This window comes from Pelophylax lessonae, assembly GCF_965119305.1.
Source record: "Pelophylax lessonae genome assembly, chromosome: 1".
NCBI lineage: Eukaryota > Metazoa > Chordata > Amphibia > Anura > Ranidae > Pelophylax > Pelophylax lessonae.
In genome coordinates, this window is record NC_138768.1 from 309,799,379 (window position 1) to 310,087,736 (window position 288,358).

At 44.8% G+C, this 288,358-nt stretch overlaps 3 protein-coding genes across 5 annotated transcripts in view; 1 reads left to right on the forward strand and 2 right to left on the reverse strand.

Annotated features, from left to right (window-relative positions):
• Nucleotides 1-28,680: 28,680 nt before the first annotated feature.
• Nucleotides 28,681-149,413, reverse strand: TBC1D10A (TBC1 domain family member 10A). The gene is given in 10 exon segments (XM_082252291.1): nt 28,681-29,717; nt 29,720-30,103; nt 37,205-37,359; nt 57,331-57,520; nt 65,205-65,270; nt 65,343-65,457; nt 69,386-69,492; nt 72,141-72,248; nt 77,155-77,254; nt 149,184-149,413. Coding segments are annotated over 10 exon segments (1,548 nt in total). The 5' UTR covers nt 149,366-149,413; the 3' UTR covers nt 28,681-29,576.
• A 54,561-nt stretch (nt 149,414-203,974) lies between these two features.
• On the reverse strand, nt 203,975-259,034 carry SF3A1 (splicing factor 3a subunit 1). 2 transcript variants are annotated; one of them, XM_082252255.1, is made up of 16 exons: nt 258,878-259,034; nt 241,330-241,445; nt 236,824-237,022; nt 236,359-236,616; nt 231,719-231,793; nt 230,943-231,093; nt 223,763-223,959; nt 223,536-223,653; nt 223,268-223,453; nt 222,070-222,191; nt 221,613-221,906; nt 214,386-214,596; nt 213,317-213,471; nt 213,130-213,231; nt 212,912-212,983; nt 203,975-204,345 (listed from the first exon to the last, which is right to left on the reverse strand). In XM_082252255.1, exons 1-16 carry the CDS (start codon nt 258,929-258,931, stop codon nt 204,244-204,246), a joined length of 2,412 nt encoding a protein of 803 aa, XP_082108381.1. In that variant the 5' UTR covers nt 258,932-259,034; the 3' UTR covers nt 203,975-204,243. The 2 variants fall into 2 exon arrangements, with proteins under 2 accessions (XP_082108381.1, XP_082108380.1); XM_082252254.1 differs by having other exon boundaries at nt 241,330-241,448; nt 258,878-259,033.
• A 152-nt stretch (nt 259,035-259,186) lies between these two features.
• CCDC157 (coiled-coil domain containing 157) overlaps nt 259,187-288,358 on the forward strand; it is a 42,373-nt gene continuing 13,201 nt past the window's right edge. The window contains exons 1-8 of one of the 2 annotated variants that reach the window (XM_082252274.1): nt 259,187-259,453; nt 270,464-270,722; nt 274,483-274,663; nt 281,414-282,050; nt 282,154-282,231; nt 284,829-285,016; nt 286,937-287,113; nt 288,091-288,253. In XM_082252274.1, coding sequence (XP_082108400.1) covers nt 270,475-270,722; nt 274,483-274,663; nt 281,414-282,050; nt 282,154-282,231; nt 284,829-285,016; nt 286,937-287,113; nt 288,091-288,253 — 1,672 coding nt within the window. In that variant the 5' untranslated portion in view covers nt 259,187-259,453; nt 270,464-270,474. The remainder of the gene's footprint in view (nt 259,454-270,463; nt 270,723-274,482; nt 274,664-281,413; nt 282,051-282,153; nt 282,232-284,828; nt 285,017-286,936; nt 287,114-288,090; nt 288,254-288,358) is intronic. The other variant, XM_082252275.1, reaches the window with a different exon arrangement.

The window sequence follows — 288,358 nt, forward strand, 5'->3', positions numbered from 1 at the left end:
ACACGGGCATACTAGTCAGTACCAGTGTTCAAAAGTGTATTTGCTTTGGAAGAAAAAATCACCTCTAACATTGGGTGTTCTACTTGTGTAGCTGTTTCTGCATTATGTAAAGCTATAAGAATCGTTTTCAACATTTTAGAATGAGGTGCCTTGAACTGTCCATAATTTTAAAGGGTGCCTTGAGATTGTCTATAATTTTAACCACTTGCCGACCGCTTACCGCATATATACTGCAGCAGTGGGGTTCTCCCAGACAAACCGACGTAGGTATTGGTGGCAGCTGGGGCGAGCGTGTGCCGCTGATGGCACGCTCCCCCTCCTGATCATCAGCAGGGAAGCCGATGCAGTGGGCAATGGGCAGGCGGCTCGGATTGCCGCTTGACCCCCACGATCGTTCCCTGTTTGAGAGAGAAGGACGGTCGGCTGTTGTAAACACAGCCGGCCATCCTTCTCCCTGGGACGATCATAGAGCCCATGTGATCCTGCTATATAGGATCACATGTCTCTATGGTCATTTCAGAAGCCACGCCCCCCCCACAGTTAGAATCACTTCCTTAGGCTCACATTTAACCCCTTGATCACCCACAGGGTTAACCCCTTCCCTGCCAGTGTCATTATTACAATAACAGTGCATATTTTTAGCACTGATTACTGTAGTAATGCCGCTGGTCCCCCCAAAAGTGTCAAAAATGTCAGTAAGGGGTCTGATTTGTCCCCCGCAATGACGCAGTCCCGCACAAAATCGCAGATTGCCGCCATTACTAGAATTAAAAAAAAAACAATAAAAATGACATAAATCTTTCCCGTAGTTAGTAGACGCGATAACTTTTGCGCAAACCGATCAAAATACGATTATTGTGATTTTTTTTTACCAAAAATATGTAGCAGAAAACAAATTGGCCTAAAATGTTAAAAAATTATGATTTTTTTATCTTTTTTTTGGGAATGTTATATAGCAGAAAGTGAAAAATATTGTTTTTTTTTATTCAAAATTGTCGCTCTTTTTTTGTTTATAGCAAAAAAATAAAAATCGCAGAGGTGATCAAATACCACCAAAAGAAAGCTCTATTTGTGGGAATAAAAGGACGTAAATTTTGTTTGGGTACAGCTTTGCACGACGCACAATTGTCCATTAAAGTAATGCAGTGCCGAATTGCAAAATAGGGCCTGGTCAGGAAGGGGGCAAATCCTTCCGGTCTTAAAGTGGTTAAAGAGTGCCTTGATTGAAAAAAGGATGAGAAACACTGAACTAGAGCCGCAATCTGCTTTTATAACCAAATACACTTACTTGGAATAAATCTAAATGACTGGGGTGAATTTATTATAATAATTGCCTATAATAAATGCCTAGAACAAAAAACATTCACACATTTCATTTCATTGAGCTGGGTTCACACTGGTGCGATGCAAGAAACCCTGCGAATCCTGTGCGGGTTCCCGCATCGCACCTGAATCGCTGGCGGTTCACACTGACATCTGCAAACCTTTAAGGGGTGTCAATGTAAAGTTAACCACTTCAGCCCCCCAAGGTTTTACCCCCTTAACCACTTGCCGACCTCCAGCCACAGATTTACTTTAACACATATCCAAAAAAATGTAAAAAATCGAATTTCTTCATCAATTTTGACCAATATGTATTCTACTTCATATTGTTGGTTAAAAAATTCCCAATAAGCGTATATTAAAAATAGAAAAAAAAATGGGCCCCTCCGTGTTATGTCATGATGTAACAGTATGCATCACATATGGCTTACCTATCATAATGTGCCCCCCAGCGCTGGGCTGTTACCGATCTCACAGGTCCTGAGCACTTCCATCTTAGCCCATTCTTCCTTCTGGGTTCTCTTCAGCCACTTGAATGGCCAGGCTGCGATGATGTCACATAACCACAGCACACAGTGGGTACCATAAGGCTCTGTTCACACTAGTGTGTTTTCACATGTAACTTGATTTACAAAGAATCACATGACAATGGTAAATATATTGTTTTTAATGGTGCCCCTTCACATCAATGCAAATCAGCATAGTGCGATTTTGGAAACGGTTCCTGTACTTTTTTGGTGCGACTTGGCTCCATAGAATATGCAGAGCTTATCAAAGTTGCATCCAAGTCATAGTCATGCCTCCAAACTTTTTTAAATATGAACCAAGGGATGCCTATTAGCAAAAGTATGTAGGCAAAGGACACACTCCCTGCCATGGCCCCCTTAAAGGAGAATTCTAAAAAAAAATGATTCGTTAACTGCTTCCCACCCGGCCAATGTACACTGCTCAAAAAAATGAAAGGAACACTTTTTAATCCGAGTATAGAATCAAGTAAACAAACTTCTGGGATATTGATCTGGTCAGTTAAGTAGCAGAGGAGGTTGTTAATCAGTTTCAGCTGTTTTGGTGGTAGTGAAATTAACAACAGGTGCACTAGATGGGCAACAACGAGACAACTTCCAAAACAGGAGTGGTTTTACAGGTGGAGGCCACTGACATTTTTTTTCCCTACTCCTCTTTTCTGACTGTTTTTCACTAGTTTTGCATTTGGCTAGGGTCAGTGTCACTAATGGTAGCATGAGGCGATACCTGGACCCTATAGGGGTTGCACAGGCAGTCCAACTTCTCCAGGATGGCACATCAATACATGCCATTACCAGAAGGTTTGCTGTGTCTCCAAGCACAGTGTCAAGAGCACGGAGGAGATTCCAGGAGACAGGCAGTTACACTATGAGAGCTGGACAGGGTCCTTAAACCATCAACAGGACTGGTAACTGCTTCTTTGTGCAAGGATGAACAGGATGAGCACTGCCAGAGCCCTACAAAATTATCTCCAGCAGGCAACTGGTGTGAATGTCTCTGACCAAACAATCAGAAACAGATGTCATGAGGATGGCCTGATGGCCACATGTCCTCTAGTGGGCCCTGTGCTCACTGCCCTGCACTGTGGGGCTCGATTGGTATTTGAATTGGCAGATCCCCCACTGCTGCCCTGTGCTTTTCTCAGATGAGAGCAGGTTCACCTTGAGCACATGTGACAGACGTGAAAGGGTCCAGAGAAGCTGTGGAGAATGTTATGCTGCCTGTAACATCAATCAGCCTGACCGGTTTTGTGGTGGGTCAGTGGTGGTCTGAGGAGGCATATTAATGGTGGGATGCACAGATCTCTACAAGCACCCTAAATGACATTAGGCATCAGGATGAAATCCTTGGACCCATTGTCAGACCCTACGCTGGTGCAGTGGGTCCTGGGCTCCTTCTGGTGCAGGACAATGACCGGCTTCATGTGGTATGAGTATGCAGCCAGTTCCTGGAGGATGAAGGAATTAATACCATTGAATGACCCCCCATGCTTGCCTGACCTAAATCCAATAGAATACCTCTGGGACATTAGGTTTCGGTCCATCCGATGCTGCCAGGTTGCACTGCAATCTGTTCAGGAGCTCAGTGATGCTGTGGTCCAGATCTGGGAGGAAATACCCCGGGACACCATCCATCGTCTCTTTAGAAGCATGTTCTGATGTTGTGAGGCATGCATACAAGCATGTGGGGGCTACAAACTACTGAGTACCATTTTGAGTTGCTCAGAATGGTAAGCCACCCAGTAGTGCAATCCTGTGATGACTGTGATCTCTAAACACAACACATCATAGATCGGGGCATGGGTGCTGTGATTGGCCCTCCCAATCACGTGATGTCTGTGTCCAATCACAGCCTTCACACCGTGTAAACAGAGACACATGTCTCTGTGTCAGCTCTCCCCACTGAGCTCAGTGTGGGTGGGAGCGGAGTGGGGGATGCTGCAGCTCTGTGACAGCTTTGTGTAACTTATGCTTTTATTGTTCAGTTACACAGCGATCACACATATTGCAGCCATCCCCACACAGTACACCAAGCACCACTGTCCCTGATATCCAAGTGTCTCATGAATATCTGTACCAGTGCACAAAAACATCTGCAAAAGTGTTCCTTAGAGACATCAACATCTGTCAGTGTCCGCCGGTGGATGATCAACATCTGTCATAGTGTACAAGTGCACAAAAACATCTGTCAGTGTACCACCAATAAATAAACAAAAAGTGTGAGGAGAAAAGAAGAAAGCTGGTAATCAGCTCCTGTTACAGGGACATCGGTCCCAACATTGCCCGCCAGTGCTGCTAATCAGTGCCCACCAGTGCTCATCGGTACTGCTAATCAGCTAATCAGTGCCCACTAGTGCTGCCAATCAGTGCCGCCAATCATTGCCCATCAGTGCCATCCATCAGTGCCCATTAGTGCTGCCAATCAGTGCCTCATCATCAGTGTCACCTATCAGTGCTGCCTATCAGTGCTACCTATCAGTGCCCATCAGTGCTGCCTATCAGTGCCACCTCTCCATGCCCTTCAGTGCTGCCTATCAGAGCCCACCGGTGCCACCTGTCCGTGCCCATCAGTGCCATCTATCAGTGCAGCCTCATCAGTGCCTCCTCATCAGTGCCCATCAGTAACGCCTCATCAGTGCCCATCAGTGCCGACTCAGCAGTGTCCATCGGTGCAGCCTATCAGTGCCACCTCATCAGCGCATGTCAGCGAAGTAGAAAAAATAGAATGTTTGTAAGAACTCAGTCCTCTGACAGACGCAACCACTTCATAGTTTCCTCACAAATGAGTAATGCGTCACCTATACGAGTAGACCAGGCAGTGAAACTATTAGAAACACTTTTCACAAGACACACCCTTAGGGGCTGTCCCTTCAGACATTACCCCAGACACATCGTGCTTACTAATCAGTTTCGTAGCAAGCAGTAAAAGGAAAAACCCCCAAAATAGAGGAATGGGGGCTGCGTCTGTCAGAGGACTCAGAGAAAATAATTTTACGGTAATTTCTTACAAAAATTCTCTTTTCTCTTATGTCCTCTGACAGACGCACCCACTTCATAGTTTCCTCACAAATGGGATGTCCCAAAGCAGTGTAGGCATGAGGGGTGGGAAGAACGCAACCAACAATACGGAAACGATCCATCAAGGCCAGAGAAAAACGTAGCCAACAGGGCAACAGGAGCTCAACCAACAGGAGCTAACCCCAAAATGAAAATTCACCCCATGAAGAGAAAACCAAACAGCAGCCAGCAAAACCTTGCGGCCAAAGGAAGCATCTGTGGATGCCATCAAATCAATCTTATAGAATTTTGTAAAAGTGTGTACGGACGACCAGGCCGCCGCTTTACACACCTGAGCCACAGAAGCCTGATGGCGAAAAGCCCAAGAGGCACTCAGTGCTCTAGTAGAATGTGCCCTCACAGGGAAAGGAGGTACCTGACCCTTCAGTGAATAGGCCTGAACAACAGTCTGTCTGATCCATTTGGAAATGGTCGCAGCGGACGCAGCCGAACCCTTACGAGGTCCCTCAGGAAGGACAAACAGGGAATCCGCGGCCGACAGGTAAACCCTGATCACCTGAACCACATCCAGTGAATGCAGAGCAAATGCAAGTGAAGGCAAAACAATATCTTCATTGAGGTGGAAAGCAGACACCGCCTTAGGCAGAAAAGATTGGTTGGGACGTAGAACAACTTTATCCCTATGAACAACCAGATTAAGCGAACGGCAAGACAGAGCCGCCAACTCAGACACCCTGGGAGCAGAGGTGATAGCCACCAGAAAGACAACTTTCTGGGACAGCAAAGGCAGAGAGATCTCTCTAATATTTTCAAAGGGAGGCTGTACCATACTGAGATCCCACGGAGGCAAAGGGGATCTCCTTGGAGGAGCCAGGTGACACACCTCTTGAAGAAAAGTGTGAATCAGGGAGTTAGTCGCCAGGTGACACTGAAAGTAAACAGCCAAGGCTGACACCTGAGCTTTAATCGTGCCCAAAGCCAAACGTTGCTCCACACTTTTCTGCAAGAAAGCTAAGACCCTCGCCACTGAAAAGGAACGAGGATGCAACCCTTGCGACTCACACCAGGCAATGTACGCCTTCCAGGTACGATGGTAAAGCTTCCTGGAGGTAGCCTTCTGAGCTCTTAGCAAGGTAGGAATCACAGCATCAGAGAGACCTCTGTCTCCCAACACCTGGCCTTCAACAGCCACACCATTAAAGCCAGAGACCATAAAGTAGGATGGAAAATCGGCCATTGAGATAGAAGATCTTCCCTCAGAGGCAGCCGCCAGGGAGGCTCGAAGACCATCTTTACCAAGTCTGCGTACCAAGACCGGCGAGGCCAGTCTGGGGCCACCAGAATCACCTGCACCTTTTCCAATGCCAATCTACGGAGGAACGTGGACAACAGTTGAATTGGGGGAAAGGCATAAATCAGTCGATACCGGTGCCAAGGCACCACCAACGCGTCTGTGGCATCTGCCAGAGTATCTTGAGCCCTGGCCACGAACATTTCCACTTTTCTGTTGAGAAGAAACGCGAACAGATCCACGTCCGACGTCCCCCACCGGGCACACAGGAGACGAAACACCTCCGGATGCAGGGACCATTCCTCTTGATCCAGGGACTGACGACTCAGATAGTCCGCCTGCCATTTCTAGATTCCAGGAATGTGAACAGCGAAGAGAGTTGGAAAGTGCGCCTCGGCCCAAGTCAGAATCTCGGCCACTTCCTTGGCCGCCCGGGCACTCCTGGTGCCCCCTTGGTGATTGATGTAAGCCACCACCGTGGCATTGTCAGTTTGAACCCGAACCGGGTGACCGTGCAACCGAGACACCCAATGGAGCAGGCAGAGATGGATCGCCCTGAGCTCCAGGACATTTATCGGCAAGGAAGATTCCTACCTTGGGCACAAAGAGTGACATATTATTAGTACTCCACCCCAGCCCGTCAGACTGGCATCCGTGGTGATCACCGTCCACAACAGCGGCAGAAAAGACTTGCCCTGGCTCAGAGCGGGTGACAGGAGCCACCACGAAAGCTCCGACCTCGTGAGACGGCTCAAACAAACCATTCTGTCCAAGGACTGAGGGTCCTTGTTCCACTTGGCAAGAATCTCTGCTTAAAACACTAAATGTGGCGCTAAACCCTGAAAAATATTACATAAATGGGGAAGCAGTCCATAATGATGTATCTCCACTTTTGAAGAGGCAAATCCAGAGTAGAACCACCACCAGAAAAGCACTCAAAACACCACCACTCCTTACCAGATGTTGTTGATCCCCACAACAGAGATCAAATGCACATATGTGAAGGGTCAGAGACTTCCCACTCAAATGTCCAGTTCACAGGCTCAGAGATAGTGTGTGTTGATAAAAGAAAAGAAAGAACATCACATAGCGCAGACTGCTTCAAGAAAGTTTATTCCCACTAAAATAGGCCACTTACAGAGTCCAGAAGTCCAGTCTCCCCGCTGGTTCTTGGGCATTCCTATTGTCAGGCGCTCGGTCAATGGCCGCTCTGTCTCCTCCTAGCTGCGGCACGCGTCGCCTAGCACGCCACCCAGCCACGCGTGCCGCAGCTAGGAGGAGACAGAGCGGCCATTGACCGAGTGCCTGACAATAGGAATGCCCAAAAAACTGCGGGGAGACTCTTGTTATGAATGCGAGAAAAACTTCTGGACTCTGTAAGTGGCCTATTTTAGTGGGAATAAACTTTCTTGAAGCAGTCTGCGCTATGTGATGTTCTTTCTTTTCTTTTCAACACACACTATCTCTGAGCCTGTGAACTGGACATTTGAGTGCTTCCCCATTTATGTAATATTTTTCAGGGTTTAGCGCCACATTTAGTGTTTTATGTGTTTTAAATCTGCAATTTTCCAGGTTTTGTGTGACTGCTTTACCCTTGTGATTTGTGATTAATCATATTGCTCTTACACATGTTTATATGCTTCCTGTAGCGCGGCAACATTGTGTTTTTAAGAATCTCTGCTTGCAGAGTCCTTGTGTGAAACTGGGCAAACCAGATCACCTCGAAGGCCGACACCATCAGCCCCAGGGACCTAATGCAGGTCCGCAGGGAGGAGAGATCACTGTCCCTGAGGGCTCTGATCTCGCCCTGCAAGGTCTGAAGTTTCCCCTCCGGGAGGAAAACTTTCGCCTGAGCGGAGTCCAAGACCATGTCCAGATAATTCAGATGCACTGACGGGGTCAGTGCCGACTTCTGGACGTTGATGGTCCACCCGAACTCCTGAAGCGTCTGAACTGTGACTGTCAGATCGCCCGACAGGGTGGCACACGAGCTTGCCCATAGCAGGAGATCGTCCAGATAACTGAGGACCGCAATCCCCCTCTTGCGCAGCAGAGCCAGCACTGGGGCCAAAACCTTGGTGAAGACCCTGGGAGCCGAAGCTAGATCAAAGGGTAACGCCACAAATTGAAAATGTTCCTCTGCTACTGCAAAGCGGAGAAACTGCTGGTGACCCTCGTTGATAAGGATGTGCAGGTATGCATCCTTTAAATTGATGGAGGCCAGAAAATCCCCTTGATTTAAAGACGCCACCACCGACCGGACGGATTCCATCAGAAACTTCTGCACCCGTACAAAGTGGTTCAGAGATTTGAGTTCCAGGATAGGACGCACTTTGCCCTCCTTCCTGGGCACCGTGAACAGGTATGAGTAGAAGCCTCGAAACCTGTCCCGCTGAGGAACCGGGACAATAACTCCCTGTGCGAGAAGATCTTGCACAGCCCCCTTGAGATTGCCCCAAAAGACATTTGCGATGCTTAGCACCTTACTCCTGCGCTCAGAAACAAGACTCCCAGATGGTTATGGGGTTTTTGGTGCCTCAGACCAAAGAAAGTGGGACTTTATGGGCAAAAAAGATGGGATGGGATTGTACACGTATATAAATGAATAAAACAATTTATTTGAAAAGAAGATTGTTTAAAAGGTATACATATGCTGTGTGTTGGGCTAAAGGCCCATTATTGTGAAGAGGTGAAAAAGATCGAAGTTTGTGACATGAAGTGATATGGTGACTTTTAGAACATATTTCTCTGTTTTTCCATTCTTTTGAAAAGGCTTGGAATTTGGGCAGAGAAAACATCCGAAAAACATCCAACGCGTTTCGGCTTTAATTTCAATGGAATGCCTTTATCAAGAAATATCACCATATACATGATTCATTTGCCTGATCCATGCAGGAAGGTAGGTGCTAAGTAAAATATATAGTGGGCCTGGGCCTTGTTTGCCTAACAGCAGGGCTGTGATTAGTTTGTCAGGGCTTCCAGATGTGCCTGCTGAGGGGAGAAGTATCCCCACTGGCTCCTGTGAGAGGTTTCTCATAGGGCAGTGTGGGAAGCCCAATCAGGGGACACATCCCAGCTTGTAACTACCCCAGAAGGCAGATTAGGCTGCAAAGGATTCTGGGAGTGGGTATATGTTTGGGGGAAGTGCGTGACAGGTTGTCTTTGGCCGGAGCAGGGTCCCAGGAAGGAGAGTGTGGATGTCTCTCCTCCTGTCTGAGGAAGGTGGATGTCTCGGGGTGTCGCCTGAGTATCCAGAGAGTGCTGAGTTGAGCTGAGGGATCCGGTGTGCCGAGAGCCTGCGGAGAGAGAGGGGTCCAGTCCCAGGAAAGCCTACACAGGTCGTGAGTACTGAGGATTTCCCCTGGGGGTTCGTCTGAAGTGTTAGAGGGGACCACTCCGGAAGAGGTTCTGGGATCCAGTGTCAGCTAGCTGTAAAGGGGGTGCCTAGGTTGAGGACCCTGAAGTTGTAAAGGGGGTACCGGCAGTCTGGGTTCTGAATTGTACAGTGAGTGTCAGTGAAGCGACAGTTACACAAAGTTCTACAAGGTACTACCTCAAGCTGTACCAAGCCGGGGACAGTATTTAGTGACTTCCACAGCACAGCAGTGTCAGGAGTTCTACAGCTCTCAGTCTTGGATCTACAGGACTATAAGTCGGGGATTCAACACTTCTTCAGTTACACAGAGATTTCTCAGAGTCAGTGAGCGTTGGCTGGCGCCGGCTGGCATTTTTCAGTAACAAAGTCCCACGTGTAATTAGTTTGAGCCTTAAGGAGTATCCCACTCATTTCCTTCTCCCATCCCCTTTAAATCAAATAAAAACCACAAACAAAGATCCCGGAGTTGTCGCTGCTTCAGTTATCACACCCAGGGCCACAGCTCACATGGGCTGGAGAGAGTACTGGTTCTAATGGCAAACCCACATCAGGCCACAGGCCTGGAAACCTTGCTACATATCTCTAAGTAATTTTCTAGTAAAAAAAATGATTTTTATTTGTAAACAAAAAGTGTAGAAAGAAGGCCTGGTCTAGGCTGGGTTCACCCTTGTGCGATGACAGACATCGCATGTGATTCACACTGCATTGCTGTGCAGATCACATGCGATGTCTGCGCGATGTGATTTCAGCCATACAAACTTTATGGCTGAAATTGCATTGCATTCTTGGGAGAGTGCAGTGCATGTGATCAGCATAGGGCCAATTAGCACTGTCCAGACAGAGGGTCAGGGGTCCTGCCGCCCCACAGGACAGTCAGGGGAGAATGAAAACTCCTCCTACAGGCTTTAACTAGACACTGATAGAAGTCACAAGACTGCTGTAACGGCTGATGAAAAAAGATATTTAGCAGTTTATATTTACTAAAATAATTGCATTTCCATGTTCTGTGTACTGTGGGAGATCAGATATAGTGAATGCAGGATCCTGGGTTTAGTAACACTTTAACAGCTACGAGGCGCAGAATTAAAAGCCATCTCTCGGAAAACTAAAAAGTCCTTGTGCCCGCTCTGCAAGGGTTAACCGCTCGTTTTTGTCTATAGCACAGTAAAAGTGTTTTACATACCCGATCCTCCGCTCTAGCAGAGTGTACTGTGGGAGATCAGATATATTGAATGCAGGGTCCTGGGTTTAGTAAAACTTTTAAGGCTGGGTTCACACTTGTGCAGATCACTTGCAATGTCTGTTCGATGCAAATTCAGCCATACTACATTGCGTTCGCACCCAAATGGTGCAGGACCCTTTTTTCGGTTTGCACTGGAATTGGATTTCATGGGTGTTTACACCTATGCGATCCGATTCCTGCACCATTTTTCAGTTCGCACTGCGATCTGCAAACCGGTCTGGGGGTGTCATTAACTTTACATTGACACCCCCAGTGGTTCGTAGATCTACAGTGTGAACCAGTGTGCGATTCAGGTGCGATGTACCGGCACTGAATCCAGGGTTTCCTGCATTGCATCAGTGTAAACCGGGACTAAAAGTGGATAATGGCTGAAGATAATCCTTGGATGTTGGAACTCTCTATATGGCTAGACTGTGAAAATGCCTTACACGTGGTATCACCATACTCAGGACGAGTAGCAGAATGTGTTTTGGGGTGTAGTTGCAAGTTGCAATGCCGTGTGTAAGAAATAATTTGTTAATATGACATTTTTGTAAAGAAAAAAGCAAAAAATATATTTAATTTCTTTTTGCTATATTTTCTCATTTTCCAAAGAATTGTGGGAAAAATTACATCTTTGAAAAACTTGCCATGCCTCTTACTAAATACCTTGGAAGGGTCTACTTTCCAAATAGGGGTCATTTTGAATCTTCCTCACCTTCTGAGATCTTCTGTGTCTGTGCCCATAGCTATGGCAAGATATTGCAAGGTGGATTTTAAAGCAGGGTGCCCCTTGTGAGGTCCCGAGGAAAGAAAAAACAGGGAATCCATCTCTGACTATGTCCAAGCAATATAATAGAGAGCATTTCTTTGAAGCTTATGAACAGGGCACAAGGATAGCAGGGCTATGTCCTCATTAAGATTGAACGCTGAAACCACCTTTGGAAGAAAGGCTGGCATTGGGCTTTTTTTTGGGGGGGAAACAACTTGGACAAGGTATAGGATTTATGGGATGCCCAACTTGACTGGAAGAACAACAGATAAGAACACACTTCCTTCTCTATGTACACAAAAATGAATATCCTGGACTGTACTCCCTCTGGAATAATCGCAGTCCCTATGGATCAGTGGCAACATTCTTTACAAACCAGGGGCTTTCAGTCCCCTTTAGTGAAATAGCACAAAGTTCCAAACTGTATGCAGGAGTGTCAAGTCTCCTCAGTAGAACCTCACACATCTGACACTTGCAGATACTATCATCCCACCTGGCTGCTCTGAAGAGTGACCCAGGACAAGGGATTGGAATTTAGCTCAACGCTCTCCCTGTGACAGTATGCTACATCTGGCAGTTTTTCCCCTTGTGCACTCCTGGGTGTGCTGAGGTACTCACACTGTTCTTGATTCCCACTGAACTGGGCAAGACTTCTGTTCAGGCCTCCTACTGTCCAGATCCTCCCATGCCAGCCAGGACGTCTTCTGCACAAGACCCAAAGGTAACAGAGGCTTTCCATCTTTCCTTTCCTCATTTCCAGCCTGGTGGCAGAGCCCCCAGCCCCGGGGTCCCCTCCCAGGCCTCACGACAGCAAACTCAGTACTCCATCTTCCACCCGACTCCTACCCAGGCTGCACAATATTTAAGGGCTGATCCAGCCACCCTATCAGTGTGTCTGCCTGGGGGTTTGGCCAGATTCCCTCAGGTATGCAGATCAGGACCTCCCCCCCCCCCCCCACTAACTTTCAGAAGTTGTACACTCCCATGATGTGAACTTCATAAATCACTAGACAGATGAGTTTCTGTCCACAAGAGCACTGGTCCTCAACTCCGGTCCTCAAGTATTACCTTGGGGAGATGCAGACTAGAGTACTGCAATCACTGAGCAGCAAATGATATCACCTGGGATGTATTTCAGTTATCTTGCAAACCTGGCCTGTTAGTGGGCCCTGTAGGCCAGGGTTGAGGACCACTGCACAAGAGAATCTGGTTTGCTTCTTTCAAGGCAGTATGGCTCTTCGATGGTTGATATATGCCACTATGATGGTATTGTCTGAATTGGGTGTCCCTTTAGAAGGGGGTCCAGTGCTGGAGGGACAATCTGAATGCTCTGAGCTTCAATATGTTGAAGTGGAGTTTGGTTTCCTCTCTTGACCATGTTCCCTGGACTGTCAAGGATTGGAAGACTCCTCCCCGGCCTGACAGACTCGTGTTTGGTGTAAGAACTTTCCAATTGTAAGTAGGGAAGGATTTTCCCACTGGTAGAACTGAAGCGGTGATCCACCAGGACAATAAAGTTCTCACTTGGCTAGATAGAAAGATAGAAGCATGGGAACATCCAGAAAAGTGTCTGCTTTTTTAATGCTGACAGAATATTTTGTTGACAAATTCTTGAGTGGAATTGGAAAAAAAGTAATGCTTTGAAGGAGACAACCATTAGACCCAGAACTCTCTCACTGTGTGATTTCTCTTGGATCTTGGTTGTCATGAGCCCTTAGGGAAAGAACTTTCTCTTTTGGTAGAAAGTCTTTTGTATTGGGTGTATCCATGATCAGATCCAAGCATTTTAGGCACAGGGAAGACTAAAGAGCATATTTGTTAAAAAATGATCACTCAGCCAAAAGCCTAAAGCAGATGAGTTGTCTTTAGGATATTTGCTGAGAATTGCAAGGGGGATATATAGTTCAGTAGAAGGTCAACTGGATAGCCTGTCACATGGATGCCCTAAGTTCAGTGAAAGGCAAGCAAAGGTGTTAAGACCTTTGTGAACAACATGGCAGCAAAAGATATTCCAAAGGGCAGTGCGCCATACTTGAGGTAGTTGACTACAGATGCTACGCACACTGGGTAGCATGTCCTCAAAAGCTTGCCAATGTCCAATCACCTGAAAGTATGAGCCTATAACCCATTGCGTATGAATACGTTGCCTGTGTCATGTACTAATAAGATAATGAATTATTATTTAAGTCAGTTTAGTCAGTTATTATTTAAGTCAGTCTAGCTTTCCTAGTGGATATAGTAGAGCTGCACGATTCTGGCAAAAATGAGAATCACGATTTTTTGGCTTAGAATGAAGATCACGATTCTCTCACGATTCTCAAAATCCGCCGCTGGGACCACACTTATGTTAAAGCAGACCGTCCGCCGTTTAAAAAAAAAATACCGGGGTTATTGCAGCTATCTACTGCCATAACCCCGGTATTTAATGTCAAAATTCCGACGTAAATACACGGTGGGCGGTCCGTAAATGGTGCACTGCAGGCATAACGCAATGGCACCCAGACCACATTTATTTTCTGTGTGCCCTGGCCTGTACCCACCATAACATTGTGATAAGGTAGGTTGTGGCGCTTTGTGTAAAGAGAAAAAAAAATAGATATGCTGAATTTTATGCAACAAAGTCACCGCACACTTCACTGCATGTCATTGTACATTAACTTGATTGAACCATCATCTTGTAATGTGACATTTCAAAAAATAAAAATGAAAAAGTGGGAGAAACTTTTGTGAGTGTATATCAAATTATTATTTTCATTATATATATATATATATTTATATATATGTAATATCATAAATAATATAATATAATGAAAATAATAATTTCATTTATTATATTATATTAATAATTCACAAGTCAAACTGCTGAAAAGGTAGTGTTATTTGCAGAAAATGTAATCCCTAAAAAAAATTAAATGTGTATTATAATGTGTGATGGAGATTATATATATATATATATATATATATCTATCTCCACACATTATAATACACATTTAATTTTTTTTTTTTTTTTTTTTAGGGATTGCACCCCCTCCTCTCCTCCCCTCCCCTCCTTTCCTCCCCTCTTCTGTCGATAACCTCACGATGGAAAGCTCATCATGCTATGTGAGGGCTGGAGTGCAGCGTCCATGGGGCTTCTGAAGGTACCGCCCATCAGTGGATGCCACTTGCGTTCCAGGCCCCGCCCCCAGAATCGCCGATAGTTAGAATGGAGATCGTATAGGGGGGTGAATCGAGATCGCGATCCTAAAACGATTAATCGTGCAGCTCTAGGATATAGCACTACCAACTTTCCAGCTGTCCAAGTCTGGTTTCGTTGCTCCTCTATAGAGTGGAGGCACCCTAAGACAGGAACTCTTAAAGGGTCAGGAGGCGGTTGGTGCAAAGGGGTAACTTGTAAGCTGGCTGCTGGTTCATACAGCGATTTACTTCATGTTTGCTTTATCTTCAGAAGTGTCCCAGTATCCCCAAACCTATAAACTCTAATATACAAATATCAATCACAACTACTGTAGTTGACATTTCATCCTGACCTTGCTGTGGACAGGCATGCCAATTAACAACAGAAGTTGTGTACATTATTTACATGTAGGCCTCTTGCACACAGGACGTTTTGCAAAATCTCCTAAAAGCCTTTCCTCCTGGCAGCAGCATTTTGGCAGAAATAACGCCTGATGTGTGTAAAGTGTGTACCGTGTTTAGGTACGTTTACAGGTGTTAAGCGCTTGGGCGGTAATTCATTTTATTGGGCAGAATATTAATAATTTATTCTGGTCATTAAAGGGAAGGAATAAATATAAATATACCTAGAGTTAATGCACTTTTAGACGCGTTTACAAGCTTTTTTTCTGCCACAACTCTGCTGCTCCTAGACGCACTGGCAGTGGGCTTTTTGACTGCCCCTAAAGGCCTATGTGTGCATAGACCTATAGGCTAACATGCACAGGAGTTTAGAGGCACCAAAAAAAAAAAACGCCAAACTCTCCTAAGAGAATGAAAAACGCAAGAGTGAAAACACTCTATGCGATAAACACCGCTAACTCTCCAAAAATAACCAACACATATCTCCAAGAGAAACACAAATTGATAATATACTAATAGTGACAGAAAATATGTTCAGACTAAAAAAGAAAATAAAGATTTAAATGTATTAACATAAAGTGCCAGTGCAAAAAAAGAAAGAAAGAAATAGGATGACCCCCTATAATCCCAGTGCACTCAGAATTAGGCTAAAGTCCAGTGAGAAACAGTCCAAATGTTGATATAAAGTTAATCCTTCATGAGTTCCCACCAGGAATGGCGCAAACTCCCTGCCACTGAGGTCAGATGCGCCGTGGGCATATATCCCAGTACTACAGATAGTGGCACCCTCCGTGAAAAATGTTGGACGAAATTCCCACTCACCAGATGGTGTTGATCCTTCTTACCATATGGTAAGGGGATCAAATAAAACTTTAAGATGGTCTCCGTGACCAGGATGCAGGCTCCAGGCGGTCCTTCAAATCACCTTCCTCCAGAGGGTGAAGAGTTCCAAATGCGATACCGGAAATAGGAAACAAAAACAAAAAATGGGCTCCTCATAGCGTAAAAAAGTAAACTTTATTGTGAACCCCTTGGTAGGGCCGATAGTAAAATAGGTAAAACAGATTAAGAAAGCTCCTGTGCTGTTTCCCACACTATACAGTGGGAGAGATGCAAGCCGATCCACCTAGTGTCGTCGCTCGTTCCAACAACCGCTAGGGGCAAGGCAACGTGCGACCGAGCTTGACGCGTTTCGTCATCAACATGACGTCTTTGGAAGCTGGAGTCACGTTGCAGACTCATTACTTATATATTCATTACCACGCCCAGAGCCCACTCCTCTCCTTTTACAAGCCAAGAAAAAATTGGGCAGACTTTATGGCACTCTATAGCTAATTCCAACAATCCACACATCAGGCCTCAAAGCCTCCGTGATCCTACCCGACTACTAAAAATCCTAAACTAAAAAAACTTGATTAAGATGAACATATAATATATATGCTCCTATTAAAAAGGTTTTAATTGGATGCTTCCCATATTTACTTTCACAGTAGCTTATTACTCAGGTGGTTTATCATACCCGTTGTCAACCTCCTGACCACTAAGTGGCCCTTGTAGTAACATTTAAGGCAGGGTGACAGAACAAATTTATCATTAATGTATATATGTCTAATATATTCTGTAAAAGATGCCTAAACGGGAATGTTCTTTGTAAAAAAGAAGAAATAAATAATATTATGAAAATAATATAAAAAATATATATAGAACTAATGGGCAATTATACATATGTATATATTTGTAGCCGGGACCGGACTACCATATTTGAGTATGCAGACATATCTTTGTTTATGGGATCATTATTTTGCAGAGACTGGAAGAGTGGCATTGTGGGAACTGTAGTCTTTGACAGGGTGGTGATGATATGCCTGGATTGCTAAAGAAACAACCTTCCCAGAAAGCAAAGGGGAGTGAAGCATCTTGGGAGGAGCTTTAAAACTATCTGCCTAACAGGTTTTTAACTCTCTTGCTCCTGGGACCCATCGCGTGCACATCAGGCTGCTGAGTGGCGTATGAAGCAGCAGATTGCGGCCTACTGCACGTGCCTGACCCGCTCGCAGACTCAGCCTCAGCGGAGTAAATGCCTATCGCTACACTGTGGTCGTCTTTGCAGTATCGCTGAAAGAGTGGAGGTTGGCCAGTTACCCTGAAGTAGCAGAGCGCAGCCAGCTTCTGGAGCGGAGTGCATGGAAGACAGCATCGCCTGTTCCCCAGGGCTCTCACAGACAGACATCAGGATTTGGTGAGAGGGTGCCTGTCCTCGGTCCAGACTGCAAGTATCATACTTTTTCATTACACTGAACACAGACATTGAAGCAGATATCAGATCATTTAAATAGATTACAATCTATCATCCTGACTCCCTTGTTATATGAAGCCACATTGGAAAAATCTTTACATGAGCTCCAACTGCCGGTGAAGAAAAGAGCAAGGCCTTGCTAAGGGAGGGACATTATTGTGCAGTTGCTCTTAAAGGGGACATGTTCTGGTTTTCTGAATTGCGATATCTCTCATTAGGATATACAGTGCATTGCGAAAGTATTCGGCCCCCCTTAAGTTAATACTTTGTAGCGCCACCTTTTGCTGCGATTACAGCTGTAAGTCACTTGGGGTATGTCTCTATCAGTTTTGCACATCGAGAGACTGAAATTTTTGTCCATTCCTCCTTGCAAAACAGCTCGAGCTCAGTGAGGTTGGATGGAGAGCGTTTGTGAACAGCAGTTTTCAGTTCTTTCCACAGATTCTCGATTGGATTCAGGTCTGGACTTTGACTTGGCCATTCTAACACCTGGATATGTTTATTTGTGAACCATTCCATTGTAGATTTTGCTTTATGTTTTGGATGATTGTCTTGTTGGAAGACAAATCTCCGTCCCAGTCTCAGGTCTTTTGCAGACTCCATCAGGTTTTCTTCCAGAATGGTCCTGTATTTGGCTCCATCCATCTTCCCATCAATTTTAACCATCTTCCCTGTCCCTGCTGAAGAAAAGCAGGCCCAAACCATAATGCTGCCACCACCATGTTTGACAGTGGGGATGGTGTGTTCAGGGTGATGAGCTGTGCTGCTTTTACGCCAAACATAACGTTTTGCATTGTTGCCAAAAAGTTCGATTTTGGTTTCATCTGACCAGAGCACCTTCTTCCACATGTTTGGTGTGTCTCCCAGGTGGCTTGTGGCAAACTTTAAACAACACTTTTTATGGATATCTTTAAGAAATGGCTTTCTTCTTGCCACTCTTCCATAAAGGCCAAATTTGTGCAGTATACGACTGATTGTTGTCCTATGGACAGAGTCTCCCACCTCAGCTGTAGATCTCTGCAGTTCATCCAGAGTGATCATGGGCCTCTTGGCTGCATCTCTGATCAGTCTTCTCCTTGTATGAGCTGAAAGTTTAGAGGGACGGCCAGGTCTTCGTAGATTTGCAGTGGTCTGATACTCCTTTCATTTCAATATTATCGCTTGCACAGGGCTCCTTGGGAGGTTTAAAGCTTGGGAAATCTTTTTGTATCCAAATCCGGCTTTAAGCTTCTCCACAACAGTATCTCGGACCTGCCTGGTGTGTTCCTTGTTCTTCATGATGCTCTCTGCGCTTTAAAAGGACCTCTGAGACTATCACAGTGCAGGTGCATTTATACGGAGACTTGATTACACACAGGTGGATTCTATTTATCATCATTAGTCATTTAGGTCAACATTGGATCATTCAGAGATCCTCACTGAACTTCTGGAGAGAGTTTGCTGCACTGAAAGTAAAGGGGCTGAATAATTTTGCACACCCAATTTTTCAGTTTTTTATTTGTTAAAAAAGTTTGAAATATCCAATAAATTTCGTTCCACTTCATGATTGTGTCCCATCTGTTGTTGATTCTTCAAAAAAAATTTACAGTTTTATATCTTTATGTTTGAAGCCTGAAATGTGGCAAAAGGTCGAAAAGTTCAAGGGGGTCGAATACTTTCGCAATGCACTGTACATGGTATAAATCAGCCTAGAGTTCCTCTTTAAGTTGAGTACTGCCTGATAATATAGGAAAGAAGATGTACTTGCATATTTTAGAAGTGCTGTTATTTGATGTTATAACATTGTTTTGTTGTCTTTTAATGTCAATCTTGATGAACTCTGATTTTGAGTTTATTTGGAATTTAGCTGACTGACATAATTTTGCACGTTTCCTCTTTGAGTAAAAGTTAAAAGTCATTTATACTGTGTCAGTGTATTACTTAAAGGTGTATACACTATGTCTGAACCTAGAGTGTCAGGAGGGCTGAACGGTTCACAGGGTCAGAGCAGTGCGGAAGAACATGCACTAAACAGCATCCTTCACGGGGGAAGTGCTACATAATATATATATTTTTTATTTTATTCGCATTTGGAACTCTTCACCCTCTGGAGTAAGGTGATTTGAAGGACCGCCTGGAGCCTGCATCCTGATCATGGAGACCATCTTAAAGTTTTATTTGATCCCCTTTTTATATGGTAAGAAGGATCAACATCATCTGGTGAGTGGGAATTTCTTCCAATATTTTTTACGGAGGGTGCCACTATCTGTAGTACTGGGATATATTCCCACAATGTATCTGACCACAGTAGCAGGGAGTTTGAGCCGCTCCTGGTGGGAACTCATGAAGTATTAACATTTATATGAACATTTGGACTGTTTCTCACTGGACTTTACCCTAATTCTGAGTGCACTGGAATAATAGGGGTCACCCTATTTCTTTCTTTTTTTTTTTTTTTGCACTGGCACTTTATGGTAATACATTTAATTCTTTATGTTTTTAGTCGGAACATATTTTCTGTCACTATTGGTATATTATCAATTTGTGTTTCTCTTGGAGATATGTGTTGATTATTTTTGGACCGTTTTTTCACTCTTGCATTTTTTATTCACAGTGTAACTGTTGGGTTTTGTAACAGCAGCAGCTCAATTATTCACATTGCACCTATTTTTAACCTTTATATGTTTATTGGCACAATTGGGTTTATAGTAATCCCCCTAGGAGAAGCTGAATAAGTTCCCATTCACACTAGCGCGACTTGTCAGGCGACTTGGTCGCCTGACAAGTCGCGGTGGGTCGCCTGCCATTGATTAGCACAGGACCCGTTCTAATAGGAGCGACACAAGTCGCTCCGACTTAGAAAAAGGGTCCTGTACTACTTTGGGGCGACCTGGAGGCGACTTGCATTGACTTCAATGATATGAAGTCTGTGCATGTCGCGCCGAGGTCGCGGTGCTTCACAGGTCGCCCCGGCAAGTCGTTTCGCCCCTGTGTGAATGGGCTCTAAACGTCCAGTGTTGTGGCTACTCCGAGTGCTCTGAAACATAATGTACCTTTTGTAAGTGCATATTTTGAGTGTATACGGGGCAAAGAGAAAAAAACACACACAGTATATCTGTGCAATATATGCCCATTTCTAATTCCTTTAAAGACCTTGTTGGTCTGCCAGAAATGCATTTAGCTCTTAAGGCTGGCCATACATTATACAATGTCCAATGCTCTTGTACAAGTTTCTTTTAGATTTACCAAAACCATATAATATGAGGTCAAACCTAAACACTTTCCATTTGTATTCAATCAGACAGGCCTTGCACTACATAGTTGAAGGTAAATCTAAAGTAAATTGAAGAAGAAAATTGTATTTTTGCTGGCCAGTTTAAAGCCTAGTACACACAAGCCGAATGTTGAGTGAAATCGGTCGGTTTATTAAAAACTGGTCGATATTTGGCCCGTGTATGGCAGCCTGTCCTGCTTCTGCCAGACGAGCATGCCGGAAACCCAGCAGCCGACTGGCTCCTGATCAGCGCTCTCAGCCATTGGCTGACCAGAATGTTCTGGTGGGGGGTGTCCACCTGTCAGAGCCCAATAGCTCAATGGGGGAGGTTGCTGTACTAACATCTGATTGTTAGTACAGTGGCTCCTACTGGAGCTGTGAGTTTTTTTTCGTTCAACCCACTGGGTTAAACGGAAACAAAAACTACTGGTGTGTACAAGGCTTTAGGCCCCTTTCACACATACATCTGTTGATGGATGAAAAACGGACATCACTGCATCTCTATGTAAAAACGGATGATCATCCGTTAACATCCGTTTTCATCCGCTTCCGTCAATGTTCGTTTTTTGGAATGGATAAAAACCCTATTTTTTATCCGTCAAAAAAATGGACCGGACGAAAAACGGATGTAAACGGACAAACAGTCAGTTTTTCGGATGAAAAATCGATGAAAAACGGATGAAAAACTGATACATTTTGAGGTGACTGAACTGATGAACTGAGCGGACCGTATGTGTGAAAGGGGCCTAAATCTTGTTGTCTGAAGTCCAAGATAAAAAAAATGGGGGGCTAATATCCTTACGATAATAGAGGAAATGTGTACAGGACAACTGTGAATTTCTGAAGTGATCAACAGATAACAAACCAAAAAGAAGAAAATAGTTCATTGTTAGGGTTTACATACACATTTATCATTGTTTGATGTGAGTATTGCTTTTTTACATGCCTCCCATTTCAACTCAGTGTTATAGTTTTAAATATAGTGATTTTATGTTAGCCACTAGAGGGAGTGCTAAGCAGACTCTTACAGTCTCTGAACCCAGGTCAAGCCAAAACTTGTTTTTATCAATGTTGCAGATTGGATAGGGCTTCTTTTGTAACTTTACGATTCATACTAAAATACATCCTGTTTTGCCTGTTATTCTATTAGGTAACAATAGAGAAACAGTTCATTTTGCAGAGTGGGCAGGGTTTGCTTGTTGGAAGTTAACAGAAGGAGGAAATGATTGTAAACCCTATCCACTTGAAGCAATACACAGATTAAGAGAAAGTATATATCACACACATATATATATATATATATATATATATATATATATACACACTGGCCACTTTATTAGGTACACCTGTTCAATTGCTTGGTTACACAAATTGCTAATCAGCCAATCACATGGCTGCAACTCAATACATTTAGGCATCTAGACGTGGTGAAGACGGCTTGGGGAAGTTCAAACCGAGCATCAGAATGGGGAAGCAAGGGGATTTAAGTGACTTTGAACGTGGCATGGTTGTTGATGCCAGACGGTTTGGTCTGAGTATTTAAACAACTGCTGATCTACTGGGATTTTCATGCACAACTATCTCTAGGGTTTATAGAGTATGGTCCAAAAAAGAGAAAATATTCAGTGAGCGGCAGTTGTTTGCAGGAAAATGACTATTTGATGTCAGAGGAGAATGGGCAGACTGGTTCCAGAAGATAGAAAGGAAACAGTAACTCAAATAACCACTCATTACAACCAAGGCATGCAGAATACCATCTCAGAATGCACAACACATCAAACCTTGAAGCAGATGGACTACAGCAGCAGAAGACAACACCAGATGACACTCCTGTCAGCTAAGAACAGGAAAATGAGGCTACAATTCACACAGGCTCACCAAAATGGGACAATAGAGGATTGGAAAAAACGTTGTCTGGTCTGATGAGTCTCGAATTCAGCTGCAACATTCAGATGGTAGGGTCAGCATTTGGCGTAAACAATAGGAAAGCATGGGTCCATCCTGCCTTGTATCAACGGTTCAGGCTGGTGGTGGTGGTGTAATGGTGTGGGGGATATTTTTTGGCATACTTTGGGCCCCTTAGTACCAATTGAGCATCGTTTAAACGCCATGGCCTACCTGAGTATTGTTGCTGACTATGTCCATCCCTTTATGACTACAGTGTACCCATCTTCTCCTTCCAGCAGGATAATGCACAATGTCACAAAGCTTAGATCATCCCACCACTGCTTTCTTGAACATGACGATGAGGTCACTGTACTCTAATTACCTCCACACTCACCAGATCTCATTCCAATAGAGCACCTTTGGGATATGGTGGAATGGGAGATCATGGATGTGCAGCCGACAAATCTGCAGCAACTGTGTTATGCTATCATGTCAATATGGACCAAATTCTATTAACACCTTGTTGAATCTATGCCATGAAGAATTAAGGCAGTTCTGAAGGCAAATGGGGGTCCAACCCGATACTAGTAAGGTGTACCTAATAAAGTGGCCAGTGAGTGTGTTATATATATAACCCCTTCTAGACCAGAAGATTTTCCCCCTTAATGACCAATGCAATTCAGCACTGCCTTACTTTAACTGACAATTGCAAATCAAATTTTTTCATCATTTTATGCCAATTTTTGTATTCTACTACATATTTTGTGTAAAACAAAAACCCAATAAGAGTATATTGACTGGTTTGCGCAAATGTTATCGCATCTACAAACTAGGGGAAAGATTTATGTAAGTTTTACTAGTAATGGCGGCGATCAGCGATTTTTTGAAGGGCTGTGACATTGGCGGACAGATCGGACACCTAACTGACATTTTTGACACTTTTGGGGGGACCAGTGACAATACTACAGTAATCAGTGCTAAAATTATGCACTGTTACAGTACTAATGACACTGGCAGGGAAGGGGTTAACCCCAGGGGCAATCAAAGGGTTAAATGTGTCCCTAGGGGGTGCTTTCTAACTGTGTGGGGGATGGACTTATGGAATGAACACAGGGACCTGTGTTCCTAAATAGGAAGAACACAGGAGCCTTGTGTTGATTGCTGACCTGACAGAACAGCGGGCTGCCGTGTTTACAACAGCAGACTGCCATTCTGTCTCCACGGGGAGCAATCGCGGGTGCCCCGTAGATCAGTTTCCCCTCTGGCCAATGGGCGTGCACCTGTGCGAGTGCTCCCGTGAAGCAACGTACGGGTACATAGTTTTGCGGGACCCTGCCGCAGTATATGTACATTGGCTGGTTGGCAAGTGGGTAAGGAGTGATAGATAGCTCCAAATTGTTGATCACTCATTGATAAAAGTTAAAGCTCACACAGCACTGCAGCACGCTGTGATTCATCAGCCAGGATGTGTACTGTATATGTAAAAGCAGTCATGATAGACACACAGAAAGCCACAGCTCAGATTACAGTTATGAATGAACACGCAGCACGGATTGCTTATACATACTAGTGACAGATCACCTCAGTTGGAGGGGAGGGTGACACTTTGCTGGTTTTACCTCTCCCAACAGGAACACCAAGATTTGGCCTTCAAAAAGGCGATTTAGAATGACACCAAGTGCTATATGTATAGTTCTTATTCAAAGTGGAATGAACAAGCTTTGCTCTATTCCAAACCTACCCTTAACTACCCTCCCCCAAATCCCCAGAATGAGGTGCTGCACTCCTGCAGCCTCCTTGGGTATGCATGTCACATATATCCCAGAAGGCATTGACTCCTATTCATAAAATAAGCAAAGGCGGCTTGCCTGACAATGCAACATTGGAAGACGGCTCCATAAACCCGGCCAGCTTCCTCCTGATGACCTAATAGAGGAAAATGGTGATGCGGAAACTGAGCAGTGGCAGCGAAGACAGGGATTGCAGCAGGACAATGCTGGATCTGTTGAGTGGATAACTATATTAATTGAGGACAATCCAGCATCAAGTAAATAGTAGTTAAAAAATAAATAAATGGGGGGGGGGGTTTAAGCAGTGAGATATTGCTACTCATTTTACATTGAGAGTTGCAGTCTGCACTATCTGGCCTATGTTTCGTTGCAGCCCAAACCTATTTGCATGGTGGAGAAGAGGAGGAGGAAACAGACTCATGAGGTAAGGAGTGAGCCCCAGCATTTACACCTTCAGATCTGTAAATCACTGGCAGGAATATTATGTTTTGGGGGTATAATCCCCAGCGGCAAATCTGGAGCATTTTGTTCATGAGAATTGTCTTCCACAACCACACATCATCAATCGTAAGGACGCAGGTTTTATTATGTTCAATGTGTTTCCCTGCGCTTTTGCTGTGGTTCCTCTGCTCCTGGTTTCAGTCACTGCTATCAGTGATGGTATACCCCTGTGGGGTACTCATGAAGTAGAGTACAGAAATGGGTTAATATGTCCATGTTAGGTTACAGTGTCCCAGTTATTGACTCTCCTGTAGCAAAGTCATTGTGGCCAAAAGGTGAGAGGAAGTGCCCAAGTATTTTTTTTATTTATTTTTTGTTTTGTGTGTCTTAAAGAGGTTGTAAACCCCCTTTTTTTTTTCTTTTTCACCCTGCAAGAGAAACACATAATGAGCTAGTATGCATCGCATACTAGCTCATTATGAAATACTTACCTTCGAACAAGCCCCCACCGTGCAGCCCGCTTAACTGGATAGGGCTCCGAGTGGAAAGGGTGGTAAAAGTGCAACCCAAGGTGGATGTCTAGGTATTACATCATACAAAAGACTAAGCTCTGAAAGGTGGAATTTTTACCACCAAATTTAAAAGTTTAAACCAGGGGTCAGCAAGCAGTAGATCGAGGACAGATGGCTGGTAGATTGTGATGTGGGCTTGCTGACCCGCCCTTCCTGAGCATCACCGTGCAATGCAGAGGGACTTGCAAAGCACAGCTAACCCAGGAAAGCTGCAGATGCACTGCACCAGCGGTACAGGTAAACCACAGCACACCAGTGTGAAAGCAGCCTTATAGGGGGCTCAGAACAGTAAGTGTTCATTTACAAGGGGGTAGGGATTGAGGGTAACTCCACCTCCAGGTTTTACCCCCCCCCCCCCAACTTTACGTGTTTATGAGCACTAAGGGTGCTCATTCACAAGTGTTGCAGACACTGCTGCTCCTCTGAAAAGTGATCTGAGTGTGTTTGACAGGTAGTGAGGAGGCAATGTTTTAGTTACACAAAGCCGCAGGGCTTCATTGTACACCATTAAAGTATTCTAACCAACAGTATCCTAACAACCAATGACGGCATGAGAGAATAAGGAAGAAACTGGGGCACCTGCACAGCATTCTTGTTTGCCCTCCCCTGCCCCTACCTGTCAGCACTGGGCTCACATTATCCAGTTGAGCCAGTTCACACAGCTCAGAGGTGGCCGCAATCCGCACTGGAAAAGGGTCCTGTGCATCTTCTGGTCCATTTCTGGTCCATTTCAGTTGCAAATTCAGCCAAAAATTCTGACCTGATTCGCAGAACAGGGACGCACCAGAGCCCCTGCTGTGAGCCACGGCCACAGCTACTGTGAACCTTTGGAAGTGCTGGTTGTCCCACGTGTGTGGATGCTGCTGCGTTATGTAAAACTATTAGTTTAGTGTTTTACATTTTAGAATGGAGTGCCTTGAGACTGTGTAGAATTTTAAAGGTTGCCTTGACTGAGAAAAGGTTATGAACACTGCTCTATAGCCCCCCGTTTGCTAACTACACTAGTTGCACCCAGTGCCAAGGTGAGCAGCCAAGTAGGAGCCAGTGCCTGATGCAAAATCATAGGTCATGCCCACAGTGTGGAGACTGGTTCCCAAGGTATTACTGAGGTTACAATGATCCAGATGCACTGCTTCTATTATAGTAGAAGGCAGAGAAGAGTTGTTCAAAGAATACAAAACAAGGAGACTGGTTAAGCATAGAAAAAGAAAAACCGTCACTATCAAGGAGAAGAGGTCACCAACAAAAATTGCTCTCTCAGAGTGGGGAAGGGTTAAAAGGTGCCCCCAGGGTTTTTGTTCAAAAGCTTTGCCAGTGTCCAATCAGCTGAAGGTAGCAGCCTATAACCCAGGGTCTATGAATATCTAGTCTGTGTCCTGTACTGTACAGATAAGATAAAGTACTTGGCACACAGATTTCCGAACAAATTGTAGGCAGCTTGGGTAAGGCTGGTTATACATTATACAATTTTTATAATAGGAGGTCAAACCTAAACACTCAATTTGTATGCAGTCAGGCAGGCCCTTGCATTACATAGTTGAAGGTAAATCTAATGGAAATTGAACAAGAAAATTGTATGTCTAGCCAGCTTAAGAGCAGCCTCAGCTCTACTCGGCCCTGCTTGGCCCCGTTTGCTTTTCCACTGCTGGTACCGCATGGTACGGTATTGGAACGGTTTGGTACGGTATGTTTGCTTTTCCACTAAAGTAGTACTAAAGTTAAGTGGGTGGGATTCTCTGACCAATCAGTGGCTAGTAGTGACTGCATGCAAAGGATTGTGGGATATGGTACCGGGTATGGTACCTCTTGGAACCATAATCGAGGTGGCACTGTTTTTGAGAGCCGTACCGTTCGGTTCCATGCAGTGGAAAAGCACCGCACCGTTCCTACACCGTACCATGCGGTACCAGCAGTGGAAAAGCGCCATAAGAGACCCTGGGAGGTACAGCAAACCGTAGTGTCAATTTACTAAAAGATATAGAAGCTGTTCACCTAGCGAAGTGTTTAAGTGAAATCAGTGAACCAGTACTCACTTTCAATACCCAAACATGCAAAAAAAAAAAAAAATCTGTTTTCTAATACCCTCACATGTCACTGGGTATCCAAAGTAAACAAAGATTTTTTTTTTTTTTCAAATTGCTTAAAAAAGTGAACATTCACTTTGCTAGGTGAACAGCCGTAATTACTTTAATAAATCAACCTGTGTGTGTTCTACTTTAATAATGATTTACTACCTCCACATACGCACTTGCCTTTTACAAGGAATTATATGGTACAAGGTGTCCTTTTGGTATGCTTCTTCATAAATACTAACATTTTAGAAATGTTTTGGGGGTGAAGACACGGAAAAGGCTTAAAGTGTTATTAAGCCCACAACAGTAAAATCAGTCTGTAGGTGCATTAAAGCATGCTTGTTGTACTCGCTGTGGAACCTAAAGGATTAATCCTCTGCCTGGTGTAAAAAGGCTGTTTGATCCTGTCTTCTCTGATCCTCCTTGTAGAGAGGAGTAACACCGCTCAGGTGAGTCTGTGTCTACAATCCAAGGAGGTCGCTGGACCTTGGTTCACCACCGTAAACAGCTTATATGAAGAAATTGATCGCACACCACCAGGAAATGCAGTGAAGAAGTTCTTTATTGTACATACAAATGGACAAGCTACAGCAGGATGGCTATGGTAGACGCGTTTCACATGAATTCCACGTGAACAAGCACGTGGAATTTGTGTGAAATTCATCTTACCATATCCATCCTCCCGTACCTTGTACCTTTGAATGTACAAAAAAGAACTTCTTCACTGAATTTCCTGGTGGTGTGCGATCAATTTCTTCATATATTCTCTGATCCTCCCCTTCTTCCACACTCCCCAATCCAGCACCGGTTAGAACAGAGGCTAGTGGACAAGCTGTACATGCTCAGTTTGATGTGTATTGCTAGAGAGTGTTTTTTTTTCCTGGGAGAGTGCATGTGATCAGCACAGGGCCAATCAGCACTGTCCAGACAGAGGGTCAGGGGTCCTGCATCCTCATAGGACAATTCGGGAGAATGAAAACTCCTCCAAGCTGTAACCAGAACTGATCGAAGTCACAAGACTGCTATAACTGCTGATGAAAAAAGATATTTAGCAGTTTGGATTTACTAAAACTATTACATTACTGTGTACTGTGGGAGACTAGATATAGTGAATGCAGGGTCCTGGGTTTAATAACACTTTAAATACTGATGTCAGATGAAACAAGCGATCTATTTGGAGATATTCTGTATACAAACAGGTTCAGCATATACATGACTTACCTTGCAATTAGCTCAATAGATATTGAGAAAGGAATGACACATGTTGTACTTTTATTGTAATCTAAATATTGGCAAGTGTCTTTATTTTTTTTTCTTTTTGCAACAGCTAATACCATAGATAAATAAATATTCCTGCTTGGCTGTGTTTAGTGTAACTGTATAACAACACACTGTGGAATACAAGCCCTTCCCTGCAGTGTCAGGAGGAGGGAGGAATAGTGTAGTTTGGTCAGGTAACAGCATACAGTTCATCCCCCAGAGTCTCCCACAGAGACCCAACATACAAACTTGGATTTCCTCTTCATGTACGGCATCTAATAAACATATGAGGGAATTCAACAGACACTTCATTGTGCTGAGATATGGAGCACAATTCAGACTCCTTTAATCCATTTACTGGTACAAAGAGTAGCTGTGGGATGGAGGAAGAGATTGTCTGTTCTATTTCTCGGCTTGGTCCCGTGTATATATAGGAAAACAATAAACTCGTTGTGCATAGTAGAAAATTCTGCTCTCAGCAGCAAAACATCTGGAATGAAAACAGAGCACAGGGTGCATGGCCTGCGCCATTACACTGACATTAGTCACAATACAGAAAGAATCTCTTGCAGCCTGGATGGTACATCTAAGTAACGGTTTGATCTCCATTGCTATTCACACCAGGAGAGAAGTGAAGAACCTTGGTAAAATACATAATCAAGGTCTTGTAATCTCTGAGCAAGATGACATGTGGAAGTACACATATATTTCATGAATCCAAGACAAATCCTGTAGTTGAATTTCTTAAACTAAGACCAGTTCCTGTATTTTCACTATTTATTTAAGCCTGATTTCTCTTTGTTGTTGAAGAACGACTAATACAGAGATTGAAAGACTCCACAAGCACACTGATGGCTATGATCGGCGTTGTCATTTGATCATTTGGTGGAATTGTGGGAGTTATAAATAGGTGTCTTCACTTTCTTTGGAGCACAAGCTCTCGCTGGACTGATGCACATTTAAAGAGTCATTTTGGGTTACTTTGGCCAAGAGAGGCTGTACCGGTTCCTGCCGGTGATCTCGGTTCCCCTCGGTTCCATTTTCCCTTCCATTCCATTCTTCTCTTTTACAGCCCCATTGGACTGGTCAGCTTTTCCTTTACTCTTTTTCTTTTCAACCTTCTTTTTCTCTTTTTCCATCATCTTCTCCCTCTCCTTCATTTCCTTACTTCGCTGCTTTTCCTGTTCCTTCTCTTCCTGCTTTTGCTCCTTGGCTCTCTTCCCACTGTTTACATTGGATGGGAGAATGATGGAAGGGGAATGCACCAAAGGCTTATGGCCTTGATGGTCAATATCACTGATCGCTTTGGCCCCATGCAAACGGGAAGGGGATTTGCACTGCAGCTCACCAAATTCTTCCCTCCATTTTTTTAGCTGGATCAGATGCTCACGTTCCACATCCCGCTCTGTGATGGGCAATTCCAAAATCTTATGAGGAAAAAGAAACAGGTTACCCTCAGAAATGTTAAAGTTTTGCACATACACATTGAAAAGATAAAAGTCCAGTCAAGGCAATTTTCACCTGCCTTTCATGTTACCTCTATATAACATAGCTGACAACGGTAGTTTTCTTATAATAAAGCAGAATAGTTAAAGTGATTGTAAAGGTTCCATTTTTCTTAAAACAAACAAACCTGTCATACGTGCCTGCTCTGTGCAATGGTTTTGCACAGAGCAGCCACGATTCTCCTCCTATTGGCTCCCCCCGCTGGTGCGCCTGGCTCCTCCCCCCTGTTGTGTCCCCATAGTGTCTATGAGACACACAGAGTACAGCTCAGCCCCACCCCTCCTTACTGGCTGTGAATGACAGCTGCAGGAGACAATGGCTCCTACTGCTGTATCTCTGCCAATGAGGAGGCAGACACCTTCGAGGGCTTCTGCTCATGTGTACATCGCTGGATCGGGCTCAGGTGCATATTGGGGGGTCTGCAGGGGGAGCTGCACACTGAAGGTTTTTTACCTTCATGCAGACAATGCATAAAAGGTAAAATGCCTTGAGGCTTTAGAAGCACTTTAACCATGTAAACTTGCATTATGCAGTACAATCTTTCTACGCGATATAAACAGACATTGTCATTAAGAAGACTAAGCATACCATTAAAAAATAAAAACAATTAGAGAAACATATATAGAAATATAAATTTGTATGTAAACCCCTAACAATGAACGGTTTCTCAGTTTTGGATAAAGTAGGGAGTTTTTCATTTTTGTCAGTCTGTGTCGCCCTTCACTTCCTGTTCCAGAAACCCAACAGGAAGTGAGAGTCTATACAAAGTGAGGTTGGCCTAAGGTTTGACACCAATAAGAGCAGGTGATCTCCCCAATAGGGACACAGATCAAAATAAAACTTAACAGGAGCTCTAACACATCCCTACTCTATCTAAAAAGAAAAGAGAAATGATTTGGCTAGGAATATACTTTAATTTCCAATATTTTTTATTAAAGTTTTGCAAAAAGTAAACAAAGTGTACAACAGTGCAATTTACGCCCATAAGGCTTAAACATATATCTCAAGGATAGCATAACATCCCATAGTATAAATCAAGGCACAACTGATACAGATATAGCCGGTGTAAAATAAAAGAAAAAATGCAACAGAAACATAGTAATGGTAAGAATGGCAGCCTGAATCGGCCGCCAGGTTGGCCAGGGGCCCGAGCCCCCCCCCTCCGGCGCCCCACAAGGGAACACGCTGCGCCCAAGGAGGGAGGAGGCCCCAGACCCCCGGCCCTGGCCCCCCTCCCTAAACTGAGGGGGGGCACCGGCTTTCCGGTAGTGCACTGTAATGAGTAAGAACGAAGAAGTAGGGAGAGAGAAGAGAAGGAGAAAGAAAGAAAGAAAAAAAAAAGGGGGAACAAAACAAAATAGAAAAAGGTAGAAGTGAGCAAAGAGAAGGGAAGCAAAGGGTGAAAGAAGGGGAAGAGAGAAGGGGGTAAGTGGTCCACTAGGGCCCAAGCAATAGCAATGAAAAGGAGGGAAGGAGAGTTAGTAGCGGTGGGTCAAGAGGGTAGGGGGGCGTCCGCGCCCAGGCCCGTCCACCCCCAGCAGGTCACCCCGCTCACCCCAGCTCCCGTGTGGGCCAATAGCACTTCCCCTTAGTGGGGGCCTGCCAAATATCTGAGCCAAGGGTCCCACGTCTTATCAAACTGGCGCATTTTATCGTTAAGCAGCGCCACCATCCGTTCATTTATCATGATCCACGTCAGCTTGGCTTTAAGCAGCTCCAGCGGTATAACCGGCGAGCGCCAGGAGCGGGCTATCGCAATTTTAGCCGCTGTAAATATAAAAGCTATAAGGCGCTTAGCGGGTTTAGACTCCCCCTCGATCCGCCCACCCAATAAGGCTTGTTGGGGGGATTTAACTAAATTGACTTGCGTCAATGAGTAGATCAAATTGTATGTGCGGATCCAGAAGCGTCTTACTTTCGGGCAAGTCCACCAAGTGTGGAATACCGTGCCCGCTTGTCTGCATCCCCGAAAACAGTCGGGGGACGCAGTACGAACTGCCGCCGCCAATCTGACCGGGACCATGTACCAGCGAAGGAACACCTTGTAGTTAGCCTCTATCAAAGAGGTGTTGAGGATGGATTTGGAGTTAGATTGTGCTAGGGTATTCCATTCAGCTCGGTCTAAGTCATCATTTAGATCTTCCTCCCAGCGGAGCATGTACGGTAGTTTAGTATCGTCATCATGCAACATGTTATAGATTGAGGATATGTAACTCTTTTGCTTATCCACCATGCGACATAAAAATTCCATTTGCGTGGAGGTAGTGATGTCGCTCTTGTTTTTTAGGGAGGTTACATAATGAGAAATTTGGGTGTAGCGGTAACATTCACCGCTCGGGAGGGAGTATTTTTCCTCCAGCTGGTCCCTGGTGAGCAATCCACGGTGATCACAGAGATCTGCCAGTCGAAGGAGGCCTTTGTTTGTCCACCACTCGAAAGCCGAGGGGCACAGGCCAGGGGGAAACGAGGGATTGCCCAACAGAGGAGCCAGAGGCGCGTGGGGGGATTTAAAACTGTGTCTTTTCGAAAGTCTATCCCATATGCCCAGGGAGAAGGACAGAGTGGGGCAGAGCACCCCCGGTCTATCCTTGGCCCTCAACCATAGTGCGTGATGTATCGGAAATGACAGGTGGGCCGATTCCAATCGCATCCAAATGGGGTGAGGAGTCTGGGAATGGAAGCGAATTAGGTGAGCAAGTTGAGCCGCGTGATAGTATTTCACCAAATCAGGGACCCCCAGTCCACCCCTAAGCTTCGGGGTGAAGAGAGTACGTCTATTTACCCTGGGCCTCTTGTCCCCCCATATAAAGCGGAGAAGTGTCCCCTGAAAGTCCCTGAGGTCCGACATGTGCAGCATCACAGGTAGAGTGCGAAACAAATATAGCAGTCTAGGCAAGATGTTCATTTTGACTGTATTCAACCTACCGAACCACGATGGAGGGCTGACCGACCAGCGAGTGAGGTCCTCCCGAAGTTGTTTGTATATAGATGGGTAATTGTGCTTGTATAAAGTGGCAATGGATGATGTAAGATGTATAGGAATATACTTTAAAGATACCATTGACAGCATATGGTTATAACTGTTCAATACATGCAAAAATATCTGCTAAACCTGCCAGAAATCATAACTTCCTGTGCCGTTTATCTAATATCACTGTTCTTAGCTTTCTCTGAACTCCAGAACACCTCCTACTTTTGTTACGGAGAAGTGGGAAGGGTGTGTATTCTGTGGTCCTAACACACTTCATGCTTTAAAGCAGTGATGGGGAACCTTGGCACCCCAGATGTTTTGGAACTACATTTCCCATGATGCTCAGCTACACTGCAGAATGTATGAGCATCATGGGAAATGTAGTTCCAAATCATCTGGGGTGCCAAGGTTCCCCATCACTGCCTTAAAGTAACAACCCTGCTCCTCCCATAGATACAGTACACTGAGCAAGTGTTGTCATCATAGGACAGAAAGTGTGTTTTTGGCAGAATCAGCAGGTACAAATTAAAAATAAAAAAAAGAAAAAACAAATGCACCCACCACACCCAAGGACTGGCCAACTGCAATATATTACACTTACACATAACTTTCAGATAAAAAGTCCACTTACCCCATTTGCGCCATTCTGACCTAACCGATACCACACCCACCCTCTAGAAATGCAGACCTACCAAGGTTGGCTCTGTTAGGTCAATTAGTAACTGAGGGTTGAACAAATGTTAATGTCTGAACACAATCTTGCAACTTTGACATGCATTCATAAAATTGTACATATGATCGCAACTACTTTGTGGGTGGATTATACCTTGGGGGTACCTTGGGAGGACAAATTGGAATTTCCTTTGGTGGTAAATGGTAAGGAATATGGCCTGATTTATTATCAAAGTAAAACTGGCCCAAAAGTGTTAATCTTTTTTTTTCTTAATTTAGCTGTAATTTACCACCAAAGAACAACTCAAAATATATTCTCCTGCTCCTGTGTATTTTGCTTTTTCATGCTGCCTAAAACACACCGACTCGGATACAAATAAAAAAAAAAAAAATCTTACTTAAAATATACTGACCCTGACCTTTGACCCTTACCTTGACCCGAACACTAAAGTGGGGTACACATTAAGAAAATTGGGCAAACAATCGACCAATTTTCCTTGATGTACAAAAACTCTCGTACGACAAAGGCTTTTTTTTCTTTTTTTTTCCATTTGCGATTTATGGTTTCTAATCATGTGCAGTCTTTTTCCGATACACTAGTTTTGTTCCCATGTGATAAAAATTTTGAAGCTTGCCCCTTCGGAGAATTTTCATACAAAAAGTTGGAATCGGCTGTCGAAAGTCGTGTACACACTATAGGAAAATCGTACGAAAAAGTTCCTCAGATGAAAATGTTCATCCAATTTTCTATTGTTGTGTTAAAGCCTTAACCCTGGTACTGACCTAGGCTAGATCACACCTCGATCTAGCAATTTTTTTTTTTTTTTAAACACACTTTTGTTTACATCTTCTTCTAAGGCTCGGTTCACACTGGGGCGGCACGACTCCTTACTACTTCGGGGGCGACTTGTGCATTCCCATGCACCACGACTTCGGAGCGACTTGAATGGACTTCACATAATGGAAGTCAATGCAAGTCGCTCCGAGGTCGCCCCAAAGTAGTACAGGACCCTTTTTCTAAGTCAGAGCGAATTGTGTCGCTCCTATTAGAACGGGTCCTGTAGCAGTCAATGGACTGCGAGGGAGCGCGACTTGTCAGGCTGACAAGTCGTCTGACAAGTCGCGCTAATGTGAATCGAGTGTCATGCAAGGAGAGAAAGATACAAATGTGTCTAACTCTCTTCATTCAGAAGAGGAAGTAAACACCTAGGTGGACTGCACAGTGACTTACCGCTGTGCTAGACAACCAGAGGCTATCACAGCAAACAGATGACCCAGAACCAGGAGTCCTGGCTGCCGATCATCAAGGGCAGACACCCACACATGGCAGCTTTATCAACTTTCAATGTGGAAGTGATAAAAGCAGCTATTAAGCTGCTGATCCCTTCCACAATGTGCCTCCCCCCCCTCCCATGTTTACTGGGCTTCGCTATCCCACCTGCGGGCCTGGCGTGGTCATAATGGGGGACCTGGGAAGGACAGCAGGAGCTCTGCTAAATCTCCTTGCTGAGCAACAACCAGGAAGGGACATGTATGTCATCACTTCCTGGACTTTACAGGAGCGGTTCTCGAGGAAGCAGTTGATGGAACACCATCTGTGTTTCATCAGCTGTAACCGAGTACAAAGGAGACATCCAGGGTCTAACAGACCCTGAATGTCTAATACACCGGTCACCTATATGCTATCACATACGTAGCTATTGGTCCCCTATGTTATAGCAATAAAAGTGATGTAAATAAAAAATGAAAGAATAAAAATAGGCAAAATGCACCTTCGCCTGAGTAGACAAAAATGCTTGCACTGGCACTGCCGATCGTTGGTACGAGACCTGGGGCTCTCAGTGAGATGGTTGGCGCATGCTGTGCAGCCCCACAGATAAAAGCTCACTTCCATGAGGCCGCATATCTGCGTACAGTCGGTGGGAAGGGTTTAAAGGGGCAGCAAGAATAAAAAAGTGTACTTACTCTAAGAACTCTGATATAAAATAGGGAAAACTCACTTCTTCGACCACCTCAATTTAAGCTATAATGAAGCCTGAATTCTGTACCCTACTGGCCTATAGATATGTGTGGTGAGGCATTACAATGTCTTTGTTGTATCCTCCTATATTTTATTAATAAATTAAAGTGTAACCGCGCTTAATAACTGTAAAGATAGCTGCAGCTTTAAAGTGAGATAACACCAAACAAACAAAGGAAGAAAGCTGCGCTGATATGAAAAAAACACCTGAAATGTTTGATTGATTTTATATATCTATCAAAGAAATAATATCAATAATATCAAGTGAATTGTTGTGAGTCACAAAATAACATAAAAATAAACTCAAACTGTGCCCACACAGTGATGTGAACATATAAATGAAAAGTCCCAATGATATCAGTCCCAAATTGATAGGAGTTGGTAGAATGAATGAAAAGTGAGGAAGCCAATGCCTGCTGTCACCACGATGCCCCAACTAGTATAACATGCATACAGCATGCCGTACCCAAAGCTGACGTCACCGCGCTACCCGGAAGGACGGGCTTTACCAGAGCCAGCCGCCTTTTTTTAACTGATTTTAGCGTTTATTCATACCTGAACACGTGAGTGTAACTTTTCATTTGCCTATTAAATTATATTTGCGGTATAACACTATGGAGCCTATTGTTTCTTTGTATGGGGTTACCGGAGACCACATTTGAGAGTAGTGTTTGGATCAGTGCAGTCCTATCCTGGTCATTTCCGTTTGGGCTTACTGAAGATAGTGACTTCTTAGGAGAAGTGGTGCTGTGAGGAGACTGTTACATATAAGCTCTTTCATACCTGATTCTGGTAAGCGCATATGCATGTTATAGTGGTTGGAGCACCGTGGTAATGGCAGGCAATTTGGGACTGATATCATTGGGACTTTTCATTTATATGTTTACATCACTGTGTGGGCACAGTTTGAGTTTTTTTTCTTTATGTTATTTTGTGACTCACAACAACAATTCACTTGATATTATTTCTTTGAGATAGATAGATATAGAGATATATATATATATATATATATATATATATATATATATATATATATATATATATATATATATATATATATATATCTCTATCTAACTTTTCAGGTGTTTTTTTTTTTCATATCAGCGCAGCTTTCTTCCTTTATGTTCCTATATTTTATTGCCTGAACATTTTCTGTTACTTCGGGCTGTGACCTGGTCTCTTTTTTTTATGTATTTTGACCTTTTTTGCAATGACAAACAATAAAATATACTTAAAGAAATTAAAATAGGAAAATCTGTAACCATCTTTGGGCCAGCAGATGCATCACTAGTAACCAGGGAAATCCTGCCAAAAGAATCTCATGACCTATTCTACTGTTCCTTTACATAACATGCTCACCTCTGGGATAAGAAAACTTTCCAGCATGTATTTCGGATCAATTGCTCTTAACTTCTCCATTGTTTCATACTGACCCTGACACGATTTGAGCTTTTCAGTGGAGCCAAGTGTATACTTTAGAAGGATAAGTGCAACTCGAAAGATGATTTTTACACCTGTAGATACAAATACGTATAAAACAAAATAAATAACAATTGAAAAAAAAAAAAATATCGGAGTTTTAACTTTCACTAATAATCTGTAAAGATCAAACAATGTACCATAACATAGCAATCAAAACTGTCCCTGAAATAATGGGATTTTTTACTTACCGTAAAATCCATTTCTCTGATCATTGACAGACAGCTCCATATCTTCTTGACCATTGGTTATACTGCACCCTACAAGAGTAGGGCACTAGGCAGGAAAAAGCTGGACTACGCCTATGGGGCAGTCCCAGTGGGTATACTCCCACTCTCAGCCATAGGCACGCAGTTTTGTTACAAGCAGTGTCAAAAGAAAGCCAACTCCACAGAGGGGTGGGTGCTGTGTTCGTCAATGACCACAAGAGAAATAGATTTTACGGTAAGTCAAAAATCCTATTTTCTCTTTCGTTCATTGATGGGCATAGCTCCTTGTCTTCTTGACCATTGGGATATCCCAAAACAGTGTCAAACATGAGGGTTGGGAAACAAAAAAATTCCCAAGGCTAAACCATAGCCAACCAGGTAACATGGAGCTCAACCATAAACAACTGGAGCTCATCTGGAAAAAGACAGTACACCCTTTAAAGAGGACCAAGACCTCCAAACAGCAGCCTGCAAAACCTTGAGGCCAAAAGTAGTATCAGCAGATGCCAACACATTCACCTTATAAAACTTTGTGAAAGTGCACAGACGACCAGGTGGCTGCCTTGCAAACCTGCAGCACTGAAGCATGATGATGGAAGGCCCAGGAGGCACAAAGCGCCCAAGTAGAATGCACCTTACCAAGGAAAGGAGGAACCAGGCCATTAATTGAATAGGCCTGAATCACGGTTAGATTCATCTGGAAATGGTTGCAGCCAACCCTTTGAAGTCCATCCGTGAGTACAAATAGGGAGTCTGACTTCCAAAAAGACTCCATAGCTTCCAGGTATATCCTGACTGCCCGAACCACATCCAGGGAATGCAAGGCAATTTCCTTAGGATGTTTAGGTCTGGGACATAGGGAAGGCAACACAATGTCTTCATTCAAATGGAAATTAGAGACCTTTGGAAGCGACGGACAGGGACGAAGATCCACCTCATCGCTTTGAACCACCAGGTAAGGCGAATGAAAGACAACGCCGCCAGCTCCGACACCCTGCGCGCAGAAGCAATAGCCACCAAAAAAAGGCCACCTTCTGGGACAACGTAAGCAGGGGAAACTCCCGAAGACTTTCGAAGTGAGGTTTCTGAAGAACTAACAGCACCAAATTGAGGTACCACAGTGGCAATGGAGACCGTACGGGAGGAGGAAAGTGTCCAATGGAATGTGTGGCCAATGGGCATTGAATGAAAACTGCTAAAGAAGAAACCTGGCTCTTGATAGTACGTACTCAAGGCCAGGTGCTGCTCAACTCCCCCCCCCCCCCCCCCGTTTGAGGAAAGCCAATATCCAAGCCACCGAAAAAGGAGCGAGGGTGAACCCCAAGAGACTCACACCACGCAATGTACGTCTTCCAAGTACGATGGTAGATCTTCCTAGAGGTAGATTTACTAGCCATTAACAGCGTAGGAATCACAGATTCAGATAAACCTCTATCCCCTATATATTAGACTGCTGAATGAGCCAGAGAGCCACCGGAACCATTCCAAGAGCTGGGATTTGGTCTATCCATGTTTGTTGCTGATCCTTATGGATTCCATTGAGGTCTTTACATCCGGCTGGGACATCCACCCATTATTCCAACAGCTTGTATGACCCATATGCTATATGGTATTTTGGACCTATATATCTGGTGAGCGCAATCTATTAACCTTTATCGGTGTTGGGATTTGCTGCACATTGTGATCACGTTTTCATATGTTGGATCCTTTTCATCACACTACTCACTTGGGACTTTCATTTCCTGATGGACTTTTTATTGATTTCCATTTGGTTTATATGATTGGACATTTTACATTTCATTTATATGTGTTATTTGTTTAATCACATTTCATTGGTATTAGCGCTGCACATTTTCTTGTTTTTCTCTATCCTTCAGCACCTGGCTTTCAACACCCAAGCTAAAAAAGTCTCAAAGGAGCATAGGCGACCAGCAGTACCAGATCGGCGTACCAAGGCCGACGAGGCCAGCCTGGAGCCACTAGAATGACCAGAATCCCTTCTGCCTCAATCCTGCACAGGAGTCTTGGCAGACGTTTCAAAAGGGAAGGGGGAGGCATAAATCAGATAATACTGGCTCCAAGGAGCCACAAAGGGCTCTGTGGCGTCGGCTAGAAGATCCCGAGACCGTGCCACAAAGCTCTGTACCTTCCTGTTGAGACAAGAGGCTAACAGGTCCACCTCTGGAGTACCCCACCGGAGACACAATTGATGAAACACCTCCGGATGAAGGGAGCATTCCCCCTGGTCCAACGCCTGTCGACTAAAATAATCCTCTTGCCAATTCTTCACCGCTGGAAAGTGTACAGCAGAGAGGGCTGGAACTAATCCTTCTGCCCACCTTAGAATACCGGCTACCTCCCGAGCCACCAGGGCACTTCTTGTGCCCCCTTGGTGATGGATATAGGCCACGGTCATGGCATTGTCCGATTGAATGCAACGGGACACCCCTGAAGACGAATTGTCCAATGATCCAGACAAAGTCTGATCACTCTTGAGTTCCAGTACATTGATCAGCAGTCTAGACTCTGGAAGAGTCCAGACCCCCTGAGCACAATCTGTGCCAAGGACACCTCCCCACCCGGACAAGCTGGCGTCCATGGTGACAACTGTCCAGTACAGGGGGTGAAAAGATATTTCCCTGTCGAAGTGCCGGAGATCGAAGCCACCACATCAGGGACCCTCTCGTACCTCTTGGCTCAACAGGATCGGATTGTCTAGAGGCTGAGGATTCTTATCCCAATTCACCAGGATCTCTCTTTGCAGAGATCTTGTGTGGAACTGTGCAAATGGAACTGCCTTGAAGGTAGACACCATCAGGCCCAGCACCCACATGCAATCCAGGAGGGATGACCGTCTGCTGGACAACAGAAGCTGTATTGCCTCCGGCAATTTCTGGAGTTTGTCTAGAGGAAGGAGCTCTCTGGCTAAGGCCAAGTCCAGAGTCAGATCCAGATAGTCCAGTCTTGTGGACGGAACCAGAGCAATCATCTGAAGGTTCAGAATCCAACCTAACTCCCTCAGAGTTTGCAGAATAATCTCCAAGTTGTCCACCAGAGCAGTCGGAGACTCTGCTCCCAGAAGATAGTCTAGGTACCCCGGTACCGCGATCCCCCGCTGACGCAACAATGCTAGTACCGGGGCCAACAATTTCGTGAAGACCCGAGGAGCGGAGGCGAGACCAAAAGGTAACATGACAAACTGATAATGCTCCTCGCCTACGGCAGAGCAGGGGAAGTGCTGGTGAGCGGCACATATTGGAATATAAAGGTAGGCGTCCTTGATGTTGATAGAAGCGAGAAAATCCCCCTGATGTAGGGACGCCACTACCGTGCGAATAGACTATTCGGAACGTCTGTACCTGCACAAAGCAGTTTAGCGCCTTGAGGTCCAGAATTGGAAGTACTTTGCCTTCCTTCTTGGAAACTCTAAACAGGTTTGAGTAAAACCCCTGAAAACTTTCAGAAGTTGGAACGGGGACAATAACCCCTTGAAGTAACAAGTCTTGCACCGTCCCAAAGAGACCCGTAAGCGACCTGGGGACAAGCGCAGGTTGGAAGGAAAGAAACTTTCCAGGGGATAAGATCAAAACTCAATCTTGTAGCCTGACCGAATGACTTTGTTGACCCACTTGTCCTTTACCAGGGAGGTCCACGGATCCAGAAAAGAGCGAAGACGTCCCCCCACCCCAGATACGGGTGAGGGCGCCCCTTCATGCAGAGGAAGCCTTGTCTGCAGGTCTGGAAGAGCCCTCTCATGACTTGCCAGACTAAGTCCTCCTGGAAGCCCCGGTTGAGGCTCTGAAGGGCTTAGATCCCTTATCTTGAGACCCTGAGGGACAAAAGGGCCTCTTATAAGCCGAGAACAAATGGCCCCTGTGTACAATGGGGCTCCTTGCCCTTGGAAGCCTGCAGAAGAAGAGTAGAGTCTAAGAAGAGTCTTTCCCCCTGTGAGGCCCTTAATGATGCAATTCAAGGAAGCTCCAGACAGGCGATCCCCCACAAATGGGAGATCAGATAAGGCTTTCTTAGAAGTCTGATCCGCAGACCAGCATTTCAGCCATATAATACGCCGAAGGACCACTGCTGGGACAAACAGTCTGGAAATCAAAGGAGCTGCATCGAAAGAGGCATCACAGACAAGCTGCAGCCCCTGGACCAACTGATCCACCAGCTCCACAAAGGCAGTGGGAAGCTGTTCCCCCTCCAAGTCCCGACGTAAAAGTTTAGCCCACTCGGTCAGAGTTTTACACCAGGGCAATAGTAAATACCGGCCTAAGGGCCGAACAAGCCATTGTGAATATATGGCAGGTCAGTGCCTCTGACCTCCTATCAGCTGGATCTTTAAAGGCCGGGGACTCCTCAACCAGAATGAAAATGGCTTTATTTAATCTGGAAACCGGCAAGTCCATTACAGGTGGGACCATCCACTTCTTAAGCAGGGAATCCTTAAGGATATTGCATCGCAAAACACTTTAAGGACCGCAAAAGTGCGTTTTGGACAACCCCACTGTTTACCGACAATATTATCAAAGTAAGGAGGAAGGGGGGGAAAACCCTCGCCACCTTGGAGGGCCTCTGGGTGCCAACAGGGATCGGCGCATCCAATGCAGCATCAGCGGCATCCTCCATTTTCAAAGTTTCACACACTGACACAATCGGCACATCCACCAGCGCCTTTTCATGTGCGGCTAGAGGAGCAGAGGAATCATCCTCCCTATCTGAGCATGCAGGGTGCATGGACGCAGACCCAGAAGGGTAACTCGCATCCCCGGTGGCAGAATCAGATTGAGGATCTGATGAGACCGATGAAGCAAGTGAAGACGGGGACGCTTTCTGCTAGCCAGTTTTTCCAGGACCAAATCCACCTTGGACACTGAGTCCAGGACCGCCATCAGTGCAGCCAGGGATCGTTGGGACCCAGATGGCCTGGCAGCCTCTGAAATGGGGAAATGTGCTCCAGGGACTCCATTAGAGAAGAGGGGGGGACCCACACAAAACAAAAAGGGGAATAACACTACTAGGGACACCCCCACCACGCTGGCGGCACCACAGGGTTCAGCACAAAGGATTACCACTGCTATAGCAGAGAAAGGGAGAGAAAACCCCACAAAAAGACTCACCACCATCGATCAGGCACTTCCAGCACCAGGCAAACTGCACACCATGGAAGATGAACCTTCGCCCCAGGCTGAGGTCCAGAGCGCTCTGGAGCATGTTTTCATCAAGGATGTCTCTGTAACATTGCTGCATTCATCTTTCCCTTGATCCGGACTAGTCTCCCAGTTCCTGCCGCTAAAAAACATCCCCACAGCAAATGCTTCCACCACCATGCTTTACTGTAGAGATGGTATTGACCAGGTGATGAGCGGTGCCCGGTTTCCTCAAGACATGACGCTTGCCATTTAGGCCAAAGATTTGTTTCCTATAGTCCGAGAGTCCTCCAGGTGCCTTTTGGCAAACTCTGTGTGTCTTTTACCAAGGAGTGGATTCTGGATGGTCACTCTACCATACAGGCCTGATTGGTGGAGTGCTGCAGAGATGATTGTTCTTCTGGAAGGTTCTCCTCTCTCCACACAATTGCTGGAGCTCTGTCAGAGTGACTATAAGGTTTTTGGTCACCTCCCTGACTAAGGCCCTTCTCCCCTGATCACTCAGTTTGGCTGGGCGGCCTGCTCTAGGAAGAGTCCTGATGGTTCCAAACTTCTTCCATTTACAGATGGAGACCACTGTGATCATTGGAACCTTCAATACTGCAGAAATGTCTGTGCCTGTCCCCAGACCTGTGCCTCAATACAATCATGTCTCGGTGGTCTACAGACAATTCTTTGAACTTCATGGCTTGGTTTATGCTCTGACATACACTGTTAGCTGTGGGACCTACTATAGACAGGTGTGTGCCTTTCTAAATAATGTCAAAATCAATCAACTAAATTTACCACAGGTGGACTCCAATCAAGCTGTAGAAACATTTCAAGGATGATCAGTGGAAACATGATGCACCTGAACTCCATTTTGAGTGTCATTGCAAAGGCTTTAAATAGTTATGTACATGTGATTTTTTTTCCCGCTTTTATTTTTAATAAAAATTTGCAAAGATTTCAAAAACCTCCTTCACGTTGTCATTTTGGGGTATTGTTTGTAGAATTTTGAGGAAAATAATGAATTTAATCCATTTTGGAATAAGGCTGTAAAATAACAAAATGTGGAAAAAGTGAAGCGCTGTGAATACTTTCAGGATGCAGTGTGTGTGAACCTGCTCTCATCTGCGAAAATCTCAGGGCGCCAGTGACGGACCTGTCAATATTGGTGTTCAATGGCAAATTCCATTCAAGCTCTACTGTGCCGGGCAGTAAGCACAGGACCCATTAGAGGATGTCGAGACCTCAGGCCATCTTCACGAAGTCTGTTTCTGATTATGTGGTCAGAGACATTCACACCAGTGGCCTGTTGGAGGTCATTTTGTAGGGCTCTGGCAGTGCTCATCCTGTTCCTTCTTGCACAAAGGAGCAGATACCGGTCCTGTTGATGGGTTAAGGACCATCTACAGCCCAGTTCAGCTCTCGTAGAGTAACTGCCTGTCTCCTGGAATCTCCTCCATGGTCTTGAGACTGTCCGGGAGGCACAGCAAACCTTACGGCAATGTCCCATCCTGGAGGAGTTGGAGTGCCTGTGCAACCTCTGTAGGGTCCAGGTATCGCCTCATGCTACCAGTAGTGACATTGACCCTAGCCAAATGCAAAACTAGTGAAAAACAGTCAGAAAAGATGAGCAGGTAAAAAAAAAAGTCAGTCAGTGATCTCCACCTGTAAAACCATTTCTGGTTTTGGAGGTCATCTCAATGTTGCCCATGCAGTGCACCTGTTAATAACACCAAAGCAGCTGAAACTGATTAACAACCCCCTCTGCTACTTAACTGACCAGATTAATATCCCAGGAGTTGAATTGACTTGATACTGTACTCTGATTAAAAAAAGTGTTCCTTTAATTTTATTTGATCTCTCGCTCTCTTTCTTAATTCTTCTAGGTACACTTGCACACAGTTTTTGTAGGAACTTGACATGTAGGTTGTTCCAAACATCTCAGAGAATTAACCACAGATTCTGTGGATGTAGGCGGCCTCAAATACTTCTGTCTCTTCGGTCATGTGAGAAATATGGTATAATAGGGATCAATAAAAGAGAATGTGCCCTTTAAGCTGTAGAGTCACTGCTTACATTTTTGACCTAAGTAAACAGAAGTGAGCATACATACCACACATACCGTACATGAGAGCATACCTCACCGACCCACAGTTATGACTTCAGTATGAGGAAGCTTTCACTCAAGAGGAAAACTGGCTTTCCTGCTGAGTGTGAGGCTGACTTGTAAACATAAAAAAGCATACTACTCATAGCATTAAAGGAAAACAATGGCGTTGGGTGAATCAATCTCTCTCTATAATACATTATATATATATATATATATATATATATACACATACACACACTTATATACACACATACACACACACACACTTATATACACACACACACACACACACACACACACACACACAGACTTCAGTCAAAAGTATTGGGACACCTGCCTTTACACGCACATGACATTTAATGGCATCCCAGTCTTAGTCCATAGGGTTCAATATTGAGTTGGCCCACCCTTTGCAGCTAGAACAGCTTCAACTCCTTTGGGAAAGCTGTCCACAAGGTTTAGGAGTGTGTCTATGGGAATGTTTGACCGTTCTTTCAGAAGCCTATTTGTGAGGTCAGGCACTAAAGGTGGACAAGAAGGCCTGGCTGGCAGTCTCCACTCAAATGCATCCCAAAGGTGTGATATCTGTGCAGGCCAGTCATGTTCCTCGTTCATTCATGTCTTTATGGACCTTATTTGTGCACTGGTGTGCAGTCACGTTGGAACAGAAAGGGGCCATCCCCAAACTGTTCCCACAAATGTAGGAGCATGAAATTGTCCAAAATGTGTTGGTATGCGGACACCTTGAGTGTTCCCTTCACTGGAACTTCGGGGCCATCCCCCACATTATAATCCCCCCTCCACCAAATTAATTTAGAACAGTTGTATCATGTTTTTTCTGCATATTCTGTCTCTATCATTTAAAATACACCTATGATAATTCAAGAGAGTCTCTGTCTCTCTCATATATATATATATATATATATATATATATATATATATATATATATATATATATATATATATATACATATATACATATATACATATACACACACACACACACATATACATATACACATACACACACACACACACACACACACACACACACACACACACACACGCACACACACACACAAGATTAAAAAGTTCTGGGTCACTTCGAAATGTCCCGTTTTTTTTTTTTTTAAGAAAAGCACTGCGTTTTTCAATGAAGATAACATTTAATTAATCAGAAATACAGTCTAGACATTGTTAATGTGGTAAATGACTATTCTAGCTGGAAACAGCTGATTTTTAATGGATTATCTACATAGGTGTACAGAGGCCCATTTCCAGCAACTATCACTCCTGTGTTCTAATGGCACATTGTGTTAGCTAATCATGTTAAAAGGCTAATTGATGATTACAAAACCCTTGTGCAATTATGTTAGCACAGCTGAAAACTGTTGTGCTGATTAGAGAAGCTATAAAAAACTGGCCTTCCTTTGAGCTAGCTAGTTGAGTATGTGGAGCATCAGCATTTGTGGGTGCGATTATACTCTCAAAATGGCCAGAAAAAGAGAACTTTCTTCTGAAACTCGACAGTCTATTCTTGTTCTGATAAATGAAGGCTATTCAATGCGAGAAATTGCCAGGACACTGAAGATTTCCTACAATGGTGTGTACTACTCTCTTCAGAGAACAGCACAAACGGGCTATAACCAGAATAGAAAGAGAAGTGGGAGGCCCCGGTGCACAACTAAGCAAGAGGACAAGTACATTAGAGTCTCTAGTTTCAGAAATAGACGCCTCACAGGTCCTCAACTGGCAGCTTCATTAAATGTTACCCGCAAAACGCCAGTCCCAACGTCCACAGTGAAGAGGCGACTCCGGGATGCTGGCCTTCTAGGCAGAGTGGCAAAGAAAAGGCCATATCGGAGACTGGCCAACAAAAGGAAAAGATTAAGATGGGCAAAAGAACAGACATTGGACCAAGGAAGATTGGAAAAAAGTGTTGTGGAGAGACAAATCTAAGTTTGAGGTGTTTGGATCACACAGAACAACATTTGTGACATGTAGAAGAAGTGAACAGATGCTGGAGGAGTGCCTGACACCATGTGTCAAGCATGGTGGAGGTAATGCGACGGTCTGGGGCTGCTTTGGTGCTGGTAAAGTGGGAGATTTGTAGAAGGTAAAAGGGATTTTGAAAAAGGAATGCTATCACTTAGGGCTGGGCGATATGGCTGAAAACTGTATCACGATATCAGTGTTTCATATCGGTCGATATAGATAATTATTGATATTTTTTATTACCCATTTAAAATAAAGGACCCTAGGGCGAGAATGCAGGGCGGTGGGCATGGTACAGGAGAATGCAGGGCGACTGGCATGGTGCAGGAGAATGCAGGGTACTGGCATGGTGCAGGAGAATGCAGGGTACTGGCATGGTGCAGGAGAATGCAGGGCACTGGCATGGTGCAGGAGAATGCAGGGCACTGGCATGGTGCAGGAGAATGCAGGGCACTGGCATGGTGCAGGAGAATGCAGGGTACTGGCATGGTGCAGGAGAACGCAGGGTACTGGCATGGTACAAGAGGATCCGGGGTTGTGGGCATACTACAGGAGATGCAGTGCTGTGGGCATGGTACAGGTAGACCATGCCCGCAGCACTGCATCCCTTGTAGTGTGCCCGCAGCCCTGCATAATGGCAGGTAGTGAAGCTGTTTCACTTACCTGTTCCAGAGGCACCTTCATTTTAAAAATGGCGCCGCCCGGCGGCGCCACGTCATTGCGCACGCGCTGCCGCCGCTCGTGTAACTTCGGCTATTCCCGGCCTCTCCCAAACGGCGGCGGCACGTGCGTGGTGACATGTATGCGACGGGCGGCGCCATTTTTAAAGCTTAAACCCGTCGGAGCGGACTATCGGTCAAAGTCTGGTATTGCTATCGATCCCCTGACTATCGCGATACATATCGGTACCTGTTTTTTTTATCGCCCAGCCCTAGATAGCCATTTTGCAACACCATGCTATACCCTGTGGACAGCGCTTGATTGGAGCCAATTTCCTCCTACAACACGAGAATGACCCAAAGCACACCTCTAAACTATGCAAGAACTATTTAGGGAAGAAGCAGTCAGATGGTATTCTGTCTGTAATGGAGTGGCCAGCGCAGTCACCAGATCTCAACCCTACTGAGTTGTTGTGGGAACAGCTTGACCGTATGGTACATAAGAAGTGCCAATCCAACTTGTGGGAGGTGCTTCAGGAAGCGTGGGGTGACATTTCTTGGAGAACTCTGATGAAAGCAAAGTTTGAAGGACAAAATTATTATTTCAATTAAAAATCATTATTTCTAACCTAGTCAATGTCTTGACTATATTTTCTATTCATTTTGAAACTCATTTGATGAATAAAATATCTATCACACACACAATGTTTCAACAGAGCTTCAGTCAATCGGTTTTCTGTTTGAGCTCCACCGAAACGCTGACAATAAAATGTCTGTTTTGAAGCTGCATGCATAATGGTACTAGAGACCCAAGATCGGCAATGAGGTTGCAGTAGTGATAGGGATTGTGTCATCACCATTTAACATATTAATTAGAAATGATCAAAGGGGAAGTGCTTGAAACAGAATAAATAGGACATATCACCAGAACACCAAAACTTTCCACACACCAACCTTATTATTAGGTTACCAGTAGAAACAATGATTGGGCAACAAACAATTTGGGCATTGGTAAACAAAAAAAAAAAACAACAGCAACCAGCCTTGTATAATCCTTCCCACTTCCAGCAGTACTAGCAGTAAGATGGTAAACACAGGGGCAGAACCGGTGTCCCTTCAATGAATTCCATGTTATGGCAAGTACAAAAATCTAATTTTTCTTTTATCGTACATTGAGGTAGGCAGGATTAAAGCCCCGTACACACGCACAGATCGTCGTCATACAAACGTCGGCGGACGAAAGATCTGCCGATTGTACGCGTGTTAGTATGGTGCCTCCGACAGCTGTCTGCACACAATCCGCGGACAAGTGTCTTTCTTGCAAACATGAAAATTTTTGTCTGCGGACACCAGAACGGACGATTGTTCGCCTGTCAGTACGGAAATCAGCCGACAGACCGCAGATTTGCAAGACTGGGCATGCTCAGAAAATAAAAAACACAGGGAAAGTTAACCATTACATGACATCACTTCTGCAGTCAGCTGAAGTCTGCGGACAAAATTCTTGTGCTGTCCTTGTGCTGTCTTTGCACTTTTCAACAGACACCGACATCCCGGGGAGAAAAGACGAACATTTGTATGACGACGATCTGTGTGTGTGTACGGGGCTTTAGAGACAACTGGGACATCCAAAAGCAGTCCAAATGAGAAGTGGACAATAACACTAACAGGCCCACACAACAAAAAAGTAGGACTGGGAGTGGCATGAAGGACCTTACACTCAAAGCTGGCATCAGATGAGGCCTGAATATCCGCCTTAAAAAAACTTAACAGAAGACCCAGTGACAGCCTTGTGGGGAGCATCGGGAAGAACAAAAAAGAGTCAGTCTTTCGGAAGGAATCAATGGTTGCGGGTAAACTCACACAGCACAAAATACATCTAGGCCGTGAAGAGAAATGTAATTTTTCTATGTACTTGAGCTAAACAGAGAGATGGAAGAACAATGTCCAGGTTGAGATGAAAGGTCGAAGCTGCCTTAGGAAGAAGACTCTGGGCCTTAACCACACCTTATCCCGGTGTACGATCTTTACGGGACAAAGCCACTAGCTCAGACACCTGCATTGCAGAGATGATGGCAACAAGGAAAACAACCTTTTGAGTACATGTGGAAAAGAGAATATACTGGATAGTTTAAAAGGTTTTTGAAGTGCTGAGAAAATCAAATTCAAATCCCACTGAGTTACAGGAGGTTCAACAGGGAAAGCTATACGAGAGCCCTCCTGTAGTCATAACCAAAGAATGGGTGGCTAGCAGTCTTTTATTAAGATTGTAAGGTACAAGATTTGTTCCTCGGCTTCAATTTATTAAATCAAGAATTAATACTTGACACAGATCAGGACCAGTTTTTCTCAAGAAGGGTTCAGTGGAGTTCCTCCACAGGCTGCTAGGGGTTCCTTGAGCAGTGGTGCTTTCAAACTTCTGGCACAAATGCCAATTGGCAGAGCCAGAGGCATGGAATTAGCATAGCTTCTTTTTGTTTCTCACATAAGCTACAAATGACTACCAATGTAAAAACCATTGTATGAGGGCATCACACTGATCATGAGCGTAATAGGGCATTCTTTCTTCTGACCACCCGTTTAAGGGGGCCAGATTAGTTAGCATAAAGTATGTTGTACGAGTTCTAGGACATAAAACAGAGTATTCACTAAGCAAGTCAACATCGATGCCTGTACACTAATGTGATTCATGCATTTAGGTCACTTACGGTGCCTTGCAAAAGTATACACCCCCTTGACTTTACCTATTTTGTTACATTACAGCCTTAAGTTCAATCGTTTGTTAAACTGAATTGTATGTGATGGATCAGAACAAAATAGTCTAAGTTGGTGAAGTGAAAAGAGAAAAATATATACATAAAACTATTTTTTAGAAATAGAAAACAGAAAATTGGCATGTGCGTATGTATTCACCCCCTTTGTCATGAAGCCCATAAAAAGCTCTGGTGCAACCCAATTACCTTCAGAAGTCACATAATTAGTGAAATGATGTCCACCTGTGTGCAATCTAAGTGTCACATGATCGGTCATTCCATATACACACCTTTTTTGAAAGGCCCCAGAGGCTGCAATACCTAGGCAAGAGGCACCACTAACCAAACACTGCCATGAAGATCAAGGAACTCTCTAAACAAGTAAGGGACAATGTTGTTGAGAAGTACAAGTCAGGGTTAGGTTATAAAAAAAATATCCAAATCTTTGATGATCCCCAGGAGCACCATCAAATCCATCATAACCAAATGGAAGAAAATGGCACAACAGCAAACCTGCCAAGAGACGGCCGCCCACCAAAACTCATGGACCGGGCAAGGAGGGCATCAGAGAGGCAGCACAGAGACCTAAGGTAACCCTGGAGGAGCTACAAAGTTCCACAGCAGAGACTGGAGTATCTGTACATTAGACGACAATAAGCCGTAAGCTCTATAGACTTAGGCTTTATGGCAGAGTGGCCAGAAGAAAGCCATTACTTTCAGCAAAAAACAAAATGGCACGTTTTAAGTTTGCGAAAAGGCATGTGGGAGTTTTCCAAAATGTATGGAGGAAGGTGCTCTGGTCTGATGAGACTGAATTTGAACTTTTCGGCCACCAAAGAAAATGCTATGTCTGGCGCAAACCCAACACATCACATCACCCAAAAAACATCCCCACAGCATGATGCTGCCACGTTTCACTGTGGGGATGTTTTTCAGCAGCCGGGACTTAGAAAATGGTTGAGGGAAAGATGGATGGTGCTAAATACAGGAATATTCTTGAGCAAAACCTGTACCATTCTGTGCGTGATTTGAGGCTAGGATGGAGGTTCACCTTCCAGCAGGACAATGGCCCCAAACACACTGCTAAAGCGACTGTTGAGTGGTTTAAGGGGAAACATGTAGATGTGTTGGAAAGGCCTAGTCAAAACTCGGACCTCAATCCAATAGAAAATCTGTGGTCAGACTTAAAGATTGCTGTTCACAAGCACAAACTATCCAACCTGAAGGAGCTGGAGCAGTTTTGCAAAAATCCCAGTGGTAAGAAGTGGCAAGCTCATAGAGACTTATCCAAAGTGACTTACAGCTGTGATTACCGCAAAAGGTGGCTCTACAAAGTATTGATTTTAGGGGGGTGAATAGTTATGCACATTGACTTTTACTGTAATTTTGTCCTATTTGTTGTTTGCTTAACAATAAAAAAAAAAAAATCTTCAAAGTTGTGGGCATGTTCTGTAAATTAAAAGATACAAATCCTCAAACAATCCATGTTAATTGCAGGTTGTGAGACAACTAAACACAGAAAATGTTTTGCAAGGCACTGTAAGTCATTGTTACACTGCTTGTATTGATGCACCCGATTCCTTGAATAAGAATAAATTAAAAAACATGCAATGAGCTGTAGATATAGTTAATTTATGTTGGGGTAATGACATAGGTTTAGGGGTTCCTTCATGGTAAAATGGTTAAAAAAGGCTGATCTAGACAGTCTGGGAGAGTCCATGGAGCATCTGCCAAGAGTCTTACCAGATCAGACTACATTTGCTTGGAGCAATTCAGGAGCTATGAGTATCTCTGGATCCTATGAAGCAGATGAGGAAGGAGTTTCAAGGGAAGCAAAACCATAGATCAGGCTATACTGATCCCACCAGAAGATCTCATCTGCAGACAAATCTACGCAGTTTGTGGTTAAACCTGGAGGCCCAGAGATTCACATTCAGCAACTCCACCTGTGACAAAGATCCTGCAACACTTCTGGGTGTGGGGCTCATTACCCACAAATTCCCCCGAGAACTGAGGGGCTCCTGGATTGTGGAGTTCAAGTCTTAGAGGGGAGAGTTAAAAAAAAAAAAAAACTGACGAGCTGTCTAGGATAAGACCAGATACTCCAAGCAAGGAGTTCCAGAGCTGAACCTTTTCAGGGTCTGAACTGTCCACATCACATTATCAGCCAGAATCTAAGTGGACTCAACGGTCATACATATATCCCACAATAGGAATACCCTGAAGTGTGGCAAGGCTGTCACAGGGGCCACTATCTTCGTAAACACTCAGGGTGCAGTGGACAGGCCAAATGGAAAAGCTGCAGGTTCTTCTGCTAGGGCAGAAGAGTACTCCTACCCCCAGTTACATCGTAATGAGGGTGTCCAAGGCAGATCTGAAGGGATGTCCCACAGAGGGTAAAGGTTGAAATTTTTCATTGGGCTTTCTCAGTCAAGAAAAAAAAAAAAACACACACACACACACACACACACACACACGGCCATGTTGGGGGTGGGAGGAGTAAAACTAATCTGGTCACTTTTTTTTTTTTTTTTGGCCAGTGTCCAAATCCTCCTGTAGGTGGCAATACAACTCAAATGGTCTCTGAATCCTGAATTTGTATGGCTGACATTTACCCTTTTATACAGTCAAATGCAGGACATCATTTGAGTATCAGACAGTTGAGAGGCACTGACAAAGTGATTGTAAAGTCTTTTTTTTATATATAAACATACATACATATATATATATATATATAAACATGTTATACTTGCCTCCTCTGTGCAGTTGGTTTTGCACAGGGCAGCCTGGGTCCTCATCTTCTCAGGTCCCTCTTCATTGCTCCTGACCCCTCCCTCCTGTTGTGTCCCCACAGAAAGCAGCTTGCTATGGGGGCACCCGAGCCGAGCTGCAGCTCCATGGGTCCAGTCAGACATGGAGCTGCTGTTCGCCCCCGCCCCCTCTCTCTCCTGATTGGCTGACTTGGACAGGCATGGGAGCCAATTGCGTTGCGGCTGTGTCTCAGCCAATCAGGAGGGAGAGTCCTGGACAGCTGAGGAACTTTTGGACATCGCTGGACAGAGATGGGGCTCAGGTAAGTATTAGGGGGTGCTGGGGAGGCTGCTATACACAGAAGGCTTTTTATCTTAATGCATAGAATGCAAAAGGATAAAAAAACCTGACTTTACAACTCCTTTAATAAACCTGGTATACACAGATCTTGACAATAGCCTTAACATGCCAGCACCAAAAGCATTTCTGTTTTTCTCTCCCAAATACAATTGCTGTTGTGTACTTTCATGCAGTTAAACTATGGTTGCATTCTTAGACTATTCAGGTTTGGAAATTTGCCATAACATGCCTGAAGACCATTGGATTGTGTCTTACCTTCCCCTTTTTATTCCTCCATCTAAAATTGTTTACTGAGAAAGTGAATCACCCAGAAAGCACAGGAAGTTGGGGAATCTTAAATATAAATACTAAGGATTTAAAGAGGATTGTGTAATATTTGAATCACCAGAACAGCCAACATAATTAGGGTGGTGGCCCTCCAGCTGTTGCAAAACTACAAGTCCCATGAGGCATTGCAAGGCAGACAGTTACGGTACAAGCATGACTCCGTCAGGCACAGGCATGATGGGATTTGTAGTTCAGCAACAGCTGGAGGGCCGCCAGCTTGACACCCCTAAGTTCCAGGAGCAGGGCCCTCATAGTCCTATAATAAACTATTATAAATGTACTGTCCCCCTTTACATTGTAAGGCGCTGCGTAAACTGTTGGCGCTATATAAATAATGTATAATAATATCTATTTTTAATAACGTAGATTAAAAAGAAAAAACGTGGGCTCTAGGTATCCTTGCAATCTTCTAATACTATGATAATCCTCTATGTATGAAATTACAAACTTATATAAAGTCCACTTTGGTGCTCAGCGATTCAGTTCAGTTGTGCTCCGGTCATGCATAAAGGTGATAAGTGCTGTTAATCTTCGTGTTGCTCTACACCCCTCCACACACTATCACTCACCAGATGTAAAGACCCAATTTTTGGTGGGTCAGCTTGCGCTCAAGTATAATCCCCGTTAGCTGAGAAGTTGTATTCCCACTCCTCTCCTCCTTGACTTGAGATCAGTAAATTGCTCCAAGAAAGAAATCAAACACTCTTCATAGTGTAACCCCATTTTAAATGACCAATAACTTGCAAATAGCATAAATAGGAATAAAAAAAAAAAAAAATCACACTCATTCATGCCTTAGCCGACACCCAGCGATCTTAGCAATGGTTAATATGGCCGCCCTTTCCCACATGGGTACCAGCGTGTGCTCCAATCAGCAGAACTTGCGTCATAAAAAGTAGCTTACAAGACCACGCATCCTCGATATGCTATGGAGAGCGTTTGATTTATTTTCTTGGAGCAATTTACACATCGAGTCAAGGAGAGGAGTGATATAACAGCCCAGCTAACAGGGATTATACCTGAGCGAAAGCTGACCCACTAAAAATTGGGTCTTTACATCTGGTGAGTAATAGTGTGTGGAGGGGTGTAGAGCAAGATGAAGATTCACAGCGCTTATCACCTTTATGCATGACCTGAGCACAATTGAACTGAATCACTGAGCACCAAAGTGGACATTATACACTACTCAAAAACAATTAAAGAACACTTTTTAATCAGAGTAAAGCATCACGTCAATTAAACTCCTGAAATATTGATCTGGTCAGTTAAGTAGCTGCTTTGACGTAATTAAACGAACAGGTGCACTAGATGGGCAACAATGAGACAGACAATCTCCAAAAGAGGAATGGTTTTACAAGTGGAGGCCACTGGAATTTTTCCCCCTACTCATCTTTTCTAAATGTTTTTCACTGGTTTTGCATTTGGCTAGGGTCAGTGTCACTAATGGTAGCATGAGGCGATACCTGGACCCTATAGGGGTTGCACAGGCAGTCCAACTTCTCCAGGATGGCACATCAATACGTGCTATTGCCAGAAGGTTTCCCAGCACAGTCTCAAGAGCATGGAGGAGATTCCAGGATATAGGCAGTTACTCTAGGAGAGCTGGACAGGGTCGTTGAAGGACCTTAACCCATTAGCAGGACCAGTATCTGCTCCTTTGTGCAAGGAGGAACAGGATGAGCACTGTCACAGAGCCCTACAAAATGACCTCCAGCAGGCCACTGGTGTGAATGTCTCTGAGCAAACAATCAGAAACAGAGGGTGACTTGAGGGCCCAATGTTCTCTAGTGGACCCTGTGCTCACTGCCCAGCACTGTGGAGCTCGATGGCATTTGCCATTAGCAGGTCCGCCACTGGCGCCCTGTGCTTTTCACAGATGAGAGCAGGTTCACCCTGAGTACATGCGACAGACATGAAAGGGTCTGGAGAAGCCGTGGAGAACGTTGATGCTGCATGTAACATTGTTCAGCATGACAAGTTTGGGGGTGGGTCCAAGATGGTCTGAGGAGGCATATCTATGTAGGGATGTACAAACCTCTACAGGCTAGACAATGGCACCCTGACTGCCATTAGGTATCGGGATGAATCCCTTGGACCCATTGTCAGACCCTACGCTGGTGCAGTGGCGCCTGGGTTCCACCTGGTGCACAACAATGCCCGGCCTCATGTGGTGAGAGTATGCAGCCAGTTCCTGGAGGATGAAGGAATTGATACCACTGAATGGCCCAACGCTCGCCTAACCTAAATCGAATAGAATACCTCTGGGACATTATGTTGCGGTCCATCCGATGCCGGGTTGCACCTCATTCTGTTCAGGAGCTTAGTGATGCCATTGGTCCAAATCTGGGATGAGATTCCCCAGGACACCATCTGTCGTCTCATTAGGAGCATGCCCCGACATGGTCAGGCATGCATACAAGCACGTAGGGGGGCCATACAAACTACTGAGTACCATTTTGAGTTGCTGCAAAGAAATTTCAGCAAAATGGACTAGCCTGCTGCATCATTTTTTTTTTTACTTTGATTTTTGGGGTGTCTTTGAATTCAGCCATCTGTAGGTTGATCGTTTTCATTTCCATCAAACTACGTGGCATCCTTTCGTTCCTAACACATTACCCAGTAGATATCAGTATAAATATCCAGAGCATGATATTTTTCCCCATTCAGATCTAATGTGTTTTCAAAGTGTTCCTTTTTTCTTTTTTTTTGAGCAGTGTATGTTGCCATATAAAACTTTATAGTGGTGGTTGTTAGGTTGTTGGATTCAGTAAATATTTAGGTCACTGGTTTAAAAAAAGGACGTTATACCTTTGTCTGCATGGACACTATTAGAAGCACATATTGGGACTTTTATATAGGTTTGTAATTTCATAAAGAGAGGATTATCACAGTATTCGAAGATCCCAATGATACCTAGTGCCCACTTTTTTTTTTATCCAAGTTGCATTTTTGCACATAAAGGGGTGGTTAGCAGCAGGAGTATTTGTTGTTGGTTCATTCGAAGCACAGGTAACAAAATAAAAACATCTTCTACATTTTTTATAAATGTACCTCAAGCCATTTTTATTTTAAATGCATGTATCCTTTAAATGCCAAAAACAGGAGGGGTGAGACACACAGACAACATGTGCTAAATGACACTAGCCAGAACAGACACACTGTGCTCCTCACTTGTCCTGGAAACGCATGTAGAGACAAGCAGCGCTAGTCACACACCCTATAATGAGTAACAGCTCCTTGCAGCATGAATCCTGCCCATCTAACAAGGCCACCGCACGCCTTACACTCTGAGCTGGCAGCACACCGAGAATGCCCTAGGTGAAGACACCACAGTGCATCACACAGTGAGGCTGCCCTTATGACTCATATAAGCTACAAAATACAGCTTTCCTCTTATTTCACACAGGCTGCTTTACTGTACTTCACAAGTGCACTTCATCAATTCACAGGACAAGTCATGGCTAGGTAATCTCTCCCAGAAGGGAATATCTGCCCCCTCTCCACCAAACTTACACTTAAATGTGCTAACAATGTATTTAAGGGGGCAGGCTCTCAAACACTTTTTTCATTTTCAGGCATGAACAAAAAGTACTGACTACATTTTTACCTTCCTGCTGCCATTGATGGCTGATATGGTACACCAGTTAACATATAAAGAAGTGAAGCTTTCAATATAGCTGCAGACATTTGCACTAAATAATTACCTTCACAGAAAAACATGTCCCACACTCGCAAAACAGAACTCCAGGGAAGCGTCCGTGAAAATGCACACATGAACCATTCTGTCATATACAAGATGGGGTCAATCTTCTGCTTGCTCAGGTGTTTGTAAGCCATTGCAGACACTTTACGAAGCAGTGCAAACAGAATCCTTCCATCCAACTGAATCGCTTCCTGGTGAAAAAAAAATTAAATGGTCAAAGTTCACACTTTAAACATAATTCAGTGGGCATCACATAATTTGAAGGTGAAATTCACCTTAATATTATTAATACATGCACATCTTTTGCAGGCAAGAAAAATGTGCATTTATTTTTTTTAATAGGGGAGGGGCCTGCAGACTGTCAGTGTAGCTGTCTGCCCCTACCTCGTATGGGCAGGCAGTCACTGAATGACAAAAAGCGCCCTGGTAGTTCTTTGAGAACTACAAGCCGGTGTAGCGTTAAAAAAAACATACCTCGTGAAAATTCCCTACCCTCGTCACTTCCGATGCACATACGTCATGGAACAGCTGAGCAGGTTACCATTGCGCAAGCTCAGAGCTCCGGAGGGTAGGGAATTTTCACGGGGTAGTGATGTGTAACGTTACACCATATTAGCTGTTGCCGCGGGTACAGTAAATCATCTCCGCTCCTACCCCTGTGACTTCCCTGATCTCGGCTACTAAATGTAAAAGCGGCGGCGGGTCTATGAAAATATAAATCACGGAGCCGAGATCTCCGTGATTTATATTTTCATACACCCACGCTTTTACATTTAGTAGCCGAGATCAGGGAAGTCACAGGGGTAGGAGCGGAGATGATTTACTGTACCCGCGGCAACAGCTGATGTGGTGTAATGTTAGAAAACCCTACCCCGTGAGAATTCCCTACCCTCCGGAGCTATGAGCATGCACAGTGGGAAGCGGCTCAGCTGTTCCATGACGTATGTGAAGAGGAAGTGACGAGGGTAGGGAATTTTTACGGGTAGGGTTTTTTCACGGAACACCAGCAGCCGCAAAGGCTGCCGGTACTTGTAGTTTTCACATTTACAGAACTCTGAGAATTCATGACGCAGCCAGGTGGGACAGCGGGTGTGAGGAGAGGTTCTCCAGTCCACTTCGACAACATGGGCTTGCAGGGGCTTCTCATTTAGTGACATGTAACCTATTATCAAAAGGTGAACTTTGCTTTTAAAATAGAAGTAACATAAAAACATTTCTTTCATTTTGCAAAAGTCATGGAGGGTTATAGCTTATAATCCCTTTTTTTTTTGTCCATCTGTGTCCTGTTGGGGAGATTTCCCTTCATTTAGCTAAAACAGGAAGTGAGAGTAAATGACCAGAACTAGTGTCTCCATTGGGTATTCATGTTCTGGCGACAACCAACAATTTGGAGTCTTTGTTCACTTTCACCCCCAGCGATGATGGTCACCAGGACAAATGAAGAGGGTGAATGTCCCTAACAGGGGCACTGACAGCAATAAAAACCTGTGTTCTAATCCCTCTCCACTATCAAAAACAACAGAAAAGCTTTTGCCTCAAGTTATACTTTAAAATATTTCATATTTCATATGTACGTTAATTGTACTTAGCATGGCTTACTTTCATAGAAGATAGCTTTACTTAAACAATTTAGGGTCTTTCTTCGTGTTGGGTTTGGTCGGATCAAGTTGGAGAGGAGTGGGGGGTAATCCACTGCCCCCATGCATCTCTGCTACAGCGGATCAGTGTTGTCAATAAGCAATACATCCCAGTATTGTAGTGATCCAGTGTTGTAGAGAATGTTCTAATGGAGCCCTCTGTAGAAGTCCAGGAGCTGACTGTGGCAGTTTCATCATCCCGCCAGGAGCCATCACAGCTGTCCTCATTCGCTGATGTGGCTGACAGCAGTTTTTGCAATGTGGTTTTCAAACAGCAGGGCTAAAGTTGTTAACTATTGCAAGCCTTTTATGTCTCATCTAGCTGCACTTTTTGTTTTCTTTTTTAGGTTGATCGCTTTATTTTCTGTTCTCTTCATAATAGGACCTCAGAAATTAATGCCAGCACAGGGGTAAAGATAATTTATTTACTTCAGTCCCAAGTTTATTTGAAATCATATATATTTGTCAGACTTGATTCGGGTAGTAGATTTGGATACAATTTTTTCAGAGATTTTTTTTTTTTTTTCTTCAATAGGAAGAAAGAGGAAAACTTTTTCTTAGCAATCACTGTCCTTATTCTGAAAACAGCTTTTACATATTTAGTGCAAGGTCTAGATTACCTAAAATTATAACAGATAAAGCATCCTCACGAAAATGGCAAGGCACACCTCTTAACTTAAATGTGTCACCACAGAGAAAAACCAAACAAAACACTATGGATCAATATCTTCCAAATAGTGAGGTGTTCCAGGGCCATCCTGTGAAGGTGCAAATCACGTTGCTGAGGATTGCTGGAGGCATTTAATGGTTAATCCCTTCGAATTTGGAGGATATACCTTTAGTGAACGCTTTGAATTAGTGGTGGTGATTGTTCAGGAAAAGAGGTGAAGTCCATATTTTTGATCACGGTGTCAGTCTATCATCATTCTGCAGTAGACGGACTCTATTCACATAATCTTTAATGGACACTGGATAGTTTTGTGCTCATGAAATGTGATGTGCTGAATTGATATGCACAGAAGCACTTTATGATTTATGGCCTTTGATTATTGCACATAGAAGCACTTTATGTATCATACATGAATTTCTTGATTAAGCACTGTATATTGATGAAGTATTTATAGCACTACAGCACTTTGTATGAATATTTAAAGAAACAGCACAACTCTTTTTTATATGCCCATATCTTGTATTCAGGTAGAGGTTGCTGCAGTCTCCGATAGCTGTGACATTAAGTGCGGATTCATTTTTTTTTTTAACCAACACAGAGTTTGTGAATGACATTTTGCATATTTGAACAAGCATCTGACATTCACATGCTAACCGTAAATATCATGCAGTGTGAAACTTGTTTTTAACGTGTTAATTTTGGATTTTACACACAAAACCAAAAAAAAAAAAACAACGATAGACGCAACAAAGAATGCGCTAAATGCAGCTGAACGCTAAAACCATAAGTGAATAAAACACCACATTCCTTGTATAAAAAAAAAAAAAGGGAAGCATGTTATTCACAAATTTCCTTGTGTCTGATGGTCCTTGAACAGTCACAGACTACGAGTCTGCACTACACACTGTGTACTATTCAGAGAGGTTAAGCAATATTTACTTTATAATACTTGCCCAACCTCTAATTACCAACAAAATTAAAGCAACCGCAAACTCTGAAAGATGATCAAACAGAACCTTAACTGCCAAGAATATCTCTCCACACTAGTACAGCTAGCTTAGGATCATCCAATTATTAAATCACATGCCAAAACGAAAAATTAGATAGATAAAGGGGGTGAGCTATGGCAAGGCAAGTTTCTAAAATAGCATGCCTTTCTGATTCGGACATTTTAAAATAGTAATGTGGCCAGGATTTGGACATTCAAATAATTACATATGCTTAACAAGTAGTAAATACATTTTAACAACACACCCTCACTGACCTCTACAGATACAGCTACTATGGATCAATTCATCTTCAAATAGAATCCGTGACGTCCTTCAGAGAAAAGTCAGTCATAGGCCTCATTCGCATGTCCTATATGGGGCAGGGTAGCGGAGTCCTGCGGGACAGATGACCAGCCCAGGGTGCAATCTGCCTGCAGAGTTTGAGGGTCATTCTTTGGGTGCCCTAGTCACATGAAATCTTCATATTAAAGCTCCAATAGGGGAAGGGAGTCCTTTCAGGCTGCAGATGACTGCACACATGATGTTATCACCATAAGGTGACCAGTGGATATGAGCACAGACTGTAGGCTCCCAGAAGAGGCGCCGTTCTCTTAGACACCTGATGTTAAAACTTTTACCAATTGGTAGAAAAAGTGGTGGGAGGAAGGGATCAGTGGCAGGTTTAGCTTTGCCCAGGGATGCGCTTTACGCCAGTGTGACTCCTTTATCTGTGCTAAGTTATTGAAAGTGAAAATACTTTAATATACTCAATGAAAAAAAACGGATTCCAAAGCCAGTTTTACATTTCCAGGTTATTTTACCTTTTCATACGTACACATTACCCTACACGTGAAATGCCATTACACAATGAACAAGTCATTTTTACTACACAAAAAAACAAAATTCTTCACAGAAAACCAAGCCAGGAGATAACAATACAATGATCGCTTCCCAAGAGATTGGACACATTCCTCCAACCACATGTTTCCTTAGGAACATTATGCTGGTACACAATTTAATACATTCCACTCCTAACCTTGGAGTGGAGTAACCAAAAGAATAAAAATGTACAATATTTACATGCATTCACTAGTTCCACAAGGAAAATTAGAGATTTATGATGCACATAGCTCAGCTACCACTGCAGACAAACTATTGTAAATGGGGCTGTACTTGCAAATATAAAATCATGATCATAAAAACTGCTTTAAGAAGAGCTCAGCCATAAATTATATAAAAAGTAACCAAGCAAAATAATATCAAGACGAGGTGCAATGAAGTAGGCAGGCCATGATCTAAAAGAAGCAAAGACGGAACCCTTAGGTCCCCTTTCACATATGTACGACTCCAAAGTTGCGCCGACTTTGGATGGGTGCAACTTGGATACGACTTTGGCTTTCACAAGTTTTAATGGACAACTGTTGCACACAAGTTGCATTGTATAACAATCAGGTATGACTTTCATGCAACTTCTGAGGGTTAACAATGAAGTTTATGGCCCTCAAGTCGCATGAAAGTCGGACCAAAGTAGTGCATGAACTACTTTGAAGTTGCTGCAACTTTAGGTTGCGCATATATGAATGGGTATCATAGGAACACATTGGGAACGACAGGTCGTGCAACTCTGATGTTTAAAGTTGCATGACAAGTTGCACAAGTGTAAAAAGGGCCTCAAAGTGGTTCCAAAGCCTTAAGGCTTTTTACCTTAAAGTGTTCGTTACCCCCCACCCCCCCCCCAAAAAAAAAAATATATAAAGATCCTGATCCTTTAAAGCATGTTATATAGTAGTGCTTGTAGTGCTTGTACTGTGTAATTTGGCACCCCGTATCACCTAAAAACCTGGCTTATCCTGACAGTTTCTACCCTCCACTCTGTAAACTGACCATGGTTTATTATCATGGCTGCTGAGCCCCGACACCGTGGTCAGTTTACGTGCCTCCATCATCCACAGCTTTGTCCTCCTCTCTGCTCCTCTCCCCCCTCGCTCCCTGCCTGTCTGCTCCTGTGTCAGAGCCCGCCCCCTCCCCTCCTGCTGTTTTAAAACGTTTCTTGTCCTATATAATCCTCTGTGTAGCCTGATTACAAGTGCTCTTGTCTCCATTTTATAAAAAAATAAATACCTTTACCATATTTCAAATACCTTTAATTTACCATATTTCAGAGTGGCTCCTGGCGATCACGTGAACGGCTGGCTCTCTCTCTCTCTCCTCCTCTCGCCCCGCCTGACATCAGCAAGGGAATCTCATCAGCCCCACCCCCTGCATCTGTCAGACGGGGAGACGAGTGAGCCAGCTGGTCACGTGATCGCTGGGAGCCGCTCTGAAATAGGTAAAGGCAACATTTCTTTTATAAAACACAGACAGGAGCACTTGTAATCGGGGTACAGAGAGGATTATATAAAGTTTTAGTAAAGGAGAATCTGGTCTGCTCAGTGCAACACCATTGCACAGAGCAGGTAAGTAGAATAAGTTTGTTGTTTTAGTTCAAAAAAGAAAAAAAAAACCCAAAGGTTTGTAATCACTTTAAAGTATAGGGCAAAACTTTTTTTTTGTTTTTTGATAGAGTAGGAGAAATTTCAAACCACTGTTCATTTTTTTGGCATCTGTATCTCAAAGGGAGCGTCTCCTTCACTTGCTGTCCTGTAGATTCAACAGGAAGTGAGAGCATATTGTTCCAATGTGAGGGATATCCTCTCAGACAGTTGTGATAAGAATGAATGTCCCCTCTGTTTCGGTTCTAATGACAACTCAAAGTTTTTGCCTTTTCTTCATTTTCATTCCTGGTGAGACAATAGTGATCAGGCAAATTCAGGGGAGCAAAGCTGGCTATACACTGATCAAAATTTAGCTGCTCCACCAGTGACTGGCTTTATTTCAATCAGTGTGCGAATATAATGCCCCAAAAGGGAGAATTCACCTATCCACCACGTTTGTATGTTTATATGGAAAAAAAACATGTATGGCCAGGTTAAACTTCCCTGACAGGGATACAAGCATGAAGAAATCCTAACACTGAAATTCACATTGTCTGCTTTATAAATATACCCCTAGTTTTTACAGATAAAGTTACTTCTCTGGTCACCTTTTCAAATGTGCATTTATTAGTCACCTCCTAGACAGACAGAAGTGTGTGAACACACTGTAAAGAACATATGCATTCCTTCAAGTGGTATAAAACTCAAATACAGTGCCTTGCAAAAGTATTCACTTTTTACCTATTTTGTTACTTTACAGCCTTAAGTTCAATGTTTCGTTAATCTGAATTTTATGTGATGGATCAGAACACAATAGTCTAAATTGGTGAAGTTAAATGAGAAAAATATTATACATAAAACTATTTTTTTAGAAATAGAAAACAGAAAATTGGCATGTGCATATGTATTCACCCCCTTTGTCATGAAGCCCATAAAAAGCTCTGGTTCAACCAATTACCTTCAGAAGTCACATAATTCGTGAAATGATGTCCACCTGTGTGCAATCTAAGTGTCACATGACCTGTCATTACATATACACACCTTTTTTAAAAGGCCCCAGAGGCTGCAACACCTAAGCAAGAGGCACCACTAACCAAACACTGCCATGAAGACCAAGGAACTCTCCAAACAAGTAAGGGACAATGTTGTTGAGAAGTACAAGTCAGGGTTAGGTTATAAAAAAATATCCAAATCTTTGATGATCCCCAGGAGCACCATCAAATCTATCATAACCAAATGGAAAGAACATGGAACAGCAAACCTGGCGAGAGACGGCCGCCCACCAAAACTCACGGACCGGGCAAGGAGGCCATTAATCAGAGAGGCAGCACAGAGACCCAAGGTAACCCTGGAGGAGCTGCAGAAGAGTTCAACAGCAGAGACTGGAGTAACTGTACATAAGACGACAATAAGCTGTACACTCCATAGAGTTGGGCTTTATGGCAGAGTGGCCAGAAGAAAGCAATTACTTTCAGCAAAAAACAAAATGGCACGTTTTGGGGACCCGCACTCGCAAGTCTGCCAAATTGGGAGCGGTAGCTGTGTCAGTGTCATGATGTTAGTGGGACTGCCTGCATGGGGATGCACAGAACACCTGTGCATCCCCATGTAGACAAACACGGCCCTTGCATGGGTGCACATTAAGTACACCCATGTAAAATGTGGCCTAAGCACTTCCTATTTTAGCACAAGTATCTTCTAGATCTTAGAGGTTTCATAACAGAGATGGACTAGTTTGCTGGTGGCTGCACTGTGCAAACATATTTTGCCAAGCCAATGTAAGAAACAGAATATAGGAGATAAATCAATTAAAAATTGGAAGTGTTAAAAATTCAAACACTCTATATTATTTCCCCCTAAATTTTGAAACCATTCATCTCATTCCTATTACCATACTATTTTTTTTTTTTTTAGGATATATCTGAGAGTCCTCTATGCCAGACCTTTCTTCAAAACCAGTGTAGTTTTCCCAGTCTTACGCAAAATCTTGATAGCGACTTTCAATGACCCTTGTTCTGCATCTAGCATGATGCCAATTTTTATCTGCAGCTCTCCAATGAAAACAGTGGCTGTGCCAGAACATTAACTGTGGAGTTTGTCCTTACCAGTTTCTCACTGTAATATCCCGGCAGGTACTTCTCGCAGATCTGCACCAGACACCAAAATGCTTGCTGTGGAAGAGACAAGAGCTGTGAGATTTGTGGTCACCTCATACTTGGCACACAGTGGACTTGACTTCTTACCTCCGCTGGCATGTGCATTAACAGGACAGCTGCAATGGGTGCCTGAGCCTGGCAGTACCCTTCATCAGGCCTGTACAGAGTGTAAGCTTTTAGTACCCTGAAGAGATCTTGCTGGCTACAGAAACAAGAACATGTCTCTTATATAAAGTGTGGGTTATGTCACTGAAACACAGGCAAACAGACTGGGCAAGGATTGTTATTATGACCATCAGTTAGGCTTGAACTGCTGTATATAATTAACACAAATGTGCTGCAACACTATATTTATAAAGGTGGAGATGACATTTCATAGTGGCACTTTCCTGTACCTGTACTTTCACTCTGCATTCTTATACGTCATCTGAGAACCCGTCGGAGCTCTGGCTTACATATAGTAAAAAGGCCACTATGAGTGAGAGCTGTTGGCTGCCCCCTTCAAAGGTTTACTACTGGTCAGTAAATCTGCCTATCACAATGAAGAGCCAATAGTAAAGCACAGGAAGGGGTAGCCCACATGCCGAAACCTGGTTGTTTTTCACATCCCCGAATAGAAGTGCAAATACAGTGCACAGGTACATTTTAGAGTGATTTAAAACAATCACCTTTTAAAACAACCAAAAAAAAAAATGAAAAAGCAAAACCTGTGTCTGTATAAACACACACAAATTATATATATATATATATATATATATATATATATATATATATATATATATATATTATATATATATATATGTGTGTGATCACATTCCCTGATCTCTGTTCTCTCTGCTCTCAGCTGCATAAGAGCTGGGGGGGATGGGGGGAGAAGTTGCAGCACACTGATTTACCAGTGAATGGCTGTGCAGTGAGGGGGGGGGGGGCATGTCAGGACAAGTCTGATCATTGGAGGAGAGCAGGCTGAGTGTGATTGTGTCCCCCCCCCCCCCCACACCCCCCGCTGGCAGAACATAATTACTGCTAGAGTCTGTATTCATGGGGGAATCAAGTGACTTCCTTTGGTGCCAACCATGGTGGAAGGAAAGAAAATCACAATCTTTGGTTGCTTAAGGCACTCCTTTGAAAGGATTACCTCCTTCGCATACAGTCGTGGCCAAAAGTTTTTGTGGGAATTTGTGGGTTTTTTTTTTTTATTCACCCGCTTCTTGAGGATTGACCACAAGTTCTCAATGGGATTTAAGGTTTGGGGAGTTTCCTGGCCATGGACCCAAAATTTCCATGTTTTGTTCCTCAAGCCACTTAGTTATCAATTTTGCCTTCTGTGTTCCATTATGCTGGAAAAGACATTGTTCCTCACCAAACTGTTCTTGGATGGTTGGGAGAAGTTGCTCTTGGAGGATATTTTTGTACCATTCTTTATTCATGGCTGTGTTCTCGGGCAAGATTGCGAGTGAGCCAACTTCCTTGGCTGAGAAGCAACCGTACACATGAATGGTTTCAGGATGCTTTACTGGTGGCATGACACAGGACTGATGGTAGCGCTCACCTTTTCTTCTCCAGACGTTTTTTACGGATGCCCCAAACAATCGGAAAGGGGATTCATTAGAGAAAATGACTTTACCCCAGTCCTCAGCAGTCCAATCCCTGTATCTTTTGCAGAATATCAGTCTGTCCCTGATGTCCTTCCTGAAGAGAATTGGCTTCTTTGCTGCCCTTCTAGACACCAGGCAACCCTCAAAAGGTCTTCACCTCACTGTGTGCAGACGCACTTACACCTGCCTGCTGCCATTCCTGAGTAAGCTCTGCACTGTTGGTACCCCCATCCTACAGCTGAATCAACTATAGCAGATGGTCCTGGCATTTGCTGGACTTTCTTGGGCACCTTGAAGCCTTCTTCACAAAATGCAGTGGAAATGTTTTTTTTTATGGGATTAAGTTCATTTTCATGGCAAAGAGGAACTTTGCAATTAATTGCAATTCATTTGATCACTCTTCATAACATTCTGGAGTATATGCAAATTGCCATCCATTAAATTGGAGGCCGCAGACTTTGTGAAAATTAATATTTGTGTCATTCTCAAAACTTTTGGCCACAGCTGTACAATTGAGAACGAATAGCCCTGCATTGTATGTGATGATGCTGAGGGAGAGTGCCCACAAACCCAAAGCAAAAAAAGAGAAGAGCTCCAGAGTGAGCAATACAGCCTCTTCCTGGAATTAACAAGCATTTGCCCTTGAAATGCTGGGAGCACTGAAAGGGTTATTTCCATCCCAGAGTTGGGCTTTAAATTGTAAAAAGTTAATAGCGCTGCCTTGTCTTCTAAATGAAGCCAACACATCTTCCTTCCTAGTAATATTTTTATCCTAATCATGGTAAAAGGATTGTTCCCTTTTATGGTGAAAGTAAAACCTGTCATGAGAGAGGCATGAAGACTGCCACTGCTGACCTTCTGAAAATGCCAGTTATGTGACGTTTATGCCAATACGCTAGATTAAATAATTTGAGTCACTGACCCAGAACAATTACACAGCCTGTGAGGCCAATGTTTCTGTTCAGTGTACTTGCTCTTGTCAGTGACAATTTACAATTGCCATAAGGTTTTAGACTGGATTATATACTGGTTATAGATGAAGTCATTTCTATTTTCCGCATTATTTTTTCCATCAGAAACAACAAAAGTAACAAAAAATAACACATTTACTTCCAACAAAGAAAGAAACAGAGAATGCTCGCTGTCTAGTTTTACAAAGCAACAGCCCTATAATTACTTTGTACTGACAGGCACGAGGTTAAAGCAATCTATACTGTTGGCAAAGAGATTTCTAATAATACAGCACTTAACGCTTAATAAATATGGCATTAGGCCATCGTATGATTTAAAAAAATATCTGCTGTTCTCAGGCCTGTAGAAATCAATAACCTTAACAGAATGTGGTTATGCAGCCAGGAAAAGTCTGAATAATGCAGTATGGGCCAATGCCAGGATAAAGATATAGGAAGCTGAGCTAGTTAACACAGGCTCTCCGAGAATATTGGGAAAGAACAATCGACAAGCATTTTTTCTTAACCACTTTACCTCCGCCCACAGTAATATTACTGCGGCAGAGTGGCTCGTTATCGTCTGACGACGTAGTACTACGTCGTCAGACACTCCCCCTTCTGGGCGGCACTTGCGCGCCGCCGGAGGCTCGCTCCTGCTGTTTTCGGTCACAGCGGGAGTCGGGCCAGGGGAGGAGCAGCGGCGATCGCCGCCGCTCTTCCCCGATCGTCGGGGATCTAGTGTGGAGATCCGCCCGCCTGTGTAAACACAAGTGGGCGGATCTCCTAAGTGACAGGCAGGGTCAGATTGCAGGGTTCAGCATAGCTGAACCCTGGATCTGTCCTTGTGTCACACAGTCACCTCTCCCACACACGTCAGTAAGCACCAGGCATACATTAACCCCTCCCTCTCCAATAAAATTAACCCCTTCCCTGCCAGTGTCATTTTTACAGTAACAGTGCATATTTATAGCACTGATTACTGCAGTAATGTCACTGGTACCCCCAAAAGTGTCAAAAATGTCAGTCAAGGGTCCGATCTGTCCGCCGCAATGTCGCAGTACCGCAAAAAATCGCAGATCGCCGCCATTACGCGTTAAAAAAAAAAAAACCCCAAAAATGACAGAAATCTTTCCCTTTGTTAGTAAACGCAATAACTTTTGCGCAAACCAATCAAAATACGCTTATTGTGATTTTTTTTTACCAAACATGGGTAGCAGAAAACAAATTGGCCAAAAATTAAAAAAAAATTGTTTTTTACATCTTTTTTGGGGGGAATTTCATATAAAAAAAATGTTAAAAATATTGTTATTTTTTCAAAATAAACGCTCTTTTTTTGTTTATAGCGCAAAAAGTAAAAAATTGCACAGGTGATCAAATACCACCAAAAGAAAGCTCTGTTTGTGGGAAAAAAAGGACGTAAATTTCGTTTGGGTACGGCGTCGCACGACCGCGCAATTGTCAGTTAAATTCGCACAGCGCCAAAGCGCAAAAAGTGGCCTGGACGTAAGACAGCAAAATCCTCCGGTGGTAAAGTGGTTAAGCAAATGTTCTTTTAGAGGCAGGGGAAAAAAAAAAAACTTACCCATGACCCCCTCGTGCCACAAACATTTCATGGAAAGGAAACTGCCTGTGAAGATCTCGTTCTATTATATCCAGCCATTTCGGATCACCTGCCATTGAGTCCAGCTCCTATGGGAGCAAAAGCAATATCATGACATTGGAGTCGAATAATAAGGCAAGACGGTAATATGTTCACATAGCATTACTTCTATTAACGCCAAATTCCAAACTTAAAGTTCCATTTTCTGTCCTGCTCCCTCAAGATATTAATTTAAAAAAATACTACCTCTTATGAAAAAAATTTCATCCAATTTGTGCTCACATGAACTCCGACCTCCTCTCGGCCTTCTATCTAGCTTTGCCCTCTGGGTGGGGTAAGGCTCGTTTCACACTGCCGCGACCGGAAAGTCGCACGACTTCCTGGCAATTTGCTAGCAACTTGATACGAATTTGAAGCTACTTTCAGAGAATGCCTGGGTAATCTTCCTGTAATGTCGGATCCAAATCACATCAATATAGATGAGGATCTGACTTTCTTTAAAGTCTATGGACACAAGTCATGTAAGCAGTTGCCTTTAAGTAATACAGGAACCTGTTCTAAAGTCAGAATGACTTCAGTAGTGCCACGACAGCTCTTATTGACTAACCTAGGATTTCAAGCAACTTGGGGTCTCATATGTCCGATCCCAAGTCACGGCAGTGTGAACTGAGCCTAAAGCAGCTCACATGTGTATGTTCCAGCAGCGCTGACAGATCGGCTCATGGCTACACGTTCTGTAGTCCAGGAGTAGAGATCTACTGTGACCGCTGGTAATCTGGAGAGAGAGAGAGGGAGCCAAGTGACCTACAACACAACACATCATTAGCACTTTAAGTGGGTTTTAGACTTTTGCACCAATATTTCAACATTGTTATTTGTTTACTATGAGTATGGATTTATTTTAGGTATTTGAGTTCCCTTATATTTATATTGTGACAGGCACATACACAACACTATTCATTTATTTATTGATTTATGTATTGATTCATTATTGATTATCAACTCAGAAGCGCAGTACCCCCCACTTTTTTATATTTCTGACACTGTATGGTTACCAGTCCTGGTACTAGCAGCATCTGGGATTTTCCGTACCCCCTTTATCGCTCCTTTTAGACAGCGCAGGACTCACCTTACCATTCCTATACAATTAAAGAGTGGTTTCATCTCTGCAATAAGTGCACAAAAACAGTTGACCTTGAAAGAAATCCAGTTCTGTCCTGGACACTCTGCAACATTATCTCAAACAATATTAAAAAGGAGAAGCACAGCAAAATCTTGTTTGACTGTACTCCTTTGGATCACAGGAGTGCAGTCCATTCTGCACTCCTGTGATCCGCTGAAGCCCGCTGTCTGCTGACGTCACAGAGCCAGTTCAGGCTCGGGCAAGATCACGACAATGCAGTAGGGATCCACCCACATGCCTGGGACCAGCACCCAGCTCAGCCTCTTAGCTGAGAGCTTGAGCCGGCTTGTTCCCACCCCCTCCATACCCCAGCGCTCCAGTTAGTGCAGGGGGGCAGCGCAGAGAGCTGCTGACTGACAGCCACCAGCTTTTTTCTCAGGGAGCTGTGAGAACTGAGCGATCGGCGGTGTTAGATCGCTCAGTTCTCAGTGTTCGAGCCGGTGGGGGACTGATGCTACATCCAGCTAGGCAAGTAGGATTCTGGACAAAACCAAAAACATAAATTTCTCTTTTAAAGAGAGGAGAAGTTCCGCTTTAAGACCTCCTCCCCCACTCTGGTTTATAATTTGGCACTTTTGTGGAGGGTGATCGTATTGGAAGTTCTCCTTCATTTCTCCCTCCCCACAGGCTTCTGGGACACGACAGTTTCCAAAAGACAGCAGGACTATTCACAATGCGCAGCACAGCTTGCACATGCACAGTGGGCCCTTGGCTGTGCCCACAGTTAAGATGCTGACGCTGGGGACATAAGATGAGAGTTGAAAATGGCTGGGATGAGCACACTGCTGGACAGGCGAGTGACTGTTTATAAAAAAAGTCAGCAGCTACAGTTTTTGTAGTTGATGACTTTTTTATATGTTTGCACAAAAGACTGGAGTTCTTCTTTAAGTACCCTGCCCTATGTTAGGACAAGGTGGAGAGGAGGGAGGTGTTCCACAGTCCTCAGCACGCATCCTGTACTAGGAATTGAGATATGATGGGATAGGAAAGGAGCAGCAACACACAAAGAAGATATTCTCTCACACCCCTAAAAATTTTCCTGGTCAACAAAGGGACTGACTAGGACCACGGCATGTGAACATCCCAATCCGATGCCTTTGCAACTTAAGGGAGGGTGGGTGGGTTGCGCAAAAAAAAAAAAAAAAAAAAAAAAAAAAAAAAAAAAAAAGAAGAAGAAGTAGCTCAACCAAGTGCTCCACAACCACAAGTTTAAATTAACCCTTAAAAATACATTCGGAGGTCAGCTGAACACGACCCAGTCGAGCAAACTTCCACTAACCACCTGTAATGCATGCATCTGCGGTGTGTTGGTGCCCCATTTATGGAGTCACAACAGGCAGTGCCTCAAAGCCTCCTCACCGCCTGTGAAACGCCTCTGAAAAAAGTGTTCCAAAACGCAGATAGCTTTCCAGGAGGCGCAGCAGTTTAGATGCAAGTTTGAACTTCGCATCAACGGTTTCAGTCAATGCATAATACTGCATTAAATATAGCTTTTGCCTGGAGATCAGCTTTAAAAATAAACTAGCATTTTTTTTTACATCAGTATGTACTTACAGCAAATTTATGGGGGTTCTGGTCCATCTTTACTCTGCTTCCAGAAAGGTACTGCCATGCTCTGCCACGCAAGGATGGTGGTATTCCCTTTTGACACCTCAGCTTTATCTACAAAACAAAAACTCAGTTACTCTTAAATCAAAATGGGCCTATGCAATAATCAGAGACTAAATATCCATTGTACTAAGGGTAAGATGCTCACTGCAATCCAAAGAAACTTGCCTGTAGGGATCTGAATGTGCTTATGCATTTAAGCATCAAAAGGAAATTATTTTTAGCTTGAATCGGATATTAGCAACCCCCTTCCCACCTCCACTAACTATTTGTATGCAAGAAAAAAGGTTGATGGTCCTTCTGTTTACTTCCTGTCCTTTGGGTGTCCACAGTACTGCCTGTTTAATATGCACACCTCCTATTGATAAAGGCAACACTTCCAGTGGCAAGGCACTTTCCCACAGGCTCCAAAAGTAGGAGAACGGGGACGATGAGGGGACCTGTGTCCATGAAAATAATGAGCCCGGTCCCCAGGGCAGGATATTACATTGGTTCATAGAGGAAACGGATTTTGATACATTATACTGCAGGATAGCTTTGGAAGAGGTGTTTGAAATCAAGACTGAGGTATAAGGTAATTGATGCACATTGCACTGTTTAAATTTCAATTCTGCCTGGAGTTGAGCATTCAATGATCAACTGTTAATCTAAAGTAGGGATCCTAAGTCATACACACTGCACAGCTAAAGCACAGAGCTCATTGAAACCTGAGTGGAGGGAATGGATGCATCCGCCTCTACACAGAACTAAGGGGCAATATACACAGCTAAGGGAGTCAGTCAGCTGAAATGTGCTGGGGGGGGGGGGGGGGTGGCTTCAACCAGAATGCTGTGGAGTTGGCCTACCACCAGTGATGGTGAACCTTGGCACCCCAGATGTTTTGGAACTACATTTCCCATAATGCTAAACTACACTGCAGAGTGCATGAGCATCATGGGAAATGTAATTCTAAAACTTCTGGGGTGCCAAGGTTCATCATCATTGCCCTAGACTAATAATATCAGATGACTGATGCAGATAGTAGGGGGAAGAGCTAGAGAGAAATCGCAATCAGTGCTCTGGATAGACACAAGTACACACTATAGAAGGATGAGCTTTGTTCATTTTTCATGTAGAACCAATTTATTTATTTTTTTTTGGGTTGAGCTTCGAGTCTTACTTTAAATTTGCAAGGTGACATTATGAAGCAACAATCCTACATAAAAAAAGTCCAGATTGTTTTTTTAGATTACCTTACAGGGAAAAATAAACAACTGAAAACACTCCTTTTAGATTGTCGTCACATTTTCTAACAGCAATTGTAACATTTGTGGTCTGCCTAGCAGTAGATATGACTTTACCAGACTTTTTCCCACAAATGAAAAGCTCTACTACGACTTTCAGCTATGGCCTTGAGCTACAATAAGTCGATTTGGTAATAAAAAACACTCTTTTCTTTACATTGCATGTGCAAACATGGTTTGCAAATGGGCTTCACTTTGTCAACTGTTTTACAAAGTAGTTTGGTCAGCTGTGTAAAACCATACCGCATTTCATCTAAAGTGTGTGGTCAGAGGCATAATAAACAACTGAGCAAAGTTTGTCTAGACAATGCACTGCCCTGCAGTCTTTGAGTATATCGTAGCGGAGTGTCTTTCTATCTTCTGCAGACGTCAATCAGCGAAAATCACGTGGGGCAGGATTGAACTTGTATACAACATCCAGTTCCCAAGAATTACTGTAATAGCAGGAGATCAAACCACAGACTGCCTTTAGGTTTATACCATATAGCTCTTGCTCCAGGCTCTGCAGTGCCGTGGCATGTAAAAAATGCTTTTAGCAGCAGTATTCTACATTTTCCTGTATGTCAAAACAGAGGCTGATCTTCCACATACTAATATCACAAATTTAAATGATGGATGCTAAACTGACATGTTACAGGTATTAAATGATAAATACTGCAGAATATGTATTGGAAGGAGCAACTAAAGTAGGAACCAATTACTAGTACCAACATCCCAGTTCATTAAAGACAGAAAAAGGGGAGAAACAGGGAGTTGGAAACCCAACAACCATATCTCCAAACTAAATTGGAACGGGACTTTTTAGGTACTTGGAACACATAGGTATACACAAGGAGTATAAAAATATATACATTTTATTAACCATTTGATTGAATTAAAAATGCAAAAGAGATAAAGATCTATAAAATCAGAAAAAAGACAAATGGATATAGCCCGACATGGCTAAAAATCACGCAGAAAATGATATATACACACATTCAAAAAGACATGATAGCAGAAGACCTTCCAAAGATGGAGTTTTAACAGTCCTCTACTCACAGGTAATAACCTGCTTCTTCAGGAGGATGATGGTTTTGATCACTCAGTGGGAGCACAGCCGGCATCCATTGCAACGGGATAGCCCCACCAGGTCCAACTTCCCCCCGGGGGAAAGGGGGGACTCAAAATGAGTGGCCTTCTACTGGCCATAAAGATTTGCAAGGCAGGGCGGGGGTTAAACCGACATATTCTAACTGTTGTGGGAACAATGTAAGTATCCTGATAATAGGAGGAGTGGAGAATGGCTACTATTCCATTTCCTGAGGCAGAAGTGGGGAATAGCCAAGTACCAAGTATAGTGTGTAGGCCTCTGATCCAATTACAGTGATTCCACACGAGCGTAGGCCAGGGAGGAAATGACTGGATGATGAATGATGGTCATTTCCTTCCTGGCCAGGGTGGGATACGCTCGTGTGGAATCACTAAATTGGATCGGAGGCCTACACACTATACTTGGTACTTGGCTATTCCACACTTCTGCCTCATGAAATAGAATAGTAGCCATTCTCCACTCCTCCTATTATCAGGATACTTACATTGTTCCCACAACCATTAAAATATGTCAGTTTAACCCCCCGCCCTGCCTTGCAAATCTTTTTGGCCAGTAGAAGGCCACTAACTTGAGTCCCCCGTGTCCGCCGGGGGGGGGGATTGTTAGACCTGGTGGGCTATAACGGCGCGATGGACGCCGGTTGTTCTCCCACTGAAGAAGCAAGTTATCGCCTGCGAAACATGTAGAGGACGGTTAACACTACATCTTAGGAAGGTCTTCTGCTATCATGTCTTTTTGAATGTATATAACATTTACTGCACGATTTTTAGCCATGTTGGGCTATATTTATACCATGTCTTTTTTCTGTTAGCATTTTATAGATATATATCTCTTTTGTATTTTTAATTCAATCAAATGGTTAATAAAATGTATATATTTTTATACTCCTTGTGTATATTAAAAAATAGCCTTAAGGCTGGGCCGCACGGCATGACGCCCGCTACGCAGGTGGAACGCAAACTGGATCTCTCCGCTCACCACTCTGCATGTAGCATTACCTCTCTCCGAGATTGTCATGGTTACCTTTTATTTGTTGCATCTAACCCATGGATGGGTAATAAACTAAACTATTTTAAGCAATATTACGCTATCTAGAGCACTTTCTTTTCATACCCTGGACCTCCATTGATACGGGGAAAGAGAAGATATCCAATACCATCCCCACTGAGGGACCACGGGGGATCCACCTTGACCTGGGAGCCAATAAGCGCAAGTGGTCTTAGTGCCGTAAGGTACATAAGACCCACGGAATCTGGTAAGTTACAAACTTTACCTATACCACGGTGAAAAGGAAAGAGCCACTAAAAGTCACAAGTCATATGCGATAGGAATCCACACTGAGCACCCGCACTTAAGTGCACTGGAACAATTGTGCACAAGGAAAATTCCACTTGAACTTTGTCACTATAGTTACCCAATATATGGACTGGATATAAACCCTATTGGGATACTTGTACTAGATTTATTTATTCTTGATCATATTTGTATATTTATTGCAATAGATATATCCTTATCAAATGATACAAACATTATTTGGAATTGAATATTAAGAGTCGGTTCACACTGGGGCGACACGACTTTGTACTACTTCGGAGGCGACTTGTGCATTCCCATGCACCACGACTTCGGAGCGACTTGCATGGACTTCACATAATGGAAGTCTATGCAAGTCGCTCCGAGGTCGCCCCCGAAGTAGTACAGGACCCTTTTTCTAAGTCGGAGCGACTTGTGTCGCTCCTATTAGAACGGTTCCTGTAGCAGTCAATGGACCGCGACTTGTCAGGCTGACAAGTCGCGCTAGTGTGGACCGGGTCTTACACTTCACGTAGTACACAACCTATATATTTAATATTTATTGTTATTTATTACACAAAGCACTAGAGTTATTTATCATAATAAGACACACATTAAAATCGGCACCATTTTGTATAATATAACATTTAGCAAGCGCTATAGGTATCCCTCTAAAGGCTATTTTATGATATTCCTTAAACCTTTGTGCTATAGCTGCTGCTCCTTTGCTCTAACACCCACCTATACTATTATTCACCACGTGGCGCAGGGGATATACCATTGGTATATAATTTTTCAAACTCCTTGTGTATACCTATGTCTTCAAAGCCCCTTAAGTCCTGTTCCAATTTTGTTTGGAGATATGGTTGTTGGGTTTCCAACTCCCCGTTTCTCCCCTTTTCCTGTATTTAAATACTGCAGAATGTTATGTTATTGTTTAGTATGGTATATTCAACCTTTCCCTTTCCCATGTAGTCTAGTTTAATTTCGTATTGCTTAAAAATGGTTTGACAATTTGGTATTTAGAACACAAGGTTAAATCAAGATCCTGTTTTTAATTGACCTCTATGCAGGTCTCAGCCTCTCGTGAACTTACCAGTCTTTTCAGCTAAACCATGGCGCATTATAATGATCCACATAGGAAATGGGATGTTGCCTAAACAATATTTAAGGACCTAAAAATAAAGTATATCCCAAAACAAGGTGCTCCGAGCACACCCTAGCATGCTGCACCTAGATGACTGGGTGAGGGTGTGTGATTATCAGATAGTACAGCATAAAAATAGGACTCTACCTTTTTGTGCCTTTTTGCCATCCATTTATCCCAGTTTGATAGCATATCCAGCCATTTTGCTTCCCTCTGTCGTAACACGTCAACTGGCAAATCCTCTTCCCTGTGAAAGAACACATTTGCTTTACAACATATATGGACAAATTCATTCAAAAGTACAATGTAGGTTACAGCCCAGAGAAGCGGATCAAAATTCAAGCGGGTGGGGGAAAAAAAAAAAAAAAAAGTTAAATATTGCAGCTTACTAATCCTCAAAATCAAAAAAAAAAAAAAAAAAAAAAAAAAAGATAAAACCTCAGTTGGATGTTTAAACTTTCACTGCCTATGCAGCAGTCCAGGGATTTAAAGATGTGGTCCTATTCCCCTCTTTTCTAAGGCTCCATTCACATTTGGCGTTTTGGGATCTTGGTCAGAATCGCTGTGATTCGCACTGCAAATCTCCATTTACAAATGGCACTTAAAACGCGGTGTGGTTTTGGTACGATAAATCTTGCAAACCGTAACGCGCGAAGCTTGTGGCCCAAAAGAATCTCCAGCTCCTTTTTGGATGGCAAGCTTTGCATGCTGCGGTTAGCAGCGATAGTTGCAGAAAACCAGCCCCGGGCTTTAGGTGCCATTGACAATGAATGGCACCTAAACTTGCCTTTTGCCATTGCAGTGCAATTCTGCCCAAGATCCCAAAATGGCAAATGTGAATGGAGCATTTAGTGACAATGGGGTTGATTTAGTAAAACTGGAGAGTGTAAAATCTGGTACAGCTGTGCATGGTAACCAATCAGCTTCCTAGTTTCTATGTCAAAGCTTAACAGAACAAGCTAAAGTTTGAAGCGGATTGGCTACCATGCAGAGCTGCACCAGATTTTGCATTCTCCAGTTTTAGCAATTCAACCGCAGTGGGACAGATCAGAATTCTGACTAGTTAATGCTGGCAAGCAACCGCTTTGACCAACTGGAATCACTTTGATCTGTCCAGGCATTCCTAAAGAATGCTGCATCGGCTCGTGGGCAGTAAAAGCTAATCATTCATCCTTTTTTTTGTGCAAAGATAAACTTGCACTTTAGGGTTCATGTACACGGGACGTTGTAAATGGCGGTTTAGGAGCAGTTGGGCGTTTTTTTTTTAGAAGCCCCTGAACCCACCTGCATGTTATCTTATCTGTCCATGTACACAGGGTCGTTTACAGTCATTTGCAGGCAGTTGAGTTCAGGGACGTTTTTTGGAAAGCAATTATTTGCGTTCGAACGCATGTTTCCCGGCGTTTCAAACGCAAAAACGCGTCCGAATGCGACCAAACGCGATGACCCGCGTTTAGCCCTCGCATTTTTACATTTTAAAGGGGAATGCTTTTTTTGACCTCTAGGAACGGTTCTAAACGCCCGCTAAACGTGGGTACAAACGCGACCTAACGGACGTTTTAAACGTCCTAAAAATTCCAGCATTCAAAAGGGACTTTTAACAACGTCCCGTGTACATGAAGCCCAAATGTTGTGGCTGCACTTCGATTAAACCTAAATGTTATGACTGCATTATTTTCTTTATGCCCCCCCCCAAACTATTTTCAGCTGGAGATCCTGTCAGCAACACACTTAGGCCTCACGTACACTGATGCTGTTAAATGGAGGTATGGGAGAAGTTGGGCGTTTTTTCAGCAGCCCCTGAATGCTCCTCTATGTGATCTTATCTGTCCATGGAGTCTTTTATTGTCGTTTAGAGGCAGTTGAGTTTAGTGGGGGGTTTTTTTAAAGCAAAAAAGTGCATTCAGGAAGGAAGTTTATTGGCATTTGAAACGCCACATGCTTATAACCGCGTGCAAGCGCATCTAAACGCAGTAACTCACGTTTATAAGCATTTCATTTATAGGTGTTTTCAATGGGGATACATTTCTGACCATTTTACAATGTAAAAACGCTTCTAAACGCAGCTTGTAAACTAATGTTTTTAACCGTCTGTTACTAGCTGTCAAGTTCCAGTGTCCAGGAAAGGTTTTCAAACGTCCCGTGTACATGATGAAACCTTAACCACTTTACCTCCGCCCACAGTAATATTACTGCGGCAGAGTGGCTCGTTATCGTCTGACGACGTAGTACTACGTCGTCAGACACTCCCCTTTCTCGGCGGCGCGCGCGCGCCGCCGGAGGCTCTCTCCCGCTGTTTTCGGTCACAGCGGGAGTAGGGCCAGGGGAGGAGCAGCGGCGATCGCCGCCGCTCTTCCCCGATTGTCGGGGATCTAGTGTGGAGATCCGCCCGCTTGTGTAAACACAAGCGGGCGGATCTCCTAAGTGACAGGCAGGGTCAGATTGCAGGGTTCAGCATAGCTGAACCCTGGATCTGTCCTTGTGTCACTCAGTCACCTCCCCCCACACACGTCAGTAAGCACCAGGCATACATTAACCCCTCCCTCTCCAATAAAATTAACCCCTTCCCTGCCAGTGTCATTTTTACACTAACAGTGCATATTTATAGCACTGGTACCCCCAAAAGTGTCAAAAATGTCAGTCAAGGGTCCGATCTGTCCGCCGCATTGTCGCAGTCCCGCAAAAAAAAAAAAAAAAAACGCAGATCGCCGCCATTACGCGTTAAAAAAAAACACCAAAAATGACAGAAATCTTTCCCTTTGTTAGTAAACGCAATAACTTTTGCGCAAACCAATCAAAATACGCTTATTGTGATTTTTTTTTTACCAAACATAGGTAGCAGAAAACAAATTGGCCAAAATTTTTTTAAAAAATTGGTTTTTACATCTTTTTTGGGGGGAATTTCATATAAAAAAAAATGTTAAAAATATTATTTTTTCAAAATAAACGCTATTTTTTGTTTATAGCGCAAAAAGTAAAAATCGCACAGGTGATCAAATACCACCAAAAGAAAGCTCTATTTGTGGGAAAAAAAAGGACGTAAATTTCGTTTGGGTACGGCGTCGCACGACCACGCAATTGTCAGTTAAATTCGCACAGCGCCGAATCGCAAAAAGTGGCCTGGACGTAAGACAGCAAAATCCTCCGGTGGTAAAGTGGTTAATGTCTTAGGGTGTCTCCACTCTGAATAGAGAAGCAAAAGAGACAATTGGACAGCAGCATTGTTAATCTGGGGAGAGGGTAGTGTTGGGTGGACTAGCAAATTTACATGGACTTGACTAACAAATTAAAGCCAAACTCTAGCAAACACTTTTTCCTTTTGGGTTAAATATTTTACATAAATGAATAAAACGCTGACCATTGTAAGCACCCCTGTCAGTGTTAAATGGTTTGTCTTAACCCTCTGACTACTACTTTTGCTGTACAGCTTGGTCTGTTACCCACTTGTCGACCAGCCACCGTTGATATATTGCGGCAGGTTCCCAGTAATTGCCGTACCTGTACGGCGGTTTCGCGGGAGCGATCCTGGGGGCACGCACCCCCTCACCAGCGGGGAAGCCAATCCACAGGGCCGATGGTCTTGATTGCCGCCAGGGCACCCGCGATCGCTCCCCGCGAAGAGAGAGCGGCGGTCTGCTGTTGTAAACACAGCAGACCGTTGAACTCTCTGCTATCAACACAGAGCTCCTGTGTTCCTTCCTATTTAGGAACACCGGTCTCTGTGTTGAGATCACAAGCCCACCCCCCTCACAGTTATAAAACACCACCTAGGCTCACATTTAACCCTTTGATCGCCCCTGGTCAAAACCCTTTGATCGCCCCTGATCACCCCTTCTCTGCCAGTGTCATTATTACAGTAACAGTGCATATTCTTAGCACTGATCACTGTAGTAATGTCACTTGGTCCCCCCCAAAAGTGTCAAAAATGTCAGTTAGGGGGTCTGATCTGTCTGCCGCAATGTCGCAGTCCGGCTTAAAAAAAAAATTGCTGATTGCAGCCATTACTAGTAAAACAAAATAAATAAATAAGACAAATCTTTCGCCTAGTTTGTAGATGTCATAATTATTGTGCAAACCAATCAAAATACGCTTATTGGGGTTTTTTTTTTACCAAAAATTTGTGGCAGAATACAAATTGGCCTAAGATGATGAAAAAATCTGGATTTTTAAAATTTTTTTTTTGAATGTTCTAAAGCAGAAAGTGAAAAATCTATGTTTTATGTATCAGCCCACTGACAAATTGTGAATGTTAACTGGTCTAAAAAAAAACTGCTGCACTCCCGTTATTTTACAGATACATTCTACACATAGATTTGTACCGTGACTGTTTAATTGCAGCTGTAATACATGTCACACAACTATTTTGTCTATAGTAAAAGTAGAAGAAACGGGGTGGTGATATGAAAGCATCTGGTATTAATGCATAATGAAAGGACGTGGCAGTCGAAGTAGTAATAACATCCTACACATATATGCAGTTCTGTATACAGATAACTGCCTGTAGCTCATGGCGTACGACTGAGAACAGAGTCCAATAAATGATTCATTACTTTATTACAAGACTTGTGCTTCCGCCACATAGGAAACTAAATTTAAAGAGAAACTCCAGGTTTAATGAGCAAAAAATGTCCTCCAAGTCAGCCACACATATATACAAGGGAACTTTAGTAAACCTAATTGCAGAAATGGAAAGCTTTGCCTGTACTATAATCACATAGTCAGTGCCAGTGTTGTAATAAGTACTATGGCCATGCCATCCTTTTATTCACGCAAGCAATTAGCCAAAAATTAAACTCCCAGTGTTATAAACCGAAGGAGACTGCCAAGGTTACTGCATTTCATGGAACAGGAGGATGCCCGTTAGCCTGCTTATGTGCCCATTCCGAAAGCATTAGGAAGCCAGCCAGTGGCAGATGAGGATGCCCGGAAATACTGTCTATACACAGAGTACTGTTACAATGGTTTGAAATTTCTCTCTTTTTTGCCGTGTATAGAAAATCATAGCAAACTGAAATGCAAAGGTCATTTGTAGCAACTGGCTAGCCGTTACTTTTGCTACAATTTATTATTATATTTTTTTTTTTTTTAACAGAACTGGAATTTTCCTGGTGCAATAAGGCCTCAAGTACACAAAAAGTTCCTAAATGTGAGTTTAGGAGCAGAAGAGTTTTTTTTGCCAAAGCCCCTGGACAAAACTTAAGGCCTGTGGGGTCAATTAGGACTCCATTCACACTTGTACAACTCCAAAGTTGCGCCGACTTTAAGGTGCAACCTGGATATGACTTTGGCTTTTACCACTGGACAAGTAATGGTGATAATGGACAACTGTTGCATTGTATAAATTCAGGTATGACTTTCATGCATTTTTTGAGGGTTAACATTGAAGTCTTTGGCCCTCAAGTTGCATGAAAATCGTACCAAAGTAGTGCACAAACTACTTTGAAGTTGCTGCAATTTTAAGACGTACATATATGAATGGTTCTCATTGGAAAACATGGGCAATGACTGGTTATGCAACTAGGATGTCCAAATAGGCTTAAGCCCCGTACACACGTACCGATGGTCGGCTTACAAATGTTCCTCTTTTCTCCCCGGGATGTCGGTGTCTGCTGAAAAGTGCAAAGACAGCACAAGGACAGCACAAGAATTTTGTCCGCCGACTGCAGAAGTGATGTCATGTAATGGTTAACTTTCCCTGTGTTTTCTATTTTCTGAGCATGCCCAGTCTTGCAAATCTGCGGTCTGTCGGCCGAATTGTGTACTGACAGGCGAACAATCGTCCGTTCTGGTGTCGGCATACAAATATTTTCATGTTTGCAAGAAAGACTTTTGTCCGCGGATTGTGCGCAGACATCTGTCGGAGGCACCATACTAACACGCGTACAATCGGCAGATCCTTCGTCCACCGACGTTTGTATGCCGACGATCGGTACGTGTGTACGGGCCTTTACTAAAACTGGAGTGTGCAAAAACTGCTGCAGCTGTGCATGGTAGCCAATCAGCGTGTTTAATTAAGCTTTGATAAAAAAAAAAAAAAAAAACCTGGAAGCCGATTGATTTCTATGCAGAGCTACACCAAATTTTGCACTCTCCAGTTTTAGTAAATAAACCCCAGTGTGTCCATGTACACATAGGCTTTTACCAGATTTTAGGGACAGTCAAAGCTCCTCTCCTGAACGCAAAAGAATCACATTCAGGAGGGGAGCTTTTAGGGAAAACAAACATCAAGTGCTCCTAAATGTGCATAGGCACGTTTAGCACTATAGAGTTTATTCATTTCAATAGCAATAATAAATAAAAATCCTGGCCAATGAAATAAACTCCTAAACAAATGCTGCCAATTTCACCTAAACTGGTTGGAAAAAAAAAAAAAAAAACAAATGCTGCTTAGGTGAGTTTTTAGCGCTGATTTTTCCGGTCAGGATAAACAGTGTTTACAAGAAACCAGTGTGCATGAAGCTTTTTAGGCTCCATTCACACCTGGGCGTTTTTGAGTGTTTTTCAGCTCCAAAAACGCTAAAAAAAAAAAAAAACGTTCCAAAACGCCCAACAAGTAAAACCCCATTCATTTAAATGGCCCCTGTTCACATCTGAGCGTTTTGCAAAACGCCTGTAGCTGAAAAAAAGTACATGAGCTTCTTTTTAGGCTGATTATTAGCGTTTTTGATAGAGGTCAATGCCTGCCACCAAAAACGCCTGGAAAAAACGCCTGAAAATCGCGGTAAAATGCTACGCTCAAGTGTGAATGCAGCCTTAGACAGACCCTGCCTGGTAGACTTGCAATTACTGAGACATACAATAAACAGCTATCCCTATGTGGAATCATTTCTAAACTAGAAGCAAGGTGCGCTAAAACTTGTGGGGTATTTACAATAAGGCCAAATCACATTCACTTATCTATATAATATCACATTCCAAGTATATAAATAAAACTGAAAAATACTACTGAACTACTATTAAACTCAGAAAATGTAAAAAAAAGAAAAAAGCTGAAGGTTGATGCCATCATGTACTATTATGCAAATTATGACACCTCACAAACAGAGCCCTCCAGTGCTGACCTACCACTGCTCCAGGCCCTTTAATATATACCAGGTCTTCCTTCTCTGGCCCCTTGAATGGCTGGGCCACAATGACCTCACTCCTGCTCATATGCACGGAGTCACCATCATGGCACAGTGCAGTTTTAGACAGTTTCCAAGGCACCTACATTTAAGACTTATTATAAGCTTACCAGTAGGGAAATGTGAAAAAAAAAAAAAAAAAATGGGATTTTTGACTCACCGTAAAATCCATTTCTCTGATGTTCATTGACGGACACAGCTTCTGATCTCCATAACTGTTAGGTTATACTGCCCCCTACAGCAGGAACAGCTAAAAAATTCCCAAGGCTAAAAACAGTAGCCAACCAGGCAACAGGAGCTCAGCCAAAACAAAAAACAAATACACCCTCAAAGAGGATCGGGTCCTCTCAACAGCAGCCTGCAAGTCATTGTGGCCAAAAGAAGCATCCGCAGATGCCAACACATTCACCTTTCCGAGGCCCCTCCGTGAGCACAAACAGCGAGTCTGACTTCCTGAAAGACTCTGTAGCTGCCAGGTACACCCTAATTGCCCGAACACATCCAAGGCATGCAAGGCAATTTCCTTCGAATGTTTAGTCCTGGGACACAGGGAAGGCAACACAAGGTCTTCATTCAAATAAAAATCAGTGACAACCTTTGGAAGGAACGACGAACAGGGGCGAAGAACCACCTTATGTCTGAATCACCAGGTAAGGTGAACAACAGGATAACGCCGCCAGTTCAGACACCCTGTGCGCATAGGTGATAGCCACAAAAAAGACCACCTTCTGGGAAAGCCTAGGCAGGCGAATCTCCCGTAGATTCTCAAAGGGAGGCCCGAAAAGCACCAAATTGAGGTCCCAAGGCAGCAACGGAGACAGCACTGGAGGAATCAAAGGTAGGACACCCTGAAGAAAAGTACGCACCAGGAAACGAGTGGCCAAAAGGTCGTTGGAAGAAGAAGACCGCCAAAGCTGACACCTGGCCTTCGATGGTACCTCAAGGCCAAGTTCTGTTCAACCCCCCCATTGAAGAAAGGTATCAATATCCGAGCCACCGAGTGAGTGAGGATGAACCTTAAGGAGACTCACACCACACAATGTACGTCTTCCACGTGCAATGGTAGATCTTTCCTAGAAGTAGATTTCCTAGCTTTTAACAGTGTAGGAATCACTGACTCCAATAAACCTCTTTCCTTCAGCACCTGGCGTTCAACAGCCAAGCCGTCAAAGCCAGCAACTGTAAAGAAGGATGGAAGATTGGTCCTTGGGACAGCAGTTCCTCCCCGAGAGGAAGTTTCCAAGGCACGTCAGCGACCAGCCGCACCAGATCAGCTTATCAAGCCTGGGGAGGTCAGTCCGGAGCCACTAAGATAACCGGAATCCCTTCTGCTCGCATAGAAGTCTTGGCAGAAGCTTGAGAGGAGAGAAGGTGTAAATCAGACGATACTGACCCCATGGGGCCACCAGTGCGTCTATGGTGTCCGCCAGAGGATCCCTTGACCAAACCACAAACCTCTGTATAAAAGAATGTGAAGATTGGTGATGGCGCTACCTATAAAATAAAAAAAACATGTATAGTGCCCTTAATGACGTGAAAGAAAGGGGGTATACTGGTAGAGTGACCCACAAATAGTGCAATATCATAAATAAAAAATATAGTAAATGAAAAGGTGGGATCAAAGATTTATTCAAATCAACCAATAAATACAAGAAATATAGTGAACTAATATCGTGACAGAATACCCACAACCACAAGTATGTGAATAGTTTTCAAATAAACTTATAAATGTGCCACATACATGTGTGTAAACATTGGTGAAAAAAAGAAAAAAAGAAAAAAATGGATGTGTGAAATTCCACAAGTGGCCACTAAGTGGCGTTTGAAAGTTCGTACAACCTGTATGCTGTTATATGGGGAAATCCTCTTCGTAATGGGCGAGCAGTCAAAGGGTCAGCGGCGGATGCCCTGAATGCTCACACGAAAAAAAGAAGCATACCCCATGATGAATAATAGAATCGTACAGTCATACAATAGCGGCGTAGTAAACTCACTCGTTCAGTAGATCAGGATCAGAAGAATCGTGTACGCCGGGAAGCTTCCGCGTTCCACGGCCGACAACCGGAAGTGACGTTTGACGTCGGAGACTGCCGACTGAGGTAACCCGCCTGCCAGTTTTCCCCCCAAGAATATGTACAGCAGAGAGGGCTGGAACAAACTGTTCTGCCCACCTTAGAATGCCAGCTACCTCCAGAGCCACCAGGACATTTCTTGTGCCCCCTTGGTGATTGACATAAGCCACGGCCATTGCTTTGTCTGATTGAATGCACATTGGACATCCCTGAAGACGATCTGTCCAATGGTACACAGTCTGATCACTTGGAGTTCCAAGACATTGATCGGTAGTCTGGACACTTCCAGTGTCCAGATCCCCTGAGCAGAATGTTTGCCGAGGACACCTCCCCAGCCGGACAGGCTGGCATCCATGGTGACCACTGTCCAATACAAGGGGAGGAAGGATTTGCCCAGACGAGCAGCCAGAGAACGAAGCCACCATATCAGGGACTCCAGCCTGATCGGATTGTCCAGAGACCGCAGAGTTTTGTCCCAATTGGCCAGAATCTCCCTTTGCAGGGACCTCGTATGGAACTGTGCATACGGAACCACCATCAGGTCCAGCACCTGCATGCAAGTCCGGGGGGATGGCCATCTGCTGGACAGCAGGAGACTAATTGCAGCCTGCAATTTATGGAGTTTGTCCAGAGGAAGGAGCACTCTGGCTAGGGCAGAGTTCAGAGTCAGGCCCAGATAGTCCAGATATGTGGACAAAACCAGAGCAGACTTCTGAAAATTCAGAATCCAGTCGATCGTATGGTGATCTCCAGGTTTTCCACCAGAGCGGAAGAAGACTCCGCTTGCAGAAGGAGATCATCCAAGTAGCCCAGTACCACGATCCCCTGTTGGCGTAACAAAGCTAGCACCGAGGCTAACACTTTGTGAAGACCAGAGGAGCAGAGGCGAGATCAAAGGGTAATGCCACAAACTGATAATGCTCCTCTCTCACGGCAAAGCGGAGGAAGTGCTGGTGACTGGCACATATTGGGAGTGTGAAGGTAGGCATGTCAATAGATGTCAATAGAGGCAAGGAAATCCCCCTGACGCAGGGATGCCACCACTGAGCGAATGGACTCCATTCTGAACTTCTGCATCTGCACAAAGCAGTTTAAATCATTGAGGTCCAGGATTGGACGCACTTTGCCTTCCTTCCTGGGAACTGTAAACCGGTTTGAGTAAAAACTCTGAAAACGTTCTGAAGTAGGAACCAGGACAATCACCCCTTGAATTAACAGGTCTTGTACCCTCCCAAACAGACCCTGTAAGCGTTCCGGGGACAGGCGCAAGATAAAAGGAAAGAACCTTGCCGGGGGACAAGAGCAAAATTCAATCTTGTAGCCGGACCGAATTACTCCATGGAGCTACTTGTCTTGTACCAGGGAAGTTCAGGGGTCCAGAAACCAGCAAAGATGTCCCCCCAATCCCCGATACAGGTGAGGGCGCACCTTCATGCTGAAGGAGCATTGTGCGCGGGTCTGGAGAAGCCCGCTCTCGGCTTGCCAGACCAGGTTCCTTTGGATCCTCCAGAGGAGGCCCTGAAAGGCTTGGAGGCCTTGTCAGTCGACCCTGAGGGACGAAAAAACTTCTTATGAGCCGAGAGGGAAGGCCCACGCCTACGACGAAGTTCCTTGCCCTTAGTAGCTTGCGGAAGAAAGGTACTTTTTCCCCCCTGTGAGACCCTTAATGAGGTCACCCAGAAAAGCTCCAAAAAGGCGATCTCCGTGAAAGGGAAGATCAGTCAAGGCCTTTTTTTTTTAGAAGTCTGGTCCGCAGACCAGCATTTGAGCCAAAAGACACACTGAAGGACCACTGCAAAAATAGAGAGCCGCATCCAAAGAGGCATCACAGATAAATTGCAGCCCCTGGACCAGCTGGTCCCCCAGTTTAGCAAAGACAGGGGGGGAGCTGTTCTCCCATCAGGTCACGGCATAAAAGCTTGGCCCACTCAGACAGAGTTTGCAACACAATGGTGAATACCGGCCTCATTGCCGAACCAGCCAGAGTGTACATATTGCGGACCACAGTCTCCACCTTCCTGTTAGCCAGACCCTTAAAGACCGGAGACTCTTCAACCAGAATCATGGTTGCCTTGTTCAATCTGGAAACGGGAGGGTCCACCACCGGTGGAACAGTCCACTTTTTAATAAGGGACTCCTCATAGGGTTAACGCCTAGTAAAGCGCTTAGGGACCCCACGGGGACAATTCTGTCAAAATAGGTGAGGAAAGGAAACACCTTTGCCACTCTGGATGGCTTGTGAGTGTCAAAGGGAACCTGCGCCTCCATTGCAGCTGCATCCTCCATTTTGAAGGTCTCACGCACAGATACAATCAGTGCTTACATTGGTGCCTTTTCATGCTCAGTTGCAGACGTGGAGGAATCATCCTCACTATCAGAGGATTCCGGGTGCATGGTTGCAAACCCAGCAGGGTGACCGCCGTCCGCGGTGGGCGAATCAGATTCCGGATCTGAGGAGATCGATGAGGCAGTGGGTAGGCGAGGCCGCTTTTTTGCCAGCCCATCGCCCGAAAGCCACCTCCACCCCAGACACAAAGGACTCCAGGCCTGCCCAACGGTTATGGAGATTAGAAGCTGTGTTCATCATGGAACGAAAGAGAAAGCAGGATTTAATACTGCTTTAAAAAAAGATGCGCTACACCTGTATCCCAGATGAGCATGTCCATAATATACTCCATGTATGAGGTCTGTATACTAGATAATTCTAAAATCACTGTAAGGCCTTCACGTGGGGGATGACATGCGTGCCACGTGCAGGGCCATCTTTTACTGGCTTGGGGCTGCACAGGTGTTACATGAATCCTCATGCTGGCATCCCATTGTGGTCTATTGGGACACAGCTGCTGTGTCCCAAATGGGGGTGGTTTACTAAACTGGCGAGTGCAAAACCTGGTGCAGCACTGCAAAGAAACCTATCAGCTTCCAGGTTTTGATGCCAAAGTTTAATTGAGCAAGCTGAAGTTAGAAGCGGATTGGTTACTATGCACAGCTACGCCAGATTCCGAGTGCTCCAGTTTTAGTAAATCTCCCCCAATGTGACATCTGTATGTGTGCGTACCGGCCCAAAAGCACCAAAAAGGTGAGAGTTTGGGGATACACACTCACAGGGATGTCACATTGGGACACAGCAGCTGTATTCCAATAGACAATAGGACACTGGCATGAACTGTGTGCCCCGTGCAGAGCCATCTTTTACTGCAACTGGGATGCTCAGGTGTTGCATGCATCCGCGTGCTGGTAAAAGAGATGGCCCTGGATGGGGCATACAGCTAATCACTCCTTGTGAATGGGGCCTAAAAAAAACACGGCTTCTCTGTGCAACTTTTATATGCACAAAGAACTTCTAATCATGGACAAATCCACTACCTACAAAACCTTAGTCCAAGGGATGGATCCCAAGAATAATAATACCTCTGCAATTTGGTGAACAGCAATAAAAAAAGGAACAATCTTACTGCATCACTCACATTTTTGTAAATTTTATATTTTTTCATGTGACAATGGGCGTGACATGGGCATTTGGTCGACCATGTGAGGTATGTTCTGAGTGGAACCTGTTTAACCGCTGTATGGTCTTGACCACCATGCTGCAGCTCAGTTTCAGGGTCTTGGCAATCTTTTTATAGCCTAGGCCATCTTCATGTAGAGGAACAATTCTTTTTTTCAGATCCTCAGAGTTATTTTCCATGAGGTGCCATGTTGAACTTCCAGTGACCATTATGAGAGTGTGAGAGCGATAACACCAAAACTTAACACACCTGCTCCCCATTCATACCTGAGACCTTGAAACGCCAACGAGTCACATGACACCGGGGAGGGAAAATGGCTTATTGGGCCCAATTTAGACATTTTCACTTATGGGTGTACCCGTTGTTGCCAGCGGTTTAGACAATAATGGCTGTGTGTTGAGTTATTTTGAGGGGACAGCAAATTTACACTGTTATACAAGCTGTACCCTCACTACTTTACATTGCAGCAAAGTGTAATTTCTTCAGTGTTGTCACATGAAAAGATAGAATAAAAAAATTAACAAAAGTGTGAGGGGTGTACTCACGTTTGTGGGATACTGTAGGCAAGAATGGTGACGCATGTAAAACAAATGGAAAATGTGTCAATGCACCTTGGAAAGGACTGAATGAAATTAGGAGATTCTGTATCTTTAAAAGCAAAAAGCCATTTTTTTTTAACATGGGAAATTTGGAACACAAATCATCTCGCTATTCTCAGATTTTTTTTTTGTTACTGTTATTGTCTGAAATGAAGGACAAAAACAAAACCATATATTCCACACCAATAAACATTGGGGTAACCAAGCAAGCATAAAGAGATTACGGTTCATTTGCATACAATGAACAGGAACCTGTTCACTATAACGTTCAGTGTAGAGGAAATGGTTGCACGTGCACACCGCGTAAACAACCGCACACTACAGGAGCACGCTTACTTCTTGGCTACAACAGTGTGATGCTGGGCCAGCAACAGCTGGTGTCAGACAGATGCGGATTATTGTAAGTCACAATAAATCCCTCTGGTCGGTCACCATGGTTTCTAAAAAATAAAAAAAAATAAAAAAAAAAATGTAATGTAATCCAAGCAACAACCGTATAAAAAAGTTATTATATATATATATATATATATATATATATATATATATATATATATATATATATATATATATATATATATATATATATATATATATATAGCGCAATAGGAAAATGGTCTGGTGCCATCTGTAGACTGCCTCCATCCCACAATCAACAGAAAAAGAAAATTGGCCCGTGGGATTTTAAATGAGGTGGGTACATGTGACCGGAAATGACAAAAGATGAATAGTTGGAAAAAGTATTCTTTATTACAAAAAATTGCAATAGGTAATACCTCATCTAAAAGTCCCACGGGCCAATTTTCCCATATATATATATATATATATATATATATATATATATATATATATATATATATATATATATATATATATATATATATATATATATATATATATATATCACACACACATATACACACACACACACACATATATATATATATATATATTAGGGATGCACCGAAATGAAAATTCTGGGCCGAAACCGAAAATGCAGGATGCCCTTGGCTGAAAACCGAACCCAAAAATGACTTTTTCCCCCAAAAATGTTTTAAAATAGATAGAAGAGGGGCATACACCAAAAACAGGCAGCGACGTACACATGTCGCTGCCACCCTGTCACAGTATATGTACTGTGACGGGTTGGCAAGAGGTTAATTACCAATGGTATTTGTATTATGCAGCATGAGGGGGTTAATGTATTGCCACTGCTGGTCACTGATGCATTAGTGACCGACCAGTGGCAGTTAATTAACCCCTTTGTGCTGCATTAGTGCAACCAGTATCAGTGTTAATTAACACTGGTTGCACTGATACTGGTTGCACTAATGCAGCACAAAGGGGTTAAATAACTGCAACTGGTCGGTCACTAATGCATCAGTGACCAGCAGTGACAATACATTAACCCCCTCATGCTGCATAATACAAATAATTGGTAAGCTGCCTCAGCTCTCCCCCCTCCCCCCCCACTGCCTCAGCGTCCCCCTCGGCAGTACACCCTTCCCCCCCTCTGGCTCAGCGTCGCTCCCCATCCCAACGATTCAATCTCCTACTCACTGTGCTGAGTGCTCCTCGGGTGTACTTCATTCAAAAGTCCTGCCTCTGGCCGGCGGCCCGCCTCCCGGTGAGGTCACTACTACGATGTGTGTATGAATGAAGTGACACACCGGGCGGGAGGGCGGGAGAGCGGCCGCTAATAGATATAACCATGTGAGCCCTTCACTTCCCTGTCAGCGGGACTGTGTGTGAATGAACTGACACCGGGCGGGGGGGGGGGGGGGCCGCTAATAGGCTAATAGCTATAACTATGTGAGCCTTCACTTCCCTGAAAGGCATATATCTCCGCTGACAGGGAAGTGAAGGCTCACATAGTTATAGCTATTAGCGGCCGCTCGCCTGCCCTCCCGCCTGGTATGTCACTTCATTCATGCACACATTGTAGTAGGGACATCATTGAGAGGCGGGACTTTTAAAACCTGCGCTGCGCCGCCTCCTCCTTCACGGTGGCCATATTAATTTCGGCATCGTTAACCCATTATCGGCCGAAATGGGATAGGCTCATTTTCGGCCGATAATTTAATTTTGGTGGCCAAAATTTCGGTGCATCCCTAATAAATATATATATATATATATATATATATATATATATATATATATATATATATATATATATATATATACATATACATATACACACACACACATACACACACACACACACATATATATATATACACATATATAAAAACACACACACACACACACACACACACACACACACACACAGTGCCTTGCGAAGGTATTCGGCCCTGTTGAACTTTTAGACCTTTTGCCACATTTCAGGCTTCAAACAAAACTGTAATTTTTTGTGAAGAACCAACAACAAGTGGGACACAATCATGAAGTGGAACGAAATTTATTGGATATTTCAAACTTTGTTAACAAATAAAAAACTGAAAAATTGGGCATGCAAAATTATTCAGCCCCTTTACTTTCAGTGCAGCAAACTCTCTCCAGAAGTTCAGTGAGGATCTCTGAATGATCCAATGTTGACCTAAATGACTAATGATGATAAATAGAATCCACCTGTGTGTAATCAAGTCTCCGTACAAATGCACCTGCACTGTGATAGTCTCAGAGGTCCGTTTAAAGCACAGAGAGCATCATGAAGAACAAGGAACACACCAGGCAGGTCCGAGATACTGTTGTAGAGAAGTTTAAAGCCGGATTTGGATACAAAAAGATTTCCCAAGGAGCACTGTGCAAGCGATAATATTGAAATGGAAGGAGTATCAGACCACTGCAAATCTACAAAGACCTGGCTGTCCCTCTAAACTTTCAGCTCATACAAGGAGAAGACTGATCAGAGATGCAGCCAAGAGGCCCATGATCACTCTGGATGAACTGCAGAGATCTACAGCTGAGGTGGGAGACTCTGTCCATAGGACAACAATCAGTCGTATACTGCACAAATCTGGCCTTTATGGAAGAGTGGCAAGAAGAAAGCCATTTCTTAAAGATATCCATAAAAAGTGTTGTTTAAAGTTTGCCACAAGCCACCTGGGAGACACACCAAACATGTGGAAGAAGGTGCTCTGGTCAGATGAAACCAAAATCAAACTTTTTGGCAACAATGCAAAATGTTATGTTTGGCGTAAAAAGCAACACAGCTCATCACCCTGAACACACCATCCCCACTGTCAAACATGGTGGTGGCAGCATCATGGTTTGGGCCTGCTTTTTTTCAGCAGGGACAGGGTGTGGACAGGAATGGTTCACAAATAAACATATCCAGGTGTTAGAATGGCCAAATCAAAGTCCAGACCTGAATCCAATCGAGAATCTGTGGAAAGAACTGAAAACTGCTGTTCACAAACGCTCTCCATCCAACCTCACTGAGCTCGAGCTGTTTTGCAAGGAGGAATGGGCAAAAATTTCAGTCTCTCGATGTGCAAAACTGATAGAGACATGCCACAAGTGACTTACAGCTATAATCGCAGCAAAAGGTGGCGCTACAAAGTATTAACTTAAGGGGGCTGAATCATTTTGCATGTCCAATTTCAGTTTTTATTTGTTAACAAAGTTTGAAATATCCAATAAATTTCGTTCCACTTCATGATTGTGTCCCACTTGTTGATTCTTCACAAAAAATTACAGTTTTATATCTTTATGTTTGAAGCCTGAAATGTGGCAAAAGGTCGAAAAGTTCAAGGGGGTTGAATACTTTCGCAAGGCACTGTGTAATTATATATATATATATATATATATATATATATATATATTTTTTTTTTTAATCTTACAAAGAGTGAGTACACCCCTCAAATTTTTGTAAATATTTTATTACATCTTTTCATGTGGCAACACTGAAGAAATTACACTTTACTACAAGGTAAAGTAGTGAGTGTACAGCTTGTATAACAGTGTAAATTTGCATCCCCTCAAAATAACTCCACACACAGCACACAGCCATTAATGTCTAAACCACTGGCAACAAAAGTGAGTACGCCTCTAAGTGAAAATGTCCGCATTGGGCCCAAAGTATTAATATTTTTTGTGGCCACCATTATTTTCCAGCACTGCCTTAACCCTCTTGGGCATGGAGTTCACCAGAGCTTTACAGGTTGCCACTGGAGTCCTCTTCCACTCCTCCAAGGTGACATCACGGAGCTGGTGGATGTTAGAGACCTTGCACGCCACCTTCCGTTTGAGGATGCCTCACAGATGCTCCATAGGGTTTAGGTCTGGAGACATTGCTTGGCCAGTCCATCACTTTTACCCTTAGCTTCTTTAGCAAGGCAGTGGTCGTCTTGGAGGTGTGTTTGAAGTCGTTCTGTTAGAAAACTGCCCTGCGGCAAAGTCTCCGAAGGAAGGGGATCATGCTCTGCATCAGTATGTCACAGTACATGTTGGCATTCATGGTTCCCTCAATGAACTGTAGCTCCCCGGTGCAGACAGCACTCATGCAGCCCCAGACCATGACACTCCCACCACCATGCTTGACTGTAGGCAAGACACACTTGTCTTTGTATTATTCCTCACCTGCTAGCTGCCACACGCTTGACACCATCTGAAAGAAATACGTTTATCTTGGTCTCATCAGACCACAGGACATGGTTCCAGTAATTCATGTCCTTCGTCTGCTTGTCTTCAGCAAACTGTTTGCGGGCTTTCTTGTGCATCATCTTTAGAAGAGGCTACCTTCTCGGACTACAGTCATGCAGACCAATTTGATGCAGTGAGCGGCGTATGGTCTGAGCACTGACAGGATGTCCCCCCTTTAACCTCTGCAGCAATGCTGGCAGCACTCATACATCTATTTCCCAAAGACAACCTCTGGATATGACGCTGAGCACGTGCACTCAACTTTTTTGGTCGACCATGGCGAGTCCGGTTCCGAGTGGAACCTGTCCGTTTTTTGTTTTGTTTTTTTTAACAGCTGGGAGTGAGCAAAGAATGGCTCTGTATGAATCAAGGACATGCCATTTTAAGATCGTGAGAGGGGGGTGAACCAAGATCGCAATTTTTTTTAACGATTAATCGTGCAGCTCTATAGGATTTATTTATTTATTTATTTTTCAGTTGCTTGCTAGTTTCTGGCCAAACTTAGGTCAAACTTCCCAGGAGCCCTCAGGAGGGGAGGAAGGGTTTTCTCAGCTAAGCACACCCTCTTGCCTGCATGCCTGAGGCAAGGACAGATTGATGCCAGGAAGTAAATGCACCATGAATCATCTGCCCTTACTCAAAGTGGTTGTAAAGCCTCGTTTTATTTATTCTTTTAAAAAACAAACATGTTCTACCTACCTGCTCTGTGCAATGGTTTTGCACACACAGCAGCCTCAATCCTCCTCTTCTCTGGTCCCCTGCTGGCGCTCCTGGCTCCTCCCCCCTGCCAAGTCCCCTCATAGCAAGCCACTTGCTATACGGGAACTCGTGTGTGCTTACTTACAAGTCCCGCTGTGTGTGTCCATAAGGCACACAGAGTGAGGCTCGGCCCGCCACATGCTCCCCCCCTCACTGGCTGAGATAGACAGCAGTGGGAGAAAATGGCTTCCATTGCGGTGTCTGAGCCAATGAGGAGGGAGAGAGCCTTATCGCTTTGCACAACAGTGAATTGAGGTTGGGAACAGGTAAATATATAGGGGTGACGGGGGGGGGGGGGCAAAGCTGCATGCAGACGTTTTTTGCTTTATTGCATATTGCATAGACTGGCCTAACAAACAATTCAAGATGGTCACAGCCAGCAATGCTAAGGCCCCTTAAATACCAGTGGATCAATCGGGTCCGCCTGTTTTTTTTGTAGGCGGATCCAATTGGACTACCCAATTGTTCTCTATGAATCAGCAGATGTCAACAGACATGTGTATGCTGACACCCGCTGGCACCCAATCCAATAAAAACAGACGGATGGGGGTACGTCTCTAACAAGTAGGGCTCTATAATTCCTACTGTATTAAAGTACATTGTAATTATACTGTCTACCCTTAAGTTGTAAAGCCCTGTGTAAACTGTTGGCGCTACATAAATCCTGTATAACAACAACAACAACACGTTTGCTATCCGTCTGGCGAATTGGATGACAGTCAGATGGAAACAAACAGGCGGTCCATTTCTATCCAACTGCCCCATAGAGAACAGTGGATTGTATTCATGTCCGCTCAGCAGGGTCACTGCGCAGATTCCTCGTTAAGCAGGGGGATCCGCTTGGCAGAGTCTGCCCTGTCTGTAAGGGGCCTAAGGGGTGTATTTTAAAAGTGAAATAAATCATGGAGACATGAATAGGTAGTTTTGCTTTGGACAATAAAATAGAGTTTTTGGCTTGTGGTGCTCAGATACAACGAAGTTCCGCTTTAAGTTATTTGCAATATATTAAAGGTTTAGAGTGCTGCAAAATAAAGGCTGCAGCCTTACAAAAAAAAAAAAAACACACGACAGCAATAGTACGGATTACAAAACATAAAATCGAAGACGGGAAGCACAGCCAATAGCAAAAAAAAAAAAAAAAAAAGTAGTAAGACAATTTGTTCCCCGATTTCCTGTACCCTATTTTGCTAAGCAGTTTAAACAAAGATACACATCGGACAGGAAATACATCATTAGAATCAATGGGTTAACAGTTTACTCCTTTAAAAAAGGGCTCGATGATTTGGTCTCATTATCTCAGGCCATTTATAACACATAATTATGTGGAAGATATTAATCACTGTCTTTTAATTCCAGTCACAACCAACTCCCAGCTTTCGTTTTATAAGAACTAGAAGATGTTCGTAGTCAGGATCCCAGTCACGTGAAGGACAGAAGGTACAGTTAACTCGAAGCATACAATACAAAAAAATAAATAAAAAAGGAAGAACGGTGGGGGGAGGCGGGGGCCGTCTTTCGTCCCAGAGAACAGATAAAAAAAAAGGTATTGTTTAGAATGTGGGTATTTATCAGACACTTCCTTTTCTGGGTATGCAGCACACGGACTCCCCCCTACCCCCACCATCATAAATATGACCTCGGGAAGGAAAGAAAACTCATCCAGAGGAAGTGGAAGAGTGGCTTCTGAATCCCACGCACCAGTGAGTGAAACAAAACGAACGCCCTGGTGTCTCATCGCTCAGGCCTTGCGCATGACAGAGGTGTTACATCAACAATGCCTTCTTAACCCAGAAACAAGCCTTATTTTAATAAAGCCAATTGTGTGACTCAGAGTTATTTCCATGGCAAGCCTCAAAGCTTCTGCCTCCCTCCCAAATGTCTTCGTTCATATTCTGAACATATTTGTTTACATGTTCTGCATTGACTAGCTAGGCCTGACTATTCACCTCAGGACCCCGGACTAGCAATGGAATCACAGCCGCCGCCTTTCAATAAAATAACCTGTTTACAAGTAGTGTTAATTTAGTCAACGAAAACATTCGTCAAAGTTTTGGTCAGTGGCATTTTTACAGTGGCAAAAATGAAACCAAAAAGTACACCACATTTTTGTTCACTGAGGAAAATTATATCCGTTTCATTAATAAATTAAAACGGGACGAAAATGTGAGGCAGGGACGTTTACCCTCGTGAACGAACTTCTGTTTTTTACGGAACTCCACCTGCTTCCGCTTCCAGCAAGCGAGTTGAATCGACTGTACGCACTGTCCGTCATGACTGCCAGAGACCAGAGCAGCACTATGCATTACAAGGCAGGCCTCCCGAGTCCCAACGAGACTGTCCCACTTCCGAGTCCTCACTCACAAGACGACCGCCTACGTCCAGAGCAGAGAGCAGACTGAGTGTGAAGTACTAGTGTATAACAATTACAACAAGCCTGAGGCCTCCCCCCAGACCACCGTCCATTCAAAGCACTGTGCATGCATTAATACAGGCCTCCCCTGACCACTAGCAACCATGGCACTGTGCATTACAGTCCACCCCTTAGACCTGAGACCACCATCCAGCACTGTGAAGCATTACAGGCCTCCTCTGACCAGTGACCACCAGCATGGCGGTATCCAGAGTACTTTGCATTACAGGCCATCTCTCAGACCTGAGATCACCATACAGCACTCTGCAGCATTACAAGCCTCCTCAGACTACCGTCCAGAACACTCTGCAGCATTACAAGCCTCCTCAGACTACCGTCCAGAACACTCTGCAGCATTACAAGCCTCCTCAGACCACCGTCCAGAACACTGTGCAGCATTACAAGCCTCCTCAGACTACCGTCCAGAACACTGTGCAGCATTACAAGCCTCCTCAGACCACCGTCCAGAACACTGTGCAGCATTACAAGCCTCCTCAGACTACCATCCAGAACACTCTGCAGCATTACAAGCCTCCTCAGACTACCGTCCAGAACACTCTGCAGCATTACAAGCCTCCTCAGACTACCGTCCAGAACACTGTGCAGCATTACAAGTCTCCTCAGACCACCGTCCAGAACACTCTGCAGCATTACAAGCCTCCTCAGACTACCGTCCAGAACACTCTGCAGCATTACAAGCCTCCTCAGACTACCGTCCAGAACACTCTGCAGCATTACAAGCCTCCTCAGACTACCGTCCAGAACACTGTGCAGCATTACAAGCCTCCTCAGACTACCGTCCAGAACACTGTGCAGCATTACAAGCCTCCTCAGACTATCGTCCAGAACACTCTGCAGCATTACAAGCCTCCTCAGACTACCGTCCAGAACACTGTGCAGCATTACAAGCCTCCTCAGACTACCGTCCAGAACACTGTGCAGCATTACAAGCCTCCTCAGACTATCGTCCAGAACACTGTGCAGCATTACAGGCCTCCTCAGACTATCGTCCAGAACACTGTGCAGCATTACAAGCCTCCTCAGACTACCATCCAGAACACTGTGCAGCATTACAAGTCTCCTCAGACCACTGTCCAGAACACTGTGCAGCATTACAAGCCTCCTCAGACTACCGTCCAGAACACTCTGCAGCATTACAAGCCTCCTCAGACTACCATCCAGAACACTCTGCAGCATTACAAGCCTCCTCAGACTACCGTCCGAACACTGTGCAGCATTACAAGTCTCCTCAGACTACCGTCCAGAACACTGTTCAGCATTACAAGTCTCCTCAGACCACTGTCCAGAACACTGTGCAGCATTACAAGTCTCCTCAGACCACTGTCCAGAACACTCTGCAGCATTACAAGCCTCCTCAGACTACCGTCCAGAACACTGTGCAGCATTACAAGCCTCCTCAGACTACCGTCCAGAACACTCTGCAGCATTACAAGCCTCCTCAGACTACCGTCCAGAACACTGTGCAGCATTACAAGCCTCCTCAGACTACCGTCCAGAACACTCTGCAGCATTACAAGCCTCCTCAGACTACCGTCCAGAACACTGTGCAGCATTACAAGCCTCCTCAGACTACCGTCCAGAACACTCTGCAGCATTACAAGCCTCCTCAGACCACCGTCCAGAACACTCTGCAGCATTACAAGCCTCCTCAGACCACCGTCCAGAACACTGTGCAGCATTACAAGCCTCCTCAGACTACCGTCCAGAACACTGTGCAGCATTACAAGCCTCCTCAGACTACCGTCCAGAACACTGTGCAGCATTACAAGCCTCCTCAGACTATCGTCCAGAACACTCTGCAGCATTACAAGCCTCCTCAGACTACCGTCCAGAACACTCTGCAGCATTACAAGCCTCCTCAGACCTTCCATAGGGGCTAAATCTGTATCTGAGTATGTTCAAACAAAAATATCCATAAACAACATGATATTTGTTTTTTTCTTTACTCCAGGAGTATACAAGTTTGGAAATTCTATAGCAATGCTTAAATAATGCATTACAATTTAACTAAACACATTCGATTTTAGTTGACTAAAATTATTATTTTTTTTTTTTTTTTACTAAAATGTACTGGCGATTTTAGTTGACTAAAACACAATTAATGTGACTAAAAATAAAATGGCATTTTAGTCAAAGACTGACTAAAACAAAACCAATTGCAGATGACTAAAATGGAACTAAAACTAAAATAGCATTTTAGTCAAAAGACTAGAACTAAAACTAAATCAAAATTTGATGCCAAAATGAACACTGTTTAAATGAAACACGAATGAAGGCAATGTGGTCACTCGACAACAGAGAAAAGGCTTTGATTGTTTTCTAAAACATTTTAGGTGCAAATCAACAAGGCATTTGCAACACATTTCTGCCTGTTTGTACGAAGTCAGAAGCCTTGCAACACTGCAACATTTTTAATGTTAAGGTGGCAAATGGAAGTAGTTCCCATTTGTGAGATTTTCACTGTATGGTGCTAATGTTGGGACAAATTCATAAGGAAAAATCCTCATATTGGTGAAGGTAAAGAAGACCTCTACCATATCAGAGTAAATAGTGGATTGCGTCTCATAAGAAATTAGGTCTTTAATGCCCCATTTACACTAGCAGACCGATTGGATCCTCCAGTCCAGTGTCCGGTGACACCCGCCGACATCCAATCAGCTAAAAACAGACGGATGGGGATCTGTTCCCCATCTGTCTGGGGGATCAGATCAGATGGCAGTCAGGTGTAAAAAAAAAAAACAGACAGGCAGGCCGTTTACGTCCGACTGCCCATGGAGGGCTGCATCTGTTTCCGCTCTGCATAAGTGGAGCGGAAAGGAGACTGGCAAGCCATCCGTAGGCTCAGCGGACATCAGCTGATAGATTTCCCACTGAGCAGATGGACTCCAACGAAGCCTGTCCCATGTGGAAGGGTCCTAAAAGGGTTAGTTCACCTTTACCAAAAAACTGTCTATGCAGGTAAGGGGTACCTAATAAAAACAAACTGTGCAGCTTTGACCAAAGTTGATGAATGCCCTTGCTATTGGTACAGGCCCCCCATTTTTAAAGCCTGACTGAAGAAACTCCCAGGGATTGCATCATCCCACCATGCCTTGTTGCTAGGACATTGCTAAGAGACCTCTAGCTCTTACTGTTGACCCCCACCAACACAGAAGCAAGCTTTTTTGCGGATTCAAACCTCCTTGAATGCGCTCTCTCTCTCTGCTCCTGTGATGGTGGAGGTGAACAGCAAAAGCTAGGAGTCTCTTCGCAACTTCCTAGCAACAAAGCAGGATAGAATGAGGTGACCTCTGGGTGGTTTTCAGGCATGCTTCAGTAGGGATATAAAATGGCCTACACCTATAGCATTCAATTTTAGTCAAAGTAGCACTGCTTATTTTCGTCCACAGGTGCCCCCTTACTTTCTTTTTATTAACGAAGAAAAAGCATAAAGTACAGCATCAGATTTTTAAAGAGTATGTACAACACTCTTTAGGAACTGCATGGTCTATATTTTACTGCACTACCAGGACTGCTTTTTGGGGGATTTTTTTGATGGGTGAAGTAACTTAATTCAGGGCTTGACAAATTTACTTTGACTCCAGGAGCCAGCTTTTTTATTTTTATTTTTTTAACTAACAAAGCTCACGAGTGGAACATGAACATGTTCCCGAAGGGGAGCCGTTTTTGTGTTTATTGCACACGATTAAAAAAAATCATTTGAGGCCTGAACGTTACATAATACCCCAAAACAGTATATACTGTCTGAAAGCAGACATCTTAGAGAAAATAATAGTGCTAGTTTATTTCACACAAAACCCAAGATTTCAGTAAAAAACATTAAAAGTTAATTTTATCGGGGCACAAAATGCAATAAATTACCACATTTTTGGGTAAAAATCTAAAAGCAGAGGTTGCACCAAGTAAACAGATACTAAAACAGGTCAAACCCTAAAATGTGTGTGCGCCCATTAAATGGTGGTAAATTTGTGCGCAGCATTTGGGCGGCAGCCCAGGCGTCGTGTTGGTCAATCCCTGACATAATTACCTAAAGGGTTTGTCTATTAGTTGCCACAGTCTCCAAGAAACATAAGAAGTCACCCATCCAACAGCTAGCCAATGCATTATCAGATGTGACAAATGCTGTTAGGCTACATGTACATTAGCCTACCCTAAAATGTGGGAAAACACAAAACACGACAAAAGCACAAAACATGGGTTTTGCTCCAATTTTGCCATGATTTTGGGTTTTCCTGCGGCCAGCAGTCAAAACGTTCCAATCCTGAATGCGATTCTTCCGCATTCAGGAGAGGGAAGTTTAACCTCCAAAAACCCCAGCTGCTCCTAAACTCTAGTGTGTATACATTGTCACAGACTTTTATGGAGTTGAGTTTAGGAGCTTTGGCAAACAAAAAAGAAGGCCAAAAGCTGCAAGTTTAGGAGCTGCCAGCGTACATGAAGCCAACTGTCCGCTCCTCCAGCATAGCTGATGTGGACAACAGGCAGTCCAGAGACCAATTCCTGCTAACTATGTGACACCTCTATGTAAATATGTCATGTAAATATAAATTGTAAAGTTTTCAATATTTAAATATATATTGTAAAGTTTTAAATATGTAAATGTGTCATGTAAATAGAAATTATAAAGTTTTAAATAGGTAAATATGTAACGTACATATAAAATTTCAAAGTTTTTGTTAATTTGTGATACAAGTGCTCTGCAGACCTCTACAAGTACAATTACTAGAATAAACAATCAGCCGGTAAGGCATGTTGGAACTTGAAGTTGCTAAACAGAATTACTAGGACGGCAAATCTAACTTGAGCCTTCAATAGTCTTTCTCCGCTGCAGACACAACATCAGTTATCAGAAGACATGGAGACTTGGAGCTGTCACCGTCTCTGCTTGCCTAGTCATGCCACAAGCACACCTGGACAAGAGAATTCACTTTGGATACCTGCGCTTAAATCAACTGTCACTTTTTAAAAACAGAAATAAATCCATTGATTTGACAGTTTTCCAAAACAATTACATTCAAGGCATGCCATGAATGAGAACAGTTACAGTTGCTTGGGTTTTTCTCTAAACTGACAGGCCATCACATGGCTGGTGTCATAACTAATCATGCAAAGAACACCATGGCAACTGCAGAGCAAACCAAAGCGAAGATGGCAGCTTCCTTAGCTGTAAAGGATAGGAAGGTTTGGTTTCCTCAAGCCTGCTCCTGACTGCGCACATTAAAAACTACTGGCAGCAGACAGCAGGGGTAGGCTCAGGAAAATACATGCATATTGCCGGCTTGCTTCTGGGTTTGGATTGGACACACAGTACGGGTTTTAGCACCAAATTTCAGCCAATTATTTTGGCTGAAATCAGCTGATCGGCTGTGTTTAATCACAGACACACACACAGTTCTGTGTTTACAAACACACAGAACTGTGTACAGCATGGGTGTCCAACCTTTTGGCTTCTCTGGGCCACATTGAGTGTAGAGAATTTCTCGGGCCGCATGTAAAATATATACTATTAGTTAAGGTATATAAGTAATAAAACACCGCCGCACCCTTACGGTGCTGCCGCGCCCCCACCCCCCAGCACTAATTTAACACAACTAGTGGATGATCCCCTCCGAGGCTGCCTCTGTGGCCGTGCCCCCGACTCGACTTCCTTCCTCTCCAGCAAAAAAAAAAAAAAAAATGTCAGGGGGCAGTGGGCCGCATTGCCTGCAGTTCCGGGCCACATGTTGGACATGCCTGGTGTACAGTGAATAGCAATCTGATTGTTTCTTCTCCCTGAAAAGCAGGGAGAAAAATCAACCAGATTAGTATGTAAAAGAAGCACCCATTAAACTTGTTAGGTACACAGGTAACCCCCTTGATTGCCCTTAGATGTTAACCCCTTTCCCAGCCAGTGTAATTAGTACAGTATTATATCTGATCATTGTATTAGTGTCACTAGCGACATCCGTGTCAGTTATAGACCCTCCCAGTCAGTGTCTGCTAGCACCAGATTGTCCGCCACCACTGATCACTGCCCTTACAGTCTTATAGAGCCCAGATATCTCCATAATAAGAGTACATGTCACTGCCCAAGCTATAACAAGGGGTGGTGCTCATCCTTTGTGAATGCAATCAAGCTGAATAAACATAAAATAAAAAACAACATACATCTAGTGTATAAAAATAGATTGAAATCACGCTCAAATGCACACGTAGGTCCCAAACACATATGTAAACAGTGATTGCACCACCAACGGTGAGGTATCGTCAGAGTGGATGCAATAATTCTAGCACCAGAGCTCATGTTTAACTCTAAACTGGTAATCTGTAAGGCTTTTAGAGTGTCACTAATGGAAATTTTTTTTTTTTTTTTATGGTACTATATAGTTTGTCCCTATTTCACTATTTCAGTGTGCAATTTTTTTTGACATGTTTGGTATCTATTTAGTCTGCATATCATCACCTTTTATATTTTTCAAAAAGATTGGGTAAAATATATGGTGCACTAAAATGCATTTCTGTGGATCTTTTCACAAATATTTGCATTTGATAAACGGCTGCGCAAACATCACGCAACATAAAAAATTGCAACAACCACCATTTTATTCTCCAGAGCCTCTACCTTTCAGAAAATATATAATGGTTGGGGATTCCAAGTAATTTTCGAACAAAAAAAAAAAATGCTGATTTTACAGGAGTAATGTCAAAACTGGCCCAGATGGCAAGTGGTAAACATTGCTGTGTACACTGAAGAGTTGGGGGGGGGGGGGCGCTATAAAAGGACCGCATCACTATACATTTATTTATAGAGAAAGAAGCAATGGATGTATACTGGGTTATTACTTCTCTTCAGACTGAGACAAAGCACCAGTCCTCCCAGTGCCAAGTCCTCTATCATTCATCTGCCAAATGCCAGAGCCACTGGTCATGGTGTTGCCTGCATACAATCCTGTAAATAATTAGAAACACTTTTAAACAAAACTGGCCATAGTACCTCTTTAAGTAGTAGTGCCCTTTGCACGGTTCTTGTCTATGTATAACCCATTACACATTCATAATCTATACAGCTCTGTCTGCGCAATCACATTCAGCAGGCAGGCAACCATACTGTTCATTAGAGGAAGCTCTGTGTCAGGAAAAAGGGGAAAATGCACTGCCGATTAGGAAAGGAGTCCAGAGTCCACTCTGCCCTTTATACTCAGGAAATTAGACTAATTATTATTTAAAACGGATAGAACCCTGGACCATTGAGCAAAATAAACTGAATGAATGCAAGTTCCCTAATACAACCAGTTCAGTGTTCCTTCTCAGAAAAAAAATCACATGCAGTGGTTGCATTAATGCACAGAAATTATTATTATAATAATAAATTACAACAAGCTGGCATACGTTCGTTTGCATAGCATTCTATTGCATTCCCCCCCCCCCTTTTTTTTTTTTAAATAGGTTTCGGCAAAACAAACTAGCAAGAACATACCTTCTTTTTGGAAACGTAAAAAAAAAAAAAAATTCCAGCATGTGTCACAGTGATGAGAAAATAAGTCTCTGTCCATACTAGTGCGACTTGTCTTGGACACAAAGTCCCATAATAAGAAACAGCCCACTGATTTTAATGGCACCTGCTCCAATCTATGCAACTTTAAAAAGGGTCCCTGCTCTTCTTTGATGCAACTTTCTTGAGACTTGAGTGCCAGAGAGTGTAAAGGGACATCAAAGTCGATCTCGGAGTCACACTAGTGTTAACGGAGCCTTAGATATCTACTTCTGTTGACTTTACAAGGGCTAAATATGCAGAGAACTCTAGGCAGATTTTTCTTTTTCTAAGGCCTCTTGCACACGTACATACGTAATAATTTACTGATATGTTTATATAGGATCCTGCTAAAATGTTCCATAAAGCTCAATATATAGGGGGGTTGTATTGCGCTTCAGGGATCGCTAGACAAGAATCTATAAACTGAGAAGTGCTGTTATATCTATCCATCTTCTGATCAAAGGCAATACTGTATATAGGTATTACTTAGTATAAATCAAATAAAATATAAAGTGCTTCTGTATCTTGTTCACAGTAAATCAATAAACAATTAAACAAACAATTTATATATATATATATATATATATATATATATATATATATATATATATATATATATATATATATACATACATACATACATATACATACATACATACATACATACATACATACATACATATACACACATACATACATAAAAAAAGGTGCTGGTGTATCTATTTACATCAATATAAATAAAAGGTATGGGGGGTTGTATTGCGCTTCTAGGATATAAGGTATAAACTAAATACTGTACGTCTACAAGGTGCAGCTGTGCATAACATACGTCCATATTCAATATGTGCAAATAACTATATATATCACTTAATATGCATAAATAAGTAAATCGATATAAAGTGCTTGTGTGTTTAAATTCGTCCATCTAGAAAGTGCTTGTATTACTTAGAGTGAATAGGTGCGTAATTAAATAAATAAATATTCGTGTTCCGTGTTTTAAAGTGCTAGTGACTTCCTCCTATAAACACAGGTTCATTCTTGAGGATACAATAATGATAAACACACACAAGTATTCTCAAAGTAATAGTGTCCAATCCAAATTGTGAAAATAAGATAAAATAAGTATAAAATATAGGTGATCCGCAGTGTTTATTATCTTCCTCCACCTTTAATCTCTTTGACTCGGGTCTTTTCAGTGATCCCACTTCTAGGTGTTCTAAATGCTCACCTCAATGAGGTCAGTAATACGCCTGTATCACTTGACCCACAGTAGACGTGGCTCCTTTGTCCCAGCGTAGTTCGGTTTCTTCTGGGGTGGTCACCGTGTCTCCTGGTTTCAGTCGGTCCTTTTGCCTGGGGGTATACTTCCTATGGGGGCTTTCTTATGGGTCCTTCTGGGTTAGTTTCTTTAACTACTCCCACTGCTCCTTGGGGCTCATACAAATAATGGGGCCATTATGGTGTAGTAAATCCAAACTTTTTATTTTTTTAAAAACGTAGCAGACTTCCATTTAAAACCGCAAATATCTGTGTGCTGTTTAGCGCTCGGGGACCTCTGTCCCATTCCGTCACTGCCGGGTTTCCTACGCGTTGCGTCACGATACCACATGACTTCCTCAGGGAAACCTTCCATAAAGCTCTTCAGTAAAGACTCGTAAAGCCGCGTAAACGTGCGTGTGCATATAAACACAAAAGATTTTTATCATCTTCTAGTTGCCAGTATTGCAATACACGCACGTACATATGTGTGCAAATTAATACAATCAATATATGTAAGGCTTCTTGCACATAGAAATAATAATTTATTGATGTATATATGAAGGATCTTGCTGGCAGGAAGATCCTGGATAACACGTTCCAAAAAGACTTTGAGTAAAACACGTGTAAACGTGTGTATGCGTATACATGCATAAAATTTAGGTGCAGCTGTTGCAATATACACACGTATACGCGTGTATATATTAGGGATCGACCGATTATCGGCAAAAGCTGAAATATCGAGGTCCGATGTGTACTTTCCCCGATATATCGGAATTGGCCTCCAAGGTGACCGATATTGCCGATATTTCGGGAAAGTGTTGTACTGGAGTGATGCCTGCAGCTAGAGTCATCACCCCGGTACCAGCGTCCATAGCCGACGGTCGGCTGTCTTGTAATGACAACCGATGGTGCTGAGAAGCCGCTCGACTGTCATTGCAGGGAGCGGGAGGGGATGTCTCCCCCCTCCCACGGCTCGCCCAGGTCTCCAGTCCCACCGGGAGACCCGGGCAACCAGCCTGCATGGCCGCCGAAGACCCAATCAAAGCCGCATTCGGCTCCAATCGGGTCTCCATGTATGTTATGACATCACTTCCGGGTACTCGGCACCAGATTTTAAAAAAAATTACAGCATTGAAAACAGCCAAACGTGGTGTTTTGAATGCTTTTAAGTGCAGAGGAGGGGTTTGGGGTCCTTTAGACCCCCAGATCCCTCCACAAGAGTACCTGTTAAGTGATAAAAGTATATACATTTTTTAAATGTACGAAAATATCGGCCAATACCGATATGCAATGGCCAAAATATCGGTAGCGGCAACGAAAAACTGATATCGGTCGATCACTAGTATGTATGTACTGCAATCAAATGTAAAATTTTCTATTTTTATTTCACGACTCTGAGCTCATTGCTGTATTAGCCCCCGTTCACACCAATGTGACTTGTCATGCGATAGGGTAGTTCCAAATTGCATGACAAGTCGCACCCTATGGTCGGCAATGAAACTGTTTGCGTGTTGCGTGCTGTCCAGGATCCTCTGGGCTAGTGAACTCACTGCCCAAATGATTCCAACTACAAGGGGCAGAGGACGAGAGAGACCCAATGATGACCACTCTTTTCTAAACAGAATCAATCTGGACTATGTTGTTCAACAATCAGACAAATAAACCCCAGGCTGGGGCAGGAGAGTGAAAGGAGGACACATCAGAGGGTAGAGGCCCTATTAGTATAGTTCCTATGCATCAAAGGTCTCTCATGAAGTCCTGCAGCAGGCCAGAGTAATGTCCATGGCTGCCAGGTTTGTCATTTTTGTCCATAATATTGAAAAAAAAAAAAAATTATATATATATATATATATATATATATATATATATATATATATATATATATATATATATATATATATATATATATATATATATATATAACAATCAGTAAAAGTCATTATGTTTGACTGCAGCCCACAATTCAATTAGCACATTAGCTTGGAGCCGGCTAGAACAACATAGAAATGGGTTATTATAATTAATGTCCTTATTTACACATCTGAATCTGTTTTGGAAGGAGAGATTAAAGAACACTTAATTATCGGAGCTCGGCTGTCAATGAATACCACAGACTGCCAAAGAATCATGGAGGATGTAAGTTAATAAAGTAAAGGCAGAGATTTTATCTAATTGTATGTAGAGGATTCTCTGTGCAACCAATAATCAACCCCCTAATCAAATCAAATCATAGATAATGCTACTTACTAAACCACGTGAAAAAAAAAAAAAAAAAGTGTTGCTGCTCGCACAGAAATGTGCTTTACACACCTACCAGTATAAATCCATCAAAAAGTGCAACCCAGCATACTGTAGATCCTCCAATTATCACCATCTCATATACCAACATATCATATACACTATATTACCAAAAGTATTGAGATGCCTGCCTTTAAACGCACATGAACTTTAATGGCATCCCAGTCTTAGTCCGTATGGTTCAATATTGAGTTGGCCCACCCTTTGCAGCTATAACAGCTTTAACTCTTCTGGGAAGGCTGACCACAAGGTTTAGGAGTGTGTCTATGGGAATGTTTCACCATTCTTCCTGAAGCGCATTTGTGAGGTCAGGCACTGTTGGATAAAAAGGCCTGGCTCACAGTCTCCTCTCCAATTCATCCCAAAGGTGTTCTAGCAAGTTGAGGTCAGGATTCTGTGCAGACCAATCAAGTTCCTTGACCTCAAACTCGCTTATCTATGTTTCTATGGACCTTGCTTGTGAACTGGCGCACAGTCAGGTTGGAACAGGAAGGGGCCATCCCCAAACTGTTCCCACAAAGTTGAGAGCATGAAATTGTCCTAGTATGCTGATGCCTTAAGAGTTCCCTTCACTGGAACTACATGACTGCGCACCAGTGGACAAAGGTCCATAAAGACATGGATGAGTGAGTTTGAGGTGGAGGAACTTGACTGGCCTGCACAGAATCCTGACCTCAACCTGACAGAACTCCTTTGAGATGAATTAGAGCGGAGACTGTGAGCCAGGCCTTCTCATCAAACATCAGTGCTTGATCTCACAAATGCTCAAACATTTCCATAGACACACTCTTAAACCTTGTGGACAGCCTTCCCAGAAGAGTTGAAGCTGTTCTAGCTGCAAAAGGGTGGGCCAATTCAGTATTAAACAGTAGTACGGACTAAGACCTGGTTGCCATTAACGTTCATGTTCGTGTAAAGGTAGGCGTCTCAATACTTTTGGTAATACAGTGTTTTATATATCAGGAAACTCCTCCACTCAAGGCAAATACAAATACAAAAACCATCATAGTGCTTTACTGCTTATAAATTGGTACCCTTATTTAAAACAATAAAAATGCACTACAATGTTAGTGCGCCGTCATAAAGTAGTTTTAAAAAAAAGTACAGATGTATTGCCCCCTTAAGGTTTTAGGCTTCGGCATAATCTAACAAGCCAAAACATTCCGCTACTTCAGAGAAGCATGACATCACTAGGCTCCTCAACGCATTTCATCACCGCCCCATGTGATTTCAAGTGTAAAACTGGTATGGTGAAGAAATGCGTCAGCACAGGTTAGGGATTTCATCTAGAAAGTGGAATTCCTAAGCTGACCACACGTCTTAAAGTGATTGTAAAGTCATGTTTTTTTTCAAACATGTTATACTTACCTCCTCTGTGCAGTAATTTTGCACAGAGCAGCCTGGATCCTCTTCTCAGGTCCCGCTTCTGACCCCTCCCTCCTGTTGAGTGCCCCCATAGCCATCATCTTGCTATGGGGGCACCCAAGCCGAGCTGCAGCTCCGTGTGTCCATTCAGGCACAGAGTTGCCATTCGGCCCCACTCCCTCTCTCTCCTGATTGGCTGACTGATTGACAGCAGTGGGAGCCAATGTGTCTCAGCCAAATCAGGAGGGAGAGACGGCCATCGCTGGATAAAGATGGGGCTCCGGTAAGTATTAGGTGGTGCTGGGGGGCTGCTACACACAGGTTTTTTTATCTTAATGCACAGAATGCTTTAAGATAAAAACACCTTCTGACTTTACAACTCCTTTAATCTCATTGTGCATAGCAGTGCAGACCCTGGACACAGACTGTCTGCGTTCAGGGGCATACAGTACATCTGTACAGGTGCAGGAGCTTACGTTAGTAATGGCATATACCCACAAGCAGCCACTGATTTTTATGGGTGTCTTTTTGCAACACCCAGGACTCCTGGGCAGGAAAAGGCACCCAAATTTTTCATTACAATGCTTGTGTGCATGAGGCCTAAAGTAGATTGCACAATCGGGTTATAACATGTGGGCTAGTTTTAATAACCAGCAACATGCTGAACTTTGCAGTTACTGGGAAGTCAAAGTATATTTAAAAATCGACACAAATGTCATGTGTGTACCAGCTCTCTTTCCTAGTCTCTATAACAAGCCGTTTCACCTTCCGAAAAGGATCCTACATCTGGTCTCCCACAATTGCAGCTAAACTGGTAAAAACCTAATGCCAGGCTGCTTGTGCACCAATGGCCTAGAAGACTTGAATGGATGTTTCCCCAATGCTTTACAGGTACAACCCATTCAAGTCTATAGGAAAAACTTAAGCAACCACAAACTATTTTTTTTAGTGGGCAGGCTGCAGGCACCGCAGGAGACCACAGCCACTAAAAGAGGCAAGTACAGATGGAAGGGGAACACAGCTTAGAAGATTTAGGGGCTGGAATAAGTTTTGTAAAAGCATAAACCTTAAAATGTAAATCTATATTGGAAAAAAAAAAATACAATAAAAAGGGGAAGTAGACAAAGATGTATTATATTAAAACATAGGCTGCTATAGTAACCTAGAAATGGAAGGCGCTGCATAGCTAGAAAAATAGATGTCCTAATTACAAGTGTAATGGGAGATGAGATTACTGGAAACTGCCCGAGATATGCCGCAAAGAGGATTTTCTTTATTAAAACTTGCAGAATTAAAAAACACACGGATGAAAACTGTGTCTTAAAGGAAATCTGTACTTAGAGAAGTATGGCGGCTGCCACTACAAGGCAACCTTCTTAAAAATGTCAGAGCGCCTATTATGCATACTTGCTCAGGGTTTGTGTTTCACAAAGTATAAAAGTGGTACTAAACACAAAAGGATTTTTACTTTAACACATTCTCTGCATTAGGGTGGTTTCACATTGCCATGCTGTGGTTTGGCTGCAGTGCGGATGCAGCAGTGTATCCGCGGTTTCCCATAAACTTCCATTAGGTCATGCGTTTTTGAAGCATTTTCTGAAAGCGAATCAAAGATGCAGCATGACAGACTTTTGATGCGCTTTCAGAAAACACACCAAAAACATGCAATCTAATAGAAGTCAATGGGAAACTGCAGGTAACCCGCAGGTACACTGCACTGCAGCCAAACTGCAGCCAGGCAGTGTGAAACTGCCCTTAAGCAATTGTACAGGAAAGGTTTTTCTTAAAAATAACAAAACATCACAATACTGAGCTGCTTGGTGCAATGGTATTGCACAGAGTGGTCCCAAACTGCCTCTTCTCATGTCCCCCGCCGCTGCTCCTGGTTCCTCCCATCTGCCCAGTGCTCCCACTGGAAGCCGTATCCCATGTGGTGTGCTCCCACTGGAAGCCGTATCCCATGCGGTGTGCTCCCACTGGTTCATTCTTGTTCCAGAGCCCCGCTGCTGTGTCTATTGGCACAGACATTGGGACTCGGCCAGCCCCTGCTCCCTTGTCACTGAAGTTGATTGATCATTGGTGATTGGCTCCCACTTCTGTCAATCTGCCCAATGAGGGAGACAGCACTCTCATGCAGGTCAGCGGATGGGGAAAAAAAAAAAAAAAAAACTACCAGCTCTGCTCAGAGCCACAGTACAGTGATCAGCTGCTGGTTTTCCAGCATTCACTTCCGACAGAAGCCAGCCAAACTGCCAGCTTCTGTCAGACCAGCTCCCATATACATGGGCTGAATGTCCTTGTGTACTAGACTTAAGGGGTTTTAAAGGTTCCGATTTTTTTTAAAAATAAAAACAAACACGTTCTGTGGGCGCTCCTGGCTCCTCCCCTTCATCAGGTGCCCCCACAGAGAGCCACGTTCCATGGGGGCAGCCATGCAGGCGTGCTCTCGGCCCCTCCCCCCCCCCTGCTCCCGTCACTGGCTCCTGCTGCTATCAACCTATTCAATGAGGACAGAGACAGCAGCTGGAGCTGCTGGGCTTTGTGCACATCACTGGAACAGATGGACTCAGGTAAGAAAAAAAAGGGGGGGGGCTCTGGGGACAGCTGCAACAAAGAAGGTGTTTCACCTTAATGCATAGAAAAATCTTGAGATATTACAATCCCTTTAAGTGTCATTCCTGTCGGCTGCTTTGTTCCTTCACTCCTGACAAGTTTTCTTGACACCAAGAAAAAAAGAATGGTGACGGGGGTGGGACCTCCAGCTGATTGACAGGATAAGATCTGTTCCTGTGTGCTGTGTGAAGGGGGGGGGTGTCCCTTCCCTGCAATCTGCTCTCAGAGCTCTCCTCACTGAGAACAGCAGAGAGTGTAACTTCAGCTCTCCGTCCCCTTTTTTCTAAACTCTCAGACAAGATTTAAAATTCAGCACTTTGAACGGATGTAGACTAGAAATTAGTACAGATAAACAGATACAACTTATGTAGAAGGGTTGGTTTCATCTCTGCATTACCAGTCAATTCACTGGGTATATGGCAGGGTTTACAACCACTTTAAGTTAAAATCTGTGAATGGGGATATGTAATAAACATAGTATGTGTTATCAGTGCTGTATTTTGGCCTAGGCCAACAAGGCCCAGGCCTAGGGCGGCACTTTGAAGGGGGGCAGCAAAAAATCCACCCCCACCTGAGACTCTATTGGCCACTGGTTGCTAGAGCCACTTTTCTCACCCCCTCTCTCTTTCTCACTCACCCTCTCTCACCCACCCCCCTCTCTCTCTCCTTCCCTCTTTCCCCCCCTCTTTCCCCCCCTCTCTCCTCACTCTCTCATCCCCCCCACTCTCTCATCCCCCCCACTCTCTCATCCCCCCCACTCTCTCATCCCCCCCACTCTCTCTCTCATCCCCCCCACTCTCTCTCTCATCCCCCCCACTCTCTCTCACATCGCCCCCACTCTCTCTCACATCGCCCCCACTCTCTCTCACTCACCCCCTCTCTCTCTCTCATATCTTCTCTCTCTCTCATCCCCCCTCTCTGGCTCTCTCATCCCCCCTCACTCGCTCTCTCACCCCCTCTCTTTCACCCCCCTCCCTCACCCCTGCTCTCTCTCCCTGTCTCCTCTCTCTCTCCCCCACCCACCCCCCTCTCTCCCACCCCGTCACCCCCCTCTTGTGAGATCTCAGGGGTTCATGCTGGGACTTGTAGTCCTTCAATTATGGAGGGAGTCACATCTGTTAAAAAAAGAGTGGGTTAAATTTACATAGGAGGGGTGCGCAATTTCAGTCTTGCCTAGGTCAGCACAAAACCAAAATACACCACTGTGTGTTATCCCAATTTGGCTGCAAAAGTGTAAGTCCACTTTAAGCTGCTCACATTCCCAATCAATGCAATGGGTTGAGGCCCCATTCGCACTTGAGCTGAGCATCCTTGGGAGGTTTGTATTTGAGCATCTGTACGGGCGTGTTTTTGTGCGTTTTGGCCTTGAACAATTTTTTTTGGAAAGCTAGTTACTAAGCAACAAAACGTGCAAAACAAGTAGAGTTTATCACATGTTTTTCAAGGACTTCCATTTAAGTCTTTAGGGTAAAAAGAAGGCCAAAAGAAGCTCATGTACTTTTTCAATTAGGCGACAATGTAAGCTTCAAGCAACACTACACTCAGGTGTGAATGGACATCATTGAATAGAATGGAAAGCCTACTGACAAATATTGAAAATGCTTCAGACGAAGCTTCAAAATTGCACTTCAAATCGCTCAGGTTTGAATAGGGCCAGACTGTAAACACATTTCTCAGTTCTCTGTGCTCTTACACACAGTAAACTTGGCAGTAAAGATGGACGTTCATGAACGATCATACGACTAATTTCACAAGCCATTTATTTCTGTTTAGTTTTCAGTACAGCTACTTCAGCATCCATTTTCCTGCAGTCGTATGTTGTACAGTGTAAAATTGGAAGATCCAATTCCCATTTCATTCTGAGGGAATGGAGGTGGATTCTACAAACCTTCCATATACTGTAACATTATCCTTCAGGGATAAAGCCCCTTTAACAGTGATGGACTGATCGGTCAGTTTAAGGTGGACCCGATCAGACCATCCATTGCTATGGAGCGGGGGATGTCAACGGACAGGAATCTGTTGACACCCGCCTACATGACACCAGATCCTGCTAAAAACCATTCCCTATCCATCTGCTGGATCGGATGACAGTCGGATGGAAACAGACAGTGGGTTTGATTTCCATTCAACAGCCCAAAGAGGAGAGTAGGTTGTGTCCATGTCTGCTTCACTGACGAAGAGCAGGCAAGGACCTGTCATCTGCCTGCTCAGTGGGGATCAGCGGAGAGATCAGCGGAGAGATCCCCTGCTGAGCAGGCAGATCTGCTAGCGGACTCCACCAGTGTGAAGAGGGAACACCTTCATATTTACTTACCAGTCAAGCCGTGACTGCCGATGTAAATGGAAAATGCAAAACACTGCACTATGGACATATTTAAAGTGATTCTATAGAAAGTAACCAAGACTGTCACATAGTAGTGACTCAGAACAATACTGCACCGCCTATTATAAAGGAAGCCAGAAGTATAAAGGACCGTTTATTATTCACTGCTGTGGACACATTATTTTCTGGAAAGAAACCGAGCACTTGGGCGTGCTTTGAACTTGTTGATATTGGAGCCACATGAGTTTACAGAAACACTCTACAAAGCCGGAATAGAAAGAAACAAAGCGACATTAAAACCAAAAGTGAACATTATATTGCAGTTTACCAATTCTTAGATGTTATAACTGTAGTCATTTCCCTTTTTAGAGCCGATCCACACTAGCGCGACTTGTCAGCCTGACAAGTCGCGCTCCCTCACGGTCCATCGACCACTACAGGACCCGTTCTAATAGGAGCGACACAAGTCGCCCGACTTAGAAAAAGGGTCCTGTACTACTTCGGGGCGACCTCGGAGCGACTTGCATAGACTTCCATTATGTGAAGTCCCTGCAAGTCGCTCCGAAGTCGTGGTGCATGGGAATGCACAAGTTGCCCCCGAAGTAGTAAGGAGTCGTGTCGCCTTAGTGTGAACCGGCTTATAGAATTTTTTTTTCATCTGGTAATCCAGCCTGTGAGTCTGTTTTTCACAGCACAAGCTCTACATCATAATGTATCCGTTTACATGGAGACAAACCATTTAAAAAAAAAAAACTGGCAGCTGATTAAAATGATCAGCTTTAATTTGTTCATGCAAAACCTTTATACCAAAAACAGGAAAAAATGGTTTGCTGTAACTGATTACAAAGTTAAAGCCTGCTGATGTCAAAGAGGAGCTCTCGGCTCTTCAAGGATCTCGACCATATGGTTGGGATCCACCCAGAAGCCTGAATCGGCACCTGGCTCAGCCTCTCAGCAATCCGCCAAAGTCTGAGCCAGCCGCTCCCAACGTCTCCACAGCCCAGCACTCCAGGCAGCTCTGGAGGGGAGAGCAGAAAGCCTGATGGTGATGGCTCTCAGCTCAGAACAAAGGGGAGAACTGATTGATCGAGGCGTTTGATTGCTCAGTTCTCACTGCAGAGCCGGGGGGGGGGGGGGGGGGACAGATGCAGTATCAGATCGATGCTGCATTCAGCAAGGCGAGTATAAGGGCTTGTCAGCACCACATAAACGCATTTCAGATCCATTCCGGATGCGTTTCTGCATGAGCGTCTTCAACTCGTTGACGTGTTCTGGTACTTTTTTTTTTTGTTTTTTTACTGTACTGGGATCTGGTGAATTCTTGAAGCGTTTTACTGCATTTCTGTACAATCCAGTGCAGGAAAAATGCAGCATGTTCTTTTTTTCCTGGGCACTGGCGTGAACTATGCCATTGGAAACCACATAACCTACTTTCAATGCGTTTTTGGACTGCAGATGGTGTGAACTGGCTTTTAACATTTTATTTTTTTTTTTTTTGAAAGCCATACTTCTCTTTTAACGCTAGCCAACCCCCAGACTGACAATGCTGCTGTGTCTCATGTGCTCATTTCTCCAGAGTGGGGTCACTAATATAGGAAGAAAAGAAAACCAATGCTACCACCACATCTAATGATTGGAAAGTAGCATAAAAAATACATTTTGGATTTAATACCTCTTGTAGTCTACAAAACTGGATAATGACAGAAGTCTTAGGCTTCCTTTCCACAGGTGATTACATGCATATACTGGATTCTAGTGCCAAGAATCAGCAGATTTTTGCAGCCAAGATAAGTGGATGTGTGCAGTGGCAGACGCTCAGTCTGTACAAATTACTGTACTGGATTTCAATCGCTCAGGTGTGAACTGGACCCGAGACTTTCCTCACAGAGATCACTTACTACTGCCACCTAGTTGTGTAAATGTCCACTTTAACAGCTGTAGCCTCGGACATTTGCATATGCAAATAGAGCTGGACCATGGATCCCTGTGGCAAAAAAAAAGAACCACAACAACTGTATACGATGAGCTGCAGTAGTTCAGCCTGTACAAATGGATGACGATGACGGGCTCATCTGTCTGCAGGTAGTTGCACGTGGAGCGCATACTGTGGTTACAGACATGTCATCGTCCTTGGATGCAGACAGTTTGCATCCAGGGGTGGCTATCTGTTCCTACTAGCAGGTACTTTCTCAGTGTGTGATTCCATGCAGACAGTGGGGAACAGATGTGGTCGCTGACCGCCAGTCATACATCTACAATTCCAGCTGCTGGAATTGGTCGTCTGGCCCTAATCAAATGTGCGATTCAGGCCCAAACCCCAGCACTATTTTTACATATAAATACCTTATCTAGCGTACACAGCCTCTGTGCCAATAGCACGCAGGTCATTTGCCATTCAGAGCCGAGATTCCTGTGCCAGAATAAGCTACCTTGTTCTCAAAGCAGAAGCTATTTTATAAAAACACCAGGAAGAACAAAAAGTAACATGATGATACACTGTGATCTTATATGACAAAAAAAACCCACAAATCTAGTCTTATCCTCCCTTTGCTCACTGTTCAAGACAGAAGTATAGCCAGTGTTATTTTTACATTACAGTTCCCTGTTGTAAATGGAAAGAGGAACTAAACATGAAAAATGTATATACAAATATCAACTAGTGGTAAGTAGGGTGAGCCTTGAGCTCCTGAGGTTAGGCAGTTTAAAAGAAAAAAAAAAAAAAATTACCAACAGATTTTTACACACAAAATATATATTATATATATATATATATATATATATATATATATATATATATATATATATATATATATATATATATATATATAAAAAAATAAAACACATACATACACACACACGCACGCATACACACACACACACACACACACATTGATAGTGGAAAAAAAGACACCAATCCAACCTATGATAGGAGTGTGTGTGTGTGTGTTTAGGTCAATAGCACATTGTACACTCCCATATGTTGTGGTTAAAGCGGAGTTCCACCCTAAAAATCTTTGCACCGTCCGCTTGTTTTAAAAAACCTGAAAAAGAATTGCATAATTAAAAATCTTTTTTTTGTTTCACTTACCTTGTTTTTAATAAAAATATACTTACCTTCCTTCCTCTGCGGACACGGCCCACGATGTAACTTCCTCCTTGCATTGACTCCTGAAAGAGGAGCGTCATCAATCCCTGGAGTCCATGCGCCTGCACCGGCCCTGCTCCTCCCTTCCAGTGCAGGCAAGTCATTCCCTGCTGAGTAGCTTCTGGGCATGCACAGAAGCTGTTCAGGGATGATGCGCCTGCCCCAGAAGTGAGGAGCAGTTCATTCTGGGACTCCGATGTCACAGAAGAGGACACGAAGAGGGACGCTCAGGCTTCAGCTGCCAACACCTGAGATGGCAGCGCTGGACAAGACATTTTCAAGGTAAGTATTTCTTCCTACAGGTAAGTGAAACAGGGGACAGATCAGAGGCTATCGTTGCTTAAATGCACTAGCCCTGACTGTCCCGGAGGTATTTTTAGCTTAAAAATTTTTTAGCCCGGAACTTCACTTTAAGATGCCCATCTAATAGTTTTTTGAAACCATCAATGCTCTTCGCTGATACCACTGCTTTTGGAAGAGAGTTCCACATCCTTACCGCTCTGACGGTAGAACCCTTTACACAGTTTAAGGTTAAACCGATTCTCTTCTAATTTTAGCAAATGCCCGCAATTCCTTTTATATTACTTGTAGTAAGTATAGTACAGTATTTGTACATTGATATCATATCCCCCCTCAATCGTCTCTTCTCCATAGAAAATAAGTTCAATGCTTGTAGTCTTTCCTCATAGCTGAAGTCCTCCATTCCCTTTATTAGCTTTGTTGTCCCTCTCTGGACTCTCTCCAGTTCCAGCACATCCTTCCTGAGGACCGGTGCCCAGAACTTGACGGCATACTCAAGATGCAGCCGGACCAGAGTCTTGTAGAGTGGGGGAATTATTGTTTTATTTCTGGAGTGAATCCCCTTTTTAATGCATGCCAGTATTCTGTTGGCTTTGCTTGCAGCAGCTTGGCATTGCATGCCATTGCTGAGGTTGTTGTCTACTAGGAACCCCAGGTCCTTTTCCATCCTAGATTCCCCCAAAGGTTCTCCCCATAGTGAGTAACTTGTGTTCGTATTTCTGTCACCCAAATGCATTACCTTACATTTTCCAACATTAAACCTCATTTGTCATGTAGGTGCCCACCCCATTATTTTCTTCAGGTCTTCTTGTAAGGTTACCACATCCTGCAAAGAAGTTATTGCCCTGCTTAATTTAGTATCTTTCGCAAATATGGAGGAGATTGAGCTGTTTATCCCATCCTCTAGGTCGTTTATGTATGAAATAGGATTGGTCCCAGGACAGATCCTTGGGGGAACCCACTTTCCACACCAGACCATTCCGAGTACTAATTAAAAAAGTGTGAAGGATGCGCCAACTTAACAAAATGGCAGCACCTAAGACTCCCTGAACTGTGGGAGAAATGATATAGTGAAAAAGTGTATACTAGTGTGCTCAAAAAAATATGTGTAAACATACATATAAAGTATAAACAATCCTAAGCAATAAAACAAGCTACTTGTGATAAAACAACATATCAATATATCCATATACCTTCATAAATATAGAGAAGGAAAGTGCATAGTGCCTTAAAGTACACAAAAATAAAGTCTCTGTGACATTGATGGAATTAACACTTGGATGGAATTGGCCCCAAGGAACATATAGTCCCCTATCTGGTGTATTCCTTTATTCCACTCCAAACATTTCCAGCTCCAGCAACGTCTCCTCTCTACTTCCTCCCCATGATATACATGCTAGCTCAACATCACTTTCTGGTAAACTGCCACCTTATCCTTGTGTGTGGACACCGTGGGGTTGCATGCAGCACTGAACATCGCAGGTGGTGTGAACCTATTCAGCATCAAAGTAATCTGTGCTGTCATACAGCTAAAATGCGCACTTTAAGGCACCATACACTTTTCACATCGCAGGTGGTGTGAACATATTCAACATTAAAGAAACCTGTGCTGCTATTTAGCTGCTAATATTAATGTCACAGAGACTTTATTTTTGGGTACTTTAAGGCACTATGCACTTTCCTTCTCTATATTTATGATGGTATATGGATATATTGATACGTTTTTTATCACGAGTATCTGGTTTCATTACTTATGATTGTTTATACTTTATATGTATGTTTACACATTTTTTTTGAGCGCACTAGTATACACTTTTTAATTCCAAGTACTCCCCATTTATCAGCACCCTTTGGACTTGCCCCAGTAGCCAGCTTTTAATCCAGGTACTCACTGGATCCCAGGTCCATACCTACGTACCTTAATTTGTACAGTAAACGTTTGTGGGGAACAGTATCAAATGCCTTTGCAAAATCCAGATATACCACATCCACAGGCTTTCCTCTCTAGATGGCAGCTCACGTCTTCATAGAAGGTTAATAGACCTGTCTTGCAAGAGCAATTTTTCATGAATCCATGCTGATTTCTACTAATGATACCGTTTTCAAACCGTGCCGGTTTAGGAGATATTAATTGTACCTACAGGTAAGCCTTATTATAGGCTTACCTGTAGGTAAAAGTGTAAAAAAGCGGGATACTACCGCTTTAACTTTAACATTACAAGCTGGGTTCATGTAGCCCCCAATTCTTGTGGAGACTGAGGAGAATTTATTTATTTATTTAGCACCTTCGCCTTCTCTCTGTCCATTGTAGACAGATTCCCTTTGTCGTCCTTCATTGGGCCAAATGTGTTCTGGCCTCACTTTCTTACGATTTAGATAATTTAAGAATTTCTTGGGGTTTTTTTTTTTTTTTCTTTACTCTCTTCTGCTATGTGCCTTTCATGTTCTATTTCAGCCGCCCTGATTCCGCTCTTACATTTCTTATTGCATTCTTTGTAATGTTGGAATGCTGACAATGACCCCTCATCCTTGCATTTTTTGAAGGCCTTTTTTTTTTTAGTTTTTATAGGCATTTTTATGTTCGAGTTTAGCCACTTAGGGTTTATTTTAGCTCTTTTAAATGTATTCTCCGTTGGAATGCACTGGTCAATACCTTTATTTAGTATGTTCTTAAAGCACTCCCATTTTTCCTCTGTGTTCTTTGTTCCCAGGATTTTATCCCATTTAATATCGTCTAGCATAGAGCGCATTTTAGGGAAATTGGCTCTTTTGTCCTTGGATTACCCTTGTGTTTCCCATTTCTATTATTTATACTGAAACTAATTGACCTATGGTCACTGTTTCCTAAGTTGCCCCGTATTTTTACCTCCTGTATTATTCGTAATCAGTAGGTCTAGTAACGCATTGTTTCTCGTTGGTGCTTTCACCATCTGACCCATGATATTGTCCTGCAACACACTTAGGAAATGACAAGCCTCAGATGAATGCGCGGTTCCTTATGCCCAGTATATATATATATATATATACTGATAATTAAAATCCCCCATTATAATGACATTTCCCATCCTTGCTGCCACTCCAAGCTGTGTCATAGAAGGTCCCCCTCCTCCCTCTGGTTGGGGGGCCTATATCATACACCCGATATTACTATTCCCATAGTACCTTCCCTTTGAAGCTCTACCCATAGTGATTCCACCTCCTCACTAGCTCCTGATATCGTCCCTCATATTTATTTGCATATTGTTCTTGATATACAGGCATATCCCTCCTCCTTTTTTACCCTCCCTATCTCTGCGATAAAGGGAATATCCCTGAATGGTTGCCAGCCAATCATAAGAGCTGTCTAACCAAGTCTCCGAAATTCCCACAAAATCAAAATCCTCCTCATACATTAACAGCTCCAGTTCTCCCATCTTGTTGGCCAGACTTCTGGCATTGGTATACAAACCTTTTAATTTTGTCTGGTTGCATACTGTATCCTCGCTCGATGCTATGAGGCTGCACTTTGGATTAGTCAGCCTACCTACCTTGGGTTTTGGATTTCTAATTCTACATCTGCACCCTCCCCCCCCCCCCAATCACCAAGAACCCAAACCCCTCCTGTCATACACACACATACACTTTTTTTTACAATTTTCAGCCCACTCCAGTTCGGTCACATGATCAGAAGCTCCCCCTCCCCTATGCGAGTCATGCACCAGTGGCAGGGGAGAGAAGGGATTGCCAAAAATGGGTAGGATATGGGATCCATGGGTGACATCACCGATCCAGGCACCCCATTTGTTGTCCAGCGCTCCCTCCTCGCCCCTGCCGCACAATGACATAGGGGTTTACGTGACAGAACCAGAGTTGGGTAAAAATAGGCAAGTAAACCCCCCTTTTTTTTTTTTGAAACCGGTTAGGCTGCATAGGTAGCAGGTGGGGGAGAGGGGCATTGTTAACCTTTCAAGCCTCATTCACACCAGCAAATTGGCCATGGTGTAGAGTATCTTGCAGAACACTGGCTGAGAGCCCATGTGTGTTCTGAAAGCAGCGGTCAGGAGGAAGCCTGTACAAAGCTATGACAGGCCATAGCTGGCTGCCATTATTCAGAAGTGAGAGATTTTCCTTCAATTAGAGACATATAATAGTCCCTGGAGGCTCAGGAAGTGCCTAGGCACGCTCATGTGACGGTATTTGTGTTTTACATGCAGTTTTAGGCGCAATCCCAATTACTGCTATTAGACTGTGCATTTTCACGAAAGCTCAAAGTCCTGCATGCAGCATCTTTTCTGCACTTTCAATAAACGCAGAGTATAGAAGCCAATGGGAGGGCACCTAAATCCCAGTGTAAAAAGTCCATATTGTTCTGCATCCAAACTGCAGCACACCAATGTGAACATGCCCTAATGCTAGGTTAACACTAGCAGGTGTCACTGCTGTGCCTCCGAGAAGTGATCCCTGGTCAGATTGCTTTTCAGGAGATGTTTGACAGGCGTGAGGAAGTGTTATGTCGTCTCATCACCACTTGTTTAACCCCATAAATACTGCATCACCACACCGTAGCCCCATGCATTGCATTCAGTTGCGGTACGGCGACAGTACGGTCTGCTGTAATAAGACAGGGGAGAGTATGCCATGGCATGTGTACACACCTATCCGTTGCCTTTGCAGCTTAAGCCCTCGTTCACACTGAGGGCAGGTTTGAGATTGCACGAGGTCAGCTGAATTCGCACAATTTCAAACCCGCATGTCAGTGCAAGTTCAGGGGTGATTTGACAGACATATGTCTGGGTTCCTGCACAGATGTCTAGTGAAATCGCCCCCAAAGTTGCCAAAAGTAGTGCAGGAACTACTTTTGGGATACGGTGCGGCGCCACAAAGTCGGCGTCGCACCAATTCGGACAGTGCCGTTGCTGGCAATAGGCTCCGATTTAACATTGCATGTCAAATTGGTCCGATTTGAATGGGCGCTTAGGCGGGGGGGTACTAAAAAAAAAAAAAAAAAAAAATGCAGCTTAACCATGCGTTTTTATTATGCTCCTAACCGCAAGGTTAAATAAGCCCTAAGGATTGGGGCAATAAAAGGTGGTTAAGCTGTGGTTTAAGGGCCTGTTCACACTAGAATGCAGTGCAGGAAAACAGTGTTCCTGTGAGGCTTAACACAATCGCATTCAAATCGCACTGCCCTTGTGTTCTGCTGCGGGGTTAGTATAAAAGTTAAAGACACCCCAAATGCAGTGCATTTGCCTGCACCACATCGAATGGCACAAAAGTACTATGCGATGCGGTTGCCGTTCATTTTAAAAAGCGTATGCACTACTTTTGGTGCGATGCACCAAAGCGTATTCAAATGCATAGGGCTGAAATCACACTGCGCAGAACTGCATGCAACTCCCACAGGAACCGCACAATGTACATACAGTTGCTAGTGTGAATGGGCCTTTATTGTCCCACTCCCCACCTAAATTAGGGCTTGCAGGCACTCAAAGCGGTATTTATTCCGTGGCTGTGCGGCTTTGTGGCAAAAGTTAAACGACATGTTCCTTTCAGAAGATCTTACCGTAGCTGAACACGAGCCAGTCAAGTGACTAATGCTGAGCTGTAACCGCATGCAATGCATATGGCTGCAGTGCTGTGGGTCAGCATTTAAAGGAAGCGACATATCGCCTACTCGCCGCCTATCAAATGCCTTCTGAAAAAGCATTTCACCGTTTATCGCTTTACAGAGGGCTGGCAGTATAGTCGCACGTGAACAAGTGCTAACACACCACAAATATTTATATGCATTTTCCCTTTTTATCTTCATTTCCAGCCCTAACTGGTCTCACTGAACAGTTGTTACCACACAAGTACAATCTAAAAACGTCAGATTGTGGAATCCTGCATAAACAGCGTGAAAGTATTTGAAAGATGTAATAACCCTGAGGTAAAATGCGATGATCAGGTCCACACTAGACAATGTCTAGTGTGAAACGGTGAGAACGGATGATCGTCAGCGCACTTACCTCATGAATACCACTGCAACAAAACAATGCACTTGTTTGTGTCACAATGACTGCAAAGGGAGATTTTATGATTCAGTCAGGCAATACTTTCCAGCGCTGGTAGACTAAAGACAAAATGCCTCGTGATTTTTACAGAGACTAGACAGACAAAGCAACCCCAACACAAAAGCTGAACATACATTCTCATTTTAGGTCCCATTCACACTAGTGCGACTTGTCCCGCGATTGTGGACCGCAAAATCGCATGACAAGTCGTTTTTCCATTATTTTCAATGAGCCCCATTCATATCAGTGCGTTTTGAAGTTGCACCGGCTTCAAAGTAGTTCCTGCACTACTTTGCCACGCTTTTAATGCGTTTCGAGGCATATAGCCTTGCCATTGCTTTCAAAAATCGCATCAAAATCGCGGTAAAATTGCGTTGCATTAGTGTGAATGGGGCCTTAGGGCCTCATGCACACTGGACGTTATAAAAATGCCAATAACTTTAGCTGTAGAATGCCGCATTAAAAATGCAGGTTGCGCCACATTTTTTAAGCAAAATTATATTCCCACAAAAGCTTATGGCTCAAAAACGCTCAGAAACACCTAACAGCCGCAATTTTCACAGCTGAAAAGCTCCTCTTCAAACCCACTAGTTCTGGGTTTTTTGTTTTCCAGCCAGAAAACGCACCTGCCAAAAAATGCTGATAAAAGCCTGTGTGCATGGACACATAGGATAACATGCTGGGGAGTTTACTGGCTGCAGAAAAAAAAAATGGCAGAAGCCAAAAACAGGAGCGGCAAAAAGGTCCAGTGTGCACGAGGCCTAAAAAAACATGAAGGATACGTTCACACTGGATGAGGTGACCTGTGTTTCACTGCACAATACAAAATACAGATCACTGCTAGACCACATGGAACACAACTGGTTTCGATACGCCCTGTTAACATTACAATGCGGGTGAGATGTAGAAATATGAAGACATACTACATTTTTTCTTAGCACAACTAATGGTATCGCATGTCACTGCATCGCATCCGGCTGCTCTACAAAGACAGGAAGTGACACTTCAAATAAAGTTTAAAAAAAAAAAAAAAGAAGAATATAAACAAACAGTGCATTGTGCTTAAAGGGCCCGTTCATACCAGAACAGGGTTTGGGAAACCTGAATTCGTTCAAAAACGCACTGCAGTTGCAATCTGCAGCTGGAGTCAATTTCAAGTTAATGACACCCATAACGCAAGTCGCTAATGCATTGTGTTTGCCCACATCGGATTGCATGGTACATAAGTACTATGCAATGTGGTTGCAGGGAGTTTCCAAAAGTAGTGTATGCACGACTCATGATGTGGTGCGATTTCAGCACATTAAAAATGAATGGGCTGAAATTGCACCTCACAGAACTACATGTGAATTTCACAAGGCGTTTCTGTACAATGTCCGGTGTGAATCGGCTCAAACAAGCATCACATGGCTCCCTGTCAGACCTCACACAGACACTAGCCCACATGGTAAAAATGCACAGGAGCCTTTAAAGTTAACTTTTTAAAGAGGAAGTCTGCAATTTTTATTTTTTTTACCTGCAAAGTAAAGGCATAATGTGCTAGTATGCATTGCATACTAGCACACTATGTGACACTTACCTGCAAACAAAGCCCTCGCCGTCCCTGCTGGAGGCAGCATCCATCTTCACCCATCTTCCTTCCGGGTCCGCGGATTTCGGTTGGGCTACTGGCCGGAGCCACGTGACGTCACTCCCGCGGGAGCCGCCAGTCACAGCACAGGGCTCTAAAGAAACAGCATGGGCGGCCGTTCCTTCAGAGCGCATGCGCTGATGAGGTCATCAGCGCAGTATACAGTAAATATCTTCTAAACGGAGCATGTTTAGGAGATATATACAGTACCTACAGGCAAGCCTCATTATAGGCTTACCTATAGGTACAATCAGTAGAGGTAGGTTTACAACCACTTTAAGTGCTAATTAGGCTTGTGACGGTATCAGATTTTCATGCTGCGATTAATTGATTAAGGTTTTGCCACGGTATACGGTATTATCACGGTATTCTATTATTAAATTTAAATTATTAAATTTCCACCTCACTTCAATTTCATTGCTGAATTTAGGGGCTTTGGTTCACTTATGCACATTATTATATAGTCAGTCAGTACAGACTCTGTGAACCAGGCCTAAAATAGGTCATCAAGCAGTGTCTGGCCTAACTGGTGATAACTGGTCCTGGCGCTCGGCTCCGATCCGATGGCCTGGTCATTAAGAGGGCAAATCCTTGTGGTCAAGAAGTGGTTAAACCTGAAGGAGGTGTTGTTTATAAATTACTTTACTATTGCTTTAGGCCTGGTTCACATGTATGCGGGTTGGTGGTTCACATGTATGCGGGTTGGGGGCCCACATTTGCACAGGCATAGCAGCCCATTGATGTGAATGGGCTTGAGCTGCTATGCCTGCATTTTCAGCTGAAAAAAGGTGCATGCAGAATTTAAAAAAATGCAGTGGCCATGAAATCCATCCTTCTTTTGCACCATGCGACTTACCTGCCGTTGCTGCACACGCAAACTGTTTTTAAATGCCGTGCCCACGTATACAAAAAATGCAGAAAGCTTGCCAGAGCAGGAACTGCAGGTTAGTCGCATGGTGCAAAAGCAGGATGGATTTCAAGGCCACTGAATTTTAAAAAAATGCTTCATGCACCTTTTTTCTGCGGAAAATGAGGGCATAGCAGCCCGTTCAAATCAATGGGCTGCTATGCCAGTGCAAATGTGGGCCGCCAACCCGCATACATGTGAACCGCCAACCCGCATACATGTGAACCGCCAACCCGCATACATGTGAACCGCCAACCCGCATACATGTGAACCGCCAACCCGCATACATGTGAACCAGGCCTAAAGCAATAGTAAAGTCATTAATAGATAAAAACACCGGTCCTCCTGCAGGTTTAACCACTTCTGGATCGCAAGGATTTGCCCCTTTAAAGACCAGGCCATCGGATCAGAGCGCCAGGACCAGTCATCACCAGGTAGGCCAGACACTGCTTGATGGCTATATAATAATGTAATGTGGGCTGCTATGCGTGTGTGTGTGTGTGTATATATATATATATATATATATATATATATATATATATATATATATATATATATATATATATATATATATATGTATATTAGAGCTGCACGATTCTGGCCAAAATGAGAATCACGATTTTTTTAGCTTGGAATAAAGATCACGATTCTCTCACGATTCTCTGTGTAACAAAAAAAAAAAAAATTGGGATAACTTTACTGTTACGTTTTTTTTTTTTTATTATTCATTAAAGTCTATTAATTGCGTTTGAAAGACTGCTTCGCAAATACAGTGTGACATAAAATATTACAACAATCGCCATTTTTTTTCTGTAGGGTCTCTGCTAAAAAAATATATAAAATGTTTGGGGGTTCTAAGTACTTTTCTAGCAAAAAAAAACTGATTTTAACTTGCAAGCAACAAGTGTCAGAGAAAGATCCAGTCTTTAAGAGGTTAAACTTCCTTTCTCCCTGGCAGAGGGAAGGAAAAGATACAATGTAAACATTTTTGTTTATAGTTACTGGGAGAGCTGTGTGAGTGAATGAGTCATCCAGCTCACTGAAATGTATCCATTCTAAAGTCAGGCAGACTTGACAGAGAAACTCGGTATTTTAAAAATGCCACAATAACAATACCGTGGCTATGCAATACCGCGATATATCGAATTACCGAAAACCGGCATATGTCTAGTGCTAATGTACTATGCATGTCTTTGACCCCATGACAAAACAGGACTGAAGTTTTTTAAAAAAAAAAAATCTCAAAGTGTCAAAAAATAGTTCAGGCATATAATAAAAAGTGTTTGTTAACAAAAAAAAAAAAAAAAACAAAGCAGATTTCATAGCGCCTCCCAGTGCTCACGTGACTCCCGTCTCTCCTCCCCAGCTGACGTCAGCGGGAGTTCTCGGCCCCGCCCACTAGAGATGTCAGACTGGGAGAGGAGATGTGTGTGTATATATATATAACACATACATACACATTTATTTTAGTACAATTTAGTACAGGCACTAGGACACAGGATGTGATCTAACAGAAGGGATGGTATAAGTACCAGTTCACATTTGTGTGATGCGAGATCCACTGCGGGCTCCTGCATCACACCCGACTCGCATGCAGTTCACACTGCCATATGCAAACTGCTGGGAGTGTCAATACAAAGTTAATGACACCCACAGATTAGTTTGCATATTGCAGTGCGAACTGTCAATTCGGATAGGAATCGGATCGCATAGGTCTGAATACCCATGCGATCTGATTCTGGTGCGGACCAAAAAAAAAAAAAAGTGTCCTGGGTAAATTTGGTACAAATGCAATGCAAATTCAGCCATAAAACCTGTATGGCTGAATTCGCATCGCACAGACATTGCATGTGATTTGCAGTGGGGTGTGAATGTCTGACATCGCTGAAGTGTGAACCGGCACTAAAGATCAGATAGTGGCTTAACAACCACTAAGATTTTAAATGTCCATGCACATTAGTCCTAAATATTTAAAACACAGACTTGATTGTTATAAAAAGTAAAACAATACAATTTTTTAAAGATCACATACTTACCCGCTCACACCATAAATCACACAGGAACATGCGGTGTGTCTCTGCGATTCACATGCTATCCAGTGCTGTGCGATTCATTTGAATGGGCTGCAATTGCGCTGGACCGCACCAAAAAGTAGAGTATGCACTACTTTAAAAAGCGCACAGCAACCGGATTGCACGATACTACTGTACCCTGCGATCCAGTGAAGGTAAATGCACTGCTTTTTGGACCTGCAATTGGGGTGTCGTTAATGCTGACACCTGCTGAAGATCGCAAGCGCAGTGAGATTTCAACGCAGTGTGTAAAACATGCACAGAATATGGGTTTTGCGCACCGCATTCTAGTGTGAACTAGCCCGTATACTTTTTTTGTGCTGCAACGCATTCTCAAATAATTTTGAGCACCCAGCTTTCTGGGAGGCATGGTGGGGGTCACTGGTGCCTCAGGAAGTGCGCTAAAGCCAAATCCCAAAAAATATTTAACATTTTTTTGCTTCTATAATGCCTAATTTTTGACACCCATTTGTAAAAGCTTTTTTATTTCGGATGACTGTCATTATAACGGACCTTGGATTTAAAAAAAATACATTAAAAATACCTTAAAGGAGAAGTACAGCCAAAGCACGTTTTGTGACCATAGGTTAGTGATCAACCCAGCACCTGGCTCAGCCTCTCATCAAGCCGCAGAGAACCTGAGCCAGCCAATGCCACCCCTCCACAACCCAGCGCTCCAGTGAGCGGATGGGGGGAATATGGGGAGAACAGATAGTGGTGACAGACAGTCACCAGCTCTCTGCTCACGGAGCCCTGAGAACTGAGCGACTAGCAGTGTTTGATTACTCAGTTCTCAGTGTTGGAGCAGGAAGGGGACAGAGCCGGCAGGGGATAGATGCAGCATCAAACCGATACTGCATCCACCTAGGCAGGAATGATTATTAGAGTTCCAGGTATGGACATTTTTAAATTTTGCATAGTTACTTTGGTTTAAATTGGAACCCCTCCCTCCCCCCCCCCCCGAAGCTGGAAATCCTAATCGTAGGCACCACTATGACAGTGATCAACACTAGCCTCCAGATCCCGTGGTAAGCGACTGCCCTGTTGCATTGTGAACACAGGAGGTTCCTCACTCAGCACAGGGAATCGATTCAATGAATGTGTATGGGGTGATGTAGATGGCAAGAATGGCACACCTCGAGTCAAAGCTACATTGTTGGTGGCATTTATATTTTTGGAATAATTACTTAGGCCAGTGTTAAAGTAAACCTGAAATAAAAAAAAGTAAGGAGGTTAATGTGCCTAAGCAGTGCCCTGAAAATGTACATTTGGTCTTAAATGCTCCTGAAAAATGTCAGTGCATATCCTGTACTTAGGCACTTCTGTTACTAAAGGCTTCTAGCTGTATATCAGCAGTGGAAGTCCTAAGGCACTACTGCTGCCTCTGATCTATAGTCTCTTTAGATTTGGAGTGATATTTAATGAAGTCTCTACTATGCCACACACCGCCATCCTTGCTGGAGAGGAAGCTGTACCTAAGGACCTGTAGTGCAAGGATGTCCCTGCTATCCATTCTGTGGATATGTGCCTTCTCCACCTCCTCTGCTGCTGTCATATCATTACCCCACCAGTCAATAAAAAGGGAAGTATAGGAATATTTTTTTTTTTTTTTTTAAATAATATTTACCTAGGTGGATGCAGCATCTATCAGACACTGTATCTGTCCCCTGCCTGCTCTAACACGAACACCTGAGCAACCAAACACAGCCAATCGCTCAGTTCTCAAAGCTCCCTGAGCAGAGAGAGAGCTGCTGACCGTCAGTCACTAATCTCTGCTCTGCCACATGCTCACTGGAGCGCTGGGCCTTGGAGGGGCCAGAAGTGGCTGGCTCAGGTTCCGATCATATTGTCACGATCTTACCAGAGCCTGGACACACTCTTCAACATCAGCAAACAGCAGGTTTCAGCCCGCTGTCTGCTGAAAATGGGTCACAGTAGTGCAGAACCCTCTGTCTGCTGAAAATGGGTCACAGTAGTGCAGAACCCGCTGTCTTCTGAAAATGGGTCACAGTAGTGCAGAACCCTCTGTCTGCTGAAAATGGGTCACAGTAGTGCAGAACCCGCTGTCTTCTGAAAATGGGTCACAGTAGTGCAGAACCCTCTGTCTGCTGAAAATGAGTCACAGTAGTGCAGAACCCGCTGTCTGCTGAAAATGAGTCACAGTAGTGCAGAACCCGCTGTCTTCTGAAAATGGGTCACAGTAGTGCAGAACCCTCTGTCTGCTGAAAATGGGTCACAGTAGTGCAGAACCCTCTGTCTTCTGAAAATGGGTCACAGTAGTGCAGAACCCTCTGTCTGCTGAAAATGGGTCACAGTAGTGCAGAACCCGCTGTCTTCTGAAAATGGGTCACAGTAGTGCAGAACCCTCTGTCTGCTGAAAATGGGTCACAGTAGTGCAGAACCCGCTGTCTTCTGAAAATGGGTCACAGTAGTGCAGAACAAACTGTACTCCTGTGACCCACAAGAGTACTACTGTTTTATTCACAGGAAAAGTACAGCCAAACAAGCTCCTTTAAGGGGTCAGAACTGCTATACTAAAATGGCCATGTCCACATAGACACACAATACATAGTAAGTTAGTAGGGCATTATTAAAGCGGTTGCAGGAGAAAGGCATAATGAGCTAGTATGCATACTTACCTTAGAACGAAGTCCCGGCACGGTCTTCCTGGTTCGGCGGCTCCGTCGCTGTGAGTGGCCGGAGCCGCGATGACGTCACTTTCTGGCAAGGAGCTCTGAAGGTCCGCCGGACCTTCAGAGCACATGCGCCGCAGACATCAGCGGCTGCATGCAGGTTGAATATCTCCTAAACCGTGTAGGTTTAGGAGATATTAATTGTACCTACAGGTAAGCCTTATTATAGGCTTACCTGTAGGTAAAAGTCAAATAGCAGAGTATACTACCGCTTTAAGTGCCAGTTCATACTGGATCTGCACAGGAGCACACTCCGTGTTCCTGTGTGATTCAGTGCAATGCAATTTTCATCCCATTCTTTTGAATGGACTAAAATATCACTGGGTTGCATAAAAATTACAAACAGCAGAGAAAAACGCACTGTAACCGGATTGTATGGTACTGCAATACCATGCAATCTAGTGCAGGTAAATGCACTGCAGGTAGCTAGGATTACACTGACACCTGCAGATCGTACACCCAGTGAAATTTGAGCGCGGTGCAATGGAAACGCACCCAAAACTCAGGCTTCCCACACTGCGTTCTGGTGTGAACGGGCTCTTACCATGAGCGCTTAGGCTTGTATACCATGAATGCACCATTCTTTCAGCATCTCTAGACTCAAGGTGCTGCACACAGAAAGACCATTCAAGTCTATTAGGACACAGGGCCGGCACCAATACAGCTGCGTGTCCTAATGTGCGAGTGAATGGCCCCGAACGCGCACAATACTGGACACTTGCATCCTTTGCCCTCTGCCAACCTTTTCTGGGCACAGTTTTCACAGTTTAGGTCCTATTTGAGCCAGAATACATTGTCATAGATACACTTGGGAACAAAACGATTCTGTAAACTGAAAATGCTCGGTGAAAAATGCACACATACAATTTCTTGCAGTTCTGTGAATCTGACGTCCAATCTGCAAGGCCTCTATTGTCAGGCTTGGAAGCCAAGCATTGTAGATCCTCCTACTGCAACATACCAGCAATGTCCTTCGCACATTTATGTATCAGCAAAGCAGAAATAGATTTGTATTACTCATTATGCAGACTGTAAAAAAACGCTAAAGGCTACTTCTAAAGAGGACATGGAACAAATTGATTACATCAGCCAGAAAGCCTGCACAGACACACAACACTTCTAAAATCGAAATGTCATAGATACACTACACGGGCAATAAAGAGCTATAATCAGGATTTCAGATCATTTTAGAGCTGCGCTATTCTAAAGCTTTTCCTGTGGTTTCCAATGTAAAATAGAAAAGGCGTTATGTGTTAAACTATACAGGGCCACATATTGATTGTGCACCCTACATTTTCATAGATGCAGTATGACCTAAAATACATCAGCGTAAATAGGTCACTTTACAAAGTTTACATCAAAGTGACAAACTGAAGTAAGGTTTGAACCAATAGCATTCATTCAGTGGTGTACAGATATAAAAACCTGCACTGAGAGCAACGCAAAAGACCACCACTACTGGCCTCCATCTGAAAATGCCAGTTGCAAGGTTGTCCCGGACCTAGAATAAGCATGCAAACAAGAATGTCAGAATGCCTGGTCTGCCTTGGTAATTTAACCTCTTCTCGCCACCTTCTCCTGGCCCTTTAAGTGGATCTAAATGCTGGGAGGCAGAGGCGGCCATTCCAATGATTGGCAGTCACAGCGGTCACATGATCAGTAAAGCTCCTGATCACAAGTAAGCATCGGGATCTTTCAGCTACCCGTTTGTTACTGAGCTGGAAGCGCTCTCAGCACAGTAAAGGGTTTACCTAGGGCTGCATATATGCGGCCGCTCGGAGTTAAAGCCCACCTGCCGAGAGGCCACATATAAGCACCAGGTAAGTGGGAAGTTAATAAAGCTGAAGTTTGATCTGTGCATATTTTGCCTAACCTAGGTCCTCCCATCCCCACCATCAAAATGCCAATAACTATTTAAATAATACCTTTTTGTTTTTAGGACATACCTTATTTTAGACCCAGTGACATCACTGGGTCTCTGTGCACCGCAGAGAGATCATGGCTGGTGGGAGAGGCCAGAAGGGAGCTTTACATTACGTCCTGTGAACAGCAATCTACGCTAAGGCCCCTTTCGCACAGGGTGGACTACGTCCAGCGGATCCAACTGCTCAGCGAGAGATCTCTTTTAGGACATACCTTATTTTAGACCCAGTGACATCATCACTGGGTCTCTGTGCACCAAAGAGATCATGGCTGGTGGGAGAGGCCAGAAGGGAGCTTTACATTACTTCCTGTGAACAGCAATCTATGCTAAGGCCCCTTTCGCACAGGGTGTACTACATCCAGCGGATCTGACTGCCCAGCAAGAGATCTCTTTTAGGACATACCTTATTTTAGTGATGATGTCACTGGGTCTCTGTGCACCGCAGAGAGATCATGGCTGGTGGGAGAGGCCAGAAGGGAGCTTTACATTACGTCCTGTGAACAGCAATCTACGCTAAGGCCCCTTTCGCACAGGGTGGACTACGTCCAGCGGATCCAACTGCTCAGCGAGAGATCTCTTTTAGGACATACCTTATTTTAGACCCAGTGACATCATCACTGGGTCTCTGTGCACCAAAGAGATCATGGCTGGTGGGAGAGGCCAGAAGGGAGCTTTACATTACTTCCTGTGAACAGCAAGTTATGCTAAGGCCCCTTTCACATGGGGGGGGGGGGGAGTGGTTTCCATTCAGCGAATCTGACTGCTCAGCCAGAGACCCCGCCACTGATCCCCAACTGAGCAGGTGGATGAAAGGTCCATGTCCACTCAGCTAACGCAGAGCGCACAGTGACTTAGCCCACTTTCCTCTATAGGGCAGTCAGATGGAAACAGACCACCTGTATGTTTTCATCCGACTCATCGGATCCCCATCAGTCCGTTTTTGGTGGCCTGGATCGGATCCCCTGCTCCATAGAGAGATGGATGGTCCAATCGGGTCTTCCTAAAAAACGGACAGGCGGACCTGATCTGAACATTCGTGTGACAGGGACCTAGCCACCACATGTGAAGCTGAGCCTCTAAGATTGAAAGCACTAAAAACACAATGAATGAAAGGGGTGGGTCAGGGATGGTAAGGCTGGGGAAGAAAGGGCTAGATGCTGCTGCATGTTCTTTCAGCCAGGAAATGAGGCAGGGTCTGACTTGCCCCAGCATCTAATGCATGCTGTGAGAAGCTCACAGTGTCCAGTGAAATCAGAGTAAGCAGTCTCAGTACAGGAGTGGGGCCTGCACAACTGGGCAAGACTGATAAAATAAATGAGCCTCTGGATAAGCATGACAGCCACGTAACTAGTATTTGCAGGAGAGATCATTCATAGCAGTCAACATATTTCTTTTAGCACAGTTTTCCCTGACAATTATCTCCCATCATAAAACATTTAGTCATACCCTGTCATCTATACTGATAGCAAAAGCATTACCATGGCCTTAGCAGTGACAATAATATATGATAACCGGAAACAGGATAATTAGGCAATATACTCTGCCTTTAACAGTCACCACGGGAGGGGGGGAATCACAGATAAATGTCCTAATTTACAGGAACATGCACTCAGATCACAGCATCTAGAAGGAGACATTCAGTGCCAGTTCACACTATAGCGATGTCAGACATCCCATATGCGGATCACATGCAATGTCTGTGCAATGAAAAATTCAGCCAAACAGATTGTATGATTGAATTTGCATCGCATCCAGACCAAAGTCATGCAGGACCCTATTTTTTGGTCCGCACCAGAATCGGATCACATGGGTGTTCATCACACCTACATGATCCGATTCCTGTCTGAATTGACAGTTTGCAGTACGATATGCAAACTAATCTGGGGGTGTCATTAACTTTGTATGGGCACTCTCAGCAGATCGCATATGGCATTGTGAACTGCCTGCGAGTCGGGTGTGATGCAGGAAGTGGATTCGCAGGTTTCCCACATCGCACCAGTGTGAACCGGCACTCACACTATCAACATAACCCTAAATGGTGCATCAGGTTCATCCGTAACTTATCCAGAAAGAAGCTAAAAAGGATTATCCCATGAGTGCCTCCTTTAGGCTCCTTTCACACATGGTGGACTCCATTTTGCTCAGCGGGGATCAATCCGCCGATCCCCGCTGAGCAGGCGATGACAGGGCCGTCTTCTCTTACTTTGCAGAGACAGACCTGTCAGAGCCCCGACAGATCGGATGAAAACTGACTGCCTTGTCCGTTTTTATCCGATCCGATCCTCCAAACAAGTGGAAAATAGGGTTTCCATCCGCCTGGATTTACAGACAGGATTGAATCGGATAGCAGCGGAGATGTCTCCGCTGACATCCGCTGCTCCATGGGGCTGCATAAAACATCCGAACAGGTCCGCCTGAAAAAAACTGACAGGTGGATCTGATCGGAAAGCCCGTGTGAAAGGGGCCATAGTGTCATCTGATCTATATCCAAGCCACAATAATAAATACAATCTAAATTTACATCTAACCTGTACTATGTTTGCATACCGCCTTCTAAAATGCAAAATGGCATGGCTGTCTATGGCCTTATAACTTTAAGCCACTGATCCAAAATAAGTATGCAGAAAGTGAAGTCAGAATCCCAGAGCTGCATGTTTACTTAAAGCGGAATACCAACTACATAAACTCTCATTTGAGTATATTCTTCCACAGAGAAAATAAGTCTACTTTTTGTGCACCAAACACCTTTGCAAACCCGGATATTGCTGTATATTCCTAGTGGAGACATCATCACTGTGCTGCACATAGCATGTGCAGAGCTGTAGGAGGTGCCTAGCAGGCCCCACCCACCACAGGCTGTATGCAGAAAGCTACAGGAGGGGGCGGAGACCAGACTGGTCTGCAAAAAGAGCGCAGCAGTGACCGGTCTTTATTACAGGAAGAATTCTGCATAGCGGCAATGGGGTTGCTTTACTAAAACTGAAGAGTGCAAAATCTGGTGCAGCTCTGCTTAGAATCCTTTTAGCTTCTAAGTATGGGGTTTGGCTCCCCCCCCCCCCCCCCATGCATACTTACCTAGGTGGATGCAGCATCGGTCCAATGCTGCATTTGTCTCCTGGCGCCTCGGCACTGAGAACCGAGCGATCAAACATCGTCGATAGCTCGGTTCTGACAGCTACCCAAACAGAGAGCTGCTGACTCCAGGCAGCCTAGCGGATCCCGACTCCATGCTAGTGATGAGGCGGTGCCTGGACCGACTTCTGTGACGTCAGCAGAGAGGGGACTTCAGTCCGCTCTCTGCTGAAAACAAGTCACAGGAGTACAGAACGAACTGCACTCATGTGATCCATAGGAGAAGTACAGCCAAACAAGCTTTAACTGTACATCTCCTTTAAAGTGATAATAACCACTTGGTGCTCGCCCCATAGATGATTTATTGCTACAGGGCGTCTGTCTGCTGCAGAATCACATATACAGCAAGTCCCCTACATACAAACCTTCAAGTTGCAAACTTCCAAAGATACAAACACGTGCTTGCAAAGCTTTTTTATTCAACCCAACGGGCTGAAAAAAAAAAAAAAAACTGACAGTACACCGTACCAACAAAAAACAATGTTAGTGCAGCGATACCCCCAGCTGTGCTATTGTGTTCAGGTAGGGGGACTCCCCCTGCCAGAACACAATAATAATAATTAGGGCTCACAGCCTTTGTCTGAAAGCACTGATCTTTGTTGTACTTACGAGCAAGCTCCCGGAACGAAACTCATTCATAAGTAGGGGACTTACTGTATATAAAGTATCTTACAAAAGTGAGTACACCCCTCACATTTTTGTAAATATATTCTATCTTTTCATGTGACAACACTGAAGAAATTACACTTTGCTACAATGTAAAGTAGTGAGTGTACAGCTTGTATAACAGTGTAAATTTGCTGTCCCCTCAAAATAACTCAACACACAGCACTTAAAGCGGAGTTCCAGCCGTTTTCGTGCTTATTAAAAGTCAGCATACAAAAAGTGTAGCTGCTGACTTTTAATAAGCCCACACTCTTCTGTCCCACGGTCCAGCGATGCGGCCGGGGGGAGCCTCGGTTCTCTCCGTCTTCTCCCCCCTGCCGCCGGCATCTCTGGTGTGGGCACCCAGCTGTGACAGCTTGCGGCTTCACAGCCGGGTGCGCACTGCGCATGCGCAAGTCGTGCTGAATGGACAGGCAATCTTCTGGGACCTTTGACGTGTCCCAGAAGATTGCAGGGTGTGAGGGGCAGAGGAAAACTTCCGCCCGAGCCGCATAGGTGGCCCGAGCGGAAGTGTCAAATTTAGGTACCCACTCCTCCCCCAAAAAATGATATGCCAAATGTGGCATGTCAGGGGGTCAGGACCACTTAAAATCGGAAGTTCCACTTTTGAGTGGAACTCCGCTTTAATGTCTAAACCGCTGGCAACAAAAGTCAGTACACCCCTATGTTAAAATGTCCAAATTGGGCCCAAATTGTCAATATTTTGTGTGGCTATCATTATTTTCCAGCACTGCCTAAACCCTCTTGGGCATGGAGTTCACCAGAGCTTCACAGGTTGCCACTGGAGTCCTCTTCCACTCCTCCAAGACGACATCACGGAGCTGGTGGATGTTAGAGACCTTGCGCTCCTCCACCTTCCATTTGAGGATGCCCCTCAGATGCTCAATAGGGTTTAGGTCTGGAGACATGCTTGGCCAGTCCATCACCTCTACCCTCAGCTTCTTTAGCAATCAATTCAGGCAAACCTTAAAGAGTAACTCCACTTTTGTGGGGGAAAAAATTGGCAAATAAAGAAAAAATAATATAGCGTATACAATTGCAACATAAGTCATATTGTAATTGAATGTTATTAAAAATTACCTTTCCTTTTCAATCTGCAGCTGCTGTATTTTCTGAAAATGCAACGCAATATGGCTACCTCAAGGTTTTCTGTACACAGAATGTGTACAGAACGCCCCCCAGAAACGTAGTTTCCTGCTTGTGTGATTGGCTCACCAATTTTCCCATTAGTCTGCACTAAAATACAAGTCAGATTTCTGGCATCCCCTGCAACAAAAAAGGTAATTTTTGGTGATATACTTCCAATAGGAAAACGTCTAAAGGGATACAGACCCAGCAGCTTTCATCATTAGTGCTCTGCAGCTGCCACAGCTGATTGACCATTAAACCACTCCCATTAGACTCACTTTCCCACAGGAACACACAAGGATTTCTTCGGAATAACAAAAAGGAAGGAATCTGCCACAAAGGTTGTTATAATCCTTGCAATGTAAATAGATCACCCAGAAGGGAATATTTCTCCACCAAAGTGGAGTTACTCTTTAATAAAAACAAACATACACTGCTGAGGACTTTCCTTTCACATCAGAATTTTGTGAGGTGCAATATGGCCTAATCCAAAGCGATGTTGATGTACAAAAGGGTTACAAAAAGTTTTCCAAAGACCAGAGCCTTCACCAGTCCACCAATAGAAGGAATGCAATACAGTTGTTGGCCCCCTATATCATCATGAACAGGTAAAGATCTGTATATACCATATGTTTTAAAGATGAATTAAATAGTGTTTTTGGTTTGTGGTCCTCAGATGTAGTGAAGATATCCTTTAAAACCCGAACATACACATGAACTGAAACACCTCTAAGGGCCAGTGTTGCTAGGGTTAGGTTTTTTTCAGAGCTGCTTAAAGTGTAACTAAAAAGGCAAAACTTTTATTTTGTAATTTGGGATAGAGAAAGGCTCTGGTCACATTAGTGCGACTTGTCGTGCGACTTTGGCTGCATAAAGTTGCATGGCAAGTCTCAGCCTACTGATTTCAATTGCACCTGTTCCAATCACACAGCAACCTTCAAATGGTCTAGGCCAGGGATTCCCAAACTACAGCCCAGCAGTTGTTCAGGAACTACAATTCCCATCATGCCTAGTCATGTATGTGAATGTCAGAGTTTTACAATGCCTCATGGGATGTGTAGTTTTGCAACAGCTGCAGGGACGTAGTTTGGGAACCCCTGGTCTAGGCACTACTTTGAAGGGCCTTTCTTGTTACTTGAGTGCCAGGGAGTCTAAAGTCACACCAAAGTCGCACTCAAGAGTCACCCTGGTGTCAATGGAGCCCTAAGAGGGATTAAAACACCTGTTGGGTTTTTATTGCCATCTGTGCCCCCGTGATTCACCCTCTCTGTTAAGCATACTACACATGAAACGTACCAAATCGGGCGGCATTTGCCAGTTCAAGTAAACATTCGGCCTGTTTGTACAGCAGCCGGTCCAACAGAAGCTAGCTGCTCAGCTGGCTTCTGCAGAAGGGGCATAACCGAAAAAGGTCTGCCAATCAGCACTCTCAGCCATTGGCGTTTACGGGGGGGCGTCCCCCCTGTCTGAACACAATGGCAAAGCAGGGGAGATCGCTGTACTAACATCGCATCCTGAGTGGTCAGTTTTTTTTTCATTCAGCCCGGTGGTTTGAAAAAAAAAAAAACAAACTTGTGTGTACCAGGCTTTAGCTCAGTTTACTATTTTCATTAAAGTAAAGAAAAATCCATAATTGTGGGATGTCCTCAAAACAGTAAGAGCTGGGAAATCTTCCGATGGGGACGCTAGTTCTGGTGATAACTTGGGATTCCCTCATTTTGGAGGGATTTCCCCTCACTTCCTGTCCTGGCTAGAGCAGGGGGTCTCCAAACTTTTGAAACAAAGGGCCAGTTTACTGCCCTTCACACTTTAGGGGTCCCGGACTGGGGCCAGTGGGAGTATAACATGGCCTGGAATTAGTGGGAGTAAACAATGCCATAGGCCTGGTGGTCAGTGGGAATAAAAAATTATTTACATTATTGGTGTCAGTGTGAGGAATAGTGCGCCGTCTTTGGTGTCAATGGAAGGAATAGTGCCTTTTATCAGTGAGAGGAGTAGTGCCTTTTATCAGTGAGAGGAGTAGTGCCTTTTATCAGTGAGAGGAGTAGTGCCTCAAGGGCCAGATAAATGCAAACAAAGGGCCACATCCGGCCTGTGGGCCGCAGTTTGGGAACCCCTGGGCTATAGGAAAGGAAGTGAAGGAAAATCTTTCCAATGGAACACAGATGGCATAAAAAAACATCAGACAGGGGTTATAACCCTAACTTACCCTATACAAAATTTTAAAAAAAGTTGTCTTTAGTTCCATTTTAACTCCCCATACAAGTCTATGGGAATATGAAAGCAAATTACTGCACTTGCAATGACTCCTGAATATTCTCATGACATTTGACATTTCAAACTGATTGAAAAGCACGCTGCATTGACCATCCAAACCAATGACCACAGGCCGGAACAAGAACTGGCTCACAAATCCTCCTCCAAACTATCTTACAAATCTGATTGGCAGCTACACAAAAGGGAAAGAAATTTGCAGCGTTATTTGTGCTGTGAAACTACATGTCCATTCGTTCTGTGCAAATATAGACTAAATGTTACTAGGCCATTTTCTCTCCAGGTTGAATGTTATTTTTTTTTTTCATACAGGATGGAGTAATTAAAGCGGAATTTCGGGCACAGAAACCATTTTTCAATAAACATACCCCCGAGACAGTCAGGGCTAGTACATTCCACAATGGCTAGCCTCTGATCTGTCCCGGTTCGCACTTACCTGCAAGATGAAATACTCACTTATAAAATTTCTTCCACAGCGTCTCTCTTGTGGGCAGCTGAAGCCGGCGCGGTCCTCTTCTGCGCCTTCTTCCGCGTCCTCTTCTCCCAGAATGCGCCTGCACCGGCCCCTCTCGTCACTTCCGGTGCGGCGCCGCATTCCTACACAGCTTCTGGGCATGCCCAGAAGCTGTTTAGCAGGGGAATGCGGCGTCCCCCCGGAAGTGACGAACGGGGCCGGTGCCGTCGCATTGATTCCTGGGAGCGATGACGTTCAGCTCCCAGGAATCATCGCGAGACAGGAAGTGACGGCGGAGCCTCGGCGCTGAGGGAGGAAGTACTCTGAGGTGAGTATTTTCGATCTTCAATTACAAGGTGAGTAAAAAAAAAAAAAAAAAAAAGAACCTAACTATCCAATTCCTTTTCAGGTGATGGAGAACTAGCGGACGGGCACAAAAAAAAAAAAAAAAAAAAAAAAAGATCGATTTTGTGCCCGGAACTCCGCTTTAAGGAACATTGCGCATTTTGGCCACAGGAAGATTTGGATGATCAAAGGGAAATAAATAATTTACTATGATTGCCAGTGCCTTCTAGTGGCGGTAATGTGGTAGTTTCCTGATTCATGCTATTTTAAATGAATGAAATAGAAAATAGCCCAGTATAGGCAGATTTTGCTCCTAGTCCTATTCTGATCCATGCACTGGACCCACATGGATGGCATGCTCCAAGATCTGTGCAGCTGGCACCCGTCACCCATTTCAACATGTCTGCACATCCCTGCATGGAACACCCATGCCTCCCAGGTTGTTGAAGATGGCCCTTCAAATGGGCATATGAATTGGTATTCCTGTATAAACAAGGCCTTAGATCAGGGATTCTCAAACTATGACCCTCCAGCTATTGCAGAACTACACATCCCATGAGGCATTGTAAAACTGACATTTACAGACATGACTCGGCATGATGGGAATTGTAGTTCCTGAACAACTGGAGGGCCATAGTTTGAAGTCCCCTGCCTTAGATGAAGATCAGATCATAATCATTTATGTAGAAATCCTGAACTTGCGCAAAGCAATGACCAGCTTTTTTTTCAAAATGGTATTCTGCTCCCGGGACCCAGTGATCTGCCATCTCAATGAGTCACCAGACCCAGCAGTGACATGGTATCTACAGTAACCCTAGGGACCCTGGCAAGTGTCATTGCTGACTGATTTATGGCTGGAGATGAGCTCAGGCATTCCCCAAACTCAACAAATTCTGGCCATGTGTCCATATAAGGGCATTGATGTCACCAGCATCCCGCCCCTTTGTTTACATGTGGCGAATGACCCAGGCCGCAGCTGATTGGACTAGAAAATAGCATGACTTTCATATTCTAATAAAGCCTGAGCTCATCTCTTCTGATGACCTACATTTCGTGTGATAAAGAGAACAGTAACAAATCACAATCATCTGGGCTTGTTCCATGACGTTGGAGATATTTCAATGCATCTGCAAATGTCTTCAGCTTTCTAGATCAAACCCAGCTGAACGAGACGATTGGCTCCTACCTATACCATGGCTTGGATCAAAGACAACTGCTCATCCCCATACCAGGGCAGAGAGGTTTTATACTTCACATAAGATAGCTGGGAAAGCGGATAACATTGTTGAAGACAGTTCAGTACAATGACGTTAGAAGGATAGCTTCACACAAGTGCGACTCTAAAGTCATGCGATTTCCAGGGCAACTTATTACACTCTATGGCAATCAAGTCACATTAAAGTAGTGCAGGGACCTTTAAGAAGCTGCGACTTTGGTCACATAGATTGGAATAGGTACCTAAATAGATGAGTATTTTATGGGAAATAACTGGGTTTTGACCTGTCATGCCACTTTATGTGTCACAAGTCACATGATTGTACTAGTGTGAACCGAGCTCAATGGCAGGATCAACTGACTTTTTTTTGTACTTGTAGAAAATGTATTAGACAGCTAAAGCCACCCCCACCACCCAATGATGACCATTATTATAACCATCTGATTGAACGATTTCTCACAGAATCCAATAAACATGATCAAATCTGTGAATTACTGAAGACATGTAGGGGAGATGTACTGAAACTGAAGCTGATGAAGCTGTGCATGGTAACCAGCTTCTGGGTTTAGCCCCCGTACACATCGGAGCGATTTGACATGTCAAATCGCAGCATATTGCCTGCAATGGCACCATCCGAATCGGTGCGACACCGACTTTGCTGCGCTGCACCGAATTCCAAAAGTAGTTCCTGCACTATTTTGGCGACTTTGAGGGCGATTTCAATACACATCTGTGCAGGAACCCGCACAGATATCTTTCAAATCGCCCCCGAACGCACAATGAAATGTGGGTTTGAAATTGTGCGAGTTTCACATGATTTCAAACCCGCCCCCATTCGCATCGGTTTGATTTGACATGTCAAATCACATGCCCAATTGCAGCCTATTGCCGGCAATGGCACTGTCACAATCGGTGCGACACTGACTTTGCGGCACCGCACCGATTTCCAAATGTAGTTCCTGCACTACTTTTGAATGAATATTTTGATCCTCTGATCATATTGCATTGAAAATCGATTCAGAATCTAAATCATATACAAAGTTGTTCTGTGTTTGGCCACCATAAAGATTGGCAAGTGGCAATATATCAATTTTTTCATCTATATTTTGATTTGATGAGGTCCTCTCCAACCCATCAGTAACAGAACCATGTCACCCATACACACTGACGGCCCCAGATCATCAGACATAGCCTCCTACATCAACCGATATGTCTTTCATGCTCACAGTTCCTTCTCTGTGACCCCATTCAAAGACACAATGATGAGAGAAACATTCTGATTGGGCAATCAAGTTCATCGAACAATTTGTCACAGAATCGGATAATAGGATCAGATCTATGAATTATAAAACAGACACATAGGGTGTCATCAATCCATTTATTTTACATTATTCTGATCAGTTTGGATGGAAAGTCTGGTTAGTGGAAAGAAGAGAATTTGATATGACTGTTAAATCATATATACTATACAATCTTTGATCATTTTTGTAGTGTAAGGGCCTGACTGATCTGATACAAATGGAATGAAATATTTATTTTATCCTAATAGTAGTTTTGGCAAGTCTAAAGCTGGATACACACTATACAATTTTCTTTAGATTTCTTCCTTTAGACTTACCAAAACCATATAATATGAGGTCAGACCCAAACACTTCAATTTGTATGCAGTCAGGCAGCCCTTGCACTACATAGTAGAAGGTAAATCTAAAGGAAATCTACCAACAAAAGTTGCATAATGTGTATCTAGCTTTAGCCTGGGTTCAGAATGCCGCAACTTTGAATCCGACATCCCTGTGCGACTTTATTGCAGCTTTCCTACAACTTCTTTATTAGAAGTCAATGCAAGTTGTTTTGAAGTCGTACTCAAAGTGGTGCAAATAACTTTTTCTAAGTCTGAGCGACTTGAATTGCACTGATTTGCATGGTTCTTTTGCTGCCATTAATCTGGCGCATCTTGTCATGCAACTTTAAACTCTGAAGTCGCATGACAAGTGGTGACAGTGTGAACCGGGGCTTAAAGCAGATTTCCGGTCTCCTTGTAAATTTTTTTTAATAAGCACCCCATGATATTCTTTGCTATTACAATTAAAAGTGGATACTGTTGACAGTGTAATCATTGATGTGGCTTATAACTCTTTATTTTTACTCACAGCGGCCTGGCATGCAGACAGTGGCCATTCTTACTGTGGGCATCTGAAGCCCACTCATACTTGCTTCCAGGATTTGGTGCAGCTAGACACCCAGCATGCACCTCCCAATCCTGTGTCTGCACAGTCAGAACACAGCGTGACGCACTGTGTTGCTTGCAGGTTGCCATAGTAATGGTAGCGACAAAAGTTCCCACCCTGTTATGACAACCTGTCAATCAAAACAAAACCCAGAAGGAAGAGAAGCGCCGCTTTGCATGGCGTCATTTCCGGTTTTGAAAGAACGCGACGCCAGAAGCGGAGGATGCCCATTGACTCCTAGCATTGAGAACACCGATATCGCAGGAGCCAATGGGAGAGCGGAAATTATGTACCCTGCCATGGCGAGGTAGGCCGGAAGTGGTGGGATTTTTAAACAAAATAGGTATTTACCACTTGCCGTCTGCCCCATAGCAGTTTTACTGCTACAGGGTGGCTCTCCTGAGCAGAATCACGTATATATACGAGATTCTGCACCTCAGGCTACAGGGTGGCTCTCCTGGGCAGAATCACGTATATATACGAGATTCTGCACCTCAGGCTACAGGGTGGCTCTCCTGGGCAGAATCACGTATATATATGAGATTCTGCACCTCAGGCTACAGGGTGGCTCTCCTGGGCAGAATCACGTATATATATGAGATTCTGCACCTCAGGCTACAGGGGGGCTCTCCTGGGCAGAATCACGTATATATATGAGATTCTGCACCTCAGGCTACAGGGTGGCTCTCCTGGGCAGAATCACGTATATATATGAGATTCTGCACCTCAGGCTACAGGGGGGCTCTCCTGGGCAGAATCACGTATATATATGAGATTCTGCACCTCAGGCTACAGGGTGGCTCTCCTGGGCAGAATCACGTATATATATGAGATTCTGCACCTCAGGCTACAGGGGGGCTCTCCTGGGCAGAATCACGTATATATATGAGATTCTGCACCTCAGGCTACAGGGGGGCTCTCCTGGGCAGAATCACGTATATATACGAGATTCTGCACCTCAGGCTACAGGGTGGCTCTCCTGGGCAGAATCACGTATATATATGAGATTCTGCACCTCAGGCTACAGGGGGGCTCTCCTGGGCAGAATCACGTATATATATGAGATTCTGCACCTCAGGCTACAGGGTGGCTCTCGTGGGCAGAATCACGTATATATATGAGATTCTGCACCTCAGGCTACAGGGGGGCTCTCCTGGGCAGAATCACGTATATATATATGATTCTGCACCTCAGGCTACAGGGTGGCTCTCCTGGGCAGAATCACGTATATATATATATATGAGATTCTGCACCTCAGGCTACAGGGGGGCTCTCCTGGGCAGAATCAAGTATATATATGAGATTCTGCACCTCAGGCTACAGGGGGGCTCTCCTGGGCAGAATCACGTATATATATGAGATTCTGCACCTCAGGCTACAGGGGGGCTCTCCTGGGCAGAATCACGTATATATATGAGATTCTGCACCTCAGGCTGCAGGGGGGCGAACGTGTGCCACCAGCAGGCTGCTTCTGCTGTGATTATTCACAGCCAGAGCCGATCTACGGGTGCCAGGCACTGGATGTTCCACTGGCACCCACCGATCATCAGTAATACATACAGAACTGAGATCGATCAATGTAAACAAAGCAGTTCTCCGTTCAGACAGAAAGGGATGGATTTTGTGTTCCTGAAAAGCAGGGAATAAAATCCATCTCTTGCCTTCATAAAAGCAGCACACATAGGTAACACAAACACTGGCTAGGCACGCAGTTAACCCTTTGATCACCCTAGAGGTTTAACCCCTTCCTAGCCAGTTAACATTCGTACGGTGGCAGTGCATATTTTTAGCACTGATCACCATATTAGTGTCACTGGTTCACCCAAAGTATCAGTTAGTGCCAGAGTGTGCGCCCCAATATCACAGTCATAAGTCGCTGATTGTCATTAGTCTTAAAAAATAAAATAAAAATTCCAGTATATATCACATATAATGTGTGTGTTAAGGGTAGACCAATTATTGGTGGGGCCGATATGCACTTTTTTTGAAGTATTGGTATCAGCCACAAATTGCCGGTATAGTCAATATTGCTTCATGTGGTTGTATTACTAGATTTTAAAAAAATGACAGTATTTAAAACAGCCAAACTTGGTGTTTTAAATGCTTTTAAGTGCAGAGGAGGGGTTTGGGGTCTTACAGAGCCTTCCATAAAGAGTGCCTGTCACTTCCTATTACTGTCACAAGGGATATTTACATTCCTTGTGACATCAATAAAAGTGATTAAAAAAAGAAATTAGAAGGACAGTGTAAAAAATAAAAATAACTTTAAATATGCAGAATATCGGCACCTAATATCGGCTATCGGTAGTTGTCAGTTAAAGTGTTATGGTAGCCAAACACTTTACTAAAAATCTGCCAAAATTCAGTCATTTGGACAGTTCGTTCATTTTTTCGGCCCGTTAATGGACACAAATCAGAAATCGGTTGTGACGTTTTTGAGCCAAAAAAAAAAAAAAAGGACAAGTTTGCAAATTTTCTGCCGAATGAACGATAAATTGAAAGGGTAATGTGTTTCTCGTCCAAACTGTTTGCAAATGTTGCTAAATAGGGTGGAACTCCGCTTTATGGAGATTGTATCAGCTAGCTTTAGATCTCCCAACTATGAAGATCAAGAGCCGGCCTGAGTGGATAGATCAGGTAAATCTTCAGATTACAGCGATCTAAGGCCCTGTTCACACCCGAGTGGTTTATGAGCTGAAAAACCCTCATCTCTGAAGTCTCAAAAGGCCCAACAAGCAAAATCCCATTCATTTCAATGGCTCCTGTTCACATCTGAGCGTTTTGTCCCCTGAAGCAAAACGCCTGAAGCGCAAAAAAGTACATGAGCTTCTTTTTTGGGCAGATTACAGTCGTTTTCGTTAGATGTCAATGCCTGCCACCTGCAAAAAAACACCTAAAAAAAAAAAAAAAAAAAAAAAAACACTAGAAAAACAACCCAAAAAAACACCTGAAAATGACGCTCAGGTGCGAACGAAGCCTAAAGTTTATTGTACCGAGACTAATGTGTACGGGGAGCCGAACGGTGGCCACACATGCTTTGATTTTATCTGATCTATGTGCGATTCGATGAAAGCAGTCAGATACGCAAACAATTGAACAGCCATAACTTCCCTTCTGATTGGTTTAGCCTCAATCGGAGTTGTTCGCCCAGTGTGGAAAATCAGCAATCGTTGTGCATCAATCGGCAGCACAAGGATTATTTGCTCATTAATAATACGATCATATTTGGAAAAATCTGATTAGGAGAATACATGGTGGAAACAGAGAGGGGATCAATAACTTCTGATCGTTTCTCAACAATCAATTGGAATCTAGTTCCCCACGTGTCATATTGATCGATTAGGCTGTCAACTATGTTAAAGAGATTGATGATTTATGGAAGGATTGTTTGGTGAATGTGATCGCACAGTAAATGTATGGATTGTATATTATAGTGGGGGGGGGGGAAGGGTGATGTGACAGCTCAGTCCTAGGCTCCAGTGACACCGATCATCTGCCCTCTATAGTGACAAGTGACAACTGACAGGCCACAGACATGTCGTGTTGCTCGTCCACTCACCGTCTCCCGTCCACATCGCTCTTGAGCAGGAAGCCGTACTTGTCGGTCCTCCTCTCCACAGTGAAGCCGTTGATCTCGGAGTCCGAGCCGACAGACTCAAGTTCGGGATCGCTGAGGGTCTCCCTGGTACCACGAAGACTGGCGGAGGGAGACACACTGCCCTCCTTGGGGCTCCGCGCCATCCCGGCTCCCCTCCACCACTTCAACACCACGGAACCATCACCTCTCCCCCTCTCCGATCTCCCTACAGCACAAGCAGCAAGCCACCTCCTGGGGGCCTCACTAACTGCCCTCCCTCTTTTACCCTCACCCAATCAGCGCTCAGCCTGCAACAACTACAGCCAATGCCTACTGGCGGCCTGTCCTAGCGAACCAATCAGACCCGAGAACGCTCTGTCAATCAAATCACAATCCCGCAACACACAACATTAATCACCTTCCATCCTCTCTTCTCGGGCAGCCAATCGCGGGACGCTGTAACTGGGTTCAGCCAATCGCTGCCTAGACTCCGAGTAGTCGGAGTTGTCAATCCGCGTGATGTTTTCCAGCCAGGCAGCGGCGCTCCAACAGATCCCTGTAAACATTCTTGTGCTGTCACTTGTCGTAGGCCCCGCCCTCACCGCGATCAATCAACGCTGGCCCCTCCCAGCTCCTGGATCCTGTCAGACTAGCTGGAAAGTTGCTTGGAACAACAACGCTTGATGGACTATGTACTGGACTTCTATCATCACATTTATCAGCGGGGAGGTTTCAGCTAAACTCATTTCCCACACAGCAAACCTGCACCAAATGGTAAAAATAATCTGTGTCTCTCTTAACCACTTCAATACCGGGCACTTTTACCCCTTCCTGCCCAGGGCAGCTTTCAGCGCTCTCACACTTAGAATGACAATTGCACAGTCATGCAACGCTGTACCCAAATGACATTTTTATCATTTTATTTTCCACATAAATACAGCTTTCTTTTAATGGTACAAAAAAAAAAAATCATAGCTATAAATATTTTGCAAATAGGCAATTTTTTTCCTTTACTCATGTGCACTGATGGGTGCTGATGAGGCTGCACTGATGGGCACTGATGTGGAGGCACTGATAGGCTGCACAGATGGGCTCTGATGAGGAGGCAGTGATGGGCACTGATAGGTGGCACTGATAAGGATTCACTGATGGGCTCTGATTAGGAGGCAGTGATGGGCACTGATAGGTGGCACTGATAAGGATTCACTGATGGGCTCTGATTAGGAGGCAGTGATGGGCACTGATAGGTGGCACTGATAAGGATTCACTGATGGGCTCTGATGAGGAGGCAGTGATGGGCACTGATAGGTGGCACTGATAAGGATTCACTGATGGGCTCTGATGAGGAGGCAGTGATGGGCACTGATAGGTGGCACTGTTAGGCTGCACTGGTGGGCTCTGATGAAGAGGCAGTGATGGGCACTGATAGGTGACACTGATAAGGATTCACTGATGGGCTCTGATGAGGAGGCAGTGATGGGCACTGATAGGTGGCACTGATAAGGTTTCACTGATGGGCACTGGCAGGCAGCACTGATAGGTGACACTGATGAAGAGGAACTGATGGGCACTAATTGGCAGCACTGGTGGGCACTGATAAGCAGCACTGTTGGGACCACACTGATGATCAGGACACTAATAATCAGTGCCTTGATTATCAGTGTGATGTACCTTTAAAGAGGAAGTAAACCCTCCTCTGCAAGTTGTACCTATAGGTAAGCCTATGATAAGGCTTACCTAGGTACTGTAAATATCTCCTAAACATGTACCGTTTAGGAGATATTTACATTTGATGCAGCCAGTGACGTCACTGGCGCATGCGCTCTGAAGGAACGGCCGATCGTGCCGTTCCTTCAGAGCCCTGTGCCGTGACCGTCGGCTCGCGTGCGCGGGAGTGACGTCACCGCGGCTCCGGCCAATCAGATGGCCGGATGCCGCGATCCCAGAAGACGGGCGACTGTACATGTCGCCCGTCATAGAGGTAAGAGAGCGGCGCGGCGCGAGGCTCGTTCTAAGGTAAGTATTTGATAATGAGCTAGTATGCGATGCATACTAGCTCATTATGTCTTTCTCTTTCAGGATGTAAAGAAAAAAAAGTTTTTCTCGGTTTACAACCTCTTTAACACAAGTCGGTTATCGGCTCTGTTTTTCTCTCCTCATGTTGTCAGGGTGAGGAAAGAAAAGCAGATAATCAGCTTGTGTTTACTTCCGTGAACAGCTGTCATTAAAAACAGCTGATCACGTGGTAAAGGGCTGCTGTGATTGGCCCTTTACCCCGATTTGCAATCAACTGCCCGTGTGCCCCACCCATACCACAGGCGCTCGCGGGCAGTGCGATCACGAGAGGACGTACATGTATTCCCCCCCAGCAAATAAAGCCTGCACTGTCGTCGTCTTTTGGCTATAGCGTGGGCGGGAAGGGGTTAAAGCAGTAATAAACTCAAAAGCAAGGTTTATTATTTTGAATCTTACCTGTTTTTTTTGTTTTTTTATGTAAAGGCTGCATTTGTTTTCTTTTTTGGCTTTATTTCTTCTATTTTTATCTGGTGATCCAGCCAGCAAGTCTGTTGTTTTTCAAAAGCATTGAATTTAACACCCAAATAGCAAGCAATTGATCTGCAAGTTTAAAAATGACTTGCTAAGCTATTGCTAGACTTGCCAGGCTTCACAAGTTTGTTGCACAATTGCAGCAAGTCCGCATTTCATGACTCCACATCAACTTTTTTTGCAAACATTCAAAAAGTCTGCTGGGCATTTTGGTTCAGTTATGCTGTGCTATAGTCATCTCGCCACGGGTCTTTGTGACTTGCAGAGCTCTTGCTGTAGACTTACCACTGCAAATTTGCTCTTGCTAGAGACTTGCCACACAAAATTGCTACAAATTGGAAAAGTGTCAACTAGATTGTGTGCTTCAAGTGCTCTGCAAGTGTACAACCTGCCAGGGAAAATGTGCAGCAAGTTAACAAGACTTACAATTCAACACTGCCACAAATTTGTGGCAAGTTATGTTTGCTATATGGGCACTCCCCTAGACTTACAATGCTGTTGTCTGCTGTGCCTCCTATTCTCCTTCATCCAGAGTTGTGTCTCACTAATACAGGCGAGGCAATACTGGCCAGAACACCAGGTAATTTTCATTTTTCCCCAGTTATTCCTGAGCTCCTCCTCATTCTTCCAGAGCTCTTCCTCATTCTTCTTCAGTTCCTCTTGAGCTCCTCTTTAAACTTCCCCAGGGTTTCCTGAGCTTAGCCTCATTCTTTCCAAGCTCCTTCTCATTCTTGTCCAGTTCCTCCTAAGCTCCTTCTCATTCCTCTAGTTCCTCCTAAGCTCCTCCTCATTCTTCTCCAGTTCCTTCTGAGCTCCTCCTCATTCTTCCCCAGTTCCTCCTGAGCTCCTCCTCATTCTTCCCCAGTTTCTCCTGAGCTCCTCCTCATTCTTCTCCAGTTTCTCCTCGGCTCCTATTCATTTTTTCCCAGTTTTTCCTAAGCTCCTCCTCATTCTTCCCCAGTTCCCCCTGAACTCCTCCTCATTCTTCTCCAGTTCTTCCTGAGCTTCTCCTAATTCTTCCCCAGTTCCTCCTGAGCTCCTCCTCATTCTTCTCCAGTTTCTCCTCGGCTCCTATTCATTTTTTCCCAGTTTTTCCTGAGCTCCTCCTCATTCTTCTCCAGTTTCTTCTGAGCTCCTATTCATTTTTCTCCAGTTCCTCCTGAGCTCCTATTCATTTTCCCCCAGTTTTTCCTGAGCTCCTCCTCATTCTTCCCCAGTTCCCCCTGAACTCATCCTCATTCTTCCCCAGTTCCCCCTGAACTCATGCTCATTCTTCCCCAGTTCCCCCTGAACTCCTCCTCATTCTTCCCCAGTTCCCCCTGAACTCCTCCTCGTTCTTCTCCAGTTCTTCCTGAGCTCCTCCTAATTCTTCCCCAGTTCCTCCTGAGCTCCTCATTCTTCCCCAGTTCCTCCTGAACTCCTCCTCATTCTTCTACAGTTCTTTCTGAGCTCCTCCTCATTCTTCTCCAGTTTCTCCTGAGCTCCCATTCATTTTTCTCCAGTTTCTCCTGAGCTCCTCCTCATTCTTCTCCAGTTCCACTCAAGCTCCCCCTCATTCTTCCCAAGCTCCTCCTCATTCTTCTCTAGTTCCTCTCGAGCTTCTCTTCATTCTTCTCAAGCTCCTCTTTATGTGTAAGGAATTGATACACATTTTCTGTATGATTTAAGCTGCCAAAATATTATTCATTTTTCTTTTTACGGGTTGAATGAAAAACAAAACTGAGCCTCAGATCCTTCCTGCTGTGGTATTGTATGCTGACAGTGGGGAGCCTCACCTGCTGGCAGAATACAATGTTCAGTGGTACCGGCTGTAGACGGTGGCACTGATTGTTCAGGAAAAAGAAAATGTTTGACCAGGGTCCAATCAATATTAAAAATGGCCCCGGTAACATGATCGGGAGCTTGTCTCACTGGCTCCCGATCATAAACATAGACCAGGAGCTGTCTGTGACAGCTCAGTCACTGTGCTAGGAGCGCACACTGAGAGTGCTCTAAGCACAGAAAACTTGGCCCTATGTAGATGCATCATGCATGCGTGGGTGTTCAGGCCCACCCTCCTTGCCATTACACATATGAGTTACAGGATCAGCAAGACGATAAATTGGCAATGTAAGGTGTCACAACATGTTTTTTCATTAATCATGACACAATACTGAATCTAAAAACCACATAGGGGAATATAAATGGTAATGTACCAGTACCCAAGAGGGGTATTGATTAAAGCTGAGCTGCAGCATAAGCAAATATGGTCTAAATACATCCCTCCTGCCATGTATGACTGATAATTGACACTGCTATGCTTATGGTAAATGTCCGATTCCATATCCTTTTTAACTTGTCTAAATAACTGGTGATTGGTTCTTACCTTCTTTTGCCTTTAGTGATCAAAAGAATCAATTACCTTTCATGATATATATATATATATACCAAAATATATATATATACCAAAATATATATATATACCTAAATATATTTGGTCCGTGTCTGTGGCTGGTCTGGTTTTCTGACTATCTCCCCTCCCATTCAAGTGTCTCACACCCGATCCTTTGACATGTTTGCCTGCTCCATCTCCCTATAAAGTTAGTTCAGCTTATGAGAAAGTCGCAGACAGGGATCAGTCGCAGACAACATGTTTCTTTCCTTGTTTCATTCCTGAGTGTTTCTTTAACAAGTGATATAGCCAGGGCTGCTGTTAGAAATTGCGGGGCCCTATAAAAGCCTATCTGACAGGGCCCCACCCTCGACCGAAAGTGACTGAGGACATAGATTAACCAGACCCTTTCTCTGCGGCCTCAGGTGCACAGATGAATGAATAAGAAGCGCTCTGAGGCTTCCTGCTGATTCACAAACTGAAGCAAAGTAGACACAGTTTACTATGCTTCAGTGATGAATTGACACAGGAAGTAATGGTACCGATCGCTCACTGTGTTTATTCAGGAAAAGAAGGGGCCATTAAATGACATATTTACTGTCCCCTTCTCATGCTCCTCATCCTAAAACATCCCTGTGTGCCTGCAGCAGCTACCAGCAGGAGAGGAGGGAAGCCGGCAGTGCTGCGAAGGAAAGGGGCACACAATAGGGCCCGGACACCAGATGGTAAGGAACCAATCCCCCTGCAGTGCACCTGGAGGCAAAGAGAGGAGGAGAAGCTGGCAGGGGGAGGTAGAAGAAGATTGGTGTCTGCAATAAAAGAGTACAGCCGGCTTGAACTGATATCAGCAGCCCTGGATGAAACAGTTTCCACACAGCAGTTTAACTGCTCAAAGACCAGGGCCTATTTTGCAATTCGGCACTGCGTGAATTTAACGGACAATTGCACGGTCGTGCGACGCTTTACCCAAATTAAATTGATATCCTTTTTTTACCACAAACAGGGCTTTCTTTTGGTGGTATTTGATCACCTGTGCGATTTTTATTTTTTGCGCTATAAACAAAAAAGAGCGTCAATTTTGAAAACATAACAATATTTTTCACATTTTTTTATATGAAATTCCTGAAAAAAATGTAAAAATCAAAATGTTTTAACATTTTAGGCCAATTTGTTTTCTGCTACATATTTTTGGTAAAAAAAATCGCAATAAGTGTATTTTGATTGCTTTGCGCAAAAGTTATTGCGTTTACTAAGGGAAAGATTTATGTAATTTTTATTGTTTTTTTTTTAAACTAGTAATGGGGGCGATCTGCAATTTTTTTTGCGGGACTGCGCCATTGCGGCGGACAGATCGGACCCCTGACTAACATTTTTGACACTTTTGGGGGTACCAGTGACGTTACTACAGTAATCAGTGCTATACATATGCACTGTTACTGAAAAAATTACACTGGCAGGGAAGGGGTTAACTTTATTAGTGATCAAGGGGTTAAGTGTGTCCCTAGGGGCGTGATTCTAACTGTAAAGGGGCGTGATTATAACTGTAAAGGGGCGTGGCTTGTGATGTAACCACAGAGACATACCATCCTACATAGCAGGATCGTATGATCTCTGCAGTTACACCAGGGAGAAGGACAGGTGGCTTTGTTTACATCAGCCGCCTGCCTTACTCCCTCTCCAGCGGGAGATTGCGATTGACCGGCGGTCACTTGCGCGGGGATGTCCCTGAACGAGCGGGGGCGGGAGCGCGCCTCCGGCGGCACGCGCTCGCCCCCTGCAGGCTCCTGGGCGAGCGACGTAGTACTACGCTGCTTTGCCCAGGAGGGGCTGACTGCCGCGGTAAATATACTGTGGGCGGTCGGCAAGTGGTTAACTAAAGCAGGATAACTAAAGCTATATGAAGATACATCAGGAACTCTGCACCACTTTACAAAGACAGCAAGCAAACCAACATTTAAAATGTATTGAAGTCTGATTCCCACTCTCTTCCCACTAATATGCTCCCTCTACTCTTCCTATTCACATTAGTGTTCTCTGTCCTCAAACTGTCCTTACTTTATCTCCCCTCTCTACCCCACAGCTTACACATATCAACCTTACTCCTACCCTCTCCCTATTACTGAACCCATCACCTCCTGCAAATACTGAATCCACATGCTGACCTAAATTCCATGACAGTAAAATATGTGCTCTCAAATACATCCTGCTCCCATCATACTTTCCTCACCCTCATTCTTCTCCTAATCTCTATGAATATTTTCCCCAATCCTGGCTCTCCATTTTCTTACTGCAAGCCCCATATACGGAACCCTTTCCCCTCTGGCAACAGCCCGAAATTTACTTTCTTTTTAAATTTCTATCCCCCCTGCTTCCAAAAACCAGCCCCTCATTCTCATGTCCCCTCCGGAATGCCCGCTTTATCTGTAACAACATCACACCTGTGCCTGACCTCACAAATGCGCTTCTGGAAGAATAGTCAAACATTCCCATAGACACACTCCTAAACCTTGTGGACAGCCTTCCCTGAAGAGTTGAAGCTGTTATAGCTAAATAGGGTGGGCCAACTCAATATTGAACCCTACGGACTAAGACTGGGATGCCATTAAAATTCCTGTGCGCGTAAATGGAAGGTGTCCAAATACTTTTGGTAATATAGTGTACTTGCCATTACTAAAACCTGGCTTCAAGATTCTGACTCTGCTTCTCCTATTGCCCTCTCCCATGGTGGCCTTAACTGGACTTACTCACCTAGACCCAGTGGACGTAAAGTAGGTAGAGTTGGATTCCTTCTATCCCCACAGAGCACCTTCCAAGTCCTTCCTAACCCTCCCTCTCTATCCCTCTTTTCTTTTGAGATGCACTGTATTTGTCTGTTTTCTCCATTTTCTCTGAGAATTGCAGTGATTTGTTTTAACAGATAAAGTTTTATTTAAATACTGCGCAAAGCAATTACAGGTTCACTTGAAGCATCAAGCACAGAAGCCTAGTAGGTTCAGAGAGCTGGACACTGCCATACCATACCATATGGAAGAAGGTTCCAGTAGAGGACAAGCAACAGGTACAGGCTGAACTAATCTGTGGGTAAATGACTGCTAATCTCTGAGGGGTATAGTAGACACTGTGGAGAAGCTTCCACTAAATTAATCTGTCTCTAACTGAGATTATATTTGTACTATAGGAACCCGTACAGTCTGAGAATTGCAGTGATTTTTTGGCCTCCTGGACCAATATCATGCTTTTTTGATGACTTCTCTGCCTGACTACCCTACTTTCTCTCCTCTGAGATACCCACTATCATTCTTGATGACTTTATTATCCTCATTAATGTTAACAGCCCGGCTGCAGCTCAACTTCTTAACTTAACCTCATCTTTTGACCTAACACAATGGATACACACTTCCACTCACTCTGATGGTAATACCCTTTGTAATGGTATTGTGCGTTGGCACCCTAGTTTGTCAGGTCGCCATCTCGTTCAAACGCTGTCGCAAGCATCCATCTTGTATGTCGAGCTTAGTTGACAGTGTTACAAACCAAATGGGTCATTCTTACCAGCCTCATCCCCCAGCCTTTTGGCAGTGTTAATGACCCCCTGGGTCACCGAATGCCAGGTTCCTGCACAGCTGACACTTTTCACACCTTTAATATACACAAGCAGACTGACCGCCCAGCCATTCCGTCTCCTCGTCCTTAGAGTTAATTGGTAATCTGAACACAGCATATGGCTCCTAGGTCTAGGACACAGCTAACCCCAAACTTCATAATTTCATACACAAGTACTTCTGGTGACACCCCCTGGGGGGTCAGAGAAAAAGGTCAGGAACTGATAGAGAGTTCAGTCTTCATTCTACCATCCAAGCAATAACATCGCTTTAAGAGAAGGCCGATCGAATGTTCAGCTTCTGAAACTAAGATAATACCAGGACATTTTTTAATGCAAGTATTTTCATTCTTTATTCTCATATTTCTAATTGCTGTATTGTGTCTCTATTTCTTTGTAACCCATTTTTCTGTAAATATTTTTATTCGCACCAATTTTAACCTTTCTTATAATTAAACCTTATTTTGAAAAGTGTTAACTTTGTCTCTAAGCTCTTAAACGCAAACTGACCCAAAAGAACCTGCCTCCTGAAAGCGCGCTACTGTTTAGGCTAACCTATCTGAAACATTCTTGTCTGAGGTGACAGCGTGTGTTACAGACGGTTATTCTAAAGTCATAATTGATATTTGTAAAATCACGAGCGTCCTCTAGGCTCATTATAACGTAGAGGTGGTAGCAGAGAAAGGGTTAATTGTTTAATTAGCCCGGTGACAATCGCTCTCAGTCTGCTGGCATCTAGATTGTGGTCCCGCAATCTGTGTGCTGGGTGCAGATGAGAGTGGCATTGTTACGCAAGTGACGGCAGGGTGTGAGATTGCTTGGTCTTTGGTCATGAGGTGGATGAGAAGGCCAGGGGTCTGATACCCGCCACCGTCACATATTGGCTGGCAGAACACGTTTCTAGCTATCTCACTATGATTCTGATTGTGGCTCTGCAGACACGTTTCTAGCAATCTCACCATGATTCTGATTGTGGCTCTGCAGACACGTTTCTAGCTTTCTCACTATGATTCTGATTGTGGCTCTGCAGACACGTTTCTAGCTATCTCACCATGATTCTGATTGTGGCTCTGCAGACACGTTTCTAGCTTTCTCACCATGATTCTGATTGTGGCTCTGCAGACACGTTTCTAGCTTTCTCACCATGATTCTGATTGTGGCTCTGCAGACACGTTTCTAGCTTTCTCACTATGATTCTGATTGTGGCTCTGCAGACACGTTTCTAGCTATCTCACCATGATTCTGATTGTGGCTCTGCAGACACGTTTCTAGCTTTCTCACCATGATTCTGATTGTGGCTCTGCAGACACGTTTCTAGCTTTCTCACCATGATTCTGATTGTGGCTCTGCAGACACGTTTCTAGCTTTCTCACTATGATTCTGATTGTGGCTCTGTGGACAGGTTTCTAGCTATCTCACTATGATTCTGATTGTGGCTCTGAAGACACGTTTCTAGCTATCTCACTATGATTCTGATTGTGGCTCTGTGGACAGGTTTCTAGCTTTCTCACTATGATTCCGATTGTGGCTCTGCAGACACGTTTCTAGCTATCTCACCATGATTCTGATTGTGGCTCTGCAGACAAGTTTCTAGCTATCTCACCATGATTCTGATTATGGCTCTGAAGACATGTTTTTAGCTTTCTCACTATGATTCTGATTGTGGCTCTGAAGACACGTTTCTAGCAATCTCACTATGATACTGATTGTGGCTCTGCAGACACGTTTCTAGCTTTCTCACTATGATTCTGATTGTGGCTCTGAAGACACGTTTCTAGCAATCTCACTATGATACTGATTGTAGCTCTGCAGACAAGTTTCTAGCTATCTCACCATGATTCTGATTATGGCTCTTCAGACACGTTTCTAGCTTTCTCACTATGATTCTGATTGTGGCTCTGCAGACACGTTTCTAGCTTTCTCACTATGATTCTGATTGTGGCTCTGAAGACACGTTTCTAGCAATCTCACTATGATACTGATTGTAGCTCTGCAGACAAGTTTCTAGCTATCTCACCATGATTCTGATTATGGCTCTTCAGACACGTTTCTAGCTTTCTCACTATGATTCTGATTGTGGCTCTGAAGACACGTTTTTAGCTTTTCCACTATGATACTGATTGTGGCTCTGCAGACATGTTTCTAGCTTTCTCACTATGATATTAGATTGAGAAGTTATTTCATATGCATTAATTTGTCAAAGAATAAGTTCAATTCTTTTTTTTTATATAAATGTTTTATCTCATGTCTATTACTATTTTTTCACATTTATCATATTTCTATGGAACAATGCACATACCTTATGTGTGTATGTGTTAGGAAGTTAGCAAACAAACCAGTTTGTGGGAGGAGGAGCCATAAGGTGGCTGGCCTAGGGGGAAAAAAAATATAAATCTGGTCCTGCATCAGATATCTTTTATACCTGCTTGGGGAAAGTTTAGGAGAACATTTGTACCCTGCAGCTTGGAATGAAGGTAATAAAGGTAATGACCTGTATAGGGTTTAAACAATAGGAATGAGTGTATGGGGTTGATTAACTAAAACCGGAGAGTGTAAAATCTGGTGCAGATGTGCATGATAGCCAATCAGCTCCTAACTTCAGCTTGTTCAATTAAGGTTCGGTTCACACTGTCTTGACTTGGAATCTGAATTGTGAGACCAGAGCTGCACCAGATTTTGCTCTCTCCAGTTTTACTCTACATTCACACAATGTGCTTTTCGATGCGTTTTGCATTTTCCTATGGTACTCATTCACATCTATGCGTTTTTCAGCTGGTGCGTTTTTGGAAAGGGTCTGGGACTTTTTTTCTCACAGCAGATTGCACTTTGCGTGTAATAGACTTCAATGGATTCGCACCAGAAATGCAAGTGCTGCGTTTTTTGATGCGTTTTTTTTTTTTTTTACCTTTTAAAAACACCGTATTTAGCTGATTGCTAAGGAGTGGGCCGGGAAGCTGGCCACCACATCCTTAACAACCGACCAGTCACCAGCTGACAGCTGAATGTAAAAATAAAAATTGTCGGCAAAAAATTTGTGGAAAAACAGCGTGCCCCCTCCCTAACAGATCCATCAGAGGCGGCTCTAGGCTTTGTGAGGCCTAAGGCAAAACTTGGACATGAGGCCCCACTCAAGCCCATAATGGGAAAAATAATTCAAGCTATAAAAATTAACTATAAATTGCATATATTAAGAGCCTTAACCTTTGTACTATGAATTCACAGTTTCTAGAATTTTCTCTAACCAATTCTTCTTTAATCAAAGATCATGAAACATTGGGTATGTATGTATGCATGTATATATGTGTGTGTGTGTGTGTATATATATATATATATATATATATATATATATATATATATATATATATATATATATTATAATATGTCTGCTCTTACATCACAGTCCCCAGCATTTCCCTATAGGTCATGATTCCCTGAGTCCCTCCTTACATCAGAGTTCAGTGTCCCCCCTTACATAAGAGTTCTCCTTTAAATCAGATTCCCCCCAGCATCTCCTCCTTACATCAGAGTCCACAGAATTCCTCTTTACATTAGAGTCCCCCTCTTAAATCAAATCAAATTTCACAGAGGCCCTCTCCTTCTCCCCAGCCACACAGGGGCCCTCTCCTTCTTCCCCAGCCACCCAGGGGCCCCTCTACTTTTCCTCCAACCACCCAGGGGCCCCTCTCCTTCTCTCCTTTTCCTCCAGCCACCCAGGGACTCTCTCCTTCTCCTCCAGCCACCCAGGGGCCCTCTCCTTCTTCTCCTCAAGCCACCCAGGGGCCCTCTCCTTCTCCTCCAGATACCCAGGGGCCCTCTCCTTCTCCTCCTTCAGCTACCCAGGGTCCCTCTCCTTCTCCTCCTCCAACCACCCAGGGTCCCTCTCCTTCTCCTCCTCTAGCCACCCAGGGTCCCTCTCCTTCTCCTCCTCCAGCCAACCAGTGTCCCTCTCCTTCTCCTCCTCCAGCCACCCAGGGTCCCTCTCCTTCTCCTCCTCCAGCCACCCAGGGTCCCTCTCCTTCTCCTCCTCCAGCCACCCAGGGTCCCTCTCCTTCTCCTCCTCCAGCCACCCAGGGTCCCTCTCCTTCTCCAGCCACCCAGGGTCCCTCTCCTTCTCCTCCTCCAGCCACCCAGGGTCCCTCTCCTTCTCCTCCTCCAGCCACCCAGGGTCCCTCTCCTTCTCCAGCCACCCAGGGTCCCTCTCCTTCTCCTCCTCCAGCCACAAAGGGTCCCTCTCCTTCTTCTCCTCCTCATCCAGCCACCCAGGGTCCCTCTCCTTCTCCTCCTCCAGCCACCCAGGGCCCCTCTCCTTCTCCTCCTCCATTCACCCTGGGGCACTCTCATTCTCCCCCTAGCCACCCAGGGGCCCTCTCCTTCTCCCCCAGCCACCCAGGGGCCATCTCCTTCTCCCCCAGCCACCCAGGGGCCATCTCCTTCTAGCCCAGCCACCCAGGGGCCACCTCCTTCTCCCCCAGACACCCAGGGGCCATCTCCTTCTCCCCCAGCCACCCAGGGGCAATCTCATTCTCCCCTAGCCACCCAGGGACCCTCTTATTCTCCCTCAGCCACCCAGGGGCCCTTTTCTTCTCCCTCAGCCACCCAGGGGCCCTTTTCTTCTCCCTCAGCCACCCAGGGGCCCTCTCCTTCTCCCTCAGCCACCCAGGGGCCCTCTCCTTCTCCCGCAGCCATCCAGGGGCCCTCTCCTTCTCCCGCAGCCATCCAGGGGCCCTCTCCTTCTCCCGCAGCCACCCAGGGGCCCTCTCCTTCTCCTGCAGCCACCCAGGGGCCCTCTCCCCCAGCCACCCAGGGGCCCTCTCCTCCAGCCACCCGCTCTCCCTCTCCCCCAGCCACCCAGGGGCCCTCTCCCCCAGCCACCCGCTCTCCCTCTCCCCCAGCCACCCAGGGGCCCTCTCCCCCAGCCACGCAGGGGCTCCATCCTTCTCCCTCAGCCACCCAGGGGCCCTCTCCTTCTTCCCCAGCCACCCAGGGGGCCATCTCCTTTTCTCCCCAGCCACCCAGGGGCCATCTCCTTTTCCCCTAGCCACCCAGGGACCCTCTCCTTCTCTTCCAGCCACCCTCTCCTCCCCCAGCCACCCAGGGCCTTCTTCTCCTCCTCCTCTTCCACCAACCATTCTAAGACTCTTCCAACTTCCCTGGGGCTCCTCACCCCCTTTGCGTAGTAGACACTGCAAATCTATGACCAGCCTGCAGAGTGACGACTCGGGGCCTGGTTACCTTTATGTTCCCGGGCCAGGACAGAGCTCTCCTCCCAGAGCAACAACCGATGATAGCAGAGTGAGCTGACCGGGCAGTCACTTCCTACTGATGCAGGTACACACCCACCGATTCCTCCACATGTTAGGATTACATGATCAGACGGCCAATCCCCAGGCAGAGAAGACGGGGTTAGTGTCAGCATACAACTGACACCTGGCAGCCGCAGTGTAGGGACTGCAGCACACTGCTGCAACTTTTATATCCAAGGATTTAAAGCAATCTTTTACTTGGGAGATCTCCCTGACTGCCCCCTTCTAAATGTTGTCGCTCCGCCACTGGCCGCGAGGCCCCTGTAGGTGCGAGGCCTTAGGCAACCGCCTAATTTGCCTAATTAGAGAGCCGCCTATGAGATCCATACAAGGTCCTTCGGGCCCGGGTCCAAAATTTAAAAAACGGGCGTGGCCCCTATATCCATAACAGACCTGAGCACACAGCATTGCAGTTCAGGAAAGGGAGGGGACGAGCGAGCATCCCCCCTCCTTAACCATACCAAGTCGCATGCCTTCAACATGGGGGGGTGCTTTGGGGGGGCCTGGGCTGTGGGCATCTGCAGGCTTATCAGAATCTGGAAACCCCCTTTTACATGGGGGTCTCCAGATCCTGTCCCCCCTTTAACAAGGGGGTCTCCAGATCCTGCCCCCCCCATGGGGTACATAAGAGTCATACAAATTCTGATAAGCCCCCCACCCGCAGACCCCCACAACCACAGCTCAGGGATGTAGGGAAGAGACCCTTGTCCTCATCAACATGGGACAAGGTGCTTCGGGGGGGGGGGTGTCAGAGCCTTCTGCCCCAAAGCACCCTCCCATGTGGAAGGTATGCGGCCTGGTATGATTCAGGAAGGGGTGGGGGCGCTCGCTCGTCTCCTCTCTTTCCTGACCTGCCAGGCTGCCTGTTTGGAGAAGGGTCTGGTATGGATTTGGAGGGGATTTTTTCACAAATTTTTTTTTCAATGCCGGCAATTTTTTCCCCACAATCAGCTGTAAGGGGCGAAACTCCGCTGACAGCTGATGACTTACTAGAAGACACAATGTTACCCCAGTTCTACTGGTAATGTGGAAGTCCATGAACTGTAGTCGGGTGCTGTAGCCATGGCGTTCACGTCCCATACGTGAAATTCTTGAATCAGGAAAGGCTGGCAACTTGGATGCTCTTAAATAAAAGTCATTTATTTGTTACATGGGTACAAAGGAGCATCCCATTTACCAGCCTTTCCTGATTAAAGCTGGTGACTTATTGGTTGGTAAGGACGTGGCAGCCGACTTCCCAGCCCGCTCCTAAGCAACCAGTTATATACAGTGTTCTTAAAGGGAAAAAAAAAAAAACACAAAATGCATGAAAACTGCATGTAAAAACACAAAACACACACCGCATAACATGCCTGAAAAACGCATCAACCGCAAATACATAGATGTGCACCTAGACTCAGTAAATCAACCCCTATATAAAGTTATTGGTAAGCTCGGGTAAATAAATCTCATCAGTGAAATATATTTACCAGTATGACTTGGTTCAAACAATCACATTTATTAAACAATTGTTTTCTCTTACGTCCTCCTACAGTCGCCGCCACTTCATAATCTTCACTAATGGGGTAATTGACCTTTGCTCCGCAGGAGTAGCTAGGCAACAAGATTTGTTAATATCAAAGCTTTTAGCATATCACACCCCTAGGGGGTGGTCCCCTCAGTCAATACCTTCCTGCTTCCAGCATTCTCAACTCAGTTTTCAATTGCCTAGCTTAGGAGTAGCTGGCTGTTCCTGTGCTGGGGTTTTCAGTCTCAGCCTTCTATCCTCTTTTTTGATTTTATTTCGAGTATTTTTCTCTTTCTTTTACTTAGCTGTTTTTTTCTCAGCATTAGTTTAGTTTTCTTCGGATGAAGATGATCATGCAGGGCTGGGTCTCGGTCTGGCCACCCTGGATCCCAGGGCTGAGAGCCAGGGGTTTCCCCAGCCTGCCATCGAGCGTTCAGCTCAGGTTTTCCTGGCATATTGAACGACCCATCCCTGTTCGCTGCAGGGATGCTGCCTGTGAGGTGGTTACCTCACCGGACGCCATTTGCGGTTTCGCTCTGCAGTCCACTGCGTCCTGGCTGCGACACTCCCTGTCCTCAGTACAGCGGTTTGGTCGCTAGAGAGGGCTCCCCACGCCATCCGGACTGGTAAGTAAATTTCTATGTGGGGACCTGTCTGTTTGGGTGTCAGTCTGTGACTGTGTGACCCTGCATGTCTGTGTAAATGCTGAGCTCCCTGTCAGATTCCTGTGTGGAATAGCTGCCTTTCTGTGGGCTGCGGGGGGGGGCTCTCCCGCTCTGCTGTGTGTAATGTATGGGGCAGACTGGGCTCAGACATGCTGTGCGGTGACCGCTGATGCGGCCCGCCATTTTTCTTGGCAAACTGTGGTGACCGGCCCTGTGTGGTACAGCGCAGTGTTTTGGCGCCAAACGCCGCCATTTTGGCGGCGATCGCTCCTGCGAGCTCATGTCGGCGCCATTTTCTTATTGCCTTGATTCCCTCAGCCGAGCGGCCATGTTTGTGAAGCCTCATAGGCTATATAGGGCGGTCAGTCATTGCATCACTTCCTTTTGCTCTGGAACAGCGATCGGTGGCAGCAGCCTGTGTGGTCTCTCCAGGTTTTTACCTTCCTTATCCTGTATTTCCTTGCTCAGTGCTCCTCGTCCCTGCGGGGGTCGGTACATACAGTAGTGTGCGGTGGGCTGCGCTCGCCACGGTCTTAAAGGGGCAGTCCTTTATTTCAGTTGATACTGGGGCATGGATTCTCAGGATTGCAAGTTTCCTCCCACCTTGGTGGGGGGCCAAGGGGCTGCTGCATCCCCCGAAGGGGCTGATCTGGCTGCTGTTGTAGCAACCTTGGCTTCTCAGGTGCAGATGCTAATGGCTGATCGATCCGCAAAACGGCCCAGATTATCTATTTCCTCTGATTCAGAGGGCGATGGGGCTGCTATGGCTGGAGTGCCCTTCTCAGGGTCTCGTTCATCTCTGGACCTTGTGGGGTCAGAGGGGGAGGCTGAGGTAGAAGGGGTTGATACTTCTCCCCCTGGCTCGCCTGAAGAGCTTGCACTCATGGATGAGCTGATTACTTCTATCAAGGAAACATTGCATCTGCAGGATGAACCATGTCCTCCTGCTTTGATGTCCTCTTATGGGACGAAAAGGAAACGCAAATCAGCGCAGGTTTTTCCCTGCCCTGCGGAATTTCAGCGCGCTGTTGATGAGCAATGGCACAATTTAAAGAAGCCTTTTACTGTGCCAAGTAAGTTCAAGCTGCGTTATCCGTTTACACCCACCACTGATGAGCGTTGGTGTGTGCCGCCTCAGGTGGATCACGCGGTGGCAGTTTTGAATAAATCTACTGCGATTCCTGCTGAGGATACCCCGGTGTTCCGGGACCCTACGGACAGGAGATTGGAGTCTCTGGCCCGTCATACTTATACGGTTGCTGGTTCTATGCTGAAGCTTATTTTTGCTTCCATTATGGCAGCCCAAGCTATTGCGGATTGGACGCAGGTGCTCAGGCGCACCCTGGTGGCTGACTCTGCTCCGCCGACAACGTTGGCTATGGTAGATCAAATTCATCAGGGTGTCATGTATTTGTGCGATGCGGACTTGGATTTAGACCCTTTGGCTGCACGCCTCTCCGGTGTAGCGGTGTTGAACCGTCGTCTGATATGGCTGAAATGTTGGTCGGTTGACCAATCTTCTCGCAAGACTCTAGCTAATCTTCCCTACGCGGGATCTCGCCTTTTTGGCGAGTCTTTGGATTCTCTGATAAAGGGAATTTCCGGGGGTAAGAGCACTCTCTTACCCCAAACTCACAAGAATAAGTTTGTTCGCGGTAAGAAGAATACCTCGTTTAGGCCCTCTCAGGGGTCCTTTCGTGCCTTTCGGTCGCAATACAAGGGCAAGCCCTTCAAGGGCCAAGGCTCCCAGAAGAAGCCGTGGGCAGGTAAGCAGAAGTCCGGTCAGTCCGGGTCCGCTGCCCATACCAATTCGGCCTGAAGGGGCGCCCTCACCCGGTTCTGGGGTGGGGGGACGTTTGCTCGGTTTTCTTCAACCCTGGCTGGCCCGCATTCGGGACAGGTGGGTTCAGGAAATCGTTCGATCTGGATACAGGATCGAGTTTCTCTCTCGGCCGGCGAGCAGATTTTTTCCCTCAAATCTTCAGCTGTCTCCGGAGCGTTTGCAGGATCTGCACCTGGCGGTGCGGGATCTGCGGGCCCAGGGAGTGGTGGTTCCGGTGCCTCATCGGGACAGATTTGGGGGGTTCTACTCCAATCTGTTCACTGTGCCCAGAAAGGAGGGCAAAGTGCGTCCGGTTCTGGACTTGAAAGCTCTGAACCGCTTTGTGCGGGTTCGCAAGTTCCGCATGGAATCCCTGCGCTCAGTGGTGGCTGCCCTGAGTCCGGGGGAATTCATGGCCTCCATCGATCTGAAGGATGCGTACCTTCACATCCCCATTTTCGAGGGTCACCAGAGGTACCTTCGATTCGCCATTGCGGAGGATCATTACCAATTCGTGGCATTACCCTTCGGTCTCGCTTCGGCTCCGCGGGTTTTCACCAAGGTGCTTGCGCCGGTCCTGGCTTTATTGAGAGCCCAGGGCGTCTCTGTCTTGGGGTATCTGGACGATATCTTGCTTCGGTCTGCGACCAGTCAGGGCCTGGTGAACGACCTGTCCACCACGATGCAGACTCTGCAGGAGGTTGGTTGGACGATAAATTTTCCAAAATCAACGTTGTGCCCGTCGGTTCGTCTTCCCTACCTGGGGATGATCCTGGACTCTGCTCAAGCGAAGGTCTTCCTACCGGAAGACAAGCTCCGGACACTTCGGGACGAGGTCAGGTCCCTCAGGGACACTCAGTGTTCGTCCCTCCGGACATGTATGCGATGTCTAGGTCTAATGGTCTCGGCTTTCGAGGCGATTCCCTTCGCCCAGTTTCACACGCGGGGTCTTCAGGCGGAGATCCTGGCCAAGTGGGATGGGCGTCTGCAATCTCTGGATCGGCAGCTTTCGTTGAGCCGCCACACCCGAAGGGGTCTTTTGTGGTGGCTCCAGTCCCCGGCGGTGTCGGGGGGCAAGTCCTTTCGTCCTTTGTCATGGACGGTGATCACCACGGATGCCAGCCTGTCGGGCTGGGGTGGTGTTCTGGGCGTTCTGTCCGCCCAGGGAACTTGGTCGGAGGAGGAATCCTCCCTTCCGATCAACATTCTGGAATTGCGAGCGATAAAACTTTGCCTTCTGCATTGGTCGGAACGGCTTCAGGGCCGTCCGGTTCGGGTTCAGACGGACAATGCCACAGCGGTGGCCTACATCAACCATCAAGGGGGCACCAGGAGTGCCCGTGCTGCTCGGGAAGTAAACGGCATTCTGTCATGGGCCGAGACACACGTCCCGGTGATAACGGCTGTGCACATTCCGGGGGTGGAGAACTGGCAGGCGGACTATCTGAGTCGCCAGACCCTGGACCAGGGAGAATGGTCCCTTCACCCGGATGTCTTCCAGATGTTGTGCGCGAAGTGGGGTCTTCCGGATGTGGACCTGTTCGCGTCTCGTCTGAACAACAAGGTGGAAAGGTTCGTGGCAAGGACGCGCGATCCTCAGGCAGACGCCTCAGACGCATTAGTGGCGCCCTGGCATCAGTATCGTCTTTCCACCGATTGTAACGCTTCTGCGTTTCTTATATGGTGTGGATTTTCAGCTGCAGAAATAGTTCCACGTCAGTAGTCATGTAAGAGATATGCTGAGATACCATTCCCAACCTCAATGACTCATCATGTGTGGAAGGTCTTATTTCAGCCAGTAAATACACACAATTAGCAAGCTGGTTCCTAGTGTGACTTTATGTATGTGGTAACACAATGATGAGGGTTTGAGGGATAGGTTGAGTGAAGGTGGTAGGTGATAGACACTTGAAGGTGAGACAGTAGCAGATGGATGCAGGAAGGTTTAGCAGTCATGTATGGTAGCAGATGACAGAGTAGCAGGTGGACATACAAGAGTGATGAACCCAGTGCAGGAAAGTAGCAGTAGCCTCAAGAGCTAGCAATCTAGTTATGCAGATGTGATAAACAGTCTTTACTATGCAGAGCTAGATAGTGTAAGCTTAGTATAAGTTTATAGAGAATTCCCCTGCGGGGTACTTAGCACTATTAGCGATACAGCCGAAGGGTGGTTCAGGAGAGGCGGATGATCCAGTAGCGGGATACAGGGATCAGCGCAGCGAGGTTCCGTCAGCGAGGTAAGCTTGCAAGCATGGAAGCTTCAAGCAAGGTTAGCATCCAGGTAAGGGTGTTTGAACGAACACATGTGAGTGAGAACCGGCGCTTTAAATAGCCATCTAGTCCAGCGCTGGGTGATGACAGCTCCAGTCTTAAAGGTGTATGCGCACCTTTCCAAAAGTAAATGGTGGGGCGCATACACTTGTGGAAAGTGTAATTTAGGGTACCAAAGGTACCGGAACATTACAATACCCCCCCCTTAAGGCCTGCTCCTGAAGGCCTCTGGAGCTGGTTTGTCTGGGTATCTCGCATGAAAATTGCGGATTAATCTAGGGGCATGTATGTCAGAGGTGTTTAGCCAGGTGTCGTCTTGGGGCCCATAGTTCTTCCATCTAACCAAGTACTGAAGTCTTCTTCTGTAGATAAGAGAATCCAGAATCTCTTTTATCTCGTATTCTTCTCCACCTTCAACTTGTACAGGAGGGGGAGGTGGAATATTAGGCCTTATTCCTTGGTCCGGAACATGGGGTTTTAGTAGCGACACATGGAAAATGGGATGGATTTTTAGGTCCATTGGCAATGTAAGCTGCACTGCAGCTTTTCCAATAAGTTTCTTGATTGGGAAAGGTCCCAAGAACAGAGGTCCAAGCTTTTTGCTAGGGATCTTCAGTCTCAAGTTTTTTGTTGAGAGCCAAACGAGGTCCCCGATAGTATACTGTGGAGAAGGTCTTCTACGAAGATCATAGTACTTCTTTTGTTGACTGTGAGCGTGTGCAATGGTAGTATTTAGTAAACCCAGAGAATCCTTTATTTGGGTAAGATAGTCTGAGGCTACTGGGTTATTTGAAGGAAGGATGCGTGGAGGGAGAATAGAGGGATGGAACCCATAGTTCAAGTAGAACGGACTCTGCTTGGTTGTACTGTGAGTTGCGTTGTTGTAGGCAAATTCTGCCAGGGGGAGAAGATCCAACCAATCATCCTGTTGGTAAGAAGTGTAACAACGTAAATACTGCTCGATGCATTGGTTGACTCTTTCAGTCTGTCCGTTGGTCTGCGGATGGTAAGGAGAAGTGAGCTTCCGCTCAATCCGTAGTATGTGACATAGTTCTTGCCAGAATTTAGAAATAAATTGGGATCCACGGTCAGACAGAAGAGTTTTTGGGATACCATGTAATCTGAAGACATGTTTCATCAGGAGTTCTGCCGTTTGTTTGGACAAAGGTAGTCTGCGAATAGCAATGAAATGTGCCATCTTTGTCAGAATCCACTGACACCAAGATGGTATTAAATCCTTTGGAAGGAGGCAATTCTACGATGAAGTCCAATGACAAAACCTCCCATGGAGTTTGGGGTATTGGTAGACTGCATAGTAGACCGGATGGTCTCGTAGTGTCAATTTTGGACCTGGCACAGACATTGCATGAAGAGACGAATTTTTGTATAGATGTTTTCATGTCAGGCCACCAGAATTGTCGAGAAATCAAATTGAAAGTCTTTGTCATACCCATATGTCCTGCCATAGGCACATCATGCGATAATTCTAAGATCTTGGTGCGTAGGGTAGGTGGTATGTAAAGTTTGTCGTTGTAGTAGAGGAAGCCTTCTGCATCAGTATTTAGTTGTGGTGGGGGTGAATCCAAACTTATACCATGCAGAACCTCTTCCTTTAAGGAACGGACAACTCCAATAATGCGTTTGTGAGGTATTATAGGAACGGAAGGGATTTCAAAGTAGTTTTCTTCAGTTAGTCGTGATAGTGCATCCGCCTTTTTGTTCTTATCTGCAGGTGTGTAGGTCACTAGGAAGTTAAACCTTAGAAAGAATAATGACCATCGTACCTGTCGATGCGAGAGAGTTTTGCTAGTCTGAAGATATTGGAGGTTTTTATGGTCCGTGTATATAATTATTGGTAATTGGGTGCCTTCGAGTAAATGTCGCCAATTCTCCAGAGCCAATTTTATAGCAAGCAGTTCCTTTTCACCCACGGGGTAATTTATCTCGGGACTGCTCAGGGATTTAGAAAAAAAAGCGACTGGATGAAGTGGTGAAGTGTGGGTAGGTCGTTGGGAGAGTATTGCTCCTACTGCCATGTTTGACGCATCTACCTCCAGAATGTATTGGAGGGATGGGTCTGGATGGCGTAATATGGGAGCGGAAGTAAACCTTGTCTTTAACAAGTGGAAAGCCTTATTTGCTTCTTCTGACCATTTAAATGGTATTTTTATGCTAGTGAGCTGTGTGAGGGGTCTCATAATAGCAGAAAAGTTTTTTATGAACTTCCTGTAGAAATTTGTAGGCCAATCCTGAATGCAGGATATTTTACTCATGTCCATCTCGATTCCTGTTTTGGATATGATGTAGCCTAGAAAGAGTACCTCATCTTTATGGAACAAGCATTTCTTCAGCTTCACATAAAGATTATGTGCAAGCAATCTCGATAATACAAGTCTTACATGTCTTATGTGTTCAGACAGGGTCCGTGAATATATAAGTATATCGTCCAGATATACCACAACACAGACATCTAGTAAGTCTTTAAAAATATAGTTTATAAATCGTTGGAAAACTGCAGGGGCATTGCATAGGCCGAATGGCATCACAAGATATTCGAACAATCCGTATCTAGTTCTGAATGCAGTCTTCTACTCGTGTCCATCACGGATTCGAATGAGATTGTATGCTCCTTTCAGGTCTAATTTTGAAAAATAGGTAGCTCCACACACCTGCTCAATGAGCTCAGGGATAAGCGGTAGAGGATAGCGATCTTTTATTGTGATGGCATTCAATTTCCTGTAGTCGATGATAGGTCTGAGACTTGAATCTTTATTGCGAACAAAAAAGAGTCCTGCTGCTGTAGAAGAAGTGGAAGGTCTAATAAAACCTTTTTCCAAGTTCTCATCCAAATAGGTTTTGAGATGGGCAAGTTCATCCTGTGAAAGAGGATAAACATGACCGAACGGCAATTTGCTATTTGGGAGTAGATCAATGCTACAATCATAGTCTCGATGAGGAGGTAATGTTTGAGCATTTTTCTCAAGAAAAACCTCAGAAAGATCCTGATAACATAGTGGTGCAATCTCATCTGTCACCACAGACAGAATCTTCCCGGAAAACGGGAGGTTACACGTATCCTCGCAATAACAAGAAGGGAAGGTCAAGGACCGTTTCTTCCAATCTATGGTTGGTTAGTGTGTGTGTAACCAGGGAAGTCCCAACACAATGGGAAAGTGGGGTGAAGGTATTAAATCGAAGGTAGAAGTCTCCCTATGAGACTCGTTAATAGTGACTAGAAGTGCTTGTGTCTGATCGGTGATCGGACCAGAGGATAACGGAACACCGGTAATAAGACTTACTGAGACAGGTTTGAGTTTAGAAATAATAGGAATTTTATTTAAAGCAGCAAAACATATATCCATATAATTTCCACAAGATCCTGTGTCAATCATGGCCTTAGTAGTAATCCTGTTCCGGTCCCACTGTAATGTCAAAAAAACAGAAATGTAGGGGTTAGTGAATGAAGTTGTCAATCCTCCTAGGGAGACATGTGAACACTCACCCTTCTTTTTGTTGACTAGGGGACAGACGTTTATCTTGTAATCCGGGGATGCACAGTACAAGCAGAGATTTTCATTTCGTCTTTTGGCTTTTTCCATAGTTGATAGCGGTGGGCGTATGGTTCCTATCTCCATAGGAACAGGGTCAACGGCCAGACTCCGAGAGGAAACGGATAATGGCATTCCCATCTTTTCAGCCTTTCTTTCTCGTAGTCTTCTATCTATGGTAATACTGAGTTGTATTAGTGCATCCAGGGTTTTTGGCAGATCCGCTCGGGCGAGCTTGTCCTTAACGGCTTCTGATAGGCCAAGCCTAAATTGGGTTTTCAGAGATGCATCATTCCATTCTGAATCAAGGGTCCATCTCTTGAACTCTGCGACAAAGTCTTCTACAGGCCTCCTTCCTTGTTTCAAGGATCTTAACTGAAGATCAGCAGTACTCTGCCTATTGGGGTCATCATATAGGCTAGTGAGCTCTGCCAGGAACAAGGCATAGGAGTTGAGAAGCTGGTCGTTTTTCTCAAAAAGAGAATCTGCCCAGGCTCGAGGATCGTTTGATAGGTAAGAAATAATAGTACAAACCTTAATGTGATCAGTAAGGTAGGTACGAGGTTTTAGCAAAAAAAGTAACTCACATGCGTTTTTAAATTCGCGAAATTTTTTGCGATCGCCTGTAAATACCAAAGGGGGATTTATCTTGGGTTCAGGGGACTGAGCAGAGGTAAGTTGTGTCAGTCTAATTACCTGCTGCGACAGAGCCTGATTGTCTTCTTTTAATTCAGCAAGGGCGTGTATTAACGCAGATACTTGCTGTTTTAATTGTGTCACCTGAGTGGTTATTTCTGCTGAATCCATTTTTTGGTTCGTTCAATCTGTAATGCTTCTGCGTTTCTTATATGGTGTGGATTTTCAGCTGCAGAAATAGTTCCACGTCAGTAGTCATGTAAGAGATATGCTGAGATACCATTCCCAACCTCAATGACTCATCATGTGTGGAAGGTCTTATTTCAGCCAGTAAATACACACAATTAGCAAGCTGGTTCCTAGTGTGACTTTATGTATGTGGTAACACAATGATGAGGGTTTGAGGGATAGGTTGAGTGAAGGTGGTAGGTGATAGACACTTGAAGGTGAGACAGTAGCAGATGGATGCAGGAAGGTTTAGCAGTCATGTATGGTAGCAGATGACAGAGTAGCAGGTGGACATACAAGAGTGATCAACCCAGTGCAGGAAAGTAGCAGTAGCCTCAAGAGCTAGCAATCTAGTTATGCAGATGTGATAAACAGTCTTTACTATGCAGAGCTAGATAGTGTAAGCTTAGTATAAGTTTATAGAGAATTCCCCTGTGGGGTACTTAGCACTATTAGCGATACAGCCGAAGGGTGGTTCAGGAGAGGCGGATGATCCAGTAGCGGGATACAGGGATCAGCGCAGCGAGGTTCCGTCAGCGAGGTAAGCTTGCAAGCATGGAAGCTTCAAGCAAGGTTAGCATCCAGGTAAGGGTGTTTGAACGAACACATGTGAGTGAGAACCGGCGCTTTAAATAGCCATCTAGTCCGGCGCTGGGTGATGACAGCTCCAGTCTTAAAGGTGTATGCGCACCTTTCCAAAAGTAAATGGTGGGGCGCATACACTTGTGGAAAGTGTAATTTAGGGTACCAAAGGTACCGGAACATTACACTGATTCAGCTGCTGTCCAGGCTGCTTCGCAGATTGGCCTCGGAAACGCACGCGTTGATTCTGGTGGCACCGGACTGGCCTCGCCGGTCTTGGTACGCAGACCTCGTAAATCTGGCAGTCGACGCTCCGTGGCGCCTGCCGCTTCGGGAAGACCTTCTGTCTCAAGGGCTGATATTCCATCCTGCTTTACAGTCGCTGGCTTTAACGGCCTGGCTGTTGAAAGCCAGGTCCTGAAGGATAGGGGTCTCTCCCCTGAGGTCACTCCCACTTTGATCAAGGCTAGAAAAGCCTCTTCGGGAAAAATTTACTATCCGTACTTGGAAAGCGTACTTTGCCTGGTGTGAGTCCAGGGGGTATTCCCCTCGCTCATACTCGGTGTCGAGAGTGTTGGCTTTCCTCCAAACTGGAGTGGACCAGCGTTTGGCGCTGGCCACAATTAAGGGTCAGATTTCTGCGCTGGCCGTTCTTTTTCAACGCCCTGTGGCGTCTAATTCATTGGTTAGCACCTTTGTTCAGGGGGTGCGACATTTGGCCCCTCCTAGGAGGGAACCTTTGCCTCCATGGGACTTGAACTTGGTTCTGTCCGTGTTATAACAGGCTCCCTTTGAAAAGATCAGGGAGATCTCGTTGTCTCTGTTGTCCAAAAAGGTTGCCTTTTTGGTGGCGATCACTTCGGCTCGCAGGGTGTCGGAGCTGGCGGCTTTGTCCTGCAGCTCTCCCTACTTGGTGATTCACTTGGATAAGGTGGTCTTGCGACCTAACCCATCTTTTCTTCCGAAAAGGATCTCGGAGTTTCACCTGAATGAGGACATTGACTTGCCTTCGCTTTGCGCGAAGCCTAAGCATCCGAAGGAGGTGGCTTTGCATGCCTTGGATGTTGTTCGGGCGATCAGGGTTTACCTGTCATCGACTAAGTCCTTTCGCAAGTCGGATTCCCTATTCGTCCTTCCGGATGGACCTCGGAAGGGCATGGCGGCGTCGGCTGCTACCATCGCCAAATGGATCAGACAGACGATTGTGCAAGCCTATGCTTTGAGGGGGAAGGTTCCTCCTTTCCCTTTGAAGGCGCACTCTACCAGATCTCTGAGTACGTCTTGGGCTTATCGTCATCAGGCTTCTGTGGCCCAGGTGTGTAAGGCGGCAACTTGGTCGTCCGTTCACACCTTCTCAAAATTTTACAAAGTGGATGTTCAGGCATCGGCAGATGCTTCCTTTGGCCGTAAAGTTCTTAGTGCGGCAGTGCCTTAGGGTCCCTTGTTAGGGCCCTTGGCTGTTGGGGTGTTTTTACCCCTGGGTTACTTGTTCTTCCTGGGTTGTTGCTCCTGTTGAGCACGTTTTCCTGTTGCCAGGTTGGTTCTCTTACTTTGGTAAGGTTCCTTTCTCTGATGTGGGTACTGCGTTTTGGTTTTTGCGCGGCTGCGTTTTTTCCCACCCCTCATGTCTACACTGCTTTGGGATGTCCCCATTAGTGAAGATTATGAAGTGGCGGCGACTGTCGGAGGACGTAAGAGAAAACGGAATTTTTTTAAAATCTTACCGTAAAATTCCTTTCTCTGAGTCCTCCGACAGTCGCCGCCCCGCCCCTCTTTTGGGGTTTGTCTATGTACTCTACTGCTATGCTACTGAAACTGAGTTGAGAATGCTGGAAGCAGGGAGGTATTGACTGAGGGGACCACCCCCTAGGGGTGTGATATGCTAAAAGTTTTGATATTAACAAATCTTGTTGCCTAGCTACTCCTGCGGAGCAAAGGTCAATTACCCCATTAGTGAAGATTATGAAGTGGCGGCGACTGTCGGAGGACTCAGAGAAAGGAATTTTACGGTAAGATTTTACAAAAATTCCCTTTTTTTGTTTGTATGACCAGCTTAAAGCGTAACTCCACTTTTGTTGAGAAAAAAAACATTCCCCTCTGGGTGATCTATGTATATTTCAAGGATTATAACAACCTGTGTTGCAGATTCCTACCTTTTGTTTCATAATAATCAATCAGCTGTGCACCTGCAGAGCACCAATGAGGAAAGCTGCTGGGCCTGCATCCCTTTAGACGTGTTCCTATTAGCAGTATCTCACCAAAAATGACATTTTTGTTGCAGGTGATGCCTGAAATCTAACTTGCATCCTAATGCAGACTTCTGGGAACATCAGCGAGCCAATAACACAAGCAGGAAATTATGTTTCTGGGGCGTGGTCAATACACACTTTGTGTACAGAACAACTCCAGGTAGCCATATTGCATTGCATTTTCAGAAAATTACAGCAGCTGCAGATTGAAAAGGAAAGGTCATTTTTATTAACATTCAATACAACATGACATGTCACAATTGTATACGCTATAATATTTTTTCTTTATTTGCTATTCTTTTTCCCCTCAAAAGTGGAGTTACCCTTTAAGGCTACTTACACACCGATCTTTCGATTTTACTGTGTTTGCAGTTTTTAAAGGACATGTGACTCAAAAACCACACCAAAAATGCATTGCAGGTGCATTTTTGTCACAGCGTTTTACATTGCTTTCAATAGGAAGTGGCCTTTTTTGTGTGTTTTTTTTTATTTAACCCTCCAAACAAGCTCCAAGCAGGATTTTTTTTCACAGCAACGGAAGCACACCACGCTAGTGTGAACACATTTCTTGATTTTAAAAGGAAGCATTTTTCTTGAGCTTTTCAGGCCCATTTTGTTAACACGAAAGCACTTGAAAAACTCCTCAGTGTGAAAACAGCCTAAGAGTAATGCCCCGTACACACGTTCCGATTATCGTACGATAATCGTACGACTAAAGTTTCGCAATTGTTGTATGTTACTAAAATCGAAAGCAACTCTGCCTAAAAAACATCCGACTTTCTTCGTACAATTCACTGACCAAGTGTATTTTTCATAGCTACGTAACGGAAGTGATGTATATACGTCTGACCACTGCGGAATATTTTACTGTTTCCGATCATGCGTGGTATTTGTCGATCGACTTTTAGCGTACGAATACTGTACTGACGAAACGATTATCGTTCGAGAAGATATCGTACGACAGAAGTTTTCAGGTTTGTCCCTTCGGATTTTGTTGGACCAACTGTCGTGATCGGCTGTCGAAAGTTGTGTACAAACGATCCGATTATCGTGAGACTAGGTCGAAAGCGAGGTTTGTCGTACGATAATCTGAACGTGTGTACGGGGCATTACACCAAAGATTTCTGGAGGTCACACATATGTAGTAGGATTTAGCAACCATTTTCCTCAGCTGTTTATTTATTAAAATGAAAGAAAGATTTTCTTGCTGCCATGATCTCAGTGTGATTGTAACAGGGTTGGATGTAATGTCTATTCTCCATAAATCACATACAGCATTTAGACACAGAGTCAACATCAGGGTGGAAAAGTTCTCTAGTTGCTAACTAGGTAACAATTTGTATGAAGTAGTGAAAGGAAGATTTCTGGGAGAGACAATTTTTTTTTTCCACTCGTATCCTTTACACAGTGAAGAAGTATAAAAGCAGTGTACAGTAATTGTATGTGTATTCTGGGTGGGGTGGCTGCTAGGAGATCTTTCTTGGTATCCATCCCATCACAGCTGCAAGGACTGTCCTTGTTAAAGCCTAAATTCAATTCTCTAACACAGCAGTTTTTAACTAGAGGGCCTTTGAAATTTCAAGAGGTCCACAGGTGAATAACCTATAACAGCAATTCATGGCACATGCCAAGGGGACTAAAAAAAAAACGGGAATTTTGACTTGCCGTAAAATCAATTTCTCTGCTGTTCATTGACGAACACAGCTCCAGATATTCTTAACCATTGGGTTATACTGCCCTCTACAGGAGTAGGACACTAGACAGAAAAAAGTCTGGTTACATCTATGGGCAGTACCAGGGGATATACTCCCTCTCTCTGATATAAGTATCCGTTTTGTTACAAGCTGTGCCAGAAGAATACAACTCCACAGAGGGGTGGGTGCAGTGTCCGTCAATGAACATCAGAGAAATGGATTTTATGATAATTCAAATATCCCGTTTTCTCTTTCGTTCATTGACCGACACAGCTCCTAATATTCTTAACCATTGGGACGTCCCAAAGCAGTGTTAAAAATGAGGGGTGGGAATAGCAAAAAAGAAATTCCCAAGGCTAACTATAGCCAACCAGGTAAACAGGAGCTCACCTGAAAAAAACAATACACCCTCAAAGAGGACCAGGTCCTCTAAACAGCAGCCTGCAACACCTTGCAGCCAAAGGAAGCATCCGCAGATGCCAACACATCCACATTATAGAACTTTGTAAAAGTGTGCACCAAAGACCAAGTGACTGCCCTGCAAACCTGCGTCACCGACGCCTGATGACGGGAAGGCCCGGGAGGCACTGAGCACCCCAGGAGAGTGTGCTGTGACAGGGAAGGAGGAACCTGACCCTTGATGGAATAGGCCTGAATCACTGTCTGTCTGATCCATTTAGAAAGGTCGCAGAGGAAGCAGACAACCCTTTCCGAGGCCCATCTGTAAGCACAAATACTGAGTCTGACTTCCTAAAAGACTCCGTAGCTGCCAGGTGCACCCTAATTTCCCAGACCACATCCAAGTCACGTAAAGCAATTTCCTTTGGATGTTTTGGCCTGGGGCACAGGGAAAGCAACACAATGTCTTAATTTAAATTAAAATCAGTGACTAACTTTGGAAGGAACGACAGACAGTGAAAAAGAACCACCTTATCTCTGTGAACCACCAAGTAAGGTGAACAACAGGATAACGCCGCCAATTCCGACACCCGGTGCGCAAAAGTGAAAGCCAACAAGAAGGCCAAAAGGAGGCTTCTGCAGGACTGAGAGCACCAAATTAAGGTCCCAAGGCGGCAACTGAGACCACAATGGAGGGGCCAAGTGCCTAACTCCCTGAAGAAAAGTACGCACCAGGTGGAGTGTGGCTAAGGGCCATTGAAAGAAGACCACTAAAGCCGACACCTGACCCTTGATAGTACTCAAGGCCAGTTTCTGCTCAACCACACCGTTAAAGGAAGGCCAAGAACCGAGCCACCAAGAAAAAGCAAGTATGAACCCCAAGAGATTCAGTGCCGGTTCACACTATGTCGCTCCGACTTAGGGGGCGACCTGTGAAGTCGCGTGCAGCGCGACTTCGGTGCAACTTACACAGACTTCATAAAATGAATGTCTATGCAAGTCGCTCCAGGTCGCCCCAAATTAGTACAGGACCCTTTTTCTAAGTCGGAGCAACTTGTGTCGCTCCTATTAGAACCGGTCCTGTACTACTCAATGGACCGCGACAGTGCGCAACTTGCCAGGCTGACCAAGTCGCCTGACAAGTCGTATTAGTGTGAACCGGCACTTACACTTCGCAATGTACGACTTCCACGTACGATGGTAGAAGTAGATTTCCTAGCTTTTAACAGCGTTGGAATCACTGACGCAGACAAACCTCTATCTATCAGCACCTGGCGTTCAACAGCCAAGCCAGCGACTGTAAAGCAGGATGGAAGATTGGTCCTTGGGACAGCAGATCCTCCCTAAGAGGAAGCTTCCAAGAAACTTTGGCAACCAGCTGCACCAGATCAGCGTACCAAGCCCGGCGAGGCCAGTCCAGGGCCACTACGATAACTGGAATCCCTTCTGCCTTGATCCGCAGAAGTCTTGGCAGAAGCTTGAGAGGAGGGAAGGCGTAAATCAGACAATACTGATCCCACGGGGCCACCAGCTCATCTGTGGCATCCGCCAGAGGATCCCGTGACCGAGCCACAAACCTCTGCTCCTTTCTGTTAAGCGGAGACGCAAACAGATCAACCTCGGGGATGCCCCACCGGAGACACAACTGATGAAATACCTCCAGATGAAGAGACCACTCCCCTTGGTCCAACGCCTGCCGACTAAGACAATCCTCTTGCCAGTTTTCCACCCCAGGAATGTGTATGGCGGAGAGGGCTGGAACAAACCGTTCTGCCTGCCTTAGAATGCCGGCTACCTCCAGAGCCGCCAGGCACTTTTTGTGCCTCCCTGCTGATTGACATAAGCCACGGCCGTGGTATTGTCTAATTGAATGCACACTGGACATCCCTAAAGACAATCTGTCCAATGGTCCAGGCACAGTCTGATTGCTCGGAGTTCCAAGACATTGATTGGTAGTCTGGACTCTTCCAGTGTCCAGAGCCCATGAGCAGAATTTTTGCCGAGGATGCCTCCCCGGCTGGACAGGCTGGCATCTGTGGTGTCCACTGTCAAATACAAGGGGAGGATAGATTTACCAAGCCGAAGCACCGGAGAACGAAGCCACCATATCAGGGACTCCTTTGATCCCCGGCTCAGCTGGATCTGCTTGTCCAGAGACTTTGCAGGGACTTCGTATGGACTGTGCAAATGGAACCGCCTCCAAGGTAGACACCATCAGGCCCAGCCCCCGCATGAAAGTTCGGAGGGATAACCATCTGCTGGACAGCAGGAGACGAGTTGCAGCCTGCAATTTCTGGAGCTTGTCCAGAGGAAGGCTAAGGCCGAGTCCAGAGTCAGACCCAGATAGTCCAGCTTTGTGCATGGAACCAGAGCAGACTTCTGAAAATTCAGAATCCAGCCGAACTCCCTCAGAGTTCGTATGGTGATTTCCAGGTTTTCCACCAGAGCAGTAGGAGACTCCGCTCGCAGAAGGAGGTCGTCCAAATAGCCCAGTACCGCGATTCCCCGTTGGCGTAACAACGCTATCACCGTAGCGAACACTTTTGTGAAGACTCGAGAGGCGAGACCATAGGGGTAACGCCACAAACTGATAATGCTCCTCTCACGGCAAAGCAGAGGAAGCGCTGCTGATTGGCACATATTGGAATGTGAAGGTAAGCATTCTTGATGTCCATTGAGGCAAGAAAATCCCCCTGATGCAGGGATGCCACCACCGTGCGAATGGACTCCATCCTGAAATTCTGCACCCTCACAAAGCAGTTCAGCGCCTTGAGGTCCAGGATTGGACGCACCTTGCCTTCCTTCCTGGGAACTGTAAACAGGTATGTGTAAAATCCCTGAAAATGTTCCGAAGTCGGAACCGGGACAATCACCCCTTGAAGTACCAGGTCTAGTACCGCCCCAAACAAACCCTGTAAGCTGTCCAGGGACAGGCGCAAGTTGGAAGGAAAGAACCTTGCCGGGGGACAAGAGTGAAACTTGATCCCCCCACCCCCAATACGTGTAAGGGCGCACCTTCATGCTGAAGGAGCATTCCTTGCCCTTAGTAGCCTGCGGAAGAAAGGTACTCTTTCCCCCTGTGAGACCTTTAATGATGTCATCCAGGGTAGCTCCAAACAGGCGATCTCCTAGAAAGGGAAGATCAGGCAAGGTCTTTTTTTAATTCTGGTCCGCAGAACATAATTTGAGCCAAAAGACGTGCTGAAGGACCAATGCCGAAACAGAGAGCTGAGTCACTAGGGGAGCCGCATCCAAAGAGGCATCACAGATAAACTGCAGCCCCTAGATCAGCTGGTCCGCCAGCTCAGCAAAGGAGAATTGTTCTCCCTCCAGGTCACGGAGTAAAAGCTTAGCCCACCCAGTCAGAGTTTGCGACACTAGGGCAATGGTGAATACCGGCCTAAGTGCCAAACCAGCCAGAGTGTACATATTGCGGGCCACAGCCTCCGCCTTCCCATTAGCTGGATCCTTAAAGTCTGGGGACTCTTCAACCAGAATCATGGTTGCCTTGTTCAATCTGGAAACGGGAGGGTCCATCACCGGTGGAACAGTCCTCTTCTTAAGTAGAGACTCCTCATAGGGGTATTGTCTAGCAAACCCCAAGGGGATGATTTGGTCATTCCCACTCTTTAGCGACAATTCTGTCAAAATAAGCAGGGAAAGGAAACACCACTGCCGCTCTGGATGGTTTGTGAGTGCCAAAGGTAACCTGCGCCTCCTTCGCAGCTGTGTCCTCCATTTTTAAGGTCTCACACACAGATACAATCAGTGCTTCCACCAGTGCCTTTTCCTGCGCGGTTGCAGATGTGGAAGAAACATTCTCACTATCTGCGGATTCCGGGCGCGTGGTCGCAGACCCAGCAGGGAGACTCACATCCATGGCTGCCAAATCAGATTCAGGATCTGATGAGACAGATAAGGCAGGGGAAGGCGGGGGGTGCTTTTTGCTAGCCCATCGCCCAAAAACCACCTCCACCTGGGACACAAAGGACTCTAGGACTGCTGTCAGTGCATCGATGGATGGTTGGGACCCAGAGGGCCCCGCAGCCTCAGAGAGGTAATCAGGTGGGGAAATGTGCTCCAAAGACTCCATGAGTCCCCAGGGGGACCCTACAAAATGTGTAAAACACTACAAAGGGACAACCCCCACCACGCTGGCAGCACCACCCTCTGCACTCCACGTGCGGCGATCAGGAATGAAAAGATCCAGGAGTTAGCACCAGGGGATGAGGAGGGCTTCCCATCACCAAAATCGCTGCCCACAGGGCTCCACAGTCATGGCCGCTACTATTTTCAATGGCAAACCACCGCAAAATGGCCGCCGGAGTACACAAATATGGCCACCGTGCATTAAGCACAAAGGCTACAACAAAGTGTGCCCTGCGCAGCACCAGGAGAGATCCCTAGGCCTCAAGGACAGGCCCAGGCAGGACGGGGGGCCCTGGCAGGAGCCCCCACCAGGTGCAATACCCCCCCATACAGCCAACCATCCATTCGCGGGCGGCACACCTCCCGTCCCCATCGCCAGCATAGCGCCCTGCCCCCACCCCAGGAGGTGAACCAGAACACCCACACACCCCCAGCATAAGTGGAGGGGGGTAGGATGGGGGGACAGAGGAAGGGGGGTGCGTGACAGGAAGGAGGGGAACCTGGGGGCCTGACCCACATCCACCCAAGACCCTCCAGGGGGAGAGGGGGGGGGGGAGAGCTGCTCACCATACCAGGAACCAGGCGGGCACCGCTCGAGACAGAAACTCTTACCATCGAAATGGGGGCTGTCAGCCAGGAGGAATGCTGCGACTCGGGTCGAAAACCCGGTCATATTCGACCTTGCGATGCTTTAAACTTGCATGCCAGCCCCCGTCCGGTAGAGCTATGTCGCGGCTGACCTAGTGCAGAGCTAAGGTCTGTGCGCGCTCGCTGGCCAGACTGGGGTGACCTCTGGATCTAGATTATCTAGCTCGTCACCCAGTCCAGCAGTTGATTGTAGATCTCACAGGAAAAAAACAATAGAAAATTTTCTATCTAAAAAGAAAAAATTGCCAGGACCAGAGATCCCAGCAACTAGGTCCTTACTCCTGACTAAGCAGAGAGAGGGAGTATACCCCCTGGGACTTCCCATAGGTGTAGCCAGACTTTTTTTCTGCCTTGTGTCCTACTCCTGTAGGGGGCAGTATAACCCAATGGTTAAGAATATCAGGAGCTGTGTCCGTCAATGAACGAAAGAGAAACAAAGCGTATCAGGTTGCAATTGCAAAGGAGGCTCCATCCAAGGGGCCACATAAAAGCAAAGTGTATTAGGGTGCATTGTGCATTGACACAGCACAGGTGTAACAGGCATAAATAGCTGCGGACACCGACAACCTGTCATTGCAGTGTATGGGCTCGGCAGCTGCCGCTTTCTGCATGCAGCTGTAAATTCCCGGGAATTAGTAGAGGAGAGCCCGCAGCAGGCCCAACCATCCTGGGGGGTGCCGTGTCAACCCCCCCCCCCCCCCACTGCATTTAGGGGGAGAGGGGGGCATCTTGCTCACCATACCACAGAACCAGTCGGTCACCATCTCATCCTTTTTTTTTACAGTTTCCTGCTAGGATCTTTGGTTCTGGCAATTTTTTCTTTTAAATGGCATTTTTTAATATGAGATGGAAAAATTGTGGTCTCTATATTAAAAGGTACAACTGAGGTGTCTGAACAAGAGAGATTACAAAAATTCAAATACATTATGCTCCTCACTTTGCTAAGGAAATGTACTTTTAGATTCAGGATGGAAAGTAATTCAGTGTAAAATGAAATGTTATGTGTTAAGGGTATAATCGGTTTAAAAAATCTAGTGACTTGTTTTATCATTTCCCCCTCTAGTGGTCAGAAATTGCACTTCAGCATTGTATAAATGAACATTTTACTAGGCATATGGCCTTAACAACACAGGTGATTTACATGACACCGTAGGGGAGATTTACTAAAAGTGGTGCACTCAGAATCTGGTACAGCTATGCATGGTAGCCAGACAGCTTCTAACAGGTACAGCTTGTTCAATTGACAATAAAACCTGGAATCTGATTGGTTTCTATGCAAAGCTAACCAGTCATTTATGCAATAGTCTAACCTCTTCTTGCCAGATATCAATTCCTGGCATATAGTGTACATACTAGGCAAAAAAAACCCTAGTATATTACCTACACAAATTTTTGTCTGTCCCTGCCGTAGGATGTGCAGACCTGGCCTATACGCAAGTTCTACCCCCATACTTACATCACTGTATGTGCATGCCCTACGCAGCATTTAGTGAAAAAAGCAAATACGTTTTTAACAACTGATGCCATCCTATTTTGGTCACATGGAGATATCTCTGAGAATGACAGACTAGAATAATCTTTCTTTTCCTGCAGGAATCTTTGAGAACTACAACTCACTATAACTCACTATAATCCTTGGCCTTGCTGGAAGAATTTTGTGAAATACTTTTATCCTTTCCTCTGGATTGCACTTGCTTGCAGTGAGAGCCAATGGAAGGTCCTCCTTTTAGCCTACCAGCAGTTCAGAAACTGGTCAAAATAAATGTTACTTCAAGATGGAAGCATTTACCGTAATTTTAGAGCAGGCTATGTGGTTCCACCAACTCTGCCAGAAAATTCCTTATTGTGTGTGATTGTGGATTGTTGAAGGTTTGTTTTGTAAATCCAAGCAGCTAATCCATTTACAAAGGAGTGTACTTTGAAAACTACCCAGTGTCAGATTGTTGGGGCTTTTATTTCACAGAATGAGAACAATAATGCAAATGCTTCAATACCAGCAGATTCCTGCACACAAATTGACAAGATATTGTAGTAGTGATCCTGCATAGTAAAGAAGAAATAGGCATCTTGTGAGCAAAAAAAAAAAAAAAAAAGCAAGGGGCATGGTCATTTGCCCCTTTCCTCAGATGTTATCCTGTGCCCAGAGCAGTCATAAAAAGGAATATGGAGGCTGCACTGCCCCACCTTTATAAAATATTAACCCTTTCGCTGCCAGGCCCTGCGCTCCACTTTTAAAATCTGGTGGCTAGACCATTTTTGCAATTTTTACATTTATTTTTTTTCCCTTACAGCTTTCAGAGTTTATAAAAGACCCCCTAAACCATTTTTTTGAAACCATAGGACCAGTAGGATAAAAAAAGAAGGTGCTACTGATTTTTTTTTTTTTTTTTTAGGCCCTGTAATATTTGCACAAATCTTTATCAAAACAATAATTTCACCAAAAATACACAAAAATCCTTATTCACGACCACAAACACAGCAAAACTTACAAAATTCTTGCTAAATCCCTACTACATATAAAAGCTAAAACTGTATTGAGTTAATAAATAACAAATATTTGTAAATTTTAAATTACACCTTTTTGTGAAATGGTGAAAACGGAAGGTACGCAAAACCATATATAAAAACGATTTATTCGAAAAATCTGAGGTTATCCTTTTTTTACAAACATCTTTCAGTTTGTAAAAGACCCCCCCCCCCCCAAAACCATATATTTTCTGAAAGTACATGACCTGTAGAATAATAAGGTGCTACTGATTTTTTTTAGGCCCCTGCACTAGTTGAGCAAATGTTTATCAAAACAATTTTGCCAAAAATACACTAAAATCATTATTTGCAGACCCAAACACAGTAATACTTACAAAATTCCAAATAACTATAAAAACTAAAGCTGTATTGAGTTAATAAAGAAATATTTGTAAATTTTAAAATTGCACATTTGCGTGAAAATGTGAAGACTGATGACGCGCAAAACTGTGAATAACAATTTACTATAAAAATCGGAGGGTAGCCGGTTTGGGTTTGGCTTAGGCCATTTCCTCGAGAGCAGTGTGAGCGCGCAGGTAATCCATCTTACTTACTTTTCCTTTCTTTTCTTCAGATCTTTCTGCTTATTCTCTACACTGCAGAACGTCCCTATTAGTTTTAGGGGGACGTCAGATTTTTCTATTTGAAATATGGGATTACTCTCCCTAAATTAGGTGGTTATGTATGCTGAACCGTATCCTAGGTGAGCTAAGATACTTGGCTCAAATCTATTTCCTGGCGCAGTTCCTTCCATTTACGCCAGATTTTCACAATTCCCAAATTGGATGACGGTTAGAATTGTATTGCATTAATCGTAAAATTTGTAATTTGAAAATTACCTAATCTTCTGGTTTCATTATATTGCAATAATATGTCAGTAGTAACCTCTTGCTAACCAATTGGTTATGTTAAAGTATTTTGTGTGGGAGAGGACCAGTGGCATAGAATCCATATGTCCCTACCATGCAATGTTAATTGTAGTTTCTTTCTTGTCTTTGAAAATCTTAATAAACATCATTGATAAAGAAAGAAAAACCAAGGGTATCTTTCACTTACAGCTTTTAGAGTTTATAGAATAAAAAAAAAAAAAATTTTTTTTTTTTGAGGCCACGCAATAGTTGTGCAAATATTTATGAAATTGCCATTTTCTCTAAAAATAAACTAAAAACTGGATTTTTGTCTTACCGTAAAATCCTTTTCTCTGATGTTCATTGACGAACACAGCTTCAACTTTTCTTTGACCGATGGGTTATGCTGCTCTCCTTAGGAGTAGGACACTAGGCAGAAAAGGGTTAACTACACCTATAGGGCAGTTCCAAGGGGTATACTCCCACTTCCTGCTATAGGATCTCAGTTTTATAACAAGCAGTGTCAGAAGAATACATAACCCAACTCCACAGAGGGGTGGGTGCTGTGTCCGTCAATGAACATCAGAGAAAAGGATTTTACGGTAAGACAAAAATCCAGTTTTCTCTTTTGTTCATTGACTGACACAGCTTCATATCTTCTTTGACCGATGGGACATCCCAAAGCAGTGTCAGCATGAGGGGTGGGGAAAAAACACAGCAATAAACATATTCCCCCCCCCCCCAAAAAAAAGGGCTAAACTTAGCCAACCAGGTAAACCAGGAGCTCAACCAGCAAACAACTGGAGCTTACCTACCAGAAAAAACAACCTCAGGAGGCAGAAGTTTCTGCCACAGTGGCCTGCAAAACTTTGCAGCCAAACGCAGCATCTGCAGATGCGAAAATATCCACCTTGTAAAACTTGGTGAATGTGTGTACAGACGACCAGGTGGCCGCTTTGCAAACCTGGACCACTAACGCCTGATGACGGAAGGCCCAGGAGGCACTAAACGACTGATCCGTCTGGAAATGGTCACAGCTGATGCAGCCTGTTTACAGGGAACCATCCGTAAGGATAAACAAGGAATCTGATTTGCAAATCGACTCAGTTGCCGCCAAGTATACCCTGATGGCCCGGACCACATCCAAGGAATGCAAGGCAATTTCTTTTGGATGTTTTGGCTTAGGACACAACAAAGGCAACACAATGTCTTCATTTTAGTGGAACCCCGAAACGACCTTAGGAAGGAACAACTGACAGGGACGTAGCACCACTTTGTCCCTGTGAACCACCAGATAAGGTGACCGACAGGACAATGCAGCCAGCCCAGAGACCCTGGGTGCAGAAGTAATAGCTACCAAGAAAGCCACTTTCTGTGACAAGGTAGGCAGAGGAACTTCACAAATATTTTCTAAGGGCAGTTTTTGAAGAACAGACAGTACAAGATTAAGATCCCACGGGGGGACCAGGGACTGTACTGGAGGAGCCAAGTGGTGAACCCCCTGCATGAAGGTGTGAACCAAGAAATTTGTGGCCAACGGCCTTTGGAAGAAAATTGCCAAGGCTGAAATTTGGCACCAGATGGTGCCCAGGGCAAAACGCTGATCTACACGTCTTTGTAGAAACTCCAGCAGACGTGATACCAAAAAGGAACAGGGGGAAACCCCCCGAGACTAGTCACACCAAGTAATGAACGCCTCCTAAACTCGATGGTAAATCTTCAGAGAAGTAGATTTCCTAGCTTTTAACAGAGTAGGAATCACCAAATCCAACAACCCCCTATCCTTTAATACCTGGCTTTCAATAGCCAGGCCGTTAAAGCCAGCGACCATAAAGTAGGATAGAAGATCGGCCCTTGAGACAAAGATCTTCTCTGAGAGGAAGCCGCCAAGGTGCATCGGCTACCAGTCTTACCAGGCCCAAGTACCAAGCCCAACGGGGCCAGTCTGGTGCCATTACTGGAATCCCTTCTGCGCAGAAGTCTCGGCAAAAGCTGTAGTGGAGCAAAAATATAAATTAGACGATACTGGCCCCAATGGGTCACCAGAGCATCTGTGGCATCTGCCAGAGGGTCTTGAGACCTTGCCACAAACCTCTTACCCTTCCGGTTGACGTGGGAGGCTCCACATCGGGGGTCCCCCACAGGAGACACAGTTGTTGAAACACTTCCAGGTGAAGGGACCGTTTGCCCGGACTCAATGCCTGGTCCGCCTGCCAATTTTCCACCCCCGCATTGTGCACAGCAGAGAGGGCTGGAACAAAGCGTTTTGCCCACCTTACAATGCCAACCACTTCTTGTGCCGCTAGGGCACTTTTGATGATTGGCATATGCCACAGCCGTGGCATTGTCTGATTGAATCCTTGCCGGACACCCCTGTAGACGATCCGTCCACTGGGACAGGCAAAGCCTGATCACCCGAATTTCCAGGATGTTGATCGGCAGACTGGACTCCTCCCGAGACCAAAACCCCTGGGATGATTCTGTGCCCAGGACACCTCCCCAGCCAGACAGGCTGGCGTCCGTGGAAACCACTGTCCAATACAGGGGAAGAAAAGACTTTGCCTGCTGAAGCGCCAGGGAACGAAGCCACCATATTAGAGATTCCCGGCTCAACAGGATCAGATTGTCCAGGGACCGTGGATTCTTGTCCCATTTGGTTAGAATCTGTTTTTGCAGAAGTCTGGTATGGAACTGAGAAAATGGAACCGCATTGAAGGTGGGGACCATTGGCCCAGCATTTGAATGCAACTCCTGAGAGACGACCGGCGGTTGGATAACAGGAGCTGAATCGCATGCTGCAATTTCAATAGTTTTGTTTCTGGAAGAAACAGCTGGGCTGTGGCTAAATCGAGAGTCAGACCCAGGTAGTCCAGCTTGTTGGACTGAGTCAAGGTTGACTTTTAAAAAATTCAGAATCCAGCTGAACTCCTGCACCGTGATGTCCAGATGTTCCCTCAGAACAGACGAAGACTCTACTTTCAGAAGAAGATTGTCCAGTTACCCCAGCACCGAGATCCCCCGCTGCCTGAGTAAGGCTAACACCGGGGCCAACACTTTCTTGCACACCCGAGTTGCTGAGGCGAGACCAAAGGGTAACGCCACAAATTGATAGTGCTGCACACCTATGGCAAAGCAAAGAAAATGCTGATGCCCGACATATATTGGGATATGAAGGTAAGCGTCCTTGATATCGATGGAGGCCAGAAAATCCCCTTGATGAAGAGAAGCCACTACTTTTGGGAATGGACTCCATTCTGAATTTCTGAACCCACACAAAGTGGTTTGGGGCCTTGAGGTCCAAGATTGGACAAACCTAAACGTTTTCAAACTGTAAATAGGTTTGAAAACGTTTAGACTCTGGAACTGCTCCATTGACTCCTTGGGACAGTAGATCCTGAACCGCCCTGAGAAGGCCCTAAAGCTGATTCAGGGACAGGCGCAGGTTGGAAGGGAAGAACCTTGCAGGGGGCAAGGACCGACACTCGATCTTGTAACCAGACCGGATCAACTCGTGGACCCATTTGTCTTGAACAAAAGAGGTCCACGGGTCCTGAAAGAAGCAAAGACATTCCCCCCACCCCAAGTACGGGTGAGGGCGTCCCTTCAGGCAGAGGAGGACTTCTCCATGGGGCCATTGGATCCCGCCTTAGACTTACCAACCCAGGGTCTCTTGGAACCTCCCGAGAAGGCACGGGAGGATTTAGAACCCTTGTTCTGCGACCCTGCGGGATGAAAGGGCCCCTTGTGGGCCGAGAAGACAGGACCACGTTTGCGGCGAGACTCTGTTTTTTGTAACCTGCGGAAGCAGGGTGCTCTTGCCTCCCGTGAGACCTTTTATGATCTCTTCCATGGAAGCTCCGAACAAGCGGTCCCCTACGAAGGAGAGATCCGTCAGCACCTTTTTGGAGGCCTGGTCCGCAGACCAGCATTTCAACCAGATCATGCGGCGCAGAGTCACCGCTATCACCAACACCCTGCGGGCTAAAGGGCCACATCCAAAAAGGCATCACAGATAAAATGTAACCCCCTGTTTCAACTGGTCCGCCAGCTCTGCCAGTTCAGGATGATGCTGACCCCCTTCCAAATCCTGGCGTAAAAGCTTTGCTCATTCCCTCAAGGTCTGGGAGACCCAGGGTATGGCAAACACCGGCCTCAAGATTGAACCTGCCACGGTAAAAAGATGGTGGACCAGAGATTCAGCCTTCCTATTGACAGGGTCTTTAAAGGATGGAGCATCCTCCACTGGTAGCAAAGTGACTTTTTGTAACCTAGAAACCTGAGAGTCCACCACCGGTGGCACTGTCAGTTTCTTTAACCACCTCAATACTGGGCACTTAAACCCCCTTCCTTCCCAGACCAATTTTCAGCTTTTAGTGCTGTTGCATTTTGAATGACAATTGCGCGGTCTTGCAACACTGTACCTAAACCAAATTTATGTCATTTTTTCCACACAAATAGAGCTTTCTTTTGGTGGTATTTGATCACCGCCAGGTTTTTCTTTTTTTGTGCACAAATAAAAAAAGACCGAACAGTTTGAAAAAAAAAAAAAAGTTTTTTTGTTTAGGTTATAAAATTTTGTAAATAGATACGTTTTTTCCTGCACTGATGAGCACTGATGACGCCGCACTGACAGGCACTGATGAGGAGACACTGATGGGGTGGCACTGATACGCAGCACTGATGGGCACTGATAGGTAGCACTGATATGCAGCACTGATGGGCACTGATATGTGGCACTGATAGATAGCACTGATATGCAGCATTGGTGGGCACTGATAGGCACTGATAGGCAGCACTGATGGGCACTGATAGGCGGCACTGATGGGTGGCAATGATGGGCGGCACTGATCGGCACTGATGGGGGGCACTGATAGGCAGCACTGGTGGGCAATAATGGGCACTGGTGGGCGGCACTGATAGATGGCAATAACGGGCACTGGTGGGCAGCACTGATAGATGGCATTGGTGGGCAGCACTAATAGGGGGGCACCACTGGCAGGCTCTCTGAGCCCTGTTTGCCATCCCTGGTGGCCATGGTGGGCATCCCTGGTGGTCATGGGTGGGCATCCCTGGTGGCTCTAGTGGCACCCCCTCCCCCTAGGGCTGCACTGGTAATCCATCTGATTACCAGCACAGACCCCCCCGTGATCAGTGAGTAATTAGAAATACTCACTGATCACCCCGGCTGCAGAATCGATCCTCTGCTCTTCTCCTCACTGACAGGATCTGTCAGGAGGAGAAGAGATCGAAGCCGTTACAACGGCTGTATTGACATTACATGACGGCTGTGATTGGACACAGCCGTCATGTGATCAGGAGGGCCAATCACAGGGCCCTCCTGCCGAGTCTTGTTGCTCTGTGTCCTAGGGACACAGGCACATCGAGATCGCGCCGATGCGCGTGCCCGCGGCGGCGCGATCTCTCTCCTTCTGAAGGACGTTCCGGAACGTCCGATCAGAAGGACGAGACTCCCACCCGGCCGTATATGTACAATGGCCCGGGTGGGAGGTGGTTAAGAGGGACTCCTCAAAAGGATACCTCCTAGCGAAACATCCCAACCATGCGTTTCGGGGACTCCCACTGACAATCGACAATCTCCGCGAAATAGGCAGGAAAGGGGAACACCTTAGTCACCTTGGATGGTCTGCAGGTGCCAAATTGCACCGGCATGGCCGACGCAGCATTAGCTGTGTCCTCCATTTTTAAAGTTTCCTGCACTGATACAAACATGCTTCCATAAGTGCCTTTTCTTGCGCAGATGTAGTGGAAGAGGAATCGTCCTCACTGTCAGAGCATTTGAAGTGCATGGATGCTGACCCCGTGGGGGGACTCGCGTCCACGGCGGCGAAATCACCCTCAGAATCTGAGGAAGCAGGTGAAGGCGGAGGGCGCTTTTTACTAAGTCTTTTTGAGAACCATGTCTACTTTTTACACCAATGACTGCAGGACCGCCATCATGGCCGCCATGGCAGACTGAGACCCAGAGGGTCCCGCAGCTTCTGAAAGCGGGTCAGGTGGTGACACGTGTTCTAGGGGCTCCATGACACTCTGGGGAGAAGAAGAGGAAATGGTCAAGCTGTCACTAGAGGCCCTCCGCCGAGCACCGCTCTGTTCAGGCTACAAGAAAATGGTCGCGATTATACAGTATAGGAGCCACCGAAAAAATGGCTGGCGATCCTCTGTATGCAGTCACCAGCAGAATGGCGGCATCAATGCACCGAGGCCCATGATTCCCAGCCACACAGGGACCCCTAAGACACTGACATCAGCAAGGGGGGCCTATACAGGGACCCCTCTTCCAGGGCATAAAACCGACAAACAGCAAGAGGAGCCGCTCCCTCCCCCCCTTCAGCCACAGCTCACCCACACCACATAGAAAAAATGTCAATAGTATAAAAGTAACATTTCTCCTTATTCTTAGAAAGGAGCTGGTGGGGGGTTTGCTAGAGAAGGTGTAACTCCGCTAGTGAGGGGGGGTTGCGTCTGGGTAGGAAGGACCTCTGGGGGGCCTACTGACCCTGAGAGGGACCGCGTCCACCCCAAAGGAAGAGGGGGGCACTACTCACCACACCTTTGGAACCGGGCAGGCACCACTACGGGCAAATCACCATCTTGGAACGGGGGGTGCTGCAGGCCAGAGGTACGCCGCGACTCAGGCCGCGACCAGGTCGTGTGCGTCCTCGCGAGGTGTTTCACTCGCAGGCCAGCCCCATCCTGTGGGGCTATGTTATGGCCGACCTAGTGCGGAGCTGCAGTCTGAACGCACTTGCTGGCCAGGCTGGGAAGACCGTAAGGATCTAGGACATTCAGTGCGTCACCCAGTCCGCCAGTTGATTGTAGTTTTCACAGGAACAGACTTAATTGTAGAAGAAAAAAACAAAAAAAGGAAAAAAGTTCAGTTTAAAAAAAGGAAACAATGGCAGGACCAGAGATCCCAGCAAGGAGCTAGGTCCTTACTCCTGACTAGGCAGAAAAAAACTGAGATCCTATAGCAGGAAGTGGGAGTATACCCCCTGGGACTGCCCTAAAAGCGAAGTCAAGCTTTGTTAACCCTTTTCCGCCTAGTTTCCTACTCCTAAGGATAACTCCAGCATAACCCATCGGTCAAAGAAGATATCAAGGTGTGTCCTTCAATGAACGAAAGAGAAATCATAAGCGGAGACAAACACATTCCTGCTAAGGCCTCGTTCACATGGGGCATACTAAAGTATATGTCTGTAGATGGCGCCCAGAGTGGACATCTAAGCTAGGATCTCTGTGGATCTTTGTCCTATTTCCCCTGCTTTTTTAGGGGTTTCAGTCCGATTTTCCTCAGTGAGGCTCCTTTGAACTCCCTAAAACTGGCCCGCAGGTAAGGTGGCAACCGGGCGTAAACACTCTCCTCAAACAGAGCCAATGCGATCCGGCAATCACAGTTCAAATACTTAAGAGATTGAATTTCGAAAGAACCTATCTTCATTTTTGATGGAAAATCTTTACCCCCGTTTTGTCACAACTGTCGCAGAGATGTGCAGGGTGGAAATCTTTGCCGCTGACCCCAGTAGGTAGGATTAATCTCATTAAAATTAACTTCTTACCTAAAATCCTGTATAAATTCCATCAAACCCGCCACCATTGCCCAAATCCTTTTTTAAAACGGCTGGATCAGATAGTCACTTCCTTCATTTGGGCAGGTAAGGTTCCCTATATATCTAGGGATACCCTGCAACTGCCTCCATCGTTGGGTGGCCTCGCACTCCTCTGCTTTGAGCAATATTGGGCTGCGGTCCTGGTGTAAGTTAGGTGGTAGTTCTCCCAGATGCCAAACAACCAGACTATGCATTTGGAGACGGGTCTGCTCGGCTCCTACTCTGAAACTAGCAATTTGGTTTTCCGAGGACCCCACTCCAATCCCAACATCACAGTACCTATAAAGACTACTTTGGGAGTGTGGAGATGGGTAGAGGTCTCTCTTTTGGCTTCAGGGATATGGTCTCCACATACTCCTGTATAGGGGAACCCTAGATTGCCACACTTCCAGTCCATTCCAGACCCTGCCATCTGGGCACAGCATGGGGTAAAGACACTACATAATATAATTTGCCGGGGGCAAATAACATCATTTACTAACCTTAAGTCGATTAACCCTCTGCCCAAAAAATTTGATTTTTGACTTACTGTAAAATCCATTTCTCTGATGTTCATTGACGAACACAGCTCCTGATCTTCATACCTATTAGGTTACACTGCCCTCTACAGGAGTAGGACACTAGGCAGAAAAGGAATCTGGCTACGCCTACGGGCAGTCCCAGGGGGTATACTCCCTCTCTCTGCTATAGGTACTCAGTTTTGTTACAAGCAGTGTCAGAAGAATTACAACTCCGCAGAGGGGTTGGTGCTTTGTCCGTCAATAAACATCAGAGAAATGGATTTTACAGTAATTCAAAAATCCCATTTTCTCTTTCATTCATTGTTCATTGATGGACACAGCTCCTGATCTTTATAACCATTGGGACATCTCAAAGCAGTGTTAAACATGAAGGGTGGGAATAGCAAAAAAATTCCCATGGCTAAAGAGTAGCCAACCAGGCAACAGGAGCTCAACCAAAACAACTGGAGCTCACCTGAAAAAAACAATACAACCTCAAGAGGATCAGGTTCTCTAAACAGCAGCCTGCAAAACCTTGCAGCCTAAAGAAGCATCCGCAGATGCCAACACATCCACTTTATAGAACTTTGTAAAAGTGTGCACCGACGAGCAGGTGGCCGCCTTGCAAACCTGCGTCACTTACGCCTGATGACGGAAGGCCCAGGAGGCACCAAGTGCCTGAGTAGAGTTCGCTTTGACAGGGAAAGTAGGAACCTGACCCCTGATGGAAAAGGCCTGATTAAACGTCTGTCTGATCCATCTGGAAATGGTCGCAGAGGAAGCGGCAACCCTTACCGAGGCCCATCCATGAGCACAAATAGTGAGTCTGACTTCCTAAAAGACTCCTTAGCTGCCAGGTACACCCTAATTGCCCGGACCACATCCAAGGCATGCAGGGCAATTTCCTTTGGATGTTCTGGCCTGGGACACAGGGAAGGCAACACAATGTCTTCATTCAAATGAAAATCAGAGACAACCTATGGGAGGAATGAAAGACAGGGGCGAAGACCCACCTTATCTCTGTGAATCATCAAGTAAGGTGAACGACAGGATAACGCCGCCAGTTCCAACACCCTGCGCCCAGAGGTGATAGCCACCAAAAAAGCCAACTTCTGAGACAGCGTACGCAAGGGAATCTCCTGAAGATTCTCAAAGGTTCTGGAGGACCAAAAGCACCAAATTGAGGTCTCAAGGCGGCAACAGAGACCGCACTGGAGGTGCCAAATGTCGGACACTCTGAAGAAAGGCAGGCACCAGGGAGTGTGTGGCCAAGGGTCGTTGGAAAAAGACCACCAAAGCCGACACCTGGCCCTTGATGGTACCTCAAGGCCAATTTCTGTTCAACATCCCCCCCCCCCCCCCATTGAAGGAAGGTAAAAATCCGAACCACTGAGAAGGAGCGAGGATGAACCTCGAGAGACTCACACCATGCAATATACATCTTCCACGTACGATGGTAGATCTTCCTAGAGGTAGAATTCCTAGCTTTTAACAGCGTTGGAATCACCGACTCAGAAAACCTCTATCCAGCACCTGGCGTTCAACAGCCAAGTTGTCAAAGTCAGCGACTGTAAAGCAGGATGGAAGATTGGTCCTTGGGACAGCAGCTCTGCCATGAGAGGAAGTTTCCAAGGAACATTGGTGATCAGCCGCACCAGATTGGGGTACCAACCCTGGCTAGGCCAGTCCGGAGCCACCAAGATGACCGGAATCACTTCTGCCTCGATCCTGCGTAGAAGTCTTGGCAGAAGCTTGAGAGGAGGGAAGGCGTAAATCAGACGATACTGACCCCCCCAGGGGGCCACCAGGGTGTCTGTGGCATCCACCAGAGGATCCCGTGACTGAGCCACAAACCACTTCACCTTTTTGTTCAGCTGAGACGCCAGCAGATTCACCTCGGAGATGCCCCACCGGAGACACACTGATAAAACACCTCCAGATGAAGGGACCACTCCCCTTGGTCCAACGCCTGAGATAATCCCCACCGTGGATCATGTGTACGGTAGAGAGGGCTGAAACTAACCGTTCTGCCCGCCTCAGAATGCCAGCTACCTCCAGAGCCGCCAGGACACTTTTTGTGCCCCCTTGGTGATTGATATAAGCCACGGCCGTGGCACTGTCTGATTGAATTTGAACTGGACAGCCCTGAAGACGACCCTTCCAATGGTTCAGGCACAGTCTGATAGCTCGGAGTTCCAAAACATTGATCCATAATCTGCACTCGTCCAGTGTCCAGATACCCTCTGCAGAATTTTTGCCAAGGACTCCTCCCCAACCAGACAGGCTGGCATCTATGGTGACCACTGTTCAATGTAAGGGGAGGAAGGATTTGCCCAGCCAAAGCGCAGAAGAATGAAGGCACTATATCAGGGACTCCTTCGTTCCCCTGCTCAGCAAGATCTGACTGTCCAGAGACTGCGGAGACTTGTCCCATTTGGCCATAATCTCTCTTTGCAGGGACCTTGTATGGAACTGTGCAAACGGAATCGCCTCGAAGGTAGAAACCATGAGGCCCAGCACCTGCATGCAAGTCCAGAGGGATGACTATCTGCTGGACAGCAGGAGACGAATTGCAGCCTGCAATTTCTGGAGTTTGTTCAGAGGAAGGAGCACTAAGGCCGAGTCCAGAGTCAGACCCAGATAGTCCAGCTCTGTGGACGAAACCAGAGCAGACTTCTGAAAATTCTGAATCCAGCTGAACTCCCTCAGGGTACGTATGGTGATTTCCAGGTTTTCAACTAGAGCAGTAGGAGACTTCGCTCACAGAAGGAGGCCATCCATGTAGCGCATTACCGCGATCCCTCGTTGGCGTAACAATGCTAGCACCTGGGCCAACACTTTTTTTAAGACTCAAGGAACAGAGGCGAGACCAAAGGGTAACGCCACAAACTGATAATGCTCCTCTCCCACAGCAAAGCGGAGGAAGCGCTGGTGACCGGCACATATTAGAATGTGAGGGTAAGCATCCTTGATGTCGATAGAGGCAACAAAATCCCCCTGATGCAGGGATGCCACCACTGTGCGAATGGACTCCATCTTGAACTTCTGCACCCGCACAAAGCAGTTCAGCGCCTTGAGGTCCAGGATAGGACGCACCTTGCTTTCCTTCTTGGGAACTGTAAATAGGTTTGAGAAAAAAACCCTAAAAATGTCCCAAGATCGGGACTGGGACAATCACCCCTTGAAGAAAAAGGTCTTGTACTACCCCAAACAGACCCTGTAAACGGTCCAGGGACAGGCACAAGTTGGAAGGAAAGAACCTTGCCAGGGGAAAAGATTGAAACTCGATCTTGTAGCCATACTGAATGATTCCGTGGACCCACTTGTCCTGTACCAGGGAAGTCCATGGGTCCAGAAACCAACGAAGACATTCCCCCAACCCCGATATGGGTAAGGGCGCACCTTCATGCTGAAGGAGCCTTCTCCATGGGTCTGGAGAAGCCCGCTTTTGGTTTGCCAGACCAGGTTCCTTTGGATCCTCCAGAGGAGGCCCTAAAAGGCTTTGAGCCCTTGTCAGTCGACCCTGAGGGACAAAAAAAATTCTTATGAGCCGAGAAGGAGGACCTTCGTCTACGACGGGGTTCCTTGCCCTTAGTAGCCTGAGGAAGAAAAGTACTCTTTCCCCCTGTGAGACCTTTAATGATGTCATCCAGGGTAGCCCCAAACAGGCGATCCCCTTGAAAGGGGAAATCAGTCAAGGCCTTTTTAGAAGTCTGGTCCGCAGACCAGCATTTGAGCCAAAAGACACGCCGAAGGACCACTGCCAAAACAGAGAGCCGAGAAAAATATTGCCAGGACCAGAGATCCTAGCGAGGAACCAGAAAGTACCTACAGCAAAGAGAGGGAGTATACCCCCCGGGACTGCCCATAGGCAGAGCCAGATTATTTTTCTGCCTAATGTCCTACTCCTGTAGGGGGCAGTATAACCCAATGGTTATGAAAATCAGGAGCTGTGTCAGGCAATGAACGAAAGAGAAAAATGTTTTTTCGTTACCTACAACTCTGCACAATCACAATTTACCTTCCCTTTGGAGTTGGGTTCCCATTGGTAGAATGGCTTCTGTCAATGGAACAGCTGGACAAACCTCTGTCCATGTACCACTGCATAGCCTATTCAAACTGATATCTGCTAGAGACAAATGGATTAAAATGAAATTCCTTCATAGGTTGTACTTCTTTCTCCACAGATTGTCCTTCATATACAATACAGCCGATTCCATTTGTCCTAAGTGCCGCACTCCGGTGGGTAAATTCATACATGGTGTTGCCTTGTCTTCTGCTACAGGTCTTCTGGGATAAGGTGGATACTGAGGTGGGGGTGGTTAGCCGCTTAGACCTGCTTATGCTATTGTTAGGGGTATGCCACACGAATGCTACCACCTACTACTAGCACTTGTTTTTGTTCTATGCCTTTTATTATGCTAGGAAGTCTATCCTGATAAAATGGAAAATTAGCAGACCCCCCCCCCGCCTTCAGTAGCACAATGGCGCAACTTGATCAACAACGTCCTCCCACTGTACAAACATACCTATCTGGGCCATAACTGCCCCAAAAAGTTCCAGAAGATCTGGAATGCATGGATTAAATTGATTGTAAAGTCTTTTTTTTTTTTCAATAAAAATAACAAACATGTTATACTGTACTTACCTCCCCTGTGCAGTTGGTTTTGCACAGGGCAGCCTGGATCCTCCTCTTCTCGGGTACCTCCCTCCCTTTAAGTGCTTGCTACGGAGGCACCCGAGCCGAGTCACCGCTCCATGTATCCATTCAGACATGGAGCTGTGGTTTGGCCCCACCCCCTCTCTCTCCTCACTAGCTAATAGACTTGGGTTTCAAAAACCTGATGGTTAAGTGCTGGAAGCTGTGTTTCTTGATGATTGGAGAGATAGAGGCTGTGTTCCTTGGAGATATTTATGCTTTTTGACCCTGCAGGGTCGAGTTACTAAGGTGAGAGGCAGATAATGCTTGGTGGTGGGAAGTTGTGAGCACAGAAGTCACATCAGTTGCTGTTATTCACCAGACCACAAGTGGACTTTATCTTTTCCCTGCTCTTTGCTCTACATCACCTCAAGCTATGGACTGTCTCCTTTATTTATAAATATTTATATATTTATAATTGTTTTAAAATTGGTTTTATTGCTGATTTTATTATCCAGATTATTTATTCATCTTAATAGGGCTCTTAAGACTGCGCTGCACTATGTTTTAAGAATTTTGTTGAAGGTGTTCAGATTGCCCTTGAGTGTCAGCTGCTGGTTTACACATTATTAATTCAGCGCTGAATCTGTCTTTATATTTTTTATAATAGACTTTGATTGACAGCAGCAGGATCCTTCTGTCCCCGGCAAGCAAGGCTCTTCTATTACAGCAATATGCACTGTATCTGGCTCTCCTCTTGAGTACACCACTGCAGTACTTTAGGTATGGTTACTAATTGTTGTAATAACTACTTGTGTGTACCTCTCTGGCTCATATCACAATACTAGAGTGACTTGTGGCTCCCGCTGCTGTCTAGGGCAATGATGCAAGAGAGTCTCCAGAGAGCCGAGGCTCTTGTGCACATCGCTGGATCGAGATGGGGCTCAGGTATGTAAGACCGTGAGACTCTGAATGATGTCATCCAAGGTAACTCCAAACAGGCAATCTCCCTGAAAAGGAAGATCAGTTAAAGCTTTTTTTAGAGGTCTGGTCCGCAGACCAACACTTGAGCCACAAAACACACCTAAGGACCACAGCCGAAACAAATAGTCTAGAAATTAGGGGAGCCGCATCCAAAGAGGCATCACAGATAAAACTGCAGCCCCTGGACCAACTGGTCTGCCAGCTTAGCAAAGGTCGGGGGGAGGGAGCTGCTCACCCTTCAGGTCACAGTGTAAAAAAAGTTTAGAAAAAAATGAGTGATAAGAACTCAGGTGGTCGCGCCTAGGGAATCACTATGATCAATATGCATGTGGGGATAAAAATGTGTCACAAATAAATATTTAAGTAAATATGAGCTGCTAGTCCAAACAACAAAAAGTTGGATAAAGTGCAAAAAATATAGAGACAGTGCTCATGTGTTGGAGCATAGAAATACTTCCCCAAATATTACAATATATAAAAAATTGATTATATAAATAAATTCAACACCAATAGTGCTCATAATATATGGCATAGGAAAAGTGGCGGCCGGTTCGTTGGAGGCGCAGGGGCGCCGCCCCCCCTATCCATGCGTCCGGCCCCCTAATCTACATGCAGGGGCGCCGGATGCATGGAGTTCAATGGGGCTTTTTTTTTGGCGATACGCGCTTCCCGATTGGCCGCAAGGCAAACCCCATGCCATTGGCCGAGGAGGAGGCGGGAGTGGGAGGACTCGTGGAGACGCGCCGCCGGGGGACTGAAGAGAAGGCGATGCCGGGACTGCTCCAGGTAAGTGCACTGGTCTGGGGGGGCGGCACACTGCATTGAAGGGGGCACGCACACACGCTGGTCCCTGCATTGAAAGGAGCATGTACACTGGTCGCTACATTGAAAGGGGCACGCACGCTGGTCACTACATTGAAGGGGGCACGCACGCTGGTCACGACATTGAAAGGGGCATGTACGCTGGTCACTACATTGAAAAGGGGCATGTACGCTGGTCACTGTTTTGAAGGGGGCACGCTGGTCGCTGTGCATTGAAAGGAGGCACGCTGGTCGCTGTGCATTGAAAGGGGGGGGGTCACTGTGCTTTGAAAGGGGGGTCACTGTGCATTTAAAGAGGGCACGCTGGTCTCTCTGCATTTAAAGTGGGCACGCTATACCTTAATTACTGAAGGCCCCTTTCACACTTTTGCGACCTCAAAGTCACGCAATTTTTTACATCGTTTTTTGCCGCAAAGCAATGCCTATTACATTTTTCTGTTTGCGCCCCCCCCCCCCAAAAAAAATTTTGAGTGAATATTTGTGGGCTCGTATACACGTCCTGAGTGCATATACAAATAACTGTATAGAAAAGTCTATATGTGGTGTTTTTTAAACGTGACAGTCTTTCACAGTTTTTCAAGAAAGTGCTCTTGTGCTCAGTGGTGGTCAAATAGTATGGTGACCATAGGCATCCAGGTGTAGACTTGAGTGGGTGGTCCTTCACCGTAATCACAGCCCACTTAACAGATGACCCCTTGGGGTCTAGTGTAGGTAAGTGGTCCCCTTTAAGTAGCTCCCGGACGTCCCTCTAGGTGCCACGATGGGATCAGGGGCACCTTCCTCTAACTGGAGTGGGGGGATGTCTTCTGGGGGCTCCGCTGTATTCCCTCGGTAGAGAGCGCGGTATAGGGGCTGTATGGGATCCCTCTAAATCCACTTGCAAATCTCGGTGTTGTGGTCTCAGCAAAGAACCATAAGAGAAGTGGGGAGGAACATAGTGTAGTATTTAGACACTTGTGAGTGCCAAAGGGAACCAATGCCGCCACCGCAGCTTCAGTTGCGTCCTCCCATTTTTAAAGTCTCACACACAGACACAATCAGTGCGTCCACCAGCGCCTTTTCGTGCGCAGCTACAGGAGTGGAGGAATCATCCTCACTATCTGAGAAATCAGGGCGCGTTATCACAGACCCCTTAGGATGGGCCCCGTCCACGATGGCCAAATCAGATTCAGGATCTGAGAAGACAGATGAGGCAGGGGAAGGGGGGGGGGGGGGGGGGGTTTACTAGCCTGCCGCTCAAAAGCCACCTCCACCCGGGACACAAAACGAGTCCAGGACCACCATCAGTGCTCCAAAGACTCCATGAGGAACAAGGGGACCCCACAAAATGTGCAAAAAAACCCTATTAAAGGGACACCCCCCACTGAGCCGGTACCACCACCCGGTCGTCAGCAACAGAGTTACCCCCCCCCCCCCCCCCGATCCTGTAGCAGAGAGAGAGAGAGAGAGAGAGAGAGAGAGAGAGAGAGAGACCTCACCAGACAGTCACTGGCAGCACCAGGATAAAAAAAACTTCACGTGCGGCATCCAGGAAGTAAAAAAAGACCCAGCACCAGGGGATAAGGAGGGGCTCCCACAGCCGAAATCGCCAGCCAGAAGGCTCCTCTGTAAAGGCCGCAGTCGATTTCAATGCCGGACCAATGCAAAATGGCCACCGGACTACACAAACATGGCCGCCGGCCTACACAGAGTATAGGCTACCACAAAATGGCGGCTCCACAAGGCTCCCAGGAGTGATCCGGGCAGGGGGTCCGAGTGTCCCAGGGAGGGGCCTGCATCCACCCCAAAACCCTCCAGGGGGGGCAGCTACTCCCTGTACCAGGAACAAGGAGGGCACCGCTCCAGACAGAAACCCCTCGCCATCTAAATCGGGTAGCGGTCGGCCAGGAGGAACACTGACGCAGCCTGAAACCCGGTCATATGCAACCTTGTGAGACGTTTAACTCGCAGGCCAACTCCTGTCGGGTTGGGCTAGGTTGTGGCTGACCTAGCACGGAGCTGTGGTCTGCGCAAGCTCACTTGGCCAGATTGGGGTGACTACTAGATCTAGATTATCCAAGCCCGTCACCCAGTCCGGCAGTTGATTGTAGATCTTATAGGGGAATAAAAAAAAAAATCTAACTAAAAAGAAAAAAAAAAGATTGCCAGGACCAGAGATCCCAGCAGGGAGCTGGGTCCTTACTCCTAACTAGGCAGAAAAAAAAAAAAAAAAAACTATAGCTGGGGGGAGCGGTAAGTGCATACCTCCTGGGACTACCCATAGGCATAGGTCAAGCCTTTTTTCTGCCTAGTGTCCTACTCCTGTAGGGGCAGTATTACCCACTGGTTAAGATTTTCAGGAATGTATCAGTCAGTGAATGAAAGAGAAATTATAAAAAAATAAAAAAAAATGTAATATAAAAAAACGCAAATGTTTTGCTTTTTATTTCCATTTTAAACTGGGTTGTTTAACAAGGGAAGGGATAGGGAAGGGATATACACATTATATATATTTTATACTGCATGGGGGTTATCAATACAGGTTTTTTCTTCCACTTTAAAGTCAAACACAATTATGAACAATTTGGCAATACAAACACTTCAACACAGTAAAACTGTTTTTCGGTATTGTCTTTATTGTACAAATGCCGATAAGATATTAACAATCTTCTCATGTCAAAGCAACTTCTCTGTAAAACATTTCAACTTACACAGGTCTTGTTTAAAGTGTAAGATCTGCATGGAACAATGCTCAAAAATAAGCATATTGTGCTAGTGTCATATCTAGCAATGAGGGCTATTTAGAAACAGCCTAAATCTACTTACTACATACATGAACAATCAGTGTTACAGCACAATCTGGCAGCATGGATGTATTTTGTCAAAACCAGTGATTTTATTTTTTACGGCCTCCTCTTTCCTTCAGTGCCAAGTGGATTGTAGCTCCATTCTGCATGTTGTAGTAAGCAAGAGAGTTTGAATCTTTAATAAATATTCCCTGCAGGAAAAAAAAAAAAAAGATGTTAATGACTGGCTTGCTTGTAAACTACAACAGTGCTACAAGCTTTCATTTACTTTCAAAAGTCAAATACTAGACCAAACATAAAAAAAAAAAAAAAAAAATCAAAAAGTAGAAGGATTTGTGCCAGGTGACATTAAAAGAACTCCAGGTTTCCAATAACTTTAAGTAGTTTGTTTGGGCAAGCTTGGATCAAACAAAGTTATATGGTAGAACAGTCTAGCTGCTGGAATTTTTTTTATAGACTGTAGCAGCTTGTGGGTCATACCGTAACTTGTATTGCCTTTCTGCATGGGTATGAGTGACTTCCACTCTGCAGATAGAGAAAGCCTCTTGTACAACACTGGTAGCAGGGTGCTTGTACTCCCGCAAGAAAACAGCACAGCTTACTGTATTTAGCACAAGCTGCTACAGTCTGTTACAATGTGCTATTCCCAAAGACCTTTGAGATAGTCACAAAACGACAGGAATATATGCACAACAATAAAGGTTTTCCTACATAAATCCATCCTCTTCATATATCACAACTTTAAACATATAAAAGGTTATTTTCTAAATGTGAATCTCCCAAAGTACGGACCATCTGCCATTAATCAGACTCCAGTGCCATTTATACAGTTCAGTCATGGGCCTATTTATTCAAAAATGTTATTACTTATGAAACAGAAGTAAAGCATTTTATTATAGTTATTTATTCATATATTATATTTTTTAGAAAACTGTAAAAGAAGTGAAACAAATTTACAGTAATGATACAGTAACACACATATGCAGCATCCAGGAGGTGGGCTTTAAACCTGGCTGGGTGCCACAAATAGGTGATCCTGTATTTGTGCGGAGAGTGCACTCCACAGCACACTCTTAGCACATAGACCGTGTCCTCACCGAACGCCCTGGGTCTCATACTAACAAATTGGACCCGGGACTTGAGGGTTCCTGGTCACCTGATTGCTGTTATAGCTTCTGATTGGCTATCACAGTGATCCGTGCATGCAGCCTGCTCATTTGTTTTCGCTCTCTTCTGAATTTAGAGAAAGATACATTGCATCTTTCTCGCCTTGCGGGAGAGAAAGATGTAAACAAACAAAAAGTGTAAAAAAAAAAAAAAAATAGCTAGATCAAGGTGTGATCTTGGGGTCCTTTCACACGGGCGGTCCCCATATGTCCGTTTTTCATCCCATTTTTTTGCCGATGAAAAATGGACATATTGCAGGTCAATGGGATTGTGGATGTCAGCGGATGGTCATCCGCTGACATCCGATTTGCGTCATTTACTATCAGTTCCGTTTTTTGGAATGGAAGAGAACCCTATTTCTTCTGTTTAAAAAAAACGGAACGGACGCAAAAACGGATGTCAGCAGTGTCATCCGCTGACATCCACAATCCAATTGACATGCATTCTCTCCGTTTATCATCCGCAAACGGATGGGATGATAAAACGGACATACGGACCGGATGACACAAGTGTCATCCGTGTCCGTAAATGAAAAAAAAAAAAAAAAAAGTGCCGGAGCGGATCAAAAAACGGTCCGCCCCATGTGAAAGGACCCTAAGTCAGTGTCAGGGTCAAGGCAAAGCCAGCATTTTTAGGTTTGATTAAAAAAAAAAAAAAAAAACACACACTACATTTTTAAAATCCGTATCTGTGTCAGTTCATTTTAGGAAGGCTTCTGGGCCCTACTATGGTGTACATATAACATACACATATGTGGTATCGCTGTGATCTTCAGAAGCAGGAGACTTTATTTTGGGTTATTCTTTGGTGGCAAGTTATAGTAGCAAGAAATATAGCTACGTTTACAAAAAAAATGGATTTTTGTAAAATCTTACCGTAAAATCCTTTTCTCTTAGCTCATCGACAGACGTAGTCCTCGGTGATACACCACCTTCGGGTTATGTTACCTCCGCAGGAGCAGGACTAGACAGGAAATTAAAAAGCTCTGGCCACACCCTAGGGGCAGTCCCAGAGGGTATATCCTCTCTCTCTCTGCCTCAGCAAATCAGTTATGTGAAAAAGCAGTGCTTAGAGAATTTAACCCAACCCAACTCCAAAACAGAGGGGCGGGGACTACGTCTGTCGATGAGCTAAGAGAAAAGGATTTTACGGTAAGATTTTACAAAAATCCATTTTTCTCTAGCGCTCATCGACAGACGTAGTCCTCGGTGATACACCACCTTCGGGACGTCCCAGAGCAGTATCACAACTGAGGGGTGGGAAAATGGAAATCAAATCCCAATCTAGAAGGCCCAACCGGTGCCAACTAGAAGTTTACAATGCTCATCCTTAATGATGAGACTCAACAAAAAAGAGAACATTTTATTTATTTTTTTTTTTTTTCCAAACAGAAAAAAACCCTCGAGGTAGACCACCGGTCTCCTCAAATTGCGGCCTGCAAAACCTTGCGGCCAAATGAGGCATCCGCCGATGCCGTCACATCAATTTTATAGAATTTTGTAAAGGTATGTACCGACGACCAGGTGGCCGCCTTACATACCTGGACCACTGACGCCTGATGGCGAAAGGCCCAGGAAGTACTGAGCGCTCGAGTGGAGTGCGCCCTAACAGGGAACGGAGGACTCTGACCCTTAATAGAATAAGCCTGTACCACCGTCTGTCTAATCCATTTGGCAATGGTCGCGGCAGATGCAGGCAAACCCTTTCTGGGGCCATCCGTGATCACAAAAAGTGAATCCGTCTTACGGAATGATTCCGTAGCTTTCAGGTATACCCTGATTGCCCGAACCACATCTAAGGAATGCAACGCATGTTCCCGATGATGCTTGGGCTGAGGACACAAGGAAGGTAGTACAATATCTTCATTCAGATGAAAATCTGAAACCACCTTGGGAAGAAAAGATGGCTTAGGATGAAGTACTACCTTATCCCTATGAATCACTAGGTATGGTGACTGGCATGATAATGCAGCCAGTTCTGACACCCTGCGAGCAGAAGTAATAGCCACCAGGAAGGCCACCTTCTGGGATAGAGTAAGCAAGGGAATCTCCCTGATGTTTTCAAAAGGAGGTTTCTGTAGAACCGACAAAACCAAATTAAGATCCCAGGGCGGTAAGGGCGCGCGGACTGGAGGAGCCAGGTGCCGCACCCCCTGGATGAATTTCCGCACCAAGGATTTGGTAGCTAAAGGCTTCTGAAAGAAGATTGCTAATGCTGAAACTTGACCCTTGATGGTGCTCAAGGCTAGCTTCTGCTCAACCCCTTGTTGCAAAAAAGCCAATATTCGAGTCACCGAATAGGTACGTGGAGGAAATCCTAAAGATTCGCACCACGCAATATAAATCTTCCATGTGTGATAATAGACTTTGCTGGAAGTCGCTTTCCTTGCTTTAATAAGGGTGGGAATGACTGAAGTAGACAAACCTCTGTCCTTCAGTACTTGGGTCTCAATGGCCAGGCCATTAAAACCAGTGACTGTAAAGCACGAAGGTAAATTGGTCCTTGAGACCACAGACACTCCCTGAGACGAAGTTCCCACGGAACGTCTGCGACTAACATGTCCAAGTCGGCCAGGCCGGCTTGAGGAGGCCAGCCTAGAATTTCTAGGACCACTGGCGCTGATTGGATCTGAACCAGGCGTCCCTAGAGCTATCTGGCCCCGACCATCCGAGAAAGTCTGGTCGTTTTCTGTTCCCACACATTTATCAGATACCAGATAGTTATCAGGAAAGGTGATCTTTTCTGGTTGAACCTCAGGGACCGAAGTCACCCGACTAGAGGCTACTTGGCCTATCTGGTCAACCAGATCCGATTCCTGTGAGGTATCGGGACTAATCTTAGGAAAAGGTAAAGGAAAAGATCTTTTCAGGGAACGGTAACTACCGCTTCCTGTGGTACTTAAATGTTGGAAGGGAAGCCTTCTTGAACCCTCCTGGAGGAGTCTTGCCTTTCCCGCTAGTACCAGCCGGGCGCCCTTTATGGGCGGTAAAGAAAGGTCCTCGCTTGTTGCGAGGTCCCTTAGCTTTTGCAGCCTGTGGCAAAAAAGTGCTCTTGCCCCCAGTGGCATCCTTAATGATTTCATCTAGGTTGGCTCCAAATAGACGATTCCCCTGAAAGGGGAGATTGGTCAAGGTCTTTTTGGAACCTAGGTCAGCTGACCAGCATTTTAACCACAGCACACGTCTGAGGATCACTGCTAACTTAGATGCATGCCCTAATAGGGGAGTAGTGTCCAAGGCTGCGTCACAGATAAACCGTAGCCCTTGTATGATCTGTTCCATCAAATCAGATGTCTCCTGGGGAATATCTTTTCCCCTAAGATCTTGGCGTACCATCTTCGCCCATTCCGTAAGTGTCTGGGAAACTAGACCAATAACGATTACTGGTCTAAATGCTGACCCTATCAGAGAAAAGATAGTGCGGGACTCTGCTTCTATCTTTCGATCCACCGGATCCTTAAAAGACGAAGTGTCCTCCACTGGAATAACCGTGGCTTTATTCAGCCTGGAAATAGGCGGATCCACGACTGGTGGTACCGTCCATTTCTTAATGATGGATTCCTCAAACGGATAGCGTCTAGCAATACGCTTGGAAATAGTAAAGGTACGTTTAGAATGCTCCCATTCTCCTTTAATCTGATTACCAAAACATTTAGGTACAGGAAAAGCCTTCGCCGTCTTGATGGGCTTATTAGTCCCAAAAGGCCTCTCTGTTTCAGTTGCCTCTGCCGGTAAAGCCTCAAGTTTTAAGGTTTCTTGCACTGCCACAACTAGTGCGTCCACCAATGCTTCTTCCTGAATTATAGCAAGAGAAGAAGCGTCCTCCTCACTGTCTGAGGGGGCTTTACCTGGGATAACAGCCCTTGCAGAGGAACCTGCAACTGCCGTGACCATCTCTGAATCTGAGTCAGAGGTGTCAGATGGTATAGGGGTAGGCGGGGGTCGCTTCCTTGACCCCCGTCCCTGACAGGCCGCCTCCACCCGAGCCACCATAGACTCCAAAATTGCTGTAAATGACTCTATACTCTGTGCACTGGCGGGTCCCGAGGCCCCCTCGAGGGAAACAGGTGGGGGAATATGTGTGGCAGGGTCCATAATAACTCCAGTTACTTCCTGGATAATATAATTCAAAAGTAAAGAAAAAAACTTTTTTTTTTTTTTTTTCTGACCCCCAGCGCCACAAAAAAGCCCCTTAGTGTTACCTGCTTAGGGATCCCTATCGATCGAGAGAGAGAGAGAGAGAGAGATAGACCCCCAGGCTCACCACTTGATGCTCAGAGTTAAACTGCAACAGCTTACAGCGCTGTCTTGACAAACAGGAAGTCTTTTGGCTGGCTGCCCAGGAAGAAAGGAGGCGGCTCCGCCCCTCTGCACGCCTTCCGGCGCCTCCCCCAAGCTCCACGAGGTGTAGGATCACCTCAAACATGGCCGCCCCCATGCTGGAGACACGAGGCTACGCCAAAATGGCGGCTCGTGCGATCCTGCAAGAAAAAATGGCGGCGGCCTGCTGAATGGCGGTGTGCTGCACACAACACTGTCTCTGCCTGGGGATATGGCGTGGTTGGCGGTATCGGCCCCTGGCGGACCGCATGGCCGTTCGGGAGGCCTGCTAATAGCTGGAGATCTGATTTGGAAGGCAGTCTACATGTCCGTGGCTTCTGACTGGTAGGTAGCTTATACTTAACCCATAAGATTCCCAGAATGCCACAGATTACATCTTTTAAACATGTATACAATAGATTGTTAGCTCCCAAACCAAGCCTCCTGGCTTTTTGTACACAAAAAATCACACTCAAAGTAGGAGGATCTGTGACATGTTATAGGATAGAAAGGACTCTTTCTTACCATACCGAGAGGGGCCCGCGTTCACCACAAAACCCGTCAGGGGGAAAGGGGGAACATACTACTCACCATACCGGAACCAGGCGGGCACCAACTCCTGACAGTACCCCTCTCCACCGGGGCGGGAGGGCTGTCGACCGATACGAACGCCGTGACTCATGGTCTTTGGCGTTTCAGCGAGACGTTTAACTCGCGGGTTCAGTCCTTTTAATGGGACTTTGTCGCGGCCGACCCAGCGCGGAGCTATGGCCTGCACGCGCTCGTAGGCTGAACTGGGGTGACCACCGGATCTCAACATCCAGCCCGTCGCCCAGTTCAGCTTTCTTGCTTGAAGATCTCACAGGAACACTGGAGAAAAAGCTGTCTAAAAAAATCCTTTAAGAAAAAATTCTTGCCAGGACCTAAGATCCCAGCAAGGTATCTAGGTCCTTACTCCTAACTAGACAGAAAATAACTGATTTGCTGAGGCAGAGAGAGAGAGGATATACCCTCTGGGACTGCCCCTAGGGTGTGGCCAGAGCTTTTTAATTTCCTGTCTAGTCCTGCTCCTGCGGAGGTAACATAACCCGAAGGTGGTGTATCACCGAGGACTACGTCTGTCGATGAGCGCTAGAGAAATGATTTTTACTATTTTGGGCCAAAAATTATTATTGATAGATCTATCCATAGATCTTCATATTCATTACCATCTACCACCAAATGAAAGCCTAATTTGTTCAGAAAAAAAAAAAAAAAAAAAAAAAAACCACAAGGTATAATCCACCTAGATACACAAAGTAGTTGCAATCACATGTACGGTTTTACTAACACATGTCAAATTTACACAATTGGGTCTGGGCATTAAGCTTAGTATCTACCCTCTGTCATGCAGAGGTTAACCACCAAAAATTCAAAAAATAAGTTACTATAGATCTAAAGTACTATTATTTTTCTGCAGTTAGTCTCTTATCATGGCAATAATTATTTTTATTATAGTTTCCAAGTTACTGAAAAACACAATTAAACCATATGTAAACAAAAATAAGATTTTTGTACTCCCCTTAAGACCCCGTTCACACTGGGGCGACGCTACTTGCCGGGGCGACCTCACAAGTCGCGGTGCACAGCTCGCACCGCGACCTCGGAGCGGCCGGCACGGACTTCATATCATTGAAGTCAATGCAGGTCGCCCCAAAGAAGCTCAGGACCCTTTTTCTAAGTCGGAGCGACTTGTGTCACTCCTATTAGAACGGGTCCACAGCTTCTCTATGGCAGGCGACCAGGTCGCCTGACAGGTCGCCCCAGTGTGAACGGGGTCTAAAAGAGAAAAAAATGTTTATAAAAAGGCAGAAGTTTTTTTTTTTTTACCCTATTGCATTCTATGGATTAAGATAAAAAACCTTCTGCATGCAGTCACCCCACCCCCTTATAATTACCTGAGCCTGATCTCAATCTAGTGATGCACACAAGAGAAGAAGCTCTCTCCCTCCTCATTGGCTTAGAGACAGCAGTGGAAGCCATTAGTTCCTGCTGCTGTCAAAGCCAGTGAGGAGGGAGTGGGGGCTTGCTATTGTTTAGAATCACTTTAAAATCCTTTTTTTGGAGTTTGTGGGACACAGTAATTGGACTGTTATATTGCCACCCACAGAAGATGTCAACACTGGTAACCGGACACACACAAAAAAAAAAAAAAAACCCTGACCAAAGACATCATGCCTCAGTTTTGTAGCAGTACAGAGAGCATAAACATAAACAAAGTGGGGCAGGACGAGTGTCCCCTCAATAGATCCCAGGAAAAAGACTTGGGCGAGTACAAAAATCCTCATTTGTTTTTCACCCATTGAGAGAGACAGCTATTCTTTGACTGTAGGGATCTCCAAAAAAACTGTCAATCATAGGGATGGGCAACAGCAAAACACTGAAAGGCCCAAGAAAATAACTGAAAACTGGGGGCTGCCTGCAGCTTAAAAGAGCAATTTAAAGCTATCAGAGGAGGCCGAAAAGGTCTCTTGGTAGAACTTAAAAGAATGTGATAACAGAAGACCCGGTGTAGCCTGATGTAAGGGGGTACAATATTCTCAACGCACACATTCCTAAACTGGCTATAGAAGCAAGGGAGTGCTGCAGCAACCACCTGCTGGAAACCAAAAATATCTAAAGCTAAAGGCACGATGAAGGGGTCCTGTGAGGCTCCGAAATGTCAACGTGATTAATAGTTAGGTTTAAGCACCAGCCGCAACAGAAGAAGAATTTACCTCCGTTGAAAGCCAGAAAGAGGGGTAGAAATGGGCATTAAAGGAGGCTGTAAACCCGCTTTTTTTTATGAAAATAAAAAACAGGCCTATACTGACCTGCTCTGTGCAGTCGTTTTGCACAGAGCAGCCCTGTTCCTCCTCTTCTGGAGTGCCAACCCCCCCCCCCCCCCCTCCAGTGCTCCAGCCCCCCCTCTTCATCGGGTACCCCCACGAAAAGCCGCTTTCCCTGGAGGAACCCGTGTGGGCTCGCTCCCAAGTCCCACTGCTGCGTCCATTGACACAGACCGCAGGACACTGGATTTGACTGACAGCAGCAGGAGCCAATGGCCCCTGCTGCCATCAATCTGTCCAATGAGGAGAGAGATTCACCTTCTCCATCTGTACACATACATAGCAGATCCTATCAGCCACACCGAAAATCCCAGGCAGGAGAATGACTATAGGCTATACAAGCCATGCAAGGTCCTTTTAGTTTCACCTTTAGGATGGAATACAAATTCTGTTTCAATACTTACATCATACTGAAGCTTCTGCTTCCCAGCGGGCATTCCAGTTGCCTCATGAATTTTAACCTTTATTACTGAGACCTATTAAAACACAAAATGGAAAACTGATTAAAACTTGTACTGTTGCAACAATTCCTACTATAATCATGTTTTTGCATGTAGTGCATTATTCATTTCAGATTAAAAAAAAAAAAAAAAAAACCCACTCCAACACTACTGTACATTACCTGATCGGGGAGGGGAAGGGTGAATGCCAGAATTTGGCCATTTAGCTTCCATTCTGTCTTGTCCTGCATGTTGGGCACTTGTACTTTAACTGTAACTGGTCCCTGAGAAAAAACAAAGAGGGAGATTGCTTGGAAAAAAATACCAAATCTAGTTATTTAAATTTGTCTTCAGGGTATTAAAACTAACCTTGTTACGGCGCAAGAACTCTTCCTCTGGAATCAGGGAGTCCTCACTCTTCATTTTCTTGGCAGAAGGCTCATCTTCCATCGGTGGTGGTGGATGAGATGGAGGCATTGGAGCAGATGTAGGAACAGGTGCAACAGGAGGAGCAGGGACAAATGCTAGAAGCAGAAGGATTTCAATTAAGTATTTGTTTGGATCAGAATGTGAAAACTCAAAGTAGACAATGTCACTAAAATACTGGTTTATGTGAAATATAAATGTGAGTTACATATCAACTGAGGGAAATGAGCGGCGAGCAACTATCTCCAGGAATTGTACACAAAGCTACAAATGTTATGGGTTTAAGTAGTTTTATGTAAAGCTGAAATTTAAGCAAATAATTAACAGATATAGGCATCTGAACTATGTTATATGACAAATGATAAGTCATTTTGTGCAGAACATGCAGATGCACCTAGTCAGTGACCTCACTTTTTCTGCTAGTTACAGCAGCATGTCATATTCAACAATACCCCCAACTTCCCAATTGTCTGCAAGTTCCTTGTTACATTAATAACACTGTGCAAGAAGTTGGTGGCCTTATCACAATATTTTTGATAACTCATCAAGTTCAGTCTTAGCCTAGGCTCACAATGGGAACCGCATGTGAATTGCCCCACATTCCTGTGCAGTGCAATCTGAGCCCATTCATTTCTGACATCTAAAATCACACAACATTGAAAAGGTGCAGGCAGCTTTTATTTTAGCCGCACTGGAATGCGATTGCTTGGGTGTTTATACCAATGCAATCCAGATCAGGCAAACGCACTGCATTTGTGACCTGCTTTTGGGGTGTTCATTTTTAACCAACATCCGCAGCAGATCACAGTGTGATTGTGATGCAGAAAACGCACAGGAGTCACTGCGTTTCCCGCATCGTATCAGTGTGAACCAGGGCTTAATGTGTTTGAAATATTTTACTGGCAAAATGTACAGATGTTTTGTAAGTTAGGCATGCCATTTATACAACCTAAATATTACCAACATTTTTGCAAATTACTGAATATCTGTAGAGGAAAAAAATATTATGTACCTGCTGGAACAATCATGTGAGGTGCTCTCTGTGCCATCATAGGAGGTGGGTTTGGTGGCATTGGTACCACATTTATCCTAGGCGTGTGTAGAATAGGAGGCATTGGAGCTGCTAAAACAGAACCGTGAGGAAGGCGCACCACAGAGGCCATGGGGGGCCTCTGCATCACAGGTACTGCGGACACCATAGTAGTACGGATCGGTGGTGGCATCTGTTAAAAGATTCATGCTTAATAATCTGAACAGTGTTACCCAGACAAAATCTACAGAGTGCTCACATCATCTATCATGCCAAGTATAACTGAAAACATTATATGGTTTATGGCAGACATAAAAACGGAATTTTTGTAAAATCTTACCTGTAAAATTCCTTTCTCTGAGTCCTCCGACAGTCGCCGCCTCTTCATATTCGTCACATATGGGGTATTAGACTTTGCTCCGAAGGAGTAGCTAGGCAACAGAATATGTTAACAATAAAGCTTTAACATATCCCACCCTCAAGGGGTGGTCCCCTCAGTCAATACCCTCCTACTTCCTGCAACCATATCTCAGTTTTAGTGGAATAGCAGTAGAGTATACATTCAAACCCCAAAAGAGGGGCGGGGGCGGCGACTGTCGGAGGACTCAGAGAAAGGAATTTTACAGGTAAGATTTTACAAAAATTCCGTTTTCTCTTACGTCCTCCGACAGTCGCCGCCTCTTCATATTCGTCACATATGGGGACGTCCCAAAGCAGTGCAAACATGAGGGGTGGGAAACGCATCCGCGCCGAAAGGCAACGCAGTCTCCACATCAAAGAAAGGAACCTTACCAAAGGAAGGAAACCAGCTGGGCAACAGCAAAAATAAGTGCTCAACAGGAGCAACAACCCAGGAAAAGACAAAAAACCAGGGGATACAAAACTTATCCCAACAGCCAGGAGTCCCCAACAAGGGACCCTAGGGAACAGCCGCACTAAGAACCTTGCGGCCAAAGGAAGCATCCGCCGATGCCTGAACATCTACTTTGTAGAATTTTGTGAAAGTGTGTACGGTCGACCAAGTCGCCGCCTTACACACCTGGGCTACAGAAGCCCCATGACGACAGGCCCAAGACGTACTCAGAGATCTAGTAGAGTGCGCCTTCACAGGCACAGGGGGAACCTTCCCCTGCAAGGCATAGGCCTGTTCAATGGTCTGCCTGATCCATTTGGCAATGGTAGAGGCGGAAGCCGCCATGCCCTTCCGAGGACCCTCTGGAAGAACAAACAAGGAGTCCGTCTTTCGAAAAGACTCAGTCGATTTAAGGTAAACCCTAATCGCCCGAACAACATCCAGAGAATGCAATCTCACCTCCTTTGGATGTTTAGGCTTCGTGCACAACGAAGGCAAAACAATATCCTCGTTAAGATGGAATTCCGAAACTCGTTTCGGCAGAAAAGAAGGATTAGGTCGCAAGACCACCTTATCCAAATGAACAACCAGGTACGGAGACTTGCAGGACAAAGCCGCCAGTTCCGACACTCTGCGAGCCGAAGTGATCGCCACCAAAAAGGCGACCTTTCTGGACAACATAGACAACGAGATCTCCCTGATCTGTTCAAAAGGAGCACGTTGTAACACAGACAGGACTAGATTCAAGTCCCAAGGGGGCAAGGGATCCCTCCTAGGAGGAACCAGATGCCGCACACCCTGAATAAAAGTGCCAACCAAGGAGTTGGAAGCCACGGGACGTTGAAACAGAACGGCCAGCGCAGACACCTGACCCTTTATCGTAGCCAGCGCCAAACGCTGATCGACACCCGTCTGAAGGAAAGACAGCACACGGGAAACCGAGTACGTGCGGGGTGAAAACCCCCTGGACTCACACCAGGCAAAATAGGCCTTCCAAGTACGGTAATAAACCTTTCCCGAGGAAGACTTCCTCGCGTTGATCAAGGTATGAACAACCTCTGGAGAGAGACCCTTCTCCTTCAGGACCTCGGTCTCAACAGCCAGGCCGTCAAAGCCAGCGACTGTAAAGCAGGATGGTAAATCGGTCCTTGAGACAGTAGATCGTCCCGAAGAGGCAGACGCCAGGGGGCGTCGACCGCCAGATTCACGAGGTCTGCGTACCAGGACCGGCGAGGCCAGTCCGGTGCCACAAGAATCACCGTGCTGCGTTCCGAGTGTAACCTGCGAAGGAACCGGGACAGCAACTGAATCGGTGGAAACGCGTACATCAGCCTGTACTGATGCCACGGGGCCACTAACGCGTCCGACGCGTCTGCCCGAGGGTCGCGCGTCCTTGCCACGAACCTCTTCACCTTGTAGTTGAGGCGAGACGCGAACAGGTCCACATCTGGAAGACCCCACTTCGCGCACAACATCTGGAAGACAGCCGGGTGGAGAGACCATTCCCCCTGATCCAGGGTCTGGCGACTCAGATAGTCCGCCTGCCAGTTCTCCACTCCCGGAATGTGAACCGCCGTTATCGCCGGGACATGAGTCTCGGCCCAAGACAGAATGTCGGCCACTTCTCGAGCCGCTCGGGCACTCCTGGTGCCCCCTTGGTGGTTGATGTAGGCCACCGCCGTGGCATTGTCCGTCTGCACCCGAACCGGGCAGCCCTGCAGCCGGTCCGTCCAGCGATGAAGACAGAGCCTTATCGCACGCAATTCCAGAATGTTGATCGGGAGGGAAGACTCCCCCTCCGACCAGGTCCCCTGGGCGGACAGAACGCCCAGAACACCACCCCAGCCCGACAGGCTGGCATCCGTGGTGATTATCGTCCACGAGATCGGACGAAACGACTTGCCCCCGGACACCAACGGGGACTGGAGCCACCACAGAAGGTTTTCCCTGGTGCGATGACTCAACGAGATCTGAAGATCCAGAGACTGAGGTCGCCCGTCCCACTTGGACAAGATCTCCGCCTGGAGACCCCGCGTGTGAAACTGCGCGAAAGGAATCGCCTCGAAAGCCGAGACCATCAATCCCAGACATCTCATACACGTCCGCAGAGACGAGTTCGGAACGTCCCTGAGGGACCTGACTTCCTCCTGAAGAGTCCTGAGTTTGTCTTCCGGCAGGAAGACCCTCGCCTGCACCGAGTCCAGTATCATTCCCAGATAGGGAAGACGAACCGACGGACTCAGTGTCGACTTTGGAACATTTATCGTCCAACCGAACTCCTGCAGAGTTTGCATCGTGACAGACAGGTCCTTCTCCAGACCCTGACTGGTCGCAGACCGAATCAGAATGTCGTCCAGATACCCCAGGACAGAAACGCCCTGGGCTCTCAATAATGCCAGAACCGGTGCAAGCACCTTGGTGAAGACCCGCGGAGCCGAGGCGAGCCCAAAGGGCAACGCCACGAACTGGTAGTGATCCTCCGCAATGGCAAATCGAAGGTATCTCTGATGACCTTCGAATATGGGGATGTGAAGATACGCATCCTTCAAATCGATGGAGGCCATGAATTCCCCCGGAACCAGGGCAGCCACCACCGAGCGCAGGGATTCCATGCGGAACTTGCGAACCCTCACAGAGCGGTTCAGAGCTTTCAAGTCCAGAATTGGACGAACCTTGCCCTCCTTTCTGGGCACAGTGAACAGATTGGAATAAAACCCCCGAAATCTGTCCCGATGAGGCACCGGAACCACCACTCCCTGAGCCCTCAGGTCCCGCACCGCCAGGTGCAGATCCCGCAGGCGCTCTGGAGACAGTTGTAGATTTGAGGGAAAAAATCTGCTCTCTGGCCGAGAGAGAAACTCGATCTTGTAACCAGATCGAACGATTTCCAGAACCCATCTGTCCCGCACACGGGCCAACCAGGGCTGAAGAAAACCGAGCAAGCGTCCCCCCACCCCAAAACTGGGTGAGGGCGCCCCTTCAGGCCGAACTGTTATGGGCCGCAGGTCCGGATTGGCCGGACTTCTGTTTTCCAGACCAGGGTTTCTTCTGAGAGCCCTGGCCCTTGAACGGTTTGCCCTTGTAGTGCGGCCGAAAGGCACGAAAGGACCCCTGAGGGGGCCGAAAATTAGCATGCTTCTTCCCAGAAGCCCCCTTAGCCTTGGGGAAATGGGGCAAGAGAGTGCTCTTACCCCCGGTAATCCCCTTAATCAACACATCCAGGGACTCCCCAAAAAGGCGAGACCCATCATAAGGCAGATTGGCTAAGGTTTTACGTGAAGATTGGTCCACCGACCAACATTTCAACCAAACCAGGCGGCGAGACAACACCGCCACGCTGTGCACACGCGCGGCCAACGGAATCAGGTCCAGGTCCGCATCACACAGATACATGACACCCTGGTGGATCTGATCCACCATATCCAGGGTCGCCGCTGAGGCCGAATCGGCCACTAGGACGCGCCTAAGCATCTGCGTCCAACTTGCGATCGCCTGGGCCGCCATGAGAGAAGCAAACAGAGCCTTAAGCATAGAACCCGTAACAGAATAAGTATGACGGGCAAGAGACTCCAGTCTCCTATCCGTGGCATCACGGAAAATAGGGGATCCCTCTGCAGGGATCGCAGTGGCTTTGTTCAAAACCGCAATAGCATGATCCACTGGCGGAGGCACACACCACCGTTCATCAGTGGCAGGCGAGAAAGGATAACGCAGCTTGAATTTACTTGGTACCGCAAAAGGCTTGCGCAAATCGCGCCATTGGTCCTTAACAGCGCGCTGAAAATCAGCATTGCAGGGAAAAACCTGCGGCGTCCTGCGTTTTCTCTGCGTCCCATAAGCCGCCAAGGCAGCTGGGGGACACACCTCGTCCTGCAAACGTAGCGTCTGCTTAATGGAAGCAATCAACTCATCCATGATTGCAAGCTCTTCAGGCGAGCCAGGGGGAGAATTATCAACCCCCTCAACTTCAGCCTCTACCTCAGACCCCACTAGATCAAGAGAGGAGCGGGACCCCGATAGGGGGGTCCCCGCCAGAACAGCCCCATCACCTTCACCCTCAGAATCAGAGGACAGAGCAACTCTGGGCCGTTTAGTAGATTGAGCAGCCACCAGCATTTGCACCTGTGCAGCAAGGCCAGCCACAATAGTGGCCAAATCCCCCCCTGGGGGGGAAACAGCGGTCCCCTGGCTTTCCACCAATACTGTGGGAAACTTGCCCTCCTGAGAATCCATTGCCCCTGTATGCCAGACAACCAAGGGTTAACTGCCCCCTTACAGCAAGCGCGGCAAGCGCAGCCCACCGCACCACACTCAGGCACAATGAGACCCCCACAGGGAATATACAGACTGAATACAGGCAATGGAACACAGGAATAGAAGGATAAAACCTGAGGAGACTCCGCTGCTGCTGCTGCCTCGATCGGTGCTTCCAGGAGAGAGGAAGTGATGCTGCCAGGGCGCTCTATGTAAGCCTATGGAGGCTACAAGAAAATGGCCGCCGTGCATGTAAACCATGCGGCCGGAGCGGGCGCCGGTAAAATGGCGCCGTTTGGCGCCGAAATCGCAGCTCCACAGTGCATAAAATCACACACAAAATTATCCCAAAATATGGATACATGTTAGATCGCCGCAGCGATCGCTGTATATGCCCCAACATGCCATTAAAAACATGCCCCACAGCACACAGCTCCTCACACTGCCCAGCCTGACATACTCAGTGTCATACAGCTCCCCCCCCCCCTTGCAGCCCACAGCATGCAGCCGAGATATAGGGAGACAAGCAGTGTGATTAAAGGCAGGTTACACAGTCCCAGACTGAGACCCCCCCCAGACAGACAGGTCCCCACATAGATACACTTACCTCACATGGCGTGGGGAACCCGCACAGGCGAACAAGCCGCTGCACATGAGGCAGGGAGAGTCGCAAATCAAGACGCACACAATGGCGGTTCAGAAACCGCACAGCGTCCGGTGAGGTAGCCACCTCACCAATCATCCCTGCACCGAACAGGGATGGGTCGTTCACCGTGCCAGGAGCGTTACCTGGCTGAACGCTCGATGGCAGACTGGGAAGCCACTGACCCACGACCTGCGACCAGGGGGATCAGCCCGAGACCCAGTCCGCATGATCCTCTTCGTCCGAAGAACTAACTAATGCTGACAAAAATAACAGCTAAGTAAAGGTAGAGAGAAAACTCAAACAAAAATCAAAAAGAAGAAAGAGTCTGGGACAAAAAGTCCCAGCACAGAGAGAGCCAGCCACTCCTGACAAGCTAGACATTAAAACTGAGATATGGTTGCAGGAAGTAGGAGGGTATTGACTGAGGGGACCACCCCTTGAGGGTGGGATATGTTAAAGCTTTATTGTTAACATATTCTGTTGCCTAGCTACTCCTTCGGAGCAAAGTCTAATACCCCATATGTGACGAATATGAAGAGGCGGCGACTGTCGGAGGACGTAAGAGAAATTAATGATTTTCAAGAAGGGGGGGGGGGGGGGGGGGGGACGTGTTGGAAGGTGACCTAACCATACACTAATATGTTTGGGTCAGTCAGCCTGCAGGCTCAAGATTTCTACATCCACAAAAACACTGTAGATGTACTACTGCTAGACTATTGTGAGAGCTGAATAACCAAAGCGTGCCTGCACGCTGTTCAGCCAACAAAGTTCAGCCTAGCTCCTCCGACAAAAGTCAACACAGTAGCTGAGCAGGCAGGGCCACTCACTGTTAGTATTCTAGCTAGTACCTCTGAAATCGGCCCACATTCTAACAGTGCATGGCCAGCTTAAGACTCCAACAACCTTCCCCAAACAGTTCAGAGCATATACTTACCACTCCAGACAAAAGGAACAGGTAGTGTACAAACTTCTCATCAGAATAAAATGAGTCCACAGTAAAACAGGAGATGCACGGTCCAAATGGGATGGATTTTGAAGAGTGTGTGAATCACTCAAGACCTTAGGGTGGTGGGGGAAACTATATGCTTAGGGGATGCGCATCATGACACTTTGGTATAACACGACTTAAGAAAGAGAAAAAAAAATGGGCACATAGGGTAAGCTAGGACACCACCCTGACTAATACTCACAAAGTTACATATTTTTTCTGTTCACCAATACTTTTCTACTGTGAGCACACACACGAAAGTCAAACTTTCTGCGTTGGCATTAAAAGGATTACCAATAGGCAAGATGGATAAGTTTGCTGGAGAAAATGATCTAGACAGTCCCAGCATTTAATAATATATTTATGTAAACCTATACATTCTCATTTACCAAATGAAAATAGAAGCTTTACATTGCTGAGAAAGATAACCACCCTGTAAAAAGCCATGAAAGAAAAGTAAATACTTACAGATGGTGGCCGGGACACAGGAGGATTGATCTGCTGGTGAATAGACACTGGTGGTGGAGGTCTTGGAACAGAGTTGATGGGTGGAGCAGAACTGGGCATGGTAGATGCAGAGGATGGAGGAGGCGGCTGTGTGATTTCATTGGGCTTGCTAGGTCCAATCTTGTCCTTGCCATCCTCTTCAGGAACCAGACCTTTAGCCTTATGGATGGCCTCAATTTGTTCCTGTAGCGTAATATTGGCCTGTGCAGCTTGTTGGGTACGTGCCATGCTGCCAGAGTGTCCATCCCATGTAACCTGAACATAACAAAAATAAAATTATACGTACAATTACCAAGAATTGACCAGCTTTAAAAGTGGAACTCCTACATGTTATCCATTGCTTCCTAATAAAACCAATTTACAAAGTTCAGAACGTAAGTTTTATCACCAGTTTGTTACATAAAACATATTTAAATACCTTCTCCTCTGGTTTCTGGATCTCCTCCTCGCCAATCTTTTTACCGATAGCTGTTTCTTCAACACCAAAAATATCGGTACGCCGTTCCGCCAACTGCTTCAAGCTGCTTTCAATATCCAACCCTGATGAAGAAAGATTAAATTGCGAAAGGATGAAACACAAATTACATCCAAATTTTTAACACAAGGAATAAAAAGAGGCAGAAAGGGACACATGTGGGTGTACAATTCTCTCCCTTTCAGAGCAGGGTATCATTTTACAGACAACTTTATTAGTACTCCTATAAAACTAAGCAAGAATTTAAATAAAACCAAAAACTTGAGAACACCTAACCTGTAAAACCTATAAAAAGGAGCTTCAAGTGGTTGTAAACCCTTACATATACCCAGTGAAGGTGATACACAGAGATGAAACAAATCCTTCTACATACGTTGTACCTGTCTATCTGCAGTCTTTTCTTCTCTGCATCCATTCAAAATGCTGAATTTATAAGCATGTCTGAGAGTTCAGAAAAAAAGGGGGCGGAGAGATTAAGTTACTCTGCAGAGTTCAGTGAGGAGAGCTCCGAGTGCTGACTGGAGGGAGGGGACAACCCCCCAGCACACAGGAACAGAGGAACTGAGCTGAGGGTGTCACTCCGATAGAGCTCCCTCCCCTGTCTTCATTTTTCTCTTGGTGTCAGGAAAAATGGTCAGAAGAGATTCATGCTGATGATTGCAGAGGAACAAAGCAGCAGACAATAATGACACTTAGTTCTTTTAATTGAAAAAAGTACACACTATAGAGGGATAGGCTATGTTCATATTTAATGTCTTAGGTTTAGAAACACTTTGAAAGGATAAGTTCACATATTGCCAAAAAATAACGCAGAAAAAAAAAAATGGGCATTATTTTTTGTTGTAGGAGCCTGTAAAGCAATACACCAGCGATCAGCATATCACTGATGCCATGCAGGACCCCTGTAGATCTGTCAGTGTATCTGCTTGCTCGTCCCTCGTATGGGCAAGCAGATACTTACTGACAGGAAAAATCTATGAACTACCACAGGGCTGAAGGGGGTCTGAAGAGAGCTATTCCTATCGTAACATGTTACACCCTGAATATGAGTGTAACATGTTATGATAAGTGAACTTATCCTTTCAGTTAAAAATGTACTATGTTTTTCATAAACACCGTTGCTAAATTCTGTTCTGCTCACCTGGAGCATAAACTTCATCATCCCCTTGCTTCTCTCGGATAGAGCGATCTCTTTGCTCCAACCATCGAGGATCCAAAAGTCCAATACGCATGTGCTCCTGCATCTTGCTGGCAGGAATCTTCTCCCCAGTAATAGGAGATACGAGGTATTCATCAGGTGCAGGAGCAGGTGGTTGTGGTTTAGAAGCTAAGAGAAAAGAAACACAAAGTGGTTAAGGACTCGACACTACAGCACAACACATTGACTAGGGGAGAATGGTTACACCAACCTTTTGGATCATAATCTTTACGAACTATAACTTGATCCGGCGTAGGAGGCAAAGGTGGTGGCATTGGTGACTCAGGGGGCAGAGGAGCTTTCTGTGCATAATCTTCATCATCTGAACCCTGTAAAGAAAGAGAAAAACAAACATACATTAAGGTGAACGTTGGCTACATGGACAAAGGATATAGATCACTTAGAGGAGAGGGGGAAAACAAACTATAGCTATATCACCTCATCCATATCCTGCACTTGAGTATCCTGATCCATTTGAGATGTGCTTTCTTCTGCCTTGCTATCCTTTACTTCCTCTTCCTCATCAGACTCTACTTCCATTTCAACTTCTTCACTTTCACCAAATTTCTCGTATCGCTCTTGGATCAATATGCGGGCACCCAGTTCCTCCGGTGTTGTAGGAGGTGGAAAGTTACCTGAAACAAAAATACCCTTTTTATCAATTCAATGAACATAAAAATGCCCCATATGCTTTTAAAAAGGGAATGTATAGTTTTTTTAAATACATTTTTCTTTTAGTGCCGGTTCACACTTCCGCATGTGTGGCGATCACATGTAATATCGGAGCGCACTGCTCCTTCATTACATGCGATCGGATGTGCAGTGCGAATTCAGCCATACACTTTGTATGGCTGAATTCGCACTGCACCCGCACAAAAGTCGCACATGAGGCATCTTTTCAGCCGCATCAGGATCGGATCGCACAGTGGTTCACACTTGTGCGATCCGATCCTGTGCGAACTGTCAGATCGCACTGCGATATGCGATCAAACTGGGGGTGTCGTTAACACTTAATTGACACCCCCAGCGTATCGCATATGGCAGTGTGAACTGCCAGATGTGCGTTTGCGATGCGGGAACAGGCTGCGAATTCGCAGCCTTCCCGCATCGCACAAGTGTGACCCGGCACATAGGTTTATAACAAATTATAAAGAAGAAAAAAAAAAAAAAAAAAAAACACACCACACAAAACCACTACATTTTTCTTTAAAAAGCATGTTATGTTTAAAGTGGTTGTAATGCCATGACATTATTTTGTTACCTTAATGAATTCCCTGCAATAAAGTATAACTAAAGGCAATTTTTTTTTTTTTTTTTTTTAGTTTTGGAAAGGGGGGAGAGGGATTAGAACCCCTGTCAGGTTTTATTGCTTACAATGCCCCCTGTTAAGGAGATTCACCCTCTCTATTTGTCCTGTTTACCATTATCACTGAAAGTGAAATAAAGAAAATCCCAAAATTTGGGTTGTCTCCAAAAAGTAATAGAGGGGGAAATCTTTCAATGGGGACCCTTGTACCTGGGGGTTCCCAAGGATATTCCTTCATTTACAGGGATTTCTTACTTCTTGTTTGGATATAGGACAGGAAGCAAAGGGAAATCTCTTAAAATGGTACAGATGGTGAAAAAAAAAATCAATTGCTTTAGACACACACTGCAGTTTATCTCACCAAATGGCACTTCACCACAAAGTACTCATAAACAATCATATGGAGCATAGTAGGCAAGAAAAAGAAGAGATCCTCATTACGCAATGTCTGTTTAAAACATTAACTAAAAAGACATCTACCTACAAAGCTAAAAAGAGAAGAGGCATTTGTATACATAATCATCCAGAGCCCTGGCTGGCGTGCAGACGTCACCGCTTCAGCCACCGCCTGACATACGTTTTGTCGTAAGAGACTTGTCACTGGGACAATGGGAATAGCGGTGCTCACAGATGGCAGGATTAGGTATTGTTGTGTATAAGAGACACTAGAGAGCGCTTCCACTTCCCAGTCCGGACACCAAACAGGTCCCCAACTCATATGTATAAAAAAATTAGTTTGTTACGCAATGAAATAAAACCGAGATAATACACCCTGCTACATATGTGCATCCCACCAAGGGGAGGGGGGGGGGGGGGACCCATTACAGTGGTCTACTAAAAAATGAGCTATTAGATTAAGAGATCTACACAATACAAAGTGGCAGCGTACTCCAAGAGCACCGTGTTAGCTGAATTTTTTTTTTTTTTAAATTAAAAAAAAAAATAAAAATGATCATGAACATCAAATAATAATATTCAAAAATAAAATTAAAATCAAAAAGAAGATTAAAACTGAAATGGACTCTAAAAGTTCCATCGATTAAATGAATCACCAATAAAGGCCAATCATACATATCTTGTATAGAATTTAAAGAGCAATCCCTTATAATCAAACACAAAAAAAGAGAAAACGTTCTGCGCTATGGACAAAAATGGTTACTAAGCTGCTACCCCCACACTGAGACTACTACCAAGGTAGGGTCAGCAAATAATTCTTTCAGAGGAGTGGGTATGGTGCTGCTTATAGTGAATATCCCTTTAAAGGGGGCCTATATATAGGGTGTTGGGTGAAGTGATCCACTGTGCAAATTAGCAGACAAATGTATCAAAAGCCTTTTTAGAATTGCAGGACCTTCTTAGTGAACAAGTTTGTAAAACCACTAACTTAAAACTATACAGGATACATACCGTAATATAAAATAAAAAGTGACTGCTGTGCTTTAAATATTCCTTGACATCCGTGAAAAGTGCTATGATACAATGTAAAGAAAGTCCATTTAGGGATGTGCTAAAAAACAGAAAGTTTTGGTTGATTTTCAAATATATCTTATGGTGCTTCCCCTTCTCCGCCTCACTCACCAGAATTTCTCTCCTTTTAAGGGGTAAAACAGAACTTGCAGCACTTTGTGGTTTCACACAATACAGGGCTGCATTGGTTTATCCTATGGTCTACTGTCCCTCCAGATTCCTCACTGAGGAGGAACAAATTCTAGATTGGACTATATTGACCATAAGGATCCAACCACTCTGCTTACCAACCAAATTAACCTGTCCAAGTGATTACTTGTTAGAGTCAAACACCGGCAGGAACAGCAGGGGAGCACTGGCTGGGGGAGTGCCTTTTACAAAGACACAGTAAATCAACACCATTGCGTCTTTGTAAAAGGCACCCCCCTGCCAGTGCTCCCCTGCTGCAAATGCTGTTTTACCCCTCAACAGGGGAGAAATTCTGGTGAGTGAGGTGGAGAAGGGGGAGCACATGTGAAAATCACCAAAGCACCACAAAATATATTTGAAAATCAACCAAAATTAGCACGTCACTTTATGGACTTTACATTGTATCATAGCACTTGACACTTTTCATGGATGTCAAAGAATAATTAGAGCAGTCACTTTAATGTATAATGTATAGTTTGATCAAGTTAGTGGTTTACAAATTTGTTTACCAAGAAGGTCCTGCAATTGTAGAAGAAGAAGTTTTTGATATGTTTGACTGCCAATTTGCACAATGGATCACTTCACCCTACACACCTAAAGGGATATACACTATAAGCAGTTCCATACCCACTCATCTGAAAGAATCCCTTATAATACCTCCCTTGACTCAGCTATAACTAATAGAACTACTAATGTCCTGTTCTAGGTCTAATGCTTCTGGACAGAGGGTTTTGAGCTAAAAAAATACAGCCGGTCTCCCTCCAGGAAATTTGACGGACTACATTGCTCCCCTGCCAGTGGGATGAAAAGGATTCTATCCCCATTACATTTAATGCTGATGGATTAAGGTCACGTTTAAAGAGGTTGTAAACCCTCTTGTATAAACTTTTACCTATAGGTAAGCCTATATTAAGGCTTACCTATAGGTGCTATAAATATCTCCCAAACTTGCACCGTTTAGGAGATATTTACAGCGCAAACTGCCGATGACGTCATCGGCGCAGGCGCTCTGAGGGAACGGCCACCCGTGCCGTTCCTTCAGAGCTCGGTGCCGTGAACGGCGGCTCCCGCGCGCATGCGCGGGAGTGATGTAATCGCGCCTCCGGCCAATCAGATGGCCGGAGGACGCAAACCCGGAAGCGGGACGGCAGGACATGTCGCCGTCCTGTCGCTGAGGTGGCGGCACGGCGGGGGCTTCGTTTTAAGGTAAGTACTACATAATGAGCTAGTATGCGATGCATACTAGCTCATTATGCCTTTCTCTTTACAGGGCTTTTTTTTTTCTCTGTTTTTTTTTACTTTACTTCCTCTTTAAGGGCAAAATGTTTAGATAAACAGTTTCATAAACCCCTTCTTAATATTGGCAATGTGTTCCCCTATACGTATTTGCAGAGTTCTTGTGGTTCTTCCTACAAATTGTAACCCACAGCTACATTGGGCGGCACAGTGGTGTAGTGGTTAGCACTTTCACCTAGCAGCAAGAGGGTCGCTGGTTCAAATCCCAACCACGACACTACCTGCCTGGAGTCTGTGCCTGCGTGGGTTTCCTCCGGGCACTCCGGTTTCCTCCCACACTCCAAAGACATGCTGGTAGGTTAATTGGATCCTGTATAAAAAAAAATTGGCCCCACTGCGTATGTATGCGAGTTAGGGACCTTCGATTGTAAGCTCCTGGAGGGCAGGGATTGATGTGAATGTGCAATGTATATGTAAAGCGCTGTGTAAATTGACAGCGCTATACAAGTACCTGAAATAAATAAAATAAAATAATAAACATTGTAAGAGGTACAACACATTTTTTGTGGAACAGGTTATAAAACAAAGTATTTTAGATGACCTGTTACTGTGGATTCCAAAAAGGTCTGAGTCCTAGTAGAATTGGATCCACAGCATCTACATACAGAGCATCTCTGACAAGGGAAGAAACCCCATAAATTACCAAAGAAAGATGGTTTAAAAATCAGTGGCTCTATGACATTAGGTGCCATAAAGTGCAGAGGCCTTCCCTATTTTGGGGCCATCCGGGAGTATGGGGCCCAATACCGCATCAAATTTTTAGAATGTTCCAATGTTTAACAATTTGTTGATGATACTAAGATGACTTGATTATGAAGTGCAAAACAACCACTGCTTTTGTGTGTTGTTCCCCCCCTCTCTCTGGGTACAGTACAAGGAGACTATTTCTAATCGACAGATGCCACTTGCTGTATAGTTTCATCAAGTGAATGACCCAAATAGCCCTTCTCAATGAACCGCTGTTTGATCACTATGGACTGGTTCATAAAGTAATTTCTTTTAGAGCAGTTTCGTCAAATCCTCAAAAACTGACTTTTGGGGGTGCCCAGCAACCAGCTAGGGTGGTGACAACTCTGTATTGGGATGTACCCATTTGTGTTAGTCTTTTTAAAAAAAGTTGTAGTACTAAAACCACTACCATCCCTAATAATTGTATAGTTCAAAATGTTTATTTCAGAAGAGGTAAACTCATAATTCAACGTAATTTATAAAAAAATTTTGGAATTTATTTCTGTCATGAATTGGTGCAAACTCTCCTCCAAACCTTTACAGAACATCAAGGCTTCATCTTTATAGCGCCGCCAGAGTACAAATTCCTCCCGCAGCATGCCATAGCCACCTCCTCCCAGTGGGCCATAAAGAGATTGGCCACACTGGGAGCAAATTTGGCCCCCTATGGCGAATACGGTTTTCTGTAAGAAAAACCGGTCCACATACCAGAAATAGTTATGACATGTACAGAATTCCAAGTGTCAAAATTAAATTTTTCTGTATTTCTAGTACTGAATCAGTACCCTCAAACAAATAACTGCAAGTTATTCCTTTTGAGGGGAAAAAAAAAAAAAATAGTAAAGAGAGGACACATCCACTGTTAACAGACAGTCGTCCTCCATTGTCATTCCCATTTGACCGTGGGGTGGAGCACCAGGCCTTTCCTTTCACAAAGACACCTCACACATTCCTAAATATGTGTATCTGACCTATTCTTAATCCTAAAATGTTCCAAGTCCTTTATCATAAGGTCTTTAAACACAGCCAAACCAGGGGGAAAAGCGCCTAGGGGGTTGAATAATGACCCAGTTTGTACAACGTTGTCCACACTTTCCATGGAGTAAACCGATCTAGGATTGTTTAGAAAAGTTCTTATACTAAGACCCCGTTCACACAGGGGCGACGCTACTTGCTGCGGCGACCTGTGAAGTCGCGGTGCACAGCGTGCACCGCGACCTCGGCGCGATATGCACGGACTTCATATCATCAAGTCAATGCAGGTCGCCTCCAGGTCGCCCCAAAGTAGTACAGGACCCTTTTTCTAAGTCGGAGCGACTTGTGTCGCTCCTATTAGAACGGGTCCTGCGCTAATCAATGGCAGGCGACCCACCGCGACTTGTCAGGCGACCAAGTCGCGCTAGTGTGAATGGGGACTAAGTTTAAGAACCGGTTTGTTTATATAAACAATCAAATTTATTAATGTTCTTGGGGGGAGGGGGCATATATTAATCCTTTATTTTTTAATGCTTCCTTCTTTTGCTCTGGCTTCTCTTTCCACCCCTACACCCTCTTCTTTTTTCGTTCCCTTTTGGCTTTGGGCCCCCTTCTAAAAAAGATCAGGGAGGTGGTGGGGATAAGACAGGACTTGGGGGATAATATGGGTGTCTACGGCGCCGGATCATAATCCCTTGGATGTTCATAGTAGTTATGCTCCATTTGATCTCTCGGTAGAGCTCTAGATCCATGCTGTGGAGTGTAAACTTCAGGAGTCAGTGGGGGCTTTTATATGAGGGTTACGGGACTACCATATCCATAGTACCTGTCCCTGGAATGGTATTCCTAACCTTCCCCAAGTAGCCCCCCCCCCCCAATTAAATGGTCCTGATTTTTTGGGGCGTTTTCCTTTAACGTTAAGATCGATATAAGGTACAACACCCTGATTGTTCCCCTCTAGTTTCTTTCATCCAAACTAAAGTAGGAATGGAAGGAACATCTTCCATCTGCTCTTCAAGAGTATCATTGATCTCTATATCCTCCTAATCTTTCGAAGTCTAATCTTCACAGTACCACAAGAATTTCTCTTTTCTCTTTTCTTTTTTCGTTGCTCCTCTCTTTCTAAACGTTCCTTAGAATATTTGAGATAAGCCTACTCCTTAGAATGAGGTGCCAATATCTCCTTTAGGGCATTCATTTCTACTTCAATGAGATTTAGATTTCTATTTTTTTTTTTTATCAATTAAGAATTTAAGGAAGTCAATACCTGCCACATTGTGAAATAGTGGAACCATTCCTTTTTTCATTATTGTTTTTTCTCTGGGGATATGTTACATCGCAGGCTTCTAGGTATCATTGCATCTTTCATATTGTTCTAGGTACAAAATGCCCCACCGAGTATGAATTTGTTGTTACCATAATATACATTTTCTCTGCTGACAAGAGGGCATTGCCCCTAACTTAAGAGTTTTCCTAAGCTCAAAACAAGCTATTCAAAATTAGAGAAGAGGCAACTTTCTATATACTGAATTAGTAACTCGGAATGCATTTATGCTGAAAGGAAATGTTGGGATAAGAGGCACTATAAAGTCATCATATTTGATCAAAGGTATCAAATAATTAGAAATTCCTATTCAAGCAGTGATCAGTTCCTACCTTGTTCATTAGGCTGGAAGTCAACTGTTTCCACTACTACAAAATCATGCCAATCTATTTGCGCATAGGCCACACGTTCTCGCTCTTTTTCCTCTTCCTCTTTTTTTCTCTCCCTTTCCTGGAACTTAGCCCACTCCACGCGGTAACGCACCTAAACATAGGGAAGATGAAAATTTTAAAGCAAGGATCCAAATAGTCTGTCGACCTGATGGTTGATTCTGCTTCACAGACCATCACACTGTAGGCAGGGGAGGACAAAAAGTAAATAAAAACAATCTGCTCTACTACAAACGTAATTCAATAAAATAAGGTGCCTTATGAGAATATTCAACCAGTAGTTCAAATACAGACCAGGCTCACTTCTTTATTCATCTCAAAAGAGGAATTTTCTAACCCTAAAAGGTTACCAAATCTAAATGAAATGCGTTTTATATCCACTGACATTTAATATGTATATATACACACACACATATATAATAAATTCCACTTGCTTTTCAGCCAATTACATTGAACACCACTTTTCTTTAGTCAAAATGGTCTTCTAAAAACAGACTGTACTTTAGTTCATAACAGTAAACACAATGTCAAATTGATAAAATATTATACAGATGTGAGCCAATAGAAATGCTTTTACAAAATGTAAATACTTTAGATGGCATGACATACTGTCCCAGACATTAACGGAAACCCAATAAAAAATAAAAAGGAAGAATGTGGTTTGAATTGTAAAATGATAAAAAAAAAAAAACTGCTGCCAAAAAAGATCGAACAATTACCTGGTCTAAAACTTCCGTGGGGTACTCGGCTTCTTTCTTCAGCTTGGTGAGTAATCCCTTTGGAGGAATCAGGATCTGAAACAGACGAAGAGATCACTTACAAAGTACTATCCAGTGTCAGGGAAGGGGAGCTCACACGGTCATCTTTATTAATAGCTTTGTAATAAAGTCAGTCACATCCCAGCCAGCCTGCAATGACTTGCTGTTGAACAGCTGCCCGAGCATACATAGGAAACAGACGTAGTATTAAATATATTCAAACACAGCAAGCATATTATACCAGAAGGTCCGCAGCTTGCTTCCTTGACAAGCATTTAGAAAGGTTTCTAGCAGTTACAAGAAAATATTCTTAAATATGCCAGAATATTATCCCTAAAAAGGGACAAAACAAGTCAAAAAATGGAGAACATTTGCATTAGAGTTGCTTTTTATGTACTTGTGAAATGGAGTAAGACACAAACAGGGATGTTTATAAAAAGGGGAAAATTGGGCTAATAGTTTTCGATTTCCTTTGTGTTTCATGGTTTTGCAATTGAAAATCACCAAACTTTATACTTACAGATCTTCTGCTTGCCATTTTAGTTCCTAAATGCACTTTAATATTCTGCAGCCGTTTATGGTTTTTCATATATTTACAAATTTCAGCACACTTTTAAATTGGTAAAGCAAGAGCTTAAAAGCAGATCCAAACCCAAAAGCAAAAACGTAATTATTGCAGCTTACCACCCCTTAACCACTTGCTGACCAGCCGCTGTAGTTCTACTGCGGCAGGTTGGCTCTGTTACGCAAAACGACATACATGCAAGTCGTGTCGTTTCGTGTAGCAGTTAGGGGCATGCGCGCCAACTGGTTAGAGAGGGAGCCAATCAGCAAGTCCGGCGGTTCCCGCGATCACTCCCCATGGAGACAGAACAGAGGTCTGCCGATGTAAAAATGCAGACTGCTGTTCTGTCAGTAATGGACACAGGCATCCTGTGTTTCTCCTATTTAGGAACACAGGTCTCTGTTCATCCAGTGAATACAACCCCCACAGTTAGAAAGCATCCCCTAGGCACCCATTTAACCCTTTGATAGCCCCTGGTGTTAACCCCTTCCCTGCCAGTGTCATTAGTACAGTAACAGTGCATATTTTTATCACTGATTACTGTAGTAACGTCACTGGTCCCCCCAAAAGTGTCAGTTAGGTGTCCTATCTGTCCACCGCAATGTCGCGGTCCCACAAAAAAAAAAAAAAAAAAAAAAAAACACGCTGATCGCCGCCATTACTTGTAAAAAAAAAAAAAAAAATCTTTCTCCTAGTTTGTATAAGTGATAACTTTTGCGCAAATCAATATACACTTATTTGGATTTTTACCAAAAGTTTGTAGCAGAATACGCATTGTCCTAAAATGATGAAACACTATTTTTTTACCTTTTTAATTGGGAATGTTTTAGAGCAGAAAGTAAAAAATCTTTTTTTGTTTTTTTCAGAATTGCTGCTCTTGTTTGTTTATGGCGCAAAAAGAAAAAAAAAAAAAACCCACAGGTGATCAAATACCATCAAAAGAAAGCTCTATTTGTGGGGGGGGAAAGGACATCAATTTTATTTGGGTACAATGTTGCACAACGGTGTAATTTTCAGTTAAAGTATTGCAGTACCGTATCGCAAAAAAAAAAAAAATGGCCTGGTCATTAAGAAGGTTACCCCTTCCGGTCCTTAAGTGGTTAAACATGGTGGTTGTATTAGCTTTTTTTTTTTATTTAGCCCCCCCTTATGTTTACCTGATGATCCAGCCAGTAAGTCTGTTAATATTCAACTTCCTGAGCCAAGCTGTCCAGCAAGAGTGGCAGTTAAGAGGGTTTTGATAAACCCTTTAACATCAACAAGGGTGCTTACAATAGTTACCTATTATTCATGTAAAATCTTTATCCAAACTGCTTATAAAGTATGTTTGACTTTAATTTATTAGTCAAGTCCATTATGCTAGTGCATCTAATACTACCCTCTCCACAGGCAAAAAATGCTGCTGTCCAAGGGTGGCTCCATTGCGCTACCATAGAGTGGAGCACATCCAACGCAGGAAGTACATTCCTGGCTGGATCACAAAAGTAAACATATTAAAAAAAAAAAAGTAAACTAATGAAGCTACATCATTTAAGGATTGTAAGCTGCAAAAAAAAAAAAAATACATTTTTGTTTTGGGGTTTAGATGGGCTTTAGCTTCAAAAATTTGCCAGATTAGTGTAGCACAGTTAATAGAGCAGACTCCTCCAAAATAGTACACACGCTTGCAAGCCAAAGGTGTGACTATACTGTTGTATACCAAACAAGTTCTCCCAAGGTTGGTAATAGGCAATTAAAACAACCTGGTGAGCCAGAACGCCAGAATTAAGAAAGCAGTCTTCTGCTCCCAAGTCCGGTATACCAGGTCGTTTCACAAGCTGTTGGGTGCCAAAGGGGTGCATTCATAGCCCAAACACTGTTTGTGAATCAAAGAGCAAAGAACGGACAGCACAAAAATAGAATTGAGAATAGATCTGGAGAATGAGCATCAATAGAGATGCTAGAGTGGAGTGAGTGGGTTATGATGAGATGGCCTGGTATCTGGTGTCCCAGCTGATTATTTCTATTTTCCCTACACCCCTCAACCCACCCATCATCCCTCCACCCCCAAATTTTTTTTTTGTGGCAGTTGACAAAAATAGAGGAGGAGTCCAATAAGTGGAGCTTCCCCTTTTGGGTGGAGCTCTGCTTTAAAGCGGAGTTCCGGCCCCAATTATTTTTTTCAATAAAAATACCCCGGGACAGTCAGGGCTAGTACATTCCACAATGGATAGCCTCTGATCTGTCCCGGGTCGCACTTACCTTTTTAGAAGAAATACTTACCTTGAAAATTTCTTCTCCAGCGCTGCCATCTTGCATGTGGGCAGCTGAAGTCAGTGCGTCCTCTTCTCCCAGAATGTGCCTGCACCGGCCCCGCTCGTCACTTCCGGTGCGGGCGCGTCATCCCTGCACAGCTTCTGCGCATGCCCAGAAGCTGTTTAGCAGGGAATGAGGCGCCACACCGGAAGTGACAAGCGGGGCCGGTGCAGGCGCATTGATTCCTGGGAGCGATGACGTTCAGCTCCCAGGAATCAATGCAAAGAGGAAGTGACGGCGCGGGCCGCGGCCGCAGAGGGAGGAAGTGGAAGAAAGGGGAGTATATTTTTCTTCAAATAACAAGAAAACAAAAAAAATCTTAACTATCCATTTCTTTTTCAGGTGACCAAAAGCAAGTGGATGGCCCAAAATCGATTATGTCGAATTTTGTGGCCGGAACTCAGCTTTAAGTTCTACCTTGGAAAATACCTAGTACACAAGCAAGAATAAAAGATCGCAGTTTTAGGTGTACCAGTAAACTGCTACAGTGGGCATTTACATTAAAAGGGGTTTTCCCCACCCGATAGATATTCTTGGTCCAGTTGCTACTCTTGTATTTCATGCTGGATAAGCTTTGTTCTCATTTTATAGTTTCTGTACTTGCAGTTTTGCAGTACTCTGTGATTCAATCTGCTCGGATTGTACAGTGTTAATTGCTGCACCGCTTGAGTTTTTTTTTTATCATTATCTCCTTTCTTATCTTGCTGAAGTACACAATACAATACATAATATCTTTTTAAAAGTGATACTAAAGTCTCGTTTTTCTTTAAAAACAACAAACGTTATACTTACTTGTCCTGTGCAGTAGTTTTGCACAGAGCAGCCCAGATTCCTCCTCTTCTTGGGTCCCTTGCTAACGCTCCTGGCCCCTCCCTCCTGTCAAGTGCCCCCGCAGCAAGCAGCTTGCTATGGGAGCCAACAGCGCAGTTTGATGCATAGAATGCATTAGGATAAAAAAACCTTCTGTCTTTAGAACCACTTTAAAAGAATCGCTCATGGATAAAATGTTATTGTTCTAAACAGCACAATCCCATCTGGGACCTACACTTAATGGGTTTCACCCAAAACAGGGTCTAACTGCAGAGTCTGAAATTAATTGTCTGGTGACAGGGACTCTTAATCTCCTATGTCTCATACACTCAGACCGAGAGAGGGTTGGGGGCGGTTTTTGTGGATAGTTGTTTTGGTTGTGTGCGTGAGTCGAAGACTGCAAGATTGCACCAAGAGGAATAGGAAATTTTATCTGTTAGTTGACTGAACTGGGGAGGGAAAGTTTTAGATTCAGCACTGTCACACCCCTACATCTGCAGGAACAGTGGGCTCTCAATGGGTAGCGTTAGAGAGAAAAGTAAGCAGCAACACTGCTGTACTGCTGCCAACCTCAGTGCTGTCAGTGAAGGAGTCAGCCTGTAATGCCAAATGAGAGGCAGAGTACAGAAGAGCAGGACAGTGCAGAGTAGAGAGAGGTAGTGTAATCCTTGCAAGCACACAAAGCTATAGCAGGGACACCAGCACTCTTACAGAGAGGCAGCTATACAACCAGTTACCCAACACATAGGTGCAATGCTGCAATAAATAGCTTTATAGACAAGACATAGGCAATGTCTGAATGACAGAAAGCAATGTATTCAGCTTAACGCCTTCAAGGAGGGGAAAAAAAAAAAAAAAACGAACTAATTTTTAAAGGTAGACTTAAAGTAAGAAATAAGTTGCGGCCCGAGTTCATTTTTAAAGAGGATACCTTTGTATATTGTTCCACAAGTTTAGTGAAGTAGTTGAAAAGACTGTGCTGGGGCCGCAGGAAGTCAAATTGGTAATTCCTCTGTTCCTTCTGCATCAGTTGTGTCAAAAACTGGCGCCCGTTACGAGCCACAAATTGGGCTGTCAGTTTCACCACATCCAGGTCAAAGGCAGAGATAGAAGGCGGATCAGCTACAAACTCAAACTCAGGAGGGGGTTCCTTTGGAACTATGGTTTCTTGGACAACCTGAGCTTGAACCTAAAAAAAAAAAAAAAAAAAAAAAAAGAGAAAACGCTAGTTTAATACAGCAGTTATATGAATGCACCCAAAATTAAAGTTTGACAGATCATTTGATGTTTTTTTTTTTCCCCAGGGGGTGGATTTCAAAAACACATATAAATTTTACTGCAATACAAAACATTTTAGGAAAGAACTCCCATTTACATTTGTGGCACAATCACATACCTTCTGAGGAAGCTGCTGTCCAGACTGTTGCTGCATAACTTTAGGTATGGCAGCAGATGGCTCCTGACCTTTTCCCTCTTTGAACTCATTGACCTTGTGACGGTAGTAGGCATGATAAGGATCATTCGGATTCAAGAAATTAAATTTAGGATTGTTAATTTCATTTTGGCGGATTCTGGCTTCAAACTCAGGGCCATTTCTGTCACAGAAAGAAAACATGTCAAGACTTTTTCCTAAAAAAAATCAGGTATCTGCTTATTAAAAGAACCTAATACAGAATCATATGCATAAGGCCAGCGGGCTGGAAACTAAACAGTACATTTATATGAAATTGGCCGCTAACAGTGCTGGCTAACTTTTGAAAAAGCCAATTGTCTGGCAGTCATGCTAGCCCTATAGCTTTAAAGAGTTAAGGTGACCATCAAAAAACTGCCTATACAGATAAGGGGCATCTGTAGATAAAAACGGTGCAGCTTCGACAAAGACTCCAGTCACACCTGAGCATAGCGGTTTACTGGCGTTTTCTGGGCTTTTTTTTACGTTTTTGCAGCTCTTTACAAGCTTTTTTAAAGTGTTATAGAAGTGTATTACAAGCGTTTTACAGCTTCAAGTGTTTCCGTATAGCCAATAGAAAGCACTAGGAGGAGGAAATTAGGAGTGGAGAGTCAGGCTTTTCTATTGAAGTTTATGGGGCCACAATTGCTTGTAATCTGCCAAAAAAGAAGCAGATGTACTTTTTTGAGCTTCAGGCGACAGAAGGCTCAGATGTGAACAGGGGCCATTTAAATGAATGAGATTTGGCTTGATGAGTGTATCAGAGCTACAAGCTTCAAGCAGGAAATCACTCCGGTGTGAACAGGGCCTAAAGTTCAGAAATGCCCTTGCTATTAGGTAAAGGCCATTTATGTACTTTATGAAGCCTGACCTGAAAATTCCCAAGACATTGATAAGGACATTGCTAAGAGAGGCCTAGCTATTAATGTTCACCTTCACCATCACAGGAGTGAGCTCTGAAACGCTGAGCTCAGAACTACTGCATTATGGGAGAGAAAATGCACGTGAGGGGGTTTCAGAACAAAAACGTACTCCTGTGATGGTGAACAGTAACAGCTGGGCCTCTCTAATCAACATCCTGAGAGTTTCCCAGTCAGGCCTCAAAAGGTACGTAAATGACCTACACATATAGCAAGGATATTATTCATTTTTGGTTAAAGCTGCACAACTTGTTATGATCTACAGAAGCATCTTATCTGCACAGAGGAAAAAAATAATAATATATATATATAAATAAAATCTATATCCATCATGTACAGTTGCGACAAAAATCATATTGTAATGGAAGAGTATTAAAAATTTGCATTTATTAGTCTGCCCTATTGTAATTTTCTGTAAAATGCAATGCAATATGGCAGCCTGAAGGCGTTCTGCACACAGATGGTGTAAAGAAGGGCCAGAAATGCAGTTTCCTGGTTGGCTGAATTTTCCAGAAATCTGCATTACGATACAAGTCAGATTTTGAGCATCCTCTGCAACAAAATGTCAGTTTTGATGAGATACTCCCAAAGGGAAATCACGTCTAAAAGGGATGCAGACCCTGCACATTTCCCTATCTGAGATAGAAAAAGGATGTAAGCATATAGCCAAGAAATCAGAAAGGCAGCCTCTTGAGAGTTCTTTTCACTCTCCCGCTAAATGAACCATGGGACTGGATCCACAGCTTGTGCTGCCCCTGGCTCCCCAACAGGAATCCCAAGCCAAAAATATTTCCAGAACCTTATTCAGTGGATGCTCAGGCTTAAGTGAATGTCCAGGGGAAAAAGCGCCCCACACAATGGAAGTGTGACCTCAGTGCCACACTGGTACACCTTGGCCACTCCCTGGCCCTCTCCTACAGCAGGGTTGAGGTGCACCCAGAAATTACCCCACCGGAAGAAGAGGAGAGCACAGAAGACGCAAAGCCATCTTGGTCAACCTGATCATTCACTCCTCTCCCCAGTATCCAGGACAGGAGACACTCGCTCACGGGTCACCAACGGGACAACACCAAAACTCATTCTGGTACTACCACTACGAGTGGCAGAAGTTGCCTGACCACCATAACTGATGTAAGATCACGCTGGAAGAACACAGAACAGGACACCCCCACCAGTAAGGACAGTTGGTAACACAAGTACACCGTTTGCTTGCCACCTGGCAGGGGCCCAACAACCACAGTTATCTGAGCCAGGGAAACAATTATGTGTACTCCTGGAGGTCAAAAACACAAGAACCGAGATGAGGGCGGGGCTTTTAAATCTCTGTTCTGGTTTGCGTTTCCTGTTGAAGGTGGAGCCAATCATCTTTTAAGTAAAGCTATCCTGGAAGAGGATTTGGAAAGTTCTGACAGTTTTGAATCAGTAACTCGGCATACTGAAGCCACTGGGTAAGTATAATAGTTACCTAGAATGTTCAAGAGGGCCGACACCCCCAATATTTCATTTTTGAAAGGGTTACAATAATGTATTTAGATCTTATTTAACAAAAAAACAATGAATGCTGGCCAAAAGTAAACAATAAGATTTCTGCAAATTTCAAACCCAATTTCAAACCCATTGTGTAGGACACTAGGAAATCAGGTTGCTATGAAATAGTAGCGTTACAATAAGACCCAACTTTAACAAGCCATCAAACAAAGACTCTCAATGAAAATGCATGGAGGAAAAATAGTCCGTAGCAAATCAAAACCTTACTGTAATTTCCTAAATATGGGAAAAAATTAAATGTGGTTACTACAGTTTTATACAAGAGGCTCTCTGCCAATAATGTATAATACCATTCCTAGACGATACAGTGCCTTGCGAAAGTATTCGGCCCCCTTGAACTTTGCGACCTTTTGCCACATTTCAGGCTTCAAAGATCTAAAACTGTAATTTTTTGTGAAGAATCAACAACAAGTGGGACACAATCATGAAGTGGAATGAAATTTATTGGATATTTCAAACTTTGTTAACAAATAAAAAAACTGAAAAATTGGGCATGCAAAATTATTCAGCCCCTTTACTTTCAGTGCAGCAAACTCTCTCCAGAAGTTCAATGAGGATCTCTGAATGATCCAATGTTGACCTAAATGACTAATGATGATAAATAGAATCCACCTGTGTGTAATCAAGTCTCCGTATAAATGCACCTGCACTGTGAGTCTCAGAGGTCCGTTTAAAGCGCAGAGAGCATCATGAAGAACAAGGAACACACCAGGCAGGTCCGAGATACTGTTGTGGAGAAGTTTAAAGCTGGATTTGGATACAAAAAGATTTCCCAAGCTTTAAACATCCCAAGGAGCACTGTGCAAGCGATAATATTGAAATGGAAGGAGTATCAGACCACTGCAAATCTACAAAGACCTGGCCGTCCCTCTAAACTTTCAGCTCATACAAGGAGAAGACTGATCAGAGATGCAGCCAAGAGGCCCATGATCACTCTGGATGAACTACAGAGATCTACAGCTGAGGTGGGAGACTCTGTCCATAGGAAAACAAAAAGTCGTATACTGCACAAATCTGGCCTTTATGGAAGAGTGGCAAGAAGAAAGCCATTTCTTAAAGATATCCATAAAAAGTGTCGTTTAAAGTTTGCCACAAACCACCTGGGAGACACACCAAACATGTGGAAGAAGGTGCTCTGGTCAGATGAAACCAATATCAAACTTTTTGGCAACAATGCAAAATGTTATGTTTGGCGTAAAAGCAACACAGCTCATCACCCTGAACACACCATCCCCACTGTCAAACATGGTGGTTGCAGCATCATGGTTTGGGCCTGCTTTTCTTCAGCAGGGACAGGGAAGATAGTTAAAATTGATGGGAAGATGGATGGAGCCAAATACAGGACCATTCTGGAAGAAAACCTGATGGAGTCTGCAAAAGACCTGAGACTGGGACGGAGATTTGTCGTCCAACAAGACAATGATCCAAAACATAAAGCAAAATCTACAATGGAATGGTTCACAAATAAACATATCCAGGTGTTAGAATGGCCAAGTCAAAGTCCAGACCTGAATCCAATCGAGAATCTTTGGAAAGAACTGAAAACTGCTGTTCACAAACGCTCTCCACCCAACCTCACTGAGCTCGAGCTGTTTTGCAAGGAGGAATGGGCAAAAATTTCAGCCTCTCGATGTGCAAAACTGATAGAGACATACCCCAAGCGACTTACAGCTGTAATCGCAGCAAAAGGTGGCGCTACAAAGTATTAACTTAAGGGGGCTGAATAATTTTGCACGCCCAATTTTTCAGTTTTTTATTTGTTAAAAAAGTTTGAAATAGCCAATAAATTTCGTCCCACTTCCTGATTGTGTCCCACTTGTTGTTGATTCTTCACAAGAAATTACAGTTTTATATCTTTATGTTTGAAGCCTGAAATGTGGCAAAAGGTTGCAAAGTTCAAGGGGGCCGAATACTTTCGCAAGGTACTGTATCTAAAAACTCAGAGAAGGCAATTAAAAAAAATATCAGACCTTGTATCACTTACCTTGCCACAAAGCTTGCTGTCTTGTCCACGATATTTCGGACTTCTGGTGGAGGATAGATAATACCCACAATAGGCTTGGAGGGAACCACCTCTTCTTTTTTTTCCTCCTCCATTTGCTGCTAAAGAATAATAAAATAAAAAAAAAAGTTACTTTGTCTGAGGGCTATATGATGATTGTAGTCCCAAATTTGTTAACTCTTGGAGCCCAATAGCTCGCTGCATGCTGATCATCGCTATTCTCTACCATGGAGAGCCAACACTTGTTCATAGTAGCAACATTTAAACTGATTGTAAAACGGAGCTGCCGTTCGGTCCCGTCCCCTCTCTCCCCTGATTGGCTCACTGGCTTTGATTGACAGCCATGGCAGTCAATGGCGCCGCGGCTGTATCTTAGTCAAGAGGGCCAAGGAACTTGTGGACATTGCTGAACAGAGAAGGGGCACAAGTATTAGGGGATGCTGCTACACACAGAAGGCTTTTTATCCTAATGCATCAAATGTATTAAGATAAAAAACACCTTCCTGCCTTTACAACTCCTTTAAGACTTTTAAAGGGCAACTAAACACAAAAATGTACTTCATCATAACCTACAAATCCTTAGACAAGGTGCCAATGTTAGTTTTCTTTTTTAGGCTTTTTTTGGCATCCGGTGATTCAGTCATACTAGAACTGATCGTGTGTTACTGGCACTCATTCACCATACTGGGACAACAGAACGAAGCACCGACTTCCATAAAGAGCATTTAATTCTGGATATTAGGACAAAGCCATGTTTATTCAGGTGCACTGGTAACAAGGCACAATGAGGGGCAAGCAATCCGCTTATATCTCATTTTCAAACCTGTTCACACCACAGAAACGCAGTCTGGATGCATTTCTGTGTGCGCGTTTGTGATGGATTTTTGCTGCATTCCTGTACATAATGCGTTTTCATAGCGTCCCCCCCCCCCTCTTTTTCCAAAGCTTCCTAGGGTTTTGTTGCTATAATGCGTTCTTGAGCTTCTTTAATGCATTTTCCAGTACAGTTCTTTGCAGAAAAAATGCAGCACTGGAACTGACCACACTCGTGTGAACTAGGCCACTGGAACCATATAATCCACTGTCCCATGCGTTTGACGCAGAAAAAAAAAAAAATTCCCTGGACTGCATCTGGTGTGACCCGGCCCTAAAGCAGAGCTAAAATCCACGACACTTACAGTTGTGCTCATAAGTTTACATACCCTGGCAGAATTTATGATTTCTTGGGCATTTTTCTGAGAATATGAATGATAACAAAAACTTCTCTCACTCATGGTTAGTGTTTGGCTGAAGCCATTTATTATCAATCAACAGTGTTTACTCATAATGACAACAGAAACTACCCAAATGACCCTGATCAAAAGTTTACACACCCCAGTTCTTAATACCGTCTATCGCCCCCTTAAACATCAATAACAGCTTGAAGTCTTGTGTTATTTGTGGATGAGGCTCTAGATCTTCTCAGATGGTAAAGCTGCCCATTCTTCCTGGCAAAAAGCCTCCAGTTCCTGTAAATTCTTGGGCTGTCTTGCATGAACTGCATGTCTGAGATCTCCCCAGAGTGGCTCAATGATATTGAGGTCAGGAGACTGAGATGGCCACTCCAGAACCTTCACTTTATTCTGCTGTAGCCAATGACAGGTCCACTTGGCCTTGTGTTTAGGATCATTGTCATGTTGGAATGTCCAAGTATGTCCCATGCGCAGCTTCCGGGCTGATGAATGCAAATTTTCCTCCAGTATTTTTGGATAACATACTGCATTCATATCACCATCAATTCTGACCAAATTTCCTGTGCCTTTGTAGCTCACACATCCCCAAAACATCAGCGATCCACCTCCGTGTTTCACAGTAGGAATGGTGTACCTTTCATCATAGGGCTTGTTGACTCCTCTCCAAATGTAGCGTTTATAGTTGTGGCCAAAAAGCTCAATTTTGGTCTCATCACTCCAAATGACTTTGTGCCAGTAGGTTTGAGGCTTGTCTCTGTGCTGTTTGGCGCATTGTAAGCGGGATACTTTGTGGCATTTGCGTAGTAATGGCTTTCTTATCGCAACTTGACTAGGGATGCACCAATCCGATATTCGGATCGGATATCGGCGCCGATATGGCCATTTTAGATGGATCGGGGGATCAGTAACATTGACCGATCCGTTTTTTTGCTGAGTAACGGCTCAGCCATCCCTTACTAGGTGCAGTAGTAGTATGGGATGGGAGCCGCTACTTCCTGTATAGGTCTGGCTCACAGGCGGAGTGATATCAGATGCACTCCGCCTGTGAATGGAGGAGCAACACACGAAGCAGCGGCTTTGCTCTGTACTGAAGCCACTTGCTTTGTGTGTAGCTCCGGATCGGTTCCAGTATCGGTATCAGCGATTTCACAATGCCAGATATCGGTATCGGGTCCAAAAAAGTCGGATCGGTGCATCCCTAAACTTGACCATGCAGCCCATCTTCCTTCAAGTGCCTCCTTATTGTGCATCTTGAAACAGCCGCACCACATGTTTTCAGAGAGTCCTGTATTTCACCCGAAGTTATTTGTGGGTTTTTCTTTGCATCCCAAACAATTTTACCGGCAGTTGTGGCTGAAATTTTAGTTGGGTGTACCTGATCATGGATTTCAACAGAACCCCTCATTTTCCACTTCTTGATTAGAGTTTGAACACTGCTGATTGGCATTCTTAATTGCTTGGATATCTCTTTATATCCCTTTCCTGTTTTATACAGTTCAACTAACTTTTCCCGCAGATCCTTTGACAATTCTTTTGCTTTCTCCATGACTCGGAATCCAGAAACGTCAGTGCAGCTCTGGATGAAAGATGCAAGGGTCTGTCAGGAGTTCAGAAACTCATTGATCTTTTATACGCACACACTAATTACAAGCAAACAGATCACAGGTGAGGATGGTTACCTTTAGACGCTACTTGCCGGGACGACCTCACAGGTCGTGGTGCGCAGCTCGCACCACGACCTCGGAGTGGCCGGCATGGACTTCATATCATTGAAGTCTATGCAGGTCGCTCCAGGTCGCCCCAAAGAAGCTCCGGACCCATTTTCTAAGTCGGAGCGACTTGTGTCGCTCCTATTAGAACGGGTCCACAGCTTCTCTATGGCAGGCGACCTACGGCGACCTGTCAGGCGACCAGGTCGCCTGACAGGTCACCCCAGTGTGAACGGGGTCTTAATAGATATTCAAACCCCTTTGTGTCAACTTGTGTGCATGTTATCAGGCCAAAATCACCAGCGTATGTAAACTTTTGATCAGGGTCATTTGGGTAGTTTCTGTTGTCAATATGATTTAAAAAGAGTAAACACAGTTGATTGATAATAAATGGCTCCAGCTAAACCCTAACCATGAGTGAAAGAAAGGTTTTTGTGTTATCATTCATAGTCTCAGAAAAATGGCCAAGAAATCATAAAATTCTGCCAGGGTATGTAAACTTATAAAAACACAACTGTACCCATCCTTTAACAGTCCAACGTTCCTTGCCGGCATCTTCTAAATGTCTGCATCTGTTCTCATTGGTCACCACAGGATAACGTCATTCTTTTGCATGAGCAGGAATACTGTCATCCTGGCACACAGGTGCTGTGCCGGAATATAAACGGAGATGCACTTGTGCAGCTCAGTGTACATTTCAAAAACAACTGCGAGTAGGAAGGAAGGTTTATTTTATTGGAGACGTAACATGCGTTTTCTGCATTAAAGTGCCTGGCTGCTCGTAGTTTTTAAATCACATAACAACCGCCCACCTCAGTTTTACTGCGGCAGGCAGCCGCTCCTGGGCAAAGCGACATTCTACTACGTCGCACGCTCAGGAGACTCTAGGGGGCGAGCGCACACCACCGGCGGCGCGCTCCCGCTCGTTAGCTGGGGAGTCAGTGTGTGTGACCGGTGGCTCCAATGGCCGCTGGCCACTCGCGATCTCCCGCAGCTGAGAGAAAAGGACAAATGGCTGATGTAAACACAGCTGTCTGTCACTCTCCCTGAAGTAATCACAGAGGCTATGTGATCCTGCTATATAGGATTGCATGTCTGTGATTACTTCACAAGCCACGCCCCCTGACAGTTAGAATCAGGCCCCTAGGGATACATTTAACCCCTTCATCACACATACTGTTAACCCCTTCCCTGCCAGTGTCATTTTTACAGTAACAGTGCATATTTTTAGCACTGATTACTGTAATGTCACTGGTACCCCCAAAGTGTCTGTCCGCCGCAATGTCGCTGTCCCGCAAAAAAAAAAAAAAAAAAAAAAAAAAAAAAAATGCAGATCGCCGCCATTACTGGTAAAAAAAAAAAAAAAAAAAAAAACACACAAAAATGACATAAATCTTTCCCGTAGTTAGTAAACGCAATAACTTTTGCGCAAACCAATCAAAATACGCTTATCGTAATTTTTTTTTACCAAAAATATGTAGCAGAAAACAAACTGGCCAAAAATGTTAAAAAAAAAAGTTCTCAAAATTGTCGCTCATTTGGTTTATAGCGCAAAAAATAAAAAAAATAAAAAATCACAGAGGTGATCAAATACCACCAAAAGAAAGCTCTGCTTGTGGGGAAAAAAAAAAGGACGTCAATTTCGTTTGGGTACAGCGTCGCACATCCACTTAATTGTCCGTTAAAGTAACGCAGTGCTGAATAGCAAAATAAGGCCTGTCATTGAGCAGCCAAATCCTCCGGGGTTAAAGTGGTTAAAAAGCAGGACTTTGGTTCCGTTGTAACTGAACAAGCTGAAAACAGAAGCTAACTGGCTGCCATAGACCGCTGCTGCAAATTCAGCCTGCTCCAGTTTGGATAAATTCCCCAAAAAAATGAGTGTGTGCTGTAAATTGCCTCCAGCATTGTTCCTGTGTGTTTTTACTAGAGGCTGCCATTTTGCTGAAGCCCAGAGCAGCAATAAATCGTAAAGAGGAACTAAACCTATTGATTTAACAGTTAAAAAAAAAAAAAAAACTATTCCATTCCCGCACTATCACATTTGCTTGTGTCCTCAACCAAACTGTCAAACCATCAAATGTCTGGTGTCATAACTGATCACATATGTAGCACCATAGCAGTGGCAGTTTAAACAGAAGCAGCCTCCTTGGCTGCAAATGATAGGAGGGTTAAATTCTGCTTCAAGGCTGTCAGCAGTTCGACCGCTACAAATCTGGCAGTGCCTAAAAATAGAGAGCAACTGAGCATGTGCAGAGCAGGGTGAACAGCACCTTACTGGATTTTCAACAATATAGACACTTATTTTTAAAGTTTAACATAGCTATACCTGCAAAAGGGGCAGCATGAAGTTAACTAGCAGGACTTCATTTTCTGACTTAAAGAGGAAGTAAAGTCAAAAAAACAATCCGAGAAAAAAAAAGCCCTGTAAAGAGAAAGGCATAATGAGCTAGTATGCATCGCATACTAGCTCATTATGTAGTACTTACCTTAAAACGAAGCCCCCGCCGTGCCGCCACCTCAGCGACAGGACGGCGACATGTCCTGCCGTCCCGCTTCCGGGTTCGCGTCCTCCGGCCATCTGATTGGCCGGAGGCGCGATTACATCACTCCCGCGCATGCGCGCGGGAGCCGCCGTTCACAGCACTGAGTTCTGAAGGAACGGCACGGGTGGCCGTTCCCTCAGAGCGCCTGCGCCGATGACGTCATCGGCAGTTTGCGCTGTAAATATCTCCTAAACGGTGCAAGTTTGGGAGATATTTATAGCACCTATAGGTAAGCCTTAATATAGGCTTACCTATAGGTAAAAGTTATACAAGAGGGTTTACAACCTCTTTAAAGCGGAGTTCCGCCCAAAAGTTTAACTTTTGCTCATTTGCTTCCTCCCCCCCTCGGGTGCCACATTTGGCACCTTTCAGGGGGGGGGGGGGGGGGGGTTTGACAGGTACCTTCCCCACTTCCAGGAGACGGTGCCGTGCCTTGGAAGTTTGGCCCCTCCTCCTTTCCCCACCAACGAGCCAATCAAAATGGTGGCGGCTGCGGACAGGTAAGTATCCTAATATTAAAAGTCAGCAGCTACAGTATGTGTAGCTGCTGACTTAATTTTTCGAGGGTCGGGGGGGCGGGGGCGGTGGAACTCCGCTTTAAGTTTCACTTTAAATGTGGTTAAAGTGCTTGTAAAGGCTGAAGGTTTTTTACCTTTATCTATTCTATGCATGAAGGTAAAAAACCTTCAGTGTGCAGCTCTCCCCAAATAATTACCTTTGCCTGTAATCGATCCAGCGATGTGCACAAGAGCTCTCCCTCCTGACTGAGATGCAGCAGCAGAAGCCACTGGCTCCAGCTGCTGTCACTCACAGTCAGTGAGGTGGGACAGAGCCACGCTTTCTGTGTCTTATAGACATAGAGAGCTGGCTCGGGAGTGAGAACGAATGAGTGCCCCCCACGGCGAGGGGGAGGGGCCCAGAGAACAGGAGTATTGGGGCTACTCTGTGCAAAACCACTGGACAGAGCAGATAAGTATGACATGTTTGTCCATGTACAGTATCGTATGCACTCAATACTTGGTCGGGGCTCCTGTCACATGAATTACTGCATCAATGCGACATGGCATAGAGGCGATCAGCCTGTGGCACTGCTGAGGTTTTATGGAAGCACAGGTTGCTTTGATAGCGGCCTTCAGTTCGTCTGCATTGTTACCTCTCGACAATACCCCACAGATTCTCTATGGCAGTGGTCCTCAACTCTGGTCCTCAGGGCCCACTAACAGGCCAGATTTTAAGTATTACCTTGGAGAGATGCAGACTAGAGTACTGCAATCACTTAGCAGCAAATGATATCACCTGGGATGTATATCAGTTATCTTGCAAACCTGGACTGTTAGTGGGCCCCGAGGACCAGGGTTGGGGACCACTGCTCTATGGGGTTTAGGTCAGGTGAGTTTCCTGGCCAATTAAGCACAGTGATACCATGATCATTAAACCAGGTATTGGTACTGTTGGCAGTGTGGGCAGGTGCCAAGTCCTGCTGGAAAATAAAATCAGCATCTTCATAAAGCTGGTCAGCAGAGGGAAGCATGAAGTGTTCTAGAATTTCCTGGTAGAGGGCTGCACTGACTTTGGAGTTGATAAAACACAGTGGACAAACACCAGCAGATGACATGGCTCCCCAAATCATCACTGACTGTGGAAATTTCACACTGGACCTCATGCAACTTGGATTCTGTGCCTCTCCACTCTTCCTCCAGACTCTGGGACCCTGATTTCCAAATGAAATGCATAAAAACTTTCCAGTCAGTGATGATTTGGGGAGCCATGTCATTTGCTGGTGTTGGTCCACGGAGTTTTATAAACTCCAAAGTCAGCGCAGCCCTCTACCAGGAAATTCTAGAGCACTCCATGCTTCCCTCTGATGAAGAACTATATAGAGATGGCGATTTCATTTTCCAGCAGGACTTGGCACCTGCCCGCACTGCCAAAAGTACCAATACCTGATTTAATGATCATGGTATCACTGTGCTTGATTGGCCAGCAAACTCACCTGACCTAAACCCCATAGAGAATCTGTGGAGAATTGTCAGGAGGAAGATGAGACACCAGACCCAACAATGCAGACGAGCTGAAAGCCGCTATCAAAGCAACCTGGACTTCCATAACACCTCAGCAATGTCACAGGCTGATCGCCTCCATGCCACACCGCATTGATGCAGTAATTCATGCAAAAGGAGCCCCAAGTATTGAGTGCATACTATACTGTACACGGACATACTTTTCAGTAAGCCAACATTTCTGTATTAAAAATCTGTTTATTGGGCTTATGAAATATTCTAATTTTCTGAGATAACGGAATTTTTGTAAAATCTTACCTGTAAAATTCCTTTCTCTGAGTCCTCCGACAGTCGCCGCCTCTTCATATTCGCCACATATGGGGGTATTAGACTTTGCTCCGAAGGAGTAGCTAGGCAACAGAATATGTTAACAATAAAGCTTTAACATATCCCACCCTCAAGGGGTGGTCCCCTCAGTCAATACCCTCCTACTTCCTGTAACCATATCTCAGTTTTAGTGGAATAGCAGTAGAGTATACATTCAAACCCCAAAAGAGGGGTGGGGGCGGCGACTGTCGGAGGACTCAGAGAAAGGAATTTTACAGGTAAGATTTTACAAAAATTCCGTTTTCTCTTACGTCCTCCGACAGTCGCCGCCTCTTCATATTCGTCACATATGGGGACGTCCCAAAGCAGTGCAAACATGAGGGGTGGGAAACGCATCCGCGCCGAAAGGCAACGCAGTCTCCACATCAAAGAAAGGAACCTTACCAAAGGAAGGAAACCAGCTGGGCAACAGCTAAAATAAGTGCTCAACAGGAGCAACAACCCAGGAAAAGACAAAAAACCAGGGGATACAAAACTTATCCCAACAGCCAGGAGTCCCCAACAAGGGACCCTAGGGAACAGCCGCACTAAGAACCTTGCGGCCAAAGGAAGCATCCGCCGATGCCTGAACATCTACTTTGTAGAATTTTGTGAAAGTGTGCACGGTCGACCAAGTCGCCGCCTTACACACCTGGGCTACAGAAGCCCCATGACGACAGGCCCAAGACGTACTCAGAGATCTAGTAGAGTGCGCCTTCACAGGCACAGGGGGAACCTTCCCCTGCAAGGCATAAGCCTGTTCAATGGTCTGCCTGATCCATTTGGCAATGGTAGAGGCGGAAGCCGCCATGCCCTTCCGAGGACCCTCTGGAAGAACAAACAAGGAGTCCGTCTTTCGAAAAGACTCAGTCGATTTAAGGTAAACCCTAATCGCTCGAACAACATCCAGAGAATGCAATCTCACCTCCTTAGGATGTTTAGGCTTCGTGCACAACGAAGGCAAAACAATATCCTCGTTAAGATGGAATTCCGAAACTCGTTTCGGCAGAAAAGAAGGATTAGGTCGCAAGACCACCTTATCCAAATGAACAACCAGGTACGGAGACTTGCAGGACAAAGCCGCCAGTTCCGACACTCTGCGAGCCGAAGTGATCGCCACCAAAAAGGCGACCTTTTTGGACAACATAGACAACGAGATCTCCCTGATCTGTTCAAAAGGAGCACGTTGTAACACAGACAGGACTAGATTCAAGTCCCAAGGGGGCAAGGGATCCCTCCTAGGAGGAACCAGATGCCGCACACCCTGAATAAAAGTGCCAACCAAGGAGTTGGAAGCTACGGGACGTTGAAACAGAACGGCCAGCGCAGACACCTGACCCTTTATCGTAGCCAGCGCCAAACGCTGATCGACACCCGTCTGAAGGAAAGACAGCACACGGGAAACCGAGTACGTGCGGGGTGAAAACCCCCTGGACTCACACCAGGCAAAATAGGCCTTCCAAGTACGGTAATAAACCTTTCCCGAGGAAGACTTCCTCGCGTTGATCAAGGTATGAACAACCTCTGGAGAGAGACCCTTCTCCTTCAGGACCTCGGTCTCAACAGCCAGGCCGTCAAAGCCAGCGACTGTAAAGCAGGATGGTAAATCGGTCCTTGAGACAGTAGATCGTCCCGAAGAGGCAGACGCCAGGGGGCGTCGACCGCCAGATTCACGAGGTCTGCGTACCAGGACCGGCGAGGCCAGTCCGGTGCCACAAGAATCACCGTGCTGCGTTCCGAGTGTAACCTGCGAAGGAACCGGGACAGCAACTGAATCGGTGGAAACGCGTACATCAGCCTGTACTGATGCCACGGGGCCACTAACGCGTCCGACGCGTCCGCCCGAGGGTCGCGCGTCCTTGCCACGAACCTCTTCACCTTGTAGTTGAGGCGAGACGCGAACAGGTCCACATCTGGAAGACCCCACTTCGCGCACAACATCTGGAAGACAGCCGGGTGGAGAGACCATTCCCCCTGATCCAGGGTCTGGCGACTCAGATAGTCCGCCTGCCAGTTCTCCACTCCCGGAATGTGAACCGCCGTTATCGCCGGGACATGAGTCTCGGCCCAAGACAGAATGTCGGCCACTTCTCGAGCCGCTCGGGCACTCCTGGTGCCCCCTTGGTGGTTTATGTAGGCCACCGCCGTGGCATTGTCCGTCTGCACCCGAACCGGGCAGCCCTGCAGCCGGTCCGTCCAGCGATGAAGACAGAGCCTTATCGCACGCAATTCCAGAATGTTGATCGGGAGGGAAGACTCCCCCTCCGACCAGGTCCCCTGGGCGGACAGAACGCCCAGAACACCACCCCAGCCCGACAGGCTGGCATCCGTGGTGATTATCGTCCACGAGATCGGACGAAACGACTTGCCCCCGGACACCAACGGGGACTGGAGCCACCACAGGAGGTTTACCCTGGTGCGATGACTCAACGAGATCTGAAGATCCAGAGATTGAGGTCGCCCGTCCCACTTGGACAAGATCTCCGCCTGGAGACCCCGCGTGTGAAACTGCGCGAAAGGAATCGCCTCGAAAGCCGAGACCATCAATCCCAGACATCTCATACACGTCCGCAGAGACGAGTTCGGAACGTCCCTGAGGGACCTGACTTCCTCCTGAAGAGTCCTGAGTTTGTCTTCCGGCAGGAAGACCTTCGCCTGCACCGAGTCCAGTATCATTCCCAGATAGGGAAGACGAACCGACGGACTCAGAGTCGACTTTGGAACATTTATCGTCCAACCGAACTCCTGCAGAGTTTGCATCGTGACAGACAGGTCCTTCTCCAGACCCTGACTGGTCGCAGACCGAATCAGAATGTCGTCCAGATACCCCAGGACAGAAATGCCCTGGGCTCTCAATAATGCCAGAACCGGTGCAAGCACCTTGGTGAAGACCCGCGGAGCCGAGGCGAGCCCAAAGGGCAACGCCACGAACTGGTAGTGATCCTCCGCAATGGCAAATCGAAGGTATCTCTGATGACCCTCGAATATGGGGATGTGAAGATACGCATCCTTCAAATCGATGGAGGCCATGAATTCCCCCGGAACCAGGGCAGCCACCACCGAGCGCAGGGATTCCATGCGGAACTTGCGAACCCGCACAGAGCGGTTCAGAGCTTTCAAGTCCAGAATTGGACGAACCTTGCCCTCCTTTCTGGGCACAGTGAACAGATTGGAATAAAAACCCCCGAAATCTGTCCCGATGAGGCACCGGAACCACCACTCCCTGAGCCCTCAGGTCCCGCACCGCCAGGTGCAGATCCCGCAGGCGCTCTGAAGACAGTTGTAGATTTGAGGGAAAAAATCTGCTCTCTGGCCGAGAGAGAAACTCGATCTTGTAACCAGATCGAACGATTTCCAGAACCCATCTGTCCCGCACACGGGCCAACCAGGGCTGAAGAAAACCGAGCAAGCGTCCCCCCACCCCAAAACTGGGTGAGGGCGCCCCTTCAGGCCGAACTGTTATGGGCCGCAGGTCCGGATTGTCCGGACTTCTGTTTACCAGACCAGGGCTTCTTCTGAGAGCCCTGGCCCTTGAACGGTTTGCCCTTGTAGTGCGGCCGAAAGGCACGAAAGGACCCCTGAGGGGGCCGAAAATTAGCATGCTTCTTCCCAGAAGCCCCCTTAGCCTTGGGGAAATGGGGCAAGAGAGTGCTCTTACCCCCAGTAATCCCCTTAATCAACACATCCAGGGACTCCCCAAAAAGGCGCGACCCATCATAAGGCAGATTGGCTAAGGTTTTACGTGAAGATTGGTCCACCGACCAACATTTCAACCAAACCAGGCGGCGAGACAACACCGCCACGCTGTGCACACGCGCGGCCAACGGAATCAGGTCCAGGTCCGCATCACACAGATACATGACACCCTGGTGGATCTGATCCACCATATCCAGGGTCGCCGCTGAGGCCGAATCGGCCACTAGGACGCGCCTAAGCATCTGCGTCCAACTTGCGATCGCCTGGGCCGCCATGAGAGAAGCAAACAGAGCCTTAAGCATAGAACCCGTAACAGAATAAGTATGACGGGCAAGAGACTCCAGTCTCCTATCCGTGGCATCACGGAAAATAGGGGATCCCTCTGCAGGGATCGCAGTGGCTTTGTTCAAAACCGCAATAGCATGATCTACTGGCGGAGGCACACACCACCGTTCATCAGTGGCAGGCGAGAAAGGATAACGCAGCTTAAATTTACTTGGTACCGCAAAAGGCTTGCGCAAATCGCGCCATTGGTCCTTAACAGCGCGCTGAAAATCAGCATTGCAGGGAAAGACCTGCGGCGTCCTGCGTTTCCTCTGCGTCCCATAAGCCGCCAAGGCAGCTGGGGGACACACCTCGTCCTGCAAACGTAGCGTCTGCTTAATGGAAGCAATCAACTCATCCATGATTGCAAGCTCTTCAGGCGAGCCAGGGGGAGAATTATCAACCCCCTCAACTTCAGCCTCTACCTCAGACCCCACTAGATCCAGAGAGGAGCGGGACCCCGATAGGGGGGTCCCCGCCAGAACAGCCCCATCACCTTCACCCTCAGAATCAGAGGACAGAGCAACTCTGGGCCGTTTAGTAGATTGAGCAGCCACCAGCATTTGCACCTGTGCAGCAAGGCCAGCCACAATAGTGGCCAAATCCCCCCCTGGGGGGGAAACAGCGGTCCCCTGGCTTTCCACCAAGACTGTGGGAAATTTGCCCTCCTGAGAATCCATTGCCCCTGTATGCCAGACAACCAAGGGTTAACTGCCCCCTTACAGCAAGCGCGGCAAGCGCAGCCCACCGCACCACACTCAGGCACAATGAGACCCCCACAGGGAATATACAGACTGAATACAGGCAATGGAACACAGGAATAGAAGGATAAAACCTGAGGAGACTCCGCTGCTGCTGCTGCCTCGATCGGTGCTTCCAGGAGAGAGGAAGTGATGCTGCCAGGGCGCTCTATGTAAGCCTATGGAGGCTACAAGAAAATGGCCGCCGTGCATGTAAACCATGCGGCCGGAGCGGGCGCCGGTAAAATGGCGCCGTTTGGCGCCGAAATCGCCGCTCCACAGTGCATAAAATCACACACAATATCATCCCATAGTATGGATACATGTTAGATCGCCGCAGCGATCGCTGTATATGCCCCAACATGCCATTAAAAACATGCCCCACAGCACACAGCTCCTCACACTGCCCAGCCTGACATACTCAGTGTCATACAGCTCCCCCCCCCCCCTTGCAGCCCACAGCATGCAGCCGAGAGATAGGGAGACAAGCAGTGTGATTAAAGGCAGGTTACACAGTCCCAGACTGAGACCCCCCCAGACAGACAGGTCCCCACATAGATACACTTACCTCACATGGCGTGGGGAACCCGCACAGGCGAACAAGCCGCTGCACATGAGGCAGGGAGAGTCGCTACTCAAGACGCACACAATGGCGGTTCAGAAACCGCACAGCGTCCGGTGAGGTAGCCACCTCACCAATCATCCCTGCACCGAACAGGGATGGGTCGTTCACCGTGCCAGGAGCGTTACCTGGCTGAACGCTCGATGGCAGACTGGGAAGCCACTGACCCACGACCTGCGACCAGGGGGATCAGCCCGAGACCCAGTCCGCATGATCCTCTTCGTCCGAAGAACTAACTAATGCTGACAAAAATAACAGCTAAGTAAAGGTAGAGAGAAAACTCAAACAAAATATCAAAAAGAAGAAAGAGTCTGGGACAAAAAGTCCCAGCACAGAGAGAGCCAGCCACTCCTGACAAGCTAGACATTAAAACTGAGATATGGTTACAGGAAGTAGGAGGGTATTGACTGAGGGGACCACCCCTTGAGGGTGGGATATGTTAAAGCTTTATTGTTAACATATTCTGTTGCCTAGCTACTCCTTCGGAGCAAAGTCTAATACCCCCATATGTGACGAATATGAAGAGGCGGCGACTGTCGGAGGACGTAAGAGAAACTGAATTTTAGGTTTTCACTAGCTGTAAGCCATAAACATCAAAATTAAAAGAAAGAAATGCTTAAAAAATATTACTCTGTGTAACGCATCTATATAGAATATAGATGTTTCACTTTTTGAATTAAATTACTGAAATAAATTTACTTTTTTTTGATATTCTAATTTTCTGAGATGCACCGGTATTTTAGGCACTTTGCAGATCATCTTCTGAAAATTAAAGTTTGGTAGAGAGCAGTGTCTGTATGTGAACACCACAGGAACCAGGAAGCAGAACATGTCGGCCGTCCTGTCGCTGAGCGGGCGGAACTGTGGAGGCTTCGTTCTAAGGTAAGTAATACACAATGAGCTAGTATGTGATGCACACTAGCTCATTATGCCTTTGTCTTGCAGGGTTTTTTTTTGGTGGGTTTACTTACTCTTTATAAAGAGGCACTAAACCCCCAATTTAGCCAGGTGCCAAAACTGTTACATTCAAGACATGCCATTAATAAGAACGGGCACAGTTGCTTATGTTTTCAACCAAGCTGTCAAGCCATCAAATGGCTAGAGTCATAACTAATCACATGTGCAGCACCATAGCGACTGCTGATCAAACAGAGGCTAAGATGGCATCTTCCATGGCTATAAAGGATTGGAAGGTTTAGTTCCACTTCACATTAACCCCTTATTTTTATCTGCAGTGGGAAAGCACAGGTGTGTTTTAAAGCAGTAGTAAACTCTGGCATTAGGAAAAAAAAATCCCCTCAAGTTAATAGCATAATGTGCTAGAAATCACAGCATCACAATAATGAGCACAGCTGTTATGAATGATTTCATACATAACAGTTGTTTACATTGTGATCATGTGATACCCTGTCCACTCAAAGCTGGTGAAGAACATGTACGTACGTGATCCAGCCTGGCCTGGCAGGAAGCGACTAGCCTCATATGTCAACACAGCAACGAGTGAGGTCATAGATGATACTGTTCTCTATTAGCCAAGACACAAATTTCTGAAGATCAAAACGCAGTAACACAACGTGCAGATTCACACAACAAAATGCGTGCAAAAAAAAAAGGTGCTCAGGTGTGAATGCAGCTGAATTGTTATTGGCTCCCCAAACACAGCTAGGAAATGCACATGTGGTCACACTGCAAAATGGGCAACCCAGAACGTGGCAAACTGCTCCATGAGCTCCTTTGCCAGGTTTGACACACAGAGAGAAGCTCATTCTAGTGAATGGGCTGCCATAAGCGATCGCGAAAAAAAAAAACACGTTAGTGCCAGTGCGCCCTGGTGGTGTCCATAGCACCCTTACTATGATGAGATTGTATACTGCCCCCTGGTGATGTCCATAGCTCCCTACTATGATGAGATTGTAGACTGCCCCCTGGTGATGTCCATAGCTCCCTACTATGATGAGATTGTAGACTGCCCCCTGGTGATGTCCATAGCTCCCTACTATGATGAGTTTGTATACTGCCCGCTGGTGGTGTCCATAGCTCCCTACTATGATGAGATTGTAGACTGCCCCCTGGTGATGTCCATAGCTCCCTACTATGATGAGTTTGTATACTGCCCGCTGGTGGTGTCCATAGCTCCCTACTATGATGAGATTGTATACTGCCCCCTGGTGGTGTCCATAGCTCCCTACTATGATGAGATTGTATACTGCCCCTGGTGGTGCCCATAGCTCCCTACTATGATGAGATTGTATACTGCCCCTGGTGGTGCCCATAGCTCCCTACTATGATGAGATTGCAGACTGCCCCCTGGTGGTGTCCATAGCTCCCCACTATGATGATATTGTATACTGCCCCCTGGTGGTGCCCATAGCTCCCTACTATGATGAGATCGTATACTGCCCCCTGGTGGTGCCCATAGCTCCCTACTATGATGAGATTGTAGACTGCCCCCTGGTGGTGTCCATAGCTCCCTACTATGATGAGATTGTATACTGCCCCCTGGTGATGTCCATAGATCCCTACTATGATGAGATTGTATACTGCCCCCTGGTGGTGTCCATAGCTCCCTACTATGATGAGATTGTATACTGCCCCCTGGTGGTGTCCATAGCTCCCTACTATGATGAGATTGTATACTGCCCCCTGGTGGTGTCCACAGCTCCCTACTATGATGAGATTGTATACTGCCCCCTGGTGGTGTCCATAGCTCTCCACTATGATATTGTATACTGCCCCCTGGTGGTAGCCATAGCTCCCCACTATGATGATATTGTATACTGCCCCCTGGTGGTTTCCATAGCACCCTACTATGATAAGATTGTATAGCCCCCCCTGGTGGTAGCCACAGCTCCCTATGATGAGATTGTAGACTGCCCCCTGGTGGTGTCCATAGCTCCCTATGATGAGATTGTAGACTGCCCCCTGGTGGTGTCCATAGCTCCCTATGATGAGATTGTAGACTGCCCCCTGGTGGTGTCCATAGCTCCCTATGATGAGATTGTAGACTGCCCCCTGGTGGTGTCTATAGCTCCCTACTATGATGAGATTGCAGACTGCCCCATGGTGGTGTCCATAGCTCCCTACTATAAGATTGAATAGCACCCCCTGGTGGTGTCCATAGCTCCCTACTGTGATAAGATTGAATAGCACCCTCTGGTGGTGTCCATAGCGCCCCACTATGATGAGATTGTATAGCACCCCCTGGTGGTAGCCATAGCTCCCTATTATGACGAGATTGCATACTGCCCCCTGGTGGTAGCCATAGCTCCATATTATGATGAGATTGTATAGCACCCCCTGGTGGTAGCCACAGCTCCCTATGATGAGATTGTAGACTGCCCCCTGGTGGTGTCCATAGCTCCCTACTATGATGAGATTGCAGACTGCCCCATGGTGGTGTCCATAGCTCCCTACTATAAGATTGAATAGCACCCCCTGGTGGTGTCCATAGCTCCCTACTGTGATAAGATTGAATAGCACCCTCTGGTGGTGTCCATAGCGCCCCACTATGATGAGATTGTATAGCACCCCCTGGTGGTAGCCATAGCTCCCTATTATGACGAGATTGCATACTGCCCCCTGGTGGTAGCCATAGCTCCATATTATGATATGATTGTATAGCACCCCCTGGTGGTAGCCACAGCTCCCTATGATGAGATTGTAGACTGCCCCATGGTGGTGTCCATAGCTCCCTACTATGATGAGATTGCAGACTGCCCCCTGGTGGTGTCCATAGCACCCCACTATGATGAGATTGTATAGCACCCCCTGGTGGTAGCCATAGCTCCATATTATGATGAGATTGTATAGCACCCCCTGGTGGTAGCCACAGCTCCCTATGATGAGATTGTAGACTGCCCCCTGGTGGTGTCCATAGCTCCCTACTATGATGAGATTGTAGACTGCCCCATGGTGGTGTCCATAGCTCCCTACTATGATGAGATTGCAGACTGCCCCATGGTGGTGTCCATAGCTCCCTACTATGATGAGATTGTATAGCACCCCCTGGTGGTAGCCATAGCTCCCTATTATGATGAGATTGTAGACTGCCCCCTGGTGGTGTCCATAGCTCCCTACTATGATGAGATTGTATAGCACCCCCTGGTGATAGCCATAGCTCCCTATTATGATGAGATTGTAGACTGCCCCCTGGTGGTGTCCATAGCACCCTACTATGATGAGATTATTAACTGCACATAGAGGGTCTCAGTGGACACAGACAGCCGTGTGTATTACGTATGTCAGCGATAACACAGGGAGAAGGCAGCAGGCTCTGTACAAGCACAGCGCACACTTACCTGGCCTCCTTCGGGCGCCTGAGGCGCTAACAGCTGGACGGGACCCGCCGGCATGGTGTCGGCCTCTCTGGGGCTCCTGGCGGAATCCTTGGGCCCTCAACACCAAAATGGCGGCACCACGGATGAGAAAAGGACGGGCGGAAGTGGTGGAAGACACCCACACACAGCTCGGGGGAGGGGGGGGTATAGGAAACTTTGGGTTTCAGAACAGACAAGTGCAGAGGTCGGATTTGTTTGTTAGCAGACAGGCCTTACACTACGGCTGTGTGGCCCTTGCTGAGAGGTGGTAGCTACCATTTCCACTAATACAATAAATTCCCCCCACCGCAATGAAAGAATAGCATGTTCCAAATAAAACCGGAAATACGCGGCACCGGAAGTCGCCTGAATATGGCGCTTTGTTGTTATGGTAACGGATGTAGTGTACTAACAAAGATCATTTGCAGCTTCCTCCTTCCAACTTGTCTGTGAATACAGCGATCTCACACCTGGGGATCCTTCATCATCCCCGATATGGAATAGTCCTGGAATTATTCCACACACGTTGTCTCTAGTAGTCACAGCTCTACAAATAAAGTAAGTTCTTCCCAAACCTATAGATACCATACAGATGTAAAACAGAGCTGAACTGCAGGCAGGCAGTGTACCCATCTGGAATCTAAGTATCGTTGCTGGGCTTTTCTTTTCTTTCTGCTACATTTTAGAAATACAGCATGATTACCTCCCAACCAGTGATTGGACAATGAAGGAGCAGCAAAAGACTGATAAGGTCATCCTTCTGCTCTCTCCACCTTGTCAGCACATTTAACCAGTTCTGGACCAGAAAGGATTTGCCCCTTAATGATCAGGCCATTTTTTGCGATTCGTTACTGCGTTACTTTAACAGAAAATTGCGCGTTGGTGCAGCGCTGTACCCTAATAAAATTGATGTCCTTTTTTTTCCCATAAATAGAGCTTTCCTTTAGTGGTATTTCATCACCTCTGCGATTTTTATTTTTAAATATAAACAAAAAAAAGAAAAACTATATTTTTCACTTTCTGATATTTAACATTCCCCCAAAAATTTTAAAAAATCTATTTTTTTCATAATTTTAGGCCAGTTTGTATTCTGCTTCATATTTTTGGTAAAAAAAAATCCCAATAAGTTTATTTTGATTGGTTTGCGCAAACATTATCTCGTCTACAAACTAGGGGAAAGATTTATGTTGTTTTTATTTAATTTTTACTAGTAATGGCGGCAATCTGTGACTTTTAGTGGAACTGTGACATTGCAGCAGACAGATCGGACCCCTAACTGACATTCTTGACACTTTTGGGGGGACCGGTGACTAAAAATATGCACTGTTACTGTAATAAGGACACTGTTCAGGGAAAGGGTTAACCCGGGGTCAGTGGCGGCTGGTGCTCAAAATTTTTGGGGGGGCGCAAAAAGAAAAATGTAATAGTTATTGCTTCGCTCCAAAAAACACAGTAAAAAATTGCGTGACTTTGAAGTCATGGTACAGGCATGGCACGGGTGATGGTACAGGAGATGGTATAGGCATGGCACAGATATGGTATAGGCACGTCACAGGTCATGGTACAGGAGATGGTATATGCCCCCTTTCAATGCAGAGACCAGCGTGCGTGCCCCCTTCAGTACGATGAACACTGTGCTGTGACCCCTTCAATGCAATAAACACTGTGCTGTGCCCCCTTCAATGCAATAAACACTGTGCTGTGCCCCCTTCAGTGCAATAAACACTGTGCTGTGACCCCTTCAATGCAATAAACACTGTGCTATGCCCCCTTCAGTGCAATAAACACTGTGCTGTGCCCCCTTCAATGCAATAAACACTGTGCTGTGACCCCTTCAATGCAATGAACAATGTGCTGTGACCCCTTCAATGCAATAAACACTGTGCTGTGCCCCCTTAAATGCAATAAACACTGTGCTGTGCCCCCTTCAATGCAATTAACACTGTGCTGTGCCCCCACAATGCAGAGTTCAGCGTGCGTGCCCCCTTCAATGCAACTGTGCTGTGCCCCCTTCAATGCAATGAACACTGTTCCGTGCCCCCATCAATGCAGAGTTCAGCGTGCGTGCCCCTTTCAATGCAGAGCGCCACAGCATTGTCCCCAATCACTGCAGAGCGCCACAGCGTTGTCCCCAATGATTGCAGAGTGCCCACAGCATTGTACCCCAATGATTGCAGAGTGCCACGGCATTGTACCCCAATGATTGCAGAGTGCCACAGCATTGTACCCCAATGATTGCAGAGTGCCACGGCATTGTACCCCAATGATTGCAGAGTGCCACAGCATTGTACCCCAATGATTGCAGAGTGCCACAGCATTGTACCCCAATGATTGCAGAGTGCCCACAGCATTGTACCCCAATGATTGCAGAGTGCCCACAGCATTGTACCCCAATGATTGCAGAGTGCCACAGAATTGTACCCCAATGATTGCAGAGTGCCACAGCATTGTCCCCAATGATTGCAGAGTGCCCACAGCATTGTACCCCAATGATTGCAGAGTGCCACAGAATTGTACCCCAATGATTGCAGAGTGCCACAGCATTGTACCCCAATGATTGCAGAGTGCCCACAGCATTGTACCCCAATGATTGCAGAGTGCCACGGCATTGTACCCCAATGATTGCAGAGTGCCATAGCATTGTACCCCAATGATTGCAGAGTGCCCACAGCATTGTACCCCAATGATTGCAGAGTGCCACAGAATTGTACCCCAATGATTGCAGAGTGCCACAGCATTGTACCCCAATGATTGCAGAGTGCCCACAGCATTGTACCCCAATGATTGCAGAGTGCCACAGAATTGTACCCCAATGATTGCAGAGTGCCACAGCATTGTACCCCAATGATTGCAGAGTGCCACAGAATTGTACCACAATGATTGCAGAGTGCCACAGCATTGTACCCCAATGATTGCAGAGTGCCACTGAATTGTACCCCAATGATTGCAGAGTGCCACAGCATTGTACCCCAATGATTGCAGAGTGCCCACAGCATCGTATCCCAATGATTGCAGAGTGCCCACAGCATTGTCCCCCAATCAATGCAGAGACCAGCATGCGTGCTCCCTTTAATTTAATGCACTTACCTGGCATCGGCGGGTTCTCCCCTCCTTGATCCAGTTCGTCCTGTTCTGCGGCGGCGGGAAGGTGAGCGGCTTCTCCCTCGTCCTCCGAGCGGCGGTGACGGTGAGTGACTGACGCACGCACCGGCACCGCCCCCATTGTGATGTCAGCGATCGGATGTCCTGGATGATGATTGGTCCAGGCTGGAGACTGGACCAATCACAGCCAGGATATCACGAAGGTGGGGGTGGCCAAGCGCTCTTTCTTGCGCCCAGGTTACGCCCCCAGAAGGCACCTTTCTGGGTCGTAAACAATCGGCGCCTTTCTGGGTCGTAAACCCCACCCCCCTTTAGCCACCACATAGGCCGACGAACCGATTTTTTTTTTTTTTCTAGAACTTTATTGTTCTTTTTTGTCATTTTTTTTTCCTTTTTTAAGGGGGGCGGCGCCCTGGCACCCCCTATGCACGGGCCGCCACTGCCCGGGGTGATCAAAGGGTTAAATGTGAGCCTAGGGGGTGTTTTCTAACTGTATAGGGGAGGGACTTGTGAAATCAATACAGAGACCTGTAATCTTAACTAGGAGGAACACAGGAGCTCTGCATTGATACCAGAGAGAACAACGGTCTGCTGTGTTAACAACAACAGACCGCTGTTCTCTCTTCACGGGGAGCGATCGCAGGTGCCCGGCGGCAATCGCGGCTGCAGGCCCCGTGGATCAGCTTCCCTGCTGGTGAGTAGGCACACGCACCCCTAGGATCACTCTTGCGGACCGCCGTACAGGTACGGCGATTCGCAGGAACCTGCCGACCTCCCGCAGTATAATTGTGGCGGCTGGTCAGCAAGTGGTTAAAATGGACCTAAAGTAGAAAATGCACTTTTTGCGATCTGGCAGGATATTTTTTTACAAAAACACATGCTATGTCTCTTCTACAATAAAGCAAACTTACCTGCCTGTTCACATATGCAGCACAGTGTAAGTTCTCATGCCTTGGGGCCGGGATGACTGAACTCCCAGGCATGTGCAGGAGTTACATCCTCCCACACCAGCCAATCAGGATAGTGGAACAACCTAGGATGAAGAGGTCAGTGTGAATAACAGATCGTTGGAGCAGAGGTAGGTATCACAGAGTTTAGTTCCACTTTAAAGAGAAGCAGGTCAGTTTTATTTGCCCCTGTACGACCTGAAAGTCGTGCAACTTTGACGTAACTTGAAGCATTGCCTGTGTAATCTTGAAGTCTATGGACCTCAAGTTGCATCAACATTGGACCAAAGTAGTGCAGGGACTACTTTGAAGTCGCACAGATATGAACGGTACTCATTGGAAATCATGGTGTACGACTTGTCATGCAACTTTGCAGTCCCAAGTCACAGGTGAAGTCACACAAGTGTGAAAGGGGCCTTAAAGTAGTAAATCGAATAACAAAAATCTAACAAACTCCTTAAAGTGAAATTTTATCCATAATAACTTGATAAAAAATAATGTTCTTTAGGAAGGAACATACATTTCACATTAATAATTATTTTACCAAAATGAGTGTGTGCTGTAGATTGCCTCCAGCATTGCTCCTGTTTCTTCTTGCTGGAGGCTGCCATTTTACTGAAGCCAATCGTGACAGTTATCAATCACAGCATGCCAAGAATGTAAATGTTTTGCGAAACAGTAAGGGCCCTTTCACACAGGCGGACCGTTCAGATCCGCCTGTCCATTTTTTTGGCGGATCTGAATGGTCCCCCCATACATCTCTATGGGGCATCGGATGTCAGCGGAGACATGTCCACTGACATCCGATCCGATCCGTCAAATCTGGACGGATGGAAACCCCATTTTCTATACGTCCAGCAGATCGGATCGGATGAGATCGGATGAGAACGGACCGACGGTCCGTTCCCATCCGATTCCCCCATAGAGATGCATGGGGAACTGACAGCTCTGTCTCCGCACACAGCGCGGAGAAACAGCTGCCATCCTGCTGCTCAGCGGGGGATCGGCGGATCGATCCCTCGCTGAGAAAAACGGACTCCGTCCGACGGACGGAGTGTGTGAAAGTATAATACAAAAAGAAACAGATTTGCCCAGGGGACTTTGATTGAGGCTACACACTCACACACATTGTACCATGAAATTCAAATGATTTAATTTGACAATAATAGAAATGGTAAATACATACAATAAAAACATGTTGGACTTGTCAGTGGTATCCATTACAACAAATATATTATAAAATATACAATATGAACCTGCATTCAATGCGTATATAAGCATATGTTGAACATGATAGATTGTAGTAACCTTGTACTGTATTGACGCGTTTCGCGAAAATATGATTCGCTTCTTCAGAGTGGGTTGCTATCATGTATCTACAAAATAAAAATGTTATCAATAATATAACATGTGTCTGTATGAGGTGTTCAATAGGAAACGGAGCAATCATAAAGGCTCCATACTCACTGAATCAGTCGCAGCATGAAAGGGTAGGATACGCTGGTCCATATGGACGTCTAACCCGGGAGCTGTGGGGGAGACTCCAGTAGGCGCGGGGATCGTAGGGAGAGCAGGATGAGGAGTGCCAAGATGTGTAACCGTATACCTGTATTAGGGTTAGAGAAATCAACCCAAGGAGCCAATCAGGGGAGGTGTATATATAATTATATATATGTATTTATATATATATTAGTGTAGAAAGTATTAAAATATAGTGAAAATAGTGATTGGGCATGGGTAATCCTAATGGTCTAAAAAAAGTGCACAAAAGTTGGTATGGATTGGGGCAACACTGGTGTCCACAGCCAAGATGTTATTGATGGAGGTGAAGGGGATTGGGTAAAAGCTAAAAATTGTGAAAAAAATATATATATAGATCAAAAAATGACAAAGTGCAAAACCATAGCAAAATAAAAAAGTGAAGAGAGTTGGGAAATGCATTACCGGAAAGTGTGGATGGTGATGTCCTGCTTGTACCAAAGGATCCCCGGACCGACATCTGGAGTGTCCTCCAACGCCATGTGAACTACCATGAAAAATGCTGGGAAGCCACAGTGTGATACCACACTCGGCGTGACCGCCAGGTTCCTCCGCACACAGCGCGGAGAAACAGCTGTCATCCTCCTGCTCAGCGGGGGATCGGCGGATCAATCCCTCGCTGAGAAAAACGGACTCCGGAGTGTGTGAAAGGGGCCTTAAATTGATTGGTTTAATTCAGTCTTAACAAAAGCTGCAAATTTGAATTGACTGAAACCCATTTTTAAGTAAATAAAGAGCCCCAGAGCAGCAATAAATCATAAAGCGGAACTAAACGCATCGATTTAACAGTTTCAAAAAAATGTTAGATTCCTGGAATGCCGGGATTGCTAACTGTCATATTTGCTTGTGTCTTCAGCCAAAGGGTCAAACTATCAAATGTCTGGTGTAATAACTGATCACATGCGCAGCACTGTGGCAGTTGCAGATCAAACAGAAGCAGCTTCATTGGCTGTAAAGCATAGCAGGATTTAATTCCACTTTTAGGCAGATCAGCCTCTACAAACGCAGCAGTGCCTAAAAATAACAACTGAGCATGTACAGAACCAGGTGAGACAGTGTATTACTGGATTTTCCACAGTATAGACACTTATTTTTAATGTTTTACATAGCTATACCTGCTAAATGAGCCAACCTGAAATGATCTAGTAGGACTAGTTCCACTTTAACATATTTATTTAAAAACAATTTTTAGTCAATTTAAATTTGCGGCTTTAATTAAAGCGGAATTAAACCAATCAATTTAGGCCCCTTTCAACACTTGTGTGACTTGTCCTGCGACTTTGGACTGCAAAGTCGCATGACAAGTGGTACTCCATGATTTCCAATGAGTACCGTTCATATCTGTGCAACTTCAAGTTGCAACAACTTCAAAGTAGTCCCTGCACTACTTTGGGCCTGATTTTAATGCGTTTTGAGGTCCATAGACATAGGCCAGTCCAGTCAAAATCATGGTAAAATCGCAGCAAAAAAATTGCTGCAAAATCGTGTGACTTTTAGGTCGCATAAGGCCCCTTTTACACTTGTCCGACCTAAAAGTCGCGCAATTTTGCCACGATTTTGACTGAACTTGAAGGAATGCCTATGTCTGTTGACCTCAAAACGCATCTAAGTTGGACCAAAGTAGTGCAGGGACTACCTTGAAGTCATTGCAACTTGATGTCGTGCAGATTTGAACGGTACTCATTGGAACTCATGGAGTATGACTTGTCCTGCGACTTTGCAAATCGCAGGACAAGTCGCACAAGTGTGAAAGGGGCCTTAACTGTTTTTCAAAACATTTACATTCCTGGCATGCCGTGATTGATAACTGTCACATTTGCTATTGCTCTCAAGTGAACTGTCAAGCCGTGGAATGGTTGCCTTCCCTGTCTCCCAATTGCTTCTGCATTGTCACCCTGTCATACTGAGCTTCTCTAAGTGAACTGTGGAAACGCAATAAGCTTTTACAAAACATCCTGAAGGTGCAGATCTGGGTGTGTAATTCAAATGTATTTATTATGTTGACATTCAGCCCCAGTTCACATCAGTGCGATGTCAGACATCGCATGTGCTTCGGAGCGCACTGCTCTGAAAATCGCATGCGATGTCTGTGCAATATGAATTCAGCCATAAAGATTGTATGGCTGAATTCTCATCGGATTCGGACACAGATCGCACAGGACCCTTTTTTGGATCCGCACCAGAATCAGATCGCATGGTGGTTCACACCTATGCGATCCGATTCATGTCCGAACTGACAGTTGGCACTGCAATATGCAAACTGATCTGGGGGCGTTGTTAACTTTGTATTGACACCAGCGATTTGCATATGGCAGTGTGAACTGCCTGCAATTTGGAATGTGATGTGGGAACCCGCAGTGGATTCGCAGGGTTCCCGCATCGCATATGTGTGAACCGGCACTTAGTGTACCACATACAGCATTACAGTTGTGATGATGTATGCTGGCTTATTTATTTTATGGGCTTGTTCACACTATTTGCAGGGACCTGCGATTTTCTGCACTTAATAAACACAGGTCACCGCTATGGCACATAGAAAGAAATTGTTTTCTGTGTGTCCCGTTCACACCGCTGGTGGGATTTGCAGCACTACACTGGATGGCACTGCATGCGATCACACATTAGTGCAATGCACTGCGCTGCTGTGCAGTGACCTGAATAAAGTTGTAAAAAAAAAAAAAACAAGCAGTGCGATGCGCTGAAACGCATTTCGTAGTGCTACCTGCTGAGGCCTGCATTGCATTAACCAGCACACAGTAAAACATTGGGGTAGATTTACTAAAACTAGAGCACTCAGAATCTGGTGGAGCTGTACATGGTAGCCAATCAGCTTCTAACTTCAGATTGTTCAAATAAGCTTTGACAATAAAACCTGCAAGCTGATTGGTTTCTATGCAGAGATTCATTGGATTTTGCACACTTTAGCTTTAGTGAATAACCCCCACTGTGTTTTAACCACTTAAGGGCCAAGCCTATTTCTGACACGTTGTTTACAAGTTCAAATCAGTATGTTTTGCTAGAAAATTACTTAGAACCCCCCAAATTATATATATTTTTTTAGCAAAGACTCTGGAGAATAAAAGGGCGGTCGTTGCAATATTTTATGTCACATGGTATTTGCGCAGCCCTTTTTTAAATGCAATTTTCTTGGAAAAAATACACTTCACTGAATTAAAAAAAAAACGAAACAGTAAAGTTAGCCCAATTTTTTTGTATATTGTGAAAGATAATGTCATGCCGAGTATATAGATACTTAACATGTTACAGTTTAAAATTGCGCCCACTCGCGGAATGGTGACAAACTACGATACTGGAGAATCTTCATTGACGACGTTTTAGAAATTTACAGAGGAGATCTTTTGTTAGAATTATTACTTTCGCTCTAACTATCGCAGCAATACCTCACATGTGTGGTTTGAACACTGTTTACATTTGCGGACGCGACTTACGTATGCGTTTTCTTTGGTGCGCGATCACACGGCGACGGAGGGGGCGGTTTAAAATAATTTTTTTTCCTATTTATTTTATTTTATTTTTTATTTTTTTCACTATTCCTTTAAAAAAAAGAAAGGAAAAAAATCAGGTCACTTTTATTGCTGTCACAAAGAATGTAAACATCCCTTGTGACAGTTAGAGCCGGTTCACACTACCACGACCAGAAAGTCGCCCCGTGACTTGAAGAGACTTGTTTAGAGACTTGGAAGAGACTTGGAAGAGACTTGGAAGAGACTTGGAAGAGACTTGTGCACTACTTTGAAGAGACAGGCGACTTTGTCTGTGGGGAATGCCTGGCTAATCTCTTTCTTCTTCCTGGAAAGTCTGATAACAAGTCGCTTCAATTAAGATAAGGAGGCGACTCCCATTGAAGTATATGGGACAGTCGGATCACAGGTCGCCTCAAAGTACTACAGGACCCTTTTCTGAAGTCGGAGCAACTTCAGTAGTGCCAATTAAGACGGCACTGATTGATTAACATTGCTTTTGTTATGTCAAGCGACCTGGGGCTACACAAGTCGCCTCACAAGTCGAGCTAGTGTGAATGGGCTCTAATAGGCAGTGACAGGTACTCTTTAGTAAAGGAATTGAAACCTAAATCCCTCCTTTGCACTTAAAAGTATTAAAAACGTCAAAATCAGAATTTTTTAATACTGTCACTTTTTTTTTTAAATCGGCAGTTGAGTAAACTACTTGATTGGGTTACTTGATCAGAGACCCGATTGAAGCTGAATCTGGCTTAGTTCAGGACTCTTACCAGCTGGCGGACGTGGCAGCTGGTTGCTCAAGTCTCCCGGTGGGACAGAAGACCCGGGCAGAGCAGCGGAAGGTGGCAAGAGGGGGGGTGGGTGTGTGTCACATTTGCATCGCATTTGGACCAAACACCTGCAGCATTCTTTTTTTGGCCTGCACCAGAATTGTGTTCCCTGCGATATGCGAACTGATCTGGGGGTGTCCAAAACTTTGTATGGACACTCCCAGCAGTTCTCATATGGCAGTGTGAACTGACTGCGAGTCGGGTGCGAACCCGCAGTGGATTCCCACACTAATGTGAACCGAGCCTTAAGGAGAAGCAATTGTAAATGCTACACATTGCTTACATTTAGCATCAAAGTAAATCAGTTAATGTAGAACTATAAGCAATTTGTTTTTCATTTAGTATAGAGTAGGGAGTATTATATCCCCTGTCAGATTTTTTTTTTTCCATCTGTGTCCCATTGCAGAGATTTCCCTTCACTTCCTGTCCCATAGCCAAACAGGAAGTAAGAGGAAATCCCTGTATATTAAAGTACACCCATCGGCAAAACTTTTTTTTCCGTTTTGGACAGAATGGAGAGGGATTAGAACCCCTGTAAGTTTTTATTGCTGTCTGTGGCCCCGTTAGGGAGATTCACCCTCTATACTTGTCCTGTTTACCATTATTATTGAAGGTGGAAAAAAAAGGAAAATCCCAAGTTTTGGGTTGTCCCCAGAAAAGTAATAGAGGGGGAAATCTTCCAATAAGGTCATTAGTTCTGGTGACCTGGGGGTCCCCAAGGAATTCCCTTAAAGTTTTATTAAACCCACAACAGTAAAATCAGTCCATATATTCAGTAAAGCATGCTTGTTAGGCCCTGTTCACACCTGAGCATTTTTCAGCTTGTAAAACGCTCATTTCTGAAGTCTGAAAACGCCCAAGAAGCCAAATCCTATTCATTTCAATGGCCCTGTTTACATATGTGGGTTTTGTCACCTGAAGCAAAACGCCTGAAGCTCAAAAAAGTACATGATCTTCATTTTTGGGCAGTTTACAGTTTTTGTTAGCTATCAATGCCTGCCTCCAAACACCTGCAAAAAACACCTAAAAAAAGCCTGAAAAATGCCGGAAAACGATACGCTCAGGTGTGAATGGAGCCTTATACTCACTGTGGAACATAAGGGGTTAATCCTCTGCATTGCGTATAAGGACTGTTTGATCCTGTCTTCAATGATCCTCCTCTTCTTTCACTGTTCCAAAAAAAATAACCTGATATTTACAGAGCCAGGGGACGGGCTGCACATGCTCAGTTTGGTGTGTATTGCTAGAGAGGTTTTTTTTTGTTGTCTCGGGAGGGTACATGTGATCAGCACAGGGCCAATCAGCTCTGTCCAGACATGTCCAGACAGAGGATCAGGGGAGAATGAAAACTCCTCCTACAAGCTTCACTAGGAACTGATAGAAGTCACAAGACTGCTATATACTGCTGATGAGAAAAGGTCTTTAGCGGTTTATATTTAGTAGGATAATTGCATTTCCATGTTCTGTGTAGTGTGGGAGACCAGATATAGTGAATGCAGGGTTCTGGGTTTAGTAACAGGAGAGGTCAGTGATAGCAGCTTCCATGTTTGTTTATGACAGGTTTCCTAGAAGATCTGTGGCTGTCATGGAGGAAAGAGTGTAATAAAGAGTGGAATGATGTCTTCTATCTTTTCATGTTATTTTTCTTATTTCATTGTGTTTACTTAGGTATTGGAAATATGGCTTGTATGTTGGGAGATCGTACATGTATGGAAAGCCTGCGGAAGGACATCACTGATCTTCAGGGTACTGTGATTGATGTTTTCTCAAGAGTGGGCGCTGTTCGGGTGCCCTCTTGGAAATTCCCGGATAAAATATCCTGTGATCTAGACCTGGTACAGTTGCTGGATAGATATGACTATGCGGAGAATGATCCAGAGATCACACAGGTTTCACATATGGTGTTACTGGAACTTGTGATTGACAGGTATGGTAAATTTATGTAGCTCTGCAATACCTATTGCACATGCCAAATAGAGGGGCACCAAATGGAAATTTTTGGGCTGAAGGATGCACTTGGCTGAAAACCGAAAATGACGGTTTTAAAAAATAAATATATATATTTATATATAATTGTATTATATTTGACTTTTTAGTTAAAATCATGAATGTAAATGAATATTAATTAATTGTTGGCCATTATCGGCACCTTTAGCGCAAGAAAAGCTCAAGAAAAATGCATTCCTTTAAATTCTATGTATGCCTTCACACTGGTCTGTTGCGCTTCCTTTGTGGTGTTAAAATTCTAACTTGATGCATTTTTGGTCAGTTTAAAAAACCTCACAAAAAACACACCTCCTCGTTGAAAGGCATTGAAAACGCAGCAAGAACACATTAAAAAGGCACCCGTGTTACATTTTTGATGCGGTTTTTGATTCACATGACCTATGAAAAACACACCATAAGCACAGTAAAATCGCATTCGCTTTTGCCCCCATTATCGGCACCTTTTTTCTCTGTCGCCAAAATGCCGAAAACACCATTTTCGGCAGATATGTTTCAGCCGCCAAAATTTCTGTGCACCTCTATTTTTTTTTATATAATATACTCAAATTTACTTGAAAAAAATGAAAGTATAACTAATGGCAAAACTTTTTTTTTTTTTTTTTTAGCTGGAGTGGTGAGGGCTTAGAACCACTGTCAGATTTTTATAGCTGTCTGTGTCCCTGTTAGAGGCTGCATTCACACCTCAGCGTGTAGATTTGCCGTGATTGTGCCCACGATTTCAAAGCACCGAGATGTGAATCGCAGAACACACATTTGAGATGCCATTCATTTGAATGACACCTAAAATCACGTTAGGCTTGTCGCCCAAAAATAGTTCAGGAACTACTTTTGGGCGACGTGCTTCACGTGATGCGGGTTTCGGCGATTGCAGCGCAATTTATCATGCGTCAATCCTGGCAGAACAGCACAGTGATTTTAAGTGCCATTCAAATAAATGGTATTTCAAATGTGCGTTCTGCGCTTTGTCATTCACGCCTTGGCGCTTTAAAATTGCGGGCACAATCGTGGCAAATCTGCCCTTGATTCAAAATGCCAAGGTGGAATGCAGCCAGAGAGATTCAGACTTTTTAATTCTCCTGATCACCTATGTCATTGGTTATAAAAGTGAGGGTAAATCCAGAAGTTTGAGTTGTCACCAGAACAGGAATAGAAGGGAAATCTTCCAATGGGGGCACTAGTTCCTGAGACATCTGTCTAAAGCCAAGTACACACTAGGAGAAAACAATTGACGAACAATTGTCCGATTTTCTACAAAGGTGCTTATCATGATGTGACCAAAAACTGTATTGGTGTCACTGGTCCCCAAAAGTGTCGCTTAGTGTCCGATTTTCCGCCGCAATGTCACAGTTCCGCTATAAGTCACTGATCCCCGGCATTACTAGTAAAAAAAATAAATAAAAATTCCATAAAAATATCCCATAGTTTGTAGACGCTATAGCTTTTTTTTACCAAAAATGTGTAGCAGAAAACATATTGGCCTAAATTGATGAAGAAATTAGATTTTTTCCCATTTTTTTATTGGATGTGTTTTATAGCAGAAAGTAAAAAAAAAAAAAAAAAAAAAAAAATATATATATATATATATATATATATATATATTTTTTTTTTATTTATTTATTTATTTTTCAAAACTGTCTGTATTTGTTTTTTTATAGCGCAAAAAAAAAAAAAAAACAGAGGTGATCAAATACTACTAAAAGAAAGCCCTATTTGTGGGAAAAAAGGACATCAATTTTATTTGGGTACAGCATTGCGCAATTGTCAGTTAAAGTAACACAGTGCCATATCGCTAAAAATGGCCTGGTCATGAAGGGGGGCAAACCTTTTGGAGGGCAAGTGGTTAAAGGGGTTGATTTACTAAGGGCAATTAGGCTGTTTACTTTGCAAGGGAAATTGCCCCATAGCCTAGTGCAGCCTTTTTCAACCATGGTGTCCAGACACCCAGGGGTGCCTTGAGGTTTCTTCAGGGGTGCCTTGAGGTTTCTTCAGGGGTGCCTTGGCAAAATTCCTAAAAATGTATCAAAAATTGTATTCATGACAGCAGGTGGATGGATGATGGCTGCCTTTTAGTTACACAAAGCCATTGGTTTTCATTATGCACCATTACAACTTTCCAGACACTGGTATCCTAACAACGAATGACATCATCAGTTAATAAGGAGAATGTCTGTCCCCTCCACAGCATCCTTGTTTGACCCTCCTGTCCCCTCTCCCTCAGTACTGGGGTGACATTAGCCGACTGATGGAGATAAATTGAGGGAGAAGAGAAACATTGGTATACTAGTCAGTACCAGCATGCAGTACCAGTACCAGTGTATTTACTTTGGAAGAATAAATCACCTCTAACATTGGGTGTCCTACGTGTTGTAGCAGAGCGTCCCAGAGAGAGCCAGGAAAAGTCCTGTTCGGGGTTTATACATCGCCCAGGCATCTCTCGTGTACCTTTAGGGATCTCTGAGCCATGATCCAGTTCGGATCTTGGTCCTCTTCACCAGGCCAATTTAAACTCACCTGAGACAGACAGCAGTGCTCTCTCAGCCTGGGAAATTAGACAACGTTTGTCTAGGAGAGCAGAAGGTTGGTAACACTGTCAGTGTGTGTCTTTGGAAGCTGACAAGCTGTAGGCTTGCTCAGTCTGTGTTAGTTAGGGACTGCATTGTATGTAGTAAGCGCCGGGACACGGCTAGGCTTTTGTTTATTATTATTATTCCTGCTTGTTTTCCTTAAAGCACTGTACAGCACCTGTTTATAAACTTGTATATAGCACCAATAAACACCGCACTGTTTGTCACTACCTCACTGGATTTGGTATCTGTGCCTGAAAGACTGCTCATCCCAGGAAGCTTTGCACCTGCTACCTGTTCCCCAGCTTACAGTGTGGATATTGCTACGTTGGGTAAAGCTATTAGCATAGTTTTTTACACTTTAGAATGTGCCTCGAGACTGTCCACAATTTTAGTGGGTGCCTTGAGAAAACTTTGAGAAACACTGGCCTAGTGATTGTGGTTCCTGCAACTTTTTCAAAACACACATGCAAGGTAATCGAATAATGCTTTTGCACCATGCAATTTCCTGCAACCGAAAACCTGCTGCATTTTTAGATGCATGGGGGTGCCATTAGGAATAAATGGCAGCCCGCACATCTGCAAAGGAGCAGTATGTTTTGGCTGCGAGTGCGGGAACAGGTGCAATTTAAATGCTGTCCCACAACAGCAGCCTCTTGCACTAGTGTAAACCTAGGCTTAGGCACAATAGAAAGTATCTGGAAATCTTTTCAAAGTGAGGTAAATCGTCAGTTGTCATCAGAACAGATGTTCCTCTATTCGTATTCTGGTGACAACCCAAAAGTTTGGATTTCTTATCACAGTTGAATGCATGTCAGAAAGGGGCCATCTGACGTTCAAATGCACCTGTCAATGAATTCTGCATGATCTCAGAAGTGTCTGAAACTGATGTCATAGATACAAGCCCAAAAATTATTGATACAGGCCCTAAACATGTTGATTTGGAACCAGGTTTGATCAAATATTAAATAATATCAGTCAAGTGACCCTCAGTCTGGCAAAACTGTACAGCCACGTCAATACATATAGGTGAAATGTCATGCTGTATTCTTACCTGCTTACCTTTGACATTATTTAAACATTTCCTGATTGACAACTATCTCCCTATATCCCCAGGCTTCTTCTCCTGCTTCAGAGTTTTGACATTTACACAGAGTTAATAAACAATGAAGGTCGGTTCACTCCAGCCCGTAGTCCTGGACCCTCTATGTCCATTGGGCTGACAGTTCGGAAATATTGGAGCAGCATGGTGAAGCTCGGAAATGTATTCCAAAAAACACAAAGTGGAAAGGTAAACGTGGGGAATGATTGCTTTTATTTTATGTTCAGTTATATTTTACATTTGTTTTCAAACATTTACACATTTTTTAAACTGATCCTTCATATTATTTTTTAAATTATTTTTGTAAACATTTAAAGCCCTATTCTGGGCTTAGACTTTTTTTTCCCACCCCCTTTTAACTCATCTTAAGGCCCGTACACACGATACGAAAATCTGAAGGGAAATTTCGTCCGACGAGCGATCTGCCGATTTTCGGATTGTTAGTATGGTGCTTTCGACAGCCGATTACGAATTTTCGGAGGACAAAAACTGGATGTGCAGGCTATAAAATTTTTATTGTACGTCAACACAACGTCCAATTTTCATTTAATTAGTACGCTTTTCGTCCAAAAAAAATCGTAAGAGCAAGACTAGGCATGCTCAGAGACGAAAGAACACATACAAAGCAATCCAACACATGACATCACTTCTGAAGTTGAATTCTGTCATACGGGAAAATTCGTATGAAAGTAACCTCTTCGCTTTTGACATGAGACTTGCATGCAACAAAAAACGGACGACAGATCATTCGATAATCTGATTGTGTGTACGGGGATTTATTAGGCATTCTTTCCTTCTTATGTTAAAGAATCCCAGTCACAAAACTGGTCGATGGGGGTAATCCTTCACCCACTCACCCCAGAGGGGATATGGGGAACCTATAGGGGTAGAACCATCAAAAACCAAATGGAATGGGAGTAACCATTCACAAGATAAGGCGATACCCACTCGATGTGGAAGGTAAAAAAAAAAGATACTTTATTCAAAAATGAAAGATTAATAACACATAGTCACACGTATCTGCAAACACAATCCCAAGACATGACATAAACATAATTAAAAGAGCATCCCGATGACAGTGCAAGTGAATAAATGCAAGGCATATGTCACTCACAGCTATGAAATAAGCAAATATCAAAACTCCCACTATGCTGTAAAGCACAATAACAATATAGTAGTTGGCATAAATTGCATGACTTGAAGTCAACTTGAAACGTGAGTTAAGAAACATAGTAATAAGTATATCACATTTCAAAGAGTCAGATTTAATGTTGCAGGTGTGGATCGCTCTTCAGAGTGCTATATTTCTGATAGGGCCCCTTTCACACAGGGAGTCCGTTCAGATCCACCTGTCCGTTTTTAAGGTGGATCTGAACAGATGCCCCATGCATCTCTATAGGGCATTGGATGTCAGCGTAGACATGTCCGCTGACATCCGATCTGATCTGTCAAATCCGGACAGATGGAAACTCTATTTTCCATCCGTCTGGCGTATCGGATGAGAACAGACAGAGGGTTTGTTCCCATCTGATTCCCCCATAGAGAAGAATGGGGACCTGACAGCTCTGTCTCCGCACACAGCGCGGAGACAGAGCTGCCATCCTCCTGCTCAGCGGGGGATCGGCGGATCGATCCCCCGCTGAGAAAAACTGAGTTCACCTCACAGACTCCCTGTGTGAAAGGGGCCTAAGGCAGCATAAGCTGATCCAATTAATCAGCATAGTAAGAGGACATACCTGGTAGAACATTTGTTGGTGTAAATACAAAGTCCATCCAAGAGGAGATTCTAAGACTAACTATAGGTGAATGGAAAAACAGTATATTCCATTGATGACGGGTATTCCAATCAAGGAGTTGACTTCAAGTCATGCAATTTATGCAAACTACTATATTGCTATTGTGCTTTACAGCATAGTGGGAGTTTTGATATTTGCTTCTTTCATAGCTGTGAGTGACATATCCCTTGCATTTATTCACCTGCACTGTCATTGGGATGCTCTTTTAATTATGTTTATGTCATGTCTTGTGATTGTCTTTGCAGATACGTGTGACTATGTGTTATTCATCTTTAATTTTTGAATAAAGTATCTTTTAGTTTCAATAGATTTTATTGAGTTTTGACAAGCATAACAAGAATAAGCAACCAAGTGATCAAAACAAAGCAGTACATACGGTGTCAAGATATAAAGGGCAAAACAATAAGATAGGAAACTACACGGATCATTACAGCATAGCAGACTCATACAGGTGAGTGAACATATCCATAACACGTCTGACATCGCCCCCCGGCACCCCAAGGGGAAAAAACTGTGCCTCGGGAGGATGACAGGAGGGAGACCAGTACAGGTTCACAGACTAACAGTTTGAACAATCTTACACCAGTAAAGATATCAACATACCCAGGATGTAGAGTAAGGTACACGAAGGTGACCCAGACACTAATGCCTCGTACACACGCGTCGATAGTTGGCCGTGAATTTTCGGGCCAACGTCCGATCGGCCGATTTTCGGCTTGTTAGTATGATGCTTCCGACAACCGACTCCAACTTTTCGGCCAAAAAAAATCTGGTGTGCATTCTATAAAATTTTTGTTGGCCGTCAACACAACGGCCGATTTTCCGTCAGTCAATACAGATTTCGGCAGACAAAAATCTGATGAGCAAGACTGGGCATGCTCAGAGAAGAAAAAACACACAGAAAGTAAACCAGCACATGGCATCACTTCTGAAGTTGATTTTTGTTGGCCGAAAAAATTAGTGTGCAGTCTAGGCACATTCCAACCAACAAAACACAACTCTGGACAAAAGACGGCTGATCGGTCGGCCGATAATCGTTGCGTGTGTACGAGGCATGAGGCAGTTCACTTGGAGGAGGCATAGGCTAGAGAGGCAAAACGGTGGGGAGGAGAAACAAAAAGGGGACAGGACCGAAGAAAGGGAAGAGTAGAAGAGAAGGGGGGGGGGAGGAACAAAGGATAGGGAGAGATCCAGATAATTAAGTCATGGTATCATATCAGTCTGAGACCGTGCACTTGTGGTGAGATAGCCAAACTCCCCGCTTCCTCCAGAACGAGGAAGCGGTAAGATTGGCGATCGCAAGCGTTCTTTCCATCATACAGTGGTGGTTAAGTGCGAATAAAGTATCTTTTTTTACCTTCCACACCGTGTGGGTATCGTCTCATCTTGTGAATGGTTACTCCCATTCCATTTGGTTTTTCATGATTCTTTCCTTCTTATCTTCGGAAGCCAGATAAAGTCACTTATGTCCTCCCTCCAGGTCTCTGCCACAACTGGTTCCAGGGGACCACATATTCAGCAGTGTGAATGGAGCCCTGGCACACCAGTGCTTTGTCATCCCTCTGTGATAACGTTGTCTTCTTATGGATCTTGAGAGGATGCCACTGCTGGACATCCATTAAAAAGTGTCCTTGTTATGCAGGCACTGAGGTAGACAACCGATGAAAGGGCCCGAGGGGGAGGGGGGGGGGGGTTGACATTGATCCCAGAGTGGGCCTTTAATGTAGTGTTTCTGTAACATTCTGTATGTAAAGCATTCTTGATCTTCTAAAAAAAAAAAAAAAAAATAGGCTAGTCCTGCTTGTTTACTTGTTCACCACTTCTGTCTATTTGAAAATCCAAACCATCTTTATGAGCTAGCAAAAAAGGAGGGAATGCATCACTGCACTGCTTCATTCAGGTGTGTGTGTTGTGAATAGACTTGTATAGCAAGAGATAGAATCACATAGACTATTCAATGCATAGTATTAAATGAGCTTGGTGAGAAACCGAATAGCAACGTGCTAAACATTAAATAATTACCTGATTAAAATATTTTTTTTCTATTTATATTTTTTGGCCCTGGAGAGTTTTCAAAGTACACACTACACTTAAAATGCATTTTATTGCTCTTTGATTGTTTTTTTTTTTTTTGTTCATCCAAATGACAAAGTAACAGTAGGGTTGATTTAATAAAACAGGAGAGTTCAAAATCTGGTTCATGGTGGCCAATCAGTTTCTAACTTGAGCTTGTTGAATTAAGCTTTGACAAAAGAACCTGGAAGCAGATTGGTTTCTATGCAGAGCTGCACTAGATTTTGCACTCTCTAGCTTTAGTAAATCAACCTCCCTGTCTGTCCGTTCACAATGCCAAACTTCCAGGAATACACATAGTGGCCTATCTATGTTGGCCAGACAGGCCTGGACATGCTCTCCAAGCAGCTCCAGCTAAAACTAGAGAATACTCATTTTTGTGGGCAACATCCACTTACAGCTTTTTAGAGATCTTTCCCTGCTGAAACAGGCCACCTTTGCACAGTGACAGAATGTCCATCTGTAACTAAATAAATAAAATAAATATACTGTGTATTTACCTTTTTATTATATTACTATATATTATAAGGTGACCATGGGTTTTATGCAAAAAAAAAGAAGAAAAATTGGCACAAAGAACAGTAGAAGAGTTGCTGTGGAAACCATCCACGTGCCACCTTCCATTTTTTTTTTAAATATGTTTTATTTATAAGAGAAGTTGGCTATTGCAGGCAGAATGTAACCCATGACAGCAATTCCATTAGCTTAAGAAGGAGAATTAGGAGAAGTTGCTGAATGAGCCTGGGATCATTCCAAGTGGCCGCAGATTTTGGAGACGATCTGGAGGAGTGCTGGTTGCTTCCCAGGGGAGGTTCCGGACCAGGGTGTGTGCAAGCAGACCGAGGTGGAGAGCCGGATCCATATCATTTTCCAAAGCACTAGACATATGTCTTAAGGGTACGTTTTTATTACCTAGGGGACTCGCGGAGGTGTGGTGGTGGAGTTTGCCAACCCCAATCTTGGGGTTTTGAAAAACGCAAAGAGGACTTCATAGCACACAATTGGGACTTTATGCGATTATAATATTTATGCATATGTGAAGTGACTACCTTGCTTAGGAGGACTTGTGCATTCACGTGCAGCACCTATTTTGGTTCAACATAGGGCTACAGGAGAGTAGCCATTAAAGCACTGCTAGTGTATATGTGGGACTTTTTAATTTTATATAGCAGCTGCTGTAAACTTAGTAATAGTGAGTATTGTCAATATACATAGCACTATCCTTTACCATTAAGCGCTGAGTGGGTAGGTATTGACATCTTGTCCTTTTACTTGCTCCTTTTTTGATAATTCCATTAGCTTATTATTATAAAATAGCAACAGTGTTATATATATATATATATATATATATACTGTATTTTCTGGCGAATAAGACTACTTTTGAACCTCAAAAAAATCCCCCAAAAATGGGGGGTCGTCTTATACGCCGTGTATAATATCTCCAAGGTAACCTAAGTATAAGTATTACCGGTAGATGAAAATTAGGGGGGTCGTCTTATACGCCCAGTCGTCTTATACGCCGGAAAATACGGTATATATATATTAGTAAGAACAACACAGGAGGAACTGTGTCAATAGGGATTGATTTACTAAAACTGGAGAGTGCAAAATCTGGTGCAGCTCTGCATGGTAGCCAATCAGTTTCTAGCTTCAGCTTATTCAATTAAGCTTTGACAAAAAAATAGCTGATTGGTTTCTATGCAGAGCTGCCCCAGATTTTGCTCTCTCCAGTTTTAGTAAATCAACTATAAAGAGTACATACAACAAATCGTATAATAATTTTTTGAGAGAATGAGGAAATTGTCGTCAAATAAAATTCAGGAAACATCTCTAACTTTTTCTCTTTTAAGTTTGAAAATTAAAATCATCCCGAGAAGAACTCGGGACTTAACAGGGAATGAGGAAAAAGTGAAGTCGTAGAAGGTGGGGACCATAAGGTAAAGGAAGTATAAATTCCTTATGGAGCAAATGCCAGGCCAGGGAAACATCAGCTTGGCGAAAGGAACTGGGTAAAGATAAGAAGTTGAAAAGAAAAAAAAAGGGGGGGGTGAGTGTAGGGATGAGGGAAGTGGAAAGGAAAGAGGGAGCAGGAGAGGTGGGAGGAGGGTTGGAGTAAAAAGAGAGAGTACACCACCTCAAACCCACCACCACTATTCAGTGACCTAGGGAGCAAAGGGGAGTATATTGAGACCTCGCAACTGCCACCTTCCATTTTTTATTAGAGGCTGGAAAAGTAAACCAAAACCAGTAAGCTGTTTGTTGCTTTTAGCAACTTCTCCTTTATTTCTGTTCATAATTTGCATGTACAGTAATGGCAATTATATGTGTGCAGTTATGTATTGATTTCTATTTCTTTTTGTCAAACACACCAGGGCCAGTTTAATAACAGGTGTGGAGAGAAAACTGGTGCATAATTGGAGCATTTGTCCAGAACAGCCAGTTTTATCTTTTATGAAACACAGAATGCAACTGGTTGCCCTGAGACACTTCTTCAGTGTTTTTTGATACCAGTCTTCCCAAATCATCCCATTTTGTCATGTAATATAGGAAATACATGTACACAGGATAGAAGGGATTTAGCTGTACATTTCACTTAAAGCTGGAAGATAAAAAAGATGCAAATTAATGTGGCTCTGTAAGCACTCATTCATCATAATAAATATAAAGTATATTTTGTTTTTAATGCAAGTAGTGTAAGTACCTAAATGTGACCTGAAATCAGCCTATTGCAGTTCCTGTACAGCTGAGCTTGGATATGGAAGTGAGAAGCAGCACAAGGAGTTGACCTATGCTGACAAATAGTATGCTTATAGGAGGAGAAAGCTTATTATTGTACTGCTTCTCCTACACTGTCCATTCACATCTGAGGCCAGGTCCATGGCAGAATGGACTCTAACGGACTGAGTTGAGTGATGCTGGCCATCATTCAACCTAGAAGAGATCATCTGATGGCGTAAATGAAGCCAGCTCTGGTTTGAAGGTATTGCATCAAAATAATCTTTTGTATCTTTGAAGGGCTATTCCTTTTTATATTTTTGGCTGGGCTTCTGCTTAACTATTGCCTATCTTTTTGCAGAGAGTCTCAATACAAGACAATATTATTGTGCCTAAAAAGAGTGATACATCGAAAGATCCTTCTCATTTATCTGAATCCAGGCTTCAGACAGCCCCCACACGTCTTCAGAGCCACCGCATTAGCAACACTCCAAGAGAATCCAAACATGAAACTGTAAAGGACACACGAAATGTAGGCTCACAGACATTAGAGTCTGCTCTCGTACCATGTGATGCATGTGCCATTGCCCAAAGTAGCTTGAAAGAAGTTAGTGATGCCATTGTTAGTGTATGTAGAAGTCAAAATTTGCCCACATCGCTCACAAAAATCCAAGATGTTTTACCACCTGGAGGTATTCTGTCTCCCAATGAAATGCGATACTGGGCCAGCGAAGAGAGCAAAGACCTGGCTCGCATAGATAAACATCTGTCAGAGCTAACCCAACTGATACAACCTATGAGAAATCAGCTTGAAGCTTCTAAGGCTGAGAATGAGAGGCTTCAACAAAACATGGAAAGTTTAAAGAATCAGCTTCAGGAAAAGGAAGAGGAGATGCAAAGACAAGTAAAGGGCAATGAAAGGAAGTTAGAAAAAAAGAAGCTACAGAGTCAGGAACTGATGGACAAGTTGGAGAGGGACAAGGAAGAACTCAGAAAAGGTATCATTTCATTAAACCTCCTCCTGATCAAAGAACATCTTAGTAGGCCATATGAGTTGCTTATTTAGTGCATAGTGTAATTAATTCGGTATGTTTGATTTAGGTTCAGCAGTCTTAGAAGAAAGAGTTTTGATCCTGAAAGAGGAGCTTAAAATGCAACACTGCACCATCCGAGATTTAGGTGAGGTTCAATGTAAAATGTATTAAAAAGCATGTGTGAACATTGCAAATTCAAACATCTCTGCGCTTAGAGGGTAAAACAATATCACACAAACTTCCAAAATGGTGAGCTTCTACCATATATGATATACTGTATTTTCTGGCGTATAAGACTACTTTTGAACCTCAAAAAAATCCCCCAAAAATGGGGGGTCCTCTTATACGCCGAGGATTATATCTCAAAGGTAACCTAAGTATAAGTATTACCGGTAGATGTAATCTCTCAAGACGCTGGCTGTGTGGGAATCCTGTACCGGTATACCGTATGTACCATAGCTTCGGCTACATACAGTGTACCACACTGAGCCAATCAGGGAGAGCGATATATTCTATTATTGAATGCAAAGCCTGCTCGGATTGGCGGAGTAACATCAGCCCGCCTCTCTGACTCTGCCAATCCGAGCAGGCTTTGCATTCAATAATAGAATTCATCACTCACTGTGATTGGCTCAGCGCGGTATACTGTATGTAGCCGAAGCTACGGTACATATGGTAAACCGGTACAGGATTCCCGCACAGCCAGCGTCTTGAGAATACATCTACTGGTAATACTTATACTTAGGGTACCTTGGAGATATTATGAGAGATTACATGTATTACAGTACTTGGGGTACCTTGGAGATCTATGAGAAGTCTGATGTTTTTCAATGGTGTTGCCTTGCTTCGGAAGAGGGGTAGTCTTATACGGCGAGTATAGCCCAAAACCTATGCTTTAACTTGAAAATTAGGGGGGTTGTCTTATACGCCCAGTCGTCTTATACGCCGGAAAATACGGTAGCTAAAAAAACAATAAAGAGCAATAATCAGTCACTCTCAGGCAGCGCTCTACTCCTCACTTAGTAAATAAGAAGGCAGTCCACCTCTGTGTTAATTAATAGCAGATAGAGTCTCCTTTATAAACCAAAGAAAGTGTCTCCCAACAGTCCCAGCATCCATTAAAAAATGTCCACTCTATTCACCACAGTTCAACTGGTGACCACCACTCTCCACAAGATACATCACTCATCAGAAATAATTGCCTGTTATTTTACTGATCAGCAATACTTGCATAATCTGTAGCTCTTTTCGCTATTGGTGTTTCTCCAGCCAGGAATGCTCAGTTCCAATATAGGCAGTCACTCTTCGCTAAAGCTCAAAAAAGATAGTCCACATATGGCAATCCCATTCAGACACTTTATTAACTTATAAACTCTCGATTAAAAACACTCACAAAAATAGAATTAATGAGTGCTCATCATTAGCAAAAGGAACGTCAATCTCACGCTCATACAGTATAGCTGGTAATCCCAGCATCTCATCCTGGTCATCTGCTGCAAGTCCAGCAGTCAGCATCACTTCTGCCCGGGGTACTGACGTCACTTCCGGGCTACATATAGCCACGTACTGACGCGTTTCGTCATTACGACTTCCTCTAAAGGTATGTGAAAAGGATGTGTGAACATATATCCTAGTTTGTAAACTCTAACAACCAGGGCCCTCTGTATTGAATTGTATTGTAACTGTACTGTCTGCCCTCATATTTTAAAACTTACAACAATATTGTCTAAAATGATCACTGGGGACAGAGAGTCTGAGGACATGAATAATGGCATTATTCTCTTAGATTTCACCTGTAAGCCTAGGTATAGTTCTTTAACCTTTTTGCTGCCACCAGTGTTAACACTGACTTACACATTTTAAATATTGCACGATATATATTAGGTAGCGCCACATAAACCAAAGTATGAGCAATCTTTCCAAGGCCATCATTTACAATTAACTCTAAATTGATGACCTGTAAAGGCTTTAAATTGTGGTTTATGGACAGTTTTGGGTACTGGGTGTGTGCAGTTTTGAGGATTTATATATTTGTTATCTATTTGGGTAATGCAACCTCATCTTTTTTATTTTACCAAAAAATTAGGCATTATATTGTGTTTTTTTAAAGTGATACTAAAGTCTCTTTTTTTCTTAAGAAATAAAAAACATGTTATACTTACCTGCTCTGTGCAGTGGTTTTGCAGAGAGCAGCCCAGATCCACCTCTTCTCTGGTCCCTGGCTGGAGCTCCTGACCCCTCCTTCCTGTTGAATGCCCCCACATCAAGCAGCTTGCTATGACACAACACAGAGCCCTGGTTCGGTTCTGCCCCCCTCTCTCCTCATTGGCTAACTGACATTGACATCAGCAGGAGCCAATGGCAATCAGAAGGGAGAGTCCCGGATGGCTGAGGCACTCGTGCAACATCGTTGGATCGAAATGGGGCTCAGGTAAGTGTTAGGGGGCTGTGGGGGGGGGGACTGCAAACCGAAGGTTTTTATCTTAATGCATAGAATGCATTAGCATAAAAAAAACCTTCTGCCCTTACAATCACTTTAATTAATCTTCAGGCCTAAAATTGGGAAAAAAATGGGAAAAAAAGGCTCTGGCGGCAAATAATAAAACATACATTTTATTTGAAAAGCGTATTGTTTTTGTATGTTGTGATTATTTTTGTTAGACTGAAATTGTTCTTTCAAGTGCATCAGTGAATAAAAATGTTTTAAGAATTGGTCCATACTCAATGATCTATATTTTGTAGAACTATCCAGACAAAGACTGGTAAACGAGATGCAAAATATGGTGTACAAGGAAGAGGTCTCTACTCTGGAAAAGAAAATGAATGATTTAAAAGTCCAACTAGACAACACACTTCAGAAACTACATGAATCAGAACAGGCTGTATCTAAAGAACGGGCACGTGGAGAGAACCTTCAGATCCAAAAAGAGGTGAGTGCCTCCAGCCATCTAAATGAAAAATACGATTTTTGTATTTACTGTAAAATCTTTCCTTTTTAGTCTATTTGGGACACAGGCATTGAGCAATAGTATTTTTATGCTGCTTTTGGGACACTGGCACACAGAATAGTTGTAAGCCAGCCCCATATAACCCACTTTTGTGAGAAAACAACACACAGGGCCAGCAAAAAAGCAGAGGTGGGACCTGTGTTCCTCAATGGAACATAAAAAAATGATTTCATGTAAGTACAAATGTCTTATTTTCTCCATCATCCATTGAAGCAGTCTAGCAGTGGGCATCAGACACTGACAGTAAATCAAAAATGTAAAATGGTCAACCCCCCCCCCCCACCCAAAAAAAACACTGGGGCAGTTCCTAAGAGAACAAAAAGTATTTAGCCTCAGTAAGGTTTAAAACAACCCCAGTCAACTGCAAGCTTCACTTGAGATAGACTGTTGGGTTGATCAGAGACAGACAGACAGCATGCATAAGTTCTGGGTTGCTCCAGTAAGTGGGCATATAAGGATAGAAAGTCCAGGATGGATATGGAGATCCTATGGACATGGGGTGCATTTGTTTCACCTGATACAGCTCAGGTGTACTCCGAGAATGATGCCCCTAAAAATAGGGGTCTCAGGTTCCAGATTATATGCATAATGGTAAGAAATAAGACCCAAATGTTGAGGACCTCAAATATTCACAAAACTGAAGGCGGCTTGAGGTGGCCAAAAACCACAGTGGGATGGTGCTGCCTCTAGGCTGAAAAGTGGAAGAGGAAGTGCCGAGCGAGCAGCATTCCACCCAGTGGATATTGTCAGTACCTGATCCTTCAGCCTTTACCCCTTTCATGATAAAACAGGCGGTGGTGGGGAAATTGAAATGGTAAAGTATCTCCTGTGCTTTAGGCCATCTGGCCCTACTTATTAAATGAGCCTTCAGAGATAGGGTCACATCTTGGACTGTCACAGCTCTTGACTTGGCAAGCTTTCCACAGCTAACCAGCAAGTAATTACATAGTTAGTAGGGTTTATAAAAATACACAAGCCTGTCTAGTTCAACTAATAGAAAAGAACAAACTATAAAAAAACTTCCATGTACACAATCCTATACAAAGTACTACACAAAACACCAAGGTCTGGAAAGCGCCACAATACAGGTCTCAATGCCCCAAGGCTTGCCCTGCACGTCCATTCATGTGAAGTCCAGGCATGATATCCAAAGCTATTGCTAAGGAATTGCCGATCTGGATAGCTGCTATGTAGCAAACAGCTGTGTAAAAAGGAATCTTGAGTTAGGTAATCAACAAAAAAATATCAGTGTTGTAGCACAAAATCTTGATTGACGACACCAAGGGAAGACTTCCTCAAAGTGGGAAGGCCAGCAAAAAATGTTAAGACATCTTTCATCAGAGCTGAACAAAGAATATCCTACCTAATAGGATAAAAAAAAAAACAAAAAAACAACAATATAACCTCACGGTTTCTGAATTCTTGTGTGTTCTTAAATCAACATGAGAGAAGTTTATTACAATTACCCCACACGCAAGTGTGGCACCTCATTTGTTTTCCATTTTGGTTTCCAGGGTTGAACTCCCTCCCCCCTCAATCAGGATAAAAATGATCTATGGCCCTGGGTAGTAATAGCATCTAGGGATAAATTGTACAGTTCAGAACCTATAACCTATTGTTATGAATGCAACTAGTATATTTTAGTATTTGTTGTTATTCCAAAAAGATCTAGGCCTCAGTCGTGAAAATGCCTTTAATAAGTATATAACTAAGCACCGAAATGCATAGGTTTTTTGCTTTATGCTGCTGTTTTGTGGCTTTTTTCTTTGAGAACATTAATTTCCAGTTCAGTTCCAGTACTTGTCTATTAATAGTCTTCCTCCCCTCTCCAACAAACCCCAGTCCCTGCAAGCAAAGCAGAAATCCTTGTTACAGCAGTTGGATCGGTTATCTCAAGAGTGTGAGGACCTAAGAGGTAGTTTGGATGATGCAGAAGAGCAAAAAGCAAAGCTGGAAGAGCAAATAGATCACATAGAAAAAGAGGAGGAAAACCTAAAGAGACAACTGAAGGATCAACAGGTACTGCCACATACAAGAATTCGTCTTCCAAAAGAACAAATTTTGCCTGGCAGAATTCTACCCTTAGTAGCAAATAAAAAGAATAAAGCTGCGCTAAATTGAAATAAATGTTATTGCAACAAATGCATAAATGTGAGATGAAACAGGGAATAGTCTGAATCAGATTGCGATACCACAACGTCCATAAAAACGTCCAGGAAGACGTAATCTATGACGAAAGACGTCGGGAAGGCGTGCTGACATCACCACGTGATACCCGGAAGTCGGGCGGCTGCGGTCCTTTTGGATTCTGCCGATATTACCGTAGCACTTTTATTCTTGATTCCATTGCTGGACTTGGGTCGTCCGCATTGCGGTGCTGGTTCCTGATCGCGGCTCGCCGCTGGGCTGGACCGGCAAAAGAGGCTAGAGTGTTACCCATTGGAGCGGATTGGAGCCATACCATATGAGTACACTGAAGGGCTTTATTGCATCTTCTTTCTGGTAAGCGCATAGCGTGGCTTTGGCTTTTGTCACTGATCGAGGAAGAAGTCACATTATTGCGGTGGAGGATTTCCGTTTCTTGCACCCTGCACTTCTTATTTGGACTTTATCTTATCTTTCTTTTGATGATTTTTGAATTATGAACACTAGAGTATGGCATTTTTTTATGGATGTTGTGGTATCGCAATCTGATTCAGACTATTCACTGTTTCATCTCACATTTATGCATTTGTTGCAATAACATTTATTTCAATTTAGCGCAGCTTTATTCTTTATATATGCTACTTGGTGTATTCCCACTATAGCTGCAGTTTTTTCACATTTAAAATTTTACATCAATATATTGGTTTAGTATAGTTTATTAATTTTTCTTATTAATTTTTCTATTCCTTTTGTGTGCTTAGCGCGGTTATTTTTTTGTACAGAATTCTACCCTTGGCAGTTTCAGCTATCCCACAGAGGTATATCCTACTAATTTCATGTGTTGCCTGTAGGAGATGGTGAGGATACTTCAGCAGGAGAAGGTGACAATTGAGAAGTCTGTGTCAGGGGTGACCAAGCAGCTTACAGAACTACAAGGATGCTTGCAGGAGCAGAAGGAAAGGGAGAGACTGTTGATATCATACCCAGACTTGCATCCTCTTCCTGAATTTGAAAGTAAGTTTTCATAATGGAATCAGGAGTCCTTTCCTTGTCAGTTCTGCAATGGGAATGTCATAGTTACATAGCTTATTGAAGGTTGAAAAAGGACACCGGTACATC

Bases quoted from the DNA above. Each gene is read 5' to 3' on its own strand.
- SF3A1 (XM_082252254.1), bottom strand. From the start codon at position 258,931: ATGCCGGCGGGTCCCGTCCAGCTGTTAGCGCCTCAGGCGCCCGAAGGA. The intron at 241,449-258,877 runs GTAAGTGTGCGC...ATTATTCTTTAG, and splicing joins AGGCGCCCGAAGGAGGCCAG to CAGCAAATGGAGGAGGAAAA. The intron at 213,472-214,385 runs GTACATAATATT...TTCTGCTTCTAG, and splicing joins TCACATGATTGTTCCAGCAG to CATTTGTCCCTGCTCCTCCT.